Source organism: Epargyreus clarus, unplaced genomic scaffold (assembly GCF_041222505.1).
Source record: "Epargyreus clarus isolate Ecla_fem2 unplaced genomic scaffold, WU_Ecla_fem_2.2 ptg000017l, whole genome shotgun sequence".
Lineage (NCBI taxonomy): Eukaryota > Metazoa > Arthropoda > Insecta > Lepidoptera > Hesperiidae > Epargyreus > Epargyreus clarus.
This window is the reverse complement of record NW_027332225.1, coordinates 12,715,968-12,951,344: the sequence shown is the minus strand read 5'-3', so window position 1 is coordinate 12,951,344 and position 235,377 is coordinate 12,715,968. Positions and strand designations below refer to the sequence as shown.

Sequence of the window (235,377 nt, the reverse complement as noted above, 5' to 3'; positions counted from 1 at the left end):
AGTTAGTAATCTTTACTAATCTATGATTTTAGCGTAAAATATTGTTTTCGTTTCAGTGGAACCACAAACGATTCTCTTCCTACTGACTTACATTTGAGGAAACCATTTTAGTCATCATACGGAAATGGTTACAGATGGCCACGGTTGACACTGATCACTTACCATCAGATGGACTGCACCGTCATTTATTACTTCAATGTTATAGTAAAATAGGAATGTGTCTGTGGCCGAATTTATAGGTTTGTTGTACTATGCTAGGTCGAATATACCTAAATGTCCATTTTCGAAATTATATTTAGAAATATGTATTGAGTAAACATAGGTATATCATGTTTACTAAATATTTTCGCTGTAAAACCATTTTGTTTTTACCATTTGCGTAAAGTCGCTTTTCTACAGATAACTTTAAAAATGCGTTAGAACGATGAGTTGTCATAACTTACTTTCTTAAACGTAATATTTTCACCTACTTACAAAATGTTATAACCCAATTAGACATAAGAACATAAATCTATCGTAGCAATACACACACAAACTAAAGGAAAACGTACTCGAATACCTAAGTCTGGATTATAATTACATCGTTTTTTTTCTCCACTTAAGCGGGAATCGAACCCCTTTCACCCTACACAAATAGGTAGGTACGTATAACAATAATTACATGACACTCATCTAAAGATATTGATTGTAGTTTGTAATTTCGATAACAGCACAATATATATTTTTTTCCTTTGAAGGATAAATATAAAAAACTGTACCAACCACTATTTCTTCCCTTAATCGTAATAGTAGTTAGAAGAAAATGGAAGCCAAAACTATCATATTTTTAATTTTAAAGAACATATATCGAACGAATATATTTTCTGAAAACGCTCAACATTTTAAAGTTCCTTGTTTAACAAATCTAATTATATAGAAAATCATTAATAAACATAGGTACATCTAAAAGCATATCCTTGCTAGGTCAGTCCGCTCGGTAGCTCTCAAGACCCGTGCGAACCGCGCAGTCTGGGACAAGGAGCGTATAAAAACCAACAAAATCCAAACTTTCCCACCGATCCCCCGACTATAGCGTGCTTTCGATAAGATTCGCGAATCCATTCAGGTTGCTATTGACCCTAAGGTCTTTGTAGGACCCTTTCTCGACGCGCATCTGTCGCTGCAACGCACCGGTCGCATGCAACTGCGCACAATGCGGCGGTTATAATTTTCTTGGCGGTTGCTTTCGAAATTTATGTAGGGCGCCGGCTGACGGTTGAAGAAATATATCTATTGATGTTAAAATGAGACTTCAGTTCTTGATACTGTTTTATATATTAGGTAGTTATTAGATTGATTCAAATGCAAAACTTGGCACATCTGTTAGTTTTCTTGTGCTATTTAGTTCAAATACCCCAGGTGCCGAATTTACTAAGGTATGGGATAATTATTTAATATACGGTATAATATAGACACATAGTATTTTTCGTTATGCAATATTACGCTTATATAAGTTGTTCCTACACCTTTATCGTCTTTTGTATTATTTTTAACAAAAATATTGCTTAATCATGGAAGATTATATCATAAGTGTAGAATATGTATTATAATACATAAAGAATTTTAAACTGGACCTAAATATTCAACTTGTAAACTTTTGAAACCTTTATAAAGGCGTTTAATTTACCTACTAACAGCTACACTAGTGTGCAGGACGTAGGTACAAAGTAACAGGTACCTTGAAATAATACAAAGTATTAATAATAAAAAGATACACAAACAAAAGACGCTTCACTTCAACTTTCTAATACAATGAAAAGTTATCGTAAATACCAACTTTGTACATAATAAAGTTGGGTACATGCTGTCTGTCGTACGCCAGCTTTGCTGATAGCGATTTCTAGGTAAAACTGTGAAAATCCTAATAAAAAATAAGACTTACTTCTTCAAAAGAATCACGTGTATCTTTTTAACAATTTAAGACAATACCTTGCACAGTTTAACTTAAATAGATAAAGATAAGATAAGATGTTTCTAAAAAAGCTTATGGTGGACGGTGGTAGATGTGAAATTATTATTATTACATATTTTTCATACCTAGGTGAATTGAACTTTTTAATATTATGTTCTGGTATTTTTATATGGTCCCTTGATACAGACTAGATAAAAAATGGACCGGCCTTTATAATTTGAAGATTACTTTTTTAAGACTACTAATTTTTACTAATTTGAAGATTACAATTTTCCTATTTTTATAAGTAATATTATTTTGTTATTATTTATATTTTAATTTAAAATTGTAGGATATGTTTAGGTAATTTAATTATTTGTATATAGTTGATTTTTATTTTAATAAGCATAGTTAATTTCTTTTTTGTAAATTCTTTAAAAAAATCCTACCTAGTGACTTGTGATCTATGCTCAAGAGGATTCGACGGCGACGATACTTTCTTAATAGGCTATGACTATGTTTGAATGTTGCTTCTAATGCAAAATAATATACCATTCTGTATATTGCTCAATAGTTCTAATACTTCATAGATTAGTTTATACTTAGTGTATTTTGGAAAGTTTGATCTTCTGATTGGAATAAATTAGGATAGGCAATAGAAGCATGTCCTAATTAATACCAAATTTTATACGTTAACCTAACACAGTGACATAAAAAAATCTAGGGTGGAATGCTCCACGTGTCGCTTATACCTCAATACTCACTTCTACAAATACGAGAAACTGCAGTGAGATTCAATGACAGTGAGCATTACCTATAGCGTAATATTTCGACAAAAAATTGAAGTATCCTAAGATGTAAGTAAAAGGCGGCTGCACTTACGTTTGTACTTACTACCTGATTCCTATCTACCTGGGTATTATCAACCAGCACTCAATCAATGTGGGCATTGTGTACCAGGCGAGCATAACAAAGATAAGAGAGATTTGTACTGAACGAGTAAATGGAACGGCCGTATTTAAATCGCACCTTACCTGTAATGTATTGTTGTATTTTAAAAAACTTTACAAAACTATCCCGGCGTAAGTAAGTTCACTTTGTGATGTAACTTGCATTGTAATGCGAGAAATGAAAATTGAAAGAACATTCGAAATATACAGTGACGGATTACGAGTATAAAAGAAGAGTATATTAGTTCGTAAATAATAGTATTTTATTAAAAAGCCTGTCAATTTTTCGTTGCAATTCATGTGTGTTATCGTACATACGGGTCTCTCGCGGGAATGGGTATGAAGTATATTTCCTTAAGCTGGTCTAATGTGGATAGACAAAGATTAATAGTTTCTCCAAAGTTTTTAGTCAGCCTAAAGATTTCAGTAATAACCGAGATTGGTAGTAGGTAAATAAAAGTACCTACTCAATACATAAAATAAATATATTTCCTCATTTAAGCATATTTACTAGAACTAACATGCGATACGGTACATGTGTGCTTAGGATTTTCAATGTTTTAGGCAAGGTTTTGAAGGTGGTAGAACCCTTTGTGGTTCGACTCCGGCGGCACCACCGCCACACCTATTTCTACCTAATAACAGCAGTGTTAGGCGCTGCTGTGTTCCGTTTTGAAGGGTGTGGTAAGGGAGACAGACTTTTCCGAGGCGTTCCAGCTTAGTCCTCAGGGGTAGCGGCGCATCTGTGGCCGACCTCAGGTAGGAATATCTATCCTATCTGGGTTTGATTACAGATGTCCATGGGCGGCAGGAGCCACTTACCATCAGGTGGACTGCATGCTCGTCTGCTACTCCTATATTATTAAAAAAAAAAAAAAAAAAAACAGTGGAAATCCTTGAATTTTTTTTTAATGTTCCTATACTGCAGTTATTTTGTGTGTATTAGTCTTTGGCCTTGTTGAAATGTGCACTTATAATTTAGATTTTTACACTTGAATATAACTATTTGAAATCACTAGCAGACGCTTAGTAAATGAATAAAGAATAATGAAATGCTATCAAGGTGGTTTACCAAATCAGATTTAATTCTCACGAGGATTTAAGCAAGAAACCTAGCCATTTTAGTGACACCATTTTTTTAGTGTAACGATAGGTAAATACTACCCTATTGTGTTGTGTACCATCAGCTCGACGTAGATCTTACCTCTCGCAGTTTTTCGCGAATTTCTTGTAAAAGGTGACTGGGATTAAATCGAAAAACTTATTCAATAACTTAATAATGCGGAGGTATTCATATTTTATTCTTGTTAGATCACCAACACACACACTCAAACCTACTTACTACGGCAACCTTTTTAAAGGCCTATGTCCAGCAATGGACTTTTAACATAAATAACAACAATAGACCATTCGCAAAAAGGTTTTGTTGTTTTGTAGAGATTTACAGCACTAACGTTTTGTAGAGCAAGCCAATCGAACAGTCGTAAAATTTCATTACTCGCTCAATGGACGCTACGAACGGACCAAACAAATTTACCACTGGCGCATTCAGCGTCCAACTAGTTTGGGGTGAAGCTAGTTAACCGTTTCGACGTCAAACTACTAGATTATTTAACTATGTAGCCCTGTAAATGAGTCCAGCGAGTCCGATAAGGCCAAGTTCTAATTAATGTTGGAGTTTGTGGCATTTGAATTTTTAGGCCATGTAACTGGAGCTGGAAACTGTTGGACTGTTATGTATTAAAATTACATAAAATCATATTTGGATGAATAAATAAATAACGTAATGGATGCCTATTAATGATGAATGCCTAATCTTATATATAAAATTCTCGTGTCACAATGTTAGTTACGGTACTCTTCCGAAACGGCTTTACCGATTTTCAATATTTTTTACCAAATTTTATATGCATATTCAGTAGGTCTGCGAATCGGTTCACCCTTAACTTTTTTTTTGTATGGCAACACAACGTTTGCCGGGTCAGCTAGTAGTAATGTAAATGGATGATAATATTAAATGATTACTTATTAGTCACTTTAAAACAATTACAATTGCATATCGACAAAAGGGAAATAAAAACATACGTTTATGTTTTGTACAGTTATGCTGGCTAAAGTTGGAAATGGGTAGAAGTTAAAACCTTAGTGATGGAAATTTCTCATAAACAATTAACAAGGAATATCTATTTGTATGTAGGGTTTCTAAATAAAATTCAAAAAAACCGTGAGCCGCACAATCATCTCTTTCATTAAATGTTTCGTACGGGTCTTTATTTAGGCTGATCTAAACATTACCGTACAAAGAGATAAAAAATTGACAATGATTTTTCATGATTTGGTTGAGTTTGACGCTGACCGTACCAGTCTGACATATAGTGGGTTCAGGGTTCGATTCCAAACTGCTATCTATGTAAATCAATTTAGAGAGTGCTGGGTCTGGGTGTTTGTGTATTTGTCTTTGTTTGTATTCCTGGTACCGACGTAGAAAATTTTATTATTTATTTCGGTTATTACTTAGTAGCAGGTAGTGTACACATAGTAAAGTTGTAGTGTGCTGGGTGTAGGTATAACCAAAATTGCCTAAATTTTGATTTTTTTTTTATATTTAACCTAACGATAAGGCAGACAGGCTACCTGATGGAAAGCAGTCACCGTCGCCTATGAACATTTGCAACACCAGAGGAGTCGCCAATGCATCGCCGGCTTTGAAGGAGAGTTCTTTTTACACCCCTCTTGAAGAGCCCCATGTTATAGTCCTGAGGGAATACCTTAGGAGGAAGTTCATTCCACATTTTGCACGTACGCGGTAAAAATGACCGTGCAAATAAATTACAACTTAATTTACCTGTATATACCTACCTATACCTATATATAATAGAGGTAAGTTGGATACAGAAGGGTTAAATAAGTTCAAAACGAAACAGTTTTGTCAGTTTTCCTTATGCACTGGGAATTCCGCTGCAAATTAGTAATGCCAATCTTACTGCCATTATAAGACGCTACGATAGCGCATGACTATTTGTTACTGAAGGTATATTAATTTAAGTAGGTACTCATTGGAAAGAGTAATTATGAGATTCTCATGTGGTGACTCGAATGATGCCTCGAATATCCTTATTTCCCCTCTTTTTATGGATTTAGTGGATTATAATAACTTATAGCATTTGTACTAGGGCAACAGCGTATTTTTCTAAGTTAAAATATCTATAGCATATAAGTACACGCAAAATCACACAGTCAAACGCGGTGACTACAAATCCCCCTTTATTGCCAGAATTTGCCGTTTGCACTTCATTACAGAATCCCAAATGGTTGTTAAGTATTATGTATGGGGACGATACCAAGATTTATAACCTTTTTATTGGTGCATTGATTGTATATTAAGATTTGACTATGATGCCATAAAGGTAAATAGGGGCAATTAATTATATAATTTGGTTACATAAAATATATTTCAGAATATAAGATAGTGTAAAATATTTTAATTGGGATAAAATAAGGATATTTTATATTTTAATGTGTATATGTTACAGCCAAAGTGATCATATAGCTATTATACATAATGACTGGTTATTATGTACAATAACTAATTTGTCCAGACATTGTGATAAATTACTTACTTTATCCGGCCGTTATATACAGGGTGAATCTCCATAAAGTGCACATATTGAAACAGGTAAAATTAAACCGCATTTTGTCGACAAAAAAAAATAAAAAAAATAATAAAAATTTTTTTTTGGGTTTTACGACCTTTTGAAGTTTTTTTTTGGAATTGTGCACCTAAAGTAAGTAAATCGCTATAACTTTTGAACTAAAAGAGTTATCATGTTCAAACAAAAATTACAATGAATGCCAATTATAGGCCGTACTGATCCATGAAAAAAAAAAACAAAAAAGTTTATCTTCCCAGAAAAAAATAGTCAGATTAGTGTGAAGAAAGCAATTTTTTTAGGTTAAATTTCAGTAATCGTGAATTTCCTCAAAATAATCTAGGCTTTTTATTTTATTTTTATTATTTAATGTAATTCTACGTCGTATAAGCTTTCAAACACTAAAAAAAGGATGCCTCTAACTTAAGTATAAAGTTTCCTACGAGCGCTTAAACAAAGGCAGTTCTTAAGGGTGTTGGTAATAAATAACATTTTTAATACAAACTAGTGTTTTTTTTTTTTTATTATTAAATATTTATTTTATTACAGTTTTATCACTTTAATATCGTCAAAAATAAGAAACTACCATGAATTTACCATTGAAACATATTTTTGATAGTTTCCTTTGTTTTTAATTTGGACATCTAATTATGGGTCGGACTATACCAGTTTTATTAGGGCGCACGTGTGTCGCGTCTTTTTTGAAACGTTCCTAGCAAACTTTATACTTGAGTTAGAGGCGTGGTTTTTTTAGTGTTTGAAAGCTAATACGACGTAGAATTGCATTAAATAATAATAAAAAAATAAAATGCCTAGATTATTTTGAGGAAATTGATGATTACTGAAAATTTTACCTAAAAAAAGTGCTTTTTTTGCACTAATCTGACATTTTTTTCCTGGGAAGATGATTTTTTTTTGTTTTTTTTTTCATGGATCAGTACGGCCTATCATTGGCAATCATTGTTATTTTTGTTTGAACCTGATAACCCTCTTAGTTTTAAAAGTTATAGCGATTTATTTACTTCAGGTGCACAATTCCCAAAAAAAATTCAAAAGGTTGTAAAACCCAAAAAAAAATTGTTTTAATTTTTTTTATATTTTTTTTGTCGACAAAATGCGGTTTAATTTTACCTGTTTCAATATGTGCACTTTATGGAGATTCACCCTGTATAATAACAGGTCAAAGTTAGTCAAAGCAATAAATATGTTATTTTAAACGCCCGAAATACGGGAAATCTTAAGATTACCTGAAATTATTAATGATGAATTATGTTGTATCAACGTCATCTTGGTTGTTGTATTACAGTAACTATGAATCATATTATAGTCTAGGTCCAAATTATCGTGAATCGATAGTTTTCTATTTTCTTTTATGTTCCTACCTAACCTAACCAATACCAAGCCTGCATGAAAATAAAGAAAACATAAAACTATGCAAGTAGGGCGTGGTAGCGCCCTGCGAGTGGATGGATCCAAATCATATAAATTCAGTATGCACTTAAAATATATATAAGCGATCACAGATAACAGTAAGGCATTAATTTTTATGACTCCACCCCACAGCTGATTTACGTATATCGTGTATAGAGAATAGGCGTAAAACATTTCAACTTGTCTATTATTCGACCTATGTATCATTATAAAATTACAAAAAATATAATTATGCTTAAGAAAAGTTCAAATAGAAACTTCTAATGTTTACCTATAAGTACTTGTTTTATTACTTTACCCAAGTCTTTGAAGATATTATATATAATGGCTGGTTAATGTGATTAATTCCGTGTTATTTATCATTTTGGCCAAATTTTGTAGATATTATACATAATGGTTTGATATCATGTATAATATTTCCATTTATCACTTTGGCTGTATTAACATATACATACCTATATGGCTAGTGGCCTAGATTGGTGCACCTTCGATTTGACATGCTTGTCTCACTATATTTTTTATAACTGTCTGGCAGAAGTAAAATCATATAAAAGAAAATAATTTTCGACCCGCACTTCATTATAATATTGGTTTATTTATACTAAAATGTAAACTGTATATAAATATTTTTCAATAAATTATATTGGCTTTATGTAAAACAATATATTGGCCTGTTTGATCATTACAAGAACCAAATCTACGTTCCATACTATGTCTTTAAATTTGACGTCTTTATTATGACTTACGTATGCTAAAATATTTCGTAAGATAATACAACTATTAAAACAGTATTTGATTTTTTTACAAAATGATTTGTATAGTAATAAAATGCTAATTAAAAGAAGGAAATAAATTGATTAACAATGGTAATTTTACCAATAAACAATATCGAAGATCTTGCGTAAAGGAATGTATTTGTTGTCAAAGTGACGTCATACGTCAAAACCAAATTGTAAAACTGTCATTGTCATTGAGCGTCAAAGATGGCACGTCAGCAAGATGTTGATGAACTTTTCGATGTTAAAAACGCCTTTTATATTGGGAATTATCAGCAGGCGATCAACGAAGCCCAAAATGTAACCGTAAGTATTGATGTGGAAAATGTTATTGCACATTTCAGGTTAATTTTAAGCAAGTAAAAGGTGACCAATGTCGGCGTCATGTTTTCTTGGTAATTGAAGTTTTTAACACTATACTTCGGTATTTTAAACGTAAAATACATTTTACTGTATTTTTTAGGCAATATACAGTCTACCTAATGAACATGTAGTGTTCACATTATGTCAAAGCTTACTGTGCTTTAACTTCAACCTTTAACAATAAATACCTGCAGTCAAGTACATATGCGTTGTTACTAGTGGCGAATAATTTCGAACAGATTTTTTCTTTAAATACATTCTTACAAAGCAGAACACATTACCTATATCCAAATAAATTTATTTAACAACACATACAAATCATCAACGAAAATATGAACTTTTGCATGTTTTCCTTATTTTAGGTTTTCGGTTGTAATACTGTATTTAGAAAGTAACTCTCAATAAATAATAATATTATCATTTCCAGCCATCATCACCACAAGTGGCTTTCCAGCGAGATACGTACCTGTACCGATCCTACATAGCACAGGGCAACTACAGGATTGTTCTCCAAGAGCTGAAGAATGCCGACCCCATGCTGCAGCCACTGAAGACCTTGGTGGATTACTTGTCCCCTGGTGCTAATAAACCTGCGATAGTCGCTGATATTGATGCTAGGGTAAACACTACATACAATATAAAATGAATCTTAATTGAAAATCTTTTGTGATGTATCAAATTTGGCTATTATGAAAAGAAAACATTCAGTTTTATATATTCTTGTTATGTATACCTGTAATATGATGTAAATAAGTGTTCTGAAGTAAATACAAGTGTTGCATAAGCTATATCATTATGAGTTCATATTCACAAACATGATGACTCATAGTAATTTCATAAATAATTTCTATTGGTTAAGTTCTTTGGCAGGATCTTTTTTCAATAATATTACCAATAATTGTATTTCAGGTGGCAAAAGGCACAGAATTGTCCAACACGGTATTCCTCATTGTAGCGTCTACAATCTATTATCATGAGGAAAATTATGAAGCTGCACTCAAGTAAGTAATAATATACTTTAATTCAGATTAACTTTAAAATAGGTCCATTGTCATTAAATTAGTAACTTCTATATTGATACTATCATTGAGATGACTGTGTTAGTTTGTTGTGATCGTAAATATAAATATAATATAAGAAACAGTTTATTTATAATATATATTGCAATAATTTATAATATGATTACTGTATGTGGTGTAATTTTTTACTCGTAAGATGGAGTCCTTATCTTCTCTAGTCTTCGCAGTCTTGGAACTCACTCATTAGAATTACTGACAACATGTGTCCATTATGTTTGGTTTGTCTAATGAGGATTGAATTATACAAGTATCCATTTCATTGCAAGATACGAATGTCAGATGTCACGAAAGATGGATAATTCATAAACTATTGTTAATAATTTAAGGATTCTACATGGAGTGCAAGATACAGAGATGCATGCCTTCGTGTTGCAATGTCTGTTGGCAATGCACCGGCCTGACCTGGCACGGAAACAGCTGAAGACACTACAGGATATTGAGGATGACAGCACAGTCACTCAGCTCGCACAGGCCTGGCTTAATCTGTCCCAGGTAGTTTATTTTTATTTTACTATAGAAGAAGTAACATGCTTTTCATGCAGTCCACTTGCTGTCACACATCTGCAATCAACTCGAGATGAGACAAATTCCCACCTGAGTTCGGCCACAGATGTGCTGCTAGGCTACTATCTCTGAGGACTAAGCTAGAATTCCTCGGAAAAATATGCTTTACTTTTTGTATATTAACACTACTGATTCAAATATTGATTGTATTAGGTATTAGAATTCAGACGTGACATTATTCTATTGAATCATAATTTTATTTCACTCTTGACCTTCTTAACAAACTGAACTATGTCTCTGGTTTAGTGTCTAATTAGAGAATCTAATAACTAAGAATGCAAATGTGATAATCTTATGATGTAATGTATGTTGTCCACTGACATATGGCAATTAAAATCCGATAACCTCAAGTAGAATGTATGTAATATATTTAATAAGTGCTTAAATGAATGTTTCAGGGTGGTCCTGGAGTGCAAGATGCGCATTACAGTATAATGGAGTTGTCAGAACGCCTTGGTGCATTAGGTGCTGGACCCGCTGCGGTGGGCGCTGCTGCCGCTGCTTACAGGGGTAAGTATTATGTAGATATGGTTCTCTCATTGACAAGAACAAAGTGATTATATAGACTCATCATGGATAAATATTTTTTATGATTCACACAGATAAAAATCTCATAAACTGCATGTCTATTGGTTGAAACTACACAATTAAAGTTAGGTTTGAACTCTTGATTTTATTAGTAACTATAAAGTGCCATCTCCATATTTATTTCAGTTTACAATATTGGCATAAAGATTTTGTATTTTGTTTTACCACTCCACTAATAACACTAATAACAGTTTAGACTTGAATAGCATCTTTTTATTCATTACCTAGTTACCTAGTTGTTATGTTGCTAAAACTAAATACAATAGTAATTTTCATCATCATCAACCCATTATTGTCCCATTGCTGGGCACGGGTTTCCTCTAAGAATGAGAAGGCTTAGGCCATAGTCTGTTATGCTGGCCAAGTGCGTATTGGTAGACCTCACATACCTTTGAGATGTTTTCTTTTTTTTATAAATCTCTCAGGTATGCAGGTTTTCTTACGATGTTTTCCTTAACTGTTTAAGCAAGTGATAATTAATTTCTAATATGCACATAACTAAATCAGAGGTGCGTTACTGGGATTTGAACCTAAGTAAATTTAGTAAATATTTAATTTATTCTAGCTGAACAGGTTCTTTGAGGTTTTGCAAATAAAACATTGTTCCCTAATTTCAGGTATGTGGGAGGAGGCGGAGCAGATGCTGACGGAGGCGCAGGCGCGTGCGCCGCAGCAGCCAGAGTTGCTGCTGGCGCTGGCCGTTACTGCCGCACACAGTGGGAAACCACCAGAGGTACGTAGGCTAGATGCAGGATGCGGACTTACGTCGACGGTTGTCAGTACTAATCTATGGTCGTCAGTCAAACTAAATTATCTCCACAATTGTACACTAAGAAGGCATGCGTACTTAAAGATGTGCGTGCGACGGAATTTCAACGAGCAACGCCCGCCGGATGACAGACTTGTGTCTTCAAATCAGTTGACTTTTTTTATAATATGGAGTAGCAGACGAGCATGCAGTCGACCTGATTGTAAGTAGCTACTGCCGCCCATGGACTTGACACGGTTGAATATCGACACTAAGTATTATGGGTCTTACGTTGTGGATCTCCACTGCAGGTCTCAAACTTGCGTCGGATGTTCTTACATACAACACCTTAATTGCATTATATTATTTATTAATAATAGATTCTATCGCCATAAATGTAGCTGTAGTATTTAATTGACCAGTATTGTCAATTAAAATACTAATAATATATTAACATATTATATTGTAGACAAATTGTAATTAACCATATTTGGGTTAACTGTGAACATTGATATTGTGAATATACGACAAAAAAGTAAGTGTTCGATATCAACTAAACTGGCAGTGAAAATATTACAGAAATAATTAAAAACATAAATGTAACGAAAACCTCCAAAATATTCCAGGTGTCGTCCCGCTACGTAGCCCAGCTGTTGGACAGCCACCCGGAGCACCCCTTCACGAAGGAGTACAACGCCAAGACCAACGAGTTCAAGCGCTTCGCCGCCCAGTACCAGCCCTCGGTATCCAGCTAAGCTAGTATTGTTATTGTATGAACACAAGTACATTATGTAATTATATATGTAATTGAGTACTTTGTTTTTTATTATGATATCAAAATATAATCTTTTTATTTACTGTAGATTATTTAGAGATTATATTAGAGATTTTTTATTGAAAGACAATTATGAGTTTATTTATTTCTTTTCATTGATACTCGAATAACAAAGGTTATAATCTCAAATGTATATAAGGGTAGAATATGTCCAATGACGAGTATGTCAACTTTGTTAGGCGCATAATTCCTTGACTTTCGCTGAATAATCGGCGGAAAACGGAGTAGCGTCGTGACGAGTACCGAGTAGTATATACGAGTAATATTTAAATAGTAAACACGTAACCAATACGACAACACGTAAGTCTATTCGTCTGCACTCGGCGAGTATATAAACCTAGCATTTAAACATAAGACGGGACGTAAAGAAAAAATTGACTTTCATCATGTCATTTCCTTACTGATAGGTGATTATAATGATAAATGGTCAGACTACTGACAAGTGGCTCTTTAAAAAAGGTGTAAACAGAGCTCTCCTCAGAAGCCGGCGATGCATTGGCGACTCTGGTGTTGCAAATGTCCATAGGCGACGGTGACTGTTTTTTATTAGGTAGCCCGTCTGCTTCATGGTTTTCAGCGTGCTTCATAATTATATAAAAAAAAGTGATAAACGTTAGGGCAAAATAAAAGTCAACATCCACCGCACTCATGTAATCCTAGTACAAGTTATAGTCGTAGTCCGTGTCGGGCGCGTCGTCGTCGCGCGCGGCGAGCTGCCGGAACTGGCGCAGCTTGTCGTCCATGTCGCCCAGCTCCTCGGTGTCGCTGTCGCCTTTCACCAGCGACCAGTCGGTCGTCGTTTCTGAGTCCCTGGTGATTGCGCCGTTTAGACCTGTAAGGATTTTGGCTGATTTAAGGAAACTGTCGAGGGTTCCAGGTTCGATCCCCGACTTGACATACTTTTTTACTAAAGTATAGTCAGTGCGAAACTGCTAGTCCACTCTAAATATAGAAATGAGTCGCGTCGCCATAGCCAATTGTATGACTATACCTGCTCGCAACAACTTCAGAGCGGACTAGCAGTTTGGGCGCGGACTATACTTAGGAATCGTCGGCTCGTTTAGATCGATCGCTTTACAGTTCACCTGACTGTAAGTGACTAATGCCACCCATGGAGCTCTATAATCCAAATCCAGATAAGATTAGAGCCCTAACTAAGATTGGGCACAGACCTTGCTGGCCCCTAAGGACCGAGTTGAAAAGCTTTGGATTGTCTCTTTTGCCACACCAATCAAACTGGGACATTAAAGCTCTGAACACTACTGTCTGAATAACTATCTGACTATCTACTTTTACCATCGGCGATTCGCAATTTGGCAACGTACTGCGTTGGTTCGCAGAATCTAGTAGAGTTGATTACGTTTATCACAAATATCCAAGCATATAACTAACCGTTAGGGGAAATATCGACTGGCCCATCATTGCCCACTATAGACGGCGCGGTGTACGCCTCTAGCTCTTGTTCCGTCTTGCTCTCTTTCTCCAGCTGTTCTTGTTTCTGTTGTCGTCGCCACGCCTTTTGTAAGTTGAAACGCTCTGGCCTGAAATTTCATTTTAAATTAAATATAGGTATACTTTCTTTTTAGGGGTTTTGCTTATTTGTATGAAAACTCTACCATTTAAATGTGAATGGTGATCCATTTGTAACTTTAAGTATTTTTCTAAAAAATATCGATTTATTAACCGACTTCAAAAAAAGGAGGAGGTTTCTTAATTATTTCGACCGTATATGTTTTTTTAACAAAACTATTTTACAAGCAGTACGTAAGAAATAAGTTATTATATGAGACCATTTCCTTGTATTCGATTTTACATTGGTATTCGACATAAAAATTGTATACGCTTACCGTTCGCCATCTTTATACACTCTCGCTTCTAAGTTATGAATATCGTGTCTAATGTCAGCCAGTAACAGTAGCATCAGGTCCAATGAGCCCTTAGGACCTCGCGCGCCTCGTGGTCCGCGTGGCCCCGTGTCGCCCTTAGGGCCGTCCATTCCTGGTGCTCCTGGTGGACCCTAGAAATTGAAACAAGTTTTAGTTAGTTTTAACTGACAGTTTTTGATAAAATAATTGTACAAAAGGTTTAGTGACATTGGGTGTAGTTGAGAGTTATAAAGGGGAATTTGATATTATTCTGCCACGTGCATTTTCGAAGTATAGAATATATTTCGGTATATTATAGTAAAAGTTATGTTAGCAACATACCCTTGGCCCCCGTTCACAGCGGCAGTACCCGTCTTGCAGCGGCGCGGTGGCGTCCAGCACTCTGTACGTGAATGTTCCTTCTGCAAAACGGTCACCGTCTGTAATATTACCGTGTGCCCTTCATGCTATATTCGACTATCGAGTAACATCGATTCTCTCTCATTCTACTCAAATAGGTATTTTTTTATACGACAGAAGTAGCAAACGAGTATGCTTTCATATTAAGTGGCGGTGCCGCCCATAGACATCTTTTTTTAACCCTAGATAGAATTGTAGTTCCACCTCAGGTTAGCCATTGATGCGTTGCTGCCCATAAAGAATAAATTGAAACGTCTCATGTAGGTTTCTCGTCTTTACTACACCCTTCAAACCAGAACACAACAGCACTCAATACCCCTGTTATAAAGCAGAAATATTGAAATTGACCCATAAAAGACTTACCTAACAACTTTCAGACTTGACCAATGACTCACCTTCTCCTTTTATTATGGGGTTTTCCAAGATCTTCTTGAGCGCCACCTGCGTGGTGTGCAGCTGGTCACTCAGCTGCTTGACCTTTCTGGACAGCCATGACACCGTGTCACACGGTGCATAACATCGCGAGGAAGCTCGTATTAGCGGAAGCGGCTCCTGAAATGTATGATGTCCTGGTATCAATTGCCAAGTCTGTTTTGTAGACAGGATCCAAATTCAAAACTGGATAGGGCAGAATGCTACCTGGATAGAGCAAATACCTAGGTCTAGACCTAGAACACAAATTTTAATTTATCGTTTAGAGGTCTATTTGAACAGACACTAAACCTGTGCTTATCGGACAAGACTGAAAATAAAAAAATATTCTAGTAGCATTAGAAACAAGCGACATTTAGTATTTACTATAGCTTTGTAGGTATGAGAAAAAAAGTCGCAATGAAAATCTATTAAAATATATTTGATACCGGCAAAGATATTGCCATGGGCCTCATGCATTTTCTCCCATCGCCGGCGACTGTCAGCGGCGGCACGCACTCGCAGTGGTAGCCGCCGGGGTCGTTCACGCAGCGCTGGGCGCAACCACCATTGTTGTCTGCGCACTCGTTCACATCTGCAAGATCAGTTCTTATTCTAGGCTGGCATGACCAATGCTGTGTAGTATCTTAAAAAACTTTTTTAAGCGAAAGTAAAATAATTTTAAGTATTTTAGTTTAGAGAATATAAGGATTAGGGCTTCTGTAGCCAATCGTTTTTCTAGCATAGTAGTCTGTCAATAGACCTATGCGTAGCGCAAAAGCCGCAATAACGCCGCTAATTGCAACGCTAGCACTGGTCATGTACGTTTGTCAATAGCCTGCGCTGTATAAACAGTAGTGTGTAAGAGTCCTTAGGTGGCGGCAAAGTGTGTTCTAGGTGATTAAAAATGCCTTTTTAATTGTACTCGTAATACATTTGTAACTAATTTCAGATATGCCAAGAGGAAAAATAAGTACATGGACGTAGTAATGATGAAGTCGGATCTTGTACCTTCTATAAACCTAAGGACTTCTAACGTCTAAGCATTTTATCATTTCTATCCCGCGATTGAGTTGGCACGTCCACCACACTAGAACAATACATGAGTCGGTCTAGCTCATACAAATCAATTAACATTGGCATTATGCCCACTTGCCCTTGTGATAAATAAAGTAATGCCAATAAGTAGGTGTGTAATACTTAATGCAAATAAATGTATTTCTATGATAGGGAAACATATTAACAGTAAAGCCTTGTTTATATGTACAGACACTGAACGTGACAGACACAGGCCGTGACAGACAAATTCATATTTCTCTCTTGTTTTGAAAGGCCCGGCCTGTGTCGGCGCCGATGTATTATGGTATATAAATATGTTTATACATGTTGTATAGGAGAAAACATAATATTTTATACCTTCCGACTAAGTAACTATGTAGGAACACTAGGAATGCAGTGCAGTGTAACTGTATGTATATCACTTTTGGTGTAACTCATAAAAGCATTACAACATACCAACGCAGTAGGGCTGCTGTTTCCGGCGGTAGTTCTCCGCATTGAATATGAAGCCCTGGTGGCACGAGCACCACAGCCGCTCGTCGCGCACCTCGCACGCCTGCTCGCACAGCCGCAGGCTGCACGGCTCCACTGCCGCGGGGATACATCTGGGGTCAAAACATTATTTATGAATGGACTAGTTTTTGCCCGCGGCTTCGCCCGCGTTTAAAAGAAAATAATTGACATACTAACATACATAAAACTGAAAATTCGTACCTTCATTGGAATGACAGTGGCGCTATCTGGCGAGAATTGGTCGTACTAACTTTGAAACCTTCGTGGGCTCATGGACAACAACTTTGCTAAAGATCATCACTTGATCAAATGCGTAGTTTACGATTCAATCCTTACTAATATCGATTAAAATAATCGACCTTTTGGCACAAAAGATCGATTCTCCGATTAATCGATCTTAGATCGCCATCCCTAGTTCCGGTGGGATTTCCGGAATAAAAACTATCCTATGTCCTTTCTCGGGTCTTAGACTAGATATCTTTGTACAAAATTTCATTAGAATCGGTTCAGTGGTCTAGGCGTGAAAAAGCGACAAACAGACAAGAGTTACTTTCGGATTTATAATATTAGTAAGGATAGGCTTTAGAGAATATATAAACCACTGCCGTATAAGATGGATTTGCTACCTACTTCAGCATACTAATTAGTATTAACCAAACAAATTAGGAGCACAGGGCATGAGCACTGTAGTAAGCGATAACAAGGTTAATTAACGGTTGTTAGTCATATGATTAAGGACAATGTGATAAATACACCATAGCACTAAAAGTCATGCATAAAACTTACAATGTCAGACCTAATTTGACAAACAACAAAACTGGAGACTGAACAAAAACTAACAGTTTAGTAACTATATCATACAAACTATAATACTTTCACATAATATTTCATTAAGGAACTAATGGATTTTCTTCCGAATGAATTTCACAATCTATTATGAACGTAAACATCCAAACAGTCTGTAATAAGCCAACTACGGTACTAGAACTTCATGACTTTGAGGTGACTTACCGGCCAGCAACGAACTTGTGTGTGTCGCAGCAGCGTGTCTTGATGCACTGTGTCTCCGTGCCCTCCACGCGGCACGTCTCCCGCGAGCGCACCAGCCTGTCCGTGGGACACGCCACGGATATGTCAGCTCTGAAACAATTGTAAATACATTTTTAGGTTATATTGTCCTCATAGTTTTGAACTCGTTTTGATTACAAATCTGTAACGCTTTTTACACTCACAGCCCCACACTAGGATTCCCTGTATCGTTGATGCTATGGACACACACAGAGACAAATACACAAACACCCAGACCCAGAATCAGAAATCTAAATTCATCATTTAGAAATCTGTCTGGCTGGGGATCGAACTCCGCTCCGCCACACGGGTCGTCAAACAAAATGAAAGTGTAAACAATTATGAAGCTGGGATATGTGTGCCATCACATCGGAAAGAAATCTTATAACATACTTAATAACCACATGGTAAAATTATATTTTTAAAGGGTGAATTAAAATTTTTGACATATATTTAAGCCATAGTACCAAAGCGTAGCCAAGGGGGGAGCAAAAGGGGAGATGCTCTCCATCCTCCTAGAGTTATCGGCTGGAGACGTCTTTGAAAACCTAGTTCGCTCTTATAAAATACCGGTGTTCTAAAATCGCACGGAATAAATGATTAAAAATAAAACCACTTTTCTCTTAATCTTACTAGATTGATTTCTTGCCTAATAAGAATGATATTATATGGTCGGTGCCGGAACTGGTGTAACATTTTCAATACTTTACCCATTGCACAGCAATACTTCTTGATGTGGCTACTGATGCCTACATTTTTGTGTCCAAATAAAGTTCGTTAAACTTAACAACATACCTTAATTATAAAATTGACTTAAATAGGTAAGTCATCCTTATTCTGATCCTATGAGCTACTCTAGTGTCATTAACTTTAATGATATCATCTAACAGTTCCAAATATAATTAGATGCGATAAGATAAACCCTTTATACTCCGTACGCATATTGTCACTGACCGAAGTCTTGAATTTTGTATGTCTCGGAAATTTTCTTACATCTTTATCCTGCTGTACATTTTATTGTTAAGATAATTTATATTATTATTGTGTATAGAAAGTAGGAACATAATTATTAATAGTTTATGTTTAAGTGACGATTTACAAAGCAGAAACAAAATGCAATTTTACGATTCTTGGTTGGTGATGAAGAATATAAAAAATAGCGTATCACAGGCGATAATTTGAACTCAGATGTTACCACTAATATCTTATTGCACATGCCCTAAATACAAGATCGAAAGCAGATGAAATATTTAAATGCCTAAATTACATTTATTTCCTTATTCTACGAACACTAATAGTTCCTATTAGTGATCGAAGGCTTACTTTGTCCAACTGCAATTGTCTAGCATAACCCATACCTACAATCTACATATATTACTAATTATATAGGTTTGAGAATTAAGTCCTTTTGGAGCTCGAGATCATTTATTCCTGACTTCGAATCTGACTAAGGAGGGTGAAATGCATAACACTTGGCTGTCAATCACAAATAAATCGTACATACATATTGCAGTGCACTCAAATACCACATATTTCAAAGCTCAAGACCGGCAAGCTCCCGATGAACCCGTTCATAAAGATGCGCTAAAAAACCTAAGGGTTCGTTGCACCGCAGATGAATGGGCCTCGCCTGTATGTAGGTCTGTACGAGTGCATCGTTATAAATAGTAATTGAGCTTTCATGGAATGATGGAGTCAAGATTCTCGGAAACTTATCATTGTTTGAGAATGGATAATAATCTCGCTTGAAGCGTACGAGTAGGTACTTTGCCCTAAAAGTTGCAACTATTGTCCTCGAAAAATTAAGACTATTGATATAATATATGTGATATTTCAGACGTTTTAATATAAATATTTTGGGGTACGTTACGATGTTACTTTACGACAGGTGAGATTTCACCTAATATCAGGTGGGATTCCGTGAGATGCATGGACTTTCGCCGCCTTATGTGACTAACCTCTGAACTTTATAACATATTTTATTAAAGATTTCATAACGTAGATTGTATTAATAAATTAAATCGGTAGCGCAGTTTCAGATTTTTTTTAAATATTAAACACAAGACGTCGTCAACCCATTACTGTACTACTGCTGGGCACGGATCTTCTCTCAGAGTGGTAAATTTCAAATAACTTTTCAAATAATTCGTTTTTATAATCCCTCTGGTATACAGGTTTTCTTACGATTTTTTCCATCAACTTGCTTTAAGCAAGTGATAATTTTTTTTTTTTTTTTAATATTGGAGTAGCAGACGAGCTTGCAGTCCACCTGATGGTAAGTGGCTACTGCCGCCCATGGACATCTGTAATCAACCCCAGATAAGATTAGATATTCCTACCTAAGGTCAGCCACAGATGCGCTGCTACCCCTGAGGACTAAGCTGGAACGCCTCGGAAAAGTCTGTCTCCCTTACCACACCCTTCAAACCGGAACACAGCAGCGCCTAACACTGCTGTTATTAGGTAGAAATAGGTGTGGCGGTGGTGCCGCCGGAGTCGAACCACAAAGGGTTCTAAATAATATAAATAAATCTAAATCTAAATAAATAATATAATAATATATAAATAGTTTCTAAATAATTTCTAATACGTACATAACATTGCAAAATCAGAGGTGTGTGCCTGGGACCCCTCGAACCTCGGACCCCACGATCTAGAGGCTTAGTTTCAACCACTAGAACATTACTGCAATAACACGAACACAATGGATCGACGCGGTTCAATACGACACTACTCGTATTTGTACGTAATTTATAATTTGTTTGTGTAACATTTGTCAAAAGTATTCTTGTTTTAATCTTGAAAATGTTTTGACAATTTCCAAAGGCAGACAAAGGTGAAGATGTCGATTTGTTCACATTCGATGGAGCGGAAAAATAAGCAGGTCCTATTTTAGGAAGGTTAAAGAATTATCGACGAATCACTCAAAGTCAACGTCGAGTAAATACCTAAGTATATTTGTAGAAAGTTTCAGAGACTGGCGATTTTACCTATATCTGTTTTTAATTAAATGCCGTGAATACAATAGTGTAGGATCAGAATGGTTCGACTCCGGAAGTCCGGAGGCACCAAAAAATTTAGCCTTATAGCAACAGTGTTACATGCTGTCATGTTTTGTTTTGAAGGGTGTGTTAAGGTATACTTCTGTAGCCGAGCTCAAGTAAGATTGATTTTAGAAGTCCGATAGATGATGTTAGATGTAAGTGACGTCGGGTGGACAGCATGCTCATTTGTTAGTTAAATATAGAAAAAAGTTGGTTATCTTTGATACCTAATCAATTAATAAAATTGGTTTTCTTTCCTTATAAATACGACTAAAAATCGAATGTTACGAGAAATATGGTCGTAGAATATGTGATTTTACTATTAAGTGCTGTCGTCGCAAGAGGAAAGTTATTTATTTTCCTTGAAAGCTCTAGCTTCTTCGAATGCAAATAAGAGAAACTTTATTAGTCATAAAGCTCACTGACCACTCAACGTTCACGATGCTACGTAAGCACTATAATTAGTGGTACGTTTCGGATTTAAGTGTTTATTTAAAATGTAATATAATAAATTTGCGATCAATTAATATAGCCTTTTGTTAGTGACTCGGTTACCGCGGCTTTTTTCAAAAGCTCCGGGCAAGAGTTCATAAGTGGACCTAGAACGTAGATCGACAGACAAAGGTTATGCCTGTCAAACCACGCCCCGTGTCTGAACCGTTTAATGTCTGAAGACATAAACAGGGCATTATAAGTACTATAATGGAGGTTTCAATTGAACACAAGAGGGTAAGAGTAAAATACATCCAATAACAAATATTACAGTATTAAAAAAACACATAAACATTAGATGCAGTTTTGGTGTAGTTAGTCCATTTATTTTTAGAGATCCGTCCAGGAAGGTCCGTTCATCCGTCCACCTTCTGGGAAAAGTTGTGTCTTATGAACCGTAATAGGAGTCCGGTATATATTTTCACAGAATATGTGTAAAAATGGCAGACGTAAGAACAAATAATAATACGAAAAAAAAAAATACATTGAGGCACTATACCTACAACAAACAAGATATAATACATTGTTTGTTTGTGTTCTTTGACTTCTTTGCAATTGCGATTTCGACTGCGCACAACCCTAACAATTTTCGCGGCAAAATGTAGGCTATGTCATTTACTTACGTGCAATATTAACTTATATTTAAAATGCTATCCTAGTAACTATGTAGTTCGGGATGAAAATAAACCTTGTTAATAGGATAGCTTAGTGATATTCCCGGGGTTCAAATCCCGTCATGCTTTACTAACTTATCGGAATTACGAGTAGGTATATGTACTACGTAAAAACTATTGCAAATTAACATTTGCTTCAAAAGTGTAGAGAAAATAACGTGATGAATATTCCTAAAAGTTCTTTAAAGTTATGTGAACTCGACGATAAGCTACTGTAGTTATCTTTTTTATGTACCTATTTATTTAGTATGAAATTTTACCATTTCATTTCACATGATGTCTTGACATGTTTGAAGTTAAGGGACATGTGCACTATAATTAGTTGTGGTAATCCTCGTTTTGTGGTCACCACCGCGCTGTCCGCGTCCAAGATTTATGTTTCACGCAACTTGTCACTCTTTGATCTTGAAATGATCGTGCAATGCGTCATCTTACGCTATTAGATTTGTTAGTTTTCAATAATCTGCACTTTGTACTAAATGATTACAGTTTTCAGTGAAATAGTAAATCGACTCGGTTTTACCTAAAAAAATTGGCAAATTATTTTTATTAATTTATAGCGGTGAATTATTTGAGATTTAATAATAGACATGCTTAGAAGGAAGGTCTCATTAACACGGAATTGTGAAGTAAGTAAATAGCTATTTTAGTAAGTTATTATAAAGTTGTACTTGTCTGAAATGTTGCTTGTATGAAGATAATATTTTAGCAAAGATTTTGCAACGATTTCGTTATACCCTCATGAAGTAAATCAATCAAAACTAACAAAAAATGCCTTAACAATTTATTTATTTATTTACCTACTTTTTTCATGAAAAAATAATTGAATTTTTTCTCATTTTGAGAAGAGAACACATGTGTTTCAGTGCCCTCAGTACGTCCCGGCGACCACAAATCCGTTAGAATCCATAAATCATCTAAAAATAAGTACTTGACGAAAAATTTACAGCGTTTACGAGCGGCGCTTCCGCGTTCGAAACGGAGATGATATAAACTTTCTTTGGGCGGCTCAAATTTAGTTTTACAGTTACAAATATTTTGCAATACGCTATTTAGAGTGCTACGCAAGTGTGGAGAGTCCTACGCCAGAATCTACCGCCTTAATAATGTTGGTTTGGCAAGGCTTTGTTCAATAAAATTTGAAGACTTATGTGCACGAATGTTACGATATTTTTACTTACTTATTATAAGTAATAAATATGTATGAAGTCAGCTGATGCTTAGTAATTAATACAGTCCTACCAGTCCAAGCTCTATTTCATCTCAAAGAGATAGTTTTAATTTAAGGTGAACACAACTTCGCCACTACCCCTGAGGACTGTTATGATGCTTTATAAAGTTATGAACAGCTGCTAGAAGACTAATACTAGGAATGTCTTGGAAATTTATTTATGAAATGTTTCTCACTTAAATGGTTGGACTGATTTTAGGATAGTTCTCGTTTTAACTAATCGTGTATCTAAACGAAATGAAATAAGACGAGAAAATAATTAAAAAATCTTTCCGTTACCCTTTACCGACGAATCAAGTCATGGTTAAATTAAACTGTTCACTGTCACTAGAGATGATCACAATCACTCACACGTCGATGGCGTCGTCATGGTAACCATCTTCCGCGTAATATCCTCTCTCTTCATAGCAGAGTACCAGGGCGGCATGGAGCAGAAGCATGCAGGCCGCGGAGCCGGGCGGCGCGCGCATCGTGACTGCGAGTGCGGCGCGGATATGCGTTTGAGCAGAGGTGTTCAAAGTTGTATGTATACGTGTGGCGTAGGACTCATGTGGTGAGCTACGGGCGTATCGACACGGTTTGGTAAACTATTATCGGTAGGGTTGAGTAGGAATATGCTACGAATTTGCACTTTATGTAACGAGAACTAAGGAACTTATTAGGTTTTTAAGATATTCTAATTGATATTTTTTTCTTAATGAAATTTACAACGTTGTTAATAAAAAACACAAATCACTGTATAAAAATAAGGAGTACCTACTTCTTCCTTCTTCATAGACACAAAAATGCGGGTATTATGATATGATTACAACTTTATCTATTAGCGTAATGTAAAACAATATTCTATTATAGAAGCAGTCAAACTGAATAATTCGATGTACTTATACAATTTAAATATTTTTTTTTGTCTTCATTTTGACGACAAGAATAAATTCTATGAGTACCGCTATACTAATAGATTTCATTGGTGTGCAATGCATGGTACAAGATACATGGTAAAATAAGATGAAAAAATTCTTATTTGAGTTTTTTGTGTGACATTGTCATCAAAATGTATAACATGTGCCTATAAATGTGCTTTTTAGTTCATGTTATTTATTATTGTTAAGTAATCTGATGATAAATAAATAAGTAATAAAGTTTTTTCAAAGTCCATCTTAGGGCTTTACGGGAGGAAGCATGCGATTAAAGTAGCTTACTGCATTCAATCACAATGACTAGGTTTACATTGAATATTTATTGAACCGCGATTGTGTCACTCTCATGCGTTATGGATTACGCATCGTTCCCATATCGGCGGAGGTTGAACTTACAGCCAAGTCTCTTGGCGATGCCACATAGCGGTTTATTTAAATTTCTTATCATATTGCCATTAAATATTTAATTAATAAAAAAATTATGTGCCGTATTTTTAGAAACAACATAACATATTAAGGAAAACAATAATGAAAACTGTATAAGTATAACAATACCTTATAATGATATCAAATTATGATTGTAGTGTGTCATGTAATTAATATTACTTTATTACTTGAAATGTACACAGCAATACAAAAGATTGGTTTCGACACAAAACAAAATATATAAAAGAGAAATAAATTGCATTGTGGCCTTTGTGGTTTTAGTCCGATAAGGATGTAGCAACGAGGACTATAACATCATATAAGTGACTCATATTGTTTATTAATTTTTTGTTTACACTCAAATATTAAATTTTGTTTAACCTAATAAATTCAAGATTTAAATATTTTGATGTACGTCAAAAACATTGAGCTCATTTAAAAAAAAATATGTCGGTCAATCTTCCTTTAAAATTCCAATATATTTACTGAACTACATATACTTGCTGGACATGCCTTTTATTAGATGTCTCGTTAGAAAAATGATTAAATTTGTAAAAGAAGCTCGAATAAGTAATATCTATCAGTGCTTTGTGTTATGAAGTTATGAAAAGTTAAGTGATGCTGAAAATTAAATAATATTTTAACGATTAAGTACACAATAGAGCTACCGCACACTAACTGCATTAGCAAATCTATGTATCTCCATAAACTAACACAGAATCCCAGTTAATACGAGCAAAGCTTCTGAGAATGCTTCATTAATTACGATACTGATATGCAGGGACTGATACATAGGCCCTATTCATTAGCAGATGAGCGCACTATCTGTGCGTACATTATTGCGTTCAATTATTCTAAACAGAGGTTGCTGTTCTGAATAATGTATATTATCATTTCCCTTTTACGGTAAACTGAGGCAAGGAATGCAATTTTTAATGGAAACCTGTTCGTCTGTGGGTTAATTAAAATCACAAAATACATTCCTTTTAAGTTTCTTGTATAACAATAAATATAAATAAGTGTAAATAAATGTGTATAATTTTTTTTAAGCCTGAAATAATTGATTATGAATGTACGCAATTTTGGATGAAAAGTAGTTGATTACAAGTATTTTTTTTGCTGGACTACATAATTATTATTTTAATAAAGATCATGACATAGGTCGTACATAGGTATTAACTTAAAGACATTGCGAATTATAAAATAAGTTAAGGTTATCACGTTACAATACACGTTATGTATTTAAAACTTAATATGAATCTCAGTTTTATATAGAAACGAACATGTAAGTTTGAGCATCGCTGTCCGCGCCTAGCACTAGTAGTCCCGAAATAGACTATGCGTGCTACTTGTACAGTAACACCCGTAGGGTTGTCGCTCGTAATTAAAACAAAACATAAATTTATTCTGTAACACAACTTCGGTAATAACAAGCTATATAGAAATAATGAAAATAAATATTTTTAATAATGGATGAATGGGAACTAACGTTACATTTTTTAACTTTCCCCCCAAATATGACAGAATTTTGAAGTCCAATATTTTATTGAGTACATATTTTGGATATTTGGTATATTTTGGAAATATGATTTTATATTAAAATAAAAGCTTAATATTTTTAGGCAAATCTATCAATTAAAATTATAAAAGAAACTCACATTATAGCCTGTAAATATTCGAATCCTGCATATTTTTTAAAACTCTTTAAACCTGCCTGAAGCTCATCTTTAGCAAGCGAAAGCTCGCCTTTAAAATGTACATCAATAAAATCAATTTCTTACAGTTTAAAGACTTCTTCGATTGCGGCCATCTAATCACATATCTGAGCAGAGTAGGTGATTCTTATGGGGTGGTTAAAATTATTTATCAAATGAATATTTAAAACAAATTGTAATGTATGATCAATAATAAGACCAAATTTTGTTTACAAGCTTGTAACATGAACGCTAGCTGAACAGTTTCTGCTTAGAGCCTAAAAATATTCCTTGTGCAAACACAATACCCATGGCCGCACTTTATCTATAACCGAACTGTTTGTTTACATGTGCTCACGGCCGCTCCACTGACACACTGTGGCTCGATGTAATCCTGGATAACACTGGCTTGAGCTGAAACTCTTTTTAGTTCTATTGTATCATGTCTGTTGTAATCGTTTTGAACCGTTTATGGTTCAACTCATGAGGCACCACCACACCTATTTCTGCCTAAAAACAACTGTTTTCTGCTTTGAAGGTTATGGTAAAGGAGGCATACTTACTTATATCTTAGGCATTCTAACTTAGTTTTCAATGTTAACAACCCATCTACACTCCTACAGCCGACCTCAGGTAGGACTTTTAAACTTATCTAGGGTTGACTGCAGATATCTACGGGCGATAGTAGCCGCATCCCAGGTGGACTGCATGCCCCTCGGGTACTTTTTCTGTACCTATTATAAATGAATAACGTCTTTTACTTATTTTAATTTGTATTTAATGGTAAGGCAAACCTGGCAAACAGGGTACTTCACGAAGAGCAGCTGACGTCGACTGGACGTCACACAAAGTCTCTAACATGGTCGCTACAAAATGTGAACTTTTCACGCTTTTTCCTCGATACGAGAGTACCTTAGGCAGAAGCTCTTTTTTACTATTGTAATCTTTAAGACTAGGAAAACAGGCATAAGTGGGTACTTACTTCTGTATATGTATTCATAAAGGCGGATGTACGAATATGTAAGTTGCCGATTTGCCCCACTGACACACTGCCGGCGGTTACGCAACTGAATTAGCCAGACTTGTTTATAAGTTCTCAACATCTGATTTAGATCTAGGATAATTCTGGAATTACTTAGGGAGTATCCATATTTTATGATATATACAAGAGATTATGTTACACTTTAGAACTAATATAAAAGTGTAAGGGCATTGGATTCTCAGATGTTTATAAGAATGAAATCACCTACTATAAATCCAAGTATCGCCTTAAAAATCTTGTCTTGAATTTGATTGTCAGAAGCGGAAATTGCTTCTTTAATTTAAATTTTATGATGATACAAATATTTATGTATGTCACTGCAGAACAAAACATAACAATCACAACAATATCATCAAACATTAGTTTAAAGATGATGTACATAACTGCATTAATTATATAGTTTTCATAATATTCTTAATTAGACCACATAATTATAGAAAGTTTAATAAAAGTTAAACTCGACAATACCAAACGAACAAGCATATGAAAGATATATATTGTTAGCAACGACTTACTTGTTATTTTGTTAACTTAGTAAAGTAAAATTGTGAAGTAAAATGTTCTTGATTTATAAACGTTGTTTTTAAATAATTTCCTGACGATTTTCCTGACAATATTTTAATGTATGTTGATTGTATGTAGACGTGCCTTTACATTTATATGTTTATGAATCAGACATATTTCAAAAAATGTGCAGACTCCCTCAAAAAATGCACACGGTTCAATTGCTGTTTAGTTTATGCTATTTTAAAATTCAAACCAAGACCTAGGGTAAGTTTAAAATAATATGTTGACTATAATTTATACAGATGCAAACCGTAGCATACTGGTTGAGACATCAACACACAATAATTACTACATAACTTATTATTGTTTAGTTTTAGGTGGTAAATCTGTATAGTAGGCTGGTCGCTACACCCGAGAAGGAACCACTGCCACGCTTATTTCTAGCACAAATCATTTCTTGCTTTTGGGTGCAAGTGTGTGTATGCCGGTTGATCTACAAATGGCGACTATCTTAGTTCTCGTGAACGACAACACATCTTCGGTCGTCTTCAGGTCGATCCGCTGTTTTATATGGAGTTAGTAACAAATATCTATGGCCGACGGAGACCATTTGCATGAGGTGGACTGTTTTGTCTGACTTAATCTTCAGGGGTAGCATCACATCTGCGCAACCTTAGTTAGGACTCCAGTTATATTTGGTGTTGTCCATGGGCGGCAATGGCTTAATATTTTCAAATATCGGATTATGTTTGACTAATTATTTTTAAAAGAAACTAGTAAGATGAAATCTGATTAATAATGAAAATGTCCCGTGTGACGGAGCGGTCACTATACCGGTCTTTACACTTAGGTACCTAATGGGTTCGATTCCCTGCCAGACAGGTCTCAAATGATGAAATATATTTTATATGGATCGGGGTGTTTTTGTATATCTTTGTGTGATTTTGGACTGAAATTATCGCGGAATTGAGACATTTTAGTTACGGGTACCTACTCACGATATGCGTTTTTTTAAATTCTTTATTGCCGCTATTTGTGTATATTACAAAATATCTTTGTATGCGTCTATGATACACGTGACACTAAAAGCAACTATTTTTAAAGAACAACAATGTATATTGCTTTCAGTCATCAGTTACGTTTATATGTAACATTTACGTTTACGTCAGATAATCAATTTCCATGGCGGCGACACCTACAGCCAGGTGGACGTCAGTTGTACCTTACATAATCTGTACCCTTAGTACATAGAATGTCATTGCCTTAGTATGAGTTTTTACGTTTTTATAAAAATGAGTGTTTTTGTATTTGTTTACGCATTTCCTATACATTTCCAATTAGTTCTGATACAGTCCGCTAGGGGCGCTGATTGGAAATGTATGGGCAAATGCGTAAACAAATTCAAAAACAGTCATTTTTGTAAAAACGTAAAAACTCATATAAGGGTACTGACGTCTTCTGTACTTAAAACAATATGATTTATTCTATATTTTTATCCAAAAAGGGAATGTAAATTAAACTGTTTGCTAATAAAGTATCATAGCGAGAATGTAGAAGTAATAAGATACGAGTAGTTGCAAAGTAATTTTATGTGGTAGATGCGCTTGTGTTTACAGTTTTGAGCTTCATCCGCAGACTTGAAAGGTGTTAGAAAGAATAAGCGGGAGGTACTACCGCAACACTTATTTCTGTCGTAAACCTACGTTTACGGTCCTACGTTTCGATGGATTCACACACGAATTCCAACTGACTTACGAGTACATATGAGGCGAGTGGCGACCATCTTATACCACAGGAGTGGCAACACAACTGTAATCCGTAGAACCCCATTTCTGTATAGTTATGGATGTTACATGAGCGTCTGTGACCACTCACCATCATTACACCAGGTAGACATCATCGTTGGCTATTTTAATCATAAATTAAATAAAAAGAATCCTTCACAATATACGAAAATATATCGATAGATTCGTTTAACACAAATTAGGGTTATTATTGTCGTAAATAGGATCTGGCGACAAGTAGACCTTTACGCTGATAATGATAATTGATTAAAACAAGCGAAGCAGTCACACAAATAGTCGTCTGAACTAGATGAAAATTCTTTATAAGTATTTATCGTTTACTGAAACTGCCATTCAAACTGTTCACTTGATCGGGTCTCACCGCGTCCTCTGTACTGCCTACGCCGGGCGGAAAAACAGTTTCTGTCTATTGTTTTCCGAGCGAGCACCGGACGCAGACCATAATACCAAAAATAGCAAACAATTTTATATTTTTTAAATTTTCATTCTTCGAAAACCATAACATAACTATACTTTTAAGAGTTTTACAATGATAATAGTCCAAAAACTTTTTCCTCTATTATTTATATTTTTTGCCGAAATATGGACATTTGAATTCGACTGGGTACCAGGTCACCATGACTATGACGTGCACAAAAAGGATAACATGAAGAGCTTCATCAATGAATGGACGGTTGAAGTGGAGGGCGGTGAAGATGTCGCTCAGCTGGTTGCATTGGAGCTGGGCTACGAGTATGGAGGACCGGTAAGGACTAAACTGTTTTAACCGTGTATGATCAATTATATTATAGTGGTCCAAGACTTTAAAATGAATAATAAAAGTATAATAAATTAATGTCAAAAATTTAACTTAAAATCAATATCTTCAATATCATATAGGTACCTATTAATAAACCAATATCAATGCAATTCTGAATTACAAAACGATCTAACAAAAAATAACATAAAAACATTACAAATATAAATAATTAAGTAGTACATCTTATAAATGTATACTACTGCTAAAAAAGAATCTGCTTAAAATTCCCAATACTTTCGTACTCTTAATGAATTCTTGCATAAATTTGTCATTTTCATTAACAGTATCGTGGATAAGGTTACACCCTCAGGTCAAGTTTGAATTTTGTGCCAAAACTTATGGAAAAAAAATCTTATATTATTTTCAATAAATTTTCTTATTTAAAATATTAAATTCATGCCTGTGTCTGTGAATTTCTCGTTTGAAGTCTATGCAGCATCATCTCGTCACGTCATTGGTCAACTCTTATTATTTTGAGATTATTTTCATGTCTATTAATATAATTTCTTAACAGTATTTTTCCGTTAATTACCTATTATTTGGTCTATAACAATTCATATAATAAAACACTATGTAACGTGTACTATAAAAAGTTTCGTTAGCACCTCTCGTGCAAAGAACTGTATATTTAATAATAAGTTTCTCTCAAATCCTAGAATAACACTTTTGCGTGAAACTATTACAATAATAAACAACCCTGCTATTTTTATATTCAGTTAAAAATCAGTTTCACTTGTTTACTTGTGTTAAATTAATTATCCGAACCGCGTAGGTTGTGGTAATTAGAAATGTGGTTTTCTTAAATTAACACGTGATTTTGAAGTTCTATTTTGAAATAATCTTATTGATCGAGATTTAGATTATCGCCATTATCATCATCATTATATAAGAACTACTGCTGGGCATGTCTCTTTTGGAATAGGGAAGATTTAGGCCATAACCAATCGCACTGGGTAAATAGAATAGAATAAAGGTGGTAGAACCCTTTGTGGTTCGACTGCACCACCGCCACACCTACTCGTATTTCTATCTAATAACAGCAGTGTTAGGCGCTGCTGTGTTCCGTTGTGAAGGGTGTGGTAAGGGAGACAGACTTTTCCGAGGCGTTCCAGCTTAGTCCTCAGGGGTAGCGGCGCATCTGTGGCCGACCTCAGGTAGGAATATCTAATCCTATCTGGCGTTGATTATAGATGTCCATGGGCGGCAGTAGCCACTTACCATCAGGTGGACTGCATGCTCGTCTGCTACTCTTATATTATAAAAAAAAAAGATTCGTAGTCATTCTAAGCCTTTTGGAGAAATGTAAGGCATGTGTTACTCATGATTTCTTCGTTACAATAAGTAATTATTTACATAATAATTATAATAAAAATAATTATTATTTTAAATTAATATCTTAAGTTATCTACTTATATCTTATTTCATGGCCTGATAAAAGCGAAAATATAGTTTCAAAACGCAGAAAACCGCAACTAAAATAAACGCTTTTATGAATCATTGTTTCAATTACGTCAGGAATTAATTGATTGTTATTCTTAGCGTTAAAATAATGCTTTCATATTTATTTCCGAATAACATTTTTAAAAAATACTTACTCATTTTTATTCATTATAATTTATTGAGTAGGAATTTTTTTAACATTTTTAACACATAGTAATAATATTAAACAATATTTACTATACTAAATCTATATATATAAAAGAGATTTCCACGTATATAGTCACTCATCACGATATCTCTGGAACCATTAGAGCTAAAGACTTGAAATTTGGTAGGAATATTCTTTTCACCGAGTAGAGGTCAGCTAAGAACGGATTTTACGAAATTCCACCGTTAAGGGGGTTAAATGGGGGTTGGAAGTTAATATGAAAGTCCGTCAGTTTTAAAGCAAACTAGATGAAAATTGGTATTTAGCTTTCTGATTTAAAGTAATAAAAATCTAATCTAAGGGTTTTTCCAAAATCAACCCTAAAGGTGGTTAAATAGGGGTTGACAGGTTATTTTAAATTTTGCCATTTTGGAAGCCAGCACTATGAAAGTTAGCCATTGCTTTGCTGGTTAGATATAAAATAACTTTAGTTCTACCGTTTTTGGAAAATCAACCCTTAAGTTGGTAAAATAAGGGTTAACAGCTTATTTTAAAATTTGCCAATTTGAAAGCCAGCACTATGTAAGTTAGCCATTGGCTCACTGGTTAGCTACAGTGGAACTATAATTCTACCGTTTAGAAAATGAACCCTTATTTGGGTTAAATAAGGGTTGTAAGTTTGTATGAGAGTCCCCCAGTTTTGATGTAAACTGTATAAAAATCGGTATCTGGGTTTCGATAGAAAATAATTAATCATCTATTTCATTGTTTTTGGAAAATCATCCCTTAAGTTCGTTAAATGGGGGTTGGAATTTTATTTCAAACTCCGTTAATTCGGAAGCAAGGACTATAAAAACTTGCATTTGGCTTTCCTGTTAGAAATAATAGAACTTTTTAACACCATTTATGGAAAATCTACCCTCAAGAGGGTAAAATAGGGGTTGTAAGTTTGTATGAAAGTCCTCCAGTTTTAATGTAAACTGTATAAAAATCGGTATTTGGGTTTTCGATAGAAAATAATTAAACACCTATACCATTATTTTTGGAAAATCATCCCTTAAGGTCGTTAAATGGGGGTTGGAATTTCATTTCAAACTCCGTTAATTCGGGAGCGACCACTATGAAAAATTATCATTACAATCAATGAAGCATCTGAGTCACGGTTTTTTTTAGATTTTTAGATTAACCCTTAAGACTGCTATAGAAGGGTGTATGCATTATGCCTTTCTGTTTACACATCTGTTTCAGCATTTTAGCAACTCAACAATCAACCACCATTAGGGTACTATTTTTTTTATACTATAAAAGTAGACGACGAGCATGCAGTCCACCTGATGGTAAGTGGCTATGGACATCTGTAATCAACCCCAGATAGGATTAGATATTCCTACCTGAGGTCAGCCACAGATGCGCCGCTACCCCTGAGGACTAAGTTGGAACGCCTCGGAAAAGTCTGTCTCCCTTACCACACCCTTAAAAACGGAACACAGCAGCGCCTAACACTGCTGTTATTAGGTAGAAATAGGTGTGGCGGTGGTGCCGCCGGAGTCGAACCACAAAGGGTTCTACCACCTTTAGAAACCTATAAGTAAAGGAAGATTCTTTAAAAACCGTTGTTGAAGTTACTTCCTATGGCGTGTCTGGAAAAAGAACAGAGTGCAGAGAGGTTTAGTGTAGGGTGAAATTCCACGGGCCATCGTAACATATATTTTTAACATGGGAATGTATTACGCGTGTTGAAGTGCACATCGACGGTTTTTTAGGGTTCCGTACATAAAGGATAAAAACGGAACTCTATTACTAAGACTTCACTGTCTGTCCGTCTGTCCGTGTGTCACAGGGCTCTATCTCTGGAACCGTAATAGATAGACATTTGAAATTCTTACAGAGGATGCATAACGGTGGCCGCTATAACAACAAATACTAAAAATAAAAAAGTTGAAAACAAAAAGGGGTCCCCATACAACAAACTGCTATTCGATATTTTTCCAACTAACTTTTAAACCGGTAGAAGTAGACAGTTGAAACTTTCACAAAATGTCTAAATAAAAATTTTAGTTGTACGGAATGCTCAAGGTGCGGGTTGGACTTGCACTTGGTAAATTATTAGTAACGCGCAGACCCGCGGGCCACAAGGAAAAGTCGCGGGCCATACACCACCCGTGGGTGTCGGCTTGCCGACCGCAGGTGTTGAATTAGCTTTCAGAAATTTGATGATAAAGTATTTATTCATACATATGTACATAGGAATGTTTTTGAAATTCTACTAAGGAGGTAAAAGAAGTGTTATATGTATATATACGGGAATCTTTTAAGTTCGAAGTTAGAAACGTAAAATTTCAGATAACGTCTATTCAGACAAATACACGACAACGTGGACGGGTGCAAATTTCATAAATGATAATGCGTAATTTTGGTATACTGATTAGGTCCATCGCAACTACTTTGGACACACTGCGTGCCAACATTTTGTCCTGCCGTGGGGTATGGTTGTGGTTATGCGTGGATTAGTGATGGTTATGTGATAGACACATAGACCTTGGATTAAAATTTTTGGGCTAGAACAGGGCTACAGTATCCCCTGCCTGTCGTACGAGACTAAAGGGGGACTTCGGGAGTTGCGGGCAGCAAGAATGGGAGCTCTAACCGCCCAGCCAGCTACCCTGGAAAGAACCACTGTATGTAAGGCCGCATATAACATGGACGGTTCCTATGGAATAGAGTAAATAATAATTATTTTAGAACTTTGAAACTAGGCTGGAATAGAGTTCGGGAATAATGCCCTTAGAAAAAATGCACGGTGTAAAATAAAAATAAAAAAAAAGTAAAAATATTTAATTAACAGCTGGAATAGATCAAATTTTGAAACGATTTTTTGTTTCGTCCTGTTAAACAACCAAGAATAAATACTTCGAAATTTATACTTTTTTTTTTTAATAAAAATGTAAATTTTAATTTTGACATTAAAATAATATGACTAATTAATTTTTTACAATATTTTTATTTTTCCATTCGGCTTTTAACTGTTGCTGCTTGACCATTCTTTGAACCTTTTCATTACTCAGCTTCTCCATTATCTTCATAAATTCATAAAAAAACGTAAAGGCGTCATGTAAGGCTCGATGGAAAGATTTCTGTCATAAAATAAAAAAAAAAGATTATTTTATTACAATGAATTATAATACTGTAAATAATAATGTAAAAAATACATGTAAATAATACTGTAAATTATATAATAATTTCTTTTTTCTGTTACAAAAGAAATGTTTATCAAGCTTTCAATTTTTTTTAGTGTTAATTGATTGGATACATTTATAAATTGAAAAAGAATAGATATAATAAATAATATAATAAATAATATATTTTAATAAATTTCAGGTTTATTGTAAAGCTAAAACTATGAACAATGTGTTTTTTGGATTTTAATTTACGTTTCTAATATACAAAATTAGTGATCAAAAAAATTTTAAAACTATGAAAATAATAACAGTATAAAAATAAGAATAATGCTAAAATAGAAAATGCTAGCAATATGCTAAAAAGTTCATAGCTTTAAATTTATAACCAATGTTTATTTAGAATTAGTTAATAAAAAAGATATAAGTTAAATTACTGTCTTTTTATTTAGCACGACAAAGTATTAATGCCTAGGCTTAAGTTGTTTATATCCGATCTATATTTATATAGATTTTATATGTGTAACAAATTCTAAACTTGATGGCATTGACACTCACGTCGATTCATGGTGTAGGCCTACTGGGGATCCCGCCATGTAAAATAATGGGAACGCATCGTACGACACAGTACCTCCATGGTGATGTGGAAAGCTGTATTATTTATTATTTTAATTCATATAAATCGATAAGACCCTAAGTAGTTAACGGTGTGTTGATTTCGTAAAATCCGTTCATGATAAATAATTAGGCAGCTAGATAACACAATTTAATATTTCTTTTACTTGGCATGTATTTTATGCCACGCGAAGCGGGCGGGTAACGGCTAGTAATCTATATAATAACAATAAAAATATTAAAATAAAATTAATTAATTAAACTAATTAAATTAAAATTAACATATATTAAAAAATAAATTAAACTTATAAGATAAAGATGTCGTCCAATACTCCAACTTCTGGCATAGTGCCTGGAGGCTAATTTTTTGGGCAAAAAAGCTGCCAGCCCTCTAGTCACCCGAAGCGAGGATAAGCCTAGATATTGTTTTAAGTGATTAGTTGGGTTCTAATATGTTTTTCATATTAAGGTAAAATAATTTTAATAAATATGGGATGAAATGGAATGGGATGAAAGGAACTCATTCTATTCTAACTAAGTAACTTGAACATGCTACGTAACTATTATTCCAAAAAATCATAAGAGAAATTAAATAAGGAGAGGTAATCATAAGAGAGAACCTTTGATGTTATTTAATTTTTAAAATTTCCATTTGTTATTCCGGATGAACACATTTAACAAACCACAAATCATGATAATACGCCCAACCTTAGTTATAAATGGTGTAACTAACACGATTTTGCGACTTTGTTTTATACAGATCGATGTATTGGAGCCGTTTTCTAGAAATATACAAAAACATTTAATTATCATCAAAGCCTATTTAATTGAAAATTAATATTTTGATACCCGACCGTTCTTGGAATTGGTTTTACTCGGAATTAATTGATTTCGATACAATGAAACGGGCGGTAAAAGTACTTAATTGTTTTTTATTTATTTAATTGGTCATCGGGATTTTTTACCTTTTTTTTGGAACTCAGTTGTCATCATCATAAAGTTATTAATTAAACACATTACGTTTTCTTGTGGACTCATAGACTCGTGGATGCCATGGACATACGTAGACTAATTAACACTTGGATAATGGAGACAGAAATACGAGTAAATTAATAATTTGGCCAAAGACCAATTCAAGATAACTATTCTGAATTTTAAATGGCAATATAATTTGCCTGGTGTTCTTTTCTTTTGCGTTTAACGAAGTACCTACAATATCAAATACTGATCAATATAAATGTCTGTTTTAGTAGATACTCTCCTCGATTTCTAACTATTGTTCATAATATAGTTTTGGGAAAATATTTGAGAGTGACGAGCACTGTATGAGTAAATCAAAGTGATGACGCCGTTGCTATCTCGAGTGGCCATTGTCTGATAACAGTTGTATTGGCCGGCTTATCCTTAGATAGCGGGCCCACGAAAACCAGATACCGACACAGGAAGTTAATTAATTCAGTCGACAATCGTTAGTAATAACGCCTTATCTATCTGTTCTGGATATTAAGCTCAGGTTTAAAGTACGTAAATCAGTACCTTGGCTAAAGAGAGAAATAATGATGTCCTTTGAAGTCTTGAAATGTGAAAATGATCCAATTACTCGACAGTCTCTTTGATGTTAGGGCTTTAACGTTTATATATTATACCGAAAATTACAAGATTAATGTTCAATATATGTACATTTGTACAATAGGTGATATACATTTAAATTATGAGGGTCTCAATAAATCCTTATTAATTTTTAAAGATTTAAAGATTTTATTGAACAAAAGATTTTAAATCAACTTATATGGGCAGAAATAGCTACAATTGTAACACAGACGGGATGTTACTTATCTAGGTACTCGTAACATCAAGTGGATCTCAAATTTCTTGGTTATTTCTTCTAAATTTTCTAAAGTATTATATGTAGCGTATTTTTGTATATGTAGGTACAAATTGTAGGATGACACGTGAAAGTTTTAATATTAACACTTTATTAACTTTTAAAACTTGTTTCTCGCGCAGTCATTCATTTTAATTTTTAAGCTGTAATAGTAAGTACTCATGTCATTTTTCATTTTGATAGCTTATAGATAGCTACATAAGTAAACAGCCTTTTTATTCTGACTTGCTATAACGGCGAAGAAAAGAAAAAGTTTTTGAAATGTGTGTAGACTTCACACCAATTTGCATTGATAAGCGCGGTGGAATATGGCCGAAACCCCGGGTGTCTCTAAGAGGTGGCTCTTGCCCAATGTGCCAATAAAGGACTGACAACGTGTGGACGATAGATTTCAATTTACAAGAACTCATTTATAATTTTCAATATTTACTCTAGAAGTGAGAAGTTTAGTACTCTTATCGTTACCTCACTTTATCTAATAAATATATTCTAAATACTCATAATTTAAGCCTAAAGTTACTTGACATTTATGTCGTTAAAAATAGCATCTTATTATCACATCAAGCAATTCCGTAGCTGTCCAATATCCACGACAGCATGTAATTGTGACAAATGTTGCAGTCAGCGACGTACATTAGTTTCAATTTGTCGCGCCAATCACTTTGCTACTGACCTGCCTTATCGCTAGCAGGTAAACGATAAACTAGACGAATCTCTAAACACATAAAAATCTTTTTGGTAAATATTTAGTTCTTAATTTTTCAGATTTTATATGCGGTTGTCATATATTTTCTTCTTATTATAAATAACGTTTAAAAAATTTAAAAGAAATATTCTATTTCATTGGTAAATTGCGTTGATCACGAGCGCTCATAAACTAATTTTAATATCAAAACACGAACAAATAGATAATTCGTTTAGAAATTTCTACTGGTTGTTTAGGATATTTGGAGCATTTATTCTTGAACAAAATTCGACGGATTTTAATGTGACATCCACAGAAAGCTTTGTGTAACATTATGTACTTTTTCAATTCTTACATAATTCAATTACGAGTTCTTCTTCTTAAATCGCTTCTGCTTAGTATTTACTCGACGTCGGTGGAACAAGTAACTCATAATGACAATAATCATAATATAGTTTAGTGAGACACTAACAAACAAAACAAGCATGAAATCTAGTGATATATTGTTTTAGATTAAAAGAATACCAACAACGATAAGAAAATATTTGTTGTATTTACAAAATATGTAGTCCATCTGAAATTAATTAATTCTTTCAACGAATGTCACATGCCTTCACTAAATAAGGATGTTTATAAGGATGTTTATGTGTATATTTTTAATTTTTGCATCTGCATGCATCCTTTGAGGGAGAGAGGGCGGTACATACTGCATTGTTTAAAATATATACCATCATACATATTTGTAGCGGATTGTTGCGAAGTAGTTTTAATCTTAACTTAATGTTTATAATCGACGAATATTGTCATAAATAAAAAAAAATGTGAGCCGTCACGGGACGCCTGGCAGATGTGAAACATCGACATTATTTTGTAAAAGTAATATGCAGAAAAGAACATATTGTGATAGGAACTAAATATGTCATTATGATAAAATAAAATATTACGATTTTTTTCCAGATAACGATGACTATTTATTGAATTCGATTGCGCATGGCGACGCGTCGCCACACCGTACACACTACTGCATATAGACTGTATATATATACCATCGTATAGCGTCGCCACGGCATGCGTCGCCACGCCAGAAATCGGTTTTACGTGCGGCTATAGATGTTTCACATCAAACACACAAAAATATATATATTCGACTTTATTTGGGCGAACGATAATAATAATAATAAGTAAAAGTAACAACAAAGTATAGAAATATCCTGAATATTAAGGCACAGTTGTGTGAGTAAGCTATATACCTTTATGGGCATCTGTAATTAACCACACATTAGATTCTTACTTGACTCACATAGGTATGTGTTGCTATCCCTGGAGACTAAGTAGGAACGCCTAAGTAAGTCTTCTTTACCTAACCGAGCACGGCAGCGAGTAACACAAATAATTCTATCACCAAGGAAAATAATTTGAAAACGATTAAATAATTATTATATTTCAACTTATTCATTACTAACAAACGGCCGTATTATAATGAAACTCGTTTCTCATTTTTAACACCCGGTCCAATTTTAATTACCACCCCTTTTGTTTGAGTACAGGGGTGGAAAAACCGCAAACCCGGTGATTTTTTTCCCAGCTATCATTACACCAGGGCATTATGACTTTAAAATGCTGTGTTCTGTTAAAATGGATTAGATTTAATGAATCCTCATAATTTCATAGAGTTGTTTTTTCTACGAAAAATTCTACTTTGGAATTTTGGAAAATGAATTAGATTCGTCAATTATGTGTAATTTTATTCCTTAACATTCTAGGCCTGTCCATAAGTAGAGTAAATTATAAAAAATACTTTCATAGGCGGATCATTATTTTGTCTCTACATGTAATTTAAATCTATTCATAATATTGAAATCAAGTACGTGTTTATCGTTTAATTAAGCATTGCGAATTTTAATATAATGAACATAAATCATTTATACAATATAATTGAAACACAATAAGTATATAATGAATAAAAAAGTGAAATAAAATAGCTAACGACAATCTCAAACAATATTTATAAATGAGCGACAAAAATAGACTCGAATGTCGAGATGTTTTAAACAAAAAATATATAAAAGTCGGCTGTCCTGTAAACAAGGCAACCTACGCTTGTTCAAGTCAATCGCGTTTAACGAACTTTAACGCCTAACTAGATTTACGTCACAGCAGAACGCGCACTGTAATCGTCCTAGACGGGAAAACATCCCCATCTTTTCTTATTTTTTTAATCTGATTTCAAAATATAAGTGTAATTTAAAATAAAGAAGGACTGAGCAACGATACTTTCTAACTATCAAAAATTCAACTAGTCCGCCCGGTAATAAGGAAACTGCTATATTTATATTGGTTATGGCTATATTTATGTGGTTGTATTCGAAATTCGAGCAGTTTTTTCTTTTTGAATTTTTGAACAACGACAATAGTAACCAGCTGAAGTTCGAAAAATAGTACCTCATTCAAAGATCAAATTAATTAAATTACCAAATCTCTATAATTATGACAATCACGTTGCGTTATTCAACTGTTCACAAAACGTTATACTACTTTAGGAGGAGGACGCTTCGGCTGAAAACAGAATTTCAGCCGCCGCTAACAGTATTTTCAGCGTCGCGGATACTAGGCGAACATGAAATATAGTAGGTGAGTTTCAGTATTACAGCGCTGTAACGTCACAGCTGAAAGGGCGGGGCGAAGATTCTATCTATACGCTCTCTTCAAAACGTCGCGGCGTCGCTGTTCAGTTTCGAAATGTTTCAGAATACTATCGTACGATACGAGCGTTATGTAATGTTTATATTACAGTCGTGGACAAACTTTTCAGAGATAAATGTTACAATAGTTGTGAATGAATCCACTTGGTAACTAAAACCTATTTAATAATAATAAACATTATAATCTGATATGCAAAGAGTTCCTAGTTCGGTTCCCGGCCAGGGAATATTTGTATAGGATACATTAAGAAAGAGCCACTTAAAAATACAGGCGAATATAAAAAATATTAGTTAAAATAAAATTTCAATAAATAATTTCAAAATGAGTCTTCAAAATGAGGATGTGACTCTTATACTGATATGTTTGCCTAGAGCGGATTCATGACATATTCCACACACCTTTAAAAAATATAAACTTTCTATTCTGCCTTTGGTGCAGTATGCGCCGTAAGAGCCAATGATAAGACATTAAGGTAAAACAATCACTGCATCCATGGATTTTTATCAATCGAATAATATTATTATTATATTAACAACGGCTATTATGATGGAAAGCTCTTCGTTTATTTGAGTTATTCTTTCTTCAAGCTATTTTCACCACATTAAAATACATTCAGATTTTAGCAATAATTTATAAATCAGATATTACCAGCCATTCAAGCTCTGGACCTCGGGAATGACTAAGACCATGAGACATTAATTGTGTAAAAATCTAACGTCTTGAGGAATAACTTTATCTAAAAAATGTACATCTAATCACAATATTTCTGTTAGTAATCGCATTCATTATTTATAATGAATTTAGCAAAAAGGTATAAAAATTTTGAAAGATGGTCGACCGTTAAGATGTATCTTCTTTATATTTGTGAATATTTGAAAAATTTATTGATTGATAGCAATTATATTGGGTGATCTTTAAGTTATTTAATTGGTGCGTTTTTGTGGTTCCTTTGTCAGTCTATAGTTTCTCAATAATCAAATAAACAATCTCTTAGAGCGGGGTCTTCTTAATTTACCGTCAATATGATTTCTAGTACTCTGTAATGGCCTTATGATAGAAAACACATTTTTTTATACTTAGAGCTAAGTGTAAATAATAAAGGAACGCTATCTTTTCTCGCAGATTATTCGCACGTGTGTCTGTGTACGCATAAGAATATAAATAAAAGCCTTTTATATTTTATTATTGTTATTTAAATCATTTATATTTTATAAATGATTTCTAAACTACATAAAATGAATATAATTTTGTATTGATCACTAAACTTAAATGCAGTCTTTTTTTTTCTCTAAATTAAACGAACACAACTTCCAAACAACAAAAACTCTACTTTTTTTCCAGATAAGTAGATAAATGTAATAATATTGGTAAACTAATTGATATTTAGATAGGCACATGGCTACTAGGTGCCCATTACCTATGTTAAATTTCAGGTTGTGTAAGTATTTTATCGCCAACAAAACAACCCTTGTCGTTCGACGCACCCTCGCCCTAGCGAAGCATGCCCCGCCCCATTCGCTTACGGCACGAACACATGCATGATCACATGTGCGTACGAACTCCACGATGTTTCTGTCGCCCTGGTACATACGTGACTGTGACAACTCACATGACTCTACCACGAACGTGACATATTTTTCACACACGTGTGGCTTTCTCACACCATAACTAGCAGGCAGGGTGATATGAGCCGGTTTCGCTTTATTCATGTGTGAAAGTACCATAAAAACTTAGTCATTGTGACCAATGCCTTTTTCTATGATGGTATAAAAATAATGCTTATTTTTTGTATAAAAGAAGTAGAGTAAATTTTATCTATGTATTTAGATTAAATTGAAGTTGTAACAATGGCCACGTTGGTTGGCACTTAAGAAAAAATCTTTATTAATTTCACATTATTCGTATAAAATATGCTTAATGTAGTGCGTCACATATTTTATGACTATAAATAATATGTATCACATTCGTATGCAAACACATATTCGTAGACCGGTATCGCTCTACGCAACACCACACAGCTGTACACTGTTTATTTAGCGAGCGTATCATAATATGCGTGCGTGACAGCTGCTTTGCGATAACGATACCGGCCACGATATGCACACATGTCATGTGGGGCGCACGTCGCCTTGCATCTATGTCAGCCTGGTACACATGGAGCATTTAGCATTACCGTCATAACTCAAACGTCAGAGAGCCCTCATTTGTTCGTCGTGCATTACACACGATTCCATAGGTATTTTTGGAATTTGGTTTTATTTGTTAACTTTGAAGAATGGGAAGTGAAAAAAATTATCTTTTGTGACTTTATTTAAAACTAATTTGTTTGTGAGGCTTGTTTGAAATTAAAAATAACAGCAGTAATAGACGAGGAAATGAAATCCGCCCAAGATGTCATCATTATCGTGTAGGGCGCCGCCTATAACCCATTGTTCTTCACGTCTTATACCAGGGTCATAGGACAGGTTAGAAGATATTTTCGAAGAGGGCGATGGGTGGGGCTTTTAGTTGTTACATTCACTCAAAGGGTCGCAACCCTCGGTTCCACTACTTGTTTCATTCATACCGCGGCACGTGGCGACGATAGAGTTAAAACGGTTACGTGATATACGCTTCATGTAAATTGTAAATGTAGTATCGTATACATTACCTATAGTTAGTATTTTAAATACTTATATTTCTTACATAATTGTTTAATTTATGGATATTATAATGTTATAGCATTTTATGTAGATAATGCAATTAATAAGTCTAATTAATTAGTTATTATGTCGTGTTAGGTTTTTTTATCATTGAACAATAAAGTGCAGTAATAATAGAACTGTAATTTTAGGATTTTATTTTTCATATGGATTATTTATGACGTTCATAAAAATATGATTGTTTAATTGTACCTTGCGATACACTGTATTTTAATTTAAATAACTTAATGTAAAACCCACACCCCGAGGACAGACATTTAAAATCTTTATTTTTTTTATTATGAATCTGTTTTTGTTCTACGGGTCTTCTTTCAGAATAAGTTGTTGTTCATCAAGCGAAAATGATAGGCTTTCTAATGATGCTTTTCTTCAAAATCAGAGCCCTCTTCTCAACCCTTGGTATTCTAACCCCGACCACTCTAGCTAGCGTAAGAGATCTAGTTTCAAAACACTATGCTATCCGTAAATTACTTACCAACGCAACTTCATAATCATACCTAATTTATATTTCACTACGTGTCTTTGTTTGCAGGTGCAAGGTTTCCCCAACATGTATGCATTCCATGCATACGAGCACACCATGCAGAGACGGACGCCTGGCGAACACACATCAACACTCCTGAAAGACAGGAGGGTGAGTTCGAGTTGTTTAAGTCAACTAACCTCCTGCATTGTTAAACAAACCTGGTAATTTGAAGCAGGAAATAGCTCTGAGACTTCATTCCAATTATGAACTTCAACTAATTGTAGAGCAACACCGTAGGATACATAGGTACCACCACACATATTTTGCCCGATTGCCAAGGGTAATGTTTTTCGAGCGTAACTTAGGTATGTATGTATGTGTTATTCTTTGGCATACCCTGCAGTCAATCGGCTTGGTGGATTTTAATTATGGAGCTATATTTTTAAGGGTTGGGTTTTTATTTTTATAATAATTCTCTACTTTCGTTAAATGTTTCTTATTCTTGTCTATAGATTCGTTGGGTAGAACAAATGTACACGAAGTCTCGGGTAAAAAGATATCCCACTCCTGGCCCGGATGAGGAACTGCATAGAGTGAAAAGACAAAACAAAACTGTCACAAAAAGGAACAAACGAAATGCCCACAAACGAAGCCCACTGTTCAATGACGAGCTCTGGAGTTACGAGTGGTACTTGGTGAGATAAAGTTACTCTATTTGATAAAAGTTGGATAAAATATGTCGTATAGTTATGTTTCATAGACTGTTCTTATAACAAGTGGGGACTAGAATAAGTTGTACTAACAAGTGGACTGTATGCGTTTTAATTAGCGCAAAGCTTTGAGTGTGAAAGTTAAAAGTGAACTTTTAATCATAAAACAGAGAAGAAAAAAACATTTTTTTAATAGCTTGTGCATTTATTTTTTAGTACATTTTGGATTTTAGTACAATCTCAGGTTAGAGGAGTTACGAATAGAATACGAGTAAAACTGCAATCCACTAGCTCCTACTTGTTGTGTATCTTCTTTGTTCCAAGCCTGTTATTTGAAGTGAAACTTTATAGGCGCTCACAACAGTTCAAACATGTAAACACAGATGTAAAAATCTATATGCAAGGCAATAAATTATCTCCTTTTATTTATTTTTATTTTATTTTATATTGTACGTTTAGTTTTTTGTACCAGGCATAATCTTTCTATGAAAATAAAATAGCAAAATAGCAGTAGGTACATGCGAAGAGTACATATAACAAAATGTTGTCACCGTCTAGTTAATTCAAATCATTATGTAATTAGCTCCAAAATCATACCCAAATATATTGTAACAGTGAAATAGTTAATTTTAGATTTTTACTGTCATTTTATTATTGTATCGATTTCTTAATTACACAATATTTATTTCCGAACACAGCAAGATACTCGCACGCGGGATGCTTTACCGCGACTCGACCTCAATGTGTTGCCCGTGTACGCGATGGGGTACAATGGCCGCGGCGTGCGGCTGTCCGTGCTCGATGACGGCATCGAACACAATCACACGGACCTCCGCGCGAACTATGTTAGTGTCATTATCTCCTAGTACTTTCGTGTTCCATGTTGAAATTTCCGAGGTAAAAAGACGTATCTTTGTAGTCTCGTGTGACGTCCAACCACGTGCAATGCTAAGATGGCGTAGAATGCGACTGTTATTACCTATTTTTTTTCAATTTATCGCAATCAGGAGAGTAATTGACAACAAAATATTATAAGCAATTTTAAGACTAATATGGTTAATCACAGTATTACATTTCTGGCAATATGTTCAAACGTTTTAACATTTTATCATTACTACGCCTTAGCGCCCGTGCTGGCTTCAACTGAATTATGGCCTCCTAGTGGTTGGCGCACAGTTGATCCGTGAGTTGAAGGCAATATGACCATGCACGAACGAGCTCCGGGCAATTCGGCTCAATGGTATTAAAGCGTGTTTATATTATACAACTTAGTAAATAAAACCAATAATTATTATTACTGATATAACTGATACATCAATATTTTTGTATGCATATTATGAGTTTGAAATAGTACAATTTATAATTTCAGGATCCAGAAATTAGTTGGGATTGTAATGACCGTGATTCGGATCCTTATCCAGAACATGGAAAAAACTATAAAAATTCTCATGGGACGCGCTGCGCTGGAGAAGTATTTATTTATTTATATGTATAATGTTGATTACATATTATAATAATTTTATTATCATCGTCATTTGTCAGTTATCAAGGTAGACATGAAAATTGGTTGATACTCCTTCAAAAACAATTTGTTAAAAAAATGTGATTGAATTGAATATTGTATTTACAAGGAATACGCTTTAATTAATCACAAGGCAATTTTTATTAAACTTATCTTCGATTCCACCCGTTTAATTTTTTCGTTAGTAAAAGTTTTCGTAAGATCGCCTAGATGTCGTTGTCCCTTTACGTGGACCACAATATTGCTATACAATGAGGCACCTTCTCAGATTTAACACACATAATATGAGATAATAAAAAAGATGATTATGTCTTTGACACACATTATTGCAATAGATTAATCGCAAAAATTATACTAATAATAATTATTACTCAATAATAAGTAATTAAGATGTCATTAATATTTAACCACATAATTGATTTATTCGGTAATTTAATTACCATTATTATAATTTATTTGCGGTTATGGTATATTTACATAATTACCATGACGCTATTGTTATAGATAAGTCACTTTTATGAACTTTTAGATAGCTATGACGGCGAACAACATAAAATGTGGCGTAGGCGTTGCCTGGGGAGCGAAAGTAGGTGGCGTTCGGATGCTTGACGGACGAATAACGGACAGAGTGGAAGGAGAGGCAATCGGTACGTTTTTTTCATTTGTTTCGTATTCCGTAGTTCCACGCCACGATGTCATGAATTCCTGGTATTTTTGATCGCCATGTTGAGTTTAAAATTGACTAATGTTGCGCGAATACATTTTACGTGCTTTACAAAAAAAAAAATAAGTCAAAATTATAATATACTTGTAAAATGCACTAAGTATGTGATTTGTACGTTGTACGTTGAATTATGTAGAGCCCTCCTATTTCAAAATAGTAATTTTAATTGAAGACATTATGTAGATTTTGGTTGATTATGAGATAGTAGAGAGGATAAGGGAAAATTAACATTGGATGTTTTTGACGCTAGCTTGTCTTTAATAAAATTATAACATCTGAACTATACAACCATAGATTAGTAAAGATACTTCGCCGCCTTGAAATTGAATGAAGCCACAAACAGCTTATTTTAGTAAGTTCTTTTTTTGAATTCTTGACAAATAAAAACATTTTTAGAGAAAATTTACGAATAAATAACTAATACTGCGTAATTTACGTAATAAATAAATAATTATATCAAATATTTTAGGGACATTTTAGCACGGAGACGTGCTAAAATGTCCCTAAGCTTTTTTACGCAACTATTTCAATTCTCAAAACTGGGTACATTTTCTTGTTAGGAGTGAGTAATCTTTACTAATCTATGTATACAACATACGAGTAGTACCACAGTAACATATAAGGATTTTGTACTGTGACAGTACTCTACCAACCACGTAAAAGTGATGATCACATACTAATGTTTATGTAAAAAACAGCTATTACATTTATTTTACGTAATGCCTTTTCAGTTTATATGTCCCTGGTAGTTAGGATAAAATATGACGTAACAGCAAAAGAATTTATTTGGTTGGCAGGAAAAAATGTTTATTTGTTTACATGACGATGACGACATGACGTATTTATTCATTTTGACTCCATGAAGTTTTTAAATTTAGAAAATGAAGTGAATTTGAGTTTAAATGCTTCTTTTTAAATTTCTGAATATTTTGACCACTCTCATTTAAAACTCTCGAACAAGCACGTAATATAATTGGTATATAATATTTACTAGAAAAATCAGGAACACATGAAGTAAAATTTTGTATTTTATCCTTATTGCATAAGCAATGCACGGTTTAAATCTTGTTAAATTTTACGTTTCAATAGATATTATTCGGATTTTCAACGTGAAAAATATATTTCAGGTTATGCATGGGATAAAGTAGATATCTACAGTGCTTCATGGGGTCCCAGTGACGATGGGAAAACTGTGGAGGGACCGGGACGCTTGGCCGTGGAAGCGATCAAAAGAGGGATAAGCCGAGTAAGTGACAATGAACCTTACTTTCTCCTGTCTCAAAACAGGAATTCTTTCAGTCTTAATCTCAGTTACCTCAGATCAATCGAAAATGTAAATCTATCGTCATTAGAATTCGTTTGCATTTTACCAATTGCACGACATTGGATTTAAATTAATTATAAAATATTATGATTATCTGCAATTTCTGAACTCTTTTGCAGGGTCGTGACGGCAAAGGTATAATTTACGTGTGGGCGAATGGTAATGGCGGCAGAAACTACGATAATTGTAATTGCGATGGGTGAGAATTAACATATTATGTAAATGATCCAGTTTTGTAATTTTCCCGACTCATTATTTATACTATAATATTATCATAGGGTTCTATATCTGTTTATTAAATTTTACATTTATTTTGTTATAGTTACTCATCAAGCATTTACACAATATCAATAGGAAGTGCATCGCAGCAGGGTATGTTCCCTTGGTACGGTGAAATTTGTTCGTCCACTTTGGCAACCGCGTACTCTTCTGGTGCTTACAAAGATCAAAAAATTGTAAGTTATCATCTACCTACTACATACAGCATAAAGCATTTTAAATTTACAATTTGCTCAATTCGTTAAAGTCTCTTTCTTACCATATAATTTTTAACCGTAAGACGAGGACCGAATTAGTTACAGATGTAGCATTTCCAAGTCTATCTTTTCATTCATAGGATTTGATTTCATAGATTTTATTGGTCTTTAGTTACGTACAGAAAGGGAGATAAATATGTTCTTTCTTTTCTTTTCAGGCTACTACAGATATACATGATTCATGCACAATTAGTCACACAGGCACATCAGCAGCAGCGCCTTTGGCAGCTGGTATTATTGCACTCGCTCTACAGGCAAAGTAAGCATCGTTGAAATATTATCTTCTTGTACTTATCTGGTACCTTAACACCTTCTAGGGTAAAAGAAAACGATTGCTAATGCCTATTTAAAGGATTTTCGCTAATGCTAATAAAAATCTTTATTTACAGCCCAAATTTGACTTGGCGTGATGTGCAGCATTTAATTGTGTGGACCTCGGAATATTTACCATTATCTGAAAATACAGGATGGGAAAGAAATGGGTAATCTTGTAAAAATAATTCAATCTTGTTTGAAAATATATTAATTTTAAAATGATCAATGTTAAAAAATCACGAAAATTAGAAGGTACTACTCTATTGATTCAGGTTATGCTATTATTTTTAAACCAAATTTATAATTTTCAGAGTAGGCCTTTATTTTGATGTCAGATTTGGATTTGGGCTGCTAAATGCTGGTGCCTTAGTATCAGCGGCGCTCAACTGGACAAAAGTCCCAGAAAAAACAATATGCCGCTCGCAGTTTGGACCGTAAGACATTTCTTTTGTTTATAGTGCAAATTTGATTCTATTTTGTTAAATATAAATTCTAGACTTTATTTTCTGACTGGATGAAAGTGACAGCCAAGCCTACACCAAGAACTCCTTAATAAGACTTATTAAATTATTTGCGTTTTTTTGACTATTTTGGTTAATCCAATAACTATTCGTTGTTCATGAGTTGTATTGCGAATAAATCAATTAGATTTAATTTAGCCATTACCAATCTAAATATTTAGCAATGTAGAACAATCTCTACTAATTTACTTATTAATTAGATTGTTTAACTAGACTGTACTTTGTAAGGCCACAAATAGGGTAAGGCCATCTCTTTTACCCGTCACATCTCGCTCGCCGAACGACGGCGATACCAATCTCGTATAGCCCAACCCACACTGGCGAACCCTGTCAGCTTATGTGCGCTTAGTAACTTGTTCGTTAACTTTCTTCATTCGACAACGATTCGTTAAATTTTTGCTTATAAATTCGCAACATTATTCAAATGGATTAAAGATCAGTTTTCTTTGATTGTTCTACAGCTATCGAAGTGTAGCCAGAGTTTCTGTTTCTATTCCGTCAGTTAGCAGCTATCTGTCGGTCTTCGAGTCACAGACCCGAATGAATTCTTGTATGTATAGCGTGCTTACTACAACCAACGTACGCAGAGTTTTGTTCATATGGTCCTTGTATGTTATGTATCCCTGGTACATTGTACGTTATATTTTGATTGGCGGATTTCAAGTACAAAAAAAGTACACCCGTATCGATTAATTTTAATGTTTTTATGCGCGCTGTGGGATATTGTCATTTCTTTACAATTAATTTGAATAATAAAAATACCTAGTAGTTTTTAATACATTTATTTGTTCATTTGTCTTGAAAAAAATATACAAAACAAATGAACTTGTTCGTTCGTGTTCGTGAACAAATTACATTTTGTTTATTTGTTTTGGTTTGCATAATGTTATTATTATTAATAAAATTTCTGAGTGATATTTCAGATCGAAAAAGGAGGAAGGTTCTATATTTTCAAATAAACCCATGTCATTTAAATTTGAAATGACAAAATGTGAAATACAATTCATGGAACATGTAGAAATCATCGCCAACGTTCAGTACAGTCGGCGTGGTGCTTTGGAGATATACCTTACCTCACCTCAAGGTAAGATAATATTAATGAAATTTATTGATTTATTGATGTCATAAAAAAAGTACTTGCATAGGCCTCTATTTTTTTACTTATATAAAGTTGCACTTTTAGACTTTGAAGTTATGTGTTTAGGTTTATGAAAGAAATGTAAAATATAATTTTGTTATTATTATAGGCACAACAGTAGCTCTCTTAAGCGCAAGGCCTAAAGACAACTCGAAAGACGGGTTCGTGAACTGGCCACTGACCTCTGTGGCGACGTGGGGCGAACGAGCAAATGGCCTCTGGAGGATCACGTTCAAGGATACGGTAGGTTTCTTTTCTGTACTATATTAATGGTTTTTGAATCTTCTGACGTTATTTTAGAAAAAAATATCGCTAGTAACACGTATGTACACATAAAATAAATTATATTTGTTATTACATAAACAATTTTTTTTTTGTTAATGAAAAGGCGAGTCTGACGCATAGTTTTGTAAATTGTAACAATTAGCAATAACCAAAAAATAACTCACATCATGTTAATAATTAATTAAAAGTTTATACTTGCTTTTTTCAGACGGGAGAACAGAATGCTGGTTACGTCAGTCCGTTTAGCCTAATTATACACGGAACTCATGAGATGCCAGCGCACATGAAACAAGGCTCCAGAATTTACAATAATGATTTCAACAGCCACGACTTCGATAAGTCTATCGACATAGATTTTGACGACATTGCACTCAATACACCAGGCGAACATATCTCGGAAGAAGACAGTTATGCTAATATAGATAAAACAATATTGGATCAAATAGGAGAAGAATTATTAAGAGAACACCACAGCAAATCTTACAAATTAAGTGGAATCAAGTAATACTTTCAACAAGTCGACACCTATATAACTGTCATACACCGTTCTACTCTTAAGTACAGTTTTTCGTGAGATATTTCGAATGAATGCTAACTAGATATGAAAACATTAATAAAGCATGCATTATAAAAATGTAAGTTTAAACTGTTCTGCATTTTAAAGCTATGAAGTAAATTTGAACATAATTTTCAACAATATCATTAACATATCAAACTTGATCTTCTATAGTTTACTAAATACCGCTTAATTTGCCAAATTCGCTTTAATTATGAAGGTAATCATCTAATCAATTTATCTAGTCATTACAATTAAAATATATGATGCTGCAGTACTATTTTGTCATTTTATTCCTTTAATTATTATTTGTACATAATAATAATGTGAAAACAAAAGAATTGATTGAAGATAAGACATCATTTTTGAATTTTAATTAAACGGGTGTCTTTAATTGTTCTTTGTTCTAAGAACCCTTAAAAGAGTATGTAAAGGCCATGTCCATTATATTTGAAGTCACAAGAAGCTAAGTACGTAGTCGTAACTTAAAATTAAAATTAACTCGTATTAACTGAATCCAACGTTATTTTTATGAATATACTAATTATAAATTAACCAGAAGTATGTACTATTTTAAAGGAATGAAACTATAACCAATAGGAACATTTCTTTATTTCAGTTACACTTTACATACAAAATCATATAAAATACTAAAGTTGTACAATATACTCATAGTAAATCTAGTAACAATATTACATAAAAGCAAGAAAAGATCAACTGATTCCATGTCAAGAAAATATCCATTGATTTAAATATTATGTCATGCAACTTACGATTGCATTACATAATACATATATGTTAATTGATAACAGAAACATTCTTCCCATTCAAAATAGTTAAATGTTAAATCCAAAATTTTAGTCTTAATTGTAAATATTCTTTTGTACTACACTTTTATAACTTACAATACTTATTATTACTATTTTTAAGTCTTAATATGTACTTGTTTTAACTATTGTGTTGCAGTTTTACATACATGGTCTCTCGTTTACTTAAGGTTCTGATAATGTGGGTTATGTGGGTAGTAGTTATTTACCAGGGAAACTGTTTTTATGTAGGAATAGGCTATGCATAATATGCATAAGGCTCTCGTCGATCAAATTAAAAAAAAATAGAACAAAATTCTAATCAACAGTAAAACCCAAATTTCTAAGTTCCTGCGCCATGAAGTCGTCTTTATACATATCTATTTTCCTGATCCATTCTTCAATAGACACAACATGCTCGCAGTAACCACCGTACTCGGGCGGCAGGTACTTGGGGTGTATGTGTTTGTGTAAGGAGCTCATGTCGTAGCCGTGGAAGTGGAGGCGTTCCCACGCTGCGCCTGGTATGAATTGTTTGAAGAGGTAGAAGAATGTGTTGAGGAACCAGTTGTAGTTCACGATGTGGAGCCCGTGGTTCGGGAGCGGGAAGGAGACCTGGAATGACAATTTAAATAGATTAGTAGAGCGGGCGCCAATCTTTTTGGCAGCATGGTCTATACAATGACATGTAGTAGCTACATGAGGTAATTACGCGTCGCATTCAGAAAAGTAATCTCTGAGGTTTTGATAATCAGGCCAAAGAATAACACAAATAGTTTGAAATTTTACATTAGTAGATATAAAATTTATTTATTTATGTCGTAACATGTAATTTACAGGCTTAACCTAAATAATATTTTATGAACAAATAATAGCTGTAAGCTGTAAATGTACATTTGTAATGTGCAAATTTAATGAACGATAAGTGTCCCTAGAGATGATAATATAAAGTGAAGTTTTCCAGTGAGAACGTATAGGAAACAGCAAGCTCTTGAATATAACAAATGTTTATTTTCACAACATGTATTAGAGAATCAAAACCTTTTATTTTTATGAAAACATTACACGATTTAATGTGCAGAATAAACTAACTGTACTTAAAGTAATTAAAAGCTTACAAAATAATTATTTCCGCTTAATGAAAGGGAAATATACCAGGTAATTATGATCTTTTTTATGATTTAAGATTTCTAACTTAATTAACTTACCCCCATCAAGCTGACGATTTGGTAGGCTATAGTGGGCGTGAGGTGCCGAACGTGCCTCACGCTAAGACCTTCGAGGTCTACGATGATGGTGACGCCAAGGATCTGCAGTTTGGGCTGCATCACCGCAATCTCGTCCATCAGGAGAGCACAACGTACTACATCCACTATTGGCACGGAGTCAACGTCCCATCGACCTGAGGAATTAGAAATAGTACTTATTTAGGGCTCACATTAAAATATTATAGTAGTATTATAAATATTCATAGTATATAAATATAAATATTCATGTTTTATATATTATAAACTTAAATGAAATATTAAACTATAATTATTCTTAAACAAAAATTGTAGTTACACATTAAAACTACTTTAAAAGATTTTGTACATTGATGATGTATTATTTATATTTCAAATAAAAGAAATTGCGATAAGTATATGACCAAACATTGTTAATAAGAATGTTTAATTTAATTTCATCATGAAAATTAACAAAATCTCTTAAGAATAAACTGATATCTTCAATAAGTAAGAACATTTTCACACGAAATCCCTTTAATGAAGTAGAGGAATAAAAAAAATGTAATTTTTAAATTCCGTAGATGGACCAAATTCAAGATGGAAGCATAAATTAGTAAAAAATATAAGGAAGCTATTTACCAAATCTCATGAGAGTAATCCTTCCATTGACGGGACTGTCGGGGAAGGTGCCTGCGTATACTTTCTTCACACTCTTCAGCCCAAAAGCTCTACATTCGTATAAGTATGCATTTTTCCGCCGAAAATCCTCGTATCGCACCATCTGGAAATACAGACAATCAATCTACTTTTAAATAAATATTTAAGTGTTGCATTACTCTTACATGCAGACTAATTTTGCTTTATATCAACCCAATTTACTGAACACAATTGACAAAAGGATTTGTACGTGTTGTAGGTTGATTAACCTACAATCCACGTGTACACAACATATTGTACGAACATCTGTCATAAATATAGCCGTGACATCATTTCCTTCATGACATAGCATAATTGGATTTTCGTACTATGGTAGTGGCCGTGAATGAAACTTAGTTTATACCTCCGTTTGATACACCATGGTGTGTGAAAGGCGCCAGTTTTTATGTCAAGGAATCCATAACAATCGGTTGGTGACCGGATGTTTTGAGTATTTCCTAACTCTATCGTTTTATAATTTCATGTTATACCTAATAATTGTTTGAACAAAGAATGTGAATGAATGTGTGATTTGAAGAAGAAGAAAAAAATACTTGATTTTTTTCTGTATTATATAAATTTCAAGTAAAATTTTCCATGACACATATGGGTTAATCCTATAAGTTCAATGGTCCTATCGTAATCCTATTTTTTGAAATTAGAAATAGCCTATGATACTGAACTGGTAGTTTCAAAATAAAACCTTGAAGATGACATACCAATTTATGAGCTAAAGCGGGAATGAACCGCCGACATCGCAGAAATCGTAGAAGGTAGGCGTCGTCGATGCGCCGAGGACTGCACTCGCCTCTTTCTGTAAACACCGTTAACTATGCATCAATACCAGAAATATTCATGAAATTCACCATTTCTAAGTTCTAGTTACATGAGACATTTGGTATGTTAAACTTGTTCTATTTTTTATTTAAGCAGAAAGCAGCAGATTTCACGTTCTTAACCTTTACACAAGTACCTACTTTAAAATACAGCTGCGTCCAATTTCAACATATAAAAAATATATCATCAGAGGTAAGCAATGTAATTTAAAGTAATTGATTATTCTCTATATATATTTTAAAATATAAAGTAGCCATATTTCATGTAATTACAGGGACTATCATCATTACTTTGTTTCGAATAGGAATAGATATAGATAATGATATTTATGATTGCCGGGTACCCGAAGTCCATTGTTACGTAAGAATAAAACAGAGTAAATGAGATGGAACACAACAATGAGATGTAAGTTCTTACATACATATGTATGGAACGGTTATGAATTTTCGTCAATATGCTTTTCGCTTGTGGTTTCACTTAAAAATGAAATAGCACTATTCCACATGTCATTTAGTACGACAACGAAAAGAAATGCAAGATAAAACATATACTTATGAACGAGATAGACATAGCAGTGACGTCATGATAAAAGATGTTACATCGAACCAATTATGTATATAGAAGTGATTAGACAGCAGCGTACTCTTTCTATATACTTGTGTAAGAACGAAATGCAAATACTTTTGTCTCTTACCATAAATCATATTACGAAACTCTTCGATTACTCGACTCCTGTTCTGTGGGTCCTCGTCGCAATTCCGCCGCGCGTACTCCTCAAACTCTGCATCCTCGTATCTGCTGACCTCCGCTTGAAATGCAATGTCGATGAAAGGCATTGTAGCTGGGAAATAAAAAAAAACGAAATTACATTAATGATTCAAATAAGAAATTACCAAAAGGATTCCCATATTGTGATCTTCTAGTAGGTACTCGAATATGAAAAAAAGGTTTTTTTTATTTGCAGAAAACTTTGCTTTGTATTTGCAGAAAATGACAACAGCAGATATTTAAATTCGCACACTTAGATTTTTGCTTTGGGAGTAATCAAATCCGGGACCTCCACCCACAGTAAAGTGGCTTCTGTGACACGCGGAATATGAAAGTGAATTATACTCAGGAAGTTGGTTAAAAATAAGACAAGTTAAGAATGTCGTCTACGCTTACCTACGCGTGAAGTGGCCTTAGAGAAAGTGAACTATGTATTTAATGTTTTATTACTCAATAACTTCACTTAGAAGCTTTACTTTTACTTATAAGACCTTTCTTACAACAATGAGTGTAATAACTTTGTTTTTACAAGTAAGTACTTTATTCTACATAAAAGTTAAGTTCTTAAGAAAATTCTAAATTCTTTTGAACATTTGGGTCTCAACATAGTCATGTATACAGCACGGTAGTGCACACATAAAACTTACATATATAGCAGTAATTTGCACTCAGAATCGCAAATTAAAAATTACCGCACCTAGAGCTTGTTGGTTACGTCGATAATAGCTAGTTTGTAGTTTAAATGTGTGGCTTAAATCATCTCGTAACCATTATGTAAAGTTGCGATTCTATGATAAATGGAGCTCGAGGTGGTTTCATGGATATTTTGTTTATTAAAATTTTCTGACGAAAAATTTTTATTGGATGTTCTAAAATATTAGGTACATGCAATCGTTTCTAAACTTATGCAAAATACAAAAACAAATGCAAATATAAAAGACTAGTAAAACATTAACCAGAAATCATAAACATTTAGACACAATAAATAATTTACAATTACATAATATTGACATAAGAAACTTTTTGCTTCGCAAACGCACACGTTTCCTAACATTATATATGTGTGTGACATATGTTTTTATAAGTTAAATAACAATAATAATAATGATATATTGCTATAAACGTTGAGTGAAGCAACACGTATTAAAAGATCGTTAGCGAATACCGCGACTACTTTGTTGCCTATGACGAAGATTAGATGTAATGATGTTTGCAACATAATGCTGTTACGGATTTCAGGTGAAAATATTTGTATCGAAACAACTTCTTATTTACCTATCCTAGACTTACCGGATTTCTGTATACCTTATTCTTCCGTTCTAACATCACAAGAGTTAGTATACGGTAACGCTTGATAACCAAAATGTAAGTTATGTTAAACAATTAAACCAAGAATAGGCCGCCAGGATGGGAGAAAAGATCGAAGGAGAAAAATGATTAATTTTACGATTTTTCGATTATTATTATCGATTTATATGACATGTACCTACCAATCATTTTTACACGCTTTATAATAGCTTTACTTGTATGTTTGTCAGTGAGTAACTCCGTTTTTCAGTAGAAAGATATCAACATACATCCTTATCTTACCCTGCATGTATGAAAGAATGAAATAGAATACCGAAAGCTTTTTAGTTGATTTTATCATAAATATCGTGTTTTTTAGTTTTTTGAACTATATTTATGTATTTATTTATTTTGTAAGTAGTGATTTTATTTCTTGCGCAACAATGTGTGCAACATTGATTTTTAAGTTTATTTTATTTAAGTCCGTTTGGGAAAACATTTGAGTGTATTTTCAGTGTGGAACGAATGTGTGCGTGCCGATGTAACACATAATTTATTTGTAGTATTTTTTTTTGTCAGTTTGCCGAGTTAAAACTTATTTAAATAGAAAAAAATAAGAAAAAGAAGTATAATTGTTACGTTTGTGCACACACGCTATATAATGTATGTATAATTAAATTAAACATTTACATAAACGTAATATAATAGCTATAAATAAAATTACATTAAGGTAATTAAATTACTCTATGTCGTTTATTTGCTTTGGAGAGCAAGTATTAAAATATATAATGTACTATTAAATAATTTAATGTATCTTGTTCATTACGTAAGTGTTTTTTGTACAATATAAATATATTTTTAATAAGCATTTAAATATTTCACGGTATTGTTGGTGCTAAGTCAGGGTCAGGGATTTCTTTACCTTAACCTTTAATCTTGCGAAGATATCTTCTGGTTGAAGAAAAAATCCGTGACAAAAATGGTGTGTCTTATAATTATTAGGTTTATCATCATTAATACTTTATAGTCCGGTGGCTCGCGTGTAGTCTTAGAATATTCCTTATAAAGGGTCCTCTAAGAAGATCTCTTAAAATCTAGCCAAGTGCAGGTTTTTAGGTACACATTACCCCCCGGTATACCCTGCCTGTCGTAAGAGGAGCCCGAGGGGCAACGCGTTCAGAGGACTCCGGTTGCGTTCCGTAGGAGATCCCGAAGTCCTCTTGGCAACGCTGAGGACGGCCACCGGGGAGGTTTTAGTGCGGTAAGAATCCCACATAACCCCGTGTCGCTCCCACGTCACTGGGTGCCTTTTGAAGGTTTCCCCCTCGTAAAAAAAAAGGTACACATTACTCACTTTTGAAAATATGTGGCAATCTCTCAGGGGGCTCAAATTACGCTAACTTATACATTCGGACTTTTATATTTCCTACACAAATAAGTTATGAAAATGACTCTACACCTTACATCTCTAAAATCAAATAGCTATTATTATACATGCACGATTTGCTTTGTTATTTAGAAACAAAGACAGTTACCTCGTAAAGTTGAGTCAATACTTTGTCTAACTTCGCTGTTTGTTGTTTTCTAACTTAGCTCACTTACTTTGCACAATAAATATCATAACAATAGAGTAGGATAGGGATTACGCAAAACATATTTTAGTTTTCAATGTTGCTCTCATTTTCCCTTCTAATGACGGCCATTAGAATGCAGTTCGTGCACGGAGGCTATTAACCACACTCGTAAGGTACAAATGAGGTGATTTTGGTATTTAAAAATATTCTTCACAATTTTTGGAGTAGAGGTAAAAGAAGCAAACGGGAATGTCATTAAAGTTCATGACTGCCTGGTTTTATAAGCCGAAGTCGATCTACAAAATCCTATCTTGTCGATTGATTACTGATATCCTGAGCGGCAGTAACCACGTACTATTGTCTGGACCGCATGCTAGTTTGGTACTATTATATTAATAAAGAAAAGGTGGTGATATTCCGTCATCAGCCAACATAACTTCCTTGTTATCTCTCTATTTTTCTATGAGAGTTGACTCAACACCAGTTACTATTTACGTTTCATAGAAGAGTCTATCTTTCTAAACACTTACACTATCTGTGTGTCAAACATAACAGTAAATAATTAAATAGTATTTTTTGACATGTTACAAAATCCACATGTTTCAAAAATAATGAAAAATACAATTTAAATTTGTGCTATTATCTCGCGCTTAGAGTCCAGTAAAGAATAAAAGAAAACATATTTGTTTGGAAACAATACGGCAATATTAATCACCGTGTGGCATACTTAGAACATTCCAGAAGTTTGCATAGAACAGTGAATTCGACTCTGACTTGGACAGTTTTTTATTTATCGTACTTTCACCTTGTACTATGAGTAACGGTTTAGAAGGTGCCTACTTACTCGTATAAATTCGGACACAAAATTATACCGCACGGTACAATCTCGGTTTTTTAAATCTACTCTAAAGCAGTAGTTTTTTAAGTTAAATAATCAGTGAGATTGTCATGTCTTGTAAAAATAAATTAGTATTTATGAAACTCATTACTTAACTAACTTATCACGCTCATAATAATGCAGGTTTAATCATCAGCACTGAGATTTGTCTGAGGAAAAATGGCTACTGTATGATTTTTGCTATAATAAAGGTAAAAAGTTAAAATTACATGCCTTGTTTAATTGAAAAAAAAGTAACTGTTCTCAAATAAAACCATTTTACATATTTTTTACACGAAACACAAACAACAACAAAAATATAAGCTCAACTTAATTGTTCTTATATATTCAGGGAATCTTGGAATCGGATTGAATAGGAGTAAAATATAGAATCACAGAGTCTTCATTTAAATAGGTTATCACTTAGTGGTATAAGTAATACAGTTCACTCCCTTCGCTCACTTATAAACGAGACGAGAACAATTAATCACAAAATACTTACACATCTCACGTTTTTATTTTCACTTTAAAAATCAAGAAGTTACTAATCAAATACGTATAACGGTTAATGAATCTAAAATGAAAATCGAACTGTTCAATTGTTTAAGATGAATGCTGACCTTCGAAATTGTGTGATATTTAAATGCCAGACATTTGTTTTTAAGTTTTATTTATAGCAACAGTTAATTGTTATAGTTCTTCCACTATATAGCAGTTGGTAATTTTCCTATTCCAATCATTCCTCATATTTCTAAACCAGTTTATATCAAAAACATGTTATTTGGTGTACCTTCCTATAGCTTATAATTGGATTTTTATGATGCAGAGATTCACAAATAATATTTGTCGAGAGTCATAGGACAAGGAAGGTAACCTTATATAACGTTCAGTAACAAAGAATAGATTTTACGGTAATAGAAGCATTTGCGTTAAGTCATTTTATGTAGAACTATGTAATATTTATTAATGCAGTCATGACGTGATGATTTTTAAAACTGTTCTATGTAGTAGTTTTTCTATATCATCTATATCATTTTTATAACTTTCTGGTGTATCCATTTACATTTATTACTAAATAAATAGATAAATACGTGAAATCTAAGTGTATCAGGGAATAAATAAGCAGTTTTTTGACGTTAGTAACAGGTAGTTTGAAAGTAATATGTTTTGCATACATATTTTGAAACTTGATATTTAGAGTATCTATTAAAAATAATTATAGTATCTGTAAATTAACATTAAATTTTTAATATTTTCTATAATAGCTCAATAATTTACAGCGCCACAGGTCGAGTAAGAGTCAAGGTATTAACACATATATTAATGTATAGTAAGTAACATAATTCTGATTGCAAAAGTATTACAGAAAATACTCGTACTTCGTAATAATTTTATATTTTCGCGTAAATAATATTTAATTAGCGAAGATTTTAGCTGTCTAGTGTGCTGTCTTAAATTGAGAAATATAAATTACAGTGTTATTTTGAATTTTAGTCAGTGTTCTATTAAGTACTTACTACGCAATCATTTCAATGTCAGTTAAAGTTGTTAGAATATGTCCTCTATTAACGAAATAACTGATTGTTGACACAACGTTTTCAACTGATAAAGAACGAAAACGTTTGAACTATAACTTTTTATTACGTTTTGCATAACATCTTTATGATTTTTTCTATTTAATACTAAAACATCCATTAAGTTGTTAGCACTTACCTTATTTATACAATCACTATATTAATAAAACTATCACTTTTGTTATTGTAAGCACAATAAATTACTTTATATATTAAACCAATCACATTTACTATTCTACATATGTTAACGATATTTTATCAGTGTTTATTTACAACGGATTACTTATTTATAAAATGTCAGTTATCGCCGCGCGTGGCGTGCGCCCGCGCACCACCGGGTTTGAGACGCAGAATGATCACTAAGTACTCGGTATCACATAAATATCAATCGAAAATACTCCAAGTTCGTTTACTTTTGTGCACATATACAGATAAGTACATCATTCCAAAAACTGATGTCACTTTTTATTTATGTAATTTAATATTTTATTATTTAATTAATTCTTTAATTTTACTATCTAAGTTAGCACTTACAGATCTTACGCCACAGGTATGTCTTTATTTTTTGTTCACATTTTTTTTACATTTCAAGAATAATTTTTCTAATTTTTAAATTAACTAACATCATTTTAATTATATGTCGTTATAACTTCGCTTGTTGTTTGACACTGAGCAAAGGTTAACGTGACGAGCTCAACGAGGTCGATTCCCGATTAAAAATTAAAACAGTCTAGCAACCGACAGCTGACACTCGGAGCGGAGTGTCGAGGGTGCAACGAACGGAACTAGTAAAGACTGGGACTTCATAATGGTGTAGAATCATGGCGTGGAGTGTTTAGCGGTGTTTGTTCAACATTGAACAGTCGTTAGATGAGTTTGCGGCTAGCTTGTCGTGCCGCTAATGATTCATACACACGATTCGACAAAGTGAATAATATAGGTACTGAAGTACTTCTTCTACCAGATACTTTTCTGGTATTTATCTGCTATTAGGACCAGATTCTGGCAAAAAATTGTCTGCTATAATGAATTTTACCATAATACGAATATTATGATTTACTTTAAGTTCTTAAAACGCACATCGAAATAAATACATGGTAATAAAAGGAAAACTATTAAAACGCAAAATGTGCAATGTTTCATTTACGTTAATGAAATGTTAAAAATACAATATGTACTTGTAAAGTAAATAAAAAACATTGGCAATGAACTTTTTGCTGTGAAACCGGTTGGTGCCATAAAACTTGCATACAATGTCTTACAGATTTTCAGAATTTATAGGTACTTATAATTTATGGCTAAAGTGTACAATTATCTGATTTTATAGTATTAACAGTTACGATATTATTATTATATACGTTCGAGCCGAAATTATGTGAATTTAATTCCTTACCTAACTGCAGTTAATTATGTCAGTGAAATACTTATATACCTACTAAATATCTTGTAACTAATAGAATATAGGTACATGTATTATTTTCTTCTAGTGGATTATGCGCGTTTAGTATTAGGTTTATATCGATAATACATAATAATAAAAAAAACATATATATACATATATATATATATTTATTATTATGTATTATCTTATCATATATATTATGTATTAAATTACATAAGTTAACGTGGATAAAGCGGCAAAATTATCGTCACTAAGTGTGTTCTATTTTCAATTTAGAAGAACTCAACCTTAAGAACTATTTTGTGCGAATTGTGAGTACCTAATAAACATTTCGCAGTACGTCTGCAGTATTGGTAACATGAACCACCTTGAACTAGCAACACTGACGTTTTCTCCTTAATTTCACGCTACTGATGGCGATAGCGTAGAGGATATTTTAAATAAGAACCAGCTATTTCTGCTTTACCAGTAATTTAATCCATTTTCTTTAGTAAAATTCTTTCATATGATTTGCTTTTTAGACATGTATGATAAATTTATTTTAGATAAAAATAAAACTTACAATTTAAATGAACAAATTATCTAAAAACATAAGTACAAACAATATGTGATATACCTAAGTAATGAAATTCATCAAGAAGTAGTATAAATTCCAGAAAGTATGCACCTTATATATAATACATTGCATAAAACGTGTTTTAATAAACGCAAAGTTGTATTGTATCCAAATAAGATCACAGAGGTAAAAAAGAGGCGACAATTAACAAGAATAAAAAACACTTAAGGTATTCTACCTACTTACTTAATCCTCTATATGTACGTTGTCTGCTGATTCATAATTTCACACCACTGTGCCAACAAAGAAATCGAAGTGCGTCATTTAAAACATTTCATCTCCAAAGCCATTTCTGACACAAAATACGTTATGTTTGTGTTTGAATTGTTTTTAAGAAGAGAAAACAATATAGTTAGGCAATTAGTGCCTTGTAGAGTTCAATTCTATACCATAGATAAGTAAAGACTACTCACTCCTAACAAGAAAAGTACCCAGTTTTGGGAATTGAAATAGTTGCGTAAAAAAGTTTTGCCACGTCTCCGTGCTAAAATGTCCCTAAAATATTTGAAATAATTATTTATTTATTATGTAAATTACGCAGTATTAGTTATTTATTCGTAAATTTTCTCTAAAAATGTTTTTATTTGTCAAGAATTCAAAAAAATAACTTACTAATAAGCCGTGGCTTCATTCAATTTCAAGGCAGCGAAGTATCTTTACTAATCTATGTTATATACATAAAGACTCGTTTAACGTCAATGTTTTGTTTTAAAAAACTTTACGAGAGACCTTACTTTACTTAACTTGTTTCGATTTAGGTATGTAATTGTTATTGTTGTAAAAACTTAACAAGTGAACCGTTTAACTTTTTATTACAAGGATCGTGAGAATTAAATATAAATATAATTCACTCAAGATAAATTAACCTTGAGTGAATTATATTTATGGAATAGCGAGTGAAAAAATCACATTACTGTACACTTTTACGTCTGTGTAATTGTCTATTTTTGTACATAATTACCTACGTGTTTAAGGTTAATACAGTAATACAAGGTTTTTATGTACACACAAGTATACATTTTGTTATGTGCATAATAATCTACACAATACAGAGGTGTGGATTGGAGTCATTGACATCAAGTTTAGTTAATAATAATAAAAATATAAGTGTTAGATTGCTTGCTCATTCAATTCTATACGACATAACAAATTATTAAACCACCAACCAAGTGAGAAGGACAATATAATTATTGACTTAATATCTATTGTTTCTTGATGTCCACAGAATTAGCTGAAACTATTAAGTTGTTTAAAAATATCGCTGAACGCTTAAAACACTTATTTTTTGGTGATTTCTTAATGTCTGCAGATAAGGCGTTCCAAATGAATACCTGTGCAATGAAAGAATTAAAGAAGAAAAAATAAAGTCATACTCAAAAGGGTTTCTAGAAACTAATCAAATTTCGCCCCTAGATATTTATCTAAAGGCTTCTACTATTTAGAAGAAGCCGTTATATTTTATAATATGGAATGAGTAAAATTCGAAAACAATTCGTATCTAAGCAGAGTAAGCATTTCATGATATTCCGATACATAGGTAGTTATTAATATTAGGTATTAGTAAGTAGGTATATACAACAATATCTGCTAACGTATGCAAACGTTTATGTTCTTGTATGATTTGCCTAACGTTATTGTTAGCAAAAGTATACTTACATGTTAATAACACGAAGAAGCGTTTGCTCCATTGTTAAAACTAAGACTAAGGCTATTGTACACAGCAGGTCACTGCGACATCGTCACGCAACGTAACGTTTTTAAGAAAAACCTTTCTGAAATAAATGTTTTGAAATAGACAGTTGTACTAAGAAGGAAGCCAATATTGTCCCATTGTTGTCCAATACGTTTTTTGTTAAAGAAAAGTATTTGGGCCAAAGTTGATCGTCCTGGCCAAGTGTAGATTGTTAGACTTTGCTATTTTTCAAAAGCAAATTGTTACACTTCACTAATCTTCTAGAACGTTATGGAGAAGTTATGCAGCTTTCCTTAGAATTTTTTTCATCATTTTGAATCCTCGATCATTATAATTCTATACCCCAATATCTTCCTATAACAGGTTTTTCAGCTTAGTGCTTAAAGTAACATCGTCTGCAACTAACTTTCAGAGTACTTTTGTGTAATTGGTAAACGATGAACTATATGTTAGGGAGGAAACAAGCTATGACCAACTAAAAGAGTTTTTTTGTCCATTACAAATAATTATAATAGTAATAAAATGTATTTTAATGACCTATCATGATAATAATTATTATATATTTAAAATTCGATACAAATCTTTTAAATATAAAATCATTTTAAAATGTATAACTAAGTAACAATCAAATATCGATTTAAATATCATTTATCTTCTTAACAACGGCGTAACCAAGGCTTCTCATGTCATCATCGAATTCTTTGTTCCGGTAATGTTTGATCTTAGTCAACCACTCCTCGAGAGACACTGCTTCCCTGTAGCCCCCGTACCGGGTAGGCAGGCATTCCGGTTCTATATACCTGAGATAGACCAAAAGTTAAATTACAGAGTTCGTGTATCAAAATGCACATGGATAAATCGATAATACTAAAATAGTGTAGCAATTGTAATGTAAAACCTCAGCGTAACTGTTTCAGTAATATATAATATTTTCTCTGTCTGCGCATAATACAGTTTCACTTAAAAATGCGATCTGCAACCCAGAAAAAATGGTTGTTATTTTTGTGGGTTGCAGCCAAACAGAATATTTTTGCATTCGAGGGTATATTTTAGGCACACTCGTAAAATGAGAATATTTTCTTTTACCTGTGTAAAGAGCTATGATCGTAGCCATGGAAGTAGAGTTTCTGCCAGATCTCGTCCGCGGGGGCCAGTCGCCTGAAGAGGTAGAAAAGAGTCTCGAATACCCTTGAGCAATTCACGATGTGGACTCCGCGTTGGTGGAGTGGAAAGGCAAACTGGAAAATATATCAATAATGTTATTAATCAAGATTTGGATTTTAATTTATCAAATCTATTTGTGGGAATATCTATAAATCCGAACATAATAATTATGTTCGGAAGAGTACGGCAACTAACATTGTGACACGAGAATTTTATATATAAAAGATTAAATTATAAAGCAAATTCGTCTTCATTTCCAAAAATTAAATAACTGAAGGCAGAGGACATAAAATCACAATAATCATGATATAAATAAATACATTTTGTATCGACCAAGTAGCAAATTTTCGATTAAATAACATAAATTCAATACACATTGATGGGGATATTGAATTAACGATATCGAGGTCACCATAAAGTTTAATTAAATTAAGAAGACATTTAAGGTGCATCGGCATAAAATGAAAGTGTTTAAATCTCACTCCATAACAGTTATGTTGTCCCGCGATAATCAACGAGAGAGTTTTCACAAAAAACTCGACATGTCTTGTGTCTGTATTGAATTCTTCGATGGTGTGCCGTAAGGGAAGAATGGTTTACCGAGTATTAATAATTACTTAAGTGAAACTCAATAATTTACATGTTCAGTGTAAGGCAGATGTACGAGGTTAACGGTAAAACTTTCACACTTGTTGGCAATTTTTAAGTCTTTAATTTGCTAGATTATTTTTCAAGAAATATTTGCTTTGTCAACACGTACATATATTGTTGGACACACTTATTGTTGTTTTACATTTCTGAACATGCGGAGATGAAAATTAAAGTAATTACTTAATTACTTAAGTTCATCTGTTCATTACAAATTTATTTAGTTAAATGCTACTAATTGTTATCTTAATCTTTATTAATTATCAATTTCAATTGTATTAAAATAATGTGTAAACATAAGATAAGTGGTTAGTGTGGGAGTCTACTTGATTTCTTCGTACATCGCTACGAATAAAAAGTACTATTTGAATCATAGAAACGCACACAACGGCATCATGAATAACGATTGAGGAAAACACAATATTTCCAGCCACAACAATGCTGACACAGGTGTCTGTGATTCATGTTCTCCTGGTACGGGTGTGTTACATTTAACCAGGTATTGCTAATTTACCTTTGTTTTTTAATTGATTTTAATTGGTAATGCCGCACTGTCGTCAGTCTCCTCCGTGTTTATAAATCAAAAAATCTCAAAAATTCTTAAATGCATAACGAATCTATAAAATGGCTTCTGTTGGCTTTCAACAATACAAAGGTGTAAAAAGACTCTTTTGTTCTCTTTTTAAGGGTGTGGTGAGGTAGACGCATATTTTTTTATACAATAGGGATTTAACCTTTTCCTTTACGTATCTAAGGGTCTAATGGCGTAAGGTATAAGTTTAGTAATATTTGAGTTTGATTACAGGATGGTCATAGTGACCCCTTCCCGTCAAATGGATTACGTGCTACTTAAATTGCATAACAGAACGAGCCATCACATACTCCCATAACGTTCATTGCTTGCATGGCAATGGATGGTGACAGCTGCCTCATATGCCTCATGGTGAGTCCTTCGCAGTCAAGCATAGCGGTGCCACCCAGAACCTGGAGTTTAGGCTGCATGATCCCCACTTCCAGAAGAAGTAGACAACCACGTATCAAGTCATCTACGTGGATAATGCTAGGATCCCACTGACCTGAAAATCAAAAAACAAGTTTTTTATGAAGAATATCATCTGTGACACGGAATGTCATAATTATTTTCTGAAGGTAGTTTAGTATTCTACCTCAGAATTAAGCTCAAAACTATCTGGTAACTTATGACGTAACCAGCCATGCGGTCAAAGTATTCGTCATTCGTCACATTGAGTAAGTAAAACAAGTGAAAAAAATGAAGTAAGAAATGCATATGACTGACATGACGGAATAGAATGAAATTAACGTAAAACATACGTAATCATTAGTCCGTCAGTCTGCCTGTCTGCCATCAGACTGAAGGACTTTAAAAGGGTTTGCGGTTCGACTCCGGCGGCCCATATGTGGGTATGATAGGGTTGATTACAGTCTTTACAGATGTCCATGAGCGGCAGCCGCAGACCCGCAGTAGCCACTTACAATCAGCCTCAATCAGATGGATTGCATGCTCGTCTGCTACCCTATTATTACTTTTGATAGAAATGCCAGAAATGGAAACATTGTACTCGTATTATAATTTATAAATTATAAAGCATAGCTTAGTAATAACTACTACTAATCTAATGATGATTGACATTTCAGAGTATTGATAGTATTTATAAGCCCTGCGGTAGCAGAGCATAAAAAAATAGAGTTAGACTCATTTGAGTGTTCCCCTCCACGGAAATCTTTAGTAAAAGGCGAAAGATTTATGCGTTTTGAAGGGAAACCAGAGTAACGAACTGAAGAAATCGGACCCTCTTATAGTTCCGCCAACAACATATCGTTAACGTGTTTCAGAATACAAGTGGTGACATCTAGTAGTAGTATACTTAAACTTTTCGGGTACAGTAAAACGGGGTCGGGTTTGAGTCGAAAACTGTGACAGTGATGGATACACACAGAATGTATAAAACTTTGACAAATTAAATTTAGTGTACTAAATTACTTTAAGAAAAATATAGTTCATGTTAGTTTAATAAATAATTGCAGTATTTTTATAACCAAAAACAGAAATTAAAGGAATATGAACGCAAACAAAGAACAAATAGCTTATAACGTCATCTATCTGTGTGTAAGTAAACGATAAAATGCCGACACGTGTCATTTGAAAGATAAATAACATCAACAAAAAGTTTTAAAATAATTAATTTCGGTAAACTCTTACCTAATCTACAAATTATAAGCCTGCCTACATCAGGCCGGTCAAAGAGAACTCCTTCAAAAACGTTTCCTAGGCGCGCCAGTCCATACCAGTAAATATCGTACCAAAGATGTGGATTTTGTTGACGAAAGGTACAATAACGTACAAGCTGAAAATAAAATATTAAAATAAAAGAAAACAGGTTGGTAGTAAAATGTAAAAGTAAGTAAGTAGATGCATCAAGATTAGTTTTTTTAATTCACTGAATACAAAGAGAGTAAGTAAGTGAGTAACCGTATTGGTAGGCGAATTGATTCAGGTGCTCAGTTTTATTTTAAGATATAAGAGATAGCACTATATGAGTGAGCGAGAAGTATTGCAAACATGAAACATATTGCAAATAATGTAGCACGTGGTGTTAGTGAATACGGTGTCACAACCTCGCAACTTAGCCAGCGGAGTCAAAAGTACTAGGCGATCATAAGAATGTGACGTACCAGTCGATGGGCTCGCGCCGGTATCGACCGCCGTGCTCGGAGGAAACGTAGTAGGAACGCGTCATCCATGCGCGGTGGATGGCACTCACCTCGTTCTGCAATGTCAATATCACAATCTCACTGTTACTTAATACCAATCGTAAGGTATAGACTGTTTCGAGTTATGATTGAATAAAAACTAGTTTCACATATTTTGATTTCGACTTCTGATATGCTTATGATACCCTCGGCCATTTTTGAAAAAGTGATTGGCAAATTAATGAATGCAAAATTTTTTTCGTGTATGATTAAGCAGGTCACAGGGTTTTAAACAGGTTTAAAAGCCTCGTAAGTTTAATGAATACAACAGGGTACAGTATATCTAATGATGTATCATAGAAATTGAAATTATAGAGGATGATATAAAATTATGTTTCCCATATTTGAAAACTCAATATTTAATTAAATAGCTTGCAAAAATATAATAACAAGAAACTCTTCTGGGGTGGGTAATTTCGGACCCTTGAAAATTGTTTTTTTGAATGTACCTGACATACTAATTAAAAATGCAAAAATTATACTCGTTTGGTTAGTTTCAACGGGTGAACCAATGCTGCTGACTATCAGTTTAGTTGATCCGTTAATAGAACCAGCTGTATCCGTTTATAAAGGAAAATAAGTACCAACTAGTAACGCGCAACCATCAATATCCTGTTTCGTACTATATTTGCTTTAGTTACTTAACTGAAATTATTTCTGCTGTAAAGTTCCGCTATTAAGTCCATATGAATTATACGTGGTATTTAGGTAATCGATTTATTAGGTGGATGTTTAATTATTTAGTTCATAAACCAGCACAGCTTTTATTCAGTAAGTATAAAGCAGAAATATTTCTGATATTGGTGCCGGCATATTCTCACCGAAAAAATAATAATCGCCGTTTTAATTATTGTCACATTAGATATTATCAGAATTACCTTTTACAACTTATAAAGTTGCAATTTTCATTAAAAATCTACGTATAACATGCGACATTAAACGTACTGTACGAGTAGACACATTTGTAAGATCTGGCGTGAAAGCATCCGTAGTTTCTATGTTTTTATGCCCAAGTATTTAGTACGTATCTAATAGTGTTCTCTACATGCAAAGACGCTGGCATGCCCCAGCTCAATTTCTATGGCCGATCGTAATGGGTTTTCTCTATGAAACCACTTTATATATATTTTTCTGAATATCTATTAAGTACTACGTGTGTTTCATTTATACATTTTTCTTTAAGAAGTTAAATTTCTTAATTAATACCTTTAAATTACCTACCTTTGACCACGTTTTAGTGTAGACGAAACACATCGGTATAATGTCATTAATTTGTCAATAGAAATCACTTAATTTCAACCTTTTACTTATCATATGCTATGTATATTATGGATGTTTATTTTTACGTAGACCAATTTGGTAAGGGGGTTTTTCAGTATGTTCTGGTTTTACCTGTTGGCGACTCCAATTAAATAACTTCGGATGAATAGTTTGCTGCTTACCTATTAGATTTAGTCAATCGTCTTTTCCGACATTCACGAGAGGTTCATGCAAATCTAGGCTGACGAAAAACAGTACATGGTTTGGTATGTAAACCGAATTATTAAACGCTCATTCCATGTGTCGCTAGAATTTTAACTTAAAATATCTACTGATTTAGCGACCGATTTCCACTGGTATCTGGTAAGGTATAGGTGCTGTTTCACATATAATACTTACTTTGTTATACTTATCTCATTACATATTGTCAATGTCAATAATGCACAACTTCTTTACAATATGCACTCCTAATATATATATTCAAGATCAACCTGTTGCTGATTTTATACGATGACACTAACTACTACGTCACTTATCAACGTATAATAAGGATTCGTTACACAGTATGGAAGCCTGGTTCTCACAGCAAAATCCACCTGTTGAGCTTCTGACGAAATTGGAGCTCGTTGGAGTTTATTTAAATTACGCTTTCTACACTCACAGCTCCACTCCTCCATGTATCGTTGCCATGAACACACACACACAAAGACAATTAAACACCCAGACCCTGAACACAAATTCATCATTCAGATACCTGTCCTGCTGAAGATCGAACCTGAAACCCTCTGCGCATTAGACCGACATGGAGACCGCTCCGCCGCGCGGGATATTCAATTATATTTATGGAAAATGATGAACACAATGTTTGGCTTACCATATATACGAGTATATGCTACTCCTAAGTTTCTCCATGTTGGCGCGAGTGATGATCGCCTCTTCACACAGAATGTAATGTAAGGTATTTAGTACGTATTTAATATTGTTCTCTACATGCGAAACGCTAGCATGCATTAGCTCATTTTCTATGGCAGATCATAATGGATTTTCTCTATAATTTCCATTATAATTTTGTTTATTTACTTACTCTTATCTCATTACTGATATTGCCAACGTCAATAATGCTCAACTTCTATACAATCTGTAACCTTGATACATATATTCAAGATCAACCTGTTGCTGATTTTGTTTGTTGAAACACTACGTCACTTATCAACGTATGCGTGGTAAGGATTCCTCTTTACACAGTATGGAAGCCTGGTGTTAACACTAAAGATCCACCTGTTGAGCTTCTGACGAACTTGTTGGAGTTTATATAAAAAAAAAAACGATTTCAGCCCCACTCCTCTGTGTCGTGGGTTCCATGGACACACAAAGACATCCGGATCCAGAACAAATCCAAGTTCAGATTCAGATCGGATTCATATTGGATTGGATTCAGTTTTAAATACTGGTATTTCGTTCATAAATAATTTATTTTTAAGTTTTTGAAATTATCAGCAGAATGTATTTAAATTGTAAAGTCTGTCACTGAATGTATGTACATTTCTTACTATTGCATGCCCACTTGATTTCTCTGTTCTAACTTGAATGGAGACGCTATTGTTATGTATTTATTCTTTAATAGTATAAATTATAAAAATATTATTTTTGTATAATACTTAAACATTAATCCAACAACAACTTCTTAACCCTTTTTGTGTTCTTTGTTGTTTTATTTATTTCATATTTTTTTGTACACAAATTCATAACAATGCAGAAGTGACAGAATTAAAGTACAAAGGATTGCTGGGACAGGAATGTGCATGCGAAAGGCAAAATTAGTGTGCAATATACTCGTATGTATAATAATATATATAAATAGCTGACCCGGCAAACGTTGTGTTGCCATATAAATAAAAAAATGTTAAGGGTGAACAACCCTTATCACTTAGAGGTATGAAAAATAGATAATAGCCGATTCTCAGACCTACTGAATATGCATATAAAATTTAGTGAAAATCGGTAAAGCCGTGTCAGAGGAGGACGGTAACTAACATTGATTTCATATATAAAAAATTCAGCTGTATATACAGGGTGAATTTTTCAAATAGGCCTTCAGGGCCAAATCCGAAACTATAAAAATTAGCGAAAAATGCTGAAAGGAGTTACGAGGCCGATTTTGATAAAAACTAAAACTGCATCATTACTCTTTTAAAATAACTTTTTACCTAGCCGGAAATCGAACGAGTTCATTTTGAAAAAAAAACACCCTCTATATTATTCCACTATCTGATAGTGTTGCTTATAAAGATCAAATTCTAGGAAGTAATGATAAATGACAAACTAAAGGAAACGCCTCAATTTTAAGAAAATACATATTTTTTCATATTAATTTGGCTGTTAAGTTCCCGCCATTAATTAATTTAAACATTTCGCGTATTAACAATTTTTTGGTCTAATATTTAAAATCGATCGAAAGCAGACGTTTTGTTGTCCAAGAATTTATATTTTTATGTTCGACTTAGTTAAGCTTATTAATAATATGTAAACTCAATTTAGTTAAGCTTATTAATAAATTAATATAATGGTCTTAACATTATAATAGATTTTCAATTTGCTATGCGAAGGCGCGGAGTTTGGTTTAATCATAGATATATTATACTAATAGATTGGCAATCCGAAAGAGTCAGAGCATAGTATACGTGTGTGTTAGAGCGAGATAGACAGGCGAGGCTATTCACGTATAGGCAGTCAGCCCAAGTCAGCCTGACGTTTATTATTGTAAAACTAAATCGCGCTTATTTTTCAATATTATTAATCAAAAACAGTTAAAACAGTGCTTACTAAAAGTGTTTGGCCATGGTTACGTGTGCTGTACCTGGATGTAACTCATCCAAGAAAGAAAACCCACAAAAATACTCATTTCACATGTAAGTACTACATTAATTGTTTAGCTGTTTAAAGGCAATATTTTACACTTATTACGAAAGTGTTATATACCAAAAGATAGGAAAAATCTTCGAAATTTATCACATAAACACTAGAAATGCACAGAAATGCAAATAAAAAAATTAATAAATACGTGAATAGTTGCTATTTCTTATCAAATTTTTGGTGTTGCGTATTGACAATATCGATAAAAAAAATTATCGATATTTCTAATTCTAAAGTATATAGTTTAAATAGGTTGCGTGCAACTTATATAAAATCTTATCCGACGTCACCTTTTTTTTATTGTTGGATTAATATTTTTTGGGCGATTTTATCTATGTAAATTTTGATAAAGTCTTGTTAAACTTATTTTTATTTTTTTTCATAGGCCAATCTATACTGACATTATAAAGAGGTAAAGTTTGTTATTTTGTTTGTTTGTTTGTAAGGGCTAATTTTCGGAAATACTGAACCGATCATGAATTTTCTTTCACAATCAGAAAATAACACTATTCAGGAGTGCTATAGGCTATATTTTATTACGATTGAACAAAAAGTCACAGGAAAATAAATATATACATCAAGTCAGCGGAAATTGGGAAAGATATGATACTTTACCGGCGTGCGCTGACTAAACTGTTCGGTATAGACGAACATGATGTTCATTAAATATTAATCCTATTGCATCGTTAAAATTCTTTAGGGTATACATTTTCAGAAGTATGGTAGGTTATTTTTTTAAACGCGGGCATTATTTATGCCCGTATGTATTTTTGAAATACATAGGATAACATGTATAGTTATTGGCTACTTACGCGAATGTAGACTTTAAATTCGTTTTAAATGTATACCGGGTGAATCGCTATTTTTATAGCTTCGAATTTGATCATGAAGGCCCATTTGACAAATTTAGCCTAATTGTTTTTGTGAATGTTAATAATAATACCTTTTTATTAATTGTTTATTTATTTTTTAATAAATATTTATAATAAAATATTTCTTGCAGGTTGTATTAAAACCAATACGTAAACTATCGTCATATGTTTATAGAAATATATCTCCAGTGCCCTGTACTTCTGCAGGTAATGTTACTGATTTGGACAATTCTCCGAGGAAGAAGATATTGAAGCGTTTAGAAGACGCTTAAATAGTAAACAATAAATAAAAAATAAAAAAATCTTATGAGTAACGTTCATAGTTTTTTTAACTCCCTTACACCTGCCAAAAGGTATGAAAACTCCATAAACTGCATCAATTTATAATACAGGTAGCAAGTAACTACTACAATTTGTTTCATAGCTACATAACTGCGCGCATTGATGTTTTTCTTTTTTTTATTTATTGGCGGTCTTCACCAGCATAATTAATCTTTAGCGATTGTATCCTCTTTAAGTCACTGACTGAACAAACTGATAAATAAATTTGTTATTGATATCTTTATTTAATCGATATCGATACATTATTAGCAGTAACACTAGCGATGCACACTTTGGCATTTCACACACACATAAATAATCAGTTTTTAGTCTCGCTTGACGTTTCATATTGCCAATCTACCCTACGTCAGTAGGATAATATATCTATGGGTTTAATACAGATTTGACAATTTGCAAGAATGACTTTTTAGGGTGAAATTCAAGTGATTACTTAACAATGAGATATAGAAAATCATATCTAATGATGAAAAGTTGTAAACAACAAAAAATAAAATAATACTATTTTTATTAAAAAATAAATATTAAAAACGGCGGCAATTTAGTTGCCAATCTATTGCTTTCCCATACTAAAGAATTATTTGATTAACCAATAAATTCTTCAATGTTTCGACTTATGTATAGTCCTAAAGAATTATACATAACTCATATGTCGTGTATAATCCTTAAGGATTAGTATCCCAATGTATGGAAAAAATATGTATTTTGTTCAAAATTTTCCTTTTCCTTTAATTTGTCACATAACATTAATTCCCAGAATTTAAACCTTATAAGTGACACTATCAGATAATGGAATAATATAGAGGCTGTATTTTTTTTTTTAAATAAACTCGTTCGATTCCCGGCGAAGGAAAAAGATATTTAAAAAAACGAATGATGCAGTTTTCGTTTTTATCAAAATCGGCCTCGTAACTCCTTTTAGCATTTTTCGCTAATCCTTATAGTTTCGGATTTAGCCCTGAAGGCCTATTTGAAAAATTCACCCTGTATGTACAGGTGAATTTTTATATATAAAATAAATGTTAGTTACCGTCCTCCTCTGACACGGCTTTACCGATCACAAAAAAACACGAAAAATCACCTTGTATACAAGATCAACCTGTTGCTGATGTTGTTTGATGAAACTACTACGTCACTTATCAACGTATGCGTCGTAAGGTTACCTCTTTACACAGTATGGAAGCCTGGTAGTCACACCAAAGATCCACCTGTTGTTCCTCTGACGAACTTGGAGCTCGTTGGAGTTTATTTAAAAAAATACGTTTCCTACCTACACTCACAACCCCACGCTAATTCCTATGTCGTGGGTGCTATGGACACACACACTAAGACGATTAAACAACCAGACAGATATCTGTCCTGCTGGAGATCGAACCTGCAACCCTTTGCGCATCAGAGCAGCATGGTGATTGCCCCGCCATACGGGTCGTCAATTATATTTATGGAAAACGATGAACACGATGTTTGGCTTACATATTTTGCTTCTAAGTTTCTCAACTTACCTCAAAATATCAAAATTGTACCTCAAAATATCTTCCGATTTAGCGAGTCCCCTGTTATCTTTGTTTTATTTCTAATAATATTATTATATAGTAATACCACAGTAATACTCACTTTGTTAGACTACTCTTATCTCATTCGCTCTTATTCCTGATTTAGTCAAGGTCAATACAACCTGTAAACCTGATACATGTACTCTTATTCATAATCAACCTGTTGCTGATTTTATTAGTTGAAACAACTACGTCACTTATCAACGTATCCGTGGTGAGGATTCCTCTTTACACAGTATGGAAGCCTGGTTCTCACACTAAAGATCCACCTGTTGTTTTTCTGACAAACTTGTTGGAGTTTATAAAAATACGATTTCTATACCGACAGCCCCACTCCTCTGTGTCGTGGGTGCCATGGACACACAAAGACGAATATATTACCATCCGGATGCAGGACAAATCCAAATTCATCATTCAGATCGGATTCTTATTGAACTTGAAACACTCTGCGCATCAGACCGGCATGGTGGCCGCTCCACCACGCGGGTCGTCAATTATATTTATGGAAAACTATGAATATGATGTTTAGCTTACCGTATATCAGCGCATCAGACCGGCATGGTGGCCGCTCCACCACGCGGGTCGTCAATTATATTTATGGAAAACGATGAATACGATGTTTAGCTTACCGTTTCTCAATGTCGTTGGCGCGAATGACGGCCTCATCTTTACACAGGATGTAATGTTAGGTATTTAGTATATATGGAAGCCTGGTTCTCACAAGAAAGAGCCACCTGTTGAGCTTCTGACAAACTTGGAGCTCGTTGGAGTTTATTTAAAATAGGCATTCTACACTCACAGCCCCGCTCTACTTCCTGTGTTGTAGGTGCCATGGACACACACAAACACGATTAAACACCTAGACCCAGAACACAAATTCATCATTGAGATACCTGTCCTGCTGAAAATCGAACCTGAAACCCTCTGCGCATCAGACCGGCATGGAGACCGCGCTGCCGCGCGGGATCGTCAATTATATTTATGGAAAACGATGAACACGATGTTTGGCTTACCATATATACGAGTATATGCTACTCCTAAGTTTCTCCATGTTGGCGCGAGTGATGATCGCCTCTTCACACAGGATGTAATGTAAGATATTTAGTAGGTATTTAATATTGTTCTCTACATGCAAAACGCTAGCATGCATCAGCTCATTTTCTATGGCAGATCATAATGGATTCTCTCTATGAAACAATTATAATTTTGTTTATTTATAGTCTCTTATCTCATTCCTGATACTGTCAACGTCAATAATGCTCAACTTCTATACAATCTGTAACCCTGATACGTATGTTCTAGACCAACCTGTTGCTGATTTTGTTTGTTGAAACACTACGTCACTTATCAACGTATGCGTGGTAAGGATTCCTCTTTACACAGTATGGAAGTCTGGTGCTCACACTAAAGATCCACCTGTTGAGCTTCTGACGAACTTGAAGCTCGTTGGAGTTTATTTAAATTACGCTTTCTACACTCACAGCCCCACCCTCCTGTGTTGTGGGTGCCATGGACATACACACAAAGACGATTAAACATCCAGACCCAGAACACAAATTCATCATTCAGATATCTTTCCTGCTGGAGATCAATACGTCAATAATGCTCAACTTCTCTACAATCTGAAGCCCTGATACATATATTCAAGATCAACCTGTTGCTGATTTTACTTGATGAAACTACTACGTCACTTTTCAACGTATGCGTGGTAAGGATTTCTCTTTACAAAGTATGGAAGCCTGGTTCTCACACCAATGATGCACCTGTTGAGCTTCTGACAAACTGGAGCTCTTTTGGAGTTTATTTAAAAATACGTTTTTTACACTACAGCCCCACTCTACTCCCAGTATCGTTGGTGGCATGAAAACTCACACGAAGACAATTAAACACCCAGACCCAGAACACAAATTCATCATCAGATATCTGTCCTGCTGGAGATCAAACCTGAAACCCTCTGCGCATTAGACCGGTATGATGTTTGGCTTACCCGTATATCATGCTCCTAAGTTTCTCAATGTTGTTGGTGCCTGTGATGGTCTCCTCTTTACACAGGATGTAATGTAATGTATTAAGTATGTATTTAATAGTGTTTTCTACATGCAAAAACGCTGGCATGCATCTGCTCATTTTCTATGGCAGATCATAATGGATTTTCTCTATGAAACCATTATAATTTTATTTATTTATATTACTCTTATCTCATTCCTGATATTGTCAACGTCATTAATGCTCAACTTCTCTACAATCTGAAACCCTGATAAATATATATTCGAGCAACCTGTTGCGTATTTTATTTGTTGGAACACTACGTCACTTATCAACGTATGAGTGGTAAGAATTCCTCTTTACATAGTATGGAAGCCTGGTTTTCACACTAAAGATCCACCTGTTGAGCTTCTGACAAACTTGTTAGGAGTTTTTATATAAAAATACGATTTCTACATTGACAGCTCCACTCCTTTGTGTCGTGGGTGCCATGGACACACAAAGACGAACACATTATCATCCGGATGCAGAAGAAATCCAAATTCATCATTCAGATCAGTTTCATATTGGATCTGGTACCCTTTGCGTATCAGACCGCCATGGTGACCGCTGCGCCATGCGGGTCATTAATTATATTTATGGAAAACGATGAACACGATGTTTGGCTTACCGTATATCTTGCTCCTTAGTTTTAAATGTTGTAGGTGCGAGTGATACACCTCTTACACCACCTCTCTCTCTCTCTCTTCTCTCTCCTCTCTCTCTCTTGTCACCTCTTTACACAGGAAGTAGTAAGGTATTTAGTACGTATTTAATACTGTTCCTTCTCTACATGCAAAAACGCTGGCATGCATCAGCTGATGTTCTGTAGCAGATTATAATGGTTTTTCTTTTTCTTTGTGAAACTATTGTAATTTTGTTTATTTAACTGCTCTTATCTTATTCCAGATATTGCCAACGTCAATAATGCTCAACTTTTCTACATTCTGAAGCCCAGGTACATATATTCAAGATCAACCTGTTGCTGATTTTATTTGATGAAACTACCACGTAGTAAGGATTCCTCTTTACACAGTATGGAAGCCTGGTTCTTACACTAAAGATCCACCTGTTGAGCTTCTGACAAACCTGTTAGATAGAGTTTACTTAAAATATGATTTTATACACTCACAGCCCCACTGCTCTGTGTCGTGGATGCCATGGACACACAAACGAATACAATAACAAGCAGACCCATAACACATCCAACTTCATCATTCAGAACAGACTCTCCGGAACGCGGCCGTTAATTCTAATTTAGTCTCTATGAAAAATTTAAATTTCTATGAAAAATAATGAAACATGTTTTGCTTACCGTATATCATGCTCCTAAGTTTCTCAATGTTGTTGGCGCGAGTGATGGCCTCCTCTTTACACAGGACGTAAGCCTCGTCCACACATTCGGGATCCATGTGTCGATCCAGTTCTGCTTCAAATTTCTCGGAAAGACAGCATCTCTCAATAATTGATATCATAACAGGAATAAAGATTTTTTATAAGATTGTATTAACAAATGAGACTGTAGTCCACCCGATAGTAAGCGGTTCTTGCTAGATGAAGATTCTTGAAAAAGAAGTTTTTGAGCAGGGCCGGATTTAGAGGTCTAGAGGCCTTGGGGCAACCCAAGTGGAGGCCCCCTGGCCCCAAATTATTTTCCGAATAAAATGAACAATTTTTTCAGTTGAGTTTTTCAGTAAATATTTTATTGTGAAAGATTCTTCTAGTATTGATGTTTGTACAAAGTACTGTAGATAAAGGTAAAACAGCGAAAAAAAATATCAAAGGAAGAGATATTGTTTTTACAAGTGTTTACTAGTCGGAATTAAAAAAAAATCCGATGTCTCTATTGTGTGGGCCCCTCTATTGTGGAGGCCCCGGGGCCGCCGCCCCGGTTGCCCTCCCTTAAATCCGGCCCTGTTCTTGAGGGATGGAATATAACTACAAATTTTAATGTTGTTAGTAAATAAGTTTTGTAAAAAATCAAAGTCTCAAAATTGTCATTACGATTGTTTGATTGTTTGTCATTATGCTTGTTTTCGTTATTCTGTATACTGTGGGAAAAATCGCACGGGTCGGCTAGTTTAGTAAAAACTAGTAACGTGCATGAAATCTATGCATCTACGAAATTCTGATAACTAGTTAGTAACATTTGGTTTTAAGAAACGACAGAGTTTAGCATCCTATATGTACATTATTTGTTTATTAACAGATTGTGGTATATTTATCATAATATCAATATGTAGAAATTAAATATTTTAAACTATAGGAAAAGAAAATATCTATGCAGGTAATATAAGTATTTAAGTACAGTACTATTGTTACAAAATCGAGACCCAGATCTACTCACGTTTCGCAGTCTATTCGTTCGCTTAATGGACCCTATTTTACGTTATAAGGTCTATAAACAATTGGTATCTCCTTTCAAATCTCTCCTGTTACTATAAAATCAGTAAGGAACTGTTTACCAAAACTTGAAATCACTAATGCATGTTTCACACAAGCCCACGATAATTTTTACACTATCTCCACATTTAATCCTGATTTAACAAATATTTCAAAAATATAAGTTTTTTTTATTTAACATTGAACACTATTTGAACTTGACTTGTATGTTCGCGGCGGCGCGTGCGCATTGTAAATCGCCTAGAACTATACTCATAATGCACAACCAGTGCAACTGCGGTCAAAGCACTACTATTACTATGTATTGAGAACTTCGATCACTAATAAGAACAGTGATCGAAGATTGAGAAGTATAATATTTAACACAGTCTATGATTTAAATTAAACGGTTAATTAAAATTGTATTCTATTCATACTCCCAAAGATCATCCCAAAGTCATATTTTATCACATTAATAATTTCAAAGTATCCTTAATACTATCGAGGGGTAATTAAATCAGATTTTCTTATTACTTATTCAATACGTAATTGAATTCGATGAATATAAATGAATTTAACTCAACAAAAAATTAAAAAATACCATGTGTATACTTTACTACAATTATTTACATTAATTTCATAAAAATATAATTATGTTAAATCGTTTGGATAAGCATCATTAATGACAAATATGCTTACATATACAAGATCTAATGAAATATTTATATTACCTACTTTTTGGTTAATATACATAAATAGTAGCAATGTACCTAAATGTAATTATTAGGGTGTGAAAATAGGCTCTATCGATGCATGACATCGGAGAAATACAGTTAATGCAATCGTCCAAGGCAGTACCAGGCTCGAATTGTTTCTTACAAAACTATTAATTAGTAATAATAGATTGAAAGAACGTAGTATTTAGATTTTTCCTGGAATATTTAAATTTTGCGTAGAGATGCCAGATGTCGCGCAAATTCTGTGTTAGGCAATCTTTTTATTAGGTCATAATTTTACGAGAATCTATATTTATCAAAATGAAATACGACGTAATCAAAACTCCCGTATCTTTCCTCTTTCAGATGGGGTTGACCTGACATCACATGGAAATCCTACTTGACATGCCGGCCTGTGGCGCGTGACTTTTTAAAACTTAAAACTTTTAATTTTGACATCACTATGTTGCAAAGGTGGTACGCTTGCAATGGAGTGAAGAGATAGACCCCAAATACAATTTTATGTTGTATCTCTGGTCAGTACCTAGTAGATTCATATTTGCAATTTCAAATAAAATTTGATTATAATATAATGAGGCAACTATAAATGTAACAAAAATGTGCTTTCTACAATATGTCAACAGAAGCTAAGCGGTCGTTAACCGATAAACCTTGAAAAGTAGAAAGCAATAGCGATGTAAAACATGTACTTTCATACTATTTCTATATACAAATTACTACTTTCGCAGTGTTTCTTGGTACCTTTCTAGCTTCATCCTTGGCCCCTCCAGCATCTACCGTCCCTTTCAAGCGAATCCGTAAGAATGGCTACGCACCTGTGATCAGTTTCAGGAAGAACCCCTTGGAATTGGTTAGAGATGCCCATAGGAACCAGTGACTACTTAGGTACTGCCTTTAGGTCTGCGTGCTCATTTACTACTTAGATCTTTTAACTAGAGAATTATTACAAAAAAAAATACTGCTGAAAAATATAGCCATGTCACTCCCGCAACTTAAACGAATCTACTCCTCATATGTTGAAATCCATTAAGCATAATCTAAGATAGGTATACACAGTAAAATGATGCGTAACTGTATTAAACGCCTGCGACATTATTGAAGCCATGTTTATATAGATACCTGTTTCCGTATAGTAAAATTCAAAATTTGGCAAATATAATTAAAAAATTAATGTTAATTAATAGTAAATGTGAAGTTTACTTTTAGACTTACTACTCAACCTATGTACCGCACCAAATTGACAAGCAACAGTTGTATCATAATTATGTGTTCATTTCTTAACTTATTGACATTCCGATGAAAGCTATACATTTATTCATTTTCATTTGTTTTCATTCTAAATGACAATTGAAGTTATTTTCAAATACATATATCATTGTAGCCAAAGTATCAATCAAATTTTAAAAGCCAAAATTTAACGAATGTTACCTTAAGTGCTGATAATGTTATTAAAATTCTTAATACGAAGTATTTAAAATTGTTTTTATACTCAAGCAAAATTTTAATGACGGCCTAAAGAACAAAATTAAACTGTAGAATCAGTGAAATTCATTTTTCATAATAATAAAATAAATTCGCAGAATTAATTCTTAATTTTTTTTAGGGTATAATGTTACTTGGCAATCCATCTTAAAATAAATATTTATTTTACTTTTTTCTTTCAAAAATAGCCCTATAAACAAATTTGAGTTAGATTTTTAAAGCGTAGTCTGCAAAAGAAACAAAATAAGCAAGCGATTGTTGTGATTGTCCCTATTAAACCCGCACAAGAACTTGATCTGGTACCAGTAGCACATAAATGAAAACAAGTTGACTGAGTGTTGAATCACGATAGAATGAAACACACATATTGTCTATTTCATTCGCTCTGCGTCATTGTCGATTATTTCACTTACACGTAGCATGAGTAAGTGGGATGCAACATTTACATGGGGCGGAGCTTATGGTCACGATCGGGTGTTTCACTAAATCGTAATATGAGTAAGTGAGATGCAACATTTGCATGGGGGCGGAGCTTTTTGTCTCAATCGAGTGTTTCACTTATTCATTATATGAGTAAATGAGATACCATATCGGCGTAAGATTTATGAGGATAGCCTAAGTGCAACAGGGACAAAACATTCCGTACGCTATCCCTTTTTAATGATTCCCTGTTTCATGGAACATTATCGTCTGCTGTTTCATTCATCACTCAGAAATGGCGGGAGAAAATGTGGATGCAATATATTTAGGAAAGTCACTTAATTTTCCGAAATATGAGAATAATAATAATATGCATTTTATAACATCTATATACTAAAAACTTAAAATTACTTTATACAGATACATACCTATACATTAAGAAAAATATATATGGAATTTAAATTAAATATGCGTGTACTAATCTATGTTTGCGTGTGGTATCATTTTTTTAAATTCTCTGTCATGATACTATTGCTGCTATTACCGTGCTGTCACCCATTCTGGGTGAAATCATCATACTACTACATCATCATACTGAAAAATTATCGATAGGAAGGTTTGTAGGTATCATTCTATTTCCAGACCTGTCTAATAAATAATGTTATTTTTGAAGAAATGTACGAAGTAATAACATGTGTTCTTGTCTTAAAATAGTTAAAAATATAAAATGTTACTCGGCATTTAATTTCAATTTTTAAAATGTGATACAAAAAATTGGTTAAGAGCTGAGACTGATTAAGTATTACGAACGGGCGTACATGTTTTACATAAAATCTGAATATCGGGATCGCAGAATGCGCCTGCAGCGGAAGTAATGGCAAATTGCACTGAGCGACAGCGGAGCTCGATTGCCTGCTATTCATGAAAAGGGCCTAGCAACCAGGGCTGCTATTAAAAATAATAGAATGAGTAAACCTACAAAATACATTTGTTTCGTATAGAAATTTTTGCTTCTATTAAAAACATCTGAACGAAAATTAATGAATTAAATAAATTCATGATACTTTGCTTTTGACAAATATTTTTTGGAATTTTGACTTTTATACCCGTTACCTAACGTAAAAGATACCTAAGTAGGTATAACAAAAAATATCAAAATAACCACCTTAAGGCAATAATTTTGATATTTATTGTTTAATTGAGCAACAGATGCAGTGCATATATTATAAAGATAATTTGTAGGGAATGGCGATAACAAATTTAATAATAAGTTACCTATATTTCTATCGATTCTTATCTATACTAGATCCCGATATCATCCAAAATAAGATGGTAATAATTCCTAGTCCTAAATAGATTTGTTCTATACAAATTATTGATTTATAAAGTAACTTAGCTACATAAACATTGTTAATGCCTATAATTACCTAACACTCACACGAGCCTTGTGTAGAAGAGATTTTCACTAAAAATGTAAATTAATAAATAAATAAAGTACGAAACATATAAATATTTGAATATAACATGCTTATTAATTATTTGATAGATCTCTTTGTAATTCTTTGCTTAATTAGATAACATAAGGATATAATTCTGAAAACTAAGGTCACAATTATTTTGAGCCAAATGTCAAATGTGCCAATCCTGTCTCGCACCATCGAGGTAACGTTAGCAAAATGGAGTCGTACCAGCTAATAGCAGCACGTCTGGATCGTAGGACTTAACGATTTCCACCTAGATTTACTGGAAAAACTGTAACCTGTTAAAGAGAAGTTACCTGTAGGACTACCATGAGTTTACAAAAGTATTACTCGCTAGCAACTGCGTAAAATAAATGTATGAAAAATTGTACAGCGGCTCTGGTGGTTACTCGTAGAACTAAAATCCGTAGTGACGTAACTCGATACGTAAAAAACCTATCGAAATCAAATCGCTAGCGAATTTCATTATGATCTATTGCCATACAAATTCGGTCCCATGAGTCATTAATTTGACAGACGTTGTCAAGAAATACCGTAACGATAGTAGTTATGTTATTCACTAGCAAAATGACAATAGTTTTCTATTTACCATTTCTATAGTGGCGTTTCTATGCCAACTCATGGTAATGCTACTGTATAGTTCTAGTATCACATCTAGTAGGTACTTACATATATAGTTTTGAGTTCATATTCTAATTTTTGTTTTTTTAAAGTATATCAGCATATCAGCATTGTAAGATTATTTAACTGTTCATTTAAAAAGGTAAACAAGATTGTAAAACGAAAAACTTATGGTACACACATCGCATCTTAGGTGGGTTTTTATATAGTTAGGTACTTAGTATTTATTGTATTTTATAATGAAAGGTAATGTAACATTTCCGATTAGGACATTCCATCAGAACGAAAAAAACATGCCCTTAAGCGTAACTACCGGTGATTCCTTCTAAAATATCCAATCTTAGTGGAATAGTCATCTGTCACAGTCAATTATTGTAACATAATAATCAAAATTGTATTAAAGTTGTTACATTACCGATTAATTTTGAAGGGAGACTATTTATGTGTAAATATGTCTAACGCTATGTCATAAAAGAAAGCTTATTATTATGAGCTGAAAAGCTATAAAATTAACATAGTTGCTTGTATTAAAATAAATTTCTCGTTCCGTGCAATATAATTTAACAGCCGATAAATGTTGCAATTTGGTTTTAGAGAAATTAATGGCCTGGCAATTTCAGCACCCATTCGTTATTTCGTTTGCCAATTAGTTATTTCGTTTTAGCTCTGAATTCGGCGTCAGGCTATTCTATTTTTTTACCCTTAAAGAAGCAAACATGCAGTCCATTGGGTAGTAAGTGACCATAGCCCCTTTTTTTTGACGAGGGGGAAACCTTCAAAAGGTACCCGATGCCGAGGGAGCGACGACGGGTTATGTGGGACTATTACCGCACTAAAACCCCCCCGGTGACCGTCCTCAGCGCTGCGTAGATGACTCCGGGATCTTCAAAGGAGTAAACCAAACCGGAGTAAGTGACCACAGCCCCTATGGGCATCTGTAGTCAACTTAGGGTAAAATTTGAGTCGTATCTGTGGTTGGTCACAGATGCGTTGCTTCCCTTGGTTAAATTAGAAATATTCGGATAACTAGGTCTTCTTTCATACAAGTGAAAAATAGTAATCCGTAAGTACGTAATCCTGATTCTCGTTAGTCATGCAATTTTATTATTAAGTATTATTTTTCTTAGATGCTAAAGATAAGAAGTAGGTAATAATCGCAAAATGAGTGTAAGATACCATCTGAACCTTATTGACATGAATTTACAACAATAGCTAATTATGTACCTATTTTTAAAACATAAGCATGAAATGACTCATAATATGACTTCAAGTTACTAACGCCACACAGTAACAGTCAAAGACCATAATTAAGGTAAGTACGTTACTGTCCCACTGCTGGGCACGGATCTCCTTCCAGAATGAGAAGGATTAGGCCATAGTCCACCGCGCTGACCAAGTGCATATTGGTAGATTTCACATACCTTTAAAAGTCTTTTTTCCTCAGGAATCCAAGTTTCCTCAAGATGTTTTCCTTCACCTTTTAAGCAAGTGAAAATGATAACCTTTGAAAAATCAGAGGCGTGTATGGGATTTGAACCTCGGACCCTTCGATCACGTGGCTGAGTTTCTTTAACACTAGGCTATCACTGCAAATATTTTGCGCGAGAAACAAGAAGTCTATAAGAATATGACGTAATTATTTTATTATAACAACTATTTATTCATGTGAGTAGCCCTAAATCTAACACGAAGTGGGTCGCGAGCACGATTAGACAGATATCAAAATCATTAATTTAGATTTCTCATCCGGTTCTTGAGCTTTGTTTTTTCGTCTGTGTGTATGTCCACGTCACAGGAAAAATCTGAGTGTGGGTCTGCAAAAAGCATCATGAGATAATATGAAAACCACGGCAGTGAAACCACAAATATTGACACCTCCATAAAAGAGTAATCTCACTAGACAACACGTAATTCACTGTTTCGAAAAGTCCAAAACCAATCACATCTCGCTAATTTAGTTTTCGATATAAAGTACAGTGAAAGCAGTGTTTGCGCAACGTTTTGTGCAACAGAGTGCAACGACTAGACAGCTGTCAATTGAATCGCAGATTGTTTGCATAAACACTGATTGCGACTATGGCGACACTTCGCATGTCGCATAGGTGATGCGGTGGCGTCATTAAAATGTGTTTGTCATTAATGTGTGTCATTAAAATGTGTCATTAAAAGATTGTTCTAACAAAATCGCTAACACGTCGTCTACACTAAACCGTTATAACCGTGGCCTTACGTTGGACCAACAAAATTACTTTATTAGGAAGTATGATATGGGAGACACTACTTATCTATGGCGTTCCAACTAAGTCCTCTGGAGCAGCAACGCATTTGCAGCCGACCTCAAGAAGGATTCTCTTTTCTGGGCTCGGCCGCAGACATCCTTGTACGACACTAACCATCACGTGGATTGCGTGCTCGTCACATGCACATATTCTTTCTTATATACAGTAGCCACTTTAAATTTATCATATACCTACCTAATTATGACCCAAGTATATTTTTATGACATAATTAGCAAGAATGTCTCCTATTATCTACCGCTACCCCCGAGGACGAAGCTGGAACGTCTCGGAATGTATGTCTCCTTTACTGCACTCTTCAAACCAGAACTAGGCAGCGCTTAACACTTCTATTATTAGGCAGAAATAAGTGTGGCAGTGGTGCTGCCGGAGTCGAACCATAAAGGGTTCTACCGCCTTCAAATCGTATCCGATTATTGAAACAATAACGAGAGAAAAAACCACCACGGAACGCAGTTTAAACCAATTTAATGATTCAAGAAGATATAGGTCTGTGGATTCAAGTGTATGCAGTTTACGCCGAAGGCAAGAACGAGACCATTTTGTAAAACTGATAATCGACTATAATGTCAATGTCAGTAAGCGATCTTAAACTTTGACTTTTGCCTTTAACATCAAAACTGGGTTTATAAGTATCGAAATAAACACAACGTACTTCGGAGGAATTTTGATGCAATACTTTACTCGAAACAAATTGTATTCTAAATTACCGTAGGGACTCTAGGGGGTATCTAGATAACAAACTGGACTAATTGTAGTTGCATGCGGATAATCGGCTAATTCAATACATTTTACTGTTAGCATCGATGGTGGACGATTTAGCTGCAATTCGAAAGCTAGATGTAGCGATGAAACGCTACATTCCTCACTTTTAGGCGTTTGATACACGACGTAAAAACGCGATTTTGCGTCAATGCGATCGTCAAAACGTTCGTTTTCGATACTGTGACCAAACGCAATAAGTCGCTAAGATGACGCAATAAGACGCAATAAGCCGCCGATGCTGAAAGTAGACAGTCTGCTGCCATACTTACGGCTACTTCGTCGCGGTTGACAGTCTGGATAATCGTTAATACTTACCAATAACTGAGGTCCCGATAATCGAGTTCCTGCTGTATTTCTCAATATTAATTAGCTCTTGTGAGTCTAATCATGGACGACGACAGAGTTGACGCAACCATTCCGTTGTTGAATGATAATGGGTTTGCAATGCAGTCGCATTGAGTGCAAATGTTGCATTGTTTAGCATGTTCGAGCCTTCATTTAATGGCTTATTCCAATTGCCTTATATAACAGTGCATGCTATGAGCAATAAGATAGCAAGTATTGTTTTCTAAGCAAGCCAAATGTAGTTACTCTATATTACGTCCAAGCCCAAGCAATTTGTTGGTGAGTGATCTTAATACGAGTATGATCGGCTGTGGGCCATTAAGTACTGTTTGATCATAGGTATCTCTCTTTTCCGTCAGCACCACAATTATATATCCGCACTGGTACAATGTATGCTTGTGCCTGATAGTTACAACTAGGGAGGCCTGGAGAATACTTTAGATAATAGAGTAGAGTGGAGAAGTTGTTGCTTAGTGACAACTCGTATCTAAGAGATACGACGGCTTCACGCTTGTTTGCAATAAGTACTTACGAAAGTGCATGAGATATAGACACCCAATCACGCATCCAACTTGCGATCGCATCAAACGTTCTTAACCATGCATTATTATAATCTAGAGAAGCGGTGAAGTTTTGTCGTTATATTAAAAAGTAAAAAAAAATGTTGGGCCATACGAATGAGCTGAGGACCCTCTGTTTCTAAGAATCACCCTTAAATAGGATGTAATAATAACATAATGTCAGGTCGATATGCAATACATGCGTAAGTTGCAAGTTTGTGTCATTCCTATGAGCAACAAAGTAATCTTTGTTGGCAGTAGAACAATGCAGATAATGCAATAATGATACACACGGCATCCGCTATACATTAAGTGGCATTTGCTGCTGTTTTAAAAGAGGTGTTTCATATTGAAATACAATCTTAAAATTATTGTGAATAACATGCTTCTTATGTTTGCATGTAGTGAACGGGTCATTAACACCAGGATGGACCAAAAAGGTTGGTAGGTACTTATTCAAAAGGTTCTTAAAACATATTTGTGGAAAATATGTTTTCCATATGTTATTCCTAGATTTTCGAGATGAAATATCCTTTCACTCTAAAGTGGTATATATGCGTGTGAAAGTTCTGCTAAGACTGTTAGCCGTTACTAACATTAGTCCATAAACTCCATAAAGACGATTGAAAATTGTAAAAACTCATTTTTATGTTTTGGTATCATGCAAAAGCATGCTTAGCATTTCGATACCTTAATTCGCAAATCAGCCAACTCCACTTTTTGTCCACGTTTTTTTTTGTTTTTTGTTTATTTATTTTGATTTTGTTGAACGCCATTTACTATCAAAATAAATAAAAAAAACATTTTGAGTGGGCTGAATTGCGAATTAAGGTATCGATTTGCAACCTTATTTGTAAATAAGGCTTTTGTATAAAACGCTATAACGTACTAGGAGTGCATATAATATAACATGTAAGTATATATCATTATGTCGTTGAGTGGTTGTCAAAGGTCCGAGTCAAGGGGAATGACGGTGGTCGAGGTGAGCGGTCGATGCTATGTAAAATTGTTACACAACGATCATATTACTTGATTGTTTATGGCGATGTAAGCTCGTTTCTGTATTTTATATTCGTGTTATATATTTACTGACGTAAAGTAAAATTATAATATATTTGTAAATAAAGTAAAGGCTATGGTAAATTGAATCAACAGATAAAACAATATATCCACATATTTAGAAAGCCGAAAAAAAAACACTTTTTTTTAATTATTAAGAAAATCCTAAATGCTACTTAAGAAAACAATCTCCATCAGTTGCAAAAGAGTGTTCGATATTATTTTATTTTAACTGTAATAATTGTCAATACTATTATATAAGAAATATCATAATTTGGTTTTTATATAGATAGGTACATGTTTTGCAAAGTTCAACCTTTATTTCGAATAAAAACTTTGACCTCTACAAAAGTCATTACTTCCGAATAATACGTAATTAACATGTTATTAATCATTTTATCAATGCCCATTCAATGTACATGAATGCAAAATCGGCTTTGTTTGCAGTTTTGGTGAGATCGGCCTCACCACAAATTGGTTGACTGCGGAATTATATGGTTTACATTTTTTCTAGCATATGACTGTTATATTGCGAAGTAAATTGAGGAGATTTATTATTTGAAGCGTGCTTTTAAAATAAATAAGAGTTTCATCTTTATATTTAAATCGCAGAAGTGGCTCCTATCGAAGTCTTTATATATTTGAGTTACGAGTAGGTACTTATATCTAGTGTCAGTTAATGACCAGTTAACACAGAGGCCAATTAAGTAAACTAAAGATTTAATTATTATTAATGTTAAGTAAATAAATTTGTTAAATGAGTAGGTACTGAGAATCTTGATTGTATGAATCGGCGGACATTTTGTTATAACTGTTATAAGTGATATTGAGAATAATTTTTATTCTTAATTAATTTGTTAATTGAATGATTATTTATAAAGCTAAGATATTAATATTTCCTTGAAGAGGATTACTTGTTACTCTTTGACACTAAGACAAATCCCTTATTGGTATTAGCGGAGTGGCTTGCGCCGGAGCATACAATGACAGCTGCATTTATCAATTATCACGTGTGATGTCAGCTGTTGCCTCAAACTTCAGTGAAGCGTTAACGAGCAACCGAAACGAACGTGTGGCTTTGAACTTTGGCGATTGGCAAACATTGTCGCTAAAATTGGCAACTCGCAAATTCCTCACCAGATTACCATCTGTTGGTCTGATAAATTAACATAAATGGCAATTTTATTTTTCTAGTGTTGCATTAGTACTTTGTAATCGTTTACTCAATAGGATGTACCCAAGAATACGTGTTGTGGAGTCAATGCCAGAGTGACGAATGCGGAACATACCGCTGCGGTGTTCACTAGACACGATTAGACAAAGATTTTATAACGCCCGTGATGTTGTGCGAATCGCCGTGTAACAGCTGATGGATGTATTTTTTATTTACGTATTGCACAAAGTTACTAAAAGTGTTCAGTGATTTTATGCGGCAGTGTGAGCTTATTACGTTTTTGTCAGATTCATGTTAGTGTTTGAATATAAAGTCGTTTTTTTGTTCAAAGGTGTAACATTGTGAGTGTTTAAAACAAGTTTATGAGTTGTATATGGTTATCAATGTAAATTAGTCTTATTTTAACACAGACTATATCAGTTGGAGTTATAAAAGTGTTTGATATTTTGGCAATAGCTTGCACACATTTGTAGAAGTCAAGTGTCGATGACCGGAATTTTTAATGTAAGTGGGAGATTTTATTTCTATAATATTGTTTATTCTAATATGACACTGACTATAAAACTATTTCGTTAAAAACTATTTTAAAATAGAAAAATAAAATTAAAAATATTTTATTCATTATTACTTGATTTTTACCAGAACTCTTATTAAATTAATAATAGCACCTACCTATATAAATTATATTTTTTAAATTTAATACTTAGAAATATATGGTATTTTAAAAATGGTATTAAAAATATTTTCACATGAATGAAAGAAAAAGTCTTACTGCAAGTACATGAGAAAACAAATTAAATATTATATTTTAAAGACGTTGGAAGATTTTTGGCTTGACGTATTTTCAAAACAAGCTTGAGGAAAATTGGCTATAATATTTTTAAAGGTGTGAAATCTTAAATTTAGTCAAGTCACTCACATCGTCATCGACAAATAAGTCTGTTGAATTAAGACTGTTGAAGTAAGATGTTGAACATACGTCCACATAAAAAAGGTGGTTTAGAATGTCTCCTCACTTCACAAAACAGTTTTTATTTTATTTTTTTATTTTTATGCAATGGTCACTGCTGCCCATGGACATATGTGATTAACTCCTTATAGAACAGGGATTCTATAAGGAACCGATCATCCAGCGTTGTCACTCCCGAGATGGCTTAGATGGTCTCCTCATTAGTCGTTGTTTCCTCATTTAGTGTTGGCGTCCGCAATGCCGAAGGTTCTAGGTTCGATCCCATAGATAAGCTCATGATATGAAAATAAAAACTTCAAACACTTGCACTACTCTTATTAATATATCTTTTAGATGCGGGTATGTTTGTATTTGTATTAATGTGTCGTGTGTGGTTAGGGCTATATAAATATTATCGCTAATTATTCCTGAGGGAGACCTCGGCTCAGTGACAAACCTTTCGATTCGCTAAGCACCTATTCTTCCTAAAGACAAAATACCTACTTTAGAAAAAATAGGAAAATCTGTCTTCCTCGCAATTCTGATTCATATCAGAACGCAGCAGCACTACACTGATGATTGGTTTCCTCTTGCATAAACATAAGAATGGGTCGCTCTTAGCGCACCCATTGTGTTGGGACATCTAGACAACTGTAATATGATCGTTGCGTCATATTGATATGAAGCTGATGTTTATATGCTATAAACATGCTATAAATACTTTGACAGGCATTGTAAATGTCTATTACAAACAATACCTGGTAGCACTACCATGAGTTTACAAAAGTATTACTCGCTAGCGACTGCGTAAAATAAATGTATGAAAAATTGTACAGCGCCTCTGGTGGTTACTCGTAGAACTAAAATCCGTAGTGTGAGCCACTACGTAACTCGATACGTAAAAAACCTATCGAAATCACATCGCTAGCGAATGTCATTATGATCTATTGCCATACAAATTCGGTCCCATGAGTCATTAATTTGAGAGACGTTGTCAAGAAATACCGTAACGATAGTAGTTATGTTATTCACTAGCAAAATGACAATAGTTTTCTATTTACAATTTCTATAGTGGCGTTTCTATGCCAACTCATGGTAGTGCTACTGCTGGTACGGGCACGGTATAACATATACATATATATTTTTTTTTTTTTTTTTTTTTTTTTTTTTTTTTTTTTTTTTTTTTTTTTTTTTTCGGAGGGTAGGTGTCATTAAGTGAACACAAGTTTTTTGAGGTCTTAACATTTTAATACAATAAAAATAAGTTAACTTACAATTTAATGTCCTTGATATATCTGTGACATCCTCCCTACCAGCCAGCACTAATTCCACATTAAATCTCACTGTTACATCAAACTCACTGCAAAATACACAGAACTATGGACTCTCTACAAGGCTCACTAACTGCCATGTCAGAACTATTCACATGCAAAATGGACGAGTTCCAAAAGCAGCTGCAGCAAAGTTCCACCACACCATCCACAACAGCTCTTGCAACTGACTTTGCTTCTTTTCGACTCTTTGTGCTGTCTGCATTGGACACCGTGCAGAAGCAAATCGAATTTGTTGCTCGGCAACTGGAACGCTTGGATATGCGAAGCCGGCGCAAGATGGTACTCCTACACGGTGTACCGGAAGAAAAGGGAGAGGCTGCAACCACCATCGTGACGAATCTTCTTACCAGCAAGCTGAAGGTTCCTGATTTTTCTTCTAACAGTATAAGCAGGTGTCACCGCTTGGGACGTCCCTCAGAAAGCAGACCTAGACCCTTGCTAGTGAAGTTCAGGGAGGTCTCGATGAGGGACAAAGTCTGGTTTGCCAAAAGTAAACTGAAAGGCACAGGCTTTACACAATCGGAGTTCCTCACGAAGAGTCGCCACACTGTCTTCATGCGGGCTAGGCAGATCTTCGGCATCACCAAGTGCTGGACCCGTGATGGTGTTGTCCATGTGCTGGCTCCAGATGACTCACACCACCAGGTGGAATGCTTGGCGGAGCTAGATGCTATTCCCAGTAAGCCAGCGGCATCTTCATCGTCCGTGCAGCCTGCTCCAAGCGCGAGCAGAACCGACGGCAGGGATACTACTCGCACCAAGCGAATACAAAAGAATAAGTAAATGTCGCTAGCTTGTAAGTTCTTTTATGTACTCCTTTTATTCTATGTTCTTTTGGCTTCTTTTTTTACGTTTAATCTCTGTTGTGGTCTGTCTGTAGCGTTTTGGTGTTTTCATGTTTGTTTTGAGTCACTATAGCTGTATTTATATTTATATGTTAAATACGATAGACTTGGCGGTATTCATTTATAATTACTGTTTACCCTATTATTTGATTGTCTTTCTCATTTTTAATGTAAGTAATAGTTATTTACAGCACTCACTGACAATCACGTCAAAGTCAAATATCAACTTCATAGTGCATAGACAATCACCTTGTGTTACCAGACTATGTTCCGGTAAGACAAGTTAGTCGTACGACAAAGTTACTGATTATTGTTTAAATTTGTAATAATGCATATCTTTTTCTTTTAAATTGTTTAAATAATCTCGTATTGCTGTAGTGATTTTTATAATTTATTTTATTTTGTTATACTTCTATTTTTCTGTTAATTTTTAGTTCTTATGTCTTTTTTTTTTTTTTATTTTTCTTGTTACGCCTTGTGTCTGTGTTATTTCGGTGTATCATTTTATTTCTTCCAACATGCTGGCGGGTAGGAGTTAAAGTCACTAGTTTATATATATATATATATATATATTTATACTTAGTTTATGTAATTTATATTCTTGGTTAAATACTGGTTTATATATTGAATTACCATAATATGCAATTTGATGATAGTAACGAGCACAATTTATCCTTCTCTTCAGCCACAGATGGATTGAGTAGTAATGACAGTTTTGAAAGTATTCCTCCTTTAAACGTAACTCTAGATTCCCATTTCTCAGATGTACTGAAAAATTTTAACATAGTCCATATAAATGCACAGAGCATTCCAGCACATTACCCCGACATGTTGTCATCATTCGATAGCACACATATTCATGCTATTCTTATTTCGGAATCGTGGCTTAAGCCATGTCTCCCTTCCACGGCTTATTCTCTTCCTGGATTTCACCTAATTCGCAACGATCGCACTGCTCGGGGCGGTGGGGGAGTTGCAATCTATCTTCGTTCCCATATCCCCTTTTCGATTATAAGTATATCACCGCAGGACATTTCTGGGAACGAATCTGAACATCTCTTTCTGGAAGTTCATCTCTCTAATGCAAAACTACTTCTTGGCGTTTTTTACAGCCCGTCTCTTACCGTCGATTACTTTTCCTGCCTAGACAAACTGCTTGAAGATCATTGTCCACTTTTTGACCATACAATTATTATGGGTGATTTTAATACTTGTCTACTCAAGCAGGATGTCAGATCACACAAACTACAGTCCGTAGTTAATGCGGCTAATCTTAATATATTGCCACTAAGTGCAACACACTTTTTTCCAAATTGTGACCCATCTCTGCTCGATTTAATTATTGTATCATCACTGGATCATGTTGCAAAATATGGCCAGTGTGCTGCTGAAGGTTTTTCATATCACGACCTTCTCTATATGTCTTACAAAGTTCGTCCTCCTAAAGCTAAGTCAAAGATTCTCCTTCAGCGTAATTTCAGTGGAATGGATGTTGCAAAGCTTCGACATGATGCTGCTAATATTGATTGGGGAGTCATTGAGAGTGTAAGCACTGTTGACGAACAGGTGGCACTCTTTAACTCCTTGCTAGTACAACTTTATGACTTGCACGCCCCTGTTCGCCCAGTTCGCATACGACATCCACCAGCTCCTTGGCTCACAGACGACTTGAGGGCTTTAATAAATAAGAAAAATTCTGCCAAGTCGAGGTACAAGATAGATTCCAGCAGAAGTAATCTTGAGCGGTACAAATCCGCAAGAAATCGGTGCAATATGATGTGTAGAGATCTACAACGACGCCATATCCATAAGTCTGTTCAAAATGAGGACCCTAGTAGGGTCTGGAAATTTTTAAAAACTTTAGGAATTGGGAAATCACCAAAAAACTCTCTCCCACACAATCTCGACCTAAACGATTTAAATCGTCACTTTTCCGCCACGTCTTCCATTGATAGCGAAACAAAAGCAAAAACTTTAAATCAACTGTCACATTTTCCCAATCCAACTTCTCCTTTATTTTCGTTTAGTCAATTTTCGGATCGTGATATCGAGAAGGCAATACTCTCCATACCATCAAATGCGGTCGGCAGTGATTGCATTAGCCGGAAAATGATCATTCCTCTCCTTGACATACTTCTCCCTTCCATTACGTCCATTCTAAATAATTCCGTCCGTAAAAACTCCTTCCCTTCGACCTGGAAAGATGCCCACGTCATCCCTTTACCCAAAAAGTCCAATCCCTCCGACCTTGGCGATTTTAGACCCATATCTATACTTCCTTTCCTATCTAAAGTCCTTGAGCGCCTTATCCATCAACAGCTTAGTTCTTTTCTCTCCGCTAATGCTCTACTTAATCCTTTACAATCCGGTTTCCGTCCAGGTCATAGCACGGCTACTGCATTGCTAAAAATCACTGATGACATACGCATGGGGATGGAAAATCAACAGCTGACAGTGTTGACGCTGTTAGATTTCAGCAATGCCTTCAACGCTGTTGATTTCGATATCCTCTTGGGGGTCTTGCGTTCTCTCTACATATCTCCGACGGCTATTGACTGGTTTCATAGTTACTTGTACGGACGCCGGCAGCGGGTTCAAATTGATGACAAATTTTCCTACTGGTTGAATACTGTCGCCGGTGTACCACAAGGTGGCGTGTTGTCTCCTCTCCTATTTACTATTTTCATAAATTCTATTAGTCTTCATCTCACTTCTCTCTACCATCTATATGCAGATGATTTGCAAATCTACAATCATGCGTGCCTAAACAACTTACCCAACGCCATCAAGATTGCTAATGCTGATCTAGATTGCATCTTGACCTGGAGCAAAGCCTTTGGCTTAAAATTGAATGCTACTAAGTCTCAGGCAATCATTATAGGGAGTTCGCGACTGACCTCTAGGATTGATTGGCACAACTTACCACCAATTGTATTGGATGATGTGCATATTCCTTATAGTAATAAGGTAAAGAATCTGGGTATCTACATGGACCAACACCTTTCATGGATACCTCAGATCTCAGAGGTCAGTAGGAAACTCTTTGCTGCAGTGAGCTCACTACGAAGACTAAAAAATGTTTTACCCATTCCAACTAAAATTACGCTTGCACAGTCTCTCTTGCTACCAATACTTGACTATGCTGATGTGTGTTATCCGGACATTACCGAGGAGCAATTAAATAAGCTTGAGCGTCTCCAAAACTTATGTATACGGTTTATATTTGGCCTAAGAAAGTATGACCATGTTTCAGAATATCGTGCTAAGCTCAAGTGGCTCCCAATTCGCCTTCGCCGGAATGCTCACATTCTATCTCTTCTCTATTGCTTACTATTTAATCCAACTGCCCCTCCTTACCTTAAACAACGCTTCCAGTTTCTCCACTTGTCCCATGACCGATCCCTTCGCTCCTCAGAAAATCTTGCGCTCTATACTCCCTCTCACTCAACTTCCTTTTACAAAAAATCCTTCACTGTATCCGCTATCCGTCTTTGGAACTCCCTCCCTGTTTCTATTCGTTACTCCCAATCCTTATACTCCTTCAAAAATCTTGTCAAATCCCATTACCTTAAACTCTAACTGTTTTTCCTTCCTAAATTTGTGCTCTTGCTTTCAATCTTTTTAAACTGTGTTATCTTTGTTTTTAATTTTAATCTATAGTTTCTTCCCCTTTAGTTTATTATTTGTTTATAATTATATATAAATATCTATATTAAGTATGTTTATTATTTTATTATGGTTATCTTAAATTTACACTTGATTTTATGTATTAAGTCGTATTTACAATAATATTTATTTGCACCCTACCTATTCTTTTAATTCATCCCCTCTTTAACTCCTCACCCTAAGGTTGCCTGGAAGAAATCGCTGTGTTAGCGATAAGGCCGCCTTTTGTATCGTCCTAAATTGTATGTTTTTATTTTTGTTTACTATATTGGGTACAATAAAGAATATTATTATTATTATTATTATAACAATCATGACTTAGGTGTGAAGGCTTAAATAATAGTATGTCTGTGTACTTTTTAGAGACTCAGATCCTAAATTGTAGAGCCCTGGGAAGACACGCATGATGTTGATAAACGAATTATTAACTTTAAAGTTTTTAGGTTTAATTTTGCCTAATTACAGCAATGCTGCTGTAATCTGGTTTTAAGGGTGTGGTAAGGGAGACATACTTTTCCAAAGCGTTCCACCTTAGGTGTAGCGGCGCATCTGTGGTCGATCTCAGATAGGACATCTAAACTTATCTGGGATTGATTACAGATGTCCATGGGCGGCAGTAAAAAAAAAGGTGGAATGCTATTCTGCTACTCCTATATTATATAAAAAATATTATAAAATATATAGAAGTATGACATACAGTATATGGGCGTATAGGTATAAGGGCTCATTTAGGGCTCCGCTCTGTCCGAAAAGCTAAGTCTATGGCCCAATAATATTAAATATTTTAACTTCATATTTGTGATTTGTATAAATTAATACTTTAGTTTAAATTCAAGAAGTTTTTAAAGTAAACAAACGAGTTTTACTAATATTTCTTATAATTATAATTAGTAACAGTTGAATTGTGAGAACTGTCTTGCGTACTTGTAATTGTATGTTAAGTTTTACTGGGAACTTGCAAATTGCATTAGCCCGCTTACTTTGACTTAGTTTGAACTTGTTCGATTCCCTGAGAGCACTCGTAACCAAATTGATGCTACATTGTGTGCCATCTTAATGATATTTATCTATATATTGCCATCTCTTCTCTTAACAATGGAATATTGGAATAATGATTTCACCTGTTACCAAATTCGGCTACACTTATTTCTGCTTTATATCAGCAATGTAGCGTGTTGATTTTTTTTTCCTAACTGCGGAGAGTGAAGTTTTTGAGTATATGTAGGTATGTCTCGTTCTTTGTTAAGCCCATCAGTCCAAACGGCTTGACGGACTTAAATTGTGGAGTCGTTGAATTCTTAAGGCTAACAATTATTCTTAAGCAGTCAAGTTTTTGTTTTCATATTTTTATTAAGGAAATTGATGCAAAAAACAATGCAAGCATGGAGCTCCCTCGATTAATAACCATTGTGTGCATGGATGTAAGGGCCTAAATAAGATATGAGTCGTAACTGACGTCAATCACAAATGAGTGTTAAAAAGCGTCAAAAACACTCCTAACATAATACAATGAACCCTGTGAGATGTACACACTCACAGGCTTGTGGTTTTCATTCGTCATAAGTGAATCGAGCAAGAACATCAGAAGTTAGCTCTTGTATTTATTATCTGTGATATTCAGATTTTATTTATTTTATTTATTTATTTATTTACTTTATTATACCTTAACTAACACTGGTATAAAAGGCGGACTTAATGCTAGAAGCATTCTCTGCCAGTCTACCTTTAGGCTAAGCAGAAAACGTGCAAGGCGGTATTCAAATGTCTAGGAAGAGTATACGTATATAATTATATATGTAAGTATATACAATAACTATACAATCAATAGGTTACATAACAAACACACACATAATATAATATATATAATTATACATACAATAGGGTACACTATAAGAAAAATAGATAGATAATAATGAGATAAGGAAAATAGCGGGCACAGATTGGATAGAGAAAGGGAAAGATAGAGGAAAATGGGGACGTCTGGAGGAGGCCTATACCCGCAAAGGGGCTTTAACTTAATTATTTTATTTCTCGTTTTATTATTACTAAACTTTTATTATATGTATCTAGGTTAGGTTAAAGATAAATAAAAGGCTTATTATTATTATTATTATTATTATAAGAAAAATGATGAACCGAAAATTTTAGTCGCAGTGACTGTATCCATTCGCGGTTCTGTGATACATACTCTACCCAATTTCAAAAATAACTTAGTCCTATGGAACAGCTTCACTTACGCTAATGGAACATCCATTACCGTAAGTTGACATTTATTTATTTTTTTTTACGAAAAAATGTGTGTTATGGAGTTTCATTCACTGCATCTACTCCACAACGAAATAACTGTCGAGACGTTTAAACATGCACTTTGCATGAAATATTTTGTTTTTTGATAACATCTTTTCTAATTCTAACATTAAGAAACAAAACTTCGTTCGTTGGGTATGATATAATTCAAGTGTTACCGGAAATTGTAGTGGAAGTGGAATATTTTGAAGCTGTTTTGAAATAAAGCTAAAATTGCGTAAAACTGAAATAAAGTTAAAATTTTAATTGAAACAGCTACATAATCATAATCAACTCTATGTGATTATGTCGCTGCTACAAATAAAACAAAGAGTAATAGGTACTATAATTTAATTGAAATTTAAATAAAGTCATCTGTATTTCTTAGAAGTGACGGTTAATTAATATTAATTATGACGGATTTAACAGTGAAACAATTAAACTTTTAAATTTTAAGTTTGCATTATATTCTCACAATTAAGGACTAAAATATCTTATATAAGTCAGTAAGTATCCAGAATAACGGTTAATCTGATGACCTCAAAATGAGTAAAAGACCTACTTAACTATTCATTAAAAACTAATCAAGGGCCACTCCAACATTTTATAAATCGTGTCACGAACTACAAGTAGCCGTCAATATCAACCTGTGTCCATAAACATTCGTCTAATACCGTATACATTATATCTAGTAAAGATGGTTGTACGTACAAAACAGGTTTGTAAACATTTTGCATTTTACTAAGTTCACTTAGGCCTTATTCACGTTAGAGTTCAAAACGCTGCGTTTGTTTAGAAAATCACTCATATTATTTATTTGTTTTATTCTTACTTTGTCGCCGAGCGAACATATCGTCCCGTAGAGACTCAATACAAATAAGACCAAATTATTTAAAAATATAAAATATTTAAGATCGCTCATATTCATTCACTTAAATCATAAATCGCTGGGACTAAATCATAAATCGTTTTGAAAGAATTATTGACTTTGATTATATTTCACCAAATACCTAAGCCTTCAAATAATATTAAAAATTGATAAGATATTCATATTTATGCATATCTCGGATTGCGCTATCTAAAGATAATATGTATTAATTGATAGATACCTACTGTGTATGTTCGATCATGTATTTGAATAATAATATTTAGTGTAACATGTACGCATTGAAAATGCTCGTGTGAATAAGGCCTTACACGATCGCCGGCTGACCTTGACATCGTTGCTGGTCTAGCTCTATCAACTGCTCTAGACCGAGGGCAATCGCTGGTGAAAGGCATCTAGACTATTCTGCTTAGATATTTTTGACAGGACAGCTATGTATACAGTACCCTTACCATGAGTTTTTACGTTTTGACAAGTATGACTGTTTTGGTATTTGTTTACGTATAAAATTTGTCTACGTGTAAAAACTCCTGTTAAGGGTACTGTACCCTTACCATGAGTTTTTACGTTTTGACAAATATGACTGTTTCCAATCAGCGCCCCTAGCGGATTGTGTCAGAAGTTGGAATGTGAAGTATGGGCCAATACGTAAACAAATACCAAAACAGTCACATTTGCCAAAACGTAAAAACTCCTGGTAAGGGTACAGTAGGTACTCGTACGTGTTACGAGTATGTATGTTACCTACTGCGACTTATGTTTGTTTTGTTTTGTTAGGCGCCCAGAACCATAGAGCTGTTTCACGCTATTTTTCGTAGTCCAGATTTGCTCTTTATATGTATATCGAATGCCGATTTTCGCCCCAGTTGGATAGGTAGATGGCGATGGCGAAAACTATTTCAGATGATTAATATCATTATGTGGCCAGTACGTACGTAGAAATAATTTGTCTGATGAAAAATGTTAGTAGAACACCAGAAATAATAAAAAAAATATTTTGACTGTGTAAGACAAAATCTTACAAAATACTATTTGATTAATAATTATAATAATTTAATAACATTTTAAATTAAATATTCTTTTTGTGAAAATCTTTTTTTTTAAATTTTGCACAAAAAGTTGAACAGAGTGCAAAAAATTGCTTATTAAAATAATTTGTTACACAGACGATAAAACGTGTAGGTAGCTACGTTAAATAAATAGCTCTAGTTCCACTTCCTCTATTAACTCATAATTTGATTACCATATCATATAATTATATGGTAACTCTAACATATTAATTTTATTTTTTTAGATTTCGTACATTACTCATTCTTATCTGTCACTTATTATGAGTACTAACTCAAAATTTACGTGTAAGCTTAACTATATCATTTACATTTCTCTAAAAATCGGAATAATACAAAACCTGCTCAGCAGAGTAAAGTCACATTTCATCTACATATTATTATTTACTGCTATACAATATATTCTTACGGTAAATTTATTTTCGTAGATGAATCGTATTGGACGAAAACCTCAGTTTCTATTTTAACGGCACTTATATTCAGCAGGTACATAAAAATTCTTAATCTAATTCAAAATTTACTTACCGTAAAACTAGATTAAGATGGCGTAAAATAGAATATGTTTTCGGTAATGTCGAAATGAATAATCAGCTTATTCGCACAAAACCTTGAAACATTACCACGCGTCATGCCAATTTGAACAGTTAACGGTATATTGCGGTTTTGAATAGAAAAATTCGTTTGTATTACGTAGCTATTGCGTGGGTAACTGTACAAATAGTGAAACATAGCACCTTTGGCCGCTTCTTCATTGGGACGACAAGACACGGCAGAACACCGGCACCAAAGTTTACTGACCTAAGAATTACACCTGTATGTATGTAACAGAATCTTTGAACTCGATTTTTACCCACTTCAAAGGTCCGATTAATTTAAAATTTTGAACAATTATCAAGAACCGATGACAATAAATGATTTTAATAATTTTATCCCATTTTCCTCATCAGGATCGTCAGGAATTCGGATTAACGATTTTCCTTGAGCATTTTTAGCGTGGTTTTTAGTTTTTAAACTATAAGTATTATAGTTTGTAGTGTGTAACGTATTTATTTATATTAAATATATCGTAAAAAGGCCATGCCTATTTCGCCTCCTACGGTGCCACGTGCCTAACGTCTCTAGATATAAAATTAAATTTTTACAACCGCGTAAAAGTGGTGTTTTCAACAGAACACTGGAATAGTGTTGATGGGATAAGGTGACTGAATTGACATTAAGTTTGTGTTTATATAATATGCTGCCATGTAATAATATTTAGTATATGGTTAGGCATGCCTTCAAATTAGCATTTCAAACTTAAACATTTTCAAATTATTTTCGCAATATACTTCCGTATAATTACATAGGCATATTTTACTAATGTGTTATAATAAAGTTATGTTCGTTTTCATGTAATGTTTTTAATATAAATTAATAAAGTCAGTTGGTAATTTTAACTCAATTATCAGGTATAAAATTGAACCTTAAACTCCTTTGTTAGTGTAACAAGTCTCTAAATCAACTCTATCTAGCGGGTCTTACAATGCCAGCTTACATGCGTTCGTTAAATTTTGATACCTCATTAATTATCTCCAGCCCTAGTACCCTAGTCGGTACCCAGGTGCGATGTCATATTCAAGGATCGACTTATTAACAAAGGAGGCTTGCGTCACTCGTCTGTGTAAGGTATACATTTAATTATAGTTTACAAGCCACTTACATTGTTGTTACTTTGTTGCCTGATGTATGGCGGCGAGTTTATATACATCTTAAGGCGAAAACATACTTCATTGTGCACAAAAATAAAAATGACGTAAAATAGAACTTAATAACATACAAAAAGCTGTCTTATCGCCACGGTGGCAATCTCGCCCAAACAACTTTAGTTAAAGAAAAATAGGTGTAAAAATATTGGTATATGATGCATTAATCTAAATTATAATTCAATACTACATTGCATACATCATAATGTTTTCCAAGTTGTTTGGAGTCCATTAGTCCACTCATGGTCAGCATCTAACATGACCTTAATCCATGCCAATTCGAGAAATATATTTAATAAATAGGTACTTATGACTTTTGTGCATCATTTATTAATGAAGTTATCCTTAAAATCTTTCGCAATGAAGAGCCAATGCATAATGTGATATCTACTAAACTCATAACGTTACCAATATGTTGATACAACCTTCGAAAATTTAAATTACTTAACCGATTTTTTACCTGTATATATACCTACTATAATAGGTAACAATAATATAGTAATAATAATAGTTTGGTAAGTCTTGTAATAATAGTTTGGTAAGTATTTTGTAATAGGTAATAATAATAGTTTAATAAGTCTTGTAATAATATTCACATATTATTGCAAAACTTACCAAAGTTAATGTATCCTTTACCAAAGTTTTACAAATAGTTTTCACCAACTACGGTTGTCTGAGAGATCGCCGTTGTAGTGATAACACCGTCTTCTTGTATGTGGTTTATATTATGTTTTTTTTCTTCTATTTTGTATTTTTTTTATTTTTGAGCACAATGAAGTATATTTATTTACCTTCATTCATCAACCTTACTTCTACTTCCATTTACTTAATATGTTCTTTTGTTCATAGTAATAGTTCTGACGTCATCATAAATCTATTAATATCACGATATATTAATGGCATGTAACATTAAGTTCAATTATTATTTCCAATTAAAATTAAATAGTTTTAGCATATGTCATTTATTTAGTGTCATTAATTATTATATTACCTCATTTAAATAATATGAAAATAAATGTTATTTATAGGTCTTAAGAAATATATTTACAAACATATTAAACTGAATAATTTTAGTATGTTACTTTAAAAAAATACCCTTTACATATACACAATTACAATACAAAATATCAAAACCTACTTAAATTAAGCGCAGGTATTACCGGTATCGTACGTAACGCCCCAGGCGCGGTGTCCCTGTAGTTCCGGGACCAGAATAGGGCTACGGTATCCCCTGCCTGTCGTAAGAGGCGACTAAAAGGGACTTTCGGGGTTACGGGCGGCAAGAGTGGGAGCTCGAACCGCCCGGCTAGCGACCCCGGGAAGGACGACGGTATGTGTGGTCGCATTCCGTCGTATACACCAGACGGTGTGGTGACACAAAGTCACCTGGGCGGAGCCCGACGGGGCAGTGCGCTGAGAGGACTCTGGTCGCGTTCCTTTGGAGATCCCGGAGTCCTCTACGCAGCGCCGAGGACGGCCACCGGGGGGGGTTTTAGTGCGGTAAAAGTCCCACATAACCCCGTGTCGCTCCCAAGGCACCGGGTACCTTTTGAAGGTTTCCCCCTCGAAAAGAAAAAAAAAAAAAAAGGTATTACCGGTATTGTCCCGGTAGTTCCGGGACTAGAATAGGGCTACGGTAGCCCCTGCCAGTCGTAAGAGGCGACTAAATGCTTTTGGGGGTTGCGGGCGACAAGAGTGGGAGCTCGAACTGTCCGGCTAGGGACCCCGGGAAGGACGGCGGTATGTGTGGTCGCATTCCATCGTATACACCAGTCGGTGTGGCGAGCGCCAAGCTCACCTGGGCGGAACCCGACGGGGCACCGCGCTAAGAGGACTCCGGTTGCGTTCCGTTGGAAATCCTGGAGTCCTTTACGCAGCGCCGAGGACGGCCACCGGGGGGGTTTTAGTGCGGTAAGAGTCCCACATAACTCTGTGTCGCTTCCACGGCACCATACAAGATATGCAAGATTTTAGATAAATCTACTCATATTACAATACATAGTCATATTACAATTTCACAGTTTAGTAGTGTGTTAAATGTTGATATTGGTGCCAACACTGCGAAGTGCCCGTGGGGGTCGACCCGTCCGGCCTATATTTAGGGTTGCCAGTACCAAATGCTATACTTACTAAAATATTTTGGAAAAAAAATAGTAGGAACATACATGTTCTCATACTTATCTTTCACCGACATTCATGCACCGATTTCACGCGTCACGACATCTGAATTATCGATTAAAATGTATAACATTTTAATACAATTGACTGCATTTATTTGTAGTCATAATACTATATATTAGCCGCACAGTACAGGTGGCAGCCCTACCTACAAGTGGCCTCATAATATGCGATATCATGATATCAGTTGACCCGCTCGAGGCACGAGGTGACCCTGTGCTCGTCGGTCGCATAGCCTCCGTTCCGTGAGTTTAACAGCTTCATTTATTATACAGCTATAATTCGACTTGTTCCGTTTGCATTGAAATAAGTAAAAAGTTTTATACCTACAGCATGTACTAGCAGCAGCCCGCGGCTTCGAACGCCTAGACTATAAAATCAAATACAAATTTTCAACGTGTTTGATTTTCAAAGAAATTCCTAATCCCTAGTGTACTCGGTTAGGCTTAGAACACAAAAAAATTATTCCTTAGTGGATGCCATAAAATGTAATTTAATTCTCAATTTCATGGTTTTAGCTTCTGCAGTGCAACAACATGAGGTTTACGTCTCTTAAGACTGTTGTCACCTAAAAAAAGGAATAGAACTTGAAACCCCTTTTCATTATCTAAGCCCTTACCCTCCAGTAAAACCTGTCATAATATTTTCCATGGTTGATTAAAAATTCAATAAAATTAGCTCGCTCCAGACATTCAAACAAGTGCTTTTCATCGGTTCAAAATGTCAAATTTTTATCTTTCATTAATTTTATGAATTATTTTGTAACTGTGTTGAACTTTTATTGTACTTGACTTTTGTACTCCCTGGAATTTATGAATATTAATTACTTTAGTGGAAGCTCGAAATATACTATTCGAGGTGACCTTTAGTAATATTTATGGTATTTCGCAAAATTTTATATTTCCACCTACCTACCTACTTACTTGTAGAGTACATAGTACGAAGTACTTATTGACGTAAATCTTTATATATATATTTCTTATGTGCGTGTGTATGTCACTGAACGACTGGACTGATTTTGATGAAATATGTTGTGTGTGTTCAAAGGGACTTGAGAATGGTTTAGATTCACAATTTAGTCTGTAGGAAAAGGTATTTTTTAATTAATTTTTATTTCGTAAGTAGTTACAGAATTGGAAACTATGCATTTGATCAAGTGATGATCTTTAGCAAAGTTGTTGTCCAAGAGCGCACGAGGGTTTGGGAGTTGGTAAGACCAATTTTCGACAGATGGCACCACTGTCATTACAGTGCAGGTACAAATTTTCCGTTTTATGTATGTCATATTATTTCTTTAAAATGCGGGCGAAGCCGCGGGCACCACTTGTTTATTATATGAACTTAAACAATGTACTTGTACATATGTCTCGTATACGCGTACTTAGATTTTTAAATAAACATATTACGATTCTCCTGATAGCGTTTTAATCAGCAATAGTGGCAAAATACTTGATAAAAATGAGTGTGCTAATTTAATAATAAATAACATATTGTTCGATATTTATTTCGAGTAATTTGTCAATTTTTTTTTGTTAATTGTACAAGCGTTACTCAACTTTTAAAGTTTTTATAATTTCGTTTCCTAGAGAGTTCTTCAAATTGTAAAGTTTTTTTTTGCCATGAAATTTTTAATTTTACCTATGGTTCTAAAACTATTTCCATTTTATAAAGGTAACGTGTACTCTTATGTTTTAAATGTTCTTCGCTTCCCTTATAGTCGTTTTAACTATTGTTCCTATAATGACGTGTTGTGACATATAATTACGTATGACAATTTAACATAATCTAAGAATCTCGATCTGCACCGGCTAATTACCCAAAAATAATTAAAAAATATTATCGTAATAATCAACATTCATAAAATTAATAATATAGAATTAAAATTCTTACCGTTAAGAATTTTATGTATGAAATGAAAATCAAAATAATTATCTATCGTAATTAAAAATATAGTAATATATATACTGTGTAGTTCTAAAACATAATTTTAAGTAAGTATTACGATGAAGGTTAGATAAATAATATGTACATATAAATTTAATGTAATAACTGATTTAATTTATGATGAGACTTCCTTATTAAGACAGAAGGTAATTAAGGATTGTGTTAATAAACTTTATTAATTTGAATCTCAAGCCAAAAGAGATAAGACTATACATTAAATAGAAATTAAACTTGCACGTGTATGAGAGAGTGAACAGAGCAGGAAATTTTGGGAATGTTAAGAAAGTTTAGTTATTAGTGATGGCCTAGTGGTAGGAACGCGGTTTTTTCTAAATACCCACACCCAACGGTGGGGTTGCCCATGATGATGATGAAAATTTTTATGTAATTTTAAATTTACTATTTTTTCGTCTTTTAAAATGGCACTGTTATATTTGTTTTAGCATTTAATAGCCTACAATAATGCAACCAAGATACTGAGTTGTACTTTGTGCTTTGTACTGAAGAACGCAATTAATATGACTTGATTTATGTATACGTAATTATATTTGCATATTAAGTTAAATTGGTAGTATTAGACACGGTTCAATATCTTAATCCAAAAGCTATATCAGTCTTTCTTCAAAGGTTCAACTTATAATGTCTTATGACAGAATATTTCACATCTAATAAAGATTAAATTGATATAAACTACCTAATCTCTAAATTAGGGCATACAAGTGAAATTAATATTAACTATTTACTTTAATAATAACGAAAGTACTTAAAGTAATAATAAAATAACTTCATAAAACATAAAACTAGCATAATTTAATGTTTTATTTATCTGTACGTTAGGTAGTCTACGAAAAGGTTAGTTAACTAAGATTAAAAATATTTCCATTTTGTTTCAGGACTGACTTTACCAGGAGAACATAATGTATGAATGTTTCTTGGAGATAGCGTACGAGGCGGAGTTAAATACGGAAGAGGATCCGGAATTGTCGAAACTCGCTCAGGAACAATGCAACGAGGATCTTCATACCAGAGCGTCAGTTATCAGAGAGCTAAGGGAAATGATATACGGTATGTGGAAGAAATTTCTTATTCTTTTTTCTTATCTTTTTGTTTGAAACTGACCATTATTTTAAAACTTTTTGTTTACAAAATACACAAAGTGTTTCGTGCAAAAAAAAAACAGTGATACTTTTTCTTTCAGAACGTGACGAATGCAGGCCCCATCGGACAGACGACGAGTTCCTTCTGCGATTTCTTCGGTCTAGAGACTTCGTCGTACCAAGGGCACATAAACTGGTTAGGCACTTTCACATTCATGCTTTTATTTCTTATTCAGAACATTTCACCTTTGTTTCTTTGATGGTATATTCAATGAGATAAGTAGGTATTACAGCTTAAAGGAAATATCAAAAGGAAAACCTCTCTATTGTGGTTCTCAGAATTTTATGACGATGATCATAGGTAGGTAGGTATCTTGTGTCGTTTATAACTACAAAAATACCGGTATATCAACAATGCGAAACGTTAGAACTATTCAAATTTGAATTTTAATCATATTGCGTTTTTTATTTTGAATTAGATGTTTGACAAGGTTGCCGTCATGACGAGAGGTCATAAGCCAACAATTAAATTTCGGAATAAAAATATTCCGAAATTTAATTATATATTGTATATTAATAAATTATGCTTCGTCATGCTTGTCGTGCATGACAAAGCAATTTAACCATGCATTGTTTTACATAGTTAGGGTGTTAAAATATCCACCATGACGTTTATTTCTTACATCTTATAACAACTGTGTTATGCGCTGTTGTGCTGTGATTTGAAGGGTGTGGCAAGGGAGATATACTCAACGTTACAACTTAGGGCACAGGGCTAGCAACGCACCTCTAACCAATCACAGCTAGGAATATAATCGTATCTGAGGTACGGCAATGATCACTTGCCATCAAGTGAATTCTAAGGCAGTTTGTTTCTTTCATATTATAAGAGCATTAGCGGTGGTGCCTCCGGAGTTGAACCACAAAGGCATTAACCTTAGAATCTTACATTAACCTTAAAACCTTATGATACCTATTTATTAACCGATTCCGTGTGGATGTGGCACAACTGTGGTGCCATCCGCACGGAATCGGTTAAACGTGATGCCACACGCTTTTACTATACAATTTAATATCGTTGTCTTATAGTAATGATTTTTCAGGTAGTACGCTACTGTAACTTTCGGGAAGAGTATCCGGAGCTGTACAAGGGCGTGGACCTGTGGAGCCTCACTAAAGTGAAAAACGTTTTTGAGGGTTCTATGTATGACCGACCAGATGTTGGAAGATTATCTATATTCAGGTTTGGTGAGTAATATAGATACTCTACTTTCAATATTCCTATAAATAATAAGATAAATCTTTGATTTCCATATTGAAAAGCTCCAATTGGTCTAAATTAATTTAATAGCTCTATCACCAATTAAATGTAGAAAATAATTTTATTAACACTTCTTTAACGCTGAATGAAAATATAGTGCGGCCCTCTTCGGACGGCTGTAAGTAATCGTGATGGTCTTACAGCCTATATCCATTTCTTTCTGAGTGAGATATGACCTAATAGTAGGAAAGTAATGAGTTGTCGAGACGATACACGAAAGCTTATAAAAAAGTGTGTATATGGGTGCACGACAGAAATTATACGTTTTGGCGGTAAAAAAAAATAAAAACGTCACGTAACGTAACGTATAACGTGACTTATGTAACGTATGTTATACCTGAATAATTAAATTTTGTCTTATTAACTTGCAAACCAAATCAAATTAAATTTTCTTTATTGTCAAAAATAGCTACCTAACAATAGCTCTTAATTAAAAACAATCTTTTCTATTTTCCGGTCACAATAGTTAGTATTTACCTAAATCTCACCAATCTTATAAATCATGGTGACCATTTTTTAAATCTATCGGATTTGTAAAAATAATCTTGTTTCAATTTCCCTAAAGAACTCCAAAATATAGTTACAATAGGTACACAAATAGCTGTGCAAATAAACCCGATTTATATCTTAGTAAATGAGAAAAATTATTTTCTTTCTGATGAACAAAAACTAATTACGTTTTCAGTTGAATAGGGCAACGTTTTCTTTATGAAAAACAAAGCCCAACGGTATTTTATTAGTATTACCGGTTTAAAGTATAAAATTTTTAACAAAAAATATTTCAATTCAATATATTTAGTTGGATAACGATGTAAACAGCGTGTCTAATATGAGCGCCGACTTCAGAAATATGTACTAAACCAACATTGATTTCAATTATTTTTTACTTTGTAGTGACATAGAAGTCGGTTGTATTTTTTGTTAAAAAAATTTTTTCACCCTTTTTAGTGATGACATACTAACATTTATATGAATACAATATAAAATTGCAAAAACGTGATCATGAATGAAGGTAAGGTCTGAATTTACATTTATTGGAACCACACGCTCGCAGGGCGCTACCGCGCCCTGCTCGCTTAGTTTTATATTATCTTATATGTTCCAACCTAACCTAACTAAATAGTCAATGATGAACTGACTTTCCAATTCCATTCGAACCTACACCAAATATCTTCAAACACAACTCAATTATTCCCATCGGTTAAGGAGTTACATATTTTGTTTCCGAGCCACATTATCAGACCCTTAAATAGTCAATGATGAACTGGCTTTGCAATTTCATTAGAACCTACACCAAATATCTTCAAACACAACTCAATTATTCCCATCGGTTGAGGAGTTACATATTTTGACTCCGAGCCACATTATCAGACCCTTAAATATTCAATGATGAACTGGCTTTGTAATTTCATTAGAACCTACTCCAAATATCTTTAAACACAACTCAATTATTCCCATCGGTTGAGGAGTTACATATTTTGACTCCGAGCCACATTATCAGACCCTTAAATAGTTAATGATAAACTGGTTTTGCAATTTCATTAGAACCTACACCAAATATCGTCAAACATAACTTAATTATACCCATCGGTTGAGGAGTTACATATTTTGTCTCCAGAACCCACTCTGATCCTTATCATATTTAAATGGGACCAACTTGTAGCAATTGTCCACACACGAAATTAAAGGCATTAAAATAGGTTCATAAACGGCGAAGTTATGGCTGTTATATTTACATGGGTGGAGGAGTGCCCCTCATTTTCTCCAGAACCCATCGATGGATTCTAACCATATTTAAATGGGACCAATTTCCAGCTCGTCCCTACACAATAAAAAAGAATTATTAAAATCGGTCCACTAACGGCGGAGTAATTCGTGTACATACATAAAAAAAAAAAAGATACCGGCCGAATTGATAACCACCTCCTTTTTGAAGTCGGTTGAAAACAAAATATAATTGCTTTGAAATTAAGTAGCATTATACAAACCGTATTCTATTTACATCTTACAAAATTGTGATAAAATAACTTCGCAACAATTTGCGATCTTCTTTAATTAATATACGTGCCTACTCGTATTATTTATAATAATATTATTATTACACATTTAAAATAACACTTTTTACACCCGTGTCTATTTGGTTAATGCCAAAGACATTGGATATAGGTACATATGATAACTACAAATACAAGAAAGGTAATTGGTATGGTGACAACTGTGTTACATCGGTTGGCCCACGACTAGTATGTTATTTACTATGTTTATGTTATGATTTTATAAATATGTAGTATGTAATAAAAATGATAAGTGAGCATCAACATATTCGCCATATGGACTTGTGAGTACATTTCGTCAAGCAGTTATAGCCTCATTAGGCTTTGAACCATTGTTCAAAAACTCGGTCTCTTATTTGGGGAGTCATTTATCTGGGGAGTCCGAAGTTGAACTCCAAATTTTTCAAAGTTACGTGCGTATAAGAAATTAATTATCACTTGCTTAGACGAATGAATGTTAAAAAACATATAAATATTATTAAGGGTATCTGAAGTTTACCAATTCTACTTGGTGTAAAAGTAGTGATAGCCTAGTGGATAAGAAACTCGGCCTCTCGATCGAGGGGTCTGGTTCAAATCCCAGGCACGGACTTCTGATTTTTCAAAGTTATGTGCGTATTATAAATTAATTATCACTTGCTAAACGGTGAAGGGAAACATCGTGAAGAAACCTGCATACCTGAGAAATTATTAAAAAAAATGGGTTGATGATGATGATGATGATGATGACTTGGTGTAAAACAAGTATCGCTCATTTTTCTCAGGTGTGTGGGATCCTAGCGAGTTCTCCGTTGAAGACTTGGTGCGGACCGGAGTGATGATGTCGGAGATTGGCATCAGGCAGCCGAAGATACAGGTCCTGGGCTGCACCGTCATCGTGGACCTGGAGGGACTCACTCTCCGGCAGGTCGCCACACTGACGCCCACTGTCGCCTACCAGATCGTCAATATAATGGGGGTATGTGGTAGAATTATTTTTGATGTGAAACATCTATAGCCGCACGTAAAAAAGATTTCTGGCGTGGCGACGATTACCTTTAACTACATAGACAAATGTTCTATAAGGGACAGAGCTATTAGAACAATGTGATAAAAAAAGACAACTAGTGTTTGACCTTGCGTTTCAAGTGTACGCAAACGTAAATATTGACCATGGAATATAGTGACCAATGATTACTTCAGTCAAAACGGGACATCGATTTTTTTATGTCAAATACTTTTTACTTGAAAAAATATAGTTAGAAATAATAAAAAACACGCTTTTATGATAAAATTAACTAAAAAGTACAAAATAATTTTCAATCTAGGAATCATTTAAGGAAAAGTAAATAGTATAATTGTGCAAAAAATGTGGGGCGCTTTATGAAAACTGATAAATGGAGCACCCCATGTTTTTTTCACAATTATAATATTTACTGTTACTTAATTGACAATGGCAACGGTTCATTTCGGAGACAACGGCACGAAGCATCGAAAAAAGGGACTGTCCCGTTAAAAACGGGACGTATGGACGTATATTTCTCATTGATACTCATGCTTGTCAAAGACAATGAAATAATGGAACAGAAGGTAAAAAATGTCCAGAACTGTCGATAATAGTTTTAGTACATCGTTTACGTAGAAATGTTATAGTACAGTTTAACTAAATAAATTATTATTATATAAATATATAATTTGATGAAAGAATGTATCTATACAGATGTATCGACTGGTTTAAAATATACGATTTAAAAATTGTTTATATTTATTATCGTATATTAGTAAAGATTACTCACTCCTAACAAGAAAATGTACCCAGTTTTGAGAATTGAAATAGTTGCGTAAAAAAGTTTTGCCACGTCTCCGTGCTAAAATGTCCCTAAAATATTTGAAATAATTATTTATCTATTATGTAAATTACGCAGTATTAGTTATTTATTTGTAAATTTTCTCTAAAAATGTTTTTATTTGTCAAGAATTAAAAAAAAACTTACTAATAAGCCGTTTGTGGCTTCATTCAATTTCAAGGCGGCGAAGTATCTTTACTAATTTATGTTTATTATTTTCAGTTTTATTTTACACACGACCATTAATTGCAAAGTTGTGTACATTTTATAAATGTACTAGCTGACCCAGCAAACATTGTGTTGCCATATAAATAAAAAAAATGTTAAGGGTGAACAACCCTTATCACTTAAGAGATATGCAAAATAGATAGATAGTAGCCAATTCTCAGACTTACTGAATATGCATATAAATTTTGATGAAAATCAGTAAGAGCGTTTCGCAGGAGTACAGTAACTAACATCGTGACATGCGAATTTTATATAATCTTACCGTGGTCTTTTTGAGGATTAATTTCTGGCTATACAAAGATTGTTTATTAAATTATGTTTAGGTTAATTTATTCAATTAAAGAAATTTTAAAATACCGTATACTATCCTATATAAATTTTATGGTAATATTTTTTATTATTTACCACAGATATCGAAGAAAATTTAGAGATTAGGATACAGAATTTCCCATATATCGATTTTATTTTATTAAAATAAACTATAAAAAGTTATATTTTGACTAAAACACACTAATATAAAAATTAAGCAGTGGGATCTTAAACTATAACATACACGTATGAACATCGTGAGCTTCAATAAAATGTCACTTCTGTTCTGTTGATCTATGGTCATAGATCAATGAAAATTTTTTCATTGATTTATGACAGTTCAATTCAATCAATGAAAGTTTTTGTCAATGAAAGTGATAAAGACGCAAAATGCATGGTCATGCATTTTGCGTCTTTATCACTTTCATTGACAAAAACATACTTTGTCTCTTTCTGGTTACTCATGTAATCATGGCGGATCGAACACGAAAAATAAACAAAATTTAATAATTTCTCTTCATTTACGTGTGATAGGTGATTCCATGAATCTTGTTTCTTTTTCGAGCATAATTTTTGCATTTATGCATTGCACAAGAAGGCATTTTGAGGCTTAAAATTCAAAATAATGACGTTTAACGTGTTCAGTGACATTCGTGTGTATTACTACGCCGCGCGAGAGCGACTGGAGTCGTTTTAACTCGTTTTACACCACTTGACGTATTTTGTATGTTTTAAGTATTGCCCGCTTATTTTTCTGATAATAAAATGTCTGACCGTGATAATTTAGAGAGTGAAAGTGATCAGCCTTCTGCAAAGAAAGCAAAATCACACTATGACACACCATCAAGTCATCAGTAAGTTAATTATTTTTTTATAATTAAAGTATGCATTTATCTGTGCATTAAGCACGCGTATATTTGGTGTGTTTTGAGCGCCAGCAAATGTAAAATCTACTATCTTGGTAGATTAAAATTCACATAAAAATCATTGCATACAATGTTTTTAAATTATTAATTAATTTTAATGTCATTCTTCTCAGAGAATAAATTTATTAAGACTGACAGAATTGTATTTCAAAATCAGCTGATGGCGTGCAGCGCACGAAAGTTTTTTCTTATTTGTTATAAATATGAACATTAAAAAATTAATGTTTTTTTCTGCATATTACCTACTTTTACAAAATAATGTCGATGTTTCACATCTGCCAGGCGTCCCGTGACGGCTCACATTTTTTTTTTAAATTATGAAGTACCTATAGTTCATTTACATCTACTGGAAGAGGAGCAGTAGCCAGGAATAACACCACTATTACTCTTTTCGTAGGTTCAATGTTGTAGGAGAAATACAAGAGATGCCATCTAAAAGACGAGAATTACATTTTTTCTGTGAATTTATATTCATCCAACGTTCACCAAGGCACGCAAGAATAATTTAGTGTTTAATTTTCATTTCGTAACTCGGAAGAAATTAATATCCGGCCGCTAAAAAGTAATATTGGTGACGAAAACCTTCATAGAATTTTCGTTAGATTTTTATAAGCCGTTACATTTAATATCTTTTTTCGTCTTCTTTTAATTATGTTTAAGTACGGATACTTTATAATAGAATACTATAAAATATTAATCAACAAAATATATTGATTCCCTTCAAAAGTTTTGTTTGAAGTTAAACTTGAAGTTTAAACCGAAAAGCCGCCGTCAACAGGTAACGGCGGTGGACGAAAGTTTGCAAGGGACACTGGAGATAGTCGGCGACACCTATCATCGCCCACTGTCGCTCGTCTGTCACCTTCCTTATTGTATTAAAAAAATTTTTGAAACACTGGCCTTTAATAATTTCGACGTTTTTTATTTCAGGTTTCAGCGCCAGGGCGTCTCAGGTCTTGCCACATCATAAACTACTCCTGGATCCTGAACACATTCATCTATCTATTTAAGCGGTTTATTCCCCAGCGGTCCTGGGACAGAATACATTTCCACGGGTACGACCTTAAGTCTCTTCACAAACAAATAGATCCGCAATGCCTGCCTGCGAGGTACGGTGGCACGTGTCGGAACCACGTGACTATTGGTGATTGGTTGGAGAAGATTAAGAAATACAGGGATGAAAGGTTCGACAAGGAAATGAAAGCGTTAGGATACATTGTTAAGGAATAAGTCTTACCAGGAGTTTTTACGTTTCAACAAATATGACTGTTTTGGTATTTGTTTGCGTATTTTTACTGTAAGATTTTTAAATAAATATTTCATTAATTTTGCAGTATGTTATAAGGTAACATTTTGTAATTTATAAAAGTAAGAAGACGAAGTCATTGCAATTTGTATAAATTTAATAAATTGCTGTACAAGAATATATACTCGTACTTTGGGCTGTGTACCTACTTGTAATTTATATCTCGTAATTTCGGTTGTGAAGTAAAACTGAATTATTTTTATTAAAATATATTTTTCGAAGGAGCGACGTGTGGGAATTTCTAGAATCATTTATCCAAATTGCAAGCGATATACAAAGTGATGGATTTCGAGATGTAGATTTCTTGGCTAGTATTATGATAAGGTGTTTATAACAGACGAAAAAAGTTAAAAAAGAAACATGAATTTTGAATCCTTTGTCGAACACTAATAACTGATACCTATACCAGATTTTAATTATTTGATTCTGATTTTTAAGAAATACCTAATTTCAAGTGTCAATTAATTGAAAATATAAAATGAAAGTGAATCAACTATATTATTCTCCAACATTAACAAAAATATGATCATAAGCGCATTTTGAGGTTATTTATTAAAAGTAAATTACAAACTCTTCATAATTATAAGTCTTTGAAGGTGGTAGAACACTTTCTGGTTCGACGGTACCACCGCCACACCTATTTCTACCTAATAACAGCAGTGTTAGGCGCTGCTGTGTTCCGGTTTGAGTAGTTGAGTAGTCACTTACCATCAGGTGGACTGTACGCTAGTCTGCTACTCTTATATTATAAAAAAATATAAATCTAAAAAAGCGGAGCGTAAATCGGTAAAACCAAATGAATTATATTTTGTATACATATTTGTAAGTTATATTTTGTAACAAAATAGAAACATTACGTTGTACTTAAGATTATAATTATTTTATTTATCGTGGTATCGATCAAATTGTTGAAGAAAATGAATGTGATATATTTGTATATTTTTACAAAATAAAATTTTGATGGTCTAAGGATTTTTTAAATCTTGTTTTTTATTCTAAAATTATACTTATTATAAGTATCAGGCAACAAAAAAAACATGAAGTCCAACTGATGGGAAAGAGCTACTGCCGCCCATGGACTTTTTAATAATTGTCGATGGGTTTGACGATCTATGAGAAATAAGCATGGTCGCCTCGATCTTATCATCTTCGACGGCAATCATCGCGAAAAAATCGTAAATAGAATTCAAAGATGATATAACTGGTATTGTAGACATATTTATCAACATACGCTTTATTTCTGAAATAACTCAGTCTTACTGAATAAGCTTGTTTTAAGCCTGAATAATCCCCCAACTCTATCAAAAAACTAGTTTATACACAATAAGAACATTATAGTACAAAAAATGTTGAATGGCTTATGTATAGAGTTTTTATTATGAACTTATAAAAAGTGGTTACGCTCTTAAAAGTTTTACAATAAACAACGATATAATATTAACTCTTGGATTTCATGGAACAACAACAGTGTGAGCACAGCATCACAATCTCGTAGCGGTTCTACAGGTCGCAGTCAAGCGCGGGCTACGCCGTAGCACGGACGGTTGCTACAGGGCTACAAGGCTACCTACAGGATACGCGCCAGTCCTATTAAAGTTTCCCTATAAATAAACAACAATTTTAGAATAATAAAGTGTATGTTTATGAGAAAATTGACAGACGTGCAACGTTGAAAATATTTTATGCAGTAGCGGGAATAAACTTTACAGGTAATTTGTTCAGCCACTTTTGTTGTTTTATCTTTTTCACTTGTTTTGTTTTATTGGTACTTAGCTCGGTAATATTTTACCTAAATATTTAGTCAACGAAGTCCAATAGTTACATTAGTTTGTTTTTAAAGAGAATATTTAAGAACACTACAGTATGTTCCTTATTTTAATTATCATCATGTATTTTTTGTTTGTTTTTAAGTTGATTTTATCAAGTGACAACTTTAAAAACTTAGTTGCAGTTACACCGGTGACACATTTATTAATTAATATATTTAAAACGCTTTTTTTAGTTTAAATCTGATAATAGTGCAAAAATTAAAATTAATTACATATTTTTTTATAGTGTATCTAAATACTTACTCTTTATTATATAAAATACGTCACAGTGTTCGTACATGCCAATCTCGGAAACTACTCAACCCATTTCAATGGAATGTGTATTGTTGAATCCAACTAGAAACACGATATTTTTGAAACCAGATGCTACTATTGTCGATATTGTTAGTAGGACAAGTACGACCCTATTCATATTTTTAGTAAAATTCTTTTTTTAAGTTGGAGAATGTTTTCTAAATGAAAAGAGTCCTCTAGAGCAGCGTTTCCCAGCCTTTTTCAGTCCACGGACCCTTAGGAAAGCAAGCAGTTTTCACGGACCCCCTTAATAAAATAAACAGCAAAAAAAGGGATTAGGTATTTATTTTAGTTATTATAGATACAAAAAAAATACAGAATGTGATTATAAATGTTTATTATGAAAAATATGAAATGTTGGTGTTGCTTTTTTGCAATTAAATCAGGGATATTCGGGTTGATGTTGCTACTAAGCTTGATCACAGGATATTTCTATTAATTTATTAAAACTGGTTTGCTGATTTTTCGTTTTGCAGCTCTTTTGCATCTAATGAGCGATTTAGGTGTGGTCCAGAGATGACACCGCGGACCCCCATACATATACTCGCGGATCCCTAGGGGTCCGCGAACCACAGGTTGGGAAACGCGGCTCTAGAGGTTTTTTTATAACATAGTAGTTGCAAAGGAGCAGTCTACTAGTGACTATATCGGTAATTAACACCTGATAACATAAGTGATCTACATGAGTTCGGCCAGATGCGTGGCTGCTCTTGAAGTACTTTCATCATAACCAAATTTATAGTGACTGTTATAACGAAAAAAATGGTGTGGTACAACCACTGCAGTCGAATTAAAAAAGTTTTACCTCCATATCATCATATCATAATCATGTAATATTGTAATGATTTAACATTACAAATACACATACGAACACAATTGAAATTAACAATTAATAACAGGAACACTTAATATTCACTCTAAAATATCATCAATTTAGGTACATACAGTCGAAAAGAATATGTTAATGTAAAATGCAATATGTTTGGAGCGCTTACGGCAGCTGTTTATGGCATTGGGCACCATGATTTCTCGTAACATGGGTTACCGGTCTTGACCTAATTTTGTAATGAGGCCGATTCAAATAAGCCACTTACTTCACTAAGATGTAGGTAAGTTTCAGGGGTCTTACACTGTATTAAACTTTATATGCTGCGACATTTAACCGTTGTAAGGGTTATATTACTTTGAAGGCGGAACCCTTTGTGTTTTGACTCCGTCGGCACCACCACCACACCTATTTCGGCGTAATAACATTGATAAGCGCTGCTGTGTTCTGGTTTGAAGGGAAGTGGTAAGAGATACTTTTTCTCGGCGTTCAGCTTAGTCCTCAGGGGAAGCGGCACAACTGTGGCCGACCTTAGGTAGGAATATCTAATCCTATGTAATCTGGGGTTGATTACAGATGTCCGTGGGCGGCAGTGGCTACTTACAATATTATAAAAAAAAAAAACATTTTCATTAATTTTATGACAAGACCATTCATTAACTTAAAGATTTTATTTATCTTTGTTAGTGTTAGTTTTCATTGTTAACGCGATTACGATGAAGCAAAAGAACAGTAATGTATTTTTATTCAAGTTTATAATTATAATTAATGTTTTATATCGACGATTTATAACTCACTAGTGGTGCCCGCGGCTTCGCCCGCATTTTAAAGATATAATATGACATACATAAAACAGAAAATTCGTACTTTCATTGGAATGACAGTGGTGCCATCTGTCGGAATTTGGTCTTACCAACTCCCAAACCTTCGTGGGCTCTTGGACAACAACTCTGCAAAAGATCATCACTTGATCAAATGCATAGTTTCCGATTCTATAAAATGTATATAGACAAATATTCATTTTTATATAAATAGATAGATGATCAACTAATGGATAAGTAAAGTAACTGTAGGTAAAATCGAAAATCGAATTTCGATCTACTGGGTTGAAAGATCGATTCACTGAATCGATCCATTACTGGAGTCCGTTCTGGTGGGATTTCCGAGATAAAAACTATCCTATGTCCTTTCTCGGGTCTCAGACTATCTTTGTACAAAATTCCATTCAAATCGGTTTAGTGGTGTAGCCGTGAAGAAGAGACAGACAGACAGAGTTAATTCCACATTTATAATATTTGTAAGGATTAGTAAGGAAGTAAGGATTTGTTGACGGATACATAATTTCAGTGCTTGTTTGATCCTGATAACCTTTTTTTTCGCTATCCTCAAAAAAATATCGAAGATAGAACGATTCTTAGGGCCTCGATTTTTTGTGAATCGATTTATTGCACTTCGATTCGAATCGATCCAAACATCGATCTTTTTCGGTAAGAATCGCCACCCCTATTAATCCCAATAAATCTATATAAACAAATATAATGTTGCAACCGTCTCCGATTGCAAGAACTCATTAAACTCATGGTTATTTAGAGTATGCCAAAAAACCCACAAACGTAGGTAGAATCCATTACCGGAGGCCGATTAAAGAAATCGACTTTTTTGGTCAAAAAGATCGCTTATCTCATTAATAGATCTAAGATCGCTATCCCTAGTTCCTGTGGGATTTCTGGGATAAAAACTATCCTATGTCCATTCTAGGTTCTCAGACTACCTTTGTACAGAATTTCATGAAAATCGGTTCAGTGGTTTAGGCGTGAAGAAGAGACCTACAGACAGACAGACAGACAGAGTTACTTTCGCATTTATAATATTAGTAAGGATTAGTAAGGATATCGATTAAAATAATCGACTTTTTGGTCCAAAAGATCGATTCTCCGATTAATCGATCTTAGATCGCCATCCCTAGTTCCCGTGGGATTTCCGGGATAAAAACTATCCTATGTCCGTTCTCGGGTCTCAGACTATCTTTGTACAAAATTTCATTAAAATCGGTTCAGTGGTTTAGGCGTGAAGAAAAGACAACCAGACAGACAGACAGACAGACAGAGTTACTTTCGGATTTATAATATTAGTAAGGATTGTACTTATGTTTTTATCATTTAACATTGTACAACATATAACCAAATTTTAGCTTTACTACTAGATACTATTTGCATGCTGGGCACGTGTCCCCACTCAATGTTAGAAGGCCTTTGTTACCCAAGGGCCAAATGCAAAATAAACTTCACGGAATTCAGTAAATATTCAAAAACTCAGTTCCACCTTTTCACTGTCAATCTATTTAAATATTTCACGGAAATTCGCACCGGCGAATAAATGCTGAAACCTAAACCCAACTTCTATATTGTAGTTGGAACAACTTTCGATAGTTTGTGTGTTATTAAGGCTTATAACTATTTGCTTTATCTAAAATTACAATCGTTCGGTTTTATTGTTATGACTCTATAAAATATCGCACGGGCATTAGTAACGTAATCGTATATACAGAGTCACATTAAACACTAAATTTCATTAATAGTTAACAATAAAATGTTGGTACATGTTGAGTATATGTACTACGATTTTATTGTTTGTATCAACATCTTGTACTAGTGTTTTTGAAGCGCTAGTGTGTTGAGTTTCATCTTGACACACATTTCACATGAATAAGTATCTATTTTAATACAGTAAAATTGAGATACTTATATGTATTTATTGTAATTTCAAGGTGGTAGAACCCTTTGTGGTTCGACTCCGGAGGCACCACCGCCACACCTATTTCTGCTTTATAACAGCAGTGTTAAGGGCTGCTCTTTTCTGGTTTGAAGGGTGTGGTAAGGAAAACATACTTTTCCGAGGCGTTCCAGTTTAGTCCTCAGGGGTAACGGCGCATCTGTGGCTGACCTCCGGTACGAATATCTGATCATATCTGGAGTCGATTATAGATGTCCATGGGCGGCAGTAGCCACTTACCATCAGGTGAACTGCATGCTCGTTTGCTACTCCATATTTAAAAAAAATATATTTTACGGTAAACTACGGTAAAGTAGAGGCACTAATATAAAGATTTAAAATTTGCCGTTAAAAGCGGACTGTACCGTGTGTGTGCGATGGATCTAGATTAGTTTCCGTACCACATTGGTTACTCATGTCTGTGAGAGACAATGTTAAGCTGAAGGCTTAACTCCTCATATTTATATTTAATAACATTTTGTTTATTTGTAACCACCTAAGTTTGTTTAATAATATAGAACAATAATAATAACATCATTTGTTCTGACAATTGCAGCACAAAGTACAATTTTTTTTTTCTAAATATACAAAGAAGAAAAATAAGATTAAAAACACACACACGAGCATGGTCTACCTGTTGGTAAATGGGTACTGTCGCCTATGGAATTCGGTAATCAACCCCATATAAGAATAGATTCCTATCTGAGGTCGGTCAAAGATGTGTTTCTTCTACCCATTATGTTGAAACGTGAATGAATATATCTCCCTTCCGCACTTAGTAAGTTTATGCAGTTCATTTAAGGCTATATTGATTTATTTCTTGGAAAGTTATCATTACAGTCGGCCACGTGACTAACCAAGCAGCCCAAATTGACTTCTATTCAACTAAATTGGGCAAACGACCAACAAAGCTTTGATTGTGTTATATAAGTTAAGGCTCTATAAAAAAGGTTTTGATTTAAAAAACAGTACAAGCAATCATTACAGCTAAGTTAAGAGCTATTGGTTCCGAAGGGTTTGGGTTCAAATTCCAAGAACGCGCACATATGTACATATATTAGAAATAAATGCTCCAATTTGGTAGACTTCGCACGTCTCTCAAAATTTAATTAAGTACTGTTAGGCATACACGTTTCCCTGATGATATCCTCTACCGTTAAAAGAAGTAATAAATTGCTTACGTGAACAACAAATAAATATATTCCTTACAATTCAAACGCTCGACTTCAGCGTAAAAATTATTAATTACTTATTTTTACGACTAGACTATACTGCTCACTATATACTAGTTCCTATTTAAACTTTGTACCGCAAAACATTAAAAACAACTCTACTTAGTTTTATTAGACAGCGTGGCTGTGCTGTAGCCATACCAGTCTGACGCGCAGAGGGTCCCGGGTTCAATCCTCGGCCAGACAGACACCTAAATGATGACTTTAGATTTTAGTTCTGGAACTCAGTGTTTGTGTATTCGTCAGTGTATGTGTCCATGGCACCCACGTCACAGAGAAACTTAGTATGAAGCTGTGAGCGTAGAAAGCGACTTATCTTATATATTACCTTTAGTTCGGTACAATAGTACCCACCAGTTAATGTATGTAGGACGCGAATCCCAAATGACTTCCAACGAGAAATCGATACAGCAAACAAAAAGCGTAAATCAGCGCCGCTACTACCAAAATATTTGGTCGTTCGCTATTGAAGTTTTATTTACACTCTCCGCAGTTTGGCCACGGTTATTTCCATTAGTCCCGAAACTATTCAACGTGTGGTTTGAATGGACGAAACTCAAAAGGTACTCAGAATAAATTCACTATTCCATATTTGTAACTTTTATATCTTTGTGTATGTTTTGACGGAGTCTACAGTTCATAAAAGTTTTGATCTTTACTTATTATGTTCCCTCTAATTCAAGTAGATGATAAATCATAGCATTCTTGAAGGTGAATCCCAAGTTTCGTTTTTGTATGATTGTACAGATTAATTGTCTCTTGAGATCTAAAGTGACAGTTTTAAAAAAATAATTAAGAGTTTTAAAAGTCTCTACTCCACTGCGTAGTTAAGACCCGGAATGGGACATTAATGGGTTGACGACGACTCAGTTCCGACCATTGACATCAGTAACCATCCCCACATTCGACAAGAAAATTACTTAAGGGCGGATCGTTGGTATTTTTTTTTATCTTACTATAGGCTTGCGTTTGGCTGCAACGTTACCTGATGTTAAGTGAGATGCAGCCTTAGATAAAACACGCTTGTCTAGAAGTAGCCTATTCACCCTTGACTTGAACAATCCCAGGTCGTATGTATCGGGAAACAACAAAGGCGAGAGTACTAACTACTAGTATGGTGCTACTAACTTGCTTATATTCCTACTTACCTTTACCTTTCAAACCATAACACAACTATATAGCTACAACCACAATTGAATCACAGGCACTTTTGCTACCTTTAGACCCGGCGAGCGTTAAGAGCCGGGGGTGAGGGGGTAAGCGTCATTACTTCACCCGTCACCGCACTAATGATAAGGTCAGGTCTAACTTTAGCTCCCAGGCTTACTACACTCCCTACTCACTTCTTACGCACTACCATACTTCGAAGTCAATGTGAGAATATACAATCTTTGAATACTTACCAGTAGTTTAGAAGAATAAGAAGTTTCTGTAACCCAGAAGCAAAAAAAAATATTTATTTAAGTGATATGCACTCCATGAAACATTTTGAAGGTGCAAAAATATGTTATTACAAAATAACATCGTAATTAATGCCCTACCTTAAAATGTTCAGAAGGTAACTTAATAGTATTTGAAATTACAAATAATTCTTAATTTCTTCAATTTATATATTCAATGATAATTAATTCAATAGCAGCACCTGCTCTTAAGCTTTAATATTTCAGCATTTTCAAACATCTTTGATTACACGAAGACGAGTTATAAGTCTGCTGTCAAACGTTAATGCAATATGAATGAATACTACAAAAAAGTACGTCATGAAAATATGCTAGGCTGGATGTTATGAGATTTATAATTTTAACAAAGATCGTTCGTCTTCATCAACCTTATCAGCTTTCGGTAGTAATATAAATAACAAAAGAAAGCCGAAAGTAATGTAACGCAAAGAAAAGAGCGCTAATGTAGTTTCTATTGTTTTGTGCAAGACAACTAAATTGTATAGAAACGGGCAAGGAATCGGGCAAATGGCCACTGTTGTCCTTAGATAAGAGCTTGTAATGGAGTAGGGAACCTACCTATAGACGCGTTGCGACTAAAAATTAAATAACTCGTAAGATTTTATCTAATTAATTTTCAAACGAGCAAGCATGAGGCAGCTAACCTGTTAAGCAATTTCATATACCTAGTGCAAAAGTTGTACCTTAAAGGCGGTTTCAGATGCCAATTCTACTTGCATGCAAATGAAATGAATGAAAGGTCGAACGCACGTAAAAAAGTGAATCGTGTACTGCTGCCTCAAGACATGAATAGTAGTGGTTGACCAGTGTTTCCCCCTAGAACGTCATATAATTCTAATTTTGAAATAGGTGTAGGGTAGATAGATTAATCTACCATTACTACTTGTCAATATTTTCTACCGCCACCGCAGTTTTGCCGTGACCACGATCCGTGCAACTGGGTCGAAATGTTGTCAATAAAGTAGTTAAACCCGCGAGTCGTGAGTGCCAGTTACATTTTGAAATACCTTAATTCCGCTATAATATTATTGTAAATGAATGAATTCTATGTTTTACCTCTACATACTGCTTGTTAATGGCAGTAAAATCTTCCAATTAGTGTGAGCAATTAGTACCTATAATAACTCAATAGCTACCTACATCCGTACATCGACGTAAAAAATTCAAAAACCGCCCACTGAGTCAACAGGGTTTTAATTACCAAAACTGCACCGTTGGAGCAAAATTGCGAACATTCGCTGTTAGCTGTGCAAATGAAGTTGTCACAAACAACATCGTGCTATTCCCGCGGAAATGAAGCCACGGAAATGAGAATCCACTAAACGACACACTGAAGGTAAACATTGTTTTTTTATGTACTATTTGATTTATTTACTTATTTAGGGTTTACTCTAGTTTACAATGTAAGTACTCTAGAGATTTTTTTTTGTGCGGGACGCAAATTATTGTTCTTAAATAAAAATATATAATATAGGTACCATCAACTAACTGCCGGTAATAGTGCCGTCATAATCGGGCTTTTTAGGGCTTTTTCAAACTACTTACTTATAGCAACATGCCCTCAACGTTCTGTATTATAGCTGGTTAAAATGTTAATTAAATTATATTCAACCAATTTGTGTTTTAAATGCACATGTAGTCATTATTTTTCAACTGGAAAGATACATACCCCATGGACTGCAACAACTATAAAAAATATATGAATAGGTTTATTAAGTAAAAGTACATATTTAAGAACAAAAACAGGATATTAAAGTCTATTCAGAACCTAATTCTAAGTCATAATGTGTACTCTACTTCGGAACTAAGACCACGAGATTAGAAGTGATTTGTGCTTGAATACGCAAGCCATAATATCTAGTTCTAGTAATTTCTCATTTGAAAATACACTATGTAGAAGGAAATTAGTTCTGGAAATTATCTTTGAAGTATCGTATTTTACTCTGTTGGTACTCTAATAATACTCTTATTAATGATTAAAACATGTCACCTCTTAATAAACCAAGAGGTGACATGTTTTATTCATAATCTGTTTATACCAATTGTATAGTAGACAAGTTTTTGTTTAAGGAAGATTTGTAAAAAATTGTTCACAATCAATTACGGAAACACCATCGCTACTCCTATTTCTCGTTGATAAGAGCAACTAAAGAAGAAAGAATTGTAAATTTAGATCTCAGCGGTAAGTAGGTGGCGGTACATCTGTCCTCCGGTAGAACTATAATAACGAATATTCTTCAGTTATCTATAAACAATATATTGAGATTAACTAATTATATCAAATTTCCAAAGAAAATCACGTGAGAAATGTGTTTTATTACCGACCGTGACGAATAAGGTTTGCTTGTATCCTATATCGAATTATGTTATGGAAATAAATCATTTTATATTTGTATGGATCATACATAAGCCCGTGCGTCACAGGATGTCATTGTGCCGCCATGAATTATGGTGTATGTCGACCCACTTCTCATGTCTAATATAATGGTTCGGGTAACCAGTATTTACATACGAGGCAAAGATATTAAGGTATATAAATATTGCACTGTGCTCTGATAATCTTACGAACCAGAAGCGAAAAAAATGTTCTATCGGCTCATGTGGTGTTTTACTTAAAAAAACAACTAAGACATATGTGCCTTTGTACATAATACTTCTTTATATGTGTTTGTCTTTTTTCTTATATCTGTGTGTGTGCATAAATAATAAATAAATAAATAAGAATTATTGATAAAAACGCATAAAGAAATCTGTAGGTCTAGATGACAACAAAGAAGAGTATTATCATTTTAAAATGCTACATAGGAAATGGAAGCTGCTGTGGAATTTATTATAAATAACATTTTCGCCTGACCTGCTATCTAACAGGGAAAAGTTGGCATGTCAAACCAGTACGATAACTGCTACGAAACGCTACGTTTTATACTGAAAGAAAATCTGGCAAGTGTATGGAAGAGAATAAATAGGTTAGTTTTCTTAAAATCTTAATATACTTACTCCTAAAAAATCGGACTTGGCATTAGTGAGCCCGTGTACTCTATAAAACATTAAAATAGTCTATACGTAAAGGCTAGTCATAAAAATGTAAAAGAAGCCGAATAATATGTTAATTTTACCTTAACACACATATACAATGTTAATTATACATATATGTACATTCATTTTGTACATCCCAAACAATAGCAGCAGTTTACAATTATTTATGAAAAAAACTCGTAATGAAAATTCAGAAAATGATAGGAATACTGGACTATAAATTATGGGTAGGTACGTATACTCGTATACTTGTAGGCATAAAACATGCCGTAAGCCATTCGTCAACCGTTCTGTCGTACAGCGGTCCCCGGCCGAAATTTATGTTAAATTCGTAAACGTGAGTTTCCGTGGCATTCGTAACACATGGACCCCTAGTGTGTGTAAATTTAAAGCATGTATGTATAATAATAACTCCTTTTAGTACTCAGATTGTTTATGTCTGTAGTGTATGAGAAGTAATATGAAGGTTCTGTCGTCTCACGTGTACACGCCGCGAACAACGGTATGGTGTGAGCGGGGCACGGCCCCCCCCTCATTCTACTGGAAGCTGTGGTGTAAGATGGATGTGCGTGCGGTGTGTACAGCAGTGAGCCGATACTTTAAGATAAGGTGAAACACAAACAGTACATATTTTGGCGACGAGTCTGTGAGTACTGTTTAGATAATATAATCCATAGGATTGTTCGATCAGTATTAAGTTGTTTAATACAAGTTTAAAAGTTCCATAATAAGTAAGACGTAATAATTGATCTTAATACGAAACAAAGGAAATTAGTGTAATTTATACATGTAATATAAAAAGAAGATCTAAAAATAACAATTCTTGTCGATTTTGCCTTGAAATTAAAGCATTAAATATTCATAATTCAATAAAACAAAAAAAAATAATAATAATCGGTACGAAGAAATTGCGTCGCATTTTAATTGCGTCGTAGTTATAACCACAAACAAAAGATTTCGTTCGATGCACAAATTTAAATTTAGAATTTTTTCGTTAATCGTAAATATTAATGAAAAAAAGGAATAATAATATTTCTGATTTATGGTGTATTGCAATTATAGTGTGTTGAAGTTTATTTCGTTAATATGAAAAATATTTTTATTATTTGCTTTAATTACTTTGTATTTGACAATGATATGGCCTAGTAGAAATCGATTCGATTGATTACTATACACATTGGTACTCGTAATTCCATGAATATTATTTTTACATAATGAAATAAATAGTTCTGAGTTTATTATTATTTAATGAGCCACGTGACGAAGCGATCAGCGTATCGATCTGGCGCGCGGGGGGTCCGGGTTCGGTCCCCGGCCGGACGGATGTCTGATGGATGAATTTAGATGTCTGGTCTGGATGTTTGTATGAGACCATGGTACCCGCAATGCGGGGGGACTTGATGTGGGATGTGAGTGTAGAAAACGTTTGTTTAAAATTTATTAGGCGTTAATGCATATAATACGGAATCGTAAGGGAACTGCTTAGGTCAGAGATTGGTGCATGGTCGAGGACGCTGAGCCTATAATCCTGAAATTTTGCGCATGGGTCCTCTGTATGGCGTGGGTGAACGCCTCGAAAGGGAATTTGCAAAAAAAAAAAAAAACCCTAAGGAGGTGAAGCGGTGGTTGAGGGTATGTGAAATTTATTGTTTGATTTTCTAAATTGAGATTGTGAGATATCTATTTTACCGTTAATGGAGAATCAGCCTAACAGACTAAAATGGAAGTTACTAGGATATGCTGATAACCTAGATGTGATAGGTAGAACTCTGCCTGCAATAGAGGGTGCATAACGTGCGCTAGCAGAAACATCTGCGGAGGCCAACTTCAAGTCAAATTAACAAAAACAAAATTTGTAAGATCGTGGTAAGAACTGCATATACTACCGTTTAATATAACGATCGGCAATCATACCTTTGAATGGGTCAACGAATTCGTGTGTCTTAGCTCATTAGTAACGGATCGAAACGATGTATCTTCTGACATAATCAGGACAATTATGGCGGCCAATAAGTGCTATTCGGCCTGCTAAGACACTTTCGCTCAAAAATACTTTCATGAAACGAAACCGATATTGATATACGGATCTGAACGTTGGATACTGAGCGAAAAGGACGAGGATTCATTACTTGTATTTTAACGAAAAATTCGAACACGTGTTTTCGGTGCAGTGCAAGAAAACGGGTTTGGGGAACTCGGTACAACCACGAGGTCAATCATGTGTATGACGAGTCTGACGTTATTAAGGTCATTAAGGTTGGACGCCTAATTGGGAACAGTTTGCAGTTTGCAACTGCCCTACGATGGGCAGAACATGTGGAAAGGATGTGTGAAACGAGAGTACCTAAAACGTCTACTAAATGGTAAACCAGATGAGCGAATAAATTGTGGAAGGCCAAAGATAAAGTGGCTAGACGGACTTAACAGGACCTGATAACTATGGGCGTGAAGAAATAGAGAGAAAAAGCCAAGAATAGACCAGACTGGAGGAATATTGTGGAGGCCAAGGCCCACGCGTGGCTGTAGCGCCTTAGATGATGATGATGATGATGACGTTGGGGAAATACTAGTAGAGTAAAATGATGATGAAGGATGCTTGAATATTGAAGCAAGTCATGGAACGGATGATGCCCGTTTTGTGATTAGATGTATTTCGGATGTTTGAATATTGAAGCAAGTCATGGAACGGATGATGCCCGTTTCGTGATTAAATGTATTTGGAATTTTTGATGATTGAAGTAAATTAAAAAACGGATGATGCCCGTTTTGTGATTAGATGTATTTGGGATTATTGATAATTGAAGTAAGTTATTAAACGGATGATGCCCGTTTTGTGTTTAGATGTATTTGGGATTCGCGATGATGGAAATAAGTCATCAAATGATGATGTTGGCTTCATGACTGAGCGTTTATGGTGATTTTCCGGATAATAATGGCAAATTTCACACTAAAAAAATTGATTCATATATGTCATATATGCCATAAGAGATGCTGCAAAAGAACGTTGAATATTATTTTAGAAGCATCAGATGTTACTATACCAATACAGAAGTGACTAAAGCTTTTAGTGAGATGTAGTTGATCATAATTGTAAGAAGTATTTTATATCATTCCTGATGGAATGCAAGGAGGAACCGAGACTGCAGTGAGAAAGCCAGATATAAAAGTGCGAGCCAAGTTGATTTTGACGATTGACTCCTCATTATTTGTGCACATAAAAGAAATAAAGTCCACGAAGGAATTATGGATAACAATGCGAGCTATGTTGGATGATTCAGGATGTTTGCGGAGGATTAATTGGCTTCGTCATTTAATTTCTATAAGATTTCTATAAGAAATGTATGAGAGGATGACGGAACATGTGACTTCAATTGTGGAAACTTAATTTTTGTTAATGGCTGATTTACCAGAACGATTTATGCATATGATCATGGCAATAGAAAATTCCGGAATTCATATTACTGTCGATTCTATCAAGACAAAATTTTTAGATATGGAATCAGTCGATGCAATGAAACGAAATGTTATTTAGCATTAGCATCTAGAATTTGGAAAAAATAGTAAAATATGGCAGCACCACCAAACACGGATGACAGAATTCGAATTAAATACGTCAAATATAAATTTGAAAAACACGAAATCAATAAAATGCTATTGTTGTAAAGAAGACAGTCACTATTGTAATAAATTTTGAACGAGAATCTGCGAAAAAGACACAGAGTGACGCTTGTTACTTTTTCTCAGCGGAGAGTTCAGTAAAAGTGAATAAGTCGATTCAGGTACGAGTATACACATGACTGCGAATGAAAGTTGGTTGAAAAATTCATGTATTATCGTATCGTAAAAAATGTCGTTGCCAATACGATAAAAGTTCCCGTGTTCTAGTGATGTGGAAGTAACAACAAGTCACAATTATAACATAACTTTGAATAATGTGTTATGTGTTCCAAGCCTCACGACTAACTTATTTTCAATCAATCAATTAATTAAGAATGGGAACAGTGTCGTATTTGAACGCAACAAGTGCTTAATAAGAAATAAATTAGGTGACTTGGTTGCTGCAGACCTTATTTGATGGAGTATATAAAGTTAAATCAGAAATACTGGATTGTTTATTGACAAAAAATATAGCCGATGGAAACATGGCACCGGATGCTCGGTCATATAAATAGCAATGATACGAGGAAAATGAAAGGTGTGGTTTATTGGACGGATTGCAATATAATAATACATTTAACACAAGCAAGTCGAGCTGTGAAATGTCTTGTGAAGGCAAACAGTCCAGGTTGCCATTTTCTACAAGTACATGTGCAATAGAAACACTAGAAATTGTCCATTCAGACATTTGTGGACCCATGGAAAGCAAGTCCATGGGTGAGGCTCGATATTTTCTGTTGTTCGTTGACGATTATAGCAGAATTACATTCATTTACTTTCTGAAGGCAAAAAGTTAAGAGATAATTTTCAGAATAAAAAGATGGGTATTAAAAGAAGGTTTGGGCAGAAGCTGTCAATACAGCTGCTTGTTTAAAAAAAACGAACAGTAAATTTAGATATTAAAAATATTCCATATGAAGCGTGGACCGGGAAGATATCGAACTTGCGTATATTTGGGAGCGCAGTGAGGGAACACATACCAAAGTAAAGAGCTAAATGGGATTTAAAATGAAAGAAACATTACTGTAATAATATCAAAGTCATAGAATGTATGATCCCGTTAGAAAATTTGTGACAAATAGTAGAGATGTCATCATACTAGAGAGGAAAAGAAAAGACAAGTCTGTTACTGTTTCTATAAGAGATGGAATGACGTATGCAGAAGTCCTAATAAGCAACAATGGTTGCAGGAAATGGCAGAGGATCTGAGGTAATTTTGGAGATGAATTAAATAAATAAATTTAAAGAAATATTAGAGATGAATTACTGATGATCGAAGACGTAGCTTGAGATAAAGACAGGACAGAAAGGAAAAGGAAGGCAATACGCAGACCTAAGACGAAAAGCATAAAGTAGCGATCTAGTAGCAGGAGTAAAAGTTCATGTTAATGTTATAAATAAGAATTGATTATGGATGTAGAATTAGGAAATGAAGTAGGAGAATGATTAAGGTAAAATATAATACAATTGAAAAAGGTAGAAGGGAAGTGGAAAGTTATAACGACATGAGATGGAAAGAAGAAATAGAGAAGGAAAGGACTAATGTAACTTGAAAAGAAAATGGAAATAAAAAATATATATGAACTTGAAAGGTAGAAGGAAAGTGGAAAGCTGTAAATGAAGACGAGATGAAAAGAAGGATAAGAGAAGGAGAGGACTAGAGGAACTAATAAAGAAAGTGAAAATAAAAATATGTAATGGTAGAAGATAGATGAGGAATAAATGATTAAAGAAATGTGAAGGTAAACTAAAACTAATGTTTGGTTATTTATATTAGTGAAGGAAGCTAGACGAAATTCTATAATATGAAACATTGACTAGATAAAGCTAGTAAAGTTATAAAAGGTGAAAATAATCATTAGTAATAGTAGATGTATTTGAAGGAAGCTTGACGATACTTAATATGTAACAATAATAAATTTGAAATTAAAATAAAGTGAAATTAAATAGGACTCTTGCTGTGGACCAAGCGATGCTTAGGTTATAACCACGAAAAGATTATAGAAAGCAATATTTTAGGAATTTATTAGCGACTCCAAATATATCATGACAAGGCTCTTTGACAACTCAATATTATAAGAAAATAACAAACACAGATGAAATATAAGACAATACAGATAATATAAAAAGGACTCAATGGTCAAACAACTTCAATAACGCGTCGTTTACAACTCTATTATAAAAATTGAAATGTATTAAGGTAAAGTCACCTATTTCCGCGGTATTTTCACCAAAACTAGAAAGAGCGTCAGATATTAAGCATTTACTACGGCTTAATAAGGAATTAGATAATTTTATCAGAAGCTTCATTATCTGTACTCTTGAAATAGACTCGACATTTTACGATTAAATATTGATTTAAATGTGTATTTAAAATAAATATGAACCAAGTCAGAAAACCCTAATTCCGATGTAAAAATCCTTATTCCGATGTATTTGGCTCCTAATTCCGAGTATACAAAATAAGGGAGTGAAAGAGATAGAACGACTGCTACATGGTGTATAAAAATAAATGTTATTTATTGAATTTAGTTTAAATTTTGATTTTTTTTTTTATTATTAAAAGAGTAGCTTTATCAAAAGTGTTCTTAGCTATGATTAAAGGGAAGCTGCCGAAATAAAACTTTTTTACAGTATAGTTTCTTGACTGGTTAATTTTACTAATGTAGGTATATCATGTATTTTTTAAACTGCAGTAGATTCGTATATCTGCAATACAATTTTGGACATTCTTCTTCGTGTACTTTATACTAGGGTTTATTATCGTACACCAGAAATAATAATAATATGGAATATCGTCATCAGGTTTATAGAATTATTTCGTTTTGAGTAATTTAATCAAATGAAAACGTCGTAAAATGTTCTAGTTCTTATTTAAATAGCTATTAAAATCGTATGACAATGTTAATTCTTCATTAATTAGGATTAAGTGAATTACTGATACAAACGATATATGTGTTCTTAAAAACCGATGAAAACTTTAAACCCTGTATAGTATTTTGCGGCTATGCCGCGGATTAATGTGCCCATATAACCTAATTCCGATTTATATACATCGGAATAGCGTTTCATAACTAAAAATCACGTTTCCAAATTCCGATTATTAAATAATAACAGACTTTTACACAATTTAGAGGCAGAAAGATGCTTTATTGAAATATGTATATAATAATATACAATACTTGTTCAATATTCCATTGATATCTGGATAAACTTCATTTTCTCTCCTTAGTTGTCCCATAGAAGAAATTAGGAAAGTACATAAATAGGTCATCTTTGATATTATATAATTAGGTAATGCAGTACAATGCTGTACCTCGGAAAATGATTTCGATATTAATTGAGTATTAAATTTATCAAATTCGAAGCAAGACGTGCTTATTCATAAAAACATCTAAAAAAATTGAAATTAAATACAAGTCTATGAAATTGCTATTCCGTGGTATACCTCGGTTTTAGGGACAGCCCAAAATATTTGGCACCTAATGCCGCTGTATTTTTAAACTTATTTTTACTATTATCTGTTAAGAAATAAGCAAAATATTTAAATGTTATCGATTCCATATATAATCAATATAATGTTTTCATTGAAACACTATCCCACACATGCATATTTATTGACAAAATCACTATTTGAGAAATCGTGACATTCACGTGCAAGAGGCCCAAAATGTATGAAGCATGCGTTTGATGGAGGCACTAATGCAAAACTATGCGATTATTTAAAAAACCATACACATAATACTCTTACGGTAGCCATATGACGATAGAGAGATAAATTATCTATTAAATAACATACCTTTCAGTAAAAATGATTTTGTAAATAGTTTATAAAAGCCGTTTTTGTAAATACCACGGAATTTGGTGCCAATTTCAGAACCCCTCGGCATTAGGTGACTTTACCTTATTGGTCAATATATGAAGTTACTAATTTTGTTAATGCAGTGGTTAAAAAATTGAAGCTTATAATAACCGATGATATTATAACTCGGAAGATACGTTAGTTGATGTTGGTTGATGAGCTATTTTATTAAAATAAAGGAGGGATGTAGTGTATGAGAAGTAATATGAAGGTTCTGTCGTCTCACGTGTACACGCCGCGAACAACGGTATGGTGTGAGCGGGGCACGGCCCCCCCCTCATTCTACTGGAAGCTGTGGTGTAAGATGGATGTGCGTGCGGTGTGTACAGCAGTGAGCCGATACTTTAAGATAAGGTGAAACACAAACAGTACAATGTCGTACCTAGAACAAAAAATCTTAATGGATACTACCGCGTAATTAAAAGAGAAAACCCGAAATTAAATATATTATGCTTATACATTATACATGCCTTTATTCCTCCTATATTAATTCCGTAATATTTTTTATCCTTAAAAGCTAAGTCCAATACGATGTATATGAAGGTAGCAATTTGGTAGCAACTATTGATTACAAAAAAACTCTATTCATTTGCGCAGTTTCTTCTCACTGGATAGGTGACCAGCCATCCTGATGTCAGAATGGCCGGTCACCTTAAAAAGTAGTTTATCTTTTTTTAATCGAACGAAGCAATTAGTAGTAACTAATAGCAACTAGTAGCAACTAGGTAGCAACTTTTAGTAATTATTTCGATGTAAAATATGGGTAGTGACCGGCCATTCTGACGGTCACCGCCCATTGACATCTGTAATAAAACTAAGGTCAGATTTTATTCCTAACTAACTATACTACAACTACGACAAATAACTGATTGGATATTAATTGAAATCTAGAAACCAGGAGAGCATGAAGTAAATAATGGACCTGCAATAAAAGAAGTCGTAAACCTTTAATGCGCTTTACGGCAGATGTCGAGCCGCAATAAAACGATATTAAGATAGAAATGTGAAGTGTTTCTGCTCGCTGGTCTCCTTGTGTTTTATTAGTATTAATGTCTCCTGGAATACCTGTAAAAAGTACTTCTACAATGCCAGAGTTAATAAAGATTTAGCTCTTTAACCGACTTCAAAAAAGGAGGTCTGAATTTTTCACAAATTATGATTTTTTGAGCGTATGTATGTTTCATTCTCAGGCAAGTCATACAGCCGACGATTTTTTTCTTATAATAATTCTCTAGTCTTTATTGTAAATTAATTATGCAATATTTCTGCTGACCTGGTATCACTTATTAAACTTTGGTTACTTAATACAATCAAATCGAATATTCATTTATTTATTACAAAACTAAGCGCGTCAAGATTACTTGATTCTCTGTGAAACTTGAAAGTCTTACCACTGAATTGTTAAGCTACTAAATCTCACCCAACTTTAATGGTGTTTATTTCTTGTTAAATAAATTAATCCACGAGCAACCACGAAGCTAAACTAAGGCTTAACCCTACACGTGTCTCGGTTACCTCTTGCAGACTATTTTCTTGGAAACTAATCCTAACTTTATATAAACACTCATATTGTTTCTTGTTTGTTTTTGCTCCTTCTCCGTGCGATGTTATCGTTGGAAAACTTTTTATTGGAAGTCATATCTTTATTTCTATATAAGTGAATGAATAATTTGAATGTGGCAACTCCGGCAGCACTTTTACACATTGCTGAGACACATATACGAGACGTGCCAACTCAGGGTCTCAGGTAGTACTCTAATGCCATCTGGGGTTTGTCCATGTCCATCAGTTGCCACTTATCATTTGGTTACACAAACCATTCAATCCAGAATGTACAAGTATCTCTAGTTCATCATATACTAAAGGTCGTGACCGCCTGCGTGTCTTACTAGCATTGCCACAAAATTGCACCTGTTTTCAGGCTGTAGAAAATTAAACTTCACAACATTTATACTACCTACCAACTAGAACTGTAGCGTCCTGAGCTATGTGTCTTGATTTACCATATGTACTTAAATTCTATATTTCTCTACTCTCTAGGGTACATGATATTGGCCAACTACCGCCAGAAATTATTAAATCAACTGCAGGTTAGCTATAACTTCGGAAACTATTAAATTTGTATCGGAATATTGATTAAGAAGCACTTGTAAATAGAAACTTAGAATTATAGTTATTATGTGTATTATTCTTTGCTTGTAAATGTTACACATACTTCGCCTACGTGCGAGTGAAGCGCTTGTAAATAGAAACTTAGAATTATAATTATTATGTGTATTATTCTTTGCTTGTAAATGTTACACATACTTCGCCTACGTGCGAGTAAAGCGCTTGTAAATAGAAACTTAGAATTATAGTTATTATGTGTATTATTCTTTGCTTATAAATGTTACACATACTTCGCCTCTGTGCGAGTGAAGCGCTTGTAAATAGAAACTTAGAATTATAGTTATTATGTGTATTATTCTTTGCTTATAAATGTTACACATACTTTGCCTATGTGCGAGTACCTTAAAATGTAAATGCAAGTACATAGCAGAATCTTTATCTACATTCTTCCTTTCACTACTCTTGTAGCGGTGTCGAAATACACACAACACACGAGGATACTTATCAGATCAAATATTCCTTTGTAAACGAGTATTGAGAGTCCTCTAACCTTACTCGTGGCATAAAAGTTGGGTCACATTTTATAGCTGAAACTTTACGCCTAGTTGAATTTTATATGACCCTTTGAAACACAATTACAGTGAAGGCATTTTACAACGATATCGGTTTTGTTAACCGACCACAATGTTGAATTGAATTTAGAAACTTTGTCTCTTGAATAATTGTTTATTTTACATACAATTGCCTATTTAAAAATATAATGTTACTTCTAGAAACGTTTATATAAAAATAGCTGACCCGGCAAACGTTGTGTTGTCATATAAATAAAAAAATGTTAAGGGTGAACAACCTTTATCACTTAGGGGCATGAAAAATATATAGTAGCCGATTCTCAGACCTACTGAATATGCATATAAAATTTGGTGAAAATCGGTAAAGCCGTTTCGGAAGAGTACGGTAACTAACATTGTGACAAGAGAATTTTATATATAAGATATACATAACAATCAGTTAACTAATATGTTTAGGAGTAATTAAGGTTATTATTTAAAAAAACATTCAGGCAATAAATGGCAGCCATATTAACGCTTAGCAAAACGTTGTTTAAAACGGTTAAAAAAATGAAAATTTAATTGTAATCCAGTTTTTAAAAATCGTTCTATTTTTAAAATACGTGACCAAAAGAAAAACTGCGCCACAACGTCCGAGCACGTACGTGATGTTATTCGCAAACTGACATGTGTTTTAAGCTGGGCTCCGATTTTCGACGGGGAATTTTCAAACTCTACATATTAACATCTTAATGGGTAGGTTAAAACTCTTTACCAAACGAAATATTTCTTATAAAGATGCTAGGAACAGGATGATTCGACTGGGAAGCGATGGGAGATATACTTTAACGAGGTATACCTCCTACCATAACGTAGCTTATTCCTCAGGAGTGCCGGTGCATCTATGGCCGACCTCAGGTAGCAATATAATCTTATCTGGAGTTGATCACAGATGTCTATGGGCGACAGTTACCACTTACAATCCGGTGGACTATATACTCGCTTGCTAATCGTATACCTATTATTAAAACATCACTCCTACTTCTAGCGTAGGCAGTTCTTGCGTTTGAATGTGGATTTCGGCTGATTTACGTAAAAGTCGATCATCTTACCACTTATCATAATATGGACTGCATGATTGTTTGCTACTTCTGAATTTCCAATGTTGACACTATTGTTTGCATTTGTACCTTTATTATTTTTAAAATAATAAATTTCGCGATGCAATTAAAAGAATGATTGTGACAGAAGCAAAGAGCTCTACACAACAATGAGAGCGAAGTTAAACACGTTATAGTGCCGTTGAGTGGTGCAGCGGGAACAAATACAAACAAATTGCAATATTTCCTTGTATTTCATTGAAATGCAAGTTTTGTTATTTGTTTATACAAAATTATAAATCATTGCAATAACCCTGGCAAACAGCTTGATTTTTTAAATCTGAATCAATGAGCCTGATTTCATGGAATTCATAACTTTTTTTAATACAGGAGTAGCAGACGAGCATGCAGTCCACCTGATGGTAAGCGGCTACTGCCACCCATGGACATCTGTAATCAACCCCAGATAGGATTAGATATGCCGCTGGAGTCGAACCACAAATGTTTCTACCACCTTGTACCTAAACCCTCTAAGCTTATGCAGGTAAACTCATTAACTCATCTGTGTTGAAAGCTGCCTTTAAAATTATATCTACACATGATTTTTTGTGCTCATAATGCTTATTTTATCGTTACGAAAACAGGCTATTTTTAAAACTGTTGTACCTAGGAAAAATCTTAGCAAATAAGCGTAAGACTTTCATGCATACGACGTTACAGGAAATAACATCTGCATGAAAATACACTTATCACAGACTATAAATACACAGAAGGTTGGAAATGTTAAAAATATATCATGTTCATCAATCATCATCAACAACTAATTACTGTCCCACTGCTGGGCACGGATCTCCTCTCATATGAGAAGGATTAGGCCATAGTCCACCGCGCTGGCCAAGTGTGTATTGGTAGATTGCACATACCTTTGAGATTCATTTTTTTTTTCTATAAATCTCTCAGGTATACAGGTTTCCTCAAGATGTTTTCCTTCACCGTTTAGCAAGTGATAATTAATTTCTAATACGCACATAACTTTGAAAAATTAGAGGTGCGTGCCTGGGATTTGAACCTCGGATCCCTCGATCGATAGGCCGAGTTTCTTAACCACTAGGCTATTACTGCTTCGAGACATATCATGTTACTAGATACATATACTAAAAATCAAATATATTTGAAGGAAATTAGTCTCTTGTAATCTAAAGCGTTAATTAGCGACAAACGGTCTTCATTGCACTAAGTTTGTGTTCAACTTTAAAGCTGGTTTAACTGAGTTAACAAGTCTACTTGTAAAAATTTACGAACACTTCACGACGCGAAGTGTTGAAAATTCTGGTAGTAAATTGAGAAAGGCTGCTATGATTTTCAAAAATAACTGTATATTTCATGTATACTAGCTGACCCGGCAAACGTTGTGTTGCCATATAAATAAAAAAATGTTAAGGGTGAACAACCCTTATCACTTACGGGTTTGAACAATAGATAGAATATTTGAAACTGCGATGGTAGCGAAGTCTGTCGAATCCAATGTGAAACATTCCAAAATCAACAACTACTTACGAATTAAAAATTAATTAAAAAAAAATCCCACGGACTAAATTGTGAATCTAAACCATTCTCAAGTCCCCTTGAACACACACAACAAATTTCATCAAAATCAGTCCAGTCGTTTAGGAGGAGTTCAGTGACATACACACGCACATAAGAAATATATATATATATATATATAAAGATTGAAGATATTGTTACCGTATCAAAGCTTGATAAGGTCTCGACCTCACCTCGGTTAGGCACCGAATTTTTTAGCAAAAACATTTTTTACTTTCCCAGGCAGCTTATAATAACATGAAAACATTTAATATGTTTTCCCCGGGCTACATATCAATCCATATAAGAATATTTCAACAAAAATTCAAAACCAAATTTAAACCAGATATCAAACAAAAACACGCTTATTTTTTCGCGATTCGTAGCTGTGTCAAAATCAAAGGCTTCAATCCATTTACGTTTGTGGTTTAAATCATATTTTTAACGTAAAAATTAACCCATGTCACATTTTTCTTTGTAAGTACCAAAACTCTAGAGAAAACGCTCTTGTAACTAAGCTCTGTTGATTAAAATTTAAGCCTACATCAATTTAAAATTTGTCCTTCGCTGAAAGAACCTTATTCAGTAGAATTAAGAACGGTATTTCAGAGAGTCACTGTTGATATAAAACGTGCCGACAACGTTAAAGTAAAATAATTGGCCAAGTGCGAGTCGAATTCATAAACGAAGGGGCCCGTGCCACCATTTTTCATTTCTTTTATTTGTTATCATAGTGGTCACATAAGTAAATGCAATGTGAATATTTGAACTATTCCTATTACGGTTCAATAGACAAACGCCGAAAAATGCCGGTTTCTTGTATGGCGACCCCCGTTTATGCTCAAGATTTAACACGATTTTCTTATTACGAGTACTTTTAGTATTTGTTATAGCGGCTACCGTTATACATACTCTATCTATTACGATTCACGATATAGAGTCCGGTGACAAATGAACAGAGAGTGGAAGCTTAGTAATCGGGCCCGTTTTTACCTTTTGGGAACGAAACCCTAAAAAAATAATTCTTTTTTAATTTGAACACTCGGCTGACAATGTGAGTCGTTAGCGTCGCGACGCTAGCAGCGGACGCTGAAAATAGGTTAACCTAGTTTTGAACCATACCAGTTTTTATCAACATCAATACTTTTGGATAGTGTAACGCTGTTATCTCGCAGATTCAAAACCACCAGTGCAGCATGTGAAAATTCTGTTATATTTATTGTTCATACATAGGTCTATGCATCTGTCATTGGAAAACACCTTCAATTTTCTAAGTAGCTGGAATAAGATATGGTTTATTGACACTGGCGCAGTGATCATCCTGTTCATTCTCCGGCCAAGCAGACATATTTATTAATGAAATAGAATCGTAAACATAATTCAATATTGGTTTCTCATGTGATGTCAAGTGACGTTACTGATTTTAACTTAATCTTACTACTTTACTTATCGTAATTAATCCTATTAAAAGTAACAATTAAAGTTTTTATATTAATATTTTTGGAACTAATTAATACCATTCATTCGGAGGTCGGTGTAAAAAAATCCACTGCTCATGCCGTAGAGCTCTACAAACCTTCCCCTAAAAATGGTAAAATTTGTTCTACTGGTCTGTATAAAATATTAAAATCGTAACACAAAGCATTAAATAATTGAAATAAAAAATTCCAGTGGATTATTGTCCCTAATTCCCGTAGGTCAGATGGTAGGAACATTCGAATGTACGTTGTTCAAAATTCGCCTTAATTAAACTTTCAGTGTGACAGCCCAACGTAACTTCGGGCACATTTATTGCTACTTTTAGGGTCGTTTATACGCAAACTTGTGGGATTAAGCAATTGTTTTATTCCAAGGATTAATCCAAATTCATTTTTAATTGATCAACTTTTAACTGACCACATAGATCTAAAGAATTTCGCCATTAACGCTACATTACCGACTTAATGCTGAGTATGGGCAGGTATATATTTAAAAGATATAGTCCATTATGTTGGTTAAGAGTGAATTACATCTTTTTTAATATATTTTGAAAATATGAGACTGAAGATGCCTTTGTGGTTCATTTCCAGAAGCGCCATCGTCACACCTATTTCTGCCTAGTAGATAAAACCATAGAGTAGCTAAAAAAATCTAAGTGGATGGTAACAACAGTGTTAAGCACTGTTGTGTTCTATTTTTAAGTGTGTTAAGGGAGACATACTTATGAAAGAATCATTTTGACTACTTAATTACTAATTATTACAGGTAAATTAGCATAAATATAAAAAATCTGTTTTGTGGTAACATAAATCTGTTTACAAATAAGTATAATATTCCTTTGAGGTCGAGGGAGTATACTTCTAAATAATAAAGGTTACAAAGTCAACATCTTGCCGGTCAAATTCAAAAGCTGTCGAGCGAAGCGCCCGCGGCACGCCCTGTGTTCGGGTTTCAGACCTCAACTATTACGAGCAAGGTAAACACTATGAAAATATCTTTAATAAATACAATAGAGCTTCGTGGCTAAGTAGTTTTGGTTACATAAAACTAATTAGTTTGTTAACTGTAAAATAATTTTGTAGACATAAACAAAAATAGGTTTTCCACGAAAATGATCCTATTAATTATTTCAAATAAATTCAATTATTTGATGTTTTGTTTAGGCCAGGCTTTATCTGCCTAAAGGAGATTTTTAATCTATTACCATTACAACACAAAGCAATACAGGCTTTATCTGCCTAAAGGAGATTTTTAATCTGTTACCATTACAACACAAAGCAATACGGGATAATAAAAAAATATGTAGGTAATATCGTGAAAGTTTTTATTATGTAAATGATATGTTTATAGACTATTTTCAAAAGTAAATACGTTTAGTTTGCCCCGACGAAACATTGAAAACTTTTTCAATGCTTAAAATTTAAATGTGAAGTAGTGTAGCCTATATAACTTCCACAATTTGGACGAATCCAACAACACCTCATCCATTAAGAGGTTTGGTCTAGAGCTTGCCAAAAAAAATCCATCAAGGACTTTGGACTCTAGGAGTTGCCAAAGAATGAGACATACATACGCTCCAAAAACATTACCCTCTGCAGTGGGGCCAAAACTATGAACTAGGCTGCATGCTCGTTTGATACACATATGAAAACGCTCAGAAGGGATTCCAGGAATACAATATATTCTTCTATAATTATCAACATTTACAATAATACATCTTTATCCACTAATTTATCACAAAATCAATTGACAATTCATAACTCAAAGCAAGACTACAAATTCTAAATATATTAAATAGAAAAGTATTTAAGAAGTGACGTAAAGTATTAACAACCAGCAATATAAATGGATCAATGTGATGTGCATGTATAGTAACACACAAGAAAACAAACCATGTCACCTAACACCATTTTCCAAACTCCTCAAAACCGGCAGTCCTTTACAAAACTTAGAAGCTATCATAGTTTGCAGCGTTATATGAATATTAATTACTTGTGCACAAACTTTGGAGATTAAACTATCTTCTAACAGAAACTGTATATAGTATAGACATTAAGTGGATTGTGTATTGGGCGTAATTGATAAGTGTCGAGGAATGGGATAACTTGAAACTGTAGAAAAGACAATAGCTTAGATCATCTTCGCATTAATCTGAAATAAAATTGTAGGCTATGGTTCTTTTAATAGGCTATGGGTCTTTATTTAATATCCGATTACGGAGGCCAATATTTTTAGAGCGTATGTATGTATGTTTGTATGAATGTCCCATTCTGGCACGCCCTACTCTCCAAACGGCTTGCTTAATGTGTGAGGGAATTTGCATAATTTTTAAGCAGTATACATTTTGTTTTTATCATAACACAAGCATGCAGTTCTGACGGTATGTTTCTCCTTCCGCTCATGGACGTTTATAATCAATCTCAGGTAAGAATGATCCTACATGTCTGATGCTATCCCTAAAGACAAAGTTGAAACGCCTCGGATAAGTGGGTCTCCTATCATATCTTTCTTACCGGAACACAGCAGCAAATAACACTGCTTATCAAACAGATAAAAGTGCGGCAGTGGTGCCATCGGTAAGTTTATAGACAGCATTTCGTTATACAAATTATGTATGAAATATAGCATGCATACTATTATCAATTAGTGAATCAATTACCCGTTATTCCGAAGCAATTCGATAATGGCAAATGAGGTTCGTGGGCCGCGGTCAGTGTCGGGTTACGTGGTAATTAGGTCGCAACAGTATGTACTTGGAACTGCTGGAGATTTATCATTTTAGCATTATGTATTGGAGCCACGAATGAGTTATATTTAGTAGGTTTTAATGACCGAATGTAATAATTTACGATACTTTTTAGGTGATTTTGTGATAAGCTGATATTTTTGTTTATTGCTCCCTTATATCAGCAGTGCGCTGCCACGGCAGCGGTTGAAGCGGCACGGCACCTTGGTTTGAAGGGAAAGATAAGAAAAGGAAAAGGAAAGATAAGATAGGGAGGCATACTTATGCCATGCGTTCTAGCTTAATCCTCAGGCCAAAGCCACTTACCATTAGTTGTACTGCAGGTTCGTTTGCTACTTTTACAACATAAAAATATAAAAAGCTGGTCATGCAGATGTTAGAACATACTCCCGGGCTTTCCGTTTGTAAAATTCATGTGTTTAGTTGTTTATTGTAAACCGTGTTGATTTAAAAACAAAACCCGACTGCGTAAAATAGTACTTCAAAGATGTAAATAAAGATAAATAATAAACGTACTTGTTTTAAAGTTTCGTAATTTGAAGTTTTTATGGAATAGACTCCTAGAATATAAAATGTACGTACCTAATGACTCTCTTGAGATCAATCCTTCGTATTTCCAAAATGTTTATATTTTAAGTGGCCACAAAGAAATCCACATAAATTCATAGTAGCCCGAAAACATTACGCCCCTTCTGGGGTAGTTGGAACAAAACAATAACAATATTTATCTTTCAAATAAGCTCAACTTTCAACAACCACTAATATAAGTGTATCGCCTGCATTAGGTCGAACGACCAATAATGGACCGAATGAAAACACGAACATTGCTGTATTGTTAGTGTGCCTTACACTCCACCATTGTTCTGCTTGCCTGGTACTTTCCAGGCTATTGTGAATGTCATGAATACCTTTGTTTCCTTTGAACCCCTTTGTAGCCAGAAGCTGTATAAACAAAACAAGTATTGGTAAATCCATCAACCAGAAGAACAAAAAACTATTGATAAAATAAGAGGAAGTCCATTGATAGTCCATTAAACGGATCAGATAACGCAAATATATGCAAAACGAAAACGTGCCGATATTTATTCATTCACTGTTCAATTCCCTTTTTGTCTCTGATAAGTATTTCTGGTATAAATAAAACTGACATAAATTATTTCTGTCTATTATTTCATAATGCTCGTATATTTGTTTAATCATAATTATTATACTCTAGCTAACATATATATTTGTACTCTGTCTTTTTGAACGGCATTTAAAGTGAAACTTTTTAATTTATTCTCTTGTTTGAGTTTCATAACCCCTTTTAAGTAATAGTAACACGGAAGGTACAAGATTTTGTATGGATTTACGTAGACTAGGTACTAAATGATGACTAAATCATCTAATATGCAAAAAATAACCTAATAATTGGAAAACCTTACATACAGATGAACGCGAGCATATTATACCCCTTTTAAAATAAACACAATGAATCGCTTGATTTATAACCCAATTATGCATACACAAAATCACCTCATTATGAAACAGTATTCATATCGAAATCTGTTCGATATTCACGGGAAAATTATTTTATACGATCAACGAATGTAGAGTCGATTTATGAAAATAGATCGGCATTCTGACTAATATTATAAATGCATATGTGAGTTTGTTTATTTGCTACACTGTCACACCTTAACAGATTGTCATGGAATTTTGTACCTACATTGTCAGGGTATCGTTCATAGGGTATTTTTTATTCCACAAACACCGTTCCCGAGGGAAAGCTGAAAACCTCTGAATGCAAGCGAAGCCACGCGTGAATTCCAGTGATAAGTAATAAAACTTTATTTTACGCGATAAAAATTGAGAACATTTTGATTCAATACAAAACTTTACTTTCTTAGCGCTTATACGAGTATTATTCAAATGCTTAAATAATTCATAAGAAAGAAAAACTTTATTTTAATCCGCTTCTGTCGGTATAATTTACATACCCTATTCCTCGCGCTGGATAAAGAAGATCCATGTTTAATTAGATTATAAATGTTTAATTGAACGTGTAATATACAGAGTACCGTGTGAGTCAGATATCTCACAGAATTAATGTTAAATAATGCTTGAAACTCGCGTGGTAATTGCGTAAAAATGCTTTTAAAAATTATTGTAAAAAACTTATAGGCTGGTATTTCTTACTTGAAAATATTAATGATGCCTAAGTCATTTTCATTTCATTAAGCGAATATGTTAGTCATATTTCTAACCAATTATGGAAAGTCTATATAGCTTTAAGAAATAATTGAGAAAACAAAAAAATATAACGATTTAAAACGAGCAGATAATTTCTTTTCTGATTAAGTTATTATGCAGTGGGGTCCGCTGTCTGACTAAAAGAATGTTTTTAGCTATAAGCGAACACAAACACAACATTCGCTTACGTAAGTAGATACTTACTAACATCTGAAAAAACATTTGCCCTTTTCCTAGGCGGTGTGTCATGAAATACTTAAAATAAATTCTATCGTAACATAAATCTTGATAAATCATTCATTATATTATCTGTAAAACTTTTAGAATTCATTGGTAAAGATCTAGAAGAAAACTTTACTAGTTTATTCATCGAAGCTTGTAGCAATTAGCTCATTCAACTCCGCGGTACAGCTCCACCGTTCACCGTTTCATAGAACGAAGGTACGCTTACTTGAACTCGAATGAAATGTATTCACTGTAGGAAAATAAAAGTGTGTTTGCGAATCTATCAACATTTTTAACAGTAAAATGGAACGTAATTTTTATTTCATTCAATACGTTCCAGGCAACTTTAGTAAAATGATAAAACTTTATATTTACACCTTGTATAGGTACGTACTTATATTATTACTTTTAAAAAATCAGAGGTTACCTTAGGTTAATTTGAGCTTAGACCTTCTAGATTAAATACCGCAATTTATACTACGAAACTCTTAATCTTATTGAACTAATAACCTAAAAGTTTTATAGCTCCTAACTGTAAAACTTGATATTTTTATACTTAGTAGATATAGTCTCAGTAGTTTGTGGTACACCAATCCAGTCTCCACGACATAAAACCATTTTAGTTCTAATAGCTGAAGAGCGTGCATCGTACCAGAACATTACGGCTATAACAAAATTATTCAGTAGCAACGGTAGTATAATGGAGTCGAGGCTTGTTAATAATGTTCTCAGAGCACTTAGGCTACAGTCAGATTGTATAACCGCATTACTACAGCTGCACTCTGTTTGGTTTGCCACGGCTGAGAGAACACCTAATTTCCACAAATTGTTCCTATTCACCTTTAGGTAGGTAGAGGAGCTTGGAACATTGTAGTTAGGGTAGTAAACTTTCATATGAGGTGACAATCTTCATCCTCAAAAGTGACAATGCATCGGTGATCTAACTCGGTACATAATGGAGTTTGTAATATGTCCATAGCCAGTAACCACCTATCATCAGTTGAACTGCATTTTCATTTGTTACTACATACGTATTTATGCAAAACATACGTATAATATCAATAAAAATAATCCTGGTACATACTCGTATTTCGCCCTCTTCGCTCAATGTGTATGTTCGAATGAACGCGCTTTTGAGTTTGTAAGTCTAAATGATACTAGTGTAGATACGATTTAAGCCCTATTTAGATTACGTAGAGCTTTTATCGTAGACTCAGTGTTAAAGTTTTATTAAGTAGATATTACACACATAAAGATCCGTTAGTAAAGCTTAAATCTTTTTATTCTAAAACTTTCATCCAGCAGAATATCAAGGAAATTTGCACATTGAGAAGATAGTTTTAAAGAAAGCTTTTACTTTATACGACAGTTAGTATTCATATAATATGTTATATGTATTCTATGAGAAAATTTCCTTTCCTTTTACCAATAAATGGAAACTGAGTAGAGCAAATCACATTTCCATACAATAACATCGTACTCAAAATAACAAATCAAATGGGTCGTTGTTTGCGTTCCGTCGCCAATGTATAACTTTGTAAGTATACACTGGATATCTCGACTGTTATTTCTTGATTTATACAAATGCCTGACTGTAACGTGATTCTTTATCAATTTATTATTATATGTTTAAGTAAATTCTTCTTTTTCTTGAATATTAATACATGTGTCTTCCACATCGAAACTCCTAACATTAAATCCCTCCTGTAAAATGTTACACAGGCTTGTTTTTCATTATTTGCAAGGAAATGAATGTTAGTCTGGCTTATATAACTTAATACCTATAATAGAATAATTCGGTGTAGTTTTATAAATAAACGTAAGACAAACAGTATTCGCCGCAGACAGGTTGTTTTTTGCCAAAATGAACGCGATTTCGATTCGATTCGATTTCGAATTCGATTCGCGACAAGGGAAATAGATTTTTAAAAATCTAATGATGCATTATTTGGTTTTTTATCAAAATTTGCCTCATAGCTCCTTTCAGCATTTTTCGCTAATCCTTATAGTTTCGGATTTGGCCCTGAAGGCCCATTTGGAAAATTCTACCTGTATGGTCCAACTTTCAGATTTTTTTCAATCATAAAGCAAAATCCATATATTTTTATCCAAAATGCCACGCATTTGCTAAAAATCAGGTAGTTGTAAAACGAGAACGACGAGCAAAATCCATTTTTATTCAAAATGCCACGCATTTACTAAAAATCAGGAAGAAAGAGCAAAATCCATTTTTATTCAAAATGCCACGCATTTACTAAAAATCAGGAAGAAAGAGCAAAATCCATTTTTATTCAAAATGCCACGCATTTACTAAAAATCAGGTAGTTATTATCGTTTACAACACATTTCGGTATATGGTGAAGAAATGGCGTAAACAACTTCACAACACCTTCTTACGCGATATTAATTGAATGTTTGCCGTCTCACTTTAGATTAATAATTGATGTGAGCTGTTTGTTTACTCCTATATCGTTCCCAAAATAAACTTCTATCCAAATTGCTCGTTAACGCTACAATGGCTTCCAATAGCTGTCGAGTAAATAAATATTCACAATGTACGAACAATGCTGATTGAAATGGAATGTATGTTTTCACACAAAGGTAGGTACCTATTTAAAATAATATAGAAGGAATTGAAATAATATATGTATAGGTGGTACTATAATTGTAGCTATCGCTAACATTAATTGGTGATCAAACAAAAGTTTCCATGGATTTTATTTCTGTTCTGTCTTAAAAACAACTTTATACAGAAGCGTCAAATTATGTATGCTTGTCGTTCAGAACAATTTTTGCCAAATTATAGTACTTAAGAATGAAAAAAACAAGAGACATATTATATGAAGGTGGTAGAACCCTTTGTGGTTCGACTCCGGCGGCACCACCGCCACACCTATTTCTACCTAATAACAGCAGTGTTAGGTGCTGCTGTGTTCCGGTGTGAAGGGTGTGGTAAGAGAGACAGACTTTTCCGAGGCGTTCCAGCTTAGTCCTCAGGGGTAGCGGCGCATCTGTGGCCGACCTCAGGTAGGAATATCTAATCCTATCTGGGGTTGATTACAGATGTCCATGGGCGGCAGTAGCCACTTACCATCAGGTGGACTGCATGCTCGTCTGCTACTCTTATATTATAAAAAAAATAATAATAAGTCGACCAAGTTTCAGTGGATGTTTAATTCAGGTTTAATGACTTATCCAACATAAATTATTAGGTAATATTTATGTTGATTTGTTATCCATTTATTTATTTGGCTATTACGTTATGTTGCAGTGATCAATTTACACCATTCATTAATTTGCTTAAATAATAAATATTCATTTAAATTTTTAGTAATAAGAAAATGTTCAATTCTAAATACATTAATTCAGAATCCATCAACCTAAAAGCTACATGTTTCACCAAACATACCAAGTAACGCCGACACCGCAAAATCAACTGGAACTCGAGCCCTGAATTCTAATAGGTACATAGCAACTGCTTCAAAACGTTTAGGCTTATAAAGTAAATATAAGCACAAGTACAATACTTAACTCAATTCACGTAATAAGGTAGAGTACGTACGTCAGAAAATACGTATTCGTTATCATTTTGACACATTCATCATCCGGTTATAAATACACTACAGACACAGGCTTCTGCCTACGTAATATATCTTACATGATCATCATATTTGGAGATATAATTTGAGACGCAATTTTTAACTGATCGCGGAGGGTAATGTTTTTGGATCATATGTATGTATAAATGTATGTGTCATTCTCTGGCACGCCCTACAGCCGAAACGGCTTGACGGATTTTAATAATATTAGTTTTCGTTGAATTCGTCTAAATTTTGGGAGTGAGTGACATATAATTTGTGATACAGATACGGGTTTTTTCGTTAATAATTCTTAAGCAGGCGGGTTTGTTTATTTTATAATAATTGCTAGTATATTATGTAAGAATAGGTTCTTACATAATATACTAGCAATGATTAGTATAATTGCTAGTATATTATGTAAGAACCTATGTACCAGTATGTAGATGTAGGACCTACACGTAAGTGGTAACTCATATTCTAGTAAACATTTCTAATTACCAGGATGGCAGCAGAAGGCAGGATGCGGGTGCAACAGAATGACTTGTTGCTGCACGAAGCAGTGATAAAGAACGAACCGGACGCCGTACGGGAAGCGCTGCAGCGACCCACAGATGTTAATTGCAGGAACAATGTTAGTATCCATTTATTTTAAAGAATGACGCTATCTACGTTATTTGCTCATAGACATTCACTTGGATTTCCACTATTATGCGACCTTAAAATAGGCCGGCTACTCTGTTACAAGTCGCAAAATAGTCAATGCAGTGATTTCTCCTAACATTAGATATCCTAAAAAAAAAGGAATTTTAAAGTGTACGAAGTTGTTTTGTAACCGCCGCTGATTTTTGAAATATTTTTTTATGAATGATCCCTATGGTAACAATTTTAAAATTGATAATATTATTAAGTCTTTTTCGGTATTTTAGAGGAACAAGTTGGCAAGGTAGGCGACACTGAATACCACCAACATATTAAGCTGCTTAAGGAACTTTAAAAGAAGTTGGTCTTATCAACCCAAAGTTTTCCTATTAATTTGTAGTGGTTTACTAGTGCTCCATATTAATAACTTTATTAGGACACCCGTGTACTTCGATAGCTGAAACTTTCGTCGACGCTACTAATACACGAACTGATAACAAACTTTGTCGCATAGTTTAATATCATTACTTTGCTAAATAGTTCAACTTAAGCTACTTTCTTATAAGCCTTATTAATACTTACTGCCCTATTTTACATAACTGCTACTATTTAGAAGTTGTTCATTACTTTTGAACGTCGTTAGCTTCATCTTAAATGTGGGAGAGACATAAATAAATATATTTCGCATTCAGTTTTTTCTTTTATACTCAATTCTTAGTTTTTGATTAAAATTAAAGAGGTCCACATCACTTAAAAGTCACTAAGTTACATGTATTTTTAATAATACGTACAAATTAAAAGTATTCAGACAAAAGTTTTTCAAAGGGTACGATTATTATATTTACCTAATTCATAACTCATTCTTTTAATTAGATATTTTGTAGTCCGGCCATTCATTTAATATTGGGTGAACTACTTAGCTGTTTTCTTCTATTAGTTAGATAACACAAAAGTTTTCTTCCAGTACGGCCGAGCCCCCATTCACTGGGCGGCGAGCCGCGGAAACGTGGAGATCATCAATTTACTCATCGCCGCTAATTGCGACATTGAAGCCGTCGATAAGGTAATTAAACTTCCTAACTAACAAACTCAATTGTTGTTGTTTCCACTTTGTTTGGACTACTTTAGAATACAGTACATCGCAATATAAAGTTGCGGATAGGTTTTGACTGTTGATATTGAAATAATAAAACAATTTCTTGAGCCAATTTGTTTATAACTTTTATTATATTCCCGCTCAAAAAAAAAACTCAGACGTCAAGAAGCGTTATTTTTCTTTTTTATGCTAACTCATACATTCGTACCAGCCAGTGACTATATAAATAAGAACTTATTATTAGAAAAATAACACATCATGAAAAAACACAAAATGATTAATTAAAATAATACGAAGAATAAAATAATTTCAATAGATATCTAATAATATTAGTCTCTGTTTCAAAATAAGTTTAGACGACATTACAGATCTGTATTTTACTAATTTTTGAACTGATTGTTGAATTCAAACGTACGTCTCAATTTCTGTTAGATACAGTACAAAATATATGTATAAATATGCACCATCATAGTTTTTAAACGATTGTTATTTGGACAGTTCAGGTTCGTTCTTATTCTAAAGAATTTTCCTAGAGTCTCGCATAAATATTTCAAAGAGATTTTCCTACAATCCGGTAGGTAAGTCGTGTCGTGTTTCAACAAGAAAATATCGGCTGTACAGGAATCCGATTTCTATCACGGTCTGAAATAATAAATGTTAACACAGGTACTATTACGGTTTCTACATTATTTAAACAAAAATACTGGACCGATCGAGATAATTTAAAATAAGTTTCACATAAAATAATCATTAAACAACACTAAGCCACGGTGCAAATATCTATAGCGATAAATCAAAGCGATTGTGTGATAATCAAATTATTATTATCATATTAAAAGAAATGATTGTAAAGTGAGATGTACTAACAATACTAACTCCAAAAATATAAATAAAAGTCGTAATATTCCCTCCACCTTTATAGATTGTTATTATTATATATCAAAAAATAAATGTTAACTGTTGTCATAAGTATTAAGCGGTTAACTCTGTCCAATTATCGCAGTTCGGAATGAGGCCTCTTCTGATGGCAGCGTGGCACGGACACCTCGAGGCTGTTAAAACTCTCGTTCAAGCGGGCGCTTGTCTCGCCGCTACTAACAAGGTATGCTTGTCTGGTACTTTTAAATATACGAAGAGAAAGTTACTTAAAAAACACTTTTGTACAACCAATTTAAAGTTACCGCAAAGTCAAAGACGTTTTAACGTTTTTCATTAAAAAAATAAACTTTTATGTTTGGTTCAGCTAAGTAAAACTTCAGCACACAGGCACATTGTCTGGTTTTCATAATAGCGTACATTTCTAAAAACAAAGAGGCTCATCATATTCGTGACTGACAATATCGAGTTTTACGACCGCTTCAGTTTATGACGAAATTATGTTTATTTGACGTCATTAAACACAAAGATCACAATTATAACAGATATTAAATCATACTTGTAGTTAACGACCAGTTTGACAACGCCTCTTTATTTGCAATTATTTTTAATTGCAGTCCCATTTTATTCACCCTTACACTTGCAATATTATTATTTAACAAGTTTTTATACCTATATTTTAACACTTTTGCCTTAAACTCGTAGTTATGTAATAATTATATTAATATATTACACTCATATTATAGATTAATCTTTTCTCCGACAGGAAATTTATCTGAATAATCGATGTGGTTATCACTGTAGGAACTGTCCTACACACCGGTAGATACTGCCTAGATGATCGATCGAAAAAGCGTTAATATTACCATTAATTATTTAATTTCTGTTACTTTCACATAACACGTAATATAGAGTAGTTAATAAAATAATTTTGTACAGAAAAACAACGACCTCCTGCAATGCGCTAGCGCCCGCGGTGCGACCGATGTGGCTGCGTACGCGCTGTCACTGGGCGCGCAGGTGCAGAGCTACGACGCGGCGGGGGACGCGTCGCTCGCACTCGCGGCGCGCGCGGGACACACCTCCGTCGTAGCGCTGCTGCTGGACCAGGGCGCCAACGTTGACGCTGTTAATAAGGCAAGCCTAAAGTGAAATCTAATGAATATTTACCAAGATGTACTTTTAAGGTACTCTACCTTTACATGTTTTCCTGGTATATTTTTTAAAATAAATAATAACCTATTGATGTGTGTTTTTAACACTAGTTAAATATAATAATTAATTACATGTGCCAATTAAAAGAAATAATTAACTTACCAAAATAAGTATGTCCCGTCCCTATGTGCCTTTGATGATGTTCTTTTACCTTTTTATGCCATAAATAATAAAAAGTAGTAAAGAACTAAAAACACAATATTATCTTCTTAAGAGAACACGTTAAATCCATTGATCTATAACTATGTCATTGGTTAAATCATAATTATAAAAATAAAGGACCGTAAAATTAATTTCATTGCGAATGTGTTAAGCAGCTAATAAATTGAGTAAAAACAAAACCGCACTAATTATCCATAAGTGAGATAAACGTTCCATTATCTGATTGTACGTATACAAAGGTAGTTGCGATGCCTCATTAATATGTAACATATCACTCCATAATTACAGCCGGCCGGGCGCTATCAATCGGTCTCGCGAAAATATATTACATTCATTTACGAAAGGCTACCTCGGTAAATGAATGGTGTATTTTTGTATTGTGTATGAAAAGCCAATGAATCGTTCATCTCACTTAATTTTAATTAGAAACTGCAATGGCTTTGACACTGAAGGTTAGCGTCCGTTATTCAACTCAATTTATTCAATATTTTGACCGCGGAGGTTACTTAGCATACTTTGAACAGTTAAGTAGAAATCGTTATATCGAAATCGAACTACAACAATAAATATTGTGGATATATATAATATATGGGAACTGAAGCCTAGAATTTACTATTTCCAAACATAAATTATATGTATTGAAGACGACCCGCGTGTCACAGCGGTCACCGTACAAATCTGATACGGAGAGAGTCCCGGGTTCGATCCCCGGCCAGACAGATATCTAAATAATGAATTTAGGTTTCTGTTTCTGGGTCTGGGTGTTTGTGTATTTGTCTCTGTGTATGTCCATAGTACTCACGATACAGATCATCTTAGTGTGGGGCTGTGAGAGTAGAAAGCGTTTTATTTTGTTATTATTTTTCATTATTAGGCAACGACCATGATAAAACTATCTTAGTCTTAAATTAAAAGTCCGATTGCGACATTTAATAGTAGTTTAACAATCAAACTTGCAAAAGAACATAGATAGGTAGATACGAGTATTATATCTCCAACATATCCTACTCAATTATTACTGTCTGTCCTTTATTCTCAGAAAACGAGCAAGGTTTATAGAAGTTCGCCGAGTACAAAGCCATGTACGTTGGAAACGTGATATAAAATTTATAGTTATATCAAAGCTCAGATCGATCTTAACCCGTTGGGATCCAATAATAGTTTACTTAAGACAAAACCTTGCTGGCAATATTCATACCATATTCGTTATTCATATTATATATTTATTCAGTTTAACAAGGTTGAGGTAGTTGAGTAAATTTGGAATTATTTATTCACATGATACAAGTAAGTAGAAAAGGCTTTCTGTGCTCTTAGCTTCCCACTAGAATGTCTCCTGTGTTACTGATGCCATGGACACACACAAAGACAAATACACACCCAGAACAGAAATCTAAATTAATTGTTTATCTGTCTGGCCCGGGATCGAACTCGGAATCCATTGCGTGTCATGCTGGTTAAAATTAAATTTGCTAAATATTGTTTAAATCGGTATTTCGATATCGGAATTTACGTGTTAAATTTAAAAAGGCTTAACAGATTTTTGCTGAACCTGACAAAAAATAATTTGTAGATGATGATAAAGGATATCTAAGAATATTTAGGATTCCTTCGTAAAATTGGAAAACCTTTCCCGTGGATTACATGTTGTTGGAGCCACTCGTGGTAACTTGTTATAATTATGTAGATACATAAATTAGGTAAAGTAATAAGGTAGTGAAATCAAACCAAATCTTATTACAAGGAACAGCCTCGCCCGGGGCGGTCCCTACTGAATTGTTTATTCCCTTCTCATATTAACATGGCTTTCAAGCTTTACCCATGCTTGATGTGATCCTTGGGTATTTACCCTTCATATCTTATTACCCCCTGAAGACCTATTAGGTGGTTTATTTTCGATTTCGCGGGACAAAGTGTTTATACGGTTTCAGCTTTGTTTGTTTTACATTTATACATGTAAATTCAATCTACAATATTCAGATACCCTATATACATTCCTTCCCTATATACTTCTTAGCTGTCTCTAAGAACCCACGTTAAGTTGTTTGGGCTGTAGTACATTCCAAAGAATGGGACAAGCCCAAACAAACATACATAATCTTGAAAAACAATACCCTCCCGATAAAAAAAAACGAGTGAGTAAATGATTTCTATAAAACTTAATACTTATCTTAGAAAAACATTGTATAAATGACACTAATGTTAGTCTACAAGTATTTCAAGTTTAAGATGCTATAATTTTTAGGAATACGTAGGTACTCGAAAATACAAGTGAGGGTTTTATATCGACATGTGAAAAATGTTTCACACTAGCTTCTCAATAATTATTGCAAAAGCTTTTACAATTCATTAAGATTGAACAACCTACTTTCATTAATAAATAGCCTTTAAATAAATACTGGCTAGTCGATCTATTAATAAATTAAGATTGAAAACCTGTTTAATTTTCTTCATATTAATATTTAAGCGATAAATAAAAAAATCTGCAAAACGAAAGATATTCCAATGAAACGTAACTTCTTAACCGAATTCAAAATTATGATTTTCTGAATACTTAAAATTTAATTTTGTAAATAAAGGGAAAATACAGTAAGTTTTATCTTTAAATATCTGAATTAGATACCGGTATTTACCTCATTGAATAAAAACCTGAAATGATCAGCGTTTACCTAATCAGGAAATAGTAACAAAAAATACGTGAAGATTTAGTTTTGTAAGGAAGCATCAAGTCATCTATCTTGCTCCAGGTGGAAGTGTAGGATCTTGATCAATCACTCCATCGCCACGTCAAGGCGAAAGGATTTTTTCCCAGAAAGTTCTCAAATGTATACAGGTTTTTGTTTTCTAAATCCTTTAATATTTTACCCTACATAGAGCGAAATTACTTTTAATTTGCAAATTTTACGAACAATCTGATGTATTAGAATCTAATTATAAATCGCAATAAAGATAAAACTATATTAACTATAATAAATTTTAATTAAACTATAAAGAAGCAGACTTTTCTTTATTTTCAATGTTGATTATTGAATCGTACCCACCTATTTATGAGTAACTGTATTCCAGACCTCGTTTGGGGATGAGCTTAGGTAGCCGTTATAAATAGATTTTGTTATTTATAATACCAATTAATATTTTTAGTAATTTCTCGGAAAGCTTCCGCACTCATATTAATTTCATCGAGGGAGAAAAAAATGCATTTAGCAAAAGATCTCCGAGAAAGGAAATTAGATTAGAAATTCAATCACCGAGACATCGCTGCCGAGTCTGTGATCGATGCTTGTTTATTATTCAGGAACCTGGATCTATTTTCTTAAATTTTGTTGCGGAGTTGTTGTATTCTTCACTCTATGAAACACAGACAGTTTTGCAGAATAATTAAATCATATATAGGTGTGTAAGCACTTACTATTTACAAGGAAAAATAATAAAAAAAAAACAATTATTGTTAAAATAACTTAGATGAGGTTAAGTTTTTAATATACATACGTAAAGACTACAAAATTGACCTACCTGAATGGTAATGTTATGAAATTACTACTTAAATTAGCAATGTTGTACATAAATAATTGTTGTAACAAAAAGATTTACACAACTATAAAAATAAATTACTGCATTGCAGACACCTTTTGAAAGTACATAGTGTTTTCATTCAAATCGTTTGAAGCGAGCAAGCTAATTCGCGTACAAAACCTATAGCTAAATTCCTTAATTCACCTAGATGTTTAAAAATGTAAAAAGCGTTATAAATTTAAATAAACTCAGTGAGGAGACATAATCGTACCAGAATTGATTTCTAGCAGTACATTAAGAATGTTGAAATTAGATATAGTACAAACATTTATTTTTTCCATAGTAACAAGCAAGATAATTTATATTTCCTTAAGTTTTAATATTTCTTTTTTGTTTAAATTATATTTTTTGTATATATTGTATATAGATTTATAGTTTGTAAATAGTTAGATAGATTATATTTTGTAAATTGAATTAATTGTGATAAAGATAATAGTTATAAATATGATTTTATTTAGATAATGTTGAATACTAGCTTTGAACCTCAATAGTAAAGTACTTCTCTATCTAGTAGCCGTAGGATAGAATAATACTAGTATAATAAGTAAGAAATAGTATAATCTTCGGAAGTAATAACGTACATATTCTTACATACATTATGGCATTTGAGTCCTACAACTGTCACTTTAAAACTTTATACTCAACTTGAAAGCTTTTCTAGCTTTCTATAAATGAAAAACTTGGTAATGACGAGCCCGGGCGCCGAGGGAAACAGCTTTCTGTTTTCGCTCAATAAGCTCATCTCGCTGTCAACTATAGCGAAAGTTAGTCCGTAGAGCAAGGTTGCATTAAGCGCTGAAAGATTACTTTCCTTTTGATACCGCGTTCAGCTTTGCACAGAAAACTGAACTCGGATTCCGTTAAAACTTTCACATAACATTATACAGGCATCACAGACAGGCATGCTTAAAAATAAACTAATTTTACTATCTTATAAATTAATTTATATGTAAAATTGTCGTATAAACAATATTTATTTATTACAAAAAAAAAAAATTAAAATTCACGTGATCATAGAAACGCTAGTAAGGTAGTTGTTACTCATTTTGTTTATTTCGAGGCGAGCTCAGTCAGTCATCTGCAAAATGAAATTCATTTAGAATCGAATGACATTTAAACTTTGCATTTTTCTCCTTGGTTCCCGGGAATTCATAAACCTGCGGTGATCGGCAGGTCGGACGCACAGCGCTGCACGTGACGTGCGAAGGCGGGCACTGCGAGACCGCTGTGCTCCTGGTATCGAGGGGGGCGTCACGCGAAGCCACGGACAAGTCCGGTCGAACTCCGCTGCACGTGGCCGCGGTACACCGACACACTGAGCTTGTGAGAACGCTACTGGAATCGGAATGCAACGTCGACGCTACGGACAACGTAAGTTTATGACCGCCTGATGAGTGGTGGGCGATGCGCGAAAGATTTACGATTTGGTTAAAAAAAGATTTGAAACTTGCTCGTTCGTCGACCTCACACGACCTCACGCACTTACAAAACATTGACCTTTTTAGATAGATAAGTTCTGGGCACTATGCCACAATTTGGAATTTTGGACGACAAGTTTAATTTATTTTTTAATATTAGTTAATTTTTAATTTAATTAGTATTATATTTTTATTGTTATTATATTTAGTATATTTTGGTTAGTACAATGGGTCAGTGAAATAAAAGGTTGTCGAGAAGCATAGTTTAAAGAATAATTAAATTTGACTTATATTACTGGTTTTCTTCGCTGTATTGAATAGCGTAATAAAGACAGCGTAAAATGTATTATTTTACAATGTTTATTTTTTTTGACTGAATTGAAAAAGAATGATGGCATAATAATCTCAACCATAATTTTGCATTATCATACAGCGATTTCAAATTCACGTTCAATAAGATGTAATAGACTATCGAGAACGCGGTATAATATATCATTATGATAAGGGTCTTCATATTCGCATTACTTTCCGTAGAATTTTTCAAAACCCGAATTTTGCGGACTCTGCAATACCTGCCTAAAAGCCTTGAATCAACATTTACTATAAAGTTTATTGAAGATAGAAGCAGAATGAAATCGGTTAAAAGCGAGGATCTTAATATTACCCGATTGTGTCGAAAAAATCAATAATAATAAAGTTATCATTTTAATATCAATAAATTTTCTCCATGAATAAACTTAGGTATTTATATTTCTTAGAAAATCCTTACAACCGAACATCCCTCTTTTTAAAAGCAGAATGATAAAAAAGTGATGAAGGCAGGTTAATAAAAAGACAAAACAGATAATACAAAATAAAAAGAAAAAAATGTAATATTAATGTTAATATTAGCTAATCATGATGACTTTTTTATACAGAATGGTGTGACAGCGCTGCAGATGGCGTGCGCGCAGGGCTGCCGCGGCATCGTGGAGCATCTACTCGAGTTTGGCGCTGACGTACACTTACAGAATAATGTAAGGTTCTTTTACATAGCTCATTCTTATCTCAAAAATATTTTGGGTATAGTCCGCGTAAAACTACTAGTCCGCTCTGAATATAGAAATGAATCGCGTCGCCATAGCAAATTGTATGACCACACCTGCTCGCAACAACTTCAGAGAAGACTAGCAGTTTGGCGATAATTATAAAGAAATCTCTCGCAAAGAGATGTACGAATCTATAAACATTATAATTATGTATAAATGATTTCGATTTCCATCGTTACCTATATTTTGCATTGATATTTCAATTTACATTAATTACGGCGGTAAGTACTCAGATATAATTGCCGAAGTTTGATAGAATATCTATTGAAATTAGTTCGAAACTGTAATCCTACACCACAACTGAGTCGTTCAAGCATAAAGTTCTTAACGTGTAAGTTTGAGAACTGAAACTAATCAATAAGCTTTCAATACAATACTAAGTAGACAACAAAAAACAAACTCCTAAGTAACTTGAATAATTAAAATGTTCTGAAATACTTACCTTATGAATTCTTGAAAAAGATGTTGGTGTATTAATTTTACAGATTCATTTTCCAGAAAATTGTCCCAATACTTGGGATCAGTATCATCAATATAATGTTTCTTTGGCTCAGTTTCATCAATATAAACACGTAACTACGCTGCATCAAAACTAACGGTTCCTCTTACTAACTTAATTCTACGAACTATCCCACTATCCGTAATTTTCAAAGGTGAACGGCTAGAAGACTGTTCGGTATTTTCCAACATACCGAATTCTTTGTGCTCAGGACATATACTCGTAGAATTCGATCCTCAATCTCTAGCATGAGTGGGAGTAAAACTTTGTCTTTTATTTTATTAGGTACAAATGGATTACTGGACCTATTGAGAACAACAAAATATTTAATAAGATGTGATCTAAAATAGCTCTAACGCTACTTGGAATACTAAAATGTTTTGTTTTTTCTCCTGAATCATACCACGTCATACCTTCGGAAGCAAAGATAGCTTGTTGACAATCAAATACAGTTTAATATGAACTATTTTTGAAGAAATGCCATTTTGGTTTTAGTTTTCGTAATTTGAAACTATTAAAATATTCCAGGCCCAAAGCCATCACTTAATAATAGGTTCTGCATAGGTTTATGCATGAACAAGTGTTTTATACCTAAATAGGCTAAAATAAAAAGGTTAAGAACATTTTTTTCTTGTGTTAGCCAACCTTTTTTTTAGCTAATGACCAGCTTTAGTTTTACCAATAAACATTCTCAAATATTCTACAATGAGTATGGTCGAGCTTTGTAATAATAACTAGTAATCATAGATAAGTATAGATATCTCACCGCCTTGCAATTGAACGAAGCCATTAAATGGCTTAAACGGCTGACAATGTGTTAGCTATTTCATGGCTGTCATAGTGTAATTTACGCGGAACAATGCCGATATGTGCAGGTAGGTGATGCAAAAACACGAAATCTAAGAAAAAGTGCGGAGAAATATCGTTTCATTCGTAATTGCTTTAAAAATTACATTTTTTAAATATTTTTCAAACACCAAAATAGATGACAGTGACATTTTCAAATGTCAAAACTGGTTATATTTTCTTGTTAGGAGTGAGTAATCTTTACTAATCTATGCTAGTAATATAAACCGTGGTGCAGGTGGGCTCGTCGGCGCTTCACGCGGCGTGCGCGGCGGACGCCACCGACATCGTGGAGCTGCTGCTGGCGCGCGGCGCCGACCCCGCGCTCACTGACCAGGTTATTTTACAATATTATAGAAGCTGCAATCGAGCAGGATACCTGTACCCTTAGAAGAATCTTAGTGATTCAACTGTGGCGGCACCACCGCCACCTATTTCTACCTAATAATAGCAGTGTTAAACGCTGCTGTGTTCTGGTTTGAAGGGCGTGGCAAGAGAGACATACTTTTCTGAAGAATTTCAGCGTAGGCTTTAGGGGGAGCCGCGCATTCGTGGGCAACTCAAATCTTATCTGGGGTTGATTACAGATGTCCATGGGCGGCAGTATAAAAACGCATGGATATCCAATTGAGGACTAATCTATCAAATAAATCGAATCAAAAACTCAATAGCTCGATTTGTATGCTCAAATCTAGATGCAGCGCTTCTGGTGGTCGTTGGTTGGTGGTCGATATGGAGTTGTCCAGTCTCGACTCGATTCGATTAATCGATTCCTCCATTGAAGACTTGTACTACGGGCACTGTACCTACGTGGCAACTGCCGTCCATGAATATCTGTAATCATCTGTAAAGTATTAGGTAACTACAACTAGTAATAAAAAAATAAACTTAACAAACATATTCCGTCTTTCCGTTCGTTCTCCGTACCTCGGTTTTTTCTATATAGTTTTAATTAATTAGGAAAAAACAAGAAATTATAATAAATTATGCATTGATAAATCTGTATTGTGAAATTAAATTCAAACAATACACATTTAAAAAATAAATTTAAAAAATACCAAATGGTCCAAATGGTAGGGGACACCCGGGTTTGAACCGGGGACCTCTCGATCTGCAGTCGAATGCTCTACCACTGAGCTATATCCCCGCATACACGTAGTGGCCAATAAACTGTCCATACTAAAACAGTCAAACAAAAAATGACGTCATATCACGTATCGTAACATTATCTATTCAAACCAGTACATCCCACTCGATCACGAATTGGAAATAATCTCTACTCTTATAATAATATACTCTTGTCTTTTCATAAATCTGTCTATACGTTTTACAAGCAGTGTTTTACCAAAGAAATATAAAAATATAATTCCACATTTGGTCAAGTAACAATTCATTATGCGTTTCTTGGCTGTGCTTGGCGGGTGCCGGCTGATTTATGCATATAAGCACAGTATAAGGTATAGATATTTGTACTGTGATATAAGATACATGTTAGTATTTAGGAGTGGTAAATCACCTGTGATTGACTTTAGGTAGAACCCGTTTTATATGGAGTTAGTTATAAATGTCCTTGGGCCACAGTGACCATAAGAAGGACTGCATCCTCGTTTACTACAAAAACATGACACCATATTAATATAGGTAGTTGAAAATGTTATGTAAGTTCTGTATCATACTAATATACTTAACCTAGTTAATCTTCCTGATAATGCCTTACAACTATCAAAAATCAAATGTATATTAGTACCTATACTTCTCGATAAACTAAAAAAATAGTTATTTGCGTCTTTGTGCTTTTAAAGTTAATTAAAAATATAATACCTCTCACCGCAAGTAAATCCGCGGGGGAAAGCCTTTGTAGATAAAATAAAACACAGTAGGTATACAACACCGATTAGATAGTGGGTGTTTAATTTAGATTATTAATTTAAATCAGTGTCGAATATAGTGAAACGTTTTATATTTCGCTTTATATTATTTGCATGTCCGCTTGGCAAAAGGGTCACCATACCGGTTTGACGTGCAGAGATCTACGGGTTCAATCCCCGGCAAGTCAACGATACACATTACGAATATCTATGGAAAGCAAAGAAACTATCTGTGTTTCACGATAATTTTAATTGTGTAAATATATGTAGTTTTTTTTTTTTTTTTTTTTATAATATAAGAATAGCAGACGAGCATGCAGTCCACCTGATGTGGCTACTGCCGCCCATGGACATCTGTAATCAACCCCAGATAGGATTAGATATTCCTACCTGAGGTCGGCCACAGATGCGCCGCTACCCCTGAGGACTAAGCTGGAACGCCTCGGAAAAGTCTGTCTCCCTTACCACACCCTTCAAACCGGAACACAGCAGCGCCTAACACTGCTGTTATTAGGTAGAAATAGGTGTGGCGGTGGTGCCGCCGGAGTCGAACCACAAAGGGTAGTTGTATAATATTACTGTATTACCTGTAACTCTATATGGATTAATAGAATGTAAGAATAATATGATTTAAATGTGTGGCTAATCTGTATTTGAGTATGACAAACAGTGTGCTAACGTAGCCAAAAAAACATGTGGAGCGCAAAATTATCTGAGTCATTAATACTATACAACATAATAGCACGTACCTAATACCGTTTTGTTGACGAAAACAATTTATTTTTTAATGTCTTATTGCAACACTTTTCGTGTACATGTACTGCACATTGTATGCTGTTACAAGACAGACTACATGAAATCGTTTAGTACTTAAATTATTTGAAGGTGGCAGGAGAACCTTTTATGGTTCAACTCTGTTTAAACCATCGCCACACCTATTTCTGCATAATAACAGCAGAATTGATCGGCATTTCGTTCATTTAAAAAGTGTATTAAGGGAAATATACATATCCGAGGAATTCCAACTTACTCCTCAGGGTTAGCAACGCATCTATGGCCTACCTCAGACCCTTACCATGTGGACTGCATCCTCGTTCGCTACTTCTATATTATCAAAGAATATGGCTTTCAAGCTTTCATTATAACCAGCGAACCTCGGCTGAGTCTGCCTAACCCTTTTGCTTGTGTCTTAACCTAAAACTTTGCTGCTATTAACCTAAATAAGTAAATAAAAACGCAGCACATAAACCCCAAGCACTCTTAATAGAATTACCAGGAATCTAGAACATAAAGGCGGTAGGCAGCGAATTCAATAATGCATGGAATGGGAGCGTACCGGCTCGCTCCGACATATTTCAACGCTATACGACCGGTTATCCGATTATTAGCTGTGGCACGAAGCGAAACAATATGATTAGTAGCTTCGTTGTTCCAAAATATTACCCAATTATTTTAGGACTCCTTTTTCATGTGCCCTTTGTTTCGGTACTTAGGTAATTATCCGATTCGCCAGTAATAAGTTTACATTTGATTTCTTATGTTGTGTATGTAGACTGAAGAGTATGTTGTACCCACCTACTGTATACTTTATGTGTAGTATTCTAACGAGCATTTGTAGTTCATTTAACAACCGGACAACATACCTGGTTAGAGAATACAAGCCTCGAGGGTTCTTCTATACTTGGATTCTAAACATTTGCACAAATCTACAAATGGGATGGGATGGGTTCCAGCACATTTGCAGATTTGTGTCGTTTTACAGACTCTAAATATAGACCTGAATACTAATATTAAATGTAAGTTTAGAATAACTCAATAAGTTTTTAAGTTTGTTTTACTGTTAATAAGACGTTCATCATATTATTTATCAGAATATAATTATATTTTGAAATATTGGTTCGAAAAAGGAGCATGCAGTTAAAAAAAAATTAAAAGATAATACTTACTTGTATACGGACATCGTGACAAGCAGGTCATTTCAAAATAACCTGTAAAAATTGTAGGTATTTCTCATTTTCGTAAAAGCTTTTTCTGATTGTTTACTCTATAAGAGGATTGTTGTAATAAAGGGAGTGCTTTTAAATTCCACGAAGAGACAAAAAATGTCAAGTCAGCATTCGTAAGAGGTGAGGTCGCAAGTTTTGAGTAATTTGTATTATACCTTTACGCTTGGTTAAAATAATAATTTAATTAAAATATTATGTTGATATAATTATAATACTTACAGTTTCTGCTCGAAGCAGGAAGGTATTTAGGTTTCTATGTTAGAGAGAGGAAAGTTCATACTAAATGGTTTAAATTACGTATGCTATCATATTGATAGCAGCTGTGCGTAGCAGATTATTTTGAAGTCATTTTTGTCTTGACCATAAATTTCCGCAAAATGACGCCTGATACTCTTAATTACGGAGGTATGTAAGTTCCATATAATAAACATTGATAAGATACAATTTTTAAAAAGCTCTTAAAATGTTTCAGTGTTATGTGTATCTTAGTACTTACAAAGTACATACATATTTTAACAACAAACGTGTCATACATATTCCAGCAGGCTGAAATGAGGAACCGTCTATACTGGATTTTCTCCGAGTCAACAAATTCACAACGAATGAAAGCTTTTACGCATGCATTTTTATAAGCGGAGGTTCAATCGTAATCGTAGAGGTGTTTCGCAGGTGCTGAATTATTGAAGCGCACGACCTCTGTGCTCTTTCTCCTTGCCTGGTAACTTGACATCTTTTGCATAAATCACATGGAAAGGGAAGCAAGAATAAAAAATATTTTTTCTACGCTTTATACAACACCGAGAGGAAAATTAGACGATATTTTTGAAACCGATTTCAGAATTTTAGTGTAAAATTTATAGTAACGAACTTCTGCATTTGTTCTACTTGCCTGGTAGTTTGGGATCATTTGTGTGTCGCGCGGACTTCTAAAGTCTGCGAGCGCACATCCTACAAGATTATAAACTGATAGACCTGCTAACCTAAAGAATACATTAGCACCTATATTGTTCCCTTTCGACCTTTTAAAACGTCTAAAGAAAAAGAGAAGAATGAGCTTTTAAATTTTACTCACACTAATAAATAACCGAATCATACTCTTTTTTCTGTTCCATGGTCATTACATTCTGTGTCACAAGCATCCGAGCAGCAGTGTGCGCCGGAATAATGCTATTAAAGTACATTGAACAGTGTTTCTTTACATTATATAAAAATATATGTATTTAACATGTAACATGTACGGATATTCAATTGTTTTTTATATATTGTATTTATTTCCAATTTGATTTATTATTAATTACTATTGACATATTTGATTATTAATTATTATTGACAGTTTTATGTAACTTATAATAATTTTGAATTATAATAATGTGAAAATTAGATAATGAATATATAATAATTAATTTTGATTGATAAGTAACGATGTACCTACTTGATTACATATAATTTTACCAATTAATCTGAAAAATACTATTATACTCATTAAATTTATTTATGTAATGCAATTATTATTTTTTACTCTAACGCATTAGGTATAAACCTGTAATGTTAGCTGTAAATATGATTAAAATAAATAAATAAACTTTATAAATAAATTACAATAAATTAGAATAATGGTTATAATCATTTCTTAACTTTATTTTTCTGAATAAAGTGTGCAACGATTAGAATAAGTATTTTATGGTTTTGCACTAATATACTTTTGGAAAATGTTATAAATTCCGTCCGAGTTCAGATTGAAAGCAAAATATCGTAGGTGATTCGCAGGTGTTAAATTATTGAAGCATTACAACCCCTCGTTTCTTGCCCGTTTGGTAACGTAACATTTGTTACATAGGTAATGCGAACAGAAAAACAAAATTTGCAGAATAAGCGTTAAAAAAATCTGTGCATGAATCGTGGATAAACTTAAAATAATAGACTACTACTAGTCCCGCAGAATAATATCGTTTTTAAATCACCATAAAAGGATCCAAAATACATTGTTTATTATTTTTTTAGGCTTTGAGGTCATGTTTTTGTATGGCACACTGATGAAGGATCGCTCTACTGCCCACATAGGTATATCTCTTGTGGTTTTTGCCTCCCCTTTGGCAGTGATTACCTGTAATGTCACTGAGCTTACTACATAAACCACAGTTAAAAGTACCTCAGAAACCGGAAGATTTACCTTACATAAGTAGCAAAAAATTTAATCTTTGCTTCATCTAGTCAAAAGCACTAAGCGTAAAATTTTGCTGGATACAGTCCCGATCGTTTGCTTTGACGATAAAGGAATCTCCTAAAAGTCACAAAACTGCTTGAATGCTATAAATCCTCACAAGGGAAGCGTCACTCAGTTTCACATTCTGAGATGAGGTCAAAGCCTATTAAGATGTTAATAGCTTATTGATGTGCATTATTTTATAAGCGTAGCAAATAATCTCCAATTTTTACAAATATTGTTAAGCCTAAACCAACAAATGAGATTTGTCCGTAGGTACACACACACACATAGACACACAGATACTAGGATTTAGTAACTTCATGTAGAAATTGGATCATTTAGATTTCTGTTTATCGACACCACCATGCATACATAAATAATGCCGCCGTCGCAATCGTTTAAAGTGTAAAAAGTATAAGGTATATTTACATACCATATCATATTATTGGTGTCTACGTACCTTTTTGCAGTGTAAAGGAAATAAAGCGAAACGTCCGCAAAAATCACAAACATTGTACGAGAACATGTTTTTATTGTATCCAAGGGATTTTGTTGCTCTGTTATTGTTTGACGAGGGGTCATCTGCACCCTTTATATCTTCTATCTGTCCTACAACGTCCCTTTTAGAGTCCATGTCCACAAAATATAGTTTACTACGTCATAGGTACTTGAATCTCGTGACCGTACAATACTACCTATACATTAGTATACATCCATCATAAAACCGTAACAGCTATTAAATCTATGTAGGGTGCATTCATGTTTTCTATTTCAGTTATTGATATTACGTTCTTATCTAAGTCACACGCAAACAATATTTAAACTTTGTTAATAAGGATAGCTACAACAAATATATATCTAATTATTACCTTTTCTTATAATTATAAAACGGTAAGTACCTACCTTTAGGTACACCGTAGATATCCTCTCGTGGGAAATCATCTCGTTATGAAGTTGACAACTCGGTACAAGCTTAATTTTGACTTAAAAAACAGGTAGGTAGATATAAGTTTTGTTTGCCAAGATGATTACTTAGAGGTTTTCGAACAACCTTTATTTTTTTTATTGTAATAGAAGAACTTCCCTTGATCCCTTTGAACAAAAAAGTCTCCTCGATGGTCTAAAACAGGATTAAAGTCATATCTGAAATTGAGAATAGATGCGTTACTACCTCTGAGAACTTATCTTTTTCATACACTCACTTATCAAAGACACTACACTACAAATACACAATAGCATTTAACTCTATATACCTAAAGGAGAGTCAAATACGGCAATGGCGTGTCAGTCTACCAAATTTGATTCTACCACCTCTAAAACATTTAAATTTCAAAAGCATGAATTGACTGTAAGCCTATTTGATACTTCAGTTTTCTACACATAGAAAGCTCCAAAACAAAATGACATATTAGGAAAGTTTGTTGGCAAACAGACGAAATATTACCGAACGTCAGCACACGAGAGCTTTCAAAAGTTTCTTTGCGATTCACGTACAAGCTTTCGGCTTATACGGACTTTATGAATATTGCAAGGTTTTATGAAAATGAGAACGTAAGTAGGTCCAAAGTTTTCCTTTGAACGTTTTTCTACTAACGCAACAAAATTTGCCTTGCAACGATTGTTGTCACAAATTATTGTCTCTCTGAGTGTTAAATGTTTTTATTTATCTTTGAATTTTATCTACTTTCTGTTTCATATTTTTATTTTAGGGATGGTCAAATTCACTGTGATCATGGACGTAATTAAATCAGAGCACCTAATCCTATTTCCATTGATTATAATTTATTGTTTTTCCCCAATGGTTTCATAAGTACCTATTACGTTTACAAATTTTAGAACTTTGGTTCTTTGTATCATAATAATATCTAATGTCGACTTCAAAAGGAAGGAGATTATCGGTGTAGCTATGTTATCGATGTGTATATTTATTTTTTAATTAGGTATATTTTGGCATCTTGGAAAATATTAACAATCCGGTCAGTACTTAGGTACTTACTTGATTGAGAACTCAATGCGTGAAAATACCCCATACTCAAATAATTCCCCTCCTTCACTATTTGTGACAACGCCGAAGGATATATAGGTCAGGAAGGTGAAATCCTACTTAGGTTACTTAGGCACGAAGTTTACTCTATTTTTTTTTAGTTACAAAAACTAAAAATGGCGATGGCAGTGGTAACCATCACAATACTTTGCGATTAATTGTTAAGTGTTGTTACTTCCAGTGGTCACAGTCTCCATTGAGTGTGGCGGGTGGCGCTTCGGAGGGTCCGCCGGAGGGATTTAGGAGGGCCGCTCGGGGGTCGTTCTCCGCCATCCTGGACCTACTGACCGCTACCACCAACGTGGACCATCATCAGGTACGATCCCATGGAATTGAATATAATACTTATAAGATACTTGTTATATAACCCATTGGTACTTTAAAAGTTAAAGTCCGTTAACCATAATGGAAATGGAATTTTTACGCTTTTATTTATTTGTTATTACCTCCCTATCACGACACTCACAGAGTTGACGAGAATAATGTCCTAAATTTTAAAGGATGTCATTTAGTTATCTTAATATTCAGAACCTTGATTATGATGTTAATATCCCTTATTTTATTGTGTAATATGGTACATGTACCTATTGCATATCTATCTATTATGCCCGAAAGGAAAATAATGTCCTAAATTTATATATAAGCAGGGGGCCTACCACCATCTTTTAAAAACCATCATAGTTCAGGAAAGTTTTATTTCCTCCTTAAAACAGTAAAATATTCCGTCATACACAGTTGAACCAACCTAAACCCTTATTAATTTTTCGCTTATCCATTGTATAAAACCAACTGAAACTGTCATATTTTGCTTAAAAAGTTAAATTTCCTGCAAAAAAGTAAAAGTATGATTAAAATAATATTGTTTTAAGAGATCGTAGTAACCCCCAGGTAGGAGTAGGAATTACTTACCTACTAAATTATGCTCTGTCCATTTTTAGCTGTGCCCTGAATTGAAAACAAAAATAATTCGTTTCAATTATAAACGCTCGCTGAACCATATCAGAATTAATAATAACTGGAGTTTATTTCTGAATCATGAATATTTTATGAATTTTAAACGTATCTTGATTAGATTAATAAAGGGATTTGAAAGCACATTAGGTTTAGGGAAGTTTACCAATCCGCACTTGGCTGGCGCACTTTGTCTTTGCTTAATCCTTCTCATCGTGATTATAATCTCCTGCCCAGCAATGAACCAGTACATGGTCGTGATGTAAAATCAGTAATATTACACATTTTAAGCATAAGAGGGACAAATGCATAGAGATACAGAACTTTATTTCATTGTCATAGAATATAAAATATATTTTTATTTTGGTAAGATAATGTAACCACAGGCCAAATATCTAAAGAATTTTACAAGAAGTAAGTACATACCTATTAAGACTTACAGAAACATTATTATTTATCCTTTAGAAACAATAACTTATCACGAATTTTTCTTGCCGTAAAAAACTTTTACGACTTTTTTACGTTGATGCCTAAAAAGTTATTTAACGGACGGTAAAGAAAAATCTATTTTAGTTTTGTGACCTGTTCAACAGGTACTTAGGTTGGGTACTCTTAGGTATTTATTTTATTTTAATTACATATCTTAGTATACAATATACTTACTAACCAATGAGGACAAAGTTAGTTCATAAAAATATATTATAAGCACTAATAAGTAGGCATATGATATTAGTTATTCATAATAGACATGAACAAAATAAGGAAGAATTTTATAAATATATGTGGAAAAATTACCTACTTACGCCATCAAATTACTTATTGTAACTCAGTTAAATACTTCTATACTTATCCTATTTGATGGTACTCAAAGCAGAAACTCTATTTCAAAGTTAGACGATGTTTACAAAGTGAATGTTGTTTCATCAAAGTAGGTACCTACTTATGGGCCTAATGGATGTCGTCGGGAGGTATCTATAATTCAATCATGAACCTCGCTTACTTAAGGCTCTCGAAGAGATATAGAATCAATGTTGACCGGACAGGCTAACACGATAGTTGTTTGCCAGCGAAATTGGATAAGTCTACGAGGACTTACATACTAATGTAGATACCGTGTAAATACGGCAGATCGGCTGGAATATTGAAAAAGTCTGAGAATTTCGTAAAGTAGGACACCATTTGATTGATCATAAAAGATGTATCTGTATATAATATTGATGTTGTTATAAATACTGCGTGTAATTTATAATGCTTAACATGATTATTTGGCAGAAATATGTGTGGCGGTGAAGCAGCCAGATACGAACAATCAAGGCGTTCCAACTCCTCAGGGGTACTTTATTACCTAGTTAGCAACGCATCTGAGCCCATGTTAGATGGGACTCTACTCTTATCTGGGGTTGATTGGACCATGGGCGGCAATAACCACTTACCACCTACACTACTATACCTAATACAATAATCCGTAATGGCATCGCCAGATTTTAAGAAGAGTTATTTTTGCACTTATTCATTATTTTTTATTAATATAGGAGAGTAAGTGAATACTTACACAATATGAAAATATCAATACCTACATTATCAAATTGTTAAAGAACTATAAACAATTATATTTATAATAAAAATATTATCGACTTCCATAATAATATCATAATGCAGGTACATATAAGTTAACTAAATATAAAATAACCGACTTCTGTTAGGAAGCTATGATTGGAAATGACACTTTAACTACATAACGCGAACGTTAGCCCACGAAATTGAACAACCGCTGAAACTGACCTAACAAGATTCAATCTCGGAGAAGATAACTCAATTAGGTACAACGTGGAGTGGACATGATAACTGAATAATGTTTGTCGACGGATATGGCCATGGAGTGGAAAGAGCAACGGAGCTTATCACATTGACAAAATAACTCAATTGGCTTCTTATTCAAGTTTTCTACCTGTCTCCTACCCTGTAATTACAGTGTAGGAGAAAGGTAGAAAACGTTTGGATATATAACTAAGTAACAAAACAAAATAGAGAAACAAATTCAATCCGAAGCTGTTATAAAATTCCTTTTTCACTACGCTAGTATTTTTTTTATGTAAAGTAATTTAACTATACCTACTTGTCTTAGTACCTATAACCTTTCAAAAAAATAAGTTAGCATAACCTTTTAAATTCAGTTAAAGGTTGAAGATGATTTACTTTGGGAATAAAAATGAAAGAAGAAAACGGGACCGATATTTTTAACGAATCTTATCTCAGTATTTTTGCAAGGTAGCATGATGAAAATTAAATATGAATATAATTGTTTTTCCGATGGCGGCCACGCTCGTTTGATGGAGCCAAAGGGAAATTACAAAGAGCGCCGCCCGCTCCTAATATTTCAATGTAATATCTATACAACAGTAATTAACCTGCATTATAGGTATTTGATAGTAAGCAGGTTAGATAATATGCAGGCAGTGGTCACTTTTGCACATAAAAATCTGTAGTTATTTTATTCAAAAAAGTACAGATTGATAGGTACCTATTTATTTAAATTTCAGATAAAGTCTACCAGTGATCTGACGCATTGACATTGGTTAGTCTTACTAAATCTTTAAAACCGGAACAGCAGTTTATACCAGATTGACCTCAACTGAATGAACAAAACATTGCATCGCTCTGCAAGAGTTACCGCAGTTAGACAGACGACTGTTAATATTAAAACATAAGCTGATGATAAGTACTAGAACAACTTCGGTGCCTATTTTATCGTTACCGACCAACAACACAGGAGTGCCCGCAGTTTATCAATATTCTGCCGTCATTGACAATTTCCCGTTTCCTGCTAAACCACTTTACTTCATTGTGCGTCGTGGTTTCCTGACGGTCGATTGTAAGATATTACATAAGATATTACATGAAATGGAAATCATACTGAGTTGTCCGTGCTGCTTACCTAAATGTTACTAAAAAAAATTGTAGGTGAGTAGGTACCTACTGATGCTTCCAATGAACCTAAATAGCAACTCATCTAAGTAGGAGAGCTTTTAAACTTAAAAATAAGTTTTCAATTCCGCTATTTAGGTTCATCTTTTTGACTTAATTTGGTACTTATTTAATTTTATTCGAACTTCCAAGCCAATTAAAATAAAATTGTAAACCTGGAAGCCTCACCTAATTAGGTTTTAACTCGTCAGAAGGTTGAAGCAGACTTCAGCATAAATATTTAAATGTTATTTAGGTGTTATTTTACGTTAGATTGGTTATCTTTAGTATTATACAATTTTACAAGCTTATCATGAGATTTTGTATGTCGTTGTAAAAATATGAAAAATAATTAAAGTAGTTTTATTCTGTGTAAGAATATTTTTAATGAATAATTTGTTTAATAATTAAAATTTTAATTGAAATACAGTAAATCTATTTTCGTATTTTTCAATGTGCAGGATCAGGAAGGGTCCACGAGTCCGCGCGCTGATGACAAATCCCGCGCGCACTCGCCCGCCATCAACGAAGGTATTGCCAGAAATATATTCTTCGTAATTTATTAATTAATAAGTTTTAAATTGAGTACTTAGTATTTTTCCGTATAAAATTAGGTATTTAACAAAAAAAACGGCATTTATTGCCAGTTACAAAATTATTTAAGTACCTACTTAGGGGCCGTTCAAGTATTACGTAACGCAATTTTTGAAGATTTTTGACCCCCCCTCCCCCCCTTGTAACGCACCGTAACGTTTTTCTATACCCCCCCCCCTCCCCCTCTAAACGTTACGTAACACTAAAGTGTCAATTTTTACCCTAAACTCGCTAAAAAGTTATGTTATAGTTTTTATCCTTGGGCGTGTTCAGCCGAACTAGGTCTCCTGAGTATTCTAAGTTAGTTTAAGTATAGTCAAAGCATATTGTAAAGGTGGTAGAACCCTTTGTGGTTCAACTCCGGCGGCACCACCGCCACACCTATTTCTACCTAATAACAGCAGTGTTAGGCGCTGCTGTGTTCCGGTTTGAAGGGTGTGGTAAGGGAGACAGACTTTTCCGAGGCGTTCCAGCTTAGTCCTCAGGGGTAGCGGCGCATCTGTGGCCGACCTCAGGTAGGAATATCTAATCCTATCTGGGGTTGATTACAGATGTCCATGGGCGGCAGTAGCCACATCAGGTGGACTGCATGCTCGTCTGCTATTCTTATATTATAAAATATATATATATATATATATATATATATATATATATATATATATATATATATACTACTATACTGTACTATACTTAGTCTAACTCAGAATACTCAGGACTTAGTTCGGCTGAACCCACTCATTCAAGGGATTCCCCGTAAAACGTAAATGAAAAGGGTTGCCAATTTAGGAGTTTTAATTCTCTATTTTTTTATTAAAAAATGTTACGTAACGTGTATTAAGAAAGACCCCCTCCCGCCCCTGTAACGCATCGTAACGTTTTACAAGACCCCCCCCTCCCCCCCAAATTGCGTTACGTAATACTTGAACGCCCCCTTAGCTAAGAATTTTGTAACGAAAGAGGTTTATGACTAAACTTGATATTAAATGTTTTGTTATGAGTCTCCTTCAATTTTATCTATATTTTAATCATTATTGGGGCATAGACTCTACTGCTGTCAGGGCATCTACCGTTTGATAATAAAATAAGTTTTTATTACGGACGTGATCAAATGGTCCCCATTTTTTTATTGACATGTGTGGTTGATCAGTTGCAGGAGCAGAGGGTGATAACGAGGGCGAGAGATGATGGTCGGCCTCCACGCTGCTGGACCGGCTGGCGCAGCGTGGCTTCGCGGCCGATACACGCTTGGCACTGCCACCTACTGGTATGAAGAAATAGTTCGCAGCCAAAATTCTGTCACCAAAACTTACCGATTGTTTGGATAAAAAATAGAAATGAAAATTACCAACAAAAAGAACGACATCTATGCAAACTATCGCGAAGCTTCAGTATCGAGTAGAAGTACCTACCTACCAACCCAGGTATAGTCCGCGTAAAACTGCTAGTCTGCTCTGAATATGAATCGCGTCGCCATCGCAAATTGTATGACTACACCTGCATGCAACAACTTCAGACTTCTGACTATATCTATTAATTACCTAACACTCGTTAATAATGAATACCCAATATTTTGTTTACCAAAAAATCATAGTTATTTAACAAGTAGTAGTAGAAAGATACTACAAATTGTCATATTTTGCGTAACAATAATTGTCTTACTAGGCGTACGAGTAGATTTGTTCAAAAAATATTCGTTAATAGTTTGACATTCTCTTGGGCCTTATTACCCGATGGTACCTTAAAAATTCGTAATATCTTTGTTTGTCAGGGTGCGCGCGTTACCGCGAGCTGTGCTACCGCGCGGCGCAGGCGGGCGCGGCGGCGGGCGCGGGCGCGGGCCGGGCGGCGGCGTGCGCCTGCGCCAACTGCCGCCGCCGCCACTCCGCCGCGCCCTGACCGCCGCCCCGCCCGCCCGCGCACACGCTCGTGCTGCCCACCGTCACCACCGCCTCCGTCAGCAACAGTTACACGCGGAAAACTCAGTAAAAACCATCTAATAGCATTTCAAGCTAAAACCCAACCCACAATGCGAGCTTGTGTCCTGCCGCCATAGATAAGTAAAGATATCTCACTGCCTTGTAATTGAAGCCATTAAAGGGCCGACAATTCTGTCAGCCATTTAATGGCTATCATGGTGTAATTTACAAGGAACAATGCCGACATGCGCAGTTAAGTGGTGCAAAAACACGAATTCGAAGGAATAGTGGGAAGAAATATCGTTTCATTAGTGAATGATCTAAAAACTACATCTTTTTAATATTTTTCGAATTTATATCGAAAATAGATAACACGAAAATTTCAATTGTCAAAACTGGTAGTTCTTGTTAGGGGTGAGTAATCTTTACTAATCTATGCCTGCCACGATGCGACATTGCATAATTATAAGTTTTCGTGACACTGAACAAGTAGTACGGATAGTGTAAATTTGTCCTTGTTCATTTGTTGGTCTTGTACATCTTGGGAGTTGTCCGCTATTTCCACCCGACCTCCACTCCAAGTCTGGCAGAGGCCTTCTTAGGTAACTCCGGCTGTCCACTCCATACACTTTCCTTCCTTCCTTCTAATTTTCTAGAAAGCAAAACTACGGTCCTTTTATTTTTTAAACTGTTCACTTATGGTATTACCTACGTAGGTAGTGAAGTGAGTGGTAGGTAAGTGAATGGTAGTAGCGAAGTTTCTGTTTTAACCAAAATAAACGTTTTCTATGAAGGAAAGGTGTCTATAGGCAGTAGTGATTATTTAACATCAAGTGAACTACTTCTATTACGAGCAAAAAGTTAACAACTTGTGAAAGTTGGACTCACATATCCGAAGTCCAAATTCTCAAAACATTTTCAATTTATTTCAACAGAAAAAAAAACAATATAATAATCCCCATACTTATTAGAGCCTCGTATGATTATTACATTGATGGCAAATTACTATTACAAATAATGAGGCATTGATCTCAATCTCATATAGGTAAGCCAAAATATCTCTTTTCTTCAATCTATACTATTATCGGTGTGTAGATATCTATATATTTGTATAAATAGTAGGTCCGCTTTTAATGTTTTATTATCGTTTAAAACCTTAAGGATTTGCTTCTTATTACAATGATGTGTTTTACTAGTCCTTCACAATATTTATTATATAGGTGAGGATTGTTACCATTTTATCTGTTTAATATGTTAAGTATGTACTTATAATACACGTTGTTTAATTTTTTTTTAATCCTTTCGTACCGTAATATAGCATAAAATATCCCAAAAAAAAGTTACGACACTAGTTAAGTCTTATTACACTTACCTAGTGTCGTAACTTTTTTGATATTTCAAATACTAACAAAAATTGCTAGTTAATTATAGTTTATTATTCACAATAACGTGCTTTCTGTCCTAGTGCCTTACCCGAAATAAATCCTTTATTCATTCTCCAGTATTTCACGTGAAAAATTAACACTCAAACATATTTCATACTCTACTGATAGATACTATTTTTGCACTGTAGTTGAAATTTTTGCACAATTTTGTACAAAATTATAACGAAGAGTATCCAGAACGCTTTTTGTAGTTTTAAGATTATTGCGACTTCGCCAAAAAGTAAATTCGTCAAATTCGATTGTCTGTCCATTGTATAAGTGTGAATTTATATTATAGTGTAATCCTTAATTTAAGAAATAATGAAAATTAGCTTCTCAAAATTTATTAGAATGTATTCACATGAAAATTTAAAGCTAATGCTAATCTATTCCAATGATCATGTTTAATCTATATATAAGCTAAGTCAGATTCCTTAGAGATAAGTTAAATATTAATATTTTAAAACTGTGTAGGTGGTAAATAGTCTTAATACTTTACGGTCCATATAAAAGTTAAAACAAATACTTATTTTACTGCATGGCTAAAACATAAACAACGTCTTAATTTAACCGCCTAAAATTATTATAAGAAACATCTAGAATAATTTCTAACGTTTGGTTCTCCTGTTCTCCTGCCGTATGATTTAATTGTATAAGATCTATTAAAGAAAAATATAATGTACATTACTTTCTATTTTACATTATATCATTACAGCTACACATTAATTATACATCGATGATCTTTTGATTGTACTTACTTACCAAATGTTATTTAATTTTAAACAGTACATTATTTATACATAACAAGGCCTACCTATTATCGTTATAAAATGTAATTTAATATATTTCAAAAATAAAGACTACGTATAAAAACATGTTTTAGTATCACAGTGCAGACGCCCTTATAGCGAAGTGTGGTTAGTAAGTGTACCTACAGTTAATACCCGAACAACGCGCTCAAACTCGTCAATGATTTTAAAATAAAACTTATTATAATTAGTATCTTTATTCTAGAAAACAAAAATACATGTATGTCAGAGGAGAACGAGTGTTGTTTTATCAATCGAGTTACAATAAACATGTTACAATACAATAAAATACAGAATGATGTAATGAAGAAAAGAACGCGCATTTTACATCGTTGCGCTCCCGCCTAATAATGTTATGTACATTTCACTGTTCAATTTACAATAAATGCAGAAAATCTTAATCAATGGGACGAAAATATATCAGAAACTACCTATACAAGTATATTATAAGCTTAGCCGTCTAACGTTTTATAATAGGATCAACCATCGGAATGGTTTATAGTACTTAAAAATAACTGTCAATTTGGGCCTTTCTACATGTGATATGTTAATCTTCTATGATAAAATTACTCAAACTTAAATGGGACAAGTAGATCCTAGACAAAGTTACTTTGAAAATTTATTCGAATTAAAGTAAGAGATAATTCGTTTGGTTGCCGACCCGTATGTAGAAATAGAGATATCAAAAATATATTTTAGTCACTTAGGTTATCAGGAATAATTAGTTACAACTAAAATTTCAGTTTCAATATTATCGAAACGTCCAACATAAAGTCCACACTACACAAATAGGTACTTCTAAAAGAGAAAATGTATTCTAACAACTAATAACGAATACCAGATTGTAAGAAAAGCAAAGCGGTCAATATTTTGGACCATCTAGGGACTTTCTGGAAAAACTAAATTTCACCTTTGACCAGCCCCAGCCCGCCATGCGTTTCTTACACACTGTTATCCGCGTAAAATCATTTAAAAATTCAATGATTGCTGAAGTAGAAAAAATAAAACTATTTTACAGGCGGCCTCTTTCGGCCGTACAAGATTCCATCGATATTATTAGATCGTATGCCACCAAATATCCCATTACATTCCGAAACTTACGGCATTTCATACTACAATAAGATACGAATAAATCAGTATGTATGTACCCTTTAGAAGTGGTATACCACCGCTTCTAGTGTTCCAATTTAGTGTGTATCCCGCGCCAGTCACGGTTCATTCTTATGACATGAATTAATTCTGAAGTCTCAGCAACTTTGTTACTGCGTGTTAATGTTGACAACTGACCGTGACTGGTAAAAGGGCCTATCGCCACTACCATCCTCATCTGCAAAATCTTGCCATTTAATAACAATTAAACAAGTGACCTAGGAAGTATCAATTTACGAGGGAGGTAAGACAAGATTTTAAGGGTGGACGATAGTAGGGATTGGCTCGATTGGGACAACCCTGGTGACAGATGACAGTACGAGGCTGCGTTCAGAGCCTACATTCTGCTTCCAACCTTTCGTGTTAAACATAGAGGCTTCGTTATTTTGTTAATGTCAGGTAAAACGCACTGTCCAGTCAAAAGCCTACGTTAAGTCTTAAACTGTAAGCGCTCAACCTTTGTCAACGTCCAAATTAAAATGATATATAACAAAAAAACTTACAGATTCACAAGGAAAAAATTAATTACTTCAAGGTGAAATAATATCTTAAGTTATCTTAAAAAAAATACGACTTTGACAGCAATCATAGATCAAAAATTGACGAAACGACGGATCGTGACATGCGCCCGATCGATAGCAAATGTAGTTTTTAGGACGTAGGCAGTGAACGCAGCGGTCAGGCGCGCGGGCGCGGCGCGCTAGCGGCGGTAGGGGTGGTACGAGGCGGCGGGCGCGCCGCCCGACGAGTGGCTGCGCTTAGCCGCGCGCTGGTAGCCGTCGCCGGACCCGCCCGTGTACTCGTAGTCCTCACCTGCGCACAACCAACGGTCAGTACACCGTCCGGCCCCCGCCGGACTCCGAAGCCAGCAACGTTTTCAAGCGATCGAAGCAAGCTATTGTTACTCGTATATCCAATGCAAGCTGTAGAAATATATGAAACACTCACCGCACCACGCACCTTTCGCCATGGGACCTATTTTTACTGTATGCACATATCGATACACGGTACTGTTTACATACCTCCATACATAGATCCAACGTTAATGTGTGTGTGTGTGTGTGTATGTCATTCAATTTACCTACTTTGCAATTTAATTCTAATTATATACTGAAATATTATTTTATATCTAATCAAAAAATATAGGTTTAATACGTATCTTATATATAGATTACCAAATTAACAAAATGTTGAATAAATTGACTATCAAACAATCCGTTTGTAAACAGTACCCGCTACATTCTATACATACGATTACTTGATAATTATCCAACCCCACTCAACCTCGTTACTTAATAATTGTGTAACTACATGCCACACAAATGTCATACAAATAACCAATCTACCAAATTAATGTGTCTAAGAACTCTATTCATAAATGCTAAAAGTAGTGTCAAAAAACCTGAAGCAGTGGCAGAAATATCCGAAACGTTACAGAAGGACGGCTGTGGCGACACCATCCCGCCGCAGTACATCATAGGTACCTGGACAATTATACTTTCTAGTTTAACATCTACTCAGTGTTACCAACTCAAATATTATCCCCAAGAATAATTCATATTCATAAATAAACCAAAAAAACAGTCCCGCATTCGCAACTGAACTGTGGCAACTTTTTTGCACTTTCTTAGGCTGTCTATTTTCTAAGTTGGCAACACTGCAGCTGTTCATCGTTTTTTGTCTTTGTTTTTGTCTCTTAAATTCGTAGTCGTGGGCACTTCCAGTGTGTTAATAAGTTAGCTATGGGATCTTTAGATTTTATCTATATTTCAGGGATCATTATTTTCCTGGGATGTTACGAGGTATTTACGGTTATGATTTCCAGTCTTGCAAATATAACATTCATACGGTGTAGTTTATTTATCCAATCGCAATTTCCGGAAAAATAAATTATTATAACCTGTGGCGGAGTTCCGATAGCATCGTTTATTTGCGGCATTTGGGAGAACTTGGGACTACCCGCAGTGCTGGCTACACCGTCACCCTCTGTCGCATAAAACTTCAAACTTTAGAATCGGTAAGACTATCTACGTCTCTACCTACTATGTATATAATATAGGTATTTACCATGATACGTATATAGAAAACAAATTTTAATTAAATGTTGTAATTTGCAAGAATTATATATTGAATATATTTTACACAGATATGAACCATAAGGTAGATGTAATAACTGTTAAAAAAAATCACATACAACTTTGCTATTCTCATCCAAAGTTAAATTTGATTAAGAATATTTTTTATGATCAACACTTGATAACAAAACATTACAATTATTGAAATCTACCTCATGTTCTGGAAGTTCGAGGTTACTAAGTCTACTATATAAGAATGGGTCGTTAGCGATGCAGCAAGTATACATTACCCCATAAATGTGTTAGTTCATGCAGAGTGGTTTAGTGGTGTGGTCGTATAAATAGTTAATATTGGTAATATAATTAATGGAAACGGCAGTGCCCACGTTCCAGTCGTGTATGTAATGTATCTCTTGCTGTGTAAGACTATTATGGACTCCCAGTCCAAAGTATAAAAACAAAAATTATGATAACTTGGGTCTCGTGGGGTGGCTATTTTAGGATAGGGATTGGTTTCATACATTAAAAATGCCAGTAATATTTTGAAATTTTTGATTTCTTTTAATTATCTACGTTTTATAATGTCCTTAAAGTAGATATATATTTCATCATAAGATATCTCAAATATTTGCAGTGGTAATATTAATATTTTAATTAATCAACCAGTAGTATTACTTAAACCATTAAGATAGAAGAAGCTTAATAATAGGAAACTACGACAAAACTGTTTATTTTTTTTCCATTACATTACAAACTACATACTTATGTTACCAGTTAAAACTAACTCTAATATATACCCAAAATACCTAATATGAATAATGCATAATTTCTACTTCAAAAAACCTTAGTGTTATGTTATGTGATAGCACTTTTAATTATTACATCGAATACTTCTTCGCATACAAGCTTCTCGTCTTACTTTAGTGCTTCGGTTAAAATTATCATTAAAACCGTAATTAACTAATTATCATTAGGTAATAATCATTGTAAAAAAAAAGAAACAACAAGGACGCTCATGTAAGTCTATCATAATTTTCCTTTTTATATACGAACATAAAGTGGGCCTAGAGGCCTCGCTAGGGCTAGGGTACGATTACATTACAACAAATCTAGATAATAGTCTTACATTCGTAACATGCGCGTAACATACGGTGCGAGGGCGCGGTCGGCCGCTTCCAATTAATTACATTTTATACGAAATTAATACAAGTCTGTATAAATACTGCGCCCGTAGTGGGCGCGTAGAGTAAACTTATATACTGCCGTAAGTAATCATTACTTTAAATATTGTACATCAGTCGATAGCTCACCTAATAATTTTGTATTCTAATCGAGAATATGTACTTTTATCCACTATAAATGAATAATATAGATTAAAAAATAATCAACATCAAAAATTTTAAATCAAACAGAAATAAATAACAACTTGCCCTAGTTTTATAATAATTAATGTTATAATTAACTGTAAAGCCCGTGCAATTAATTTACGATAAAATGTGTACTCAATAATTACATTTATAATAGTATATATTCTAGTATAAATATGAGGATTTATATTAATAATACCTGCATTGATTTAAAATAACTTTAGAATCGTCTACTAGAGTTACAATCGAGTGTCGATCCGATACATTCGATTAAATGCTATTCCTTTAGACGAATATGAACTTAAAAAGAGTATCCTGCTAATCTAACGTTAACACTAGGGGTGTCGTATAATATAATTAGTCAATTACGATCATAAGTTTATTGATGGAGCGCTTAACCGCGCGATCAATTACGAAATACACTTTTACACAAACATGTTGCTACTGAATAAACATACACATATAAAAACCGCGTACACTATATAAAGTAATACAAACAAGAGTCGAAAGGTTAACTACACAACAGTACTACAGTAAGCCATGATTAAAATATTATTCCATAAACATTATTATTATTATTAAGATACAGTATATATCTTATGTCGATATTACTCAGTGTAATATAAAATGCATAGTGCGTCCCGTCCGGAGGAGGGCAGGCCGCGCGCGCACATTTGACAGACGGCCACAGCCTCTTAACGAGTCTTACCGTATTTGTATTTTGCTAACTATTTTAATTAATAAATTCATCCAATATTTTAATGTTCTTCACCTATATAATAATAATAATTAAAAACCCATATAAATAGTCTCAATCGATTTTTCACAATAATTTGCACTAAGTTTAATGTTGAATAAATCTAAAATTTCTAATACATATTATACTTTATTTAAATAAATTATACTCTTTATGTTACTTAGAAAGATTGCCACGACGGTACATTACAAACTAAGTTCTTAAATTGTTCCGAAGGTTTGTGAGTTGGGGCCCGAGCCCATAATCTAAACACCTTAGTGCTAATTCAATATCACTGAAAATAACATAATTATAAATCATCTATATATTCACTTAACTTTTTGTAAGGCATCGTTTCCTAATATTAAACACGTGAACAATGTCGCCGTATCGGTGGTTGTACATTAAACCTACAGTAAGTAAATTATACCGAAATGATGGAAACGATATGGACAGCCGCTCAGCCAGCGAGCGGCGAGCGAAGTGCGTGAGCGGAAGGGAGCGGGGATCCGGGGGGTCGGGGGTCAGGGGGACGGGGAGTGGGGTACGGGGCGGAGGCAGGCGGATGCTGATACGTGCGAGGAAACTTACCGAGGAATGGATCGAGACAAATTAACCTAACTAACATAGGAACGATCGAGTTAGAGTAAACGAAGCGGAACGAAGGACACGACTACACGTAACCTAGAGGGCAGTTTAGGCACCGACGTCATTTAATTATTTATTAATTAACATTATTACTTCATTATATTGATTAAAAGGTACGAGTTTCAACATCCTACAAATATGATCCGTTGTTTTCAGTCGAGTGTTATGTTACGTTATAGAGCTAATAGAAATGTACCAATATGCGCGTTAACTATGAAACATCACAATATGTAAAGGCGTCCTCACTATGTTTTAGCGTTAAATTTGGGACACCGCACCCCTCGCCGGACCACGTCACTTATTTATTTTCTTACACCTCACGATACTCGTCGTAGATAAATTATACATTACTTACGGTGCGATCTTAAATAACCCTATACTAAACGATCAAATTATGCATTCGTGTCAACAATTCGTCTATTAAAAACATTTATAACAAATCTTAACCGCCGCGCGGGCCAGCGGCCTACGCATTACAAAGTAAAGGAACACTCCCGAAGGCAGTCTACAGTGTGCAGTGTCAGTATAGTATCAGTATCAGTACAGTACGTTACGCTAGAGGCGGCCGCGCCGCTGCGCCGCCGATAATTACTTAGCTTATCACTAAAATTTTAATCAGTCGATCGGTCAAATGATTGAGCGATATAGTACAGTAAAGGACTAATATTAAATTTAATCTAACAATGTTATTTTAAATTATAACTCACTTCGTGACGGCGCCGCGGGCGCGGTCGGCCGGCCGACTCCTCTATACAGTTTTAAAAATATTTGGCGATCACATAAATTAAAACTTTAAAACTATGTGACGAGAGAATCGATTAAAATTATGCTTTACACACGAGTAAGTATATATATGTACAAGGGTCCGCGCGGGGTGCGGGGCGCTAGCCGACATCTATATCCTAAATGCTTGAGCTTCATTTACTTAACACATACAACATTATCGTTTGCTCGTTAACAATTTGGCAGGTAAATTTAATTCATTAAAGTATAAATTCCATTATTTTATCAACTTAAAAAAAATGCGATAAAAAACTAAAATCCATATAAGAAACAAATTAAAATTACGAATATTATTTATACAGAATTGTTCCCTTTTAAATAGCGGGATAATTAAAAATATTTAAAATCACGTTCAGTCATAATATGTTTTGTTAAATATTAACACATAATTATTTCATTATATCCCTACCGTTTACCTAAGTCTAGTGGGTGGTAAATAACCAAAACTCTAATATTAAACATACATATCGATATATATACCAAATATTTATACAAGTTATTAGCTTAAGTTAAGTCATTTTAGGTCATTTTCCTAAGTTGGCCTTGTTTAATGCGTCTGTCAAATGTACGAGCGGCGCGGCGCTGCGTACCATACACCTTGTAACATCACCACTACACGGAATTACGAGATCCCACCGTTCATCGTATGATGTCATTAAAAGAAATCATTTCACTCTCAAACGAAATAATTGACAATATGAAAAAGTACCAAGTAAAAGACAAAATTTCAAAAAGAGCCCACATCCAAGGAGAAATATTAAAAAGTGTTCGCGTACATGACGTACACAAAGAGCTCGCGACCCGGAGAGGGCGCTGGGGATGCACCGTGAACAGAGATGCCCGAGTGCGGCTAGCCTTACATATCCATTTGACAAGCGACATTTTACCGACTACGTTGCTAGGTGTTAATACCGTTACGATTATTATGTTCTAATTAAAATTAACGTCCTTAATTACGCGTGTGGGTTTGTGTTAATGTAGTTCTTCGGTGACACACCTTAAAATATATAACATTCTATAATTGCATGCACGTAACATTTTCGTATTACTAACAATATTGGAATTATAATTTATATTGCATTGCTATCAAAATGTTAACGATCACTGAGATTGATTTAGTTCGTTAACGTAAAATTAGTGGCATAAACACGTACAAAAGTTCAATATTAACTAGCACACGATAAAAAGATCGATTATCTCGGTGAATTCGATCGAGGTATAATTTCGAATGTCAACAATGGATGTGAAGCGGTCACGGGGGGTCACCAAAACTATATGCGTTTCGAAGTCATACCTTCCTACAAATGTCGGTCGAGTCGTCAGTCTACGAGGCCGGGACAGTGTCGACAGTGTGCGTGTAGGGAATGTGTGACGGCCGGACCGCCGGCCGCTCCGGCACAGAGGGCAACCACGCCTCGGTCGCGGGGGACACGATATCGATTCAAATACGGGTGAACCAACTACGATTGATAACTGCGCTCATGTTGGGCGAGTTAATATAGAGGGTCATCTGTCCGTACACACAGTGAGCGGAGTCGCGCGGCGCCCGCGGGTGCTGCGGCCGCGGGGGGCGCCCGCGCTGCGCCCGCTCCGGCGCCCGGGCTCCTTCCGCGAAGGGATGCGGCGCGCTAGATTGTCGCCCGAATGTTTGCAACGCTTGCGAATGTTGCGCGGATTGTTGCGAAGCGAACGCTTCGTCCACGGCGAACGGTTGCCGATCGAAAGGCTCGTGCGCGAAAGCTTGCGGCGCGAACTGTGGTTGCGCGTATTGTTCCGGCTCGCTACTCTGTTGCGCATGCTGCTGGGGCTCGTTTTGTCGCGTGAACGATTGCGAAACGAAATGTTGCAATGCGAACGGCTCGCGCTCGAACTGCTGCGGCTCGTGTCGCTGGGCAAATCGATGAGGTCGATCGGGCGCGGGCTGTCGATACGCAAAACGACGATCGAACGAGCATCGCGGTCGCGACACGGGCGTTCCTTGCGAGAATGGTCGCGGAGAGTCGAGTGGCGGCGCGTTCGAGTGAGTAGCGAGCGGTGGCGGGGGTGGTTGCGCTGCGTGCCGGGGCGGGGCGGGCGGCGCGGGCGGGGCGGGCGGAGCGGGGCGCGGGCGCGGCGCGCATTAGGCGGCGGGCCACTCCTTGCTAAACTCGTTGGCGTTGAAGTGTTTGGGCGCGTGGTGCGGATGCGCGTGCACACCTGGCGGCTGCGCGCCCGCCGAGTGGTACTCGCCGCCGGCGCCGTAGCCGCGCGACGCGCCGCCGCCGTACGACGAGCCCTGGGGCCCGACGACACACGTTACTAGCCGGCACCGCACACGCTACACGCAGCCGACCGACCGACCGACCGCGGAGCGTACGCCGCTCCGAGTACGTTCATCGCTGACGCGCTACTCGACCGCGCCGCGGGACCCGCCCCATCGGATACGTTCCGACTCTTTAACCTCTACTTTTAACTTACGACGAGTGAGAACGTCATGGCGTTCGTGAAAATGCATATAAAATTTAAACGTGACTAAGTGCTGAACGCTTCGATGGGGCCGATCTCGCGCCGGCGGCTTCTGACCGGACGATTTGTCGTCAAATTTATTGGTATAATATAGTTTTTACGACTGACTTAACTGAGGTAAATTTATTGCTTCAATGTTGACGATTTATCTGACGATAAACCGTAAGGCATTTTGGCTGGCGGGCGCGCCCGGTCGAAGCCTCCGATCCATGCGGTTTTTGGTAGTTCGGAGACAATCGTGTGAGTATTAAAGTTAAAAGTACAAAAATATAAATTTATTAAATCGAAACGAAGTCGGGGCTTCGACTTTGACGCGCCCAATGCCTATCACGGGAGATCAAACTGTGAACTTATCGTTTGTTAAAATTACATAATTTTCCATGAATACCTTAAACATTATTTGGAGTCCACTAACATTATCACCCCCGCGATGGCACGTTTATTTTGTAAATATATGCTCTCTCGTTACATTTAACATAATAACCGGATATCATCTCTGAACACTTAAAGTACAGCTCTTAATATTATTTTATCGTTAAAATTATCTATTAATGAACCTGTAACAATATGAAAAATCCAAATTTTACTAATTTGTACTTTAAATGCCAATTTACAAGTGTTGAGATGAAACAAAGCGATTGAATCATCTCGCACGTCTACAAAATGCAACATGAATATAGAATGGAACTAAGGTAAGCTTATTAACTAGTGCGGTGCGATGCCTTTTAGGTGAGCCCGCGTAATCGTCGCTAAGACCGAACCGTCCATAGTGAGAAATCCCCAGTTTCGCGACATTCCCTCATCCGAACCCACCCTTATCTCTAATTGTCTTTCTGGAGGAGCCACTCTTGTGGGCCCTGATCAACCAACTGGAAAAGAAGAATTACAAGACATCAAAGTCCCACTCGCCACAATACTCCTGATCTTTTAGCGGTTTTATGTAAGTAGCGCAGAGCGTGAAGATGGACCGGGCGAAAAGCGTGTGAATTATCCCCGAGGGCAAATGAGTCAGGAGGGAACGTCGGAGGGGAGGGGAGTGGTGATGAGAGACCTTCAGCGAAACTTGATTAAAATCATCTTGTTGATTTTTCACTATGGATAGCGGTGCGACTGCACGAGTGCGGCGGCCGTCCGTTGCGACGCGACAACGACACGAGCCGCAGCATCGCTCGGAAAATCAAAAAGACATCGCACATTCCTCGCCACTGAAACATGCAGACGAGCGGCGTCGATGTCTCCGATAAACTCGTAAACAAGCGTCGTATACATCGGAACACAGCACACGGATGCAGGAGGCAAACTAATTATGGGCTCTATGGTATAAACTCATGCTGCATGTCGGCTGCAAGCCTCTGCTCGTTTGTTTGCATTCAAGTGAGAGGTATTTTCGCTGAATTTCGCTCTTTCACCAGTGTGTCGTCCTCGTCGCGCTTTCATTCGTGAATCGCAAACAAACTCTAAGCAAGTACAACCAAATTGAAGTTGGCAAGAAAACGAACACGTACCGTTCACTCTCTTATCGCTCACTCATTCGGTCAACGTTCTCATGAATGGACTAGGGATTTATATAAATGATCTTTCATGCGCTCTTCCAAACAAAAAATCACGACAAACAAATGTAGAAATGGATGCGGGTCGAAATCAAGAAAAGCGTTGGTGAAACAGGATAGTACGGGATAGGAGGGATGCAAGCCCCGAGGGTTAGAGCAAAAAATAAAATAATCAACTTGGCTGTACTTTTTTAGGATGCACCAAACACCCACAGCGAAAATGCTATGAGTATGTTCAGGGCTGCACCTAGGATAAGTTATTATGTAAATACGTTTCTTTATTGTATTAATTGTATAGAACAAACTATAAGTAACAAACACTTATCCGAGGTGCAGCAGCAGATCATATTTGTTTGCGATTTGTGTCATAATGGATGGAGGCAGTCAAAAAACATAAACATAACAAAAGGAACGATAAAAATTAAAAAAAGATTAAGATGATATCTGTGAAGCAACATAACTGAATCTATCCATTATGTTCGATGGCACACTAATAAAAAAGCTGATAATGAAATGGTTGAAGCAGTTGTGATTGCCCGTTACATTTTAAACAGGCACTGCTTTATCCATCCATCGTTTCACACCGCGACCTACTGACACAGCTCGTGTTTCAACTCGATACATTTACAATTTTAATAGACTATTCTTTTTCACTTTCTATGCCGTATTGAAACACGACACTGCAATTTATCGGAGAAATCGAAGTTAACTGTCCAATCGTATTTGCGATCATTACAATTGCCAATTGGATGACGAGTTATTATGATAAAGAACGAAGAACAAAATTGGTATGTTATATCAATAATAATAATAATTTAAAAGCAACTGAACTTTAAACAGAAGTAATTAGCAACACAGTTAAAAGTACTTAAAATTAAATGAATCTATGTTAAATGAACAATGCGGGGATGTTTTATGAGACTACCACGAGAGATCACGGATACAATTGGACAACAAGGTGTAACTAGCGGATGATGCTCGACATACCACGTCGGCAAACAAATACATTTCCGACTAGCAATATTTCTTAATCGAAAATGTATTTACATGCCTACCAACATGCCCAGAGAATGTATTTTTGAGATACTCGAAAATACACGCTCAACCTAGCACAAACCATACCAACACCAAAAAACCAAGGAAAGTAAATGTGTTCCAAGACACTTTATGATTACATGGCAATCTTATGGTTCATGCTAGGTCATAGGGGAATGCAATGAATGCAATGTTGTTGGTGTTAATGACAATATTGTAAAGTGAGTATAGCATCTCCGTCATTGCATAAGTACTTATTATTAACCAGTATCTGACAAGTATTGCCAGTAAAATCCGATTTTTTAGAAATGCTATATTAACTTTACAAACATGTTTTTTAGTGTAACAGTTGATTTATTACTTAAATTATTAATCCAAACCCCAGCCAAAACATACTGAGTCCATTGTCATCTTTAATGTAATACATGTTTGGCAGAAGTTTCAGATATTAACTTGTAAGTTAAATAAGAACTTAATTTAAAACTTGGTAGTGTTTGATGCAAAAAAATCCAAGGCATGGTATAATAATGAATGGTTTGATAATGAAAATGAATTCAGTATGATTGTTCGATGGTTGAAACGGAATTGGTATTTAATGAATGGTAGGCACAGTGCACATTATATTTTGTATATCATCTAAAGTGGTGTTTAACACAATGTTAATTTGTAACGACCATTCATTGAACACCAAATGACACGAGCGTACACTAACACATAAATCCAAACGAGATCATCCATTAAATACGCATGAAAAGTTACATATCGCATGAAACCTGCAACTCATGTTTAATTATCGTAATAATGCACATCGATGTCGATCAATTAACAAGTAGCCGGTCGATGAAAACGGTCATACATAATCAATCATCGACCAACATACCGTAGAGGACCTCGGTTTGGATCTACGCGCGCGTGTCCGCGTCCATGTGCGTGTGTGGGTGCGTGTATGTATGACGCGCGGTGTCGGGGGTGTGTGCGCGCAGTACCTGGTCCTGCTGGTAGGCGGGCGGGTACTGCTGGTACGTGGAGTAGTCCGCGGAGGAGGACTTGGAGAGCGCGGCGGAGGACAGCGCGCCCGTGAGCGCCGGCGCGCTCGCCGCGCCGCCCGCGCCGCCGCGCCCGTACATCTCGCCGCTCTCCGACAGCGGCACGTACGAACCTGCGCCATTCATAACTATACATATCTCCACCGCCTTGTAATTGCAGGAAGCCATTAAATGGCCTAAACGGCTGACATTAATGGCTGTCGTAGTATAATTTACGCGGACCGCCACCCACTGCCACAGTATAAGGATCACTATAAGTATACTTATACTTATAGTGGACAGTATAAGTATACTTATACTGTGCCACTGCCGCGGTTGTGAGATCCTCAACAGATAGTACACGCTGCGCGGGTGGCGGCAAGAACAGCCCCTGTCACGACGCCGTATGTATACAACCTTGCAGCCACGCATCCCTCGATCACATTAAACGATGGCAACGACCGGCGGTTTGCGTCGGACGTAGTAACGAGTATATTTATATACCACCATCATTTATTTTTAGTTATTTTAACAATGTTAACTATGGTAAAAATAGTATTTCATTGTACAACTTTCATTAATTCAAAAATATTTATTTTGAAGGTCAGTTTCATAAATTTATATGGATGATAGTTATATTAATCATACTAACTAATTAAACTAATTTCGTATATTTCAAATAAGAAGAACAAACTTCTGTAAATATAATTAACATTTCGAGGCCACACCACCCCCATAGCATATTTTTTATACATAAAATTACAAATCATCTTCGCTAATATCATTATAGCAGAGATGATTATTTTCATTTCGCAACTTATGTATTGTAATAAAATATCAAGATTGCTCCTAGCTGTGACACCTTGCCTATCAATCATTTTTATTTGACGAAGAAATAAGAAATAAAAGCCTATCTGTGAAAACGGAAGGTTCTAGAATGAATGAATAAAATTTGAAATAATGCCAACCAACATACTGTTCCACTCCCAACTGACAAGTTTATCACAACCAAACGACTACTGGCCTTGACAAATCGCAACATCTACTTTAGACTGATTTTTGTTGACTAATAGTTGACAACATAGAGGTAGTTACTGTGTGGAATGACTAACCGGATCCAGTAGAGTTGGAGTTTTGAGCCATGCTCCAGTTGGTCCAGCTGCCGCCAGTCGACGCGCCCGCCGGAGCGGAGCTGTAGTTGGCTGTGGCACATACAATATTTACGTTAATATGGCGTTTCGTATTCCCGGTTCTTATAAACCGTAAAAATCGATTATATTACGACGAGCCACGTTAATTTTGAAACTGAGCGTCTATCAGTATCGATTTTCTACTCGATATTTAGTCAACTAATTCTAATCTATGATATTACGGAGTGACAGAAAAGGAAGAGACGTTAGCGGTGCCTGCTAAGTAGCAATTTTGTTATTAATCTCTAAAGATTTTTTCATTCTATGTATACACTAAGCCTTCTATTATATGTTTGATCACAAAATACCGAAACTCTCACGTAAATTATGCTGAAAATGTACACATAATGCCAAATTTTACGTACTTGAACTCAAATTCGTGTACTTTGTGTACACAATTGTGTAATGTTTGTGCATATTTTTGTGATATAGATTTTTATCGATAAACATTTTCCGCAGTGGTTGGGCTGGTCGAAAAATCTTCGGATTTGTCATATGTGTCACGGAGACAAACGTGACCTTCCAAGATAATGTACGTACAGATCCTCTCAGAATCACTGATTAGCCATTCATATTTCTTTACAAATGGTTTTATTCAATATATCGAAAACTAGATAAGCCAATATTTATTAAGCAAACTGCAAGCGAAGCTAGGCTTATATACGTCGACTGATGCGAAATTTCTTATGAGCCAGAGACAAGGGATATTGGCTTATTGTAAAAAAATATTGACCATAACTTCTGTTTTAAAATGTTTGGGATGCCAATTTGTACAGTTATTGTCGCTAAAAGGCAAATTGAAGGCTGATGGGTCCTGATTGCATGTATTGCGCATCTTACTTATAAGAGGTTGCTGGTATAAGTAACAGTAGCAAGATAATGTGATGGCCCACACAATCTATTTAAATATGTTATGCACAGAGATTTGAGTTGTCGGCTGCATTTGCTGTGTACAGCTACGAGGGTGGCGTGGTGTGTGGTTGCGAGCGCATGTATACCTGTTCCAGCTGTCCGCGGCCGCCTGCATATGCTATATATAGGAAAAATACATGAGCAGTGTAGTTTATATGCGGAGTGGACGATGTAGATGTAGCTCTGGGTAGCGGCTGAAAATTCTGTGTGAAGAATAACTGGGTGGTGTGCTGGCACGATGTGGGCATAGTATCATAGATACTATAAATGCTGGGCCTAATGTGTGTTCCATTATATGCAAGTCCACCAAAGCTAAAAGCTAGCTTAGGGCTGGTTAGGTGTAGCTTGTGTAAGGTGAGCTAGATAGAATGTGTGCAAAATTTATGTATTCTTCCAAGGGCAAACGTGACGAAAACTTGTAATGTTAAAAACAATTGAGCGATAAGGGCCAAAAACCCATGTTATCCGCTATTGAAATAAGTTCCATTTTAAATAAACATTTTAAATATCCATTGCTTATAAAATTATAAACAATTACAAGAAAACTATCTATAAAGAGCTAAGTATAAACTTATTTGCAAATAAAATTGAATATAATATTATGTAAAAAACTTTGTCTGGAATATAATCTTAAAATTACACTAGAATATGATCTATAATCCATTTGGTTCTAAATCGGTTGTTCGATATTCATCTATTCTGAAACGAACATATTTGATGGAGTACAATAGTGTAATTACATTAATTTGAATATTTTACAGCTGGTTTATATTTTCGTTACGTTGCTCAGAGGCCCGGTGTCAAGTATAACACATTCAACATGTACAATACTTGTGTGTGCGTGTTTGAATATCTGTATGAGCCTTTTTCCTGTCATGCGGGTCGAGTTTGCATGCGTGTAGCATCCACACGCGTAAATGAATCCGCTGTAATATATTCCCGAATATGAAAGAAAAAGTATCAGAAACGATAAGGTGCGAATTATATGTACTCATATACGGCTCAAATCCGTACGCGGACAAAAATTCACGTAACAGTAGAAAGGCTATACACGTACGTGTGCACGTTCACCCGTGCATGTGTGTTTGTATACGCGTGTATGTGTGTCTACGATTGCGCGTATTCATGTGTCAGGTAGCGAGCGTGTGTGCGTTCACGCGTGCATGTGTGTTCGTATATTCGTGTGTGTGTGTGTTCGTGTGTGCGTGGTGTCCACGTACCGTAGCTGCCGTATCCCTGCGCGGGCGGCTGCGCGTGCTGCGTGTAGTTGTTGGTGGCGGGCCAGGCGGGCGCGTGCGGCGGCGCCTGCGGGGCGGGCGGCGCGCCCCAGCCCTGGTAGTTGCCGGGGCCCGCGCCGCCGCCCGCCGCGCCGTAGCCCGCGTACGACGTCTGACCGGGCGACGTGCCCCAGCCCTGGTACCTGCGCACGCAAACACCGATCGTTACGTACTTACGTATGTGCCCACTTTTCACACAACTAGACGACAGATGGCGCTATTTATATTGAAGTTTTCTAAACATCTTGCACATACATATGAAATATACTCCTCTTTCTTTCAATAGATATTGCCTGCTGGAAAATCTCTTTTTGCCAAAATATATCATTATTACGACCAGGATGGGCAAGATGTAGGCTGGAGAATGGTGAATGGCTATGAAAAACCGAATTTCAACACAAATTACCATTTACTTTACTATTCATGCTTAAACATGAGTAACCAGATATATTTCTGACTCAAGTACACAATTGCCGGTATTTTTATATTGTTGTGATACAGATTGAACTTAAAGCCACATTTACGATTATTTGTAACGCCCTTGTCCGAGCAATAATCGTGTAGTTCCCTGACCTCGCATTCCGCGACACCTTCACAGTTATTCATATGGAAATTATTTAATAAAAGTGTATTTAGTTACTTGTTCTAGGCTTATCAATAACAAGGCAAAGAAAGGTGTTTGAAAATGATTGCCTTTGTATCCTAAGAAATATGTTGCGTTGTTACAGTACAATCACTGAAGACCCTATGCTGTTATTGTGCACACCAAGCTGTACAACTACAAAATGTGTACACAAGGAACAACACATGTTTCGCATTTTAAAATATTACATTGTGTTTTTTTACATAATTTATACCATGTTATTCTATAATAATATAAAAACAAAATATATAACAAATTCAATTCAGCAACTCTTAATGTAGTTGATTTTGCTAGGTAAGCAATTTTAAAAGGACAAATCAACAACTTATCGTATAACAACAGTGCAGCACTCACCCTTGCATGATGTTAGGGCCGGCCATGGGCATGTTGATCGGCGGTCCACCCATCTGGCCGTTGTGGCCCTGGATCATGTTGATGGGCGCGGCCTGCGGCGGGCCCCACTGGCCGGCGGCGGGCGCGTCGCCGGGCGCTCCGCCCATGCCGCCGCCGCCCATGCCGCCCGAGCCGGAGCCCAGCTTGCCGGAGCCGTCGCGGGGCTCCGCGCGCTTGATCTCCACCTGGGTGACCATTGTTAGTACTTTAGCGCTTATGTAGGCAGCTACAACTTCGTTTTTAGCAGGCTATGATGCCAACTTAAGCCTCACGGTAATAGATTTTAGTCCATTTTATACCACACCTATCTTTGCTGTACCTTTGTTTATTGTTTTAAGAAACCGACAAAGCCATAGTTTGTTAAGGTGTCACTTACATTTCTATTCATGTTAAGCAATAGTAAACATATAATATTGTTACAGATGAGTTCTTGTATCCAACAAAACTGCATCCTGTCCATTTACCTCATAAATAACTAAAAATTATTTCCCCCGATTCCAAAATGTTGCCTCACTACATTACTAAAATTATAATATAAGCCACTGGTAATAATTATTTCCTGTAACGTTTGTTGTATATGAAAAATCTCTGTTGGAATAATAATTGTAATCAAGACCACAAGTTGAGGAAAACATTGGATATTAAATGTCCATGTCATCATATAATACTGACAGTCCAATACTTGTCATCTCAGTATCTTTTACGCTTGTCTTGCAAGTTTCCGTAGTTACGAAATGGCATGGATAAATGAACACAGATAGAGGTGAGTATATCAACAATATCAACACAATGTTATACATTTTGTATCATATTAATATTATAAATGTATGTTCACCTGCTTATTTTAGATACTAAAAATGATACCTCACATTTATTATATTTTGTACATTCGTTAAATGAAACGTACATTAACGTACATTGTTAAGACCTACTTCATACACCCCGAAAATACTTAAGGTTAAATATTGAAATAATGATCGTGTGGGACGCTTCGAACGGAAGAATATGATTAACGAAAAACGAAAATCATTTAAACAACAATGTCACGCAATTTAAGTCAGTCTAGGAGCGAAATCTATGATTCAAGATTCCGATCCAAGCGAGCATAAAACATGCTGACGTCGGTTTACACTCGTCTAATATAAAAATTGCAGAAATTTACTATCTGGCATAAGGCAAAAGTCTTATATCTTCTTTACAAACCGCTGCAGCGAAATGTCCCATTTAGAATTTTAAACCGGAATGAATCAAGTAAATGTGAGCAGTACATTTTAAGTCTTTCGTGTTTAAACGTTATGCAATGCGAGGGTTGCAATGTGGGTCGCATTCTGGCTCTTATTATACCTCTTGACGCGTTATGAAACTATGCAAACGGTTATAATATAAAGTATACATTAATTCCGTGTCGCAGACTTTGTAGACCGTGTCGCATACTGGGAGCAACAAGTATAGCAAATCTGCCTCTTGATTTCCCACAAACATCTGAACGTACCGGCAACACATGTTGACGGCACTGCCTGGATGTGGTTTAGACAATGAATCATACAAAAATAAAACATCTTATTGCAAAAAAAATACATCAAGCTAAAAAAAATCTAACACTTTAAAAACAGACAAAAAGCCACGAGCGGCGCCTACAAGTTTCCGGTCTCCCAGAGTCACTGACTGTGGTCACACATGCGGGGATATAGGTATTACAGCAACTACACAACAAAGCAAAGGCATTTACCTAATATTTCATGCTTTGAATTACTTTTCCTCATTTTCTTAAGATACAGTACAATAATATCAGATTAGCAATATTAAGGTTTATCAGTATTATGAAAAATATGTGCTCTACACACATTCATACGATTTGTAATGATGCGCGCGTGACGTCTTCAGAATTTTCCCCGCATATCTTAATGAATTTTATGATATAAAAATATTACGAACTGAACTAGTTCAACGGATCAAATCCACGATCAAACGCGATCTAAATATAGTCGTCGAATGAGTTGCCTCTATTTCGGCTTGTCAAAATATAAAGAAATATATGTTTCCGATACGAAATGTTTCGTGTTGAATGAAACCATATCCGTGCGGCGTTTCTTTACTTTTAATTTGAAATTCGATACTGATACCGCTCGAACGAAAATTATACGTAGAACCGATCGAAAATAAGACAAAGTAACTAATTCATTTATTTATACTTTATCAACAATATTAGCAATTTTGCAAACAGAGCACCTAATGTATTCAATCATACAGCAACACGAACATAATCTCGGAATAAAAATTTGAAACCTAATTTTAATTATCAGACTTATTACGGCAGGTATTAAATGATTTATTTGACATCTAAACTGGGTTACAGTTATCAAAATATGTCGTATTTTTATTCCTAGATCTAACGCTAATTACTAAAACTGTATTAAATTAATCAAAATGTCTGTAACGGGTGTACGGGTGAACAGAGAGCACTCTTACATAATTACCCGCTCTCAACGTGAGCCGTCTCTAACGGTGATAATAGGGCTGTATTTACGAGAATAAAATTAGGTAATATCGAAAATAGACTCACCTGCTTGCCGTTAAGATTGATGAAATGCTCCTGAGTCACTCTCTCGACGGAGAGCTCGTCTTCAAACGACAAGAATCCAAAGCCTATAAACAAATGAACAAGGTTTCACGTTAATATTTTAGCAAATTAATATTTCAATGTTTAATACTAAGTGATAATTGCAACCTATAGATCCAATCACAGATGCATTGTGTTGTCATTAAAGGTTTGTATAGCAATGCCATACACAAAGATGTCTCTACCACACCTTTCACACCAAAACACGGCACAAAGATCGCAGCCATAAAACAGACATAGGAGTGGCAGTTATATCCTAAGCAGAGAAGTCTACTACAATATTAACTTTCATTTTGACTTTGAAGTTTGTTGTAAAAGTTTATTTGCCTTATGTAAGTTTATTTTCCTCATCCGACTTTAGTTTTAGTATCTCAGTATCTGTGCCATTGACATATATTTTTCTACCACCCACAAACGGTTCCCATGGTAACCTTGCGTCATGAAAAGCACCAAAAGGTACACACCAAACTCATACATTTCAACAGTTGCACTCCGCTATCTCATAATCGACATCAAACTTGCATATCCCACTCACGCCAGAATTCGATTATTATCGCCTTCGGCTTGCGCATGCAACGCGAATTCAAATTCCCGGTGGCTTTAAATAGAATATTTGTAGCAAACTTTGTAGACTCTGGATGCATGGAGCACACGAGTATATGCTGGTAAGCTGTAATGTCCCACAAACATCTGAACGTACCGACAACAGGTAGAGTTGATGGCACTGCCTGGATGTGGATAAATATATAAATTATGAGAAAGAAAGTTAGTAAGAAAATAGTAGTAAAACTTTTAATGAGTCAGAGTGTGAACTTTTACAGCTTTAATAATTTTTATAAATTCTACCTAAAAATATTCAATTTCAACAATAAATAAAAAGACCTACACAGACCTCGTTTAATACTTCAACATAAAAACCTAATCTAATGTACTATTATAAGTTGATTAAATAAAATAAATAATGTCCTATTTACGTCTAATTATATTTCTATGTTGACAGTACACTTGGGTACCGTCTGTCTTATCTATAGATAAGCATAAGCATATTTATATTGCCTAAAATGTAAACCAACTCGTCAAATTTCTGAAGCATTATATCCAAGCAAATAAAAAGACGCAACGACAAGTTGTCATAAACATAAATGAACGAGTTATTGGCTGTCAAACACACAGTATCACTAAGCTATCAGTAAAGTATTATGTATGTAATACAATAAATTGGGTATTATTATGTATACAATGACATCAGTCTTCATCATAAATAATATTTTTTATGAAAATTATTTTATAATAATTTTGATAATAAATAATAATCGAAATTATTTTATAATAATTTTGATAATAGCCCTTATGGATTAATTTAAAATACAATTTCACTGTTTTAATTCATAAAGGTGCGACGCTACCATAATTCAAAGTAAATTTTCAACAGGTGGCAAAACTAAGAACCAACTTGAAATAAGTAGTTTGAATATTTTATCGCAGGTATCGAAGTACAGAAAGCTTTCAGTAACTCTATTTTGAGCATAGCAACCGCTGAAATAACTTTAGATTATCTGTTTCTTTGACAACAAGACGAAATACAAGATGCAATTTTGCTGCCAATGAATGTATATCCAGAACTTTGATTCATATCCTATACTGCGCGTTTGACACACACTTAGCCGCTTTTATTCAAGGTGGCGGAAGATACCGGAACTGAGGACAGAAAGGCAAAGCCACATCCGAAACTAGTCATAGTATAGAACATAGATGTTCAATCTGTTGCACTCTTGACCCCAACCGGCTAGGCAGACGTTGACAAACGAGGTATCGCCGGGGGCGTCTCAACAATGCGGGCGACAGGATAGGTGAGGACGGGCCTAATCAATATGTCACGTGGGAAGGCCAGCTCCCACGATTGCAAAATAATATATTATTCATATTATCAATATATTAATGTACTAAGGGACTGCCTCTTTGAACCATAAAAATTTACATACTAACTTGAAGTTTGCAAATTAAATATGCCCTTATTTTTTATTCACACTGTGAGGACGTATAAGAGGCAAAACGCTATAATTGGCATATTTAAGATACACATGTGAAAGTTCTCATAATATTTATTTCCTTACACTAAAACGTAACCTTTCAATATCTTTACACATACCGTGTTGATCTTTATTTAAGCGTATGCTCATAATTAAGAACGCAAATTTTGTGAAAGTTGTGTTCACATCTAATTTAACACATACCTGTTTACATAATGAAAATTAATTACGTATTTACAGCTCTGAAGCATTAAATAAAAATTTCGAAATCGAAAGATTTAATGTTACTTGCTTGGTGTACAAATATTGCAGTCTAAAATTGATTTGTATTTTATATTGATTCTGAAAAATAATATTCGCTTAATTTTCGCTAGCTTACTACAATCTTCGAAAGACCAAAATTTTGCTTAGCAACAATCTAACTGCAATTTATACCATCTAACACATACCTTGAGATTGAACAATATAAAAGATAACTTTACATAACTTCCCCGTTGACCTTTATACTTCATTCTATGAGTTAACACCTTGTCAGACAGTACCGGCACAACAAGAACGAATTTATGTAACCTTACAAAACGATACATTTCTATGGAAACCTATTTATACTGTACAAAGATAATCGGTAAAAAAGTATTCAAAAATTGTAACTGTTAAGAAAAAGTAAAATGACGAAACTGGGGTCTAGTACTTCTTATCAGCAGTCTTTGCATAACATACAAGAAATCCAAACAAAAAAGAATTTGTCACGTAACAAACTTACAACACATATTACAGTCCCGAATCTAGTGAACCAACATCAATACTGACCTCTAGACTTCTTCTTCTCCTGGTCGTACATGATGACGACCTCCATGACCTTGCCGTATCTGCCGAAGAACACGCGCAGGTCCGTCTCGGTGATGTTGGACGGGAGGCCGCCAAGGAACACCTTCGGGTAGCCGCCGCCGCGCTTCGGCTTCTGCAACGTGCGCGGGTTGCACGGCTTCGGGTCGATTGTCCTATAAAGAGAGAACTTTTTGAACTTTTTCCTACCATAATTACAATAGGCTTGACCTTTAACCGTAAACGTGACCAGCTTATCGTCTGAAGAGGATAAATCAGCACGTTTATTAGGTAAGTAAACACAATTTTTTTTTCTGGGCAAGCCAGGTCAAAGGGTACCTTTACACGTACCAAGATAACTTTGTGTACATATTTTCTGAGATATCCGAAGCGAAACCTTGCGTAGATGTGTAAGACTAACATTATTTCTAAACTATGTAGTAGATGTAATTATATATAGAACATGAAAATTTATAATTAACCACTATTATTGGAGTTTAACTCGAAACAAAAATGTACGTTTTAGAATTTCACAACCACATTTTTTGATATCCTCGGTTGGATGGAACCGATAACGATTGCCCGAATAATATTTAACTAATTGTCACATATGAAATGTGTTATAAAGCATTGTTGCAAACATTGTAGACTCAAAACGCACAATAGCGTTCAAGTATATGCTGGTTTGCGTTTATATTCCACAAACATCTGAACGTACCGACAACAGACACGGTTGACGGCACTGCCTGGATGTGGACAAGAAAGACAAAGGAATTAAAAAAGCGGCGTCTCTTGATTGAATAGATTCGAAATGGTTTCAGTCATCTTTATTGCTCCGAGAGGTTTATTTTTTATATAATCATTGCATTGTGTTAAGAAATTAACCTAGGCATTTACGTAATGAAAATCTGAACAAAGCATTTAATCTCTAGGCAAACGTTCTGTTCAAATGGCGCTATTTAGTGTCTACTTATTTCACTGTCGCAATCTATAACTACACAAATAAGTTTCTAGCATTAGAAAAACTGTCAATTTTTGTAATAACAATGATAAATGATCAAGCTATAATTTATTTAAGCAACCGCACATGCCGGGTTCCCACTGTTCTATTCAAGGGGTAGCAACGCATCTTTGATAAATACATGATCCTACGCTTATTTTCACCCATTCCAGAACCGGAACACATCCCAGACATGCAATATGTAGTACAGAGGACTATTGAGTTTTGACCAACCGACACAAAGGAGTGCTACATAGTAAAATATTTCAAGTGAATCTTCATCGTATAAAGGACATATCACTCATACAATACGTGTTGCGCTCGCCTACAAAGAAATCACGAGCGCCAGCCTAACCGAACCAATTGACATCCAATTAAGCCGCCATGTACCGCTAAAGCTGCAAGGTTTTAGCTGTAAACGTTTGCAATTCTTATTATACTCATCTCTTTCGTTTGTTTGTATATGTTATTACTATAATACTTATATACTATTATCTGACGTCATGTAATGATAACTACAATATAGATCGGGTTATACAATTTGCGTTTAATGTACGGTTATGTCTAGAAACATATAAATACGAACAAAAAATAATATCGTACTCGCACCAATGTTTATATGGACCTAATACTTCAGACATTTTTTTGTATTATTTTAGAATAAAAATCTACATTTTAAATCAACATGAGCTATAGACTGTTTGTATTAATAATACGTCGGTAAAAACCGCACTCTATTATCTTTATTGGCTTCATGATTGTGACTTACTTTGTACCGACTGACTTGAACATTAAATAAGTTGCGTGTGAAAAAACATTTAGTTCCATATTTCTTTGTACACCAAAAAAGTGTATGAATGCATATTGGACACTATCACGCCATCTTCGCATACATTAAACGTTACTAATCTAACGTCGAGATCAATGGTTCTATTCACGACGGCATATAAAATGGATACAGAAATGCCTAACTTTTTACATGGAAAAATAACGAGCGTATACACTTTTGTGACGTAGATATTTTTCTTTGAAAGATAGGCAATTGATGTGTTGAACAAATAAAAACATATTTTTATTGTTCGCGGTATTTTATTACCGATTATTCTAGTATTATCCGAAGAAAAGTTTTATTTATTTATACGGAGTAGTAATGGAGGATGTCGTTACAATGTAGTATTCTTTAAATAGGCAGAATTGTAAGTATTCGTTGGACACTTTTACAGTTGATCAAACATCAGATGGACCGTATTTCAGTTGACAAAATGTACAATAAAAAGGTAATTAGGATCAAAATATCTGTTCATGGACTCAATTCAACACCTACACATGGGCATGTATAACGTAAAGTGCGTTTATACGCGTTTTCTTACGATCCGCATTCAATTCGTTGCGCTCAATGTCACTTGATACGTCGTCGCGTCCGGAGTACCGAGCGTTAGGATTAATGTCGCCAGATTTCTTCGACCACGTCTCCGATTCAGAGGGGTGAAAGGCGGTGGCGCATTTTTAATTACACATGCGTATAAAATCCGAGGGGGAACTACTCTGTACAACAGTCATTGGTTAGTTAGAACGCCCTCTCTTTAGCCATATGTTCCCAAAATATCTATTTATAGTTTTACACTGGTAAAAGTAAATATTTCTTGCATTGGGTTCAACATGTATATTTAAAAGTTTATTCACTGATAACAAATTCTATTGTTATTAATTTGTATGCACTCTAACCATTAATTTGTATGTGTTTAATCTTGAGTCTCATAATAATATGGTGGAGATAACATCGCGAAATGTGTGCGAGGTGGCACAAAGCACAAATACGTCAATCTCTTACAATTGTCGAGACGTTCGCACTTCCGCTATTCTAGTGTTATCTGATTTGCGCACAATACGGCCGGAAATATGTCGCTAGCAAAATGAAACCCATTGTTGACACCAACAGAAAAATGAGAAAATAAGTCAGATTATTTACAGTTATGAAAATAGTCCATAATTATGCACTAGACGTAGATAGGTATAAACTATCACATATAATAATTATTTTTCAGTGTAATGAACGCATTAGCGGTCTGTAAATTTTATTGTCGCTTTGTTAATATCACTCTCATCAAGAGGTCGTCGTCAGGTCTCATCAAGATTAGATATTATAAGTAAAACAATTATGCTGCGACAATGTACTCTCGGTATCTCATATCGGAGTAATAGCTCGTGTAATCCGAGGTAAACGGCCATCACTTAACGACGGAAAATGTACCACCTAATTACATTATTTATGTCAATTCCCGCAGTTTATTAATATTAACGGTAATTTTGTAACAAATAACATGTCTAACATTTCGTCACATTTTGTTCAACGTAAGATTACCGGCGCACGAAATGGCTGACGCGTGCCGCCATTTTGTTAGAAGTTTACGCAACGATTTGTAATATTTTTTGATAAATCAATTACGTACATTTTACTAAATTTATTTTTATTCAAAGATAGATTTCACCGAAAAGACACGTTCATGTAATCAAAATGTTTACATTCATGTTTGCAATTTTGGTTTAGTGTCAAAGTCAAGTCGGCCAGTTTATTTCTGTGTAATTGGGTCACATTTTACGTGGCATGACAGCGCGAACGTGGCTTGTAGCTTCAATGCAGAAGCAGCTACTGTAATTAGCAGAATTGATACTAAATATGAACTATTATAACGGTTTTTAAATTAATTCTCAATTAAAGACAAAATTGTCATGTAACGTCATAAACCGTTACATTCCATAACTGGTTCGCTCACCAGGAGGGTGCTGAAATATGAATGTTGCAACTGGACTGCGTTATTTTGATAGGGATTAACAGGGGTTAGTGAACTCTTTGAAAGTGGCACCTTGTTGAGAAGGACCAATAACATCTCTTTGGTGATATTTCTATTTTTGCGTTCATAATTCGCCTTAAATACCTTAATCTAATATAATGAAACGTTATGTAAATTATAATTAAAACTTTTCATATAATAGCTTTGCCATTGCCTACAATAGCCTTGAATATTTAATTCAATACCTATCTCTAAAATTATAGAGGTATCTGTGTTAATCTAAACGCTGTACGCCAACCCAATTAGTTATCTGTCAAAATCAAGAGGCCGCCATTTTGTCAACGTTGACATAAACAAAAGCTAGGTCAGCAAAAAAGTCATTACATTCTTCTTTGTTTAAAAATTAAAAGTTTAAAAACCTATTGTTTTCATGAAAACCACTAGCATTACGTCCGCTTTTTTATGAAGGCTTATTTCATTTAATGCAATCTCTCGCTAGTGATTTCGCCTGCTCCTCCTCTTAATCTATACCATTCCTGGTTTTCAAAATTTGCCTGGACGGAAAACATTTTATATTGCAAAAATTTGACAAAAAACAATTACTTTTAACTCAAAATATTATACACTTCAATTTTATTTATTAGTATGTATCTTTACGTTACTATATTAGCCATTATTCCACTGTTAGTTCAATGTTAATTAAGTGAACATCAATCAATTCAATTGCTAGTAGCAAAAACGATTGATATTTGAAGAATTCCCCTTATACAATAAATAAGTAACACTGTATTTCCTTTATGTTAATCGTAGGTATTATATGTTGGTACTGTATTGTAACTAAACTGATTAAAAATTGAATGCATTATGCTACGTCGTGTACCAGTACGACCGCAATTGACTGGTGCGTGCGGTTTCTTGAGAAGCGTATACATGGAATATGAACATATGTGAACATTCAATATTTACTTACATTCATTACAACCACAACACGTCAATACAACTGTATTGTGAATACACTTAACTTGTCAACTTTAGATCCCAGATAAAAAGCAGTGGATTCAATTATTTATACCAATACGTCAAATTATTTCTTAACTGGTTATATGCGAAAAAGACTAATTTCTTTAGGATTTCATGTACTTCAAATACTACAACTTTAGGTGTAATACCTATATGCAAAACCCGCTAACTGAAATAATTATTGTGATTAAATTAACAGAAATTATTTTGACAGTAATGATTGCAAATATATTTTAAATCTTACTCATTCACCGTTAGCATATTAATGTTCAATCAGTAGTAAGTACGCAAGACTCAGAGCATATCACTATCTGAGCATATCCCCCACCTGCCATCAAGTTGATGGGGCCCGTTCTGCAGCACGACGTTCACTAGCGAGGGCTCCGCGAACGTGACGAAACCGAAGCCCCTCGAGCGTCCCGACTCGCTGTTCTTCATCACCACGCAGTCGATCACGTCGCCGTAGCGCGAGAAGTACCGCTGCAGATTCTCCTGGGACGTCTCCCATGACAGACCGCCGACAAACAGTTTTCTAGACAAAATGTTTTATGGTTAATTATATGACACAAATCCAGGAAAATATGAATGTATTGAATGCCCACAGTCTTAAATGTAAAACATATATAACTTATATATTAGTTGTACCATGACTTAATATTAGTATAAATTAATCGAAGTTTATTTTTACATGGTTATCTCTCAGAATTCTAAACTGTGAAGAACAATAATCAAAAAGTATGTTATAAATTTAATAAAATAATTATGTGTATGAAAGTTTGCTTAAAACTTTCACTTTCCATCCATTTAACTTGGGAGAATTTGGTGTCAAGAGTTCTTCCTAAGACTGGCAGTATAAAGTTGAAGCAATAAGAGAGAAAAATCTCTGTAGCTGCTAACTAAAGACTACAGCCTAAACCTGCTACTAAACACTAGTATTATTTATTATCATGCTAGTATTATATTTATTCATTTTAGAATTCAAAAAACATATTACAGCTACAGCTACAGCAATTACAGCTGCTATCTGTTTATACAGTGGTTTTATAGGTGATTAATTTGTCATAATTATTTATGTTTGAAGTAAAATCCATGCATACATATTTAAGTATGGTATATTCTATAGAATATGCATATTATGACAGTAATTTAGATCAGAGACCACTAATAAACGAATGGAAAGTAAAAAGTGGCCAGTGAATTGAACAAACATTTCCAATTCAGAGTTGCCCATACAATGAAAAGCAGTTTTATAAATCTAGGTTTATAGCGATATTTATCATACTTAATGTTGTAATTCTAGGTTAAAGAATTTATTTAAACGTTAAAGCATTTCAAATGTTTCATCAAAATTAACAGTAGAAATTACAAGAAGTCATGCACATACCATAATTACAATCCTGGATTTTCCAAAACACTATGTACTATTTTGGTTTGAAAATTCTAAAATAGTTAATTTGTCTTATACCTATAAAGTAAAAGTATAGGTTGTATGAATTTATTTAATGATTTACATGCTGTGCACTTACAATGGCTAACAATGTTCGTGCAATGTACTTAGTAACAAGACTAAATTGTCCTTGATCAATTTTAAGGCCAGACTCCCATTCACAAGCTGCATATAGATATAATGCTTAGTATTTGAGTCTTAGGTCTAAATCATAAAGTTTATTTTGGAATATCTTGTTATTATCATTTGATAGCACTGCTATTAAAAATTCTAAAATGCCCCAGAATGAATGGAAGAAATCTTACAAAATAATTATTTCACATACTAACTATATGCATAAGAATATACATAAAATATTTTAAAATGTGAAGTAATTATTGCTAATCTCACACAAATAGGGTTTTTGTTAGTACTGAAATATTTACACCTTTTTTTAGCAAATGGACTTACAGTCCACCTGATAGTAAGAATTCATCTCACTTCTACTCCATATACAACAAATTTTATATCTGATGATCACACACGTTTTGTCGGTCCCGAGGACTAAAATATTCAAATATGAAATTTTAACATTAAATATGGATAATTGAAATGATTTTAATATATTCCTTTGAAAAATACTAAATTATAGACCCCCATGCAACAACAAATCTCTCATTACAGTACTATAATTATAATAGCAAGAAAAGTGATCATTTCAAAACTAATTATTAGGAACTAAAGTGCCTAGCCATGCATTATCTATATCTAATCTTTACTATCTCAAGACAGTTATCTGATCACTTGAATTAAAGTTGTGAGCCACTTTTTGCTTTCACTTCGGCATATTTTAATAAATTACATGAAATTAATTTTGGTGCGAAGAGTTGGTTTTATAAATATGAACTTTTAAACGTAATTGATACCCAAGATATTATATAGAATACATGTTAATGCCTGAACCTTACAGAATTTCTTATTCTTAGAGATTGCTACCCAAAGGATCTCATTTAACACAATGAGTTATATGTACATGCTATTAATTATTTTGCAATGTCAAAATATTTTGGTAAAACTGTTGTAAGTACATATGCACTCATTCTTATAAACATACTAAATTTAAAAGTTCACTCTTGCAAAAATCAATACAAGGTCTTTGACCTGCCGAGGGCATTGACATCTGCTTCATTATCTACAGTTAGGAATTTATGCTAAGTACAACAAAAACTGAGTTGAAAAGGTGAAACATTGCAAACTTTCCAAATAAAAATAGAACATAGAAAACATAGAAGACTACTAAAATAGTTAATTACCTCAAAATGGCTAAGTTTATATAAATTAAGTTAAATAATGAAAAAGCTGTTTAAAAGTTTTAGTTAGGCCATACTAAAGTTCATTTTTATCTACAGACATTAAACATGCCAAGGTGCATTGAAAGACTAAATAATTATATATTGATATAAGGAAATATACAACAAAAACACAAACAATACAGAATTAATACAGTAATACAATACACACAATTTTAAGATACGCAAAATGATAGAATAAATTAATTAGGAAGACTAAGCATTGTCTTTATGCTCATATTTTGCACTACATCTACCTCATGTTTGTTTGTATAAAAGTATATAATATTTATGGAATTTTTGATGTTTTCTTATTATTATTATTTACTTGAAGAACATAGTGAAATCTATCAAATCTCAAAATATATTCTTACTACATTGACCCAAATTCATAGTCTAATACTTTATCTGCAATGTTTAAATAAAATGTGATAAGCAAGAATGTTTAAACTTTAAAACAACAAGGTGAGGCTAAAGTCAACTACAGAATAATAATAACAATATGTTTCACAAATATATTGGACACAATATTTGCTCCAAGTACATTGGTTATGAATGATAAACTTTACATCAATGAAACATGTTTGTGTAGACCACATGGCATAACTGCATGCTGACTTAGCACAATCACTTATCTGGTGAAAGTAACATTCACTTAAATCCAACTAGACCACTGTTTAAAGCATGGAATTTTTTACCTTATCTGTTCTAATGGGATGTTATTGTAGTAAATGACGATACTAGGTTTTTTCACTTTAGTGTAGATATTCTACTCAATGTACTATATGTTAGTAACACATTATCTGGAACCGTATGGTTGCCAATAACTGAACAAGTGAGGTTATGAAGTTAACTAGGTCCTATATAATAGAGGCGAACAGAGCGTTGACGCGTCAAAGGTTAATTTGCAACACGTCGGCGCGGAAAAAGCAAACATTAAAGTAAACATCTCCCATTTTTCATACAAAAATCGAGTTTACAACCAAATCTCCACAGCTTACGTAGGTAGCTGTATGCTAATGAATCAGCACGTTTTAAGAGTATCGCAAATCACACTCAGCTACGCGGCACTTCCAACATTGCTCCATTAACCTCATTCATAACGATCGCGCCGATCAAAATCATTAGAAATCGAAAAAGGACAACCAAATACGCGACTAATAATGCCTTACCGCGAAATTCGTGATAAGAGAAAGCAGCGATTAGTCACAGAAAGGTTAATTTTACGTATTGCGACGCGTTCTCGCGTAGATGGGTTTTATGAAGACTAGTTATATAAACATCTGTATGCTAATATTTGCAATCAAACATAATAAGATGCTTAAATATGGCAAAAAGACTTAATAGGAAAGTAAAGCTGCCATGATCGCATACACGCAACTTGCACGGCTAGGCTTGGGGTCGCTGCCCGCTCGCCGGTAAAAGGCTAATTGAGCATACGTGAACTGTTACCATGTCATTCATCAAATACCTATAATTCAGCATACTTTACTCATAAAAATTAAGTAAAATCGTACAACACAACAAAACGTAACGCTACCTCCCAAGCCCTGCTGGCTATTCGTGAAATGCGACACACCAAACGAACATGCAGTTTGACCTATTATAGTTGCCGTCCCTTGGAACAGCCTAAACTAAAATTTAAATACACAAAAATATGCTCACCCCTTCTCGTCATCGTCCATGTCTGGATTCATACGCATAACTTAATACTAATTAAAAATAATGGTTGGCACCGGTAAGACACCCAAACCACACAAGCACAGACCCACACGAATGGTTATGGCGGACCAACCATATCCGCTTTCTCAAAAAAGTCATGGAAGGAGGAAACTATCAAGTTGGAACTGACATACTCTTATATTTTTAAGTGCACAGTATTTAATAAAATGTATAAAAATTAACCAATAAAAATTGTAACAAAATATTATAAGTACAAAAATAACTATATTATTACAAATAAAATTATCTTTATTTTAATAGTTATGAATTTGATCAGCGAAAGTGAAATAAAGTTATTTTTATTACACAAGATGTCAGCACTAGAATAATTAAGTATTGCCAGCATAGAAAAATATTATAATTATTTTCACATTTATTAAAATAATGTTATTATAATAATTTTATTCTATTATTAAAAGCCAATGTTTCTTCGATGTTATTTATAATCATTTAATTACAATTTACAATTTTATAATCAATCACTAGGGATGTACGTTACCTCTACATTTTTTTATTGTATAAATAGTTGACATTATTATCCCCAAACTTTTCTGTAAACTGAGGTATTAAGTAAGTTAGTTGAGCGTTTATTAAAATAAAGGAAATATTTGCATACTTCTTTGACAAACTTTCAGTAAAGTTTTATATTTCAAGAAAAAATACTATAAGTTTGAAAAAACTTAGCATCATAAATATGGTATGGACGTGAAAACTTCCTATAATATGTATAGGTTACTATATTCTTTGGTTAAAACATTCACAAACACGATACTTATTAAATTATTTTGGTTTACTTTTTTAGTTGAGGTTCTATTAACTCTAGATATTGCAGTTCTTATATTTTTTTCAACACAGCTCACTTCATTCCATCTAAACCTACTGTGTTATCGTCATTTACTTTGCTATACTAGCGCCATTTTGAAGATATATGTATCAACAAAATATGTGAGTCGTTTCACGAATTCACTGTGTTTTTGTCAAAATATTTGAAGTAAACTTATATCATTTATATTCATAAACGTAACATTATATGTAACATTAATTTTAATGACATGATGATGATATATAATAAAGTTAATGTTGATTTTATAAAAATGAATATTCCTTTTATATTTATTGCATATTCTTGTTTGGCACTGGCTATTTGGCTGGCTTAGAATATTAAATCAGGCTTAATAAAAGAGGCCCATCATTTACGTAAAATTTGTTTTTATGAAGTAAATCATACGCAATACTTTTTAATTTAAGTGCTGGTAATAATATAAATTCAACTTATCTCATTCGTCAATATCGCCACTGATAATTTACGACCTGTAAAAAGACCTACTTTATCAATAAATTATCTTACCTGTTCGATATAATAATGTACGTTATTTACCTACACAGTATAAAGTGAGTTTATTTTACAAAATGGTTTGGGATTCTTGCAATATAATTTTTAACAGAAATGGTCACATATTTTATACCGGTGATTTGGTTACTGGGACAGTGGTACTTGAGTTTAAACGGAAAAAGCATGTAGAATGTAAGTTTACTCATCGTTTTAATATGTCACTATACAATACGTGGTTGTTATTTTGTTTACGGGCGATATACCAACTGTTTATATTAACTACGAAGAACAACTACTTATATCAAGGAAAATAAAATAAACTTTTTTCATTTTATTATTGCAGATATTGATTTTAAAATTATTGGAATAAGTAAGGCGTCTTGGTCCAGAGCGTCACCAACACTTCCATATATTAAATTGTATTCTCAAAAATCAAAGATCTTTGATGTAACTATTGATATATTTCGGGATATAAATGGTAGGAATAAAATCTCTAATAACTATTATAGCATATTATGTATAATTATCAACATCTCTTCATAATTTGATCTCATCAAATATTTTAGGTATAAAGGTCAATCCTGGAATGTGTACGTACCCATTTGATTTTATTTTGCCGCCCCATGCACCTTCAAGCTTCAAAAGTTCAGTGGCAACAGTAAAATACTTCATTCAGATTACTAGCAAGACATCTTGCAACATGTCTAGAACAAAAATATTTCCGATGTGCGTATTGAGCAAAATAAACGTAAATCATTTCGAAGAATACAAGGTAAAATATTTTAGTTACTGTATATAATTATCTAGCAAAATCGGAGTAGATGAGCATACCAAGACATGCATATCACCAAACACATATATATATTCTTCTTCTTCGAGTTCGGGCTAAAGAATATTGCATTGAATAGAATGAGTGCATTTTAGCTTAACTGATTACCAGCATTAATGATTTGTTGTTTTAGGTATTTTAGAATTAATTAAATTTTCCTATGTTTATTGTTTATTACGTATGTACGTCGGTCGTACGTACGTCGTACGGGTGGTTGGCAAATGTTTAGTAATATCCTTCCGTCCAAGAAATGCTAACAATGATGATGATAATGACGATTGAAATAACTCGTTTTGAAAAGAAGAGTTATATAGATTGATAATGTTATAGGGTAAATCCATAATTAATGAGGAATCTTTTCGACTATTTAACATCGATAATAATTATTTTAGGTGCCTACTCTATTTGAGTTAAGCAAAACATTATGGAGTACTGGAAGTATCTCAGTATTTTTTAAAACTTATCGAGGATTTACATTTGAACAAAGGCTACCATTTGAAGTCATAATTAGCAATGAGAAGAGAGTAATAATATCAAAAATTAGAGTTACACTTATACAGGTAAGTTTTGTGTATCGTGCAAACGATTATGAACTAATTATTAGCATTTAATTTTGGATTACAGACACATTTGAATTTTGTAGTTATAGATACGTAGTTTATTTGCTATGGTCCATGTGTCCCTATTATATCGTACTTTTCATTGAAGGCAATCCCTCAGGACAGGACTCATAATAGGTACGCACGTGAGTCATAAGGGACATATCCCTTATTATTATCTTATTGACGCGAATACAATAAAAAAAAACATAAACTATTACCTTCAACTTAGGTTTTAATGTTTCAGAAACGTAATTATACAGTAACGTCAGGGCACTACGATGATGAGAAGGCAGTATGTAAAGTAATACACACAGAATTTACAAATGAAAGAAATGAGACATGTAAACTTTTCATGGACGTGCCATGGATTTCGCCAACAAGTTTGAATGTGACTGATGCTATGATAAATATTTCGTATGTTTTGAGGGTAAGCTTAATTTACAAAAAAAAAAAAGAAAATTGGCATACAAATGTATGTGAAAACGTGAGTGGTGTCGATAAAAATATCGTAAATTTGATTTTCAGGTGGAGATATGTTTCCTGTTTCATCTTACTCTACATAAAGATATTCCTGTAATAATATCAACGATTCCAGTGTTACATTATCCTTTTGCCACTTAATAGATCACCTATATAATTATATTAAATAAATACATAACAAGACATATTGTTATGCCAGGTGTACATACTCGTCCAACAGAGACAAATAGGCATTACGAGCATGTAAACAACTTACACAGGCTTTCTGCAATCGCCACGATGTTCGTGCGCCCTCCGCTATATGTAAGTTTTCAGCGTTAATCAAGGGATTAAGCGTCTGTCCTCGTATGTTGCGATTACATACTCGTTATTGCTCAGTGAGTTACTCGGCTTATTGTTCGCGAGTATCTAAATCTGGCATTTACCTTGAGATAAAGACTATTATTATTATATATATTATTACATAATTATGATGTTAATAAATAATTATGAAGTGGTTGCAGCGATATCTCTTTATAGATAGTGATTATTTTTTTATATTTTGTATAAATAAATAATGTTATTATTATTGTCTCATATAAATAAAAATAAATTAAAACATAATCTAATTTGGCATGTCTTTATGTTGTATTATAAATTGCATGTTAATTATTTATTTATGTCATGATTTCAACAGATTACATGAGAAAACCTTACAATATTTGAAAGAAATCCTATTTGTGGTAACTGATATGCGGATTTATTTAATAAAAAATTAAAAATCAGTAGTAAAAAATTACATCACTAATTCCTAAAAATATTTTGGATGGAAAATTATATTATCTTTGTTTTATAAATGCACAAATGTCAATATTGCTCTTGGCGTTACATTGACATTTGGCCGCTTGTCGCACTTATTTTGTGGAAGAAAATTAATGGTATTTCTTTTCCTTGCAATTGCTTAGATAGAATATGATTATCCGCTTTGAAGTGATTCGTAGTTTTAGCTGATGAAATTGCATTTAACATAGGGTAATCTTACGTAGAAATAAATCTGGCAGTAATGACTGTCATACGAAAATAGCTTAGGTTATAATATGTCCTCTACGGTATCGCTGTGAAAAGTAAGTGTTTCTAATCTTATGTTTGATTATTTTTGTGGTCATTGGATAATTTTGATAGTCATATTATGATTCTTGAATATGTAGAGGGTTTGTGGTAATATTATTTATCATTACGTCAGCTTTTTTCATTATTTGCCGGCACCGTCTGGTTACACGTAATTCGACGATGTATGTCTATCTGTTATGGTTTTTGTAGTTTGAACATGGTTGGTCAAGGTGTCTATTTTTCAACTTGTCGTATCTGTGATATATGTCTCTGGTGATCATTTCTTTTTGAGTGCTTATTTATTTGTTCTTGATTTTTTACAAATATGTTTTTGGCTTTGCAAGTTTTCTTGTTATAAGCAAGATGTGCTGATTAATGTCGACAGAGTTCTTTCGTAATATTGATCTTATAAATATATTAATTAAACAGCGTATTTTATGGCATAAATTACCATTAATCTTTATTATATTAACCATATTGTTTATATTTTTATCATGACCATTATTAATGCTTGTCAACATGTTTTGTTTTGAAAAAATACAACAAATTAACTCGATCTTTTTATCAAGAAGACAGGAGTTTATTTTTCTTAATTACAATTTTTTATTTAAACTAGTTTAGCTTAAACAGATTGTAAATTACTTGTATCATATATTTTGATGTAACTTGTAAGAGAAACCAACACCTTGGAATGAAAAAATACATTATGCTTCATTTGATTTTTAGTTTCATTTTAATATATTTATCAGCTAGTATGGTTTTTGATCTCACAAAAAGTTTAAGAATTTAAACTTACCACAATAACAATTTCGTATTTAATTACCCACAATACTGATTAATATTTTCAACACCATGTTGTTGTTACCTGTTTTTAGACTAGTTATGGGTGCTGGGCGTAGAGGAAAGAATTGCTGTCTATTTCGCGAATGAATTAAAATTTTTATTTAAATTTAAACCACAACTTGTAACAATAAAAATATATGAAGTGATAGGTAGAGTCACATTCCGCGATAGAGGTGAACTGTTCCCATGGCAGACGGCCACCTGCACATGGGACACTCCTCGTAGCCGTTGACCATTCCGCGAAGACACGATGCAGCGTGAGAACGGTGTAGGGTTGGCGCTATGCAGCCTTAACGTGTAGGGTTGTCCCTTACACGTAACTGACTATATATATTGACAATATTTCTAAATTGATCAATTTTATTATGTAACGGAGAACCTATACAATTCAATAGGAGGTATTTATATCTTAGTGTCAATATTTAGACTTAGTTCTCCTATCATGAACAGCAGTTGTTAATTGGTCACATAAAGCTTATAAATAACAATCAAAAACAAAAGAAACTGAGTTATGAGATTGTAATTATTGTTGGTATATAATATAATTTTATAAATTAAAAAAAATAGATTGGCTACACCAATGATAACTTGGACAATGAAAATGCATTTTTAACAATATTTGTTATCATTTTAGAACATGTTTTGTATTATCAGAGGCGTATATCCAGCAGTGGTCCTTAAAAGGCTGATGGATGGATGGTATTATCAGAACAAAATGTGAGAGCCAGAACTATTTTGGTTTTACCTGAATATGTAAAATCTAAATAGTTCTCTAATAGGCTCAATAACATTAATGTTTTAGTAAGAAATGGACATTTTTTTAAAAAGCATAATTTGCATTGTAATTAAATACCTCAGGATTTCTTTCACAGATAATTAAGCCATGGATCCAAACATCTATGCATTGGTTTTGGACACTCTCAACCGGGCCACCAGTCAGGACCCAGAGGTTCTTAAGCCAGCTGAGAAAAAGCTACAGGAATGGGAAATAGAACCTGGATTCTATTCTGTTCTCTTGGTAATTGCAATTTCTTGTTGTATTTTACTTTGATAAAAGATTTTCATATTTTATCTCAATTCCTAGTTCTGAAATGAGTAATAAATTTTTTAAGTACTTTTTGTGTCACCTACAATTTAATACAGTGATAAGGCAAGAATAGGTGTGGCATTGATGCCACATGTGAATGTCAAAATTTTCTATAATATATATTTTTTTGGCGAAGCAATAAATGAGTATGCAGTCTAACTTATGATAAATACCAATCGCTACACATGGTAATTCAGGTAGGACCAGAATTCTCCCTGAGATACTCCATTGCTACCCCTAAGGTCTAAGGTAGAAGGCTTATATATGTATCCCCCATACCATACCCATTAAACCGGCACACAATTATATAATATTGTTTTATTAGGTAGATATAGCTATCAAAGTCTAACTACGAATTCCATGGTCCAATCACTGTAAGACTAGACTTTCAGTTTTGTTTTAGTGTAAATAACTATATCAGACTAGAAATTGAATAAAGAGTGCTTTTTTTCAGCAAGTACTTTCGACGCACACTTTAGACGTAAATGTGCGATGGCTAGCGGTGATGTGTTTCAAGAACGGCGTCGACCGCTATTGGCGCCGGAACGCACCCAACGCGATCACAGATGAAGAGAAACACAAGCTCCGGGAGGGACTCATGTCACCAACAATCTTGAGTGAGCCAGTAGCACAGATTGCTACACAGCAAGCTGTGCTAATTTCCAAGATAGCTAGGTAAGTTGTACTGTTGTAGACATCATAATTATTAAACTTTAAGTCCTAAGCTGTGCTGATTGTAAAGATTGCTATATAAATTGAGCTGCTTATTTGTCAATGTTGTTAAACATTCAAGTTCACACTTTGTAAGAGACATTGCGTTCATGTTAATGAGCTTTAGAGACATTACAAAGTACTTAATATATCTAAGGGAATTAAAAGACTTATTTATAATTATGCCAAATCAAGATAGCTGTCTAGCTACAAGTGTTAGCTGATTGCTTATAAATTTCATCAGTAATTAGTTATTAATTAGTTTTTCATAACATTTATTAACATCTATAGTTACATACATTACTTTATTGTTTTTAGGTGTGATTGTCCAACTCATTGGCCAAATCTAGTTCCACAACTAATAAGTGTATTGGACGCACCAATCCCAATAATGCAACACAGGGTCTTGCTAGTCCTACATCATGTCGTCAAAGCATTGGCTTCCAAGAGACTCATTGGGGACAAGCGGTCATTTCAGGTTAGTTTCTAATGTTAATATGAAATGTTAAATTTTTGAAGTCCTTAATGCTGGCGTAACAAACATTTTCAGAATTCAAGTGGAAGAACTCTTGGTAATTAAAATGTGTTTCTGCCATAGCTATATTTATATTGCTTTCATAGCAGAATTTGCACCAGAACTGAGACACATACAAGAACTATATGCAATCCCAGACCACAATTCCATGTTTATTTGTCGTTGTGGCTAGTAATAGAACTCAAAACCTTCTGAATGCCATTTTCCCTATATCGACGGTCCCTACGTATAAAGCGACATGTCAAAAACGCAGGTTTACAGGAGAGCGTAATTAATGTTCAAACCACTCCAGAAATAATTCTTTATACAATTTTAAGAATATTTTTTTTATAATGTTGTTATAGCTTTCGAAACTTTGTACTAGTATTTTTAAATTTTTTTTTTATAATTACCAGAAAATCTGACAGATGACGGTTTCTACGTGAAAAGGCAAATAAAAGTATGCCAGACAAGTCTGAGATACAACTTTATACGTAGGAAACATGAAAACGGTATTGATATCTTACTCAGATTTTACATTGATATCTTACTTTTGTAGCTTAGAAAAACAACAACATTTTTTTTGTGTTCTTACTTATTATTTATAGCGGAAAATGTGCTTTTTAGACGTGATGTTAAGTTAGACATGACCGCGTTCATGCCGAGTGGCGCGCTTTTTAAGACATCGTACAAAGCGATAAGTAGGAGATATCCGCATTTACGACACCTATTTCCTGTAAATGTTATACTTGTTCTCTTATACGAATGGTACATCTAGTAAAATACATCATATTTAAAGAAAAATCTTATATAGGCATACCCGTATGGACAATCCAAAGCCGTATATGCAATAAAAAAAAATGCAATTTTTGACATACCGCTTTATACGTAGGGACCGTCGATATTTCTTATATTATAATATGTGTTTTGTTATATACAGGAACTGACAAGCACTATATACCCATTTATTCTGAACAACTGGGATCAAAATACAGATAGGTTCCTGTCATATATTCAAGCTGGTGCTCCTACTGATTTAATAACTGAAAACCTAGAAAAGGCTCTTCTTGGTCTAAGGATTCTGAGGAAACTCACAGTGTTTGGCTTCAAGAAGGCACATGAGTGTGATGAAGCCGTCGCATTTTTGAATGTAGTGTTTGATAGGGCAAAGACGAGTTTGGAGTGTAGTAAGTAACATTTTATGACCATTTTCCCACTACATTAGTAATCCTGGTTATATTGAGATTTTTTTTATTTAAAACAGCTCTTAGGACACACATTTCCTTAAAATGTCATCCATCTTTCAATCTTCAGTCATAATTTGTAATAAATATGTAATATTAAATGTTAATCTCAGACCTTGGGCAACAATAAAATTTTAAAGTTGTATAAAAATTAAAAATTCAAGTTTATCTTTTTCCTTAACTGGCATAGTTCTTATTGACATTTTCTATATATATTTATCTCATTTTCAGGGAAACTTTTAAAAGGCCGCGGCATATACCCATTAGAACTCTGTGAGAAATTCATTATTCATCTGACGAAGGTGGCTTTAGGAGTCCTCTGTTTCCATCCAAACTCTTACGTGCCTCTCATAAAGCCCTCTCTAGAGTTCGCGCTCTACTACTGTTTTACAGAACAGGGAATGTCTCTTATATATGAGAGGTTTACCATACAATGCTTGAATATAGTGAAGGGTATTCTTCAGTGTATGGAGTATAAATTGCCAAAAACGGACCCAATAAAAGACATGTGTGAGTATGTCAGTCTTTGTTTTATTTATATGTTTTTAATACTAATGAAAAAAAAGTTATTTTTTTTTTACCAAAAAAGGCCTTTAGTAGAATAATTTACTTGTTGATCTTGAACATCTTAGGTAAATTTATATGCGTGTTCCACACCACCTGTTAAATATAGTTTCTGTTTTTAATCCTTCTACATTGTAATTTTTCATTGCTGTCCTTTACAAAAGTGGATAAACCTAATTTGATAAATATAGGTTGCAATTGATTAATTTACAAAAGGTAATTTGATCAAAGGTAATTTATCAAATTGTCAATTGGTGGTCAAGTGCATACAAAGATACTATGATACAGTGATAGGCAATAATTGTCGAAAATTGAACTTTGATAGGCAACTATTGGTTAAGATTGATTATATTACTAACGGGCGTGGGTCAGACATTTGATTGCAAACTTGATATTTATTTGTATAAGTGTTCCATATATGACAGTAACTGCTTATATCGTGGATAGTATCTTCCCCAGCCCCGGCGGTGGCTCAATTGGCACACCAGGCGAAGTCGGAAGTGCTCCGACACGACACGGTGTGGCACATGTGTCGGCACCTCGTCACGCACTACTTCCTGCTCAGCGCGGACGACCTCGCGCTGTGGGACGCTGAGCCTGAGAGCTTTGCTACCGATGAAGCGGGCGAGTCCTGGAAGTACAGCCTACGGGTAAGTTACTATTGATTAGATTTATAGCAAGTCAGAAAGAAAGAGTTGAAGGAGAAATAAAGTGTAATACAATAAAAATTCTAAGTAAGATTTTTTTAAATCAAGGACACTTGCTTTGTAACATGCAAAATAATTAAATAATAAGGAAAGTAATATCTTGATCAAACGTTATTGATTTATTATTAAAATGTAATATATTATTGTCGCGGTACTTACAGATTGGGCCTTAAGCTTACTTTGTGATCACTATTACCTCTAGCGGCTTAAGGGGGATGGAAGGGGCGGTCCGCCCCGGGCCTCCGATGCTGGGGAGCCTCCAAACACAGTTGGTAAAAAAAGGTCGTCAGAACCAAACTATCTACGAAATGTGTATCACACAAAAAAAGGTCACCGAATCACAGGCGAATTATTCTATGACACGTTTGTCATTTGTAAAATCAAATAAACTTTTTACACGTTTGGAGGCCTCTTAACTTACCGCCCCGGGCATCCGACGGCTTAGTCCGCCACTGACTTACCGTCTCCCACCAGCCCTGCACAGAAGCGGTGTTCATGGAGCTGTTCCACGAGTACCGCTCGGTGCTGGCGCCGGAGCTAGTGCGGCTGCTGGCGTCGCTGCAGGACGGGCCGGCGCGCCCCGACGACTTGCAGGCCATACTCAAGAAGGATGCCATTTACAACGCCGTCGGGTTGGCTGCGTTCGATCTGTATGATGATGTAAGGTTTTTACTGTACACATGTAAAAATACACTTGTAATATATCAATATAAAACAAAAGTGAAATCAATCAATGTTTGTCTGTGATATGAGAAATAAATATTAATAACATAATTTTATTTAAGATTTTTCCTATACGTGTATGGTGGGTTGGCAACCATCTTAAAAACAAGATACATTATACAACACTTTACAGTTGTTCATTAATCCAAGTTATTTAAGATTTCTGATATTCCGCTTATAACAAGTACAATTATATAAATGAAATAATTAAGTTATAAAGAATAAAAACGACTGAGCTGTGGTTCTTTTTTTCCATAGGTGGATTTCGATGAATGGTTTACGAATGTTTTAAGTCAAGAGTTGAAAATCAAAGATAACAACTATAGAATCATTCGAAGACGAGTTTGTCAGCTCATTGGTAAGAAGATCTCTTAAATTCTCTATTAAAATACAAAAGTTAAAAATAAGGGATATTTAAAAAAAGTAAAAGTGGTAAAAAGGATATGTAAAAAAGTATTTAAGAAAAAAAAGACTACCTAAAATAATAGAGTAGTTTGTACTTTTTTTTTGTACAAAATGTCTTAATGGTATCTGTTATAGTCCGCGCCAAACTTCGAGTCCGTTCTGAAGTTGTTGCGCGGACCGCATTGGCTCTCTGACTACACCAGAGAGCCAATGCGGTCGGACACAATAAATGCACCTGTGTCCTGCGCTGTCTTCGTCCCGCTAATATCTATATTCGGAGCGGACTAGCAATATGGCGTGGATTCTACCACAATACCATTATAGGTAGTACAAAATACACAGTTTGACTATTAACTGTATACATATTCGTTACAAAAAAAGTCGTTGAATATAGGTCAATGGAGCGGCGTGCGCGCGTCCCAGTCGCTGCGGCCGGCGATGTACGAGGCGCTGCTGCAGCCGCTCACGAGCGCGGACGAGGACCCCGCGGTGAAGCTCGCCGCGGCGGAGGCGCTGCGCAGCACCATCGACGACTTCGAGTTCGACGTCGAGCAGTTCGCGCCGTACGTGCCGCACGCGCTCTCGGCGTTATGCGAACTGTTGGTGAGTTGGAATAAATGTAGTCGGTTTTTATATGTTAAGGGATTTTCTAAACTTGTATAGATTTGGTCCATAAAAGTCATAGTTTATATACTATTGCTTAACGTTTCATTTACATTGTAATAATTTGGTCCATAATAGTCATAGTTTATATACGATTGCGTGACGTTTAATTTTTATTTGTAATTAAATATTTTGTGTAAAACCATCGGGAAATGTCAGTCGATATTGCTAAATTTATAAAGGTTATAACATCTTAAATTAATTGAAAGTGTCTCTTTACACTACCAGGAACACAAAAGACAAACAGTTTTCTTTATGAATGTGCGAATAAACGTTGAAGGAAATCGATATCGATACGTTATACTCTTATCCATAGATAATTATAGATATCTCACCGCCTTGTAATTAAAGGAAGCCATGAAATGGTTTAAACAATTCTGTCAGGCATTTAATGGCTGTCATGGTTTAATTTACTCGGAACGAGAACTCAGAACGAAATCGAAGAAAAAGTGCGGAGAAATATCGTTTCATTCATAAATGATCTAAAAACTATTTTTTTTTTAATATTTTTCAAACACGAAAATAGATGACAGTGACAATTTAAATTGTTAAAACTGGTTACATTTTTTTGTTAGGAGTGAGTAATCTTTACTAATCTATGGTCATATCATATCATATCGTGTCATATGTCAGGTGGAGTCCGAGGAGTGCGACACGAAGATCCACGTGCTGCACGTGATCTCGTCGGTGACGGAGCGCATGGAGGGCGCGGTGGCGCGGGCGGGCGGCGCGGCGGCGCTGTTCGCGCACCTGCCCGCGCTGTGGGCGCGCGCGCACCACCACCACATGCTGCGCGCCGCCGCGCTCGCCGCGCTCGTGCACCTCGTCAAGGTACCGACCACATATACCACCCGCAAGTGAGGCGAACATTCGTTTACGAAGGTCGGAAACGACCTACCCAAACTTTCACCTGTTCCCCCCCACGCTCAACCTCCTGACGGCGCCCGTTCTCTTGAGCGGTCCTGGACTAGAATCCCTACCAGCATCAGGAGGACCACTTAGTGGCCATCCTAAAACGGCAGAATACATCATCGGGGACAGGAGACAGTTGGATCCTTGACTTCATCAATTCACCATGAGTTCTTCATTGATTAATTAAATAGTGCCTAACGATGTAAACAGATGTATAAAATTATCTGTTTTATTTTACTTCAGTATTATGATGTTCACTTTATTAAAGATATAATGGTAATAATAATAATAATAATAATATCTTTATTTGTGAATATAGGTATACAGGTTTTTTAAAGTATTACAAAAAGGTGCTCTACATTCAACCCTTATGGGCATACAAATATTTATCGTCATAACCTAAGATTAAATGCTACATAATTATTCATTTATTTAAGTCTAATAACAAAATAATAATAATAACAATAATATTCTCCAATGCAAGACCGAATTAAATATTTATGTCAGTTAAAAATTCATTTATAGAGTAATAACATTTGTCAATTAGAAATTTCTTAAATTATTTTTTAAATTTAGTAATATCATTTATATTTCGGAGCTCAGAAGGAACTTTATTGTAAATTTTAGGAGCCAGGCTAAACACACTTTTTCTTAGCAAGGCAGTCTTGCAGGGTACGGTACATAATTTTGATTTATGTCTTTTGTTTATTAAATAATTATTAAATATGTCAGAATTGTTTTTTATAAAAATCATTATTTCGTAAATGTATAAGGCAGGAAATGTCAATATTTTCAGATTTCTGAAATAGGTTTGGCAACTTTCAGTGGTATATGCTCAGGTAAAATAAAGACGTAATTGCGTTTTCTGAAATAACAACATTCTTTTATTCATCACTTTTATACACAAGTTTTACTACAATTAACATATTTTAAATATAATAGCTTACCTGAAATAACAAAAACAACATTTAAAGCCTTTACTTCTTGTTTAAATAATATTATACTTCTTTTTTTACATTAAGCAGGAGAATATTTTCCACGTTTTTCTTTTGTCTTCTAAAATTTATCGTCGGTGTCACTCACGTCACACTTACAGCTAATAGTTCCATAGATTATATGATAACTGTATAAATAATAAAAACGGAATGTCACTAGCGTAGATAGTGATATCCTTTACAGATATACAGTAAAAGATGATTGACTTTGCAATATAGTAATAACAAATAATGTTTCCAGGCGCTCGGCGAGTGCACGGCGAATGTTCGTCCGTTCATTCTGGGCGTGGTGAACGAGTCCACGAAGCTATCGGAGCCCGCTCACGTGTACCTACTGGAGGACGCTCTGGAGCTGTGGCTCGCCATCCTGGAGACGTCGCACGCAGTGGACCCGCCCATGTTGCAGCTCGCTGACAATTTGTATCCGATTTTGGGTATGTTTGTTTGGTTTGGGAATATATGTTCAGAAATAGGGATTGAATTTGTTTACATTATTATCATCTCCAAGTTTCTACTATAGTACATGCAGTAAGCATGAAATTGAATGTCGTTGGAAATTTTCGGAAGTTCCTGTTCCGATTTACTTGCAGTTGTGCCTCTCGGAAGAGTTGGCCGAAGATTGAACAATATTAGTCCTGTAACAGTTAAATACTGTATGGTTCTAATAATAATGGTCTGTATGTGGAGAATATTTTAACAGATCTGAAATTGTAATCTATGTACAAAGTAGACATTGTCGAAATTCGATATCTTTTTGGTTTGTGCGAAAAATGCATATTGTATTTTCTCGTCACATTTTTAATACTTATCAGTTACTGTTTAATTAATGACAAAACGATCATTAATTTCAGAACAATCTACAGAGCATCTCCGAATAGTAGTGTATATAATGCAAGCATACGCCCTGCTCTGTCCTGAGGAGTTCTTCCTGGGCGCTGGCGGGAAGTGCATGGGCCTTCTAGAAGATATGCTAGCGGATATGAGGACAGAAGGCGTGATCACTGTGCTGAAGATGGCGGAGATCTGCATATCTGTCACGTTTCCAGAAAGGAATACTTACTTGGGCGTTAAGGTTATTTGGCCAATACTGATCAGGGTCATACAGTGAGTATCAATTGTGTTACAAATTAGGTAACTTAATCCTTGTAATACATTTAATTTTCTTGACTTATTTTAGCTTTTACTAAACCTGTGGGGGTATACTAGATCTTTCAGATATGCTAAAAGCAACTTTATTAGAATTTTAATTTACTTTAATACAAATCTACTACAAAGTGAGCAAGTTTAAAATAATACACAAGTATGTATGATTTAGTCTTCGAACCTCATCGGATTCTTTCGGTGGACTGACTCGCCGCCGAGCCAATGATGACGGTAGGCGCTGGCGCACTCGCATTCCCTTCGCAACACCGCACCCCCGTCGTACAGATAATTTCCTAGAGTTGTGTGGCGTTTACATATCATATTTAGTTATCATTTTTATATCAAACAACATTTTTTTAAAAGAAATATGAAGAATAATTTAATGATCCACGTGGCTGAGTGGTCGTTATACCGGTCTTTCCATTGTACCCACGACAAAGGGAATCCTATTGTGGGACTGTCAATGTAAAAAGCGTGTAATTAACATTAGAAACTTTCTTTAGCTGTCTTCTAGAAGGCGATGACCTACCAGCAGTGCTTTCGGTTCAGTTGTGTTTGCTGTCCCGAGTCATTTTACTATCGACGGACCTTTTCTACAACGCTGTGGAAGAAGCGGCGAACGGACTCACAGAATACGACTCCGACCCAGCGAAAGTACTGAATAGGCTGTTGCACGTTTGGACAGAGAAAATGAACTTGGCCACGAGAGTTACGAGGTGGAAACTTATTGGTAAGTGGATGTTTTAAGTTATAGCTCTTTTGACGCGCTTGGGAAAAATGTTGAGTAATGTTACTGACAGAATAAAACCGACACCATGTAGTTGGCTAGTAAATATAGCAAATGAAGATGGCATACGATACGTTGCCTAACGTTACGTTATGTTTCGTGCCTTGTTGTTTCAGTTGGAATTATCGAATAATAGGTTAAACTGGTTCGTTCTAACGCGTTTATCACATTGGAATATTTTAGTTAGTAGTATGTATATGTTAATATATGCTATTTTTTTATCAAGAATGACGAAAGTATGTTTTAATGTTTTTCTCTTAGGTCTAGGTCTTGTTGCGTTACTAACAACGAAGAATCAAATGGTGCTGCAACGGTTCCCCGCCATCCTCCTCAACTTGACTGAAGTCCTCAACGATGTTAGAAATATTGAATATAAGGACACTTATGTTGAGTGAGTCAATTGTAATGATTATTTAATATATTTGCTTTTTAGAGCCATTGATTAAACTTTAAGTGAAATATAATAAAACATTGAAAAACAATTAGAAAGACGTTCTATTGGTTTTGTCGATTGTCTCATATTGAAAGAATTGGTTGGTCAAGGTCTAATAGATGAATGTCTGAAAAAAATATATTTTCTATATAAATGGGTTATTTCTTTTCTTTGACATTTATTATTCCTATTTTACCTCCTTCGCACACACGGATTAACTTGCACTTGTTTCTTCATGATGTGTTTGTGTGTGCATATGAAACGATAGGACACTAATTAGTACGAACTCATGTCAGACGCGCTTGCAGACGTAAACACGTGCATTAGGAAAAACGCCCTTAATACGTGTGCGTGTAGAATATTGGTACACTTACATTCCTTACGGGTCACCGTCCAATTGAAATTCTGTGGTCGACGAAAAATGAAAAATAATCAGTAATTTGTCGATAAAATTAACCATACTTTACGCTATGAAACGCTTCGACACCAACGAGCAAACACACTGTATATAATATCGCGTGTGTGTGTGTGCAGCGGGCTGGTAGCGGCGCCGGGGTCCCGCGCGGCGTCCCCGCTGGAGGGCTGCGGCGGCGCCACGCGGTGGGGCGCCGGCGCCGCGCCGCGCACGCCGCACCTGGCGCGCCGCGAGCGCCTCGCCGCCGCGCACCCCGCGCACCGCCTCGACCTGCGCGCCGCCACGCACCACCAGGTACTGTGTCCCCTGCACCCCGCCGTGTGCACTAATGGCCTCGACGCCGGGACCCCACGCAGCGGCCTCTCTAGAGGGCTGCGGTGGAGCCACGCGGTACAGCGCACGCGGTACAGTGCACGCAGTACAGCGCACGTGGTACAATGCACGCGGTACTGCGCACGCGGTACAGCGCACAGCTGGCAGCGTCTCTCCTCGCAGAATGAGACCGCACGCCATCACCGCTGTGCGTGGTGCAGGCTGGCCACGCTACACCTCTCGTAGTGATACCGCATGCCACCACTACTGTCCGCTGCGCGTGCTGCCTCATCGAGTCCCTTCTCACAGTTAGAGGGGTTTAGGCTACTCAAGTGCGGACTGGTAGACTTTATAGTACTCACGCCACGGTGTATTGTGCCAACTCCCCTCTCACAGTGCGACTACGCACCCCACTACTGTGCACTGGGGTTCAAGTCGAAACCCATCCAAGTGCGAATCGGCAGACTTGACACACCTTTGTACACTGGCGGACTAACACCTTGATAATTTAATTTCTTATAATGATTTACAGTTGGAGACTCTAAAGAGCCAGGTGGGCGCGGAGACGTTCGAGCGACTCATACAATCTACCGACAAGGAGACGCTAAAACAGATTCGAGAATACATACCATTGTAGATCTAAATGCCCTTCAATATAGATTTTAAATTATAGTCGTAGATATGCCCTGACTGTGTATAAACGAAGTAAATCGACTAGACTCCGGATGCAAAAATATTCAATTTATAAATCAATTTATATGTCTATTCAAAAGTACATCCATTGATTAGTTAGCTGTAAATTGAATATATTAGCTATCTTGCGATTTACATATAATTATAATATGTAAATCGCAAGATAGCGGCTACTGCTGCCCATGGACATCTATAATTAACCCTAGATAACATTAGAGTTCTAGCTGAGTTCTCCCAGTTCTAGATGCGTCTAGTTCTAAGTTAGAAAGTCTCGAATAAATATGTCTCACTTACCTTTAAGGCGAAATAAAGTAGCACTTAGCACTTCTGTTACAAGTCAGAAGTAGGTGTGGCGGTGGTACCTACAAAAATTAAAAGGCACAATACTAATCTTGTTATTTTGTTCAAGTTTTCAAAATATTCGACAAATATTCAGCTCCAGGGCATATCTATGATTGAAATACATGCCCTTAATACTATATTTATGTATGTTTTCTGAAGATGGAAGCACCGGTATTTGTGTCAATTTTTCTTTTGGTATATCACACAAAGTCTGTGTGCTATTTCAAGTTTAGTAGAATGCGTTTTCTTAGATTTGTCAGAGCTAGGTTATTCGCGGAGCGCCTGTTAGATTCGTGTTTTTTGCCGGGAGATAGGTTATTAATTGATCGAAGAATATTAATATCTACTGGGCGAAAATCCATCCAATGTCTAGTATATGTCAAATGTCGATCATTGGTAAGATAAACATTAATAACCCTTCTTTGGCAGTTGGTAAAAGATAGAAAAGTAATAACGGGTGATACTGAAAGTTGTCAAACATCGATATTTGATAGACAACATTTGCATAGATTAGAGATTAGTAGAAGCTAACGTGGCTCCATCTTCAGAAAACGTGAGCCAACTTATTATGGGTATTGAAATGTTATGACTGTATTTGTACATTGTGTATTATTTTGTGTCAAATAAAATTTGTTTTTAAGCGTATGTTAAAGCTTAGAATTCGACTTACGTTGTGATTTTGAATAGCTAAGATTCGATCATTGTTAACATTTCATCTATTCAGAATAATATGGTTATTATAGACATCTATGAGGCATTGTACACCCAGATGGTCAAATGTGTGTACTATTATCGTGTGTATTAGCTAATCTATGGATGTGTGATTAATCCACCGATAGGATTGCTTGATAACCTTCTAATTTTTGTCGGCGAATAATAAAGAACTTTAATTTGGGTAAGAGATTGAACTTTAGGAGCAATGCTCTCTCAGTATTCTGCCCTAATCGGCACGATATAAGTTTACGGGGATTTGAGTATGTGTGTGTGCGTGTGCCTTATAGATAGTTTCATTCATTTGTACCTCGAGTATTCTGTGTGTGACTTTTTATTTCTGCTTAACCATTAACTCTTTAAAACTTGTAACTAAAATATGTATGTAAAACGTAAGAGCTGTCGTCAGTTAGTTCTGTACAAAGTTATATATTTTTTATACCATAAAAGATGAATTATATAAATACTTAGACCTTAACCTGACAGGGTTCGAATCCTGGACCCTTTGCATGACCGACCAGATTGAGCTCCATATCATGTCTTTTTATAAGCTCTTTTTTGATATGAAATCTGAATCACTATTCAAAGTTATTCTACACAGGGTACTCGAGTACAAATGAATGGAGTAACACAATAAATTACTTACTGTATGTGGATACATATGTGATATATTTACATTTTCCTATAATATAGCTTTAAAATAGGAGAGGCTTTTTGTGTTTGTCATTATAAATTATGATTTTACAGTTGAAAGCTACGTGATATGAATTAATATACAAATATGTCTATGAGGTACTGAAAATATAAATAGATGCGAATATATAAATAATAGTAATAATATGTAATTTAATATATGGTTTGTCCTTCTGTTTACATAGTTAAGGGTGGTAGGACTTTGGAATTGGACCTTGACGACGCCGCTAGTAGTATATTTTATTATCATTATTACGTGTATTAGCAAAAGTTCCCGTCTAATATCAATTCTTAATCAGATGTCAGAAAAAAAAACGCATGTGTGGAAATAATAATGTCTGTTTTGTATTCTATTCGGAATAGCAATAGGTAAAACAAGGGAATTTTATGTCTGATAACTAAGCTTCGGAAACGTTTGATAGTTCACAGCCTTTTAATAGTTTTATACGAAGTAGGATAGGGTTTAGGTTTCAAATTTTAAGCCTTTCTATTCTGTATTATAAAATAGTCATTCATACTTCATATGCGCTCGAAACTTTGTACGAAACTATAGATCCGTACGTATTATATAGATAACCTCAGGTTGGGGCTAATTGAAGATTAGAAAAATATATAGTTGTACTATTCATAGGTCCGGACATAAAATCTGGTGCATAGATGCATGCATGTATACGCTGTATTTAATACATAAGTCTTATGTATATTTGGAATTATTTTATACAATAAAGCTTTCTTTATTTTACATTCGTATTATGCATTAAGGATGTTTTATTTTTTTATTATTCCGTTATAATGACAGACACAGCGGCCGACTTATACATATAGGAAGTATAAAGCACATGACTAACTCTAGCATATAATTCTTATGTATAATGTATAATCTCTCATGTATAGTTACTAACTTTCTTCGCTGTTAAGGTATAATTATTCTTTTCACTTGCATTGTATTAAAACTGCCCTATTGTATAATTTTATTTGTCAAGTTTTAACTGTAAACGTTTTTTTTCTTTTATGAAAATTAAATAAAAAGTGTATGAAAAATCTTACAAAGAAATTGTAAGATCGTATGGATGACAAACGAAGTATTGTTTATAAATAATATTTTTCGTTGTCGGAACATTCTATGTTTAGGATTTGGTGGAGTCTAGTTTCAATATTTTAATTAAATAAAAATAACACTTAATTTCAGGAGTGAAAAGAGTTTAAACAAAATAAGAACATACATTTTACGACAATATTAATACGTTCCCACGTAGCAAAACCAAATAAGATAATAATTTTCTAAAAATTAATATTGATTGAATATAACTTTACGGTCATTGGCTCTATGGACGTTTATTACATACTGTTAAATATTACACAAATTTTGAGAAAAAGGTTTGTAGCAATTTATGTTTTTACCAATGAGTTAAAAGAGTCTTAATAATTTGGTACAAAAACCGTGTAAATAAATCGTGTGACCTGTTTTGAGCAATACTTATTTGCAAATAGACGTGAATTGTTTGAAATCTAATTCTTTTATTTTATACCCGTTACAAGCAAATATGAAAATTATAAAAAACGACTGCCTTAAAATATGTAATAAAACACTTTAAAAATAAACATTATTAAAATTAAATTGCCTGTCATTCGTTTAAACATTTTTTTAATTGTTTTGCTGTTTTCTTAGATCATTTTCGATGGTTTTGGAGCTAAAACAGAAAAGTTTAAAATCTGTAGTAATAAATACAGATTTAACATATTCTAGGATGAGAAAGCTTTTAGACGAAACTTTTAGGGATTGTCGCCCATCAGTGATAAGGAATGTACATTTCAAACTTCTTTTGTATAGAATGTAGGGGGGAATGGGGAGGAGGAGGGTTCATGTAAAGTATAAGGCTGGTATGGAGGTAATAAACACACAGAAAGAAGAATAATCCTGTTAACAGTACTCTTACCGTGAGATTTTACCTTTTGGGAAATATTACTGTTTTGGTATTTGTTTACGTATTTGCCCATACAATTTCCAATAAGCGCCCCTAGCGGATTGTATCAGAACTATAGTGTCAGTAACGTAACATTAAATGTTTAACTTGAATAAATGGCGCTTTATGTTTTGTCTGTCTTTTTTGCGAACATGTGAGACACAAAAAGACTTGAGCACTTACTCATTGTTACGTTTACTCAGTGTACTGAAGCAAACGGAACAATAATGGATTGAGTAAACGTAACGTAAAGTTGTGGGATGTTTCGAAAACTCATGGTAAGGGTACAGTTCAGTTAAAAATATATGGGGTATAAAAAGTATCTATGAATGTGAAAAGTAATTAAAAATACATTTTTATGTTACGCACTTTGATATTTAAAATGGACTATATTCAGAGTTCCTTTATGTGGGTTCGACCTAAATATACTTAACTTGCAACTTAAAAAATCTTATCTGAAAAGTTATTATAAACTTAGGTATAGATTGTATCTAGATGTATAAATTACCTAGATATGTATAGTATCTACAGAACGATGACGACGCAAAGACATTTGTAATGTAAGATCTTAAACCAACTATAGATGAAATAAACTGTTATACAATGTAAATGGTTGTTTTTTTTGTACATTTGGTAATTCTAGTATTTCACCCGATTGTGGATTGTGACTTTTCGAGCATATGTTATATTACATACCAACACAACAATTCTTGGGCACGGGTGGAAGGTGGTAGATCCCCTTGTGGTTCAACTCCGGCAGCACTACCGCCTCACTAATTTCTACTTAATAACAGTAGTGTTAAGTGCTGCGTTGTTCTGGT

At 34.5% G+C, this 235,377-nt stretch overlaps 10 protein-coding genes, 1 long non-coding RNA gene and 2 other non-coding genes across 23 annotated transcripts; 7 read left to right on the top strand and 6 right to left on the bottom strand.

Annotated features, from left to right (window-relative positions):
• The first annotated feature begins 8,887 nt into the window (after nt 1-8,887).
• Nucleotides 8,888-12,893, top strand: epsilonCOP (coatomer subunit epsilon). Its single transcript, XM_073082090.1, has 7 exons — nt 8,888-9,043; nt 9,528-9,719; nt 10,010-10,101; nt 10,506-10,671; nt 11,142-11,253; nt 11,949-12,064; nt 12,706-12,893. Exons 1-7 carry the CDS (start codon nt 8,945-8,947, stop codon nt 12,832-12,834), a joined length of 906 nt encoding a protein of 301 aa, XP_072938191.1. The 5' UTR covers nt 8,888-8,944; the 3' UTR covers nt 12,835-12,893.
• Nucleotides 12,894-13,550: 657 nt separating this feature from the next.
• On the bottom strand, nt 13,551-24,210 carry LOC140749024 (uncharacterized). 2 transcript variants are annotated; one of them, XM_073082027.1, is made up of 9 exons: nt 24,043-24,210; nt 18,194-18,322; nt 17,126-17,274; nt 16,060-16,205; nt 15,595-15,751; nt 15,122-15,201; nt 14,762-14,931; nt 14,307-14,455; nt 13,551-13,746 (listed from the first exon to the last, which is right to left on the bottom strand). In XM_073082027.1, exons 1-9 carry the CDS (start codon nt 24,159-24,161, stop codon nt 13,571-13,573), a joined length of 1,275 nt encoding a protein of 424 aa, XP_072938128.1. In that variant the 5' UTR covers nt 24,162-24,210; the 3' UTR covers nt 13,551-13,570. The 2 variants fall into 2 exon arrangements, with proteins under 2 accessions (XP_072938128.1, XP_072938127.1); XM_073082026.1 differs by having other exon boundaries at nt 15,122-15,219; nt 24,043-24,208.
• A 6,472-nt stretch (nt 24,211-30,682) lies between these two features.
• On the top strand, nt 30,683-52,612 carry LOC140749136 (neuroendocrine convertase 1). The gene is made up of 15 exons (XM_073082166.1): nt 30,683-30,827; nt 44,768-44,869; nt 45,214-45,396; nt 46,110-46,256; nt 46,781-46,882; nt 47,463-47,580; nt 48,785-48,903; nt 49,101-49,180; nt 49,304-49,436; nt 49,676-49,776; nt 49,907-49,999; nt 50,144-50,266; nt 51,277-51,437; nt 51,601-51,734; nt 51,985-52,612. Exons 1-15 carry the CDS (start codon nt 30,729-30,731, stop codon nt 52,279-52,281), a joined length of 1,992 nt encoding a protein of 663 aa, XP_072938267.1. The 5' UTR covers nt 30,683-30,728; the 3' UTR covers nt 52,282-52,612.
• A 698-nt stretch (nt 52,613-53,310) lies between these two features.
• On the bottom strand, nt 53,311-62,532 carry LOC140749067 (clavesin-1). 2 transcript variants are annotated; one of them, XM_073082087.1, is made up of 6 exons: nt 62,512-62,532; nt 56,592-56,738; nt 55,780-55,874; nt 55,004-55,145; nt 54,347-54,540; nt 53,311-53,753 (listed from the first exon to the last, which is right to left on the bottom strand). In XM_073082087.1, exons 2-6 carry the CDS (start codon nt 56,731-56,733, stop codon nt 53,457-53,459), a joined length of 870 nt encoding a protein of 289 aa, XP_072938188.1. In that variant the 5' UTR covers nt 56,734-56,738; nt 62,512-62,532; the 3' UTR covers nt 53,311-53,456. The 2 variants fall into 2 exon arrangements, with proteins under 2 accessions (XP_072938188.1, XP_072938187.1); XM_073082086.1 differs by lacking the exon at nt 62,512-62,532 and adding an exon at nt 62,117-62,484.
• A 3,668-nt stretch (nt 62,533-66,200) lies between these two features.
• On the bottom strand, nt 66,201-81,905 carry LOC140749132 (clavesin-1). Of its 2 annotated transcripts, XM_073082161.1 has the most exons (7): nt 81,582-81,905; nt 80,550-80,711; nt 70,195-70,289; nt 69,722-69,866; nt 68,383-68,576; nt 66,775-66,926; nt 66,201-66,488 (listed from the first exon to the last, which is right to left on the bottom strand). In XM_073082161.1, the coding sequence occupies exons 2-7, from the start codon at nt 80,707-80,709 to the stop codon at nt 66,326-66,328; spliced, it is 909 nt and encodes a 302-aa protein (XP_072938262.1). In that variant the 5' UTR covers nt 80,710-80,711; nt 81,582-81,905; the 3' UTR covers nt 66,201-66,325. The 2 variants fall into 2 exon arrangements, with proteins under 2 accessions (XP_072938262.1, XP_072938263.1); XM_073082162.1 differs by lacking the exons at nt 80,550-80,711; nt 81,582-81,905 and adding an exon at nt 79,199-79,226 and having other exon boundaries at nt 70,195-70,290.
• LOC140749366 (U5 spliceosomal RNA) lies at nt 69,176-69,292 on the bottom strand. The gene has a single exon (XR_012103092.1). It is a non-coding gene; the product is annotated as a U5 spliceosomal RNA (small nuclear RNA).
• Nucleotides 74,155-75,637, top strand: LOC140749144 (uncharacterized). The gene is made up of 2 exons (XR_012103030.1): nt 74,155-74,441; nt 75,449-75,637. It is a non-coding gene; the product is annotated as an uncharacterized LOC140749144 (long non-coding RNA).
• Nucleotides 81,906-92,428: 10,523 nt separating the features above from the next.
• Nucleotides 92,429-119,499, top strand: LOC140749083 (clavesin-2). 2 transcript variants are annotated; one of them, XM_073082106.1, is made up of 6 exons: nt 92,429-93,061; nt 110,348-110,519; nt 110,653-110,747; nt 111,655-111,799; nt 114,691-114,884; nt 118,146-119,498. In XM_073082106.1, exons 2-6 carry the CDS (start codon nt 110,372-110,374, stop codon nt 118,443-118,445), a joined length of 882 nt encoding a protein of 293 aa, XP_072938207.1. In that variant the 5' UTR covers nt 92,429-93,061; nt 110,348-110,371; the 3' UTR covers nt 118,446-119,498. The 2 variants fall into 2 exon arrangements, with proteins under 2 accessions (XP_072938207.1, XP_072938208.1); XM_073082107.1 differs by lacking the exon at nt 92,429-93,061 and adding an exon at nt 107,719-107,755 and having other exon boundaries at nt 118,146-119,499.
• Nucleotides 119,500-120,045: 546 nt separating this feature from the next.
• On the top strand, nt 120,046-179,004 carry LOC140748868 (uncharacterized). Its single transcript, XM_073081740.1, has 12 exons — nt 120,046-120,230; nt 153,598-153,727; nt 154,700-154,798; nt 155,835-155,933; nt 156,647-156,844; nt 161,831-162,028; nt 162,993-163,091; nt 164,747-164,845; nt 172,814-172,948; nt 177,009-177,078; nt 178,289-178,405; nt 178,910-179,004. The coding sequence occupies exons 2-11, from the start codon at nt 153,599-153,601 to the stop codon at nt 178,324-178,326; spliced, it is 1,164 nt and encodes a 387-aa protein (XP_072937841.1). The 5' UTR covers nt 120,046-120,230; nt 153,598; the 3' UTR covers nt 178,327-178,405; nt 178,910-179,004.
• On the bottom strand, nt 165,584-165,655 carry TRNAC-GCA (transfer RNA cysteine (anticodon GCA)). Its single transcript has one exon. It is a non-coding gene; the product is annotated as a tRNA-Cys (tRNA).
• Nucleotides 179,005-180,809: 1,805 nt separating the features above from the next.
• On the bottom strand, nt 180,810-213,465 carry Hrb27C (Heterogeneous nuclear ribonucleoprotein at 27C). Of its 5 annotated transcripts, XM_073081735.1 has the most exons (12): nt 213,306-213,465; nt 209,194-209,397; nt 204,039-204,229; nt 201,142-201,224; nt 198,540-198,763; nt 197,486-197,685; nt 195,276-195,365; nt 194,125-194,297; nt 190,245-190,323; nt 184,340-184,425; nt 183,842-183,923; nt 180,810-183,252 (listed from the first exon to the last, which is right to left on the bottom strand). In XM_073081735.1, exons 1-12 carry the CDS (start codon nt 213,341-213,343, stop codon nt 183,140-183,142), a joined length of 1,563 nt encoding a protein of 520 aa, XP_072937836.1. In that variant the 5' UTR covers nt 213,344-213,465; the 3' UTR covers nt 180,810-183,139. The 5 variants fall into 5 exon arrangements, with proteins under 5 accessions (XP_072937836.1, XP_072937837.1, XP_072937838.1 ...); XM_073081736.1 differs by lacking the exon at nt 195,276-195,365; XM_073081737.1 differs by lacking the exons at nt 183,842-183,923; nt 184,340-184,425.
• A 1,010-nt stretch (nt 213,466-214,475) lies between these two features.
• LOC140749077 (arrestin domain-containing protein 3) lies at nt 214,476-217,125 on the top strand. The gene is made up of 6 exons (XM_073082094.1): nt 214,476-214,887; nt 215,039-215,173; nt 215,262-215,467; nt 215,917-216,084; nt 216,371-216,553; nt 216,652-217,125. The coding sequence occupies exons 1-6, from the start codon at nt 214,773-214,775 to the stop codon at nt 216,745-216,747; spliced, it is 903 nt and encodes a 300-aa protein (XP_072938195.1). The 5' UTR covers nt 214,476-214,772; the 3' UTR covers nt 216,748-217,125.
• A 344-nt stretch (nt 217,126-217,469) lies between these two features.
• On the top strand, nt 217,470-235,166 carry Impbeta11 (importin beta11). Of its 3 annotated transcripts, none has more exons than XM_073082348.1 (17): nt 217,470-217,709; nt 219,411-219,556; nt 220,080-220,300; nt 220,655-220,814; nt 221,791-222,037; nt 222,326-222,604; nt 223,118-223,308; nt 223,840-224,025; nt 224,347-224,446; nt 224,888-225,096; nt 225,790-225,987; nt 227,305-227,497; nt 227,915-228,167; nt 228,710-228,936; nt 229,255-229,384; nt 229,961-230,135; nt 230,686-235,166. In XM_073082348.1, the coding sequence occupies exons 2-17, from the start codon at nt 219,422-219,424 to the stop codon at nt 230,788-230,790; spliced, it is 3,009 nt and encodes a 1,002-aa protein (XP_072938449.1). In that variant the 5' UTR covers nt 217,470-217,709; nt 219,411-219,421; the 3' UTR covers nt 230,791-235,166. The 3 variants fall into 3 exon arrangements, with proteins under 3 accessions (XP_072938449.1, XP_072938446.1, XP_072938448.1); XM_073082345.1 differs by having other exon boundaries at nt 223,106-223,308; XM_073082347.1 differs by having other exon boundaries at nt 219,397-219,556; nt 223,106-223,308.
• Nucleotides 235,167-235,377: the final 211 nt, after the last annotated feature.

Excerpts from the sequence above, each read along its gene's own strand:
- LOC140749077 (XM_073082094.1), top strand. The coding sequence starts at position 214,773 with ATGGTTTGGGATTCTTGCAATATAATTTTTAACAGAAATGGTCACATA. Across the intron at positions 214,888-215,038 it reads ACGGAAAAAGCATGTAGAAT|ATATTGATTTTAAAATTATT; the intron begins GTAAGTTTACTC and ends TTATTATTGCAG. Across the intron at positions 216,085-216,370 it reads TTAGAGTTACACTTATACAG|AAACGTAATTATACAGTAAC; the intron begins GTAAGTTTTGTG and ends TTAATGTTTCAG.
- LOC140749083 (XM_073082107.1), top strand. The coding sequence starts at position 110,372 with ATGTATGAATGTTTCTTGGAGATAGCGTACGAGGCGGAGTTAAATACG. Across the intron at positions 110,520-110,652 it reads GCTAAGGGAAATGATATACG|AACGTGACGAATGCAGGCCC; the intron begins GTATGTGGAAGA and ends TTTTTCTTTCAG. Across the intron at positions 111,800-114,690 it reads ATTATCTATATTCAGGTTTG|GTGTGTGGGATCCTAGCGAG; the intron begins GTGAGTAATATA and ends CATTTTTCTCAG.
- epsilonCOP (XM_073082090.1), top strand. The coding sequence starts at position 8,945 with ATGGCACGTCAGCAAGATGTTGATGAACTTTTCGATGTTAAAAACGCC. Across the intron at positions 9,044-9,527 it reads ACGAAGCCCAAAATGTAACC|CCATCATCACCACAAGTGGC; the intron begins GTAAGTATTGAT and ends TATCATTTCCAG. Across the intron at positions 9,720-10,009 it reads TCGCTGATATTGATGCTAGG|GTGGCAAAAGGCACAGAATT; the intron begins GTAAACACTACA and ends ATTGTATTTCAG.
- LOC140749136 (XM_073082166.1), top strand. The coding sequence starts at position 30,729 with ATGAAGAGCTTCATCAATGAATGGACGGTTGAAGTGGAGGGCGGTGAA. Across the intron at positions 46,257-46,780 it reads CGGACCTCCGCGCGAACTAT|GATCCAGAAATTAGTTGGGA; the intron begins GTTAGTGTCATT and ends TTATAATTTCAG. Across the intron at positions 51,438-51,600 it reads ATACCTTACCTCACCTCAAG|GCACAACAGTAGCTCTCTTA; the intron begins GTAAGATAATAT and ends TTATTATTATAG.
- Impbeta11 (XM_073082345.1), top strand. The coding sequence starts at position 219,422 with ATGGATCCAAACATCTATGCATTGGTTTTGGACACTCTCAACCGGGCC. Across the intron at positions 222,038-222,325 it reads AAAGACGAGTTTGGAGTGTA|GGAAACTTTTAAAAGGCCGC; the intron begins GTAAGTAACATT and ends TCTCATTTTCAG. Across the intron at positions 227,498-227,914 it reads CAATTTGTATCCGATTTTGG|AACAATCTACAGAGCATCTC; the intron begins GTATGTTTGTTT and ends CATTAATTTCAG.
- LOC140749024 (XM_073082026.1), bottom strand. The coding sequence starts at position 24,161 with ATGCGCGCGCCGCCCGGCTCCGCGGCCTGCATGCTTCTGCTCCATGCC. Across the intron at positions 17,275-18,193 it reads CACAAGTTCGTTGCTGGCCG|ATGTATCCCCGCGGCAGTGG; the intron begins GTAAGTCACCTC and ends TTTTGACCCCAG. Across the intron at positions 14,932-15,121 it reads GCTGTGAACGGGGGCCAAGG|GGTCCACCAGGAGCACCAGG; the intron begins GTATGTTGCTAA and ends TTCAATTTCTAG.
- Hrb27C (XM_073081735.1), bottom strand. The coding sequence starts at position 213,343 with ATGCGTATGAATCCAGACATGGACGATGACGAGAAGGG. Across the intron at positions 204,230-209,193 it reads CCCCATCAACTTGATGGCAG|GACAATCGACCCGAAGCCGT; the intron begins GTGGGGGATATG and ends CTCTCTTTATAG. Across the intron at positions 198,764-201,141 it reads TCAATCTTAACGGCAAGCAG|GTGGAGATCAAGCGCGCGGA; the intron begins GTGAGTCTATTT and ends ATGGTCACCCAG.
- LOC140749067 (XM_073082087.1), bottom strand. The coding sequence starts at position 56,733 with ATGCCTTTCATCGACATTGCATTTCAAGCGGAGGTCAGCAGATACGAG. Across the intron at positions 55,146-55,779 it reads CCGCTTTAGCTCATAAATTG|ATGGTGCGATACGAGGATTT; the intron begins GTATGTCATCTT and ends CTGTATTTCCAG. Across the intron at positions 53,754-54,346 it reads AAATCGTCAGCTTGATGGGG|GTCTCCTTCCCGCTCCCGAA; the intron begins GTAAGTTAATTA and ends TTGTCATTCCAG.
- LOC140749132 (XM_073082161.1), bottom strand. The coding sequence starts at position 80,709 with ATGATATCAATTATTGAGAGATGCTGTCTTTCCGAGAAATTTGAAGCA. Across the intron at positions 70,290-80,549 it reads ACTTAGGAGCATGATATACG|AACGAGGTGAGTGCCATCCA; the intron begins GTAAGCAAAACA and ends TTGACATTGCAG. Across the intron at positions 69,867-70,194 it reads CGGCGCGAGCCCATCGACTG|CTTGTACGTTATTGTACCTT; the intron begins GTACGTCACATT and ends TTTTATTTTCAG.
- LOC140748868 (XM_073081740.1), top strand. The coding sequence starts at position 153,599 with ATGGCAGCAGAAGGCAGGATGCGGGTGCAACAGAATGACTTGTTGCTG. Across the intron at positions 162,029-162,992 it reads ACGTCGACGCTACGGACAAC|AATGGTGTGACAGCGCTGCA; the intron begins GTAAGTTTATGA and ends TTTTTTATACAG. Across the intron at positions 177,079-178,288 it reads CTCGCCCGCCATCAACGAAG|TTGCAGGAGCAGAGGGTGAT; the intron begins GTATTGCCAGAA and ends GTGGTTGATCAG.